At 36.1% G+C, this 282,523-nt stretch overlaps 32 protein-coding genes, 8 non-coding genes and 3 pseudogenes across 55 annotated transcripts in view; 16 read left to right on the top strand and 27 right to left on the bottom strand.

Moving 5' to 3' along the window:
* LOC141812168 (protein ORANGE, chloroplastic-like) overlaps positions 1-9,091 on the top strand; it is a 9,479-nt gene extending 388 nt beyond the window's left edge. The window contains exons 1-8 of the mRNA XM_074700234.1: positions 1-197; positions 2,239-2,353; positions 4,924-5,040; positions 5,121-5,207; positions 5,930-6,006; positions 7,137-7,264; positions 8,124-8,260; positions 8,638-9,091. The exon at positions 1-197 is cut by the window's left edge and continues 388 nt beyond it. Coding sequence (XP_074556335.1) covers positions 1-197; positions 2,239-2,353; positions 4,924-5,040; positions 5,121-5,207; positions 5,930-6,006; positions 7,137-7,264; positions 8,124-8,260; positions 8,638-8,715 — 936 coding nt within the window. The 3' untranslated portion in view covers positions 8,716-9,091. The remainder of the gene's footprint in view (positions 198-2,238; positions 2,354-4,923; positions 5,041-5,120; positions 5,208-5,929; positions 6,007-7,136; positions 7,265-8,123; positions 8,261-8,637) is intronic.
* Positions 9,092-10,352: 1,261 nt separating this feature from the next.
* On the top strand, positions 10,353-11,680 carry LOC141812258 (uncharacterized). The gene has a single exon (XM_074700338.1). It carries the CDS (start codon positions 10,369-10,371, stop codon positions 11,503-11,505), a length of 1,137 nt encoding a protein of 378 aa, XP_074556439.1. The 5' UTR covers positions 10,353-10,368; the 3' UTR covers positions 11,506-11,680.
* Positions 11,681-16,038: 4,358 nt separating this feature from the next.
* On the bottom strand, positions 16,039-16,724 carry LOC141812354 (FCS-Like Zinc finger 3-like). Its single transcript, XM_074700408.1, has 2 exons — positions 16,493-16,724; positions 16,039-16,386 (listed from the first exon to the last, which is right to left on the bottom strand). The coding sequence occupies exons 1-2, from the start codon at positions 16,687-16,689 to the stop codon at positions 16,224-16,226; spliced, it is 360 nt and encodes a 119-aa protein (XP_074556509.1). The 5' UTR covers positions 16,690-16,724; the 3' UTR covers positions 16,039-16,223.
* A 4,748-nt stretch (positions 16,725-21,472) lies between these two features.
* LOC141812454 (uncharacterized) lies at positions 21,473-25,326 on the bottom strand. Of its 4 annotated transcripts, none has more exons than XM_074700536.1 (6): positions 25,131-25,326; positions 24,565-24,759; positions 22,902-22,963; positions 22,593-22,686; positions 22,426-22,510; positions 21,473-22,348 (listed from the first exon to the last, which is right to left on the bottom strand). In XM_074700536.1, the coding sequence occupies exons 2-6, from the start codon at positions 24,738-24,740 to the stop codon at positions 21,695-21,697; spliced, it is 1,071 nt and encodes a 356-aa protein (XP_074556637.1). In that variant the 5' UTR covers positions 24,741-24,759; positions 25,131-25,326; the 3' UTR covers positions 21,473-21,694. The 4 variants fall into 4 exon arrangements, with proteins under 4 accessions (XP_074556637.1, XP_074556714.1, XP_074556781.1 ...); XM_074700613.1 differs by having other exon boundaries at positions 24,565-24,767; XM_074700680.1 differs by having other exon boundaries at positions 24,565-24,767; positions 25,115-25,326.
* A 2,718-nt stretch (positions 25,327-28,044) lies between these two features.
* On the top strand, positions 28,045-32,775 carry LOC141842546 (uncharacterized). Its single transcript, XM_074730654.1, has 2 exons — positions 28,045-28,213; positions 32,386-32,775. The coding sequence occupies exon 2, from the start codon at positions 32,401-32,403 to the stop codon at positions 32,638-32,640; it is 240 nt and encodes a 79-aa protein (XP_074586755.1). The 5' UTR covers positions 28,045-28,213; positions 32,386-32,400; the 3' UTR covers positions 32,641-32,775.
* A 2,066-nt stretch (positions 32,776-34,841) lies between these two features.
* TRNAA-CGC (transfer RNA alanine (anticodon CGC)) lies at positions 34,842-34,914 on the bottom strand. The gene has a single exon. It is a non-coding gene; the product is annotated as a tRNA-Ala (tRNA).
* A 2,223-nt stretch (positions 34,915-37,137) lies between these two features.
* On the bottom strand, positions 37,138-37,210 carry TRNAA-UGC (transfer RNA alanine (anticodon UGC)). Its single transcript has one exon. It is a non-coding gene; the product is annotated as a tRNA-Ala (tRNA).
* A 6,749-nt stretch (positions 37,211-43,959) lies between these two features.
* LOC141843246 (uncharacterized) lies at positions 43,960-46,577 on the bottom strand. The gene is made up of 9 exons (XM_074731301.1): positions 46,128-46,577; positions 45,764-45,915; positions 45,555-45,650; positions 45,390-45,452; positions 44,854-44,922; positions 44,670-44,772; positions 44,508-44,579; positions 44,354-44,442; positions 43,960-44,252 (listed from the first exon to the last, which is right to left on the bottom strand). Exons 1-9 carry the CDS (start codon positions 46,501-46,503, stop codon positions 44,103-44,105), a joined length of 1,170 nt encoding a protein of 389 aa, XP_074587402.1. The 5' UTR covers positions 46,504-46,577; the 3' UTR covers positions 43,960-44,102.
* Positions 46,578-47,474: 897 nt separating this feature from the next.
* On the top strand, positions 47,475-47,559 carry TRNAM-CAU (transfer RNA methionine (anticodon CAU)). The gene is given in 2 exon segments: positions 47,475-47,512; positions 47,524-47,559. It is a non-coding gene; the product is annotated as a tRNA-Met (tRNA).
* A 634-nt stretch (positions 47,560-48,193) lies between these two features.
* TRNAP-UGG (transfer RNA proline (anticodon UGG)) lies at positions 48,194-48,265 on the top strand. Its single transcript has one exon. It is a non-coding gene; the product is annotated as a tRNA-Pro (tRNA).
* A 3,810-nt stretch (positions 48,266-52,075) lies between these two features.
* Positions 52,076-52,148, top strand: TRNAA-CGC (transfer RNA alanine (anticodon CGC)). Its single transcript has one exon. It is a non-coding gene; the product is annotated as a tRNA-Ala (tRNA).
* Positions 52,149-56,672: 4,524 nt separating this feature from the next.
* Positions 56,673-56,745, top strand: TRNAA-UGC (transfer RNA alanine (anticodon UGC)). Its single transcript has one exon. It is a non-coding gene; the product is annotated as a tRNA-Ala (tRNA).
* Positions 56,746-58,436: 1,691 nt separating this feature from the next.
* On the bottom strand, positions 58,437-61,091 carry LOC141827564 (transcription factor MYC2-like). Its single transcript, XM_074714847.1, has one exon. It carries the CDS (start codon positions 61,048-61,050, stop codon positions 59,062-59,064), a length of 1,989 nt encoding a protein of 662 aa, XP_074570948.1. The 5' UTR covers positions 61,051-61,091; the 3' UTR covers positions 58,437-59,061.
* Positions 61,092-63,241: 2,150 nt separating this feature from the next.
* Positions 63,242-66,061, bottom strand: LOC141811905 (uncharacterized). The gene is made up of 3 exons (XM_074699986.1): positions 65,796-66,061; positions 65,526-65,674; positions 63,242-64,774 (listed from the first exon to the last, which is right to left on the bottom strand). Exons 1-3 carry the CDS (start codon positions 65,900-65,902, stop codon positions 63,660-63,662), a joined length of 1,371 nt encoding a protein of 456 aa, XP_074556087.1. The 5' UTR covers positions 65,903-66,061; the 3' UTR covers positions 63,242-63,659.
* A 1,308-nt stretch (positions 66,062-67,369) lies between these two features.
* Positions 67,370-74,510, top strand: LOC141830471 (choline-phosphate cytidylyltransferase 2-like). 2 transcript variants are annotated; one of them, XM_074717903.1, is made up of 8 exons: positions 67,370-67,700; positions 67,973-68,086; positions 72,303-72,398; positions 72,884-72,947; positions 73,027-73,182; positions 73,274-73,342; positions 73,933-74,043; positions 74,173-74,510. In XM_074717903.1, the coding sequence occupies exons 1-8, from the start codon at positions 67,471-67,473 to the stop codon at positions 74,266-74,268; spliced, it is 936 nt and encodes a 311-aa protein (XP_074574004.1). In that variant the 5' UTR covers positions 67,370-67,470; the 3' UTR covers positions 74,269-74,510. The 2 variants fall into 2 exon arrangements, with proteins under 2 accessions (XP_074574004.1, XP_074574010.1); XM_074717909.1 differs by having other exon boundaries at positions 72,884-72,926.
* Positions 74,511-76,287: 1,777 nt separating this feature from the next.
* Positions 76,288-77,161, top strand: LOC141842944 (uncharacterized). The gene is made up of 3 exons (XM_074730943.1): positions 76,288-76,475; positions 76,596-76,775; positions 76,854-77,161. Exons 1-3 carry the CDS (start codon positions 76,410-76,412, stop codon positions 77,007-77,009), a joined length of 402 nt encoding a protein of 133 aa, XP_074587044.1. The 5' UTR covers positions 76,288-76,409; the 3' UTR covers positions 77,010-77,161.
* On the bottom strand, positions 77,078-78,271 carry LOC141826123 (putative carboxylesterase 18; annotated as a pseudogene).
* A 125-nt stretch (positions 78,272-78,396) lies between these two features.
* Positions 78,397-81,362, bottom strand: LOC141813603 (uncharacterized). The gene is made up of 5 exons (XM_074701563.1): positions 81,006-81,362; positions 80,802-80,924; positions 79,883-80,101; positions 79,349-79,781; positions 78,397-78,614 (listed from the first exon to the last, which is right to left on the bottom strand). Exons 1-4 carry the CDS (start codon positions 81,168-81,170, stop codon positions 79,383-79,385), a joined length of 906 nt encoding a protein of 301 aa, XP_074557664.1. The 5' UTR covers positions 81,171-81,362; the 3' UTR covers positions 78,397-78,614; positions 79,349-79,382.
* Positions 81,363-82,316: 954 nt separating this feature from the next.
* On the bottom strand, positions 82,317-86,333 carry LOC141813613 (uncharacterized). Its single transcript, XM_074701571.1, has 5 exons — positions 86,135-86,333; positions 84,330-84,443; positions 83,028-83,107; positions 82,807-82,931; positions 82,317-82,619 (listed from the first exon to the last, which is right to left on the bottom strand). The coding sequence occupies exons 1-5, from the start codon at positions 86,185-86,187 to the stop codon at positions 82,548-82,550; spliced, it is 444 nt and encodes a 147-aa protein (XP_074557672.1). The 5' UTR covers positions 86,188-86,333; the 3' UTR covers positions 82,317-82,547.
* A 78-nt stretch (positions 86,334-86,411) lies between these two features.
* TRNAS-GCU (transfer RNA serine (anticodon GCU)) lies at positions 86,412-86,493 on the bottom strand. Its single transcript has one exon. It is a non-coding gene; the product is annotated as a tRNA-Ser (tRNA).
* A 1,481-nt stretch (positions 86,494-87,974) lies between these two features.
* On the bottom strand, positions 87,975-91,237 carry LOC141844830 (uncharacterized). Its single transcript, XM_074732823.1, has 5 exons — positions 91,049-91,237; positions 89,304-89,418; positions 89,135-89,224; positions 88,403-88,501; positions 87,975-88,325 (listed from the first exon to the last, which is right to left on the bottom strand). The coding sequence occupies exons 1-5, from the start codon at positions 91,114-91,116 to the stop codon at positions 88,227-88,229; spliced, it is 471 nt and encodes a 156-aa protein (XP_074588924.1). The 5' UTR covers positions 91,117-91,237; the 3' UTR covers positions 87,975-88,226.
* A 1,470-nt stretch (positions 91,238-92,707) lies between these two features.
* LOC141833209 (uncharacterized) lies at positions 92,708-108,401 on the bottom strand. The gene is made up of 23 exons (XM_074720596.1): positions 108,262-108,401; positions 107,882-108,170; positions 107,401-107,469; positions 107,193-107,330; positions 106,976-107,093; positions 105,198-105,280; positions 104,883-104,978; positions 102,231-102,399; positions 102,012-102,154; positions 101,857-101,943; positions 101,544-101,729; positions 101,120-101,287; positions 99,800-99,920; positions 99,656-99,725; positions 98,746-98,833; positions 98,537-98,657; positions 97,992-98,185; positions 97,798-97,906; positions 95,783-95,938; positions 94,280-94,382; positions 93,930-94,103; positions 93,225-93,370; positions 92,708-93,066 (listed from the first exon to the last, which is right to left on the bottom strand). Exons 1-23 carry the CDS (start codon positions 108,399-108,401, stop codon positions 92,873-92,875), a joined length of 3,162 nt encoding a protein of 1,053 aa, XP_074576697.1. The 3' UTR covers positions 92,708-92,872.
* Positions 108,402-110,891: 2,490 nt separating this feature from the next.
* Positions 110,892-113,709, top strand: LOC141833218 (uncharacterized). Its single transcript, XM_074720606.1, has 4 exons — positions 110,892-111,578; positions 112,285-112,340; positions 112,409-112,601; positions 113,248-113,709. The coding sequence occupies exons 1-4, from the start codon at positions 110,892-110,894 to the stop codon at positions 113,596-113,598; spliced, it is 1,287 nt and encodes a 428-aa protein (XP_074576707.1). The 3' UTR covers positions 113,599-113,709.
* Positions 113,710-114,599: 890 nt separating this feature from the next.
* On the bottom strand, positions 114,600-117,848 carry LOC141840150 (uncharacterized). The gene is made up of 6 exons (XM_074728058.1): positions 117,637-117,848; positions 116,715-116,805; positions 116,534-116,629; positions 115,526-115,629; positions 115,296-115,432; positions 114,600-115,002 (listed from the first exon to the last, which is right to left on the bottom strand). Exons 2-6 carry the CDS (start codon positions 116,772-116,774, stop codon positions 114,920-114,922), a joined length of 480 nt encoding a protein of 159 aa, XP_074584159.1. The 5' UTR covers positions 116,775-116,805; positions 117,637-117,848; the 3' UTR covers positions 114,600-114,919.
* A 1,328-nt stretch (positions 117,849-119,176) lies between these two features.
* LOC141834092 (protein-ribulosamine 3-kinase, chloroplastic) lies at positions 119,177-126,643 on the bottom strand. 8 transcript variants are annotated; one of them, XM_074721564.1, is made up of 11 exons: positions 126,511-126,643; positions 124,352-124,435; positions 124,108-124,235; positions 122,623-122,776; positions 121,742-121,832; positions 121,586-121,660; positions 121,423-121,511; positions 120,997-121,115; positions 119,895-120,035; positions 119,658-119,734; positions 119,177-119,403 (listed from the first exon to the last, which is right to left on the bottom strand). In XM_074721564.1, the coding sequence occupies exons 2-11, from the start codon at positions 124,402-124,404 to the stop codon at positions 119,257-119,259; spliced, it is 1,074 nt and encodes a 357-aa protein (XP_074577665.1). In that variant the 5' UTR covers positions 124,405-124,435; positions 126,511-126,643; the 3' UTR covers positions 119,177-119,256. The 8 variants fall into 8 exon arrangements, with proteins under 8 accessions (XP_074577665.1, XP_074577658.1, XP_074577672.1 ...); XM_074721557.1 differs by having other exon boundaries at positions 124,108-124,238; XM_074721571.1 differs by having other exon boundaries at positions 124,332-124,435.
* A 651-nt stretch (positions 126,644-127,294) lies between these two features.
* LOC141835609 (embryogenesis-associated protein EMB8-like) lies at positions 127,295-140,826 on the top strand. 2 transcript variants are annotated; one of them, XM_074722996.1, is made up of 14 exons: positions 127,295-127,599; positions 127,702-127,791; positions 130,492-130,553; positions 131,277-131,377; positions 131,961-132,050; positions 134,898-135,020; positions 136,193-136,270; positions 136,702-136,787; positions 136,943-136,991; positions 138,282-138,338; positions 138,403-138,533; positions 138,627-138,710; positions 139,954-140,023; positions 140,158-140,826. In XM_074722996.1, the coding sequence occupies exons 1-14, from the start codon at positions 127,346-127,348 to the stop codon at positions 140,620-140,622; spliced, it is 1,740 nt and encodes a 579-aa protein (XP_074579097.1). In that variant the 5' UTR covers positions 127,295-127,345; the 3' UTR covers positions 140,623-140,826. The 2 variants fall into 2 exon arrangements, with proteins under 2 accessions (XP_074579097.1, XP_074579102.1); XM_074723001.1 differs by having other exon boundaries at positions 131,319-131,377.
* Positions 140,827-142,303: 1,477 nt separating this feature from the next.
* On the top strand, positions 142,304-145,139 carry LOC141840100 (pentatricopeptide repeat-containing protein OTP51, chloroplastic). Its single transcript, XM_074727997.1, has 2 exons — positions 142,304-142,905; positions 143,109-145,139. Exons 1-2 carry the CDS (start codon positions 142,384-142,386, stop codon positions 144,951-144,953), a joined length of 2,367 nt encoding a protein of 788 aa, XP_074584098.1. The 5' UTR covers positions 142,304-142,383; the 3' UTR covers positions 144,954-145,139.
* A 1,661-nt stretch (positions 145,140-146,800) lies between these two features.
* Positions 146,801-152,799, top strand: LOC141832099 (pectin acetylesterase 8-like). The gene is made up of 13 exons (XM_074719616.1): positions 146,801-146,832; positions 147,611-147,732; positions 147,881-147,963; positions 149,367-149,493; positions 150,264-150,343; positions 150,465-150,551; positions 151,085-151,209; positions 151,317-151,377; positions 151,856-151,909; positions 152,001-152,078; positions 152,162-152,267; positions 152,361-152,503; positions 152,625-152,799. Exons 2-13 carry the CDS (start codon positions 147,612-147,614, stop codon positions 152,730-152,732), a joined length of 1,173 nt encoding a protein of 390 aa, XP_074575717.1. The 5' UTR covers positions 146,801-146,832; position 147,611; the 3' UTR covers positions 152,733-152,799.
* Positions 152,800-155,137: 2,338 nt separating this feature from the next.
* On the bottom strand, positions 155,138-171,977 carry LOC141832007 (dual specificity protein kinase YAK1 homolog). The gene is made up of 18 exons (XM_074719503.1): positions 171,398-171,977; positions 168,290-168,489; positions 167,542-167,695; positions 167,342-167,451; positions 167,164-167,233; positions 166,967-167,049; positions 166,801-166,879; positions 166,645-166,685; positions 166,364-166,486; positions 163,175-163,325; positions 162,975-163,089; positions 162,787-162,869; positions 162,617-162,691; positions 162,203-162,277; positions 161,255-162,072; positions 160,203-160,382; positions 155,661-155,929; positions 155,138-155,448 (listed from the first exon to the last, which is right to left on the bottom strand). Exons 1-18 carry the CDS (start codon positions 171,587-171,589, stop codon positions 155,375-155,377), a joined length of 2,892 nt encoding a protein of 963 aa, XP_074575604.1. The 5' UTR covers positions 171,590-171,977; the 3' UTR covers positions 155,138-155,374.
* Positions 171,978-173,929: 1,952 nt separating this feature from the next.
* On the bottom strand, positions 173,930-174,002 carry TRNAA-UGC (transfer RNA alanine (anticodon UGC)). The gene has a single exon. It is a non-coding gene; the product is annotated as a tRNA-Ala (tRNA).
* A 6,169-nt stretch (positions 174,003-180,171) lies between these two features.
* Positions 180,172-192,480, top strand: LOC141826133 (uncharacterized; annotated as a pseudogene).
* On the bottom strand, positions 192,372-194,299 carry LOC141833353 (carbonic anhydrase 2-like). The gene is made up of 8 exons (XM_074720776.1): positions 194,025-194,299; positions 193,638-193,699; positions 193,498-193,546; positions 193,303-193,419; positions 193,139-193,192; positions 192,956-193,041; positions 192,750-192,855; positions 192,372-192,663 (listed from the first exon to the last, which is right to left on the bottom strand). The coding sequence occupies exons 1-8, from the start codon at positions 194,232-194,234 to the stop codon at positions 192,529-192,531; spliced, it is 819 nt and encodes a 272-aa protein (XP_074576877.1). The 5' UTR covers positions 194,235-194,299; the 3' UTR covers positions 192,372-192,528.
* Positions 194,300-195,869: 1,570 nt separating this feature from the next.
* LOC141841512 (phosphoglucan phosphatase LSF1, chloroplastic) lies at positions 195,870-206,285 on the bottom strand. The gene is made up of 10 exons (XM_074729688.1): positions 205,935-206,285; positions 205,413-205,519; positions 203,549-204,005; positions 202,477-202,545; positions 199,212-199,333; positions 198,675-198,890; positions 198,376-198,487; positions 198,142-198,254; positions 196,433-196,580; positions 195,870-196,182 (listed from the first exon to the last, which is right to left on the bottom strand). Exons 1-10 carry the CDS (start codon positions 206,232-206,234, stop codon positions 196,063-196,065), a joined length of 1,764 nt encoding a protein of 587 aa, XP_074585789.1. The 5' UTR covers positions 206,235-206,285; the 3' UTR covers positions 195,870-196,062.
* Positions 206,286-207,754: 1,469 nt separating this feature from the next.
* LOC141841437 (uncharacterized) lies at positions 207,755-210,151 on the bottom strand. Its single transcript, XM_074729617.1, has one exon. The coding sequence runs from the start codon at positions 210,044-210,046 to the stop codon at positions 208,094-208,096; it is 1,953 nt and encodes a 650-aa protein (XP_074585718.1). The 5' UTR covers positions 210,047-210,151; the 3' UTR covers positions 207,755-208,093.
* Positions 210,152-211,336: 1,185 nt separating this feature from the next.
* Positions 211,337-213,221, bottom strand: LOC141826144 (protein RADIALIS-like 4). Its single transcript, XM_074713395.1, has 2 exons — positions 212,920-213,221; positions 211,337-211,400 (listed from the first exon to the last, which is right to left on the bottom strand). Exons 1-2 carry the CDS (start codon positions 213,219-213,221, stop codon positions 211,337-211,339), a joined length of 366 nt encoding a protein of 121 aa, XP_074569496.1.
* A 3,666-nt stretch (positions 213,222-216,887) lies between these two features.
* Positions 216,888-224,286, bottom strand: LOC141812604 (adoMet-dependent rRNA methyltransferase spb1). The gene is made up of 11 exons (XM_074700621.1): positions 223,734-224,286; positions 223,320-223,367; positions 223,079-223,234; positions 222,942-222,988; positions 222,649-222,805; positions 222,465-222,526; positions 219,852-220,062; positions 219,677-219,766; positions 219,070-219,221; positions 218,829-218,952; positions 216,888-218,115 (listed from the first exon to the last, which is right to left on the bottom strand). Exons 1-11 carry the CDS (start codon positions 224,205-224,207, stop codon positions 217,093-217,095), a joined length of 2,544 nt encoding a protein of 847 aa, XP_074556722.1. The 5' UTR covers positions 224,208-224,286; the 3' UTR covers positions 216,888-217,092.
* An 8,926-nt stretch (positions 224,287-233,212) lies between these two features.
* On the bottom strand, positions 233,213-235,277 carry LOC141830424 (eukaryotic translation initiation factor 3 subunit D-like). Its single transcript, XM_074717856.1, has one exon. It carries the CDS (start codon positions 235,223-235,225, stop codon positions 233,438-233,440), a length of 1,788 nt encoding a protein of 595 aa, XP_074573957.1. The 5' UTR covers positions 235,226-235,277; the 3' UTR covers positions 233,213-233,437.
* Positions 235,278-237,944: 2,667 nt separating this feature from the next.
* On the top strand, positions 237,945-242,914 carry LOC141830434 (putative solanesyl-diphosphate synthase 3, chloroplastic). 3 transcript variants are annotated; one of them, XM_074717883.1, is made up of 7 exons: positions 237,964-238,047; positions 238,141-238,241; positions 238,331-238,461; positions 241,279-241,406; positions 241,491-241,594; positions 241,855-241,982; positions 242,057-242,913. In XM_074717883.1, exons 2-7 carry the CDS (start codon positions 238,220-238,222, stop codon positions 242,603-242,605), a joined length of 1,062 nt encoding a protein of 353 aa, XP_074573984.1. In that variant the 5' UTR covers positions 237,964-238,047; positions 238,141-238,219; the 3' UTR covers positions 242,606-242,913. The 3 variants fall into 3 exon arrangements, with proteins under 3 accessions (XP_074573967.1, XP_074573976.1, XP_074573984.1); XM_074717866.1 differs by having other exon boundaries at positions 237,945-238,241; positions 242,057-242,914; XM_074717875.1 differs by having other exon boundaries at positions 237,945-238,241; positions 238,334-238,461.
* Positions 242,915-243,779: 865 nt separating this feature from the next.
* LOC141838727 (tobamovirus multiplication protein 1-like) lies at positions 243,780-263,929 on the bottom strand. Its single transcript, XM_074726294.1, has 13 exons — positions 263,657-263,929; positions 260,434-260,484; positions 256,928-256,961; positions 254,429-254,515; positions 254,264-254,315; positions 252,684-252,861; positions 252,431-252,526; positions 250,699-250,759; positions 246,256-246,320; positions 245,545-245,619; positions 245,379-245,460; positions 244,614-244,786; positions 243,780-244,176 (listed from the first exon to the last, which is right to left on the bottom strand). The coding sequence occupies exons 1-13, from the start codon at positions 263,765-263,767 to the stop codon at positions 244,153-244,155; spliced, it is 1,089 nt and encodes a 362-aa protein (XP_074582395.1). The 5' UTR covers positions 263,768-263,929; the 3' UTR covers positions 243,780-244,152.
* Positions 263,930-267,219: 3,290 nt separating this feature from the next.
* On the bottom strand, positions 267,220-269,529 carry LOC141835126 (pentatricopeptide repeat-containing protein At2g13600-like). Its single transcript, XM_074722556.1, has one exon. It carries the CDS (start codon positions 269,527-269,529, stop codon positions 267,220-267,222), a length of 2,310 nt encoding a protein of 769 aa, XP_074578657.1.
* Positions 269,530-269,895: 366 nt separating this feature from the next.
* Positions 269,896-270,442, bottom strand: LOC141826155 (glutaredoxin-C9-like). The gene has a single exon (XM_074713406.1). The coding sequence runs from the start codon at positions 270,440-270,442 to the stop codon at positions 269,996-269,998; it is 447 nt and encodes a 148-aa protein (XP_074569507.1). The 3' UTR covers positions 269,896-269,995.
* Positions 270,443-276,114: 5,672 nt separating this feature from the next.
* On the bottom strand, positions 276,115-276,634 carry LOC141835161 (uncharacterized; annotated as a pseudogene).
* Positions 276,635-279,038: 2,404 nt separating this feature from the next.
* Positions 279,039-282,523, top strand: part of LOC141835147 (E3 SUMO-protein ligase MMS21) — a 4,955-nt gene continuing 1,470 nt past the window's right edge. For both annotated transcript variants that reach the window (XM_074722579.1, XM_074722587.1), the window contains exons 1-4: positions 279,039-279,179; positions 279,296-279,367; positions 279,454-279,564; positions 279,669-279,779. In XM_074722579.1, the coding sequence (XP_074578680.1) occupies positions 279,081-279,179; positions 279,296-279,367; positions 279,454-279,564; positions 279,669-279,779 (393 nt within the window). In that variant the 5' untranslated portion in view covers positions 279,039-279,080. The remainder of the gene's footprint in view (positions 279,180-279,295; positions 279,368-279,453; positions 279,565-279,668; positions 279,780-282,523) is intronic.

Consider the following 282,523-nt stretch of genomic DNA (forward strand, 5'->3'; position numbering starts at 1 on the left):
CCTCCCTCGAAGCAGACCCTCCCTCGCCCTCCCGCCTGCAGGTTCGCCCTCGAGATGATGACGTGGAGGCTTAACACTCCGCATAAATTGAGGTGGAGGCGACCGGTTGCTTCGGGCGACGCTGATGCTGCCGCCTCACCCTACCCTGTCGACGCGCCCGCCGCCGGTGGTTCGTCCACTGACAAAAACCCTGCCGGGTAATCTTCTACCTCCTGAAACCATTGTTTCACCGAATCGAGTTGTTTAGTTTGTTTTGAATCAAGGCGAGATTTCTTGTTGACCTAATTAAATTAGGAAGGCGGGGGATGGGATTACTCTCCTGTGACTATCATTAGACATTTAGAAGAAGCTATTTGGTTTCTTTGGATGAGGTGCCTCGTGTTGTTTGGTAAATGAAGCAGTATTCTTTTCTACAACTTGGTAGTATATCAAGAGTTTTATCCTGATCGAATTCCTTCGTATCTTTCGTCAAAGACATCAAATATCTCTTTTTGATAACATGAGACTGGTAAGCTGGGCGGCTGGACCTGGAGAGTAGTAGCCTTTTGGCTTCTCTTGATAATGTAATTTCTGTTATTTGTTGAATGAAATGAAGGAATCTTCCATTCCTTCTGGCTGCCGAACCCGGTGTGGTCCCTGCATGATTTTTGTCAAGAAAAGAAAAAAAAAACACACACTAAATTTCTCTGTTTTTGATGTTATTGTGAAAATGGTAGGAGTTGATGAAGGCAAAAAGCTGTTAGCTATTTTTAAAGACAGGAGAATGGTTATACATTTTTTGTGTGATCCGGAGTTAGAGACATTATGGTCAAGGTGGAATTCATTCCCAAGTCACTGCCAACAACTTGCAAAGAGTTTTAACTGAGCTAGCTCTATAAATTGCTTAATTGCCAAGTGTGAGCTACATACTCTCTGTGAATTATTGCATAAAAATTTGCCCGCTTGAAATTCTCATATTAGGGTTTCAAACTTTTCTGGTAGAGATAGTATAGCATATATACAGTTCATTCCACTTGCCTCAAAGAGAAAGGAAATATTCTGGTATTTTAAATCGAAATATGTTCAGATACCTTGTATATATACCGGAAATGTTTTTGCTAATTAGAGTGTATATGTTGAAAAACTTCTCTCTCACACACATATATAGAACTGAGGTAGCAGCGAGAGATTAGGAGTGCACGTGAAGGCTGGAGAAATTAAGAGGAAATGAGCAATTTTTGTGTTGGTGACAAAGAAGAGGAGGCTACTAGTGTAGACAATAGAGATAGATGGACAGCATGGTACAAAGGAAGGGCAGGTACTATGCAGGGGGGGAGGGTTTCATGTGGAAGGGAGAAACCTATGATGCAGAAATACGTATCCCATTGCCTACCGAAATGTGGATACAATATATGTTTTATATACTCTGGTTAACTAATCTAAAAACTAAGACATCATACCCCATAATGTTCACATAATTTTATGACTAAGTCATGCATTCTTAGCCGTAAATAAACCAAACGTTCGTGAACAAGCTTGGTGTTCGGCTTGGTAATAGCTTGTTTATGTTTGTTCAAAACATACAAGATCAATTAAATAAACAAGCTTGAATACATATGTATTCAGCTCGTTAATGTTTGTGAACAATGTTTGTGAATGATGTTTACGAACTATGTTCATTAATAAAACTCTTATCAACATACTAAATAAATAATGAACTTTTAAAATAAACAAATAGGTTTGAATTATCAAGCTCAATAACCAATCAAACAAGCAAAAATTTCAAACAATTAAACAAGCTTGAATTGAGAGCTTGATAACATATAAACGAACCGAGCTTGATAATAGCCAAGCTTGAACCAAGCTCAAGCTCATAAAACATAAGCTCAGCTGGGCTTGGTTATCTTATCAAACAAGCATGAACACCCCAAAGCTTGGTTCCGTTCGGCTTGTTTACAACCCTATGCATTCTTATTTTATATAATATTTAGCAACTACTTTTCTTCATTATTTAAACATATTTAATCTTTTAACACGTTGACTTGGTAACCCTGATTATACTACTACACTGTAGAAGATTCATTCCTCTTATATGTATCTTTTTATGCATTTCTTAAGTGTAAAACCAGATATTTGATTGTTCTTACTTCCTATTGCCCTCTTCTAGATCTAAGTCAAGGAAGGTATTTATTTGCATGACCTCAAAATTTATTTGTGTATCCGTATTCTAATTTATTTTGGTTTTGTCTGCAAATGCAGCTTTTGCATAATTGAAGGACCTGAAACAGTTCAGGATTTTGCAAAAATGGAACTGCAAGAAATTCAAGATAATATAAGAAGTCGACGGAATAAGATCTTTTTGCACATGGAGGAGGTGTGGGTTTGCTGATTTAATGAGAATATTCAAGTTAAATAAATGCCATCAATTCTTGGATTATATTAGAATCTTTTAGATATCAAAAGGAATAGCCATATATAAGACGATCCATCTCAAACATTGAGAACTAATAGGTACCTGAGGTTTCTACTTTCTAGCACTCTGCCATGTATACACTCATTCTTCAGCAATTAAAAAACGAGGGACAAGATACATAAGAACCTGCTGGACATAATCAATTAAGGCAGTAAAGATTCTATGACAATATAATTAAAACTATTAGAACTATTGATCATGTGACAAACTATTTTATAAATTATGAGCATGATGGTCAAGATTGTGATCTGGACTTTAGGATCTTACCGTCTTGACCTAAATGATTGAGATCATAGATAGAATCTAAATCACATTGGAACCTTGCCTACTAATGATCCTATTCTATGCTTCCTCACTGTTCCAAATAAAATCTTAGCTTCAACAACATTGACTAGATGGAATATAATTATATTTTCCTGGAATATTTTAGGCATGAAATTAACTGAAAGCCATAATCTTTTTGGCATCCTCTTATAACATTTGCAATTGCCATTCCTCTTATAAAATTGCTATGTGAGAATCTCTTTTAACATTTGCTATTGCCATTCCTCTTATAAAATTGCTATGTGAGAATCTCTTTTAACATTTGCTATTGTCATTCCTCTTATAACTAGAAGAATCTCGTTTAACATTTGCTATTGCCATTTCTCTTATAAAATTGCTATTTGCTATGTGAAGATGTAGAAATATATCGCATTGTCCTTGTATCTATGATATGAATTATTTCAATTATGCTTTGCGATGTGAGAATGACAAAGTTTAAAATGTTTATATTAAATTGTTAAATACTATATTGAAAGTTAGTATGTAAAATAAATTATAAATGTCAAGTATAGTTCTAATGAATATTTAAATAAAATAGTAAGATGCTATGATTCTATAATTCAACCTATAATCCAAGCCTATGAGTCTCCCCTATTCCTAGGTAGAAGATTGATCCCAACAATCTTGGCTATAATGGCTATAAGTCTATTTTGAAAGACATTTATTCCCTCTTTTTCACTCTACTACTAGATGAAAAATAGGCAAGAATCAAAAGCGCCCCTTATTTTTGTTATCATTAAAAGGGCACCCCATGTCGAAAAAATATCAAAAGAGCACCCCTTATATTTGTTATCATCAAAAGGGCACCTCATGTTGAAAAAATATCAAAAGAGCGTCCCTTATTTTTGTTATCGTCAAAAGGGTTCCCCATGTTGAAAAAAATATCAAAAGGGCACCCCATCCTATTTTTCATTCCAAAACACCAAGATTCCAACATTATTATAGCAGTTTTAGCCAAAACTGCTTTAACGTAGAATAAATTTGCTCAATCTTGGTCAAAATCACTTCAACCTAGTATTGTAGCATTTTGCCAAAATTGCTACAACATTACTAGAACAGACTTATTTTTGAGATGACAAATAGGATGGAGTGTCCTTTTAATATATTTTTTCAATATAGAATGTCCTTTTTACAATAACAAAAATAAAAGGTGCCTTTTTGATTTTTTTTGTCCATGAAAAAAAAAACTAACTTATACATGATAAATTTGTTGATACATGTTACTGACAAATGATAATGTGCTAATTGTAAATAGATTTGAAGCATCAATTGCAAAGAAAACTTTTAGAGATTATAGGTTTTAAGTTAACTAGAACTAAGATTGAGTATATAAATTGCTCTTTCAGCAATAAGAAAAAAGAATCAAATGGATAATTAAGATAAAGGGAATGAAATTCCCATAAGAGTTTTAGATATCTTGACTTTGTTATTCGACAAAAAGGAAATATTAATGTAGATAATATAAGTAAAATAAAGTTAGCGCAGCCATTGAGAATATTAAGATGTGCCAAAATTATTTAAAAAATGATAAATTGAAGACTAGTAATATCCGGTGGCAATTTGGTGGGGCTTCAGTTGATGATAAATGAGAGGAATAGATTGAGATGATATACATATCTTCTAAGTGGATCAATAATTTTATATTTAGAAGAGTCAGTTGAATAGAGTGAAAGGTGTAAGGAGTAGGAGAGACAAAAGCTTCATGTAGCAGATCCAAATAGTTGGGACTTGGAACAACATGGGATGATCTTCAAATCAACTAGATGATTAAGAAAGACAGGGAAAGAAAATGTTGCACTAATTGGTTTCTGAAAATTTTCTTTTTTCAGTTTGTAGTATTTAGAAAATAAAATAAAACTATTGAAATTTGAAAAGAAACATGATTCACCTCTAATAAATTCAAATTTGTCATGTAAATCAATTCTAAATATTTTTTATTTCTCTTTTCAATTCCCAAAATCTGTTTGGAAAGAATAAAAAATGAAAATAGAACATGTTCCCAACCCAACACTAGTTAACTTTTGTTGGCAAACAAATTGAAAGAAATAATTATAAGGCCACAAAAACTTAAATAAGCAAAGAAAAAAAAACTGTCATTGAGAAATGATCTTGGCATTTTCCTGAACATCTCTCTTTGATTCTTATAGGTTCGCAGGCTGAGGATACAACAAAGAATAAAAAATGCTGAACTAGGAACCTTCAATGAAAAACAAGAAAGTGAACTTCCTGACTTTCCATCTTTCATTCCTTTCTTACCTCCCCTGGTATGACTTTGTGCTGCAATTAGCTTTGTTCAGTGTACTCTCAATGTGCAACTATGTAATGCACATGCAATTGAAATCAGACACCAGCAAACCTAAAGTTGTACTATGCCACCTGCTTCACTCTCATTGGGGGAATTATCATTTTTGGTGGTCTTCTGGCACCAACTGTAAGCCTATTATCAGTTATCCTTTGAACTTTTTCAAGCTTTGTAGCTAAAAGTGACTTTTTTATTCTATAATGGAGATATCTGCTGGCAACTATTATACCTGATGGGAATAATGTTCAAGCTTATAGAACCTGATATATCAAGCACCAATAAGTGCCATCATCATGTTTCTTTCCTTAGACAAACTTGGAACCACTGATATTTAAATTAAGAAGGCCATTTATTTCGAATTCAAATGACTGATGAGTTCTAACATGTCTTGGTCATTAATCAGCTGGCCATGCAGATATCTTGGAAGTTATTTCTCTTTAATTTCTATTAGTTGGTAAATTCATTCTTTTGTATGTGCATCTTGTGTTCACTTGTAAAAATGTGCGGTTTGCTGCTTTCTTTGATAGAATACAACACCCATAAAAATTTCTTCAATAGACACAAAACCCATAAAAAAATATTTTCATGTTTAAAATCAACTGGCTTTGATCCTTAAAGTAATATCAAGGGTGGTGTGACTAGATGGACCATTCATCAATTGAAAGCTATTGACTTTAGGGGGCAATATAATACTTCAATGTCTCATATAAAATTTAAAGGGAGGGATACATTAATTTTTTTCATTTTTGTTTTTCAATTTATGCTGTACACATTTTGCATTGGATTTTTTAATTTAGGTGGTTATACTCTTTTCTCTCACCTAATGGTGGTTGAACATGTCAATCTTCCAGCTGGAACTCAAGTTGGGAATAGGAGGAACATCTTATGCAGACTTTATAAGAAGTATGCATTTGCCTATGCAACTGAGGTAAGATTTTGGATGCCATAAAATGACTATATAACCTACCTAGTTTTTTTTTTCTTACATTTCTCCCCTAAGTAAGAATCTTTGAAAGTGGGCCCAATTATTTACTCTAAGAATGTGGAGAAATAAAATTATTATTTGTTTGCGTTGAAGTGTTAAATTGACTATAGTTATTCACTATCCTAGTTGACATGACACTAAAATTGAACCGGCAGACCACCTACTAATTGGGAAGAAAATTGATAAACTGAAAGAGATAATTAGCCTCAAAGGACAAACTATCACACAAAAAAGATATTGAAAATTGTATCAATTTAAAGATAATTAGAGTACAAGACTTTAGGTCTTTCATACACTTGACTCGACAATAAATGCTAAAAAAATATTTTAAATAAATAAAATATGCTAATCTTAATTGAGATTATAATTATTTCCTATTTGTTGCCAAAATAGAAATGCTAATTACTAAATGACAAAATTCAAAGGTTCTTTGTTTAACTCAATAGAGGTTCTTCTAAAATTGCATCGCAGGAGCTTATCTAAGGTGTCACTGGAGTGGCTTTTAAAATTGTAATAAGAGAGTTCTTTTACTAAGGTTGAGTTATCAGGAAGCTTATTTGCGCACTATCTTAGCTACAAGTTCATCGATTGTAACAGAACTAAGGTCTTAAGATGTTGTCTGTGAATTTAACTACTTAAGGAAGGGTGTCTTGTCTTTATATACTTGTTTGGTAGTTGTCTTTTAAAGTTAAATGGGATATATTCTTAATTAAGTGTATTTTTAATTTCATGCCACTGTGTTGTTGTACATCTTGCTTTCTAATTTCTCTAGACACATTGCTAATAATTTTTAATCGATCCACTAAAGGTGAATTTGGCAAATCATACTCGTTCAGTAGAGGTCATGTTATGTCAGTCAAATAATTTTCAATGTCGTCTAACTAATTAAGAAATATATTAGGGTCCATTCTACCATCAAAAGTAGAGGCATTTGTTCTAACACGCGTAGATATACAATGATTATTATTTTTTAAAAATAATTTAATTCTTCTCTAGTCAAGGATAATTTAACTTTTGTATCATTTAACAACTGTATGTCATATATTCAAATCTCACTGAAGTTTCCTTTGCAGTCAGGTTGATCCAATAGTAGCATCTTTCTCAGGTGGAGCTGTGGGAGTTATATCAGCTTTAATGGTGGTTGAGATCAACAATGTCAAGCAACAGGAGCAAAAGAGATGCAAATATTGTTTGGGAACTGGTAAATCTTCAAGATCCTTAGTAGTGTTCATGAAATTTGTTTAATTTTTTTCATCTGTATCAAACATGTGATCTGTTATTATTTCTAATGTAGGAGGAGTGTTATTCTTAGATGTAAGTACAGAATAGAAAAACATCAGTTATTCAGTTTTGGAATTGGTGGTTGTAATAAATAACAAGGGGTGTTGGGATCCCTAGTGCTTTTGATACCACTTGGTGGGATTTGAGACTTCTCTAGCACCACTTGGTGGAATTGTACATGGGTCTGTTCTTGACTTTTTGTCGTAAGTCCATCCTCAGCTTCATTAGTGCCACTGACTGTATTGGTACTAGCATTATACCTTGTTATTTTGTCTGAGACTTAAAAGAATGGAACTTTAAACCCTGGGTTGGTTAATATTTAGTGATTCCCAATGAAAGACACAAGAAACTGAGTTTGAAAGGAAACTTTTGGTAGGTGTAACTCATCCTTGCTCGTTTCATCTCAACCCTTTTCAAATGAAATGTTTGGCCTAGGCCGTGATGCTTCAAAGAATCTTAGTTTTTTTATTGGCTTGCCATAACCCTGCTTACAAGATAGGAAGGGCATGTGTTTTCCGTTGTCTCATTTGCTGCATGTAAGATATGTCGGGGTTGACGAGCTCACAGTGTTTTTTTGTGGGAAAAGAAATTCAAACCTTTTCATTAATTTTTCACCATCTGAAGAAAAGTAAATTATTTGATGAACTCAGGAAATCCTGTTTGGTGGAAGTAATCCCAGAGTTGTTTCCGTGAAACTTTAAACTTAATGGACACCATATCTGCAATTCAAATATTCCTCGGAACTCTTCCCCCTAAAATTTTGCTCACATCATGTGCAGGATACCTTGCTTGTGCACGCTGTTCAAGCACTGGCACTCTTGTTTTGGCCGAGCCTGTTGCCACTGTTAATCCCATTAATCGGCCTCTATCACCACCTCGTACAGAGAGGTGTTCAAATTGTTCAGGTTCAGGGAAGGTGAGATATCATGACACAAAAAGCAGTTGTTTACACATATCGGTGTGCTTCCTATACTCTACAAACTATATAGCCCCACAAATTTCCAAATTTGCTGGTTCAAGTATTTTTCTTTTTGAAGTGATTTTATTTTTCTCCAGCATTTCTGCTTATTATCTCATTTATGTTTCTTGAAAGTAATGGTTTCAATAATATGCTATAATGCTTATTACGCGCTGGGTTTCAATCACAACAGTGTGATGATAACTTTTTAGTATGCCAATTTTATTATCTCTAATAAACTTTCTCTCTTTGGTCCTCAACCTATGTTGCCATTGAAACCACAAAGTTACTTGATCAAATCTGAACAGGAAGGGCTCACACTTGTGATTTTGTAGGTTATGTGCCCAACATGCCTATGCACAGGGATGGCCATGGCCAGCGAGCACGATCCTCGCATCGATCCATTTGATTAGATCTCTCAAGTCTCATTTCAGCATGCAATGAGTTGGTTAACCACTGTTTCACTTGGCAACTGCATTGCCAGGGCAGACCTCATGTTGCAGTTATTTCTCCAACCCAACTACGTAGTACTTAGTTCATACAGGCGTTCAAAAATATACCAGTGAGCATATATGCATGCGGAAGCTAATCTCTATTCTGGATGTTTACACCATCAAGCTGGAGTCATGTGTTTTTATCAGTGGATTCATGTTGTAGTTTGCAATAAAAACCTTGGGAGTTCAATGGCAAGAGACTTTATGCAGTTAATTTTATGATTGCTTCTGCTGTCCAAGTGAGGATGCTTACAATATATTCAAGTATCAAAAGGTTCTCTTCCTAATTATTTTACTGTCGTTATTATTGTGAATTGCACATGGTATCAAAGTAAATTTGGTTGCACCTATTTTTATTGCCTCTACTGTTGTGATACAGTGGTGAAACATTTAACAGAACATTTATGGAGATCAAGGTTTGAATTCTATTGAGGATAAATATTTTGAAGGTTGATGATTTTTTAGTATATATAAATTGGGTTTCGAATTTATTTAGGAGATTAAATTAGAGAATTCGAATTTTAATAGGGATGAATATGTTGGAAGTTGATCTTTATTACTTATATATAAGTTGTGATTAAATTTGGATATTGATGATGATGATGATGATGATGATAAGTAATTAAATATATTAGGAAGTGAAAAGAAGATTTTTTTTAAAAAAGTTAGGGTCTAGGAGTTTGAAATGCATGAGTTGAAGAGTTTGATTTGAATGTGTATAGTTTGTGATTTAAATTTATTTAATAGATGAATTAAAAAAAATTCATGTCCATCTAAAATTGCATAATGGTGGAGTTGGTAGAAAATGCAATAAGTAGGGGCGTAATCTAGTCTGAGCCTAATAGTAAAGAGGTTCGAGTTCCATTAGTTTTCTTTAAGTTCAAGTTCAATTTGAGACTTTAATTTTTAAACTTGAGCTTAATTCATAATGAAATTAAATAGTTTATGATCGACTTGAATTCGATTTGAAAATAACTCATTTAAAAATTAAATGAGTTTAGTTTAAGATGAACATGTTAATATATAATATTTATAATTTATATTATATATATATATACAAAATGAGCTTGTGAGCTTACGAATATATTCATAAGTTTTTAAATGAATATATTTGTGAGTTCATAAATTTGAGCTCGACTCAATAGTACTTTTGAGTTTGAAATCAAATTCAAATTCGGCTCTCGAATGAATCAAAAATCGAATAAGTTGACAAGCGGTTTAACACTTTACACCCGTAGCAACGAGGAAACGAATGTTCCCAATAGCCTCCCCACATCGCCGCCCGGTTCAGGCCGTGACTCCTCCCCGGTCAGGGCACCGCCTCCGCTCGAACCCAACCCAAACCCAAAACCCCGATTGAGCGACGCGGCTCGAGTCCATCCCTTGTAGCCCCCGCCGCCTCGGAGGCAGCGCGCCCACCCCCACCGCGCCGCTGGTGCGCGCGGCACCGTAAGCCGCCCACGGGCGGTGCCCCGACTCACCACCAAATTAACCCCATCATGAGCCCCATGGCCATCCCCGCCGCACCCTCCTCCTTTCCTCATCACTGCCTCTGCCGCCTACTCCTCCTCCATGGCCGCCGCCACCGCCGCCACCGCCGCCGCAGCATCCTCCCTGAAGAGGGACACTCCCTCGTCCGGTGCACTAGCCGCGTCCGCCGCCTCCCTTGCGGCATCCCCTTCTCCTTCCCTTTCTCCGTCGCCGCCCGCGTACCCTGACAGATCGCCCTCCCCGTTTCCTCCTCCGCCCTCCGCTCCTTCTCCTCCACCCTCGTCCTTTGCTGCCGTCCCCTCTCGCCGCCTGGCCGCCCCAATATGGACCCAGGACGAAACCCTCGCCCTCATCGACGCCTACCGCGAGAAGTGGTACGCCCTCTGCCGCGGCAACCTCCGGGCCAACCACTGGCAAGAGGTCGCCGAAGACGTCGCCGTCCGCTGCTCCTCCGGCCCCTCCCCGCCGAAGACGGCCGTTCAGTGCCGCCACAAGGTTGAGAAGCTCCGCAAGCGCTATCGAAGCGAGCGTCACAAATCCCTCCATCTCGACCCCTCGCTCTTGCCAGCTTCCTCCTGGATTTATTTCCGCAAGATGGATGCCATGGAGCACGGAGGCAACGGGGGAGTCGGCGGACCTCGTCGTCCTTCTGCGCCGCCTCCTTCCGCCGCCTTGTCCCTGCCTCCGTCTGACAACGATGATGACGACCAAGAGGAGGAGGAGCGCGGCGGGCACCTCAGCGGAAACAGCAGTGCGCTTCACCGCTTCATGGGCAACGGCGGCGGAACTATTGGGGAGCTCCGGTTCAGGATACCCAAGGCGGTGCGGTCAAAGGTCTACAGAACTGTGCATAGACCGCCCCCCAGCCCTGACACGAATCATAAACCTACGACGCCCCGCATCTTCAAGGGATACGGCGGCGGCCGGCCGGCGAAGGAGGGAATGTGGCCGAAGGTACATAAGAAAAGCCACCGCCACAGAATGGAGACGGAATCGAGTGCAATCAGGGAGATGATTTCGGCAGTAAGGATTCTTGGGGATGGATTCCTGAGAATAGAGCATATGAAGATGGAGATGGCACGGGAGATAGAGAAGGTGAGAATGGAAATGGAGTTGGAACGCACCGAACTCATACTCGATACACATCGGCGCATCGTCGATGCTCTTCTGAAAGGCTTCTCCGGCAAGAAGCGTGCTAAAATCTCGCCGGAGGATTGACAAGGTCCTGGCTTTCTTAGCTTCTGACTTCTTTTCTGTTTAACTTACAACGTTTGACGTAGAATCTGGTAGTGGTTGAATGCTACTTTGACGTAATGACTGGTAGTTTGCTATTTGTTTGTTTTTCTTACTTCATAGCTTTTGGCCAGGGAACCATGTCTAGTTCTTTCTGGAAATCGACTTAACATATGTTATCTGCCATTGTTGATATCATATCGTAAATTAAGTTTTAGCTTTCTTGGTATGAGTTCTTGTATTCATTGAATTCTCCAGAACCTCATACTTGCTTTGATTTGCTTACTAGTCCCTGCATGCTTACTTTGGTGTTATATTGACTTCAGGTTTAGGATTTAGTGTTTAGGGTAAAATAGGCACTGTATCCAATTACAGAGAGAGAAATCTATTATCTGCCTGATAGAAGTCAGAACAATGTGGGCTACGTTGCACTGGGATATTTATATTGTCTCTTCTCTGCCTTTTGTCTTGTTCATTGTTTTTTGAGAAACTGCTAAGTATAAGAGAAAGAATTTCAACGACATTTTGCTCTTCTGAGGGACAGGGAAAGTATATTTACATTTCAAAACCAGGTGCATTTGCTTCATACTTAAGCAGTTTTCTGCTCTGTTTGATTTTTTTTTTCCTGCTTGTGTTACACAAAGCCAACTCCGTGGATCTGTCTGCTTTGTAACCTATGTAAAGCATTACCAAATGTTACTTGAAGAAAAAGAGGAGATTTTGTCATCATAAATACACAATCTGCGTCCTAATTGTTCCTTGATTTCTTGTAGTTACTCTCTCTTAGTGGAGTTTGGTCTATATGTTCTGTAGTTCTTGATTCTTTTATCAAATCCCTAATGTCTGCAAACAAAAAAGGAGGCCTCGCTCACAACTCATTTCACATTGCAATTTCTTTATGTCATCTTTGCCGGCCTTTACAACATATTGGGTGTGACGGATTCGACTATAATCCAAATGCCAAATAAATCTTATTTTAAGATTTTTAACATGGGTTTACACGGTGATGAGTAATAGCATTCGGAGTCTAGGAGATGACTTGAGCATGTAGAGACTATGGGACACCAAGAGATTTATAAAGAATTAGATTTTCCTCTTGGAGATATATTTATTATTTCCTGAGAATGTTAGACTTTTCTTTATTGCTTTTAAGAGGAATGAGAGACCCTTTTGTATAAAGTGTGGATATAGATTTGGTCTGAGTTTTATTATACTTGTTCTTACATAGTACATAGACTTGAATTGTTATTCACTGCAAATATGTTTTTTTTTTCTCTCAAGAGAGACGAAATTTCTATTAGAGACGTGTGATTATTTTCTGAATGAATTGTAGATCTACGAGTATGTGGTTTGAGGCGGCAGAATCTAACAAATGATGCTAAAGTGAATGATATTAGAGACACTTGTGATTCTAATAATCTGATCATCCTCTTAATTGCCAGGATCTCGGAAGAATGAGTTTATTGTAGTTTTGTCCTGTCCTCATTTCCATTCTACGGTTCTATCCAGGAAATTTTCGGCCTTTTCTTTGGTTGTTGGAGCTATCTTTTGGAGTTCGTAAGCCACGTAATGTAGAAGAAGCTAATGTATTCTTTGAAAGATAAAGAAGCATGCATATTAGCTTAGGAGTAGTACTATAATTGCTACTAAATCAGTATAATGTGGCATTATCCTTGTTCTGTAGGATGTTTTCCATGCTCATCTGATCTTTATGTTGGAGAAAGATTCAGTAGTTTCGATAAGAGTTTATGTAATGAGGAAATAGTAAGGTTTTCTCTCGAATAGGAGGTTAGGCACTGGTTGTGGTTATGCATTTTAAGAGATCCCCCAGCAATTTCATCTGAATGTTCTTTCTGCTGGTGATCAAAACCACATAGCAAACACATGAAATAATGTGTCGTATTGTGATTCTTCAGCTCGAGAAATGCACAGTTCTATTGATTGATGCTCTTTAAGGAGTTTAAATAGGTTCATTCAGAACCATGAAAGCCATTGTTCTCTAGCTGAAATCAGAGGATCTTGCATTTTCTGCTCAAAAGATAAAACTGAAATAGGGCTGTAAGTAGTCCAATTCTAGCCGAGCTTAATAGTGTTTGAGCTTGTTTGTTTTGAACTCAGTAGTGCTCAAAAGATACAGCTGAAATCATGACTTTTGGCATCAATTTAGCATCCAGTTGACACATAATTGACATATTCTTGGTACACACTTGGTATATATGTATGATTTATATGCTTTTCATGGTCAATTATATTGTTGGATATCATAATAATATGCTTGGATATCATTTAGATACATATTAGATAGGGTAAAAAAAATCAAGAAGACGCTTTCTTTTTTGTTTTTTGGGTAAATTATAAAGGGGTGTCTCATTTTGATTTTTTTTTAATAAAAAAAGGCATTCCATCCCCATGTAAAATAAAATAATTATCTTTTATTATTGTTCCTATTATTATCCCATCTATATTTTCTTCATAAATCCTGAATCAGTTGGATGTGTTATAGTAGTTATGAAATCGTAACTATTATATATATTGTAACAGTTATGATATCGTAGTTACTATAAATACAATAGTTGTAATTATAATAGTTATGATTTTGTAGTTGTTACAACTATAATAATTGTAACATTTATGAAATCGTAATTATAACAACATGAAAAATTGCTTTAAATAAAGAAGATTAAAATTTTTTAGAACATTTGAAAAGTCTTGTTTTTAAGTATATTGGGTTGTTATGGGTTACACTTAGTAATAAATATAGATTTTTGAACGAGTTGTGATTTGATATATTGTGCATGTAGTAGTTCAATTTAATATAAAAATTATAATTTTAAAAAGTTATTTAACATTCACAGTTGTAGCAGTTACGATTTTGTAACTGTTACAATTATGTATAAGGGTATCAAAAATGGATTCGACTCATCAACTCCATCCGATCCAACTCGAAAAAAAATAGATTAGGGTTGAGGGTTTTCGGGTTTGAGTTGAGGGTTTTGGATTAGATTAAATTCGAGTTGGGTTCAGATTAATTTGGGTTGATCTAAATTTAGGATTTAGGAGATTATTTTGAGAGTTAAATTAAATTTTATTTTAAAAATTAAGATGTTTTATGTAATATTAGTACGACAATGATAAAATATTGAGATAAAAATTAAGAATTATAAGAAAAATAGTAAAAAAAATATCAGGTTATTCGAGTTTTTCGAATTGGTCAAGTTATACTGGTTCGGATTTAGAATTTTAGATTAAATTCAAGATTAGGTCAGTTATTAAGATTTTTTAATAATATTTTATTTAAATTCGATCTGAATCCATTTGACTCATCTGAATTGACATCCCTAATTGTGTAACAATTATGAAATTATAACTATTATAACTGTGTGATAACTCAGTTATAATAATTATGAAATTATATTTATTACAATTATATGACAGTTACGATTTTGTAGTTATTACAACACTCTTTATTCAAAAATTAAATGGAAAATATAAGAAAGATAATAATAGTATAGTGGCAGATAATTAAGTATAGTACGGAGTTAAAAAAAATTAAAATGGAATACCATTTTAATTATTTAAAAAATAAGGGACGTCTTTTGATTTTCACCTAATTAAACATAGATTATGATTCTTGGCATATACTTGCTGCTACATTATGATACTATCTCAAAAAGTGTTTTAATAACCTCACTTAAAAATTTTCTTTATTCTATTTACAGTAGTTTAAATTATTTTTAAATAATAATTGCATTTGAACAAACATTATTTATCTCGACAAAATCAAAGAGTTGGAATTAATAGGAGAACATCTACAAATTTAGATAAGTCAAACCATGTATTTTTAAAAAGAACCTAAATTGACACTTACACTAAAAAATTTATTTTAGCATTGTATCTTTTTAAGGAATTATTCTAAGCCCCTCGTATTCGAGGATTAATCAATTTAAAAAATTGAATATCTAAATTAAAAAAAATGAGATCCTTTGATGGAATTCGCTTTCGCGAAGCAAAGATCTGAGTGATATATTATTCAGCCTTATTGATTCTTATAAAATTTAATTAAAAATATTCAATTATTTTATATTTCTTAAATTTAATCTAAAAATCAATGAAAAATTTTTATAGATCGAATCATCATCATCATCTCCGGAATTAATCATCGATTAAATTAAAAAAGAAAAAAAAAGAAAAAGCGCGAGGTGCTTCTAGTGGATTCGCTCTGCTTTTTCCAACAAAAGGCGAGGAAAGGCAGGAAGAACGTGACCACATTGATTACCAACTTGCTTCCTTCAAAGCTTCCCATTAATTCTGTTTAAACTCCCGCAAAAGCAAAGCAAAAAGTGTTTTTTATTTTGTGGAATTCGCCAGGGAAAAACAAAACCTGATCATCTAACAGATTGTACTTGTAGTCGTTTCAGGAGAAGAACGACGGGTAAAATAAGAGGAGAACGATCAGAATACTTCAAGCTCTCATCTCATCTTAGATTTCAGAAGATCGAAGGAGAAAGAAGAGAAAAACAAAAAAAAAAACCCTTTTTTGTTATAATATATTCAAAGGGTCGATTACAAGCATCCCAGGTATGATGCAGTAGTCGAAAACAAGTTTGATCAACTTCTGCGAGTTCCTCTGCCCTATGCCGGTGAGTTTTGTTTTGTTTTCTTTTCCTTTCTTGTAATCTTAGATCGTTCGGATAGCAAACTTATTAGCCAGCGACCACGGCCGTATCGGTCCTGACATAGGCGGCCCCCGTGGCCGAATCCTTCTTCGAGGAAGCCTTTTGCGACAGCTTCCGGTTCTTCTCTTTGGCCTCGTCCATCTCGATCTGCTCCTGCCGGCACTCCTCGCTGCAGAACGGCATGTCCCCTCTGCTCGCATCCCCAGAAATTAAACCCAGATCGATCTCAAAATTAGCTCCGAAGGGGGTAAACCTTTGTTTCGAGAGGCACAGAACCGAAAAAGGGAAGGGCGAACCTGTACATGAAGATGTCGCGGTTCCCGGCGAGGGACTTGCGGCAGAGGAAGCAGGAGTCGAGAAAGTGGCGCGGCTCGTCGTCGTCGAGTCCGTCGCAGAAGAATCTGGCCCTCGCGGGCCGAGATCTAGCCGGGGCGCGTGCGGCCTCTATTTCCGACGAGAACGACGACGAATCGGCGGAGGCAGAGGAATCCATGGAGATCTCCTTTAGGTCGTCGATGGAAGAGGAAGTGTGTGGTGGGCGAGGTTCATATAAAAGCGTCGAGGCGAGCGAGGAAGACTAAATTAATATATTTAAATTAATTAAATCTATTATAAAAAAAAGAATTACATTTTCCGTTGAGGCGAAAGCTGGGGCCCGCCTCCACTAGTTCCATCAGAGCCGTCGCTTTTGAGTTTTGTCCGATCGCGACGCTCCCAGACGCACTCGGGCAGACGGCGTGCGATCGTTTTCATTATTTCGTTTTCTGCTCTATTTTAATTTTCATTAAATTCCACTGGGCAATTAATAAATACCTTGGCAGGACAAAGCGACTCACGAATCGCGGGACCCACTCGAAGAAATAAAGGTAATATCGAGAATAATGTCGGAAAATGCTAAAAAAAAATAAATACACCGACAGGGTTTTAAAATTGTTTTTAATCCGGGCCGTAGATCGCAGCTGCATCGGCCTCCACGTGGCGTTCGAGCAAGGCGAGGTGGCAGTTAGAGAGCGGCCCACGTAACGCCCCGGACGCGTACCTCCTCTGTGAGCGGACACCCGGACGCGGAGCCAGTGGTTCGCTATGAATGGAGTGGGGACCGCGGTGGGCAGCCGCCCCTGCTCCCTCAGAGGTGGGTGCGCGAAACTCGGGGTCGGTGGGGCCCGGCGACGTGTTAAAAAAAAAAAAAAATCTGGGTACGGGCATCGATAAAGCGTCAGTTGACGGGGAAGTCAAGTCGCCGACGCCAAGACAACGGAGAGGAAGGTGACGTCAGAGAGGAACGGGCCGTGAGGAGTGGAACCGTACATTTGGACGCAGCCGGTCGAAAGGTGTAACGGGTGCAGTGCAGGCAACGGAACGTGACGTGACGGGCACGGCGAGAGTGGTTCGGTTCGGGCGGCGTAAAGGTGCCTAGATTCCAAACTAATTACGCTCGTGCCACTCCGCTCCCGTCGCCGGAGGTGACGGTGGCCGGCGTGTCCAATTTATTCAACTCGCTAATTACATTTTAAGTCAAGATTATGACTTATCTTAAAACACTCGCTAATTACATTTTAAGTCAAGATTTTATAACACTCAAATGATATTACAATCAATATATGAGTGTTATAATATTTACTCATGTCAATATTCAATTCTTTAAATATAATTAATTTATAAAATTAAAAAAAAAATACATTTGAATGCTCGTGTGCATGTGCTAAGATGTATAACTCACAAATAATAGGTATTAATTAGGATGACAATGGACCGATTTAGGTCGGAGTTTATATCGTCTTCATTCTCATTTATTATATTTATCCTCATTTTATTCTCATCTTCTTCATTAAGTATTCAATTTTAATTTTTATCTCTATACCAATCAAAGGATAATATTCATTTTTATCATCATATCCATAAATGATCAGATATTTCTATAATAATTTTTTTTATTTCATCTAACTATATATTCAACAAAAGCATATATATATTCAACAAAAATAAAATAAATATTTATAGTGTATGATGGGAGAAGTTGAGAAAGAGATATTTTTTTTTTTATTTCAATCAATGGTGAAATAGAAAAAAATAGTGGAAATATATATTATTTAATTGGGTATTCAGGTTGGATATATATAATTTTATTAGACCCGCTTTTATATCCAAATTCAAAAGTTCTTATATTTAATTACTCAATTATTTAATCGGATCCAAAAAATCACTTGATACTCTCCATTTGGATAAGTATCGGATCCTCTATTGGATTCGGAGGAAATTATCATCCCTAAAATTAATATTAAAAAGAATGGGAGTGTGTGTTAATAAAAAGAAGATACTAATATAATAAGTATATGGTATGTGAGTCCTATGCTTTTTGAAGATGTGATATAAATTTAATTTGTCGATCGAGTGTTCATGTGTGTAGATGTAAAAACTCCATAAGTTAATAGGTATAGAAAAGGTGCCTCTGGGATATAGTTGAGTTGGTTACGACAGAACATAAGTTGCTAAAGTGGGCAAAGGTCAAATCTCGACAAAGCCGAGACAATGCCTTCCTCCTTCGTAGTCAACTGCAGCTTCTTGATTTACCTCTTCACAAATGGTCATGGGCCTACTGTGTGAGATTGCTGGGATGGCGGATTCCACTTTTTGCTGAAGGTATAGAAAAGATAAAATAAAGAAGTTTATGAAGATCAACATCAGCTAAATATTCAAAAAAAAAAAGTTAAACTTGTGATCTCAAAATTTTAAAAAGTATTGATAGATGAAAAATCTCGGCAAATAGAAAAGAATGACAAATATTGATAGAAGTTAAGAAGATTCGGCAGATGAAAATTTTCAAAAGGTGCTTGCAATGTGCTCAAAAGTTCAAGATTGATTGAGAGAGCATTGTCATCTTAAGTTTGTTTCTGGATGAGCTCGATCTTAAATAAATTCGAGATCTTCAAACAAATTCAGTTGACTAAATATTCATGTCAATTTGTAAATAACTTGTCGGAAACAAGTGACTTTTTGTTAGCATCAAGAAAACTAAAGAGGTCTTGAGTTCCTCAAAAAACATATATACATCGAATAGATAAGATTGTGATGTTAAAATTAATTAAGTCGCCTAGACGAGATTGAGTTTGTTGACTGAAAATGTTATTCATTAGTAGATAAACTCATGCCTTATTCAATTAAGTCACAATCGTAATGGATTTTAAGTCGACTAGATAGAGATTGAGTCAATCGGAGCTCGTCTATTAATTTTTTAATGCAAGAGATGTAGAGATATAAAAATGACATGTATAATATTGCTTTTTCCGGGAGGCATGTGATGGCACATTTTGGATCAAAATATATAAATAATTTTGATCAAAATTACTATAAATATTATTTTAATATTTTAAAAAATTAAGGCACATTTTGGAATAAAAAGAGATTGTTTTAATGGTTCCCTACTAATTAATATAATCGTCCCTCTCCTCTTGAAATTACTCTCTTGTTGTTCCCCATGAAGGTACAGCATGAGCATTCACTAAGCATCCATTTAATGGTTCATATTATATGCGAAATGACAGGCATGTGATGGCAAGTGGCAACCCTTATTTTAATAGGTGTCGATTAATTAAAGTTTGAGGGTTATGCTTTTGATGGAGTAATTGGAATCATTATTAATTTAATTTAATCTAATTTATTCACGATTCCAGAGCTAAAGCCAAAAATTCTTTTTAATATTTTAGGTAGATATTCTATGTTGCCCTTTCACCGGCACATCAATGCCCTCCACACCAAGAAAAGACTAGATCATATAATTGAGGTACTAGTTAATTACATAATAATTAATTAAATGGTGCCTCATTTTATTCCATAACCTTTCCTTTAGGACAAGTGGCCGGACATGGCGAAACCTCTCCTTAAGATTCGAAGGTGGTGGTTATTAATATTGGAGGAAGACACAACACAAAGAAGCCATGTGACTTGTGTGTAGAAAATATAATAACATATTGATCGTCTAACTAGGTGGAAGTTTAACAATCTATAGTTTGTCTAGATAAGGCCTCATAATTTTGGGAAGTCATCGAGTCATGTTTGTTGACATAAGGCTCGTAATGTAATCAGATTCTGCACTATTTTCTTTGTAATCGAGATTACAGATCTTAATTTTTTTTTGTAATACAATTGCATTACATTACATCTCTAAAATGTTACCAAACAAAGTAAATCATCTTGTAATGTAATCAGTAATTACATTACAAACCTGATTACCCCTTACCAAACATGCCCTTATAGATGATGCACGTAAAATGAAAAAGGAGATGTAGGTGTAGGGACGGATCTAAGAATTAAAGATGGATTAGGCTTTGGGTGTGGAAGGAGTGAGTTATAAGCACTTAAGCACTATAACAACATGAATAAAAAAAAAGAGAAAAACATATCAATTCTCTTTCGTGTCAAATTGTAAACTATAAAATACATATGTAAACTCAGAACAGCTCTATCTTAGATCTGTTTCTACCTAGGTGTATTGATCAAGAGAAATAAGTTTGCTAATCAATTAGAAAGGATTTTCAATCTATCAAATGTAGAGTTTGATGGGAAAGGGTGTATTATTAAGTATATAAAAAACTAAACATAATTTTTCTTATTTTATATCAATATTTATTCCTTATATTCTGATAAATTATTTTTATTCATATTGATATATGTATAAATCTACAGTACATTTAACATCTATAAAATCAATTAAATAAAAAAATTTTAAACAACTTATTATTAAATAAAAAAAACTACTTGTCACAATAGACTTCCGTCACAAATTTATAACAAAAATCTGTACCGTTCGATTTTAAAATTAAGATTAAATCCAGATCGTAGATTGAATAAGTGATTTGCTTTAGGATTTAAGATTTAGAGGTTTAACGATCGACCGTTGATTTTAAAATCGAACGGTCCAGATTTTCGTCATAAATTTATGACGGGAGTCTATTGCGACAAGGATCCCAACTGTAAATAAAATAGACTTACTTTAATACATTCATATTTAATTTATTAATATTCCAAAATAATAGATATGGTAAATTATTTATGAACAAATAAAATTTATAAATCATACTCACCTATATGATAAAATCAAACCAAACTCAACCTCAACAAATAAATAAAACCAAACTTAAATAACCTTTATCAGCTTAATTAATTTCAAATTCGATTTGTTTACTTTATCAAACAATTTTGAACAGGATAAGATTGGGTTGGATTGATTCGATTATAGCTATGTGAAAAATGAAGCATAGAAGACCACATTTGACATGTTACAATTAACAAAATATTTCATTGGTTCCGTTCCTTTTCTAGGTAACAAAACCTAAAGGTTCTCACGTTAACACTTACCATGGCTTGTAATGCTACTACAAAAAACAAAACTACGAAAGAACTAAACTTGAGTAGTCATACAAGCAAGCACTTCAAGAGTGGTCATACGAGCAAGCACATTACAATGAATTCAGAGCCTTTAGCCTTTCAGATCTAACAAATCACAACTGAAAAATGTGGTCTAGAGACGAAAACTCAGTGTTGATGTTCTCAAGAGCATCTTGATCAACATGGACAGTTGAGCACATCTTAGGCAGGGAACGAAAGTACAATGCTGCTTTACTTTCAGTGAATTGATATCCACTCAGATTATTGGATCGGTGCTGAAGCATCAAATCTGAACAAGCTGTCAAGTCTTCTTTGCTTGTTGCTCTGTTCAATTTACTAATTAGATCTGCCATGCTCGCATTCTTGTCGTAGCGTGATTGCATAATCATTTTCGATCTTTTAAACTCTTTGACATCATCAGGGTCATCATCATAGGTCTCATAATCATCGAAACCAAGTTCTCCATTCAACAATTCCAGTAATTTCTGATCAATAAGATTTTTTATTCTCTCCCTTAAAGTATCAGTTCTTTGAGAATCAGATTTAAGCTTCGTTTTGATCTCTGAGATTAACCTTTCAGAAGAAATAGAACCTGAAGAAATCTGACTTTGGGGTTCTGCTTCTTCCATGATCGGTAATGAGAATGTTTCCTCCAACAAACTCACATTCAGCACATATCTATCAAATGCCTCATTTTCAGCTTCAACATTTCCTTCAAGATGCTCTCTTAACTTCATAAACTTCCACTTATTTAGATTAATTGCATCCTGAGATGTTGCAAAAAATCATTAACATCCTCTATGAAGGTATATGGAGTTACTGGCAAATTCAGATGTGGTCATACCTTCTTGGTCAAAGGCTTCTTTGCTCGTAGGATATTGACAAAATTAGTAGAGGCGTGCCTGAGTGAATTGAGTCTCCAAGAAGACCTGATGTAGTGCAAGCGGTTAGATAACCACAAGCACATTCCAAAAGTAAATGAATTTGGTTCCTTATTTGCAAACAACATACCCAGACGGTGACGACACATCATTTGGTGGCTGCTCAACTGATGTAGAGCTAGATGTTGGTGGTTTATCCGGCAATGTACCATTCTGTTTCAGCACTGATATTTAGGGGAAAAAGGGGGTTATCAGTAACACACACTGTACTTAGGATGAAACGTCAAAAGTGGCATCATTGCTCCAGATGTTCCAAATAGCGTAGAAGAGATTAATAAAATTATGCCAGTTCATTCTAATAGCATCTTAAGTTATTCAAAAAGGTAAAATCTCTTCGTTAATTACTTATTTTAAAACTGTTTGTCAACGTAGGGCATACCATGAATATGACAGGGATTTTCAGCTTTAGCACAACAACTTTTGCATGACTGAAAAGGGCACCTAAAATCCATAAGAAACTTCAACTTCAATACACATATGAACAATAACAACATATGCTTACTTTTAGTGGGAAAAAAAGTAAAAGTAGCAGAAGAAATAGGAATGTTAGCATAACTAGTATAAAATGCAACTTATATAAGAGCTAGTTTGATTATTGTATCATTTATACTTCTGTTATATACTGATAAACAGGCTAGTATTATATTCTTACAACTCAGCTATAAAAAATATTCCAGGATTTTGTGCAATAATAGCATGAATTTAAATTATCCATTTCAATACAGGGTTAAGAAGAAAGAAAATAAGAAAGGAGGAAGACATGAAAAATCAATAGGAAAAAAGAGATGCAGAAGGAAAAGGAGAAAACATTAGGAAGCAGATACCAAGTTATATTAGTTCAATTGCCAGGGACATGAACACTTTTGATACTCACAAAAACACAACCATGTCTGAACTAGATTTACTACTTGTTCCTAAAGCACCTGAGTATATTCTCCTACTCAAATCAAACAAAAGATAATTAAAAATGCCCACATAAGCATGCAAGTTATTTATTGATATGAGTTGATAACTGTAACTTTCACCCAAATTCAAACCCAATCTTAATACAGGTGTTTTATTGATCCCTCAGGATCAGTCAGAGAATGTTTGAGAACTTAAAATAGATAAGAGTGAAAGCCTGCAATAAAAAATCGCCAAGTGGTTGACATCACTAGGAATCAGCAGGGTTCAACATTTGAACTCACAAACTCAAACCTAGCCCAAACAATGGGGAGCAATAGGAGGTTGGGGCTGGGCAAGAGTGAGGTCAAATAAACAAGTAAAAAATCAAACTACTGTGAATGAAATGTGCACAATCATATACTAAAACATTGACGCATAAGCAAGAAGGTGCAAGATTAGGTAAGAAAAGGCATGAAATCCTTGCTTATCTCTATCTAATTGTTGATTTTAGTTTGCATCTCCTTCCCAACTCAGAACATAACAAGAAATGCTAAGGTCTTGGCTCCTTTGGAGAATGTCAATTTGTCATTCCTACACACCCTCATTTGTTGATTTAAGATGGAAATGAATCCTTGGCCTAATAACTCCCAACCAAAAAGACCCACCCCTAGACTAATCCTCTTACATGTCCAAAATTGGATGAAGTGTCACTATGTTGATGATAGTTTGAGTTACTGCTGCTTGACTTGGTTTTCAAAGATTAACTCTTATTATGATAGGTACACTTGAAGATATAATTATCAATGCAAACATGAACTTACCAATCTGGTAAGCATACAATGAGAAAAAAAGGATCCATGTAGCTAACCAAACAGTCGAATCTATTTTCAAGGAGAGCTAAACAATTGGATTTTAGATTCACCATTGCCTAATTCTTGGATCATGTTAAACAAAGAAGATAATAGACAAGCAGGAATTGCTAGTTGTCAAGCAAGCACATGCAAGATAACCTACATAGCCTTCATTGAATCATCAGCATCTCACTTTTGACTCGAAGGTTATGCTGAAAAGATAACAATTGCATCTCCACGATGCCAAAACATACTGTCAATTAACTTTTAACCACGAAAGTTTAAAACGGAGAAACTAAAGCCAACCTAGACCGGGCGACATTCCCGCATTTGATGCACTTAGGCTTGTTTTGCCCACGGAGGCTAGGCTTCGGCATCCCATACGCGCTAGACCTTTGCGATGTTGCATTTCCATTTATGGCTCCAATTGCCGTAATAGAATCACCAATCTTGCTACTAGAGACGGGAGGTGAAGAAGCCATATCTCCAGTGTCTTTAAAACTGTTATGCTTGAGCAGAACCAGCACATATCACAGACGAAGTGATGAAAAAAAAAAAAAAAAAACTAATTATCTGACATTATCCACAAATACTTGCATAAGCGTGGTAAGAAAGCATGAATTACTGACTAGGAACAAGAATTATACGATCAGAAATTAAAAGCAATTCAGCTATGCGCATGAGAAGCCAAAAAAAAAAAAAAAAAAAAGAATCCCAATCCCCAAATCTTAAAAGTCTAAGCATTATAAGAAAAAAAAGGAGTAGCCCATAGATTTTCTCCTTTGTCTACATCGAAAAAAAAGGGCGAAGAAACGAACGAAAATTACGTCTACAAAGATAAATCGAAGAAACCCACCGAGAGAGAAACCAACCAGAAGAAGAATCCTGGTATTAGTTCACGAGCTTCGCGTCCTTAAGATGAAACCCTAATGCGTAGGCGTAAACCTGGTAGCAGCGGCACCATCGCCGAGGAATAAAAACAAACGGAGGAGGCCGTTCACCGGCGCCGCCAAAGAAAGAAGAGGAGCGAGAAATTTGGGGCGACAACCCGTCGGGCGAAGGGGAAGAGTCGGCGGAGGAACGACACGGCGCCGCCGGTGCCAAATTGAGTCCCTTGCAAGAAGACGGGCCCGTCATAAGAGATGTCAAATGCCAAATTGGGCCAGTGTTGTGGGCTCGACACGAGCAGGCCGCGACGATGGTAAAAAAAAAAAATTGAGCACTGCTTTTCCCACCCCCAACAGCGCACGCCCCCCCTCCCACTTCCTCTCTCTCCTCTTTTAATGACAGTTTTATCCTTTTCTTTGTATTTATTTATTTATTTATTTATTTATTTTTAAATTTTTATTTAGTTTTATTTTTTAATTAATTTTATTTAAAAATAACTCTCATATATTTTTATTTTTATTTAGTTTTATTTTTTTCATCAATATGATATTTTTTCAATTTTATTTAATTTTTATTTAGTTTTATTTTTAATCAATTTTGTTTATTATTTTTTATCAATATTTTATTTTTAGAATTTTATATAAATTTTATTTAGTTTTATTTTTAATCAATTTTGTTTATAATTGATTCCCTTTTAAGTGTTGAATTAGAAAGGTAATTTAAAAAAGGGAGAGATTCTGACCTATGTTAAAAATTATATAAAATAAAAAATAAAAAAATTTGATAAAAAAATAATAAACAAAATTGAATAAAGAAATAAAATAAATAAAATTTAAAAAATAATAAACAAAATAAATTTAAAAATAAAACTAAATAAAATTTAAATAAAATTAAAAATATATATATAAGTATTAATGAAAAAATAATAAACATTTTTAATTTAAAAAATAAAACTAAATAAAAATTAATTAAAATTAAAAATATATATATATATATAAGTAAAATAAAATAAAAAAAGAAAAAATGGTATACAAGTCATTTGAATAGGAGGGAGAGATATAAGTAAAATAAAATAAAAAACAAAGAAAAAAGGGTATAAAAGTCATTTGAATAGGAGAGAGAGAGGAGGGGAGGGGGGGTGCGGTATCAAGGGGTGGGAAAAGCAATTTGCAAAAAAAATTATGCGGACGCACAGTCAAATACAATCGTGCACTATATCACGATTTATATATATATTATAATTATATAGGAGAAAATACGATCGGAATCATACTAAATTAGTTGAAATATTTTTTTTAAAAAAATATTTAATTTAATATATCGGTAGAATTTTATCATTTTTTACTTTATTTAACATCTGGGAATCCAATACCTTACGTTAAAGCATGCCCCACAAGTCACGACGAACGCCCTCTCCTCCCTCCACGTAACTGTTCAACCCTCAGTTGCAGTTATCTCCGTCCCTCCTTAAATTCAAAGCCCAAAACCTCCTCTTTAATTAACTTCGAACTACACCATCTAATACATCAATTAATCAGGAATTAATGGGACGTAAATTTCCCCAAATTTTTTTGGCCTTGGATTTTTTTCTCCCGTTTCTTAAATATATTAAAATAATAATAATAATAATAATAACTTACGTGCAGCAGCAACGCATGAGATGAGACTGTGTATATTAATGTGCAAGCCGCCAAGAAGGCATGCAAGCGCGTCAACAGCAACGCCATGAAGCGATCCCCTGCGCTGCTGCTGCTCCTCCTCGTCCTCGTCCCCTCTGCCTGGATGTGCGCGGCTGCGCGGCCGGCGTCGCGGAGGGAGCTCTTCTTCTTGTCGCCGGCTAAGCACTTCAAGTGCTGGTTCGCCCTCTTCGGGGCAAAGACGCGGTGCACCCTGGACCTGCTCGCCACGCAGTTCGCCGGCCGCCTGCGGTTGGGCCCCGCCTGCTGCGACTCCATCATGGGGATCCACCAGCACTGCTTCCACCACGTCGCCTACTACTTTCCGGACTTCTCTCCCTACTCGCCTTCGTTGATCCGGGGTCTCTGCGCATCCGGCGGCGGCGGAGATTCATCGCCGCCGCGGACAGTCTCTCCGGCGCCTCCGGTGGCGCTTCCTCCTCCGCCGTTGCATGAGACTCCGAGTCCTGCTGCGCCTCTTCCGTTGGTCACTGATGATTCGTTTCCACCGGAAAAAAGTCATGATGAAGACTACGACTATGCGGATGGGCCGGCGCCGACGCCGGCGCCTGCATCTGCACCAGAGTTTGACGTGGATGCTGTCGACCATGATGATGGCGGTGACGATGATTACGACGATAATGATGACGGTGGTGACGAAGATGATGATTACGATGACGAAGGAACAAATGACAGGAATTGAGGAAGTTTTAAGGAAATAATTTGTTGGTTAATCTTTAGTTTAATTTACAATTTGAGAATTGTAATTCCTAGCTCTTTTTATTTTTTTTCTACGTAAGTAATTGGTGATCAATAAATCTATCTATCTATATAATACGTATAAAAAGATGCATTCGTAGCATCCGTATAATACCATCACTTTTGAAGAGTATTTACCCTTTCTTTTACCTTTTTATGGTTGGTGGGTTTAAACCGTTTACCAAGCAATTCAATTTTCGTTTTAAGGCAATATAACAAAATATTTACCCTCGTCCTTACCTGCCTTCTGATTCGACAGACTCCACGGACTACCCGCGACGCGGGCCCGCAGCTGGGAAGCTTATAATAGCACAGATTTGAAACGGCCGACTTCTGTTTTCTTAACTTATCTTCTTCCTCCTCCGGCCATTGCTCGACGTAAGCATGGTGGGGCCCAGAGGAAGAGGAGGACGGACAATCCCAGCTATTATATTTATTTCTTTATTTAAGACGACTCTTTTGGCAACACGCAACTTGCCTTTTCTTTTTTTTTTCTTTCCCTTCGTTTTCTTTCCGATCGCAGGCTCCTCCGCGGCGTCCTCATCGTCGTCGCCAACTCGCCATCTTCATCTGAACCACCAGGCGGAAGAGGAGGAGGAGGAAGTAGGCTTCATCTCCCCGTCTCGGTTGCTGTAAGTATTTTTTTTCTCAGAGAGTTCCTGTTTCATTTCTTCGATTTCTTTACCTTAATCCTCTCGTGCTGTTGCTTTTCAATCTCCTTCATAAGTGAAAAATTCCCCTGTTTTTCGACACGCATCAACGGTATTTCCAGGTTTTTTTCCCCTAAACTTTTTGGGGTTTCTGCACCTGAGTTTATTTTTCTTCGGGGTTCAATTTCCTGGAGGTGGATTTGTGCTTCTTATGTTTTCCGCTAGTTCGATCCGTTGGTTTGGTGGTTTCTGATGAGAGGATATTAACGTTGGTAACTGGTTCAGTTTCATCAAGGTTCGATTCATTTTGCGTTTTTGTTCGGATGGGTGGATCCTTTGTAGAGCGTTTATGAAACATTAGGTTTAGATTGTATTGGTAATGTTACTTAAAGCTGTTTACTTTTGCAATACAACCTGGAGAATTTGCTCGGAATCATAATGTTGATTTTATAGTACAGCCTCGATGTTGGATCATTGATCTCATATGCTTAATATACTTTTTGTTGATGATGCGTTTTTGTGGAGATGGTAGGATTGTGGGAAGGAGCTTACGATTAATATTGTAGTGGATGGAATGCTTGAAATAATGTATGATAGGAATTTTACGGTAAATTTTGAAACATACATGGGTTTATAATGCCCAAATGTTAAATAAAGTCATCTATAAACATAGCCTCTTAAAAGTATTTCTACTAAAATTTAATCTAAACAAAAATAGAAGAAAATTTTAAGTGTAGAATAATTTTATTTAGTAGATCTCATATGCTTAAGCATACTTTATTGATGATGTGTTTTCATGGAGGAGGTAGGATTGCACGAAAGGGTTTATGATCATCTTGCCAGATATTTTAGATTACATATATATGCTTCTTAAAATGTCAACTGGCAATATAAGCTTGTCATTCTGCTCAAGTTGATAAAGATGGTAGGAATATAGAATCAATGCTGACTTTTCAACGGGTGAGATCTTTCTAGACAGTCTTCTGAATATGTGGTTAACGAAAGGAAGAACTCTCGAATTGGTGGAGTTTCCTTTTGTTCCAAAACTAGTTTTGGTTGTTTAATTCTTAAGATGTTAAATACACATTATGAACATGACTATTGATAGTTTTAGTTTCAACTTGCATTTTGGACTCGAGATATTTAGTCTGGAGATTAGATCAATCACATTGGATATTTGGGTTTCTAAACTAGTTGAGAAATATTTTACTCTCTTGGTTTTAGTAACTTCGCAACTTTGTTTTTTAAATGGTCACACTCTGGTTATTCAAATTCAAATCTTTGCATAGACTTAGGGATGGCAACGGGTTCGGGGATTGGCGGGAAAGCCTTCTCCATCCCCGTCCCCGAAACCCAAACCCATATACCATCCCCGTCCCCATCCCCGTCGGGTATCATAATTTAAATACCATCCTGTTAGGAAGTATACTGAAAAGACTAGCTCTTTTGTATATAAAACATTTATGAAATAAAGTATCATGTTTTGGTCAAATGATTGCAATAGTGTATTTTGCAATAAAGTCCTCTTAATTCACATTGTAGATAACTTGGTGTCTGTGAGACACAGAAGACCATGATTATCAGTCCCTTGTGAATTATAAACTAAGGCTCACAACCAAGATGGCGTTGGACAACCCATCGGGAACGGTTGTAGTGTAATTCGGTGACTGTCTGTCTTGACTGTAGAATTACACTAGTGCACTTTGTGTGTATTGAGTAGGACCATTGAGGTTGTTCGATTTACTCTGACTCACAAATTGAACAAGACCTCTGTTATTATAATTATGCACTCTTAATCCCGATGTAATAAATGGGCACCTATAGTTAGTAATTATTGCTTTGATTTACCAAAGGGTGAGATCTTTCCGTCAGATCAATTATTCTCGGTAAGTTGGGTGATGTTACTATCTATACGGTGTGCCATTAATTATAGAAGGAATCCGTGTCCCAGTAGGGCTGATGATGTCCCCTTGGAGAGCTCATAAGGATTGTCAAGTCAAATCTTGCAAGTGGACTTGGTCCGGCTGACAATAAGGTTGAGTGGTACTATTCAAGGTCTTAGATGTCGATTATTGAGTTGTCAGTGAACTCAGATAATTGACGGACATACGATATCTTAAACACGGGGAGCAATGCATAAAATAATAAGAAGGAACCCATAACGTAATTTGGGGATTAGATTGGTAGTGCAATAATGATCCTCTAGTGGAATGGATCGTTATTGATGGATGTAGGTGTGTATTCGGGGTTGAATACGGGATCCGAAACCCATCAGAAGGCCAGATCTAATACCTCCTCGAGGTCCCCACTGTAGCCTAAAGACATCTTCAAAAGGATGCAATCAAACGGATGAGATTAGTTCTCAGCCGTCGGATGAGATTTAGATCTCAACCGTTGGATGAGATTAGTTCTCGACCGTAGGATGAGTTAATGGATGAGATCAGCTTGTATCCGTGGGATTAGATCAAGTTGCATCCATTGGATCGAAATAAATAAAGAGGAATAGAAGAGAATAGATTAGAACCGTTGGATGAGATTAAGTCGTCTCCGATGGACGAGATCTATCCGGTTCGGTTTTAATTCTCTTTGGAAGGAAGAACCGGTTCACGAGGTGAACCAGAGTTGGTTCATTGAACCACACGCCCAAGAGAAAGGATCAGGGCCGTTGGATCGAATCAATTAAGTTATATTAAAGGAGATTATATTAGAACCGTTAGATGAGATTAAGTTGCATCCGACGGATGAGATCTCTTCGGTTCGGTTTTATTTTCTATCTTAATATAAAATTGGTTCGCGGATTAAACCCATCCAATCCCATAAGTGGCCGGCCACTTTAGATAGGGATGAGATGGTTTGGTTTTTTTTAGAAAGGAAAAACCAAATTAAAAAGATCCGACGGTTGCAATTTATTTAATCGGCTGAGATTTAAAATAATTCTGGAATTTGGAATTGATTATAAAAATAATTCCAAATTAGAAATATTTTATAATATCCGGCCAAAGTAATAAATTGTATAATAAATTTGGTTTTTAATTTTAATTTTAAAAGGAAAAACCAAATTAAGAAGATCCGACGGTTGCAATCTATTTAATTGGCTGAGATTTAAATAATTCTGGAATTTGGAATTGGTTATAAAAATTATTCCAAATTAGAATTAATTTAATAGTGGCCGGCCAATTAAATAAGTTGGATAAAGTTGATTTCGTTTTTTTTATAAAAAGGAAAAACCAAATCAAAAGGATCCGACGGTTGCAATTTAATCTAAAGATTTAGATTAATAATCTTTCTAAAAGATCTAGAATTGGTTTATAAAATCAGAAAAATTCTAGAAATTTTTTTTAGAAAGATGGAGGCTTGGTCTTGGGCATGAGGCTATAAAAGGGAGAGGCTTGGGCGGCACAAACACAATTCAAGAAGGAGAAGAGAAGCAAGTTTCCGAAAATCTTTCCTCTCCTCTCTTCCTTCTTGCCGCCGCCCTATCTTCTTCTTCTTCCTTTTTCCCTTTTTCTTCCTTCTCCACCGCCACTTCCCTTCTTCTCTTAAGGTGGCCGAACCTCCTCTCCAAGGTGGTGGCCGGATCTAAGCAAAGAGACGAGACAAGGCGAAGTTGCTGCGAGAAGAAGAAAAGCGATCCAAGGTTCTTCATCCGGAAGTTGCAGTTCTTTATTTCTGGAGGATCGTTGTCCACCCAACGTCCAGGAAGAAGATAGGAATACAGCGGAAGGCTCCGAGGTCATCAACAAGGTTCTGGTAAATTTATTTTCCGCAGTTTTAATTTTCTAGAACTAGTCGTAGAAACCGTAGAAGATAATTTAGGAATCGGCGATCCTGAAGGATTCGATTGACTTAGTCTTTTGTAGACTTTGTCAATTAATCCAGGCGGGATAAAATTTTTGTCCTGTGGGGTTCTATGCTTTTCGGAGCGGATAGAATCCGGATCGCAGGACGGAGATCCAGAACGCCAACAAATCTGTCACTCTACTCCCTCGACAAATCTGAGCAGATTGCTAATAGCATTGTAAATGATTTACCATGAAGTCGGGAAAGTGGCATGTGGTTTTCTGATTCTTGCTAATGTTCTCAATGTATTCAAACTACTAGTCTAAGGACTTACCATTTCCCTATTGAACAATTGCATTTCATTCCTTTTACAGATTAAGTAGCTTGCAATGGATTCCATCACCTCCATGACACCGGTTTCACGGGAACTCGCTCGAGAGTCTCTAATTGCAATCTCTCAAACACCACCAGAAAAGAACCTCACCTCTGACGTGTTGCCTGTAAACTCTACTGAGGTTGGCATGGCAAATCGACGAGTCAATAGTGAGGCAGATAAGTACAGATCTAAGTTGATCTCCATCTCCCAGAGTCAATCTCCAGATGTTTCACCATCACCAGCCTCAACTTAGATGATAAGTTACTCTAACTCGAGAACATCTATATACTTGTACTCTGTTTCTTTTCCTATGTCACTGTGTGCGCTTCCCGTCATGGTTTGATGTGAATTACCGTGAAAATCTAATTATGTGGAGAGACTTTGTTCAGTCCTCTATTGTTGTCCCCCTCATGGAAAATTTGATGCGATTGGCCGTTTGTTAGGAGTTAATTACATTTTTCACTAAAATATCCTCTATTGTGAAAAGAACTGTGTTCCAATTAATCCTTCTTCCCTTCCTTACTCCTCGTGCCTGATTTGTGCATGTGGTGCGCGACAGATGATTCCGGATGTCCGAAATATTTTTAATTTTTAACTTTTTTTATTTACAGTTAAGTCATTTAAAACTTTTTTCTTTTAGAGTTTAGAAGTTTGGTTATAATATTAAATAAAAAAATTAAAATGAAAAAAATTTAATTGCATATGGGGTGTGTTAGATAAGAAGTGTGGAATAACAATTGGACATATCCCGTGAGCAAGTAGATTTTTTTATTTAAATTTTTTTTTGTTTAATACTATAATCCAACTCTTAGACTCTAAAAAGAAAATCTTAAATGACTTAATTATAAATAAATAAATAATAAAAAAAATTTAAACAATGGCACTATTTATGTTTTGGGCACTTGGAATCTTTTGTCGTGTGTGACTCGTGCAAAATAAAACGCGTAGGATATCAAAATTATATATATATTGGGTAAATCTGTACATCTTTCTGTGTGTGATATCCGTTCGCGACTGAGTTCGTGAGGAGTCCGGATCACTTTCGGGCATTAGACTCACTCGAATCGTGATATCTTGCATAACACACAATGCGTGACTTTGCGTTCATTGGAATTTTTTGTATTGGTTTGTGGTTAACTCATTTAGAGTGTAGTGGTAACGCATAGGATTTTTTTTATTGGTTTGCGGTTAACTCATTTAAAAAATTTCATTCCTCTGCTACGCAATTTACTTGAAATTCTAGGGAATCAAACTAAGTGTCTTTCGCATACGAAGCAAGCTCTCTATCATGAGCTAGACCCTTAGTGGTGTGTCCGAAGATATCGAGATCCATCTTTAAGTGTTAGTTTCTTTGTCTTGGAGGAACTTTAACTAGGATAAGAAATCAATGAAAGAGATATTGGACAATGTAGTGGATATAAACTTGCATATTATTGATACCTTCCTGAATGCTCTAATAAACAGATATACAAATGGAACACTCGATGATAGTGTAAATTAGAAATCCTGAGCTACGGTGAGGGTAGGAGTTCTCTCACCGTTATTGTACTTATCCAAGGAGTGACCCATCTATTAATATTTATTCGTGAAGAAAGTCATATATCAGTCAGTGAAAGCAGTGAAGTTTGTTCGAGAATCATAAAAGACAATATGAGAGAAAAACATCCCTTATAAATACATAAACTTTGGAGGTCAGTCACTTTAAGTAGTAGTAATAGCAAGAAAGTCCTATTGGATCTCCACTACTTGAGTTGAGATCGGTTGCCATTAGGATGTACAATTTTGATTTTACGAAGACCATGACTAATTTTTTTATTTTAAAAAAGAAAAAAATAAAAAAAATTAAAAAATAAGATTCTGACCTACCAAATTTAAACCAGCGATCTAAGGATTACCAACAATTACTTCAATCCTTCGCTCTACCAACTGAGCTAAGGTCGATTGGTAAAATATATATATATATATATAATTGTTTATAATAATGAATAGTAAAAATATTTATAATTCTTGTACTTATCCAAGGAGTGACCCATCTGTTAATATTCATTCGTGAAGAAAGCCATATATCAGTCAGTGTAAGCAGTGAAGTTTGTTCGAGAATCATAAAAGACAGTCTGAGAGAAAAATATCCCTTTTAAATACATAAACTTTGGAGGTCAGTCACTTTAAGTAGTAGTAATAGCAAGAAAGGCCCACTGGATCTCCACTGTTTAAGTTGAGATCGGTTGCCATTAGGATGTACAATTTTGATTTTACGAAGACCATGGCTAATTTTTTTATTTTAAAAAAAAAAAAAAAAAAAAAAAAGATTCCGACCTACCAAATTTAAACCAGCGATCTAAGGATTACAAACAATTACTTCAATCCTTCACTCTACCAACTGAGCTAAGGTCGGTTGGTAAAAATATATATATAATTGTTTATAATAATGAATAGTAAGAATATTTTAAAAAGTGGAGGTCTGGGGAATCGAACCCCATGCCTCTCGCATGCGAAGCGAGCGCTCTACCATATGAGCTAGACCCCCAATGACAAACAAAAAATATTTAAATTTATCTTCAGGTATTATCTTCTTTGTCTTGGAGGAACTCCAACCAAGACAAGAGACTAGTGCAAGGGATACTAAACAATACAGTATATACGAACTTGCATACTACTAACACCTTCCCTGAATAGTCCAATAAACATATATGGAAATAAAACACTCGATGATAGCATAGGTTAGAAACCCTGAGTTACGGTGAGGGACAGAGGTAGATGTTCTCTTTCCGTTCTTGTACTTCTCCAGGGAGTGACCTATTTGTCAATGTTCATTCGCGAAGAAAGTCATGCATCAGTCAACGTAAGTAGTGAAGTTTGTTCGAGCACCATAAAAGACAGTCTGGCAAGAAAACATCTCTTGTAAATATGTAAAACTTTGGAGGTTTTTCGCTATGTACAATAATAATAGTAAGAAAGTCCCACTGGATCTTCACTGCTTGAATTGAGATCCGTTGCCACTAGAGTGTACCATTTTAATTTTACGGAGACCATAGCTAATATTTTTATTTTAGAAAAGAGGGAAAAAATAAAAAGATTCTGACCAGATTCGAATCAGTTCACCAACAACCACTACAATCCTCATTAAGGAAAAAAAATTAATATAATAGTTTAGTAATTAATACATAATAATTTAGGTGTATACGAACTTGCATACTACTAATACCTTCCTGAATAATCCAATAAACATATATGGAAATAGAACACTCGATGATAGCATAGATTGGAAACCCTAAGTTACGGTAAAGGGACAGGGGTTCTCTTTCCGTTCTTGTACTTCTCTAGGGAGTGGCCTATTTGTCAATGTTCATTCACGAAGAAAGTATGCATCAGTCAACGTAAGTAGTGAAGTTTGTTCGAGAACCACAAAAGATAGTATGGCAAGAAAACATCCCATGTAAATATATAAAACTTTGGAGGTTTTTTGCTATGTGCAATAATAATAGTAAGAAAGTTCCACTGGATCTTCCTTGAGTTGAGATCTGTTGCCACTAGGATGTACCATTTTAATTTTACGGAGACCATGACTAATATTTTTATTTTAGAAAAGGGGGAAAAATAAAAAGATTCCAATAGATTCGAATCAGTTCACCAACAACCACTACAATCCTCGTTAAGGAAAAAAATCTATAATAGTTTAGTAATTAATATATAATAATTTAGGTGGGTGGAAGTCCAAAGAATCAAACCCTATGCTTCTCGCCTGCATAGCGAGCGCTCTATCATATGAGCTAGACCCCCAACAATGAGTTAAATGACATTGAGAGCCATCTTTAGGTATTATCTTTTTTGTCTTGGAGGAACTCCAGCTAGGATAAGAGACTAGTGCAAGGGATACTGAACAATGCAGTGTATACGAATCTGCATGCTATTAACACCTTCCTGAATGGTCCAATAAACAAATACACAAATAGAGTACTCGATGATAGCATAGGTTGGAAACCCTGAGCTACGATGAAGGATAGGAGTTCTCTCTCCGTTCTTGTACTTCTCTAGGTAGTAACCTATTTGTCAATGTTCATTCATGAAGAAAGTCATGCACCAGTCAACGTAAGTAGTGAAATTTATCCTAGTATAGATTCTGAGGCAGGAAAGATCTTCACAAAAATGTTTCAACCCCGTTTCGCCTAAACTCAATTTCCCCGACCCATAAGTTATCAAAAAGTTGAACTTCTTGTATTTTTCGACTAAAGTTGAACTTCCCATGTTTAGCTCAGTTGGTAAAAAAAATCTATAATTGTTTATTAATTAATATATAACAAAGAATAGTAGTAGAAAAATAGAAATGGATGGAGATCTGGGGAATCGAACCCCATGCCTCTCGCATGCAAATAGAACACTCGATGATAGCATAGGTTAGAAACCCTGAGCTACGATGAGGGATAGGAGTTCTCTCTCCATTCTTGTACTTCTCTAGGAAGTAACTTATTTGTCAATGTTCATTCACGAAGAAAGTCATGCACCAGTCAACGTAAGTAGTGAAATTTATCCTAGTATAAATTCTGAGGCAGGAAAGATCTTCACAAAAATGTTTCAACCCTGTTTCGCCTAAACTCAATTTCCTCGACCCATAAGTTATCAAAAAGTTGAACTTCTCATATTTTTCGGCTAACGTTGAACTTCCCATGTTTAGCTCAGTTGGTAAAAAAAATCTATAATTGATTATTAATTAATATATAACAAAGAATAGTAGTAGAAAAATATAAATAGATGGAGGTCTGGGGAATCGAACCCCATGCCTCTCGCATGCAAAGCGAGCGCTCTACCATATGAGCTAGATCCCCTAATAATAAATTAAATTTCATCGATATACATCTTTTGATATTATCTTCTCCGTCTTAAAAGAACTCCAACCAGAATAAGAGACTAGTGCAAGGGACATTAAACAATGCAGTGGATATAAACCTGCATGCTACTGACATCTTCCCCAATGGTCCAATAAACAGATATGCAAATAGAACACTTGATGATAGCATAGACTAGAAACCCTGAGCTACGGTGAGGAGCGGGGTTCTCTCTCCGTTCTTGTACTTCTCTAGAGAGTGACCCATCTGCCAATGTTCATTCGCAAAGAAAGTCATGTATCAGTCAGCGTAAGTAGTGAAATTTATTTGGAAACCATAAAAGATAGTCTGGGACAAAAATATCTCTTCTAAATACATATAACTTTGGAGGTCATTCGCTATGTGCAATAGTAATAGTAAGAAAGATCTAATCATTCGCTATGTGCAATAGTAATAGTAAGAAAGCTCTATTAGATCTCCACTGCTTGAGTTGAGACCGATTGTTATTAGGGTGAACCATTTTGATTTTACATAGATCATGACTAATTTTTTTATTTTAGAAAAAGGGGAAATTAAAAGATTAAAGAAATAAAGATTCCGACCTGTCGGATTCAAACCGGTGACCTAAGGATCACCTACAACCACTATTGTCCTTCATTCTACCAACTGAGCTAAGGTCAATTCTTTAAAATGACTTGCTTACATATTTAGGCTAGCTTAGCTAAGTCGGAATCAAGCCTATGTAGTTTTTCAAGTTTTATTTCGGATTGTCCCTTTATAGAAAACTTGGAATACGAATGAGATAAAAAAGGCCATCAATATCAGAGGCGGCGGGATGAATCCGCTTAATCCCATAAGTCATTAGCATCTTTACTACCAGTATAGAAGTGATTATTTTCTTTTGAGAGATGGGTGCTAAGTTGCCTCAATATAATTTTTTAACCTAACACATCAACTTTGCTAAGTTTTTAACATTTGATGTGGGCGCCCTGTGTAGCATATGAGATTCCCGTTTTGGAACTTCGATTGGCATCACTCCTAAGCTCCTTCAATAGGCGGTTGCAAACAAGCTCGTCAAATAAATTCATATGAGCCGAGCAAGCAAGTTCTTTTTTAGGTAAGGGGAATTCTAGTCACTTGGCTTTTCAATCCTTATCCTAGTATAGATTCTGAGGCAGGAAAGCTCTTCGCAAAAATGTTTCAAACCCATTTCGTCTAAACTCAATTTCCTTGGTCCATAAGTTATCAAAAAATTAAAATTCTCGTGTTTTTCAACTAAAGTTGAATTTCCTGTGTTTAGCTCAATTGGTAAGAAAGAATCTATAATTGTTTATTAGTTGATATATAACAAGGAATAGTAAAAAAATATAAGTGGATGGAGGTTTGAGGAATCAAACCCCATGCCTCTCGCATGCCAAGCGAGCACTCTACTATATGAGCTAAGTCCCCAATGATAAATTAAATAGCATCGAGATCCATCTTTTGGTATTATCTTCTCTGTTTTGGAAGCACTCCCGCCAGAATAAGAGACTATTGCAAGGGACACGGAATAATGCAGTGGATACGAACCTGCATGCTACTGACATCTTCTTGAATGGTACAATAAACAGATACACAATTAGAACACTCGATGATAGCATAGATTGAAAATCTTGAGCTACGGTGAGGGACAGGGTTCTCTCTCCGTTCTTGTACTTCTCTAGGGAGTGACCCATCTATCAATGTTTATTCGCAAAAAAAGTTATGTATCAGTCAACGTAAGTATTAAAGTTTGTTCGAGATCACAAAAGACAGTCTAGGAAGAAAATATCTCTTTTAAATACATAAAATTTTGGAGGTCATTCACTATGTGCAATAGTAATAGTAAGAAAGCTCCATTAAATCTCCACTGCTTAAGTTGAGATCAGTTGCTACTAGGGTGTACAATTTTGATTTTACATAGACAATGACTAATTTTTTATTTTAGAAAAGGGGGGAAAATTAAAAGATTAAAAAAATGAAGATTCTGACATGTTGGATTCAAACCGGTGACCTAAGGATCACTTGCAACCACTACAATCCTCCGTTCTACCAACTGAGCTAAGGTCAGTTCTTTAAAGGGACTTGCTTACATATATGGGTTAGCTTAGCTGAGTTGGAATCAAGCCTATGTAGTTCTTCAAGTCTTATTTCGGATCGTCCCTTTATAGAAAACTTGCAATACGGATGAAATCAAAAAGACCATCAATATTAGAGGCGGGATGAATCCGCTTAATCCCATAAGTCATTAGCATCTTTACTACCAGTACAGAAATGATTATCTTCTTTTCAAAGATGGGTGTTAAGTTGCCTCAATATAATTTTTTAACCTAACACATCGACTTTGCTAAGTTTTTAACATTTGATGCGGGTGCCCTGTATAGCATATGAGATTACCGCTTTGAAACTCCAATAGGCATCACTCCTAAGCTCCTTCAATAGGTGGTTGCAAACAAGCTAGTGAAATAAATTCATATGAGCCGAGCAAGCAAGTTCTCTTTTAGGTAAGGGGAATTCTAGTCACTTGGTTTTTCAATCCTTATCCTAGTATAGATTTTAAAGCAAGAAAGATATTCACAAAAATGTTTCAAATCTATTTCGCCTAAACTTAATTTCCCCTGTCCATAAGTTATCAAAAAGTTGAATTTCTCATGTTTTTCAACTAAAACTTCTCGTGTTTAGCTTAGTTGATAAAAAAGAATCTATAATTGTTTATTAGTTGATATCACAAGGAATAGTAAAAATTATAAGTGGATGGAGGTCTGGGGAATTGAACCCCATGTCTCTCGCATGCAAAGCGAGTGCTCTATCATATGAGTTAGACCCCCAATGATAAATTAAATTGCACCGAGATCCATCTTTTGGTATTATCTTCTCTATTTTAGGTACTCCCGTCAAGATAAGAGACCAATGTAAGAGACACTAAACAATGCAGTGGATACGAAGTTGCATGCTATTGACACTTTTCTGAATAGTCCAATAAATAGATACACAAATAAAACACTTGATAATAGCATAAACTGGAACCCCTGAGCTACATTGAGGCATGGGGGTTCTCTCTCCATTCTTGTACTTCTCCAGAGAGTGACCCATTTGTCAATGTTCATTCACAAAGAAAGTCATGCATTAGTCAGCGTAAGTAGTGAAGTTTGTTTGAGAACCACAAAAAACAGTCTGAGAAGAAAACATTCCTTCTAAATATGTAAAATTTTAGAGGTCATTCGCTATGTACAGTAGTAATAATAAGAAAGCCCCACTAGATCTTCATTGTTTGAGTTGAGATCGGTTGCTACTAGGTGTACCATTTTGATTTTACGAAGACTATGACTATTTTTTTATTTTAGAAAAGAAGGAAAAAATTAAAATATTAAAAAATGAAGATTCTGACCTGTTGAATTCAAACCAGCAACTTAAGGATCACTGCAACCACTATTTTTTGTTCTACCAACTGAGCTAAGGTCAGTTCTTTAAAAGGACTTGCTTACATATCTGGGTCAGCTTAACTGAGTCGGAATCAAGCCTATGTAGTTCTTCATGTCTTATTTCAGATCTTCCCTTTATAGAAAATTGGAATACGAATGAGATAAAAAAAAGGCCATCAATATTAGAGGTGGGATGAATCTGCTTAATCGCATAAGTCTTTGGCATCTTTAGTACTAGTACAAAAGTGATTATCTTCTTTTTCAGAGATGAGTGCTAAGTTGCCTCAATATAAATTTTTAACCTAACATATTGACTTTGCTAAGTTTTTAATATTTTCATATGAGATTACCGTTCAGGAACTCCGATAGGCATCACTCCTAAGCTCCTTCAATAGGCAGTTGCAAACAAGCCAGTGAAATAAATTCATATGAGCCAAGCAAACAAGTTTTGTATCAGGTAAGGGAAATTCTAGTCACTCGGCTTTTCAATCCTTATCCTAATATAGATTCTGAGGCAAGAAAGATTTTCACAAAAATATTCCAAACCCGTTTCACCTAAAGTCAATTTCTCCTAAGTAAATGGTTCGACTAAATTGAACTTTCTGTTTGTTTTTTTGCCTAAATTTAATTTCCTCGATCCATAAGTTATCAAAAAGTTAAACTTCCTTTGTTTTTTTTGCCTCACCTAGGGAAATGGTTCTTCAGTTCAACTAAAGTTGAACTTTTGGTGTTTAGCTCAGTTGGTAATTAAGTAAAATTCTATAATTGTTCATTAATTGAGATATAATATAATAAGGAATAGTAAAAAATATATAGGAGGGTGGAGGTCCAAAGAATCAAATCTCGTGCCTCTCGCATGGGAAGCGAGCGCTCTACTAAATATGCTAGACCCTCAGTGGTGAGTTGAATGACATCGAGATCCATTTTCAAGTATTATCTTGTCTATATTGGAGGAACTCTAGCCAGGATAAAAGACCAGTGCAAAGAACACTGAACAATGCAGTGGATACGAACTTGCATGCAATTGCCACCTTCTTGAATGGTATAATAAACATAAACACAAATAGAACACTGGACAGTATAGATTGGAAATCCTAAGCTACGATGAGTGACAGGGGTTCTCTCTCCGTTCTTTTACTTCTCCAGGGTGTGACCCATCTGGCAATGTTTATTCGCGAAGAAAATCATGCATCAATCAACGTAAATAATGAACTTTGTTTGAGAACCACAAAAGACAGTTTGATACGACAGTTTGATACGTAAAATTTTGGAGGTCATTCGCTATGTACATTAGTAATAGTAAGAAAGTGTCATTAGATTTTCACTACTTGAGTTGAGACCGATTGCCACTAGAGTGTATCATTTTGATTTTACTGAGATCATAATTAATTTTTTTATTTTAGAAAAGGAGAAAAATTTAAAAAAATAAAGATTTCGACAGTCAATTTGAACTAGGTATGCGTTGATTGTCAAGAAATAATCTATAATTATTTATTAATTGATATATAATAAAAAATATAAGTGGTTGGAGTTTGAGGAATCGAGAAATAACTATAATTATTTATTAATTGATATATAATAAAAAATATAAGTGGTTGGAGTTTGAGGAATCGAACCTCACGTCTCTTGCTCGCAAAATAAACAGTATACCATATAAGCTAAACACTAACACTAAATTATAAGATATTGAAATTCTTCTTTAGATATTACCTTCTTTGTTTTGAAGAAACTCAAACCAGAATAACAGACCAGTAAAAGAACACTTAACAATGCAATAGATAGCACACCTTCTTGAAAGGTTCAATAAATTAATACGCAAATGAAATATTCGATTATAGCATTGGTTGATTATATATATATATATATAAATACTTTTTCATAAAGAAAAGCAAATTTATTATAATTATTTTTTGAGTAAGAGATCAATGCAAAGAACACTAACACACCTTAAAGGTTAATAGGAATACTGGATGATAGTATTGACTGATTTTATATATATATATAAAAGAAAAATAAATTTATTATAATTATTTTTTTGAGTACATTACGTGGACAGAAAAATGAAAAGAGAAAGAGAAATTTATTAATTTTCTTCCATGCCGACTTTGTTTTGAAATAAAACAGGGGCATCAAAAATAAACTTAGTCCGGTCAATTTGATTCAAGTCTATTCAAATAACATTGGATCAGAATTGAGAATTTTAGAATTTGGATTAGATCGAATTGGATTAAAAATCTGACTCAAGAAAAAATTAGATCGGATTGGATTCAAGTTGAAAATTTTTTTAAAATCTGATCGATCGAGTTGATCTGAATTTAAGATGAAATTATTTTAAAATTAAATTATTTTTTTAAAAAATAAAAATATTTTCGTAAGAAGATAAAATAAAAGAATTCTAAAATTAAAAAAAAATTAATTGGATCGGTTTGATTATTTGAATTTATATTTAAGTTTATAATTTTAAGTTGTATTTGACTTCGGATAAAATTGAATTTTTTTAATAATATTTTTATTTCGGTGCATCCGAATCCACTCGACACCGCTAAATAAAGAATAATCTATCTAAAAATAGGCACCAGTTGTTTCTTTCTCACCTTTCATCCTCATGAAAAATAGATCCAGAGCCCATTTAACATTGCCCAATCCACTAATTTTATATAAATTTCAGAGATTTCATATTCTGCACGACTCGTATGTGACACTTCCATCATTACCGCCACCCTCGCCGCGCCGTCTGCCATCGCCGGCTTGTCGACGCACCACTCGCCAGCACTTCCACTGGGAAACCCAAATCGCGGTCGGATTCTGACCAAAGCCCAGGGAGCGGCGCGTCGATTCGGGCACGAAATACTATACATTCCCACATTTAACGATCGCGTGGGATGTGTGGTGCGCACGAGAGAATCACACGTAATATCAAACTCGCTCAATTTCAATGTTAAAATAATAACTTATTTAAATTTTATATCTATTTATTTTCTTCTTAAATAACAGAATGGATTGAGTATAAACTATCGTGCAGTAGTTACGATGATATCGTTCATGATTTTGAAGTCTCGACCCTGTCGACAAAATAAACGATTCAGACACTTGTTGGATCACGCAAGTATCTTTTTCCATTACAAAATAGGTTATCAGAAGAAAGACAACATTTCCCCTTGACAATGTAGCTGTAACATTATAACTTATAAGCTTCATATTTCTGCAGAAGCTACGTGATGGATCTACAAGATGAATGGTAGAACAACACCTCTTTGAACATTTCCTCGGCGGCTACTTTGTCGAATGTCACGACGCAATTGCTCGCATCGGTTGTTCGGATTCTTACTCGTGGTCTCCGGCATCTTACTCTTGTTGATCAGTTATTTGGATTGTTGCAATGCTCACAGTAGACAGCATCCACTCTTGTTGATCAATTATTCATCTTTTAAGTCATTTGGTAAAATTTCACCTTATGACTTGCCATTCTTCAATTCCGCTCTCACTTGCTGGATTCTCTGGCGAAGCTTACGCTTATGGTCGTGGATTTTACAGAGTCCATGGCCGAGGACAACAGCAGAGTAAATCCCATGTGTGATCATAGGTGCAAGAATGTTATCGGTCTGTGAATCAAGCACAATTTTATTTTAACTTCAGTTCAATTCGTAAAAGGTAGCAAAAGGAGATGGGTTGTTCATCTTTGCATAAAGAAAAGTTGTCTGACCTGAATCCATTCGAATCCGAGGTAGAGAGCTAGCAGCCCTTCTAAAAGGGGAGAATATATCTTCCTCATTTGCCTCCTCTCGTACCAAGCTGTGCAAAACACCACCATGTTAAGTTCAAGCAATACGTTCTAAATTTTATTGTTTAAGTCAAACCTGCAAAAAGTTTTTTGAGATCTTCACGGCCAGTTCTAGAACTCAAAACTGGTGCGACCACGTAAGTGGGATCTGAAAAAGGAACAAACAAAGATCTATGAGCTGGTTTTCGTGGCCAATTTATGTGTGGATACATGTGGAAGGGTGGATCTGACAACAAACCTTTAGGAGCAGTCGCAACATAATAAAGAGATCCAGTAAGAGCGGCGGTTATAACTGCGGCAAAGGCTTGAGCAAAAGGGACAAAGAGAGGCAGCATGCCAGTCTGATGGAAAGTTATACTCGATTAATTGGCTATCACTTGTACAATCAGTAAAATGAAAAATCATATAGACTGATAATATACCAAACATGCAATCCCGTGAGCATCTTTCATGAGTTCAGTGCCCCTTAAAAACATACCAGCCAATGCACCCTGTAAAAGCATGCAAGCTTAGACAAACGAGTATCACATGAAAATGGCATAACTGATACAGGACAGTCTTGACCTCCTCTCATACGCCCCACAACAATTTCATAGAAGTTGAGTTACGAAGGTATAGTAGCATAGCTTTGCAAGGTTTTCTACTTTTTTCTTCTAATGACTTGAGAAAAAGAGTCTAAAATGATTAAGATTTCTCTTGTACAAGGAGTTCTCAAACCTGGTCTAGTGGTATCAAAGGGACTTGTTATCTTATAAATTGGATCAATGGAGCTGAAAAGAAACTAAATTTTTCGAAATGTTAAGTTGCTGAAAAGAAACTAAATTTATCTATAGCTCCATATCTGTTTTCTTGATAGACACAATTAGTTGAAGTCCATCCTGGCTTTTGCACCAGTCAGCTGATGGAGAGAATGACCTATTAGCACTATATTAGACTTAGATTTCTACTAAGGAATTACCTGAACAGCAACCCGATAGAAGAGCTCCTCCCCAACAGAACTTGCTGTGACAATGAGTATGAACTGCAAAAATATCAAATCCCAGAATCCAGATGAATGTTGTTTGTCAAGCTTTATCATAGGTCTAATTCGTACATACTAGAAACCACAAATTGTATACAATACCTGCCATGGTGACATGCCGTAGAAGAAGCTTCGAAGCTCCTCGTCCTCCACATCTCTGATAGCGCGAGCATGGGGCGAATACTTCACCACCTCGTCCTATCAAATGAATGAAAAGAACAACAAGGGAAAGCAACAACCAGCTAGATTATAAACAGATTAAATTTAGAATTAGGCCTGGCAAGCAAACAAAGGGGTATAATTCTACACACATCTAGGATGAAGAGCAAAGCCATGATAGGAGGAGCAGCATAGCCCAGACCATCCAGGATCGCTCCTAGTGAGAGATGGAATCCTCCCGTTGCATCAATCCCAGTGATGGAGCATATGAACTTCCCTGCGAGCGCCATGGCTCCATAGATTCCTGATGGTCCAACCAAGTAAGTCCTCTTCTCATCCATTTTGTTTTCTTATATATAAACATATATAAATTGAAGAACACGAAGTCTTCAAGTTTGTGTAAAAATCGAACCCTCATCCATAAATATCGATACTTTTTCCAGTTATTGAAGTCAATTTCGGGAAGGAAATCATCGATTAGGGTGGCGTAGACAGAGGCAAGGAGGAGGCTCTAACCTATCCCGTAGCTGACCCTCACGATGGCGCCAATCTTATCCCACACGGGGAACTCCGTTTCCCCGCCGGCGTAGAAGCTCCGGTCGATGACCGTTGTGTTGGTGGTGCTGACGGACGCCGGCGACGCAGAGGCCTCCACGGCGCCGCCGCTAGCGGCGAACCCCCCGCGTCTGGCCTCCGATCCGTCGATTCTCTCGCGGTTCCCCTCGGCAGACGCCTTGATCGACGTCCATCCAACTGCCTTCCTCCTCTCGCGGGCCCACGAGCCACAAGCGGAAGAAGAAGAAGGCGAAGAAGAAGAGCAAGAGGGAAGAGCGGCGGAGGAGGAGAGCAGCGAGAGGGAACGGGAAGCAGAAGCCACACATCTGAGCTCCATCACCGGCAGATCTGTGGCCTGTGACCTGCAGGAAAGGAGAGGGTTTAGAGTCGTCGCTCCAGCGTCGGCCCACGCTCTGCCCCAAACCGGACCTCGCCCTTTTCAACCCACCAACGGGAGTCAATGATCCCGACCGGGTCCCAACGGCGCTGTCTTTCTACGGGCGAGTGAACTCGTGGGCGCCTAACCCGACGACGCACCTGCAGCGCTGCCTTATCCCGAGCGATTGTGCCGGCCAATCACGTCTCTCCACGCAGACCCCAAGGCGATAAGATCAGCCTGTCGCCGTAGGAGTGCTCGCTTGTCGTCGCTGGATGTGACTGAGGACATTCTGCATCCTCCTCAGGCGGATCCTGTGGACGCCTAAGGCTTTGCTCGACTGCGCTGCATGCGATCGCTGCTTTTGTTTCTCACTTCAAAATGTGGCTCGTCGAAGATCGAGACGACACTTGTTTGATTCACGTTTCAGGGGGCTCCGTGGCCGCTTCGCCGCCTTGAATATCGACGAGATATGAACAAGGGTTCTGGGCATGCACACGGCAAAGATTCAAAATTAAAGAAGTTTCTTTCAGCAGACGTGATCGCATACGTAACGCAAGCGACTGCGAGTGGAGAGGAGAGGAGGGGGAAGCCAATCGCAGTTGGAAGTTGTCGAGCATCTTTGACTTCAAGCTCGTGCTTGGGCTCCTTCCCTCACTCAGACGATTCGCTTCTCGAGGTCCTTTGCATCCAGCAATGGCGATGGAAAAACTCATCTTCAGATCGTTCGCACTTCACAGTTCGTTCAGTTCAGTTGTGTATCAGTGTATGCTTTATAGCTTACAAAACTCTGGTAGTTACAAACTCAAACCAGTCGATTAGATTCGCGTGCGCGCGTGATATGCGGTTAATGTGTTAAATATACAGCGGCATAAGATATATTATGGTACATAAAAGTATATATTTACACTAAATATTCAAAACATCAATATGGGGTGGTGGCGCAGTTGGCTAGCGCGTAGGTCTCATAGCTTCTGAGTGATCCTGAGGTCGAGAGTTCGAGCCTCTCTCACCCCATTCTTTTTTCATTTCTGAGGACGCTGAAAACTTGATCTAATTTTAAATTTAAATAAGAATTTTCTTCAACATACTCTAAATTTTGATAATAACACTATCATATTAAGACTAATTATCTTTTTTCCTTTTAGAGGCGTTTGATTTATTTAATTTTAAATTTAAATAAGAATTTTCTTCAACATACTCTAAATTTTGATAATAACACTATCGGCTAATTATCTTTTGTTTCCCATCGATTTAGTTCTACGAACATTTTCACCTACCATTATAATAAATTTGGAATGTGAAAATCAATCGACAAGTGATACAATATCACGAGTGACTCGAGCACCACTGACGTATAAAGTGTCCTGCATAAGAATCGAATTTTTATTATAAGAGTCCATCCTACCTCTTATTTATTGCACCATTCCCTTCGACTTATGACAATTTATCTAACAGTATTAAGGTTTCAACAATACACATTAAATTGTGATAGAAAATAAATATTAAGAATTTTTTTAATTCAAAATGAAATTGTTAATAAATTTAAGGATTAATATATTGTGAGTTCTATATTGAAATGTATAACTAGTGGAGGCATGCAAATTTACAATAATAGTTATTAAAATAACAAAGAAGAAAATTAACATCAGGGCATTTGGTCTAGTGGTATGATTCTCGCTTTGGGTGCGAGAGGTCCCGAGTTCGATTCTCGGAATGCCCCTCTTTTTTCTTGACAGCCGGAGGACACTAAGCCAATTACCTATCAATTCAATCAATAATTACTCAGATCATCATAGGAACGATTCCCGTTTTTGCATGAGATATGATTCTTAGGACCTCCACTAACTTATATAGTTTTAGTATTTCTTATTATATAACAATTAATAAATAATTATATATATATTTCCAACAGAGGACTATAGTGGTTGCAATGATCTTTAAGATCGTTGGTTTGAATCCGACACATCAGAATCTTTATTTTTTAAAATCTTTTCCCCTTTTCTAAAATAAAAAAATTGTTCACGGTCTTCGTCAAATCAAAATGATATACCCTAGTACAAATCTATCTCAACTCAAACAGTTGAAATCCAGTGAACCTTTCTTGCTATTACTACTACTTATAACGAATAACCTCCGAAGTTTCATTTATTTAGAAGGAATGTTTTCTTCCCAGATTATTATTTGTGGTTTTCAAACAACTTCACTACTTACGCTGACTGATGCATGACTTTCTTCACGAATGAATATTGGTAGATTTTTCACTCCCTGGAGAAATACAAGAACGGAGAGAGAACCCTTGTCCCTTATTGTAACTCAGGGTTTCCAGTCTATGCTATCATCTAGTATTCTATTGGTGTATCTGTTTATTGAACCATTCAGGAAGGTGTGAATAGCATGCATGTTCATATCCACTGCATTATTCAGTGTCCTTTGCACTGGTCTCTCATCTTGGTTGGAGTTCCTCCAAGACCAAGAAGATAATACTTGAAGATGGATTTCAATGTCACCAAACTCACCACCAGGAGTCAAGTTTATATGATAGAGCGCTCGCTTTTCATGCGAGAGGGGTAGGGTTTGATTCCCCGGACCTCCACTAACTTATATTTTTTTACTATTCCTTATTATATATCAATTAATAAATAATTATATATATTTTTTATTATTAATTAGCTTAGTTGGTAGAGTGGATGATTTGGATGATTGTGGTAGTTCTAGGTGATTCTTAGGTTGCTGATTTGAATCCAGCAAGTCAAAATCTTTTTTTTTTAATTTTTTAATTTTTTTTCCTTTTCTAAAATAAAAAAATTAATCATGGTCTCTATAAACCAAAATGGTACACCTTAGTAGCAACCAGTCTCAATTCAAGCAATGGAGATCCAGTGGGGGATTCTTGTTATTATTATTGCTCATAGCGAATGACCTCCAAAGTTTTATGTATTTAAAAGAGATGTTTTCTTCGATTTTGCCAAACTATTTTTTATGATTTTCGAACAAACATCACTACTTACGCTAACTAATTCATGACTTTATTCACGAATGAACATTGACAGATGAGCCACCCCTTGTAGAAATACAAGAACGGAGAGAGAATCCCTGCCCTTCATCGTAGTTCAAGATTTTTAGTCTATGCTATTATCGAGTGTTCCATTTGCATATTTATTTATTATTTGTCCATTCGAAGGTGTTAGTAGTATGCAAGTTCGAATCCCATGCATATTTAGTGTCCCTTGCACTGGTCTCTTATCCTGTTTGAAGTTCCTCCAAGATAGAGAAGATGATACTTGAAGATGGATCTCAATGTCTTTCAACTAACCATTGGGGATCTAGCTCATATGGTAGAGCGCTCGCTTTGCATGTGAGAGACACGGAGTTTGATTCCTTGGACCTCCACCAACTTATACTTTTTTACTATTCTTTATTATAAATCAATTAATAAAGAATTATAGATTCTTTCTTTCCAACCAACTTTAGCTTAGTTAGTAGACGGAGGAATATTATAGTGATTGTAGATGATGCTTAGGTTACTAGTTTGAATTCGACAAGTCATAATCTTCAATTTTTAATCTTTTATAATGTTTTTCCCTTTTCTAAAATAAAAAAATAGTCATGGTCTCCATAAATCAAAATGGTATACCCTAGTGGCAATCGGTCTCAACTCAAGCAGTGGAGATCTAGTGGAGCTTTCTTGTTATTACTACTGCTCATAGCGAATGACCTCCAAAGTTTTACATATTTAAAGGGATGTTTTCTTCCTAGACTGTCTTTTGTGGTTCTCCAACAAACTTCACTACTTACGCTGACTGATGGATGATTTTCTTCACAAATAAACATTGGCACATGGGTCATTCCCCGGAGAATTAAAAGAACGGAGAGAGAACCCCTGCCCCCTCACATAGCTTAGGGTTTCCAGTCTATGTTATCAGCAAGTATTCCATTTACGTATCTATTTATTGGACCATTAAGGAAAGTGTCTGGAGCATGCACGTTCGTATCTACTCATTGTTCAGTGTCCCACTGATCTCTTATCCTGTTTGGAGTCCTCCAAGATAGAGAAGATGTTATTTGAAGAAAGATTTCGATGTTATTAAACTCATTGTAGGGGGTCAAGCTCATATGGTAGAGATTTTGCTTTGCATGCGAGAGGCATGGAGTTCGATTCTCCAGACCTCCATATTCTTTAGGTTGTTGGTTTGAATCTCGCAAGTCCAAATCTTCTTTTTTTTAATCTTTTAATTTGTTTTTTCTTTTCTAAAATAAAAAAGTAATCATGATCTCCATAAACTAAAATTATATACTCTAATGGCAATCGGTCTCAATTCAAGCAGTGGAGATCCAATGGGGCTTTCTTGCTATTAATACTACTTATAGCGAATGACCTCCAAAGTTTTACGTATTTAGAAGGGATGTTTTCTTCCCAGACTATCATTTGTGGTTCTCGAACAAACTTTACTAATTACACTAACTGATGCATGACTTTGTTCAAGAATGAACATTGGCAGATGGGTCACCCCGTGAAGAAGTATAAGCATGGAGAGAGATCCCTCACTATAGTTCAGAATTTTCAGTCTATGCTATCATTGAATGTTCCATTTATGTATCTGTTTATTTGACCATTCAAGAAAGTGTGAGTAGCATGTAGGTTCGTATCCAATGCATTGTTCAGTGCCCCTTGCATTAATCTCTTATCCTGTTTGGAGTTCCTCCAATACAGAGAAGATAATACATGAAGATGAATCTCGATGTCTTCCAACTCATCACCGGGGGTCTAGGTCATATGGTAGAATGCTCACTTTGCATGCAAGAGACATGGGTTTGATTCTCCAGGCCTCCACCAACTTATATTTTTTACTATTGCTTATTATATATCAATTAATAAATAATTATAGATTTTTTTTCCAATTGACCTTCGCTCAGTTGGTAGAGTGGAGGACTATAGTGGTTGTAGGTGATCCTTTCCGGTTCGAATCCAATAGGTTAAAATCTTTATTTTTTTAATCTTTTAATGTTTTTCCCTTTTCTATAATAAAAAAAATAGCCATGGTCTTCGTAAACCAAAATGGTATACCCTAATGGTAACTAGTCTTAACTCAAGTAATGGAGATTCAATTGGGTTTCCTTGCTATCACTACTGCTCATAGCGAAGTACCTCCAAAGTTTTATGTATTTAAAAGGGATGTTTTCTTCCCAGATTATCTTTTGTGGTTCTCCAACAAACTTTACTACTTTCACTGACTGATGAATGACTTTTTTCACAAATGAACAACAGATGGGTCAATCCCTAGAAAATTAAAAGAATGGAGAGAGAACCCCTGCCCCCTCACCGTAGCTCAGGATTTTTAGTCCATGCTATTATAAGTGTTCCATTTGCATATCTGTTTATTGGACCATTAAGGAAAGTGTCAATAGCATGCAGGTTTGTATCCACTGCATTGTTCAGTATCTCTTGCATTCATCTCTTATCTTGCTTGGAGTTCTCCAAATAAAAAGATGTTATTTTAAGAGGGATCTCGATGTTGTTGTGCTCACCATTGGGGGTCTAGCTCATATGGTAGAGCGCTCGCTTCGCATGCGAGAGGCACGGGGTTCGATTCCCCGGACCTCCATCAAGCTAATTTGTTATAATTTGGTTTGGTTTTCTTATTTTCTAAAAATTATTGTTTAAAATTATTTGTTATAGTTTGGCTTTATATTTTTCAATCTCATTCTTTGAAAATTGAGAAGTCATTTTAAAATAGAAAATGATAAAATATTATTTTATGTGGAGAATAAAACTGCGGATGACAAATAGAAAATGCAAAAATGCGACTACAGTAATACCGCACTCTGTAACCCTGATCGCACAACTTCAAATTTCTCCCTGACGCTATAACCTCATCGGACAACTCCTTCCCCCCCCCCCCCCCCCCCCCCCCCCCCCCCCCCCCGACGCCGCAACCTCATCGTACAACTTCTTTTCTCCCTGACGCCCCAACCTCCCCTACACGCGATCCTTTTCACTTTTCCCTTCCTCGCACAAGCAAGCCAACACCGCAACCCTCCTCGTGGGTCTTTTTCTCCAAGCACGATGCCACAACCCTCTCCTTTCTCCTCAAGTCTGCCGACGCCACTCATCCCTCCTCGCAATTTAGTCGACGTCAAGGTTCTATCACATTTTCCTCTATAGATTCCCAGACGATCCTGATTTTGCTGGATCTGAAACAGAGGGACCATGGCTTTTCCTTTTCCATGAATAAGATGATCTTTTTATTAAAAAAACTATTTTTTTTATAATTTTTCATATTAACAAACCAAATGTATTTTTCAATTTTCTTTTTTCAAAAATAGAAAATAGTATATCATATCAAATGCATTTTCTATTTTCTAAAAACTAGATCAGAAAATAAAAAAAAATAGAAATAGAAAATAAAAAATGAAAAAAAATCAAACCAAACACCCCCTTAATTTCTTTTCCTTTTCTAAAATAAAAAAAGGTAATCATGGTCTCAGTAAATCAACATGGTACACTCTAATGGCAATCGATCTCAATTCAAACAGTGGAGATCCAATGGGGTTTTCTTGCTATTACTACTGCTGATAGTGAATCACTTCCAAAGTTTTACATATTTAGAAGCGATGTTTTCTTCCTAGACTATCATTTCTGGTTCTCGAACAAACTTCACTACTTACGTTGACTGATGCATGATTTTCTTTTTGAATGAACATTGGCAGATGAGTCACCCCTTAGAGAAGTATAAGAACGGAGAGACAACCCTTGCCCCTCACCATAGTTCAAGGTTTCTAGTCTATGCTATCATCTAGTGTTCCATTTGCATATCTGTTTATTTGACCATTCAAGAAGGTGTTAGTAGCATGCAGATTCGTATCCAATACATTATTTAGTTTTCCTTGCACTGGTCTCTTATCATGTTTGGAGTTTCTCTAAGATAGAGAAGATAATACCTGAAGATGAATCTCGATGTTTTTGAACTCACTAAATAGGGTTTGGCTCGTATGGTAGAGTGCTTGCTTTGCATGCAAGAGGCACGGGGTTCTATTCTTTGAACCTCCATCTACTTATATATTTTTTACTATTTCTTATTATAAATCAATTAATAAATAATTATAGATTTTTTCTTTGCAATCAACCTTATCTCAATTGGTAGAGCAGAGGACTATAGTGGTTGTAGGTGATCCTTAGGTTGCTGATTCGACGAATCTGACATGTCAGAATCTTTATTTTTTAATCTTTTAATACTTTTTCCTTTTCTAAAATAAAAAATAGTCATGTTTTTCATAAACTAAAATGGTATACCCTAGTGGCAATCGATCTCAACTCAAGCAGTGGAGATCCAGTGAGGCTTTTTTAAAATATTTTTTTCCTTGTCTAAAATAAAAAAATAGTCATGTCTCCATAAATCAAAATGGGATACCCTAGTAGCAGCTGGTCTCAACTCAAGCAGTGGAGATCTAGTGAGGCTTTCTTACTATTACTACTTCTCATAGTTAATAACCCCTAAAGTTTTATGTATTTAGAAGGGATATTTTCTTCCCAGACTTTCTTTGTGGTTCTCTAACAAACTTCATTACTTGCGTTGACTGATGGATGACTTTCTTCACAAATGAACATTGGCAGATAGGTCACTCCCTAGAGAATTAAAAGAACGGAGAGAGAACCCCTACCCCCTCATCGTAGCTCAGGGTTTCCAGTCTATGCTATCATCAAGTATTCCATTTGCGTATCTGTTTATTAGACCATTATAGAGAAGATATTATTTGCAAATGGATCTCGATGTTACCAAACTCACCAATGGGGGTCTAGCTCATATGGTAAAGTGTTTGCTTTGCATGTGAGAGTCATGGGTATTGATTTCTCGGGCCTCCGCCAATTTATATTTATTTAATATTTTTTATTATATATCAATTAATAAACAATTATATATTATTTTATTGACTTGAGCTCAATTGGTAGAGCGGAGGATTGTTGTAGTTGTAGGTGATGGTCGTTGGTTCGAATCCGGCAGGTCGGAATCTTTTAAATTTTTTTCCTTTCTAAAATAAAAAAAAAAACTATGGTGACATATAATTGTCACTATAAATAAGAACCATGATTCCAACAGTAGTAATTAGTATTGACATAATCGAACTAAGTGGATCGATTAAATATCCGAACTCTAAGGAAAAATCATTATTGATGGTCCAAGACCATAGATATTGATAGATGGAACTTCCATTTATTTCTTGAATAGATAAATTGGCTGAAAATACCATAGCTATACTTAAGAAAAAAATACTAGGAAAAGCCCATATACGACGAATATTTTTTGTTGCTGTCGGAATAAGTAGAAGCCCGAATCCTATTGACATAGTAACTGGAAGTGGAAGAAAAGTTATTATCCAAGTAACCATGGTCTACATAAACCAAAATGATACACCCTAATAGCAATCGATCTCAACTCAAGCAGTGGAGATCAATTTTCTTGCTATTACTACTGCTCATAGCGAATGACCTCCAAAATTTTATGTATTTAGAAGGTATATTTTCTTCCTAGACTATCATTTGTGGTTCTCGAACAAAATTCACTACTTACGATAACTGATGCATGACTTTCTTCATGAATGAACATTGGTAGATGGGTCACCTCCTAGAGAAGTATAAGAACAGAGAGATAACTCCTACCCCTCACCATAGTTTAGGATTTCTAATTTATAATCGACCGTAGCTAAGTTGGTAGAGTGGAGGATTGTAGTGGTTGTAGGTGATCCTTAGGTTGCTGGTTCGAATCTGGTAGGTTGGTTCGAATCGGGTAGGTTGGAATGATCTTGTTTTTTTAATCTTTTAATTTTTTTTCTTTTCTAAAATAAAAAAAAAAGTAACCATGGTCTTCGTAAACCAAAATGGTACACCCTAATAGGAATCAGTCTCAACTCAAAATGGAGATCCAGTGGAACTTTCTTGCTATTACTACTACTAAATGACCTCCAAAATTTTATGTATTTATAAGGGATGTTTTCTTCCCCGACTATCATTTATGGTTTTCAAACAAAATTCACTACTTACGATAACTGATGTATCTTTCTTCACGAATGAACATTTGTAGATGGGTCACCTCCTAGAGAAGTATAAGAACGGAGAGAAAACCCCTACCGCTCACTGTAGTTTAGGATTTCCAGTCTATGCTATCATCGAGTGTTCTATTTGTGTATCTATTTATTTGACCATTCAGGAATGTATTAGTAGCATGCAGGTTCGTATTTAATGCATTATTTAGTGTCCCTTGCACTAGTCTCTTATCTTGTTTGGAGTTCCTCTAAGATAAAGAAGATAATACCTAAAGATGGATCTCAATGTCTTTCAACTCACCAATGAGCGTCTGGCTTATATGGTAGAGTGTTGTTTTGCATGCGAGAGGCACGGGGTTCTATTCCACAGACCTCCACCAACTTATATTTTTTACTTTTCTTAATTATAAATCAATTCATAAACAATTATAGATTTTTTTCTTCTCGATCGACCTTATCTTAGTTGGTAGAGTAGCAGACTATAGTAGTTATAGGTGATCCTTAGATTGCTAGTTCAAATTCAACAAGTCAAAATCTTCATTTTTTAAAATCTTTTAATGTTGTTTCCCTTTTCTAAAATAAAAAAAATAGTCATGTTCTCCATAAACCAAAATGGTATACTCTAGTGACAACCGATCTCAACACAAGCCGTGGAGATCTAATGAGGCTTTCTTGTTATTATTATTGCTCATAGCGAATGACCTCCAAAGTTTTATGTATTTAGAAGAGATATTTCTTCCCATACTTTCTTTTGTGGTTCAAACAAATTTCATTACTTATGCTGACTAATGGATGACTTTCTTCACAAATGAACATTGGCAGATGAGTCACTCCCTACAGAATTAAAAGAACGGAAAGAGAATTTTTGCCCCTCTTCTGCAAAGAAGATTTACAATCTATGCTATCATCGAGTGTTCCATTTGCATATTGGTTTATTGGACCATTAATGAAAGTGTCAATAGCATGCAGGTCCGTATCCATTTTATTGTTCAGTGTCCCTTATACTGACCTCTTATCTTGCTTGGAGTCCTCCAAGATAGAGAAGATATTATTTGAAGATGGATCTCTATGTTATAAAATTTATCATTGGGGGTCTAGCTCATATGGTAGAGCGCTCGCTTTGCATGCGAGAGGCACAGGGTTCGATTCCCTGGACCTCCACCAATTTATGTTTTTCTAATTATTTTTTATTATATATCAATTAATAAACAATTATAGATTCATTTTTTATTAATTGGCCTTAGCTTAGTTGGTTGAGCGAAGAACTATAGTGGTTACAGGTGATCCTTAGGTCGCTTGTTTGAATTCGACATGTCAGAATGATCTTATTTTTTAATCTTTTAATTTTTCCCCCTTTGCTAAGATAAAAAAAGTAACCATGGTCTTCGTAAACCAAAATGGTACACTCTAATAACAATTGGTCTCAACTCAAGCAATGGAAATCCAGTGGAGTTTTCTTGCTATTAGTACTACTCATAGTGAATGACCTTCAAAATGTTACGTATTTAAAAGGGATGTTTTCTTCCCAGACTATTATTTGTGGTTCTCAAACAAACTTCACTATTTACATTGACTTATGCATGACTTTCTTCACAAATGAACATTGGCAGATGGGTCACCTTTTATAAAAGTATAAGAACAGAGAGAGAACCCCTATCCCTCACCGTAGTTCAGAATTATATATCAATTAATAAACAATTATAGATTTATTTTTATTAACCGACCTTAGTTCAGCTGGTAGAGTAGAGGATTGTAGTGGTTGTAGGTGATTCTTAGGTTGCTGATTCGAATTGGACATGTCAAAATGATCTTTTTTTTAATCTTTTAATTTTTTTCCTTTTCTAAAATAAAAAAAGTAACCATGGTCTCCGTAAACCAAAATGGTACACCCCAATGGCAATCAATTTCAACTCAAGCAGTGGAGATCTAGTGGGGCTTTCTTGCTATTACTACTGCTCATAGTGAATGACCTCCAAAGTTTTACATATTTAGAAGAGATGTTTTCTTCCAAGACTATCATTTGTGATTCTCGAACAAACTTCATTAGTTACAATGACTGATGGATATCTTTCTTCACAAATAAACATTGACAGATGAGTCACTCCCTAGAGAATTAAAAGAATGGAAAAAGAACCCCTGCCCCTCACCGTAGCTCAGGGTTTCCAATCTATGCTATCATCGAGTGTTCTATTTGCATATCTATTAATTGAACCATTAAGAAAAGTGTCAGTAGCAAGTAAATTCATATCCACTACATTATTCAATGTCATTTGCACTGATCTCTTATCCTGCCTGAGAGTCCTCCAAGATAGAGAAGATGTTATTTTAAAATGGATCTCGATATCATCAAACATATTACTGGGTTCTAGCTCATATGGAAGAGCGCTTGTTTCGCATACGAGATGCACAACGATTGATTCCTCGAATGTCTACCAATCTATAATTTTTTACTATTTCTTATTATTTATCATTTAATATACTATTATAGATTTGTCTTAACAACCAACTTTAGCTTAGTTGGTTGAGCATAGGACTATAATTTTTATAGGTATTAGGTGATTACAGGTCGGAATCCTTATTTTTTTTTAATCTTTTATTTTTTTTCTTTTCTAAAATCAAAAAAAATTAGTCATGGCCTACGTAAAATCAAAATTGTACACTCTAATTGCAACCGATCTCAACTCAAGTTGACAATTTTCTCAGGGGAAAGTTGTTCTTGCATCCTGCTAAAGCATAAGCCATGCTTACTCTCAACACATGATGAACTCATCATCAATACACTAAAGTAACTAAATTTGCTATTCATTCACCTTAGAAATACACTATTTCTAAGAAGTCACAAAGCAACAAAATTTATAAATACCAATAAAAAGAGACCATAAACTAACTAACTATAATGTACAAAATACAATACTTCAACCATTTGATACATTAAATATCAAATGATATTTACCAAACAAGTAAGTTTATGCTAGATATACACCTGAATTGATAGTTCCAGTGCATTTCCCAGGTTCTCAAGCTAATAGAATTAAGATTTCTTCTGCTAATCACACATTGCAATGTCAATATGTATATTATAGGGACATAGAGTGAAGCAGTCAGAAGCTGCATACGACATGAACATCCTCTCCACCTCTAATGGCAGCTTCACCTCTTCTGTGGAAGTGTCCATCATCTGTTACTGTTGCTCAGATAATTCATAGCGGATACAGGAGCTGCAATCCAACTTGCAGCACTAAAGCCGGAATCCATGTAAAGATTGATATACCATGCACTAGCTATGCACTGTGCAGTACTTGAACTGAAACATTCAAGAGCACTGGAACATGAGATAGCACATAGAAGCAGCTTCACCTCTCTTGTGATGAAGAAGAAGAGTATTCACAACTTCATGGACGAACCGCGGCAGAAATCATGAGCTATAACCATACTACATTGACTGTTGCCTGATCTACAAACTCTTCCCCACAATTACTATGAGGTCAATCGAGAGTAGAGGGCAGCATTAAGCTGCTCCTGTGTGTACACTTGGCTGGACATCTTGACTGTGGCCTGCTGGATCATGAGGTCCTTGACCACGGACACACTGGCGTAGTGTACTTCTAGATCCAGCTCTTGCAGCGCAGCCATCAGCGTCGCGGCCGGGTGATTCCTTCTTTGGCACTGCACTCTTATCATGGCCTCTAATCCCAGTATCTTCACTTCCAACTCCACCGCAAAGCACCGGCTTGCACCATTCGTGGCCTTGAGGTTGTACCCAGTTGGCCGAGCAGGGGCGGATGCGTGTTGTTGCTTGTGGGCATCCGCTTGTGCATGTAGTTCCTCCTTCTCGAGGTCCAAAGCTTGAATCTTTGACCGGAGTTCTTCGATGTATAAGACGGCGTCGCCGAGGAGGGAAGCTTTGTCCATCTTGGACACGTTGGGGACTACGGCGCGGAGAGCGTAGAATCTCTGGTTGAGCTTCTCGCGGCGCTGCCGCTCGGCTTCTACGTGGTTTAGCGGTTCCTCACGGCCGTTGGCAGGCTTCCTCCCGCGCTTCTTTGGTCGCTTCTCTGGTTCCACCACTCGGCTGCTCTCCACTTCCCGCATCGAGGCGTCGAGGTCGGACTGATCGGAATCCGGGCCGTCCGGAATCGCGCCGCCGCCGGAAGACATCAGTTGACCATTGGAGGGCGGTCTAGTCGGAGCCGAAGAGAAGGAAAGCATCGCCTCGTCGTTATTGGTAACACTGGATACCGCCCCGGTTGATTTCTTGTTCTTCTTGTTGTCCACTGCGGCTGCGGGGACGGCGGCGGTTTGGGGGTGGGAGAAGAGGCTCCCTGCAACTGCAACTGGGGCGACCAAGGAATTCTTCTTGCTACCAGAAAAATTGAGGATTTCCCTGGAATCCGGCTTGAACGACTGAGGAGCGATGGATGGATTCGAGTTGAACTCTGAAAAATTGAAGTCTTTGGAGAAGAAAGAAGATTGGTTCTGCGGGTTATTCTGGTGCTGCAACTGTTGGTGCTGTTTCTGGATTTGGACCGAAGAGCTAGGGTTCTGAGTGAGCATGCTGGAGCTAGGGTTGCTTTCGAATTGAATTGGGGCTTTTCTGACGGACATGTCGGCGGTGGCAGAGATGGAGTCCTTCATTTCAATCACTGCAGGATCTGTGAGCCAAAGCACGGACGGATCGGTCTCCTCCAGTTCAGGGGCTGTGGTAGCTGCTGCAGATTGTGGTGTCAACCAGGATGGCGAGGCGCCGCCTGCTGCAGAAACGGATGGGGCGTCGGGAGAGTTGAAGTTGAAGTGGGCGCGGATCTGGCCCATGATCTCGGTGCTGTGGGCGATGAAATCGGCGGAACCGAGCTCAAGAACGCCGGAACCAACAGGGATACAGACCATAGTCTGGAGGCCCAAGGCCTGCGCCTGGCGTGTTCGCTCGCATGTCGCCGCAGCAAGGCGGCCAGCGCCGGCAATCCAGGAGGGGTTACCGGCACAGAAAACCTGGCCGGGGATCCCGCTGCCGTTAACGAAGGACTGAGTCATGGACACAAGGAAGAACCACTCCGTGTCGGTGACTTCCTCATCGACGGCCTCATCGGTCCCGGAGGGCCCGCCGCCGGAAATGAGCGAGTTGAGCTCGCGCAGGACGCGCTTCCTGTAATCCTGTTCGGCGGAGGAGGACGCGGTCCCAGACCGCTGCTTCCGCTTGTGCTCCTCGCAGCCCTTGTAGTAACCGTCGCCCCAGCCAAGCAAGGAGGCGCCGGAGGCGGCGTCCACAGAGGACTGCCAGTAGATGACGTAGGTCCAGGACTCGCGCGCCCCGTCGATAAGAGCCTGCAGGCGATGCTGGAGGGAGTCCTGGGTGGAGGGCGGCGGTGGCGGGGGAGTGGTGGGAGGGAGCCAAGGGAAGCCCTGGAGGTCGGCGGAGGTCATGAAGGCGTCCATGGCGGAGGCGCTGTCGTCGGTCCACAAGTTCATGATCTCGTCTGAGTTGAAGTCTTTAAGATGGAAAGCAAGAGACGCGGAAGAAGGAGGTCTCCGCCTCAGCCTCACCTTCACGGAAGCTCGCGCGATTCAGCTTTTTTTTTTTTACTACTATTTCTGGATAATAATTAAATTACCTAAAATATCTAAGGGAATTTAATCCAATTTATCAGTTTACCCCTCCTAATATTTATTATTGATCATCGCCTCCACAGATGCAGTGTAGACGTGTAATAGTGAAATATTCAAAAGAATAATAATGCATATGCCTAGATTAATAGTTCTGTAAAAAGGTGCATATGCCTAGATCATCTGTCTCTGTAAGAGGTTCCTTAGTGGCTCTACACGATCGGCCCCATGATCATTTATGAGGAGGTAAATCAAAAAACTGTAGTTGGTCACGACGCAGAAGGATATTGTTTGACTTCGTCAGGATTCGAATCCTTGTCCTCTTCTGTAATTTTACTGCGTTGTAACCAACTCAGTTATGTCCCGAAGGCATATGCTTAGATTATCAAACAATTAAAAAATCATCCTCATAAATGTCTCTAACTACTATTTAATTTATCACCAATAGCCATTAAGGCGAGAGGATTAACTTGTAAAAGTTATTTTTGTAAGTGAAAAGTGAAAAGGAATATTTTGGAAGAAAACGGCAAAATCTAGCATTTATCCGAAGATGCAGATGTATGTAATGGAGGTGGTGGTGGCGGCGGCCACGAGGAAGCAAGAAGCTTCCTCCTCCCTTCGTTTTTTATTCATAATTACAACAATTTAATATTTTGGTTTTTTTATTAATTAAATTAAAAATAATATGGTTGCTATTGCGTTCTCTCCGTGTCTCCTTCGAGATGGAGGGGAGGTGGGTGGAGGAGAGACCACGCACGTTTTTTTCGCTGCGCTCGTCGTCACGTGGCCGGGACGCCGTCGCCCCCACGTCCTTCTCCATGTGACTTTATTTATTTATTTATTCAATTCTATTATTCTATTCAATTTGCAATATTTAAAAATAAAATAAAATAAAAATAAATCTTCAATCTACCAGATGCTCTGCTGGGTCGACATTAATTTCTTTATTTTTTTAAGTTACTTTAAAATTGATATATTTTAGGTAAAAGTTGTTTCCTTTTGTGTGTTTACTCTATGAGACAATGATCCTAAAGCAATAGCAAACGATTCCACTAGATGCAATGCCGTGTTAAACGATAATAAATATGGACGAAGCTTGTGAGGATGAGACGATAACAACAAGCAAGATGATGCAACTAGTGTATAAGTTGAAGGAATAATATCTTCCCTCCACTTTGTAATATCTACTTTAAAAGAAACTATTTATATCTTCATTTACTAGCACATATATATTTGACATTTCATTACCTATGAAAAATTTGCATGTTCTAATATTATTTTTATCTTGCAGATGTGCTTTGAATTATCGTAAAATTTTGTATACATATATAACATATGAGTAAATTCCATCATTTTAAATTAATCCTTCCGGTGATTAATCATTGTAATGATTATGTTACAAGTTTAATTCTTTTAATCTAAATTAATACACCATACTAAATATTAATATTCAAAAGACTAAAATACATCATCATCTAGTACTTGAAAATAATAGAAATACTATATATATTAAAAAAAATAAAGGCTGATAAGAAACTCTGCTACCTAAAAGTTTATTTTGTCGAAAACATGATTGAAGATAATTTAAAATAAAAATATATATTACCTTTGTGGACGGAATCGATTCAAAAAAATTAGATAGCTGAATTCACAAAAAAAAAAATTAAAAAGAAAAAAAATAAGTGCAGATAAGCACAAATTTGACTGATTGGTGAAAACTCGTTTTCTTCACACGTCGTTCCACCTTCAAATTGAATAAATTAATGGCCTGTTGACTATAAAATAGAGGAGCAAAAGGAAACGCCGTCATTTTGCATTGAATGCAAAGTTGTCCGCCGTGCATGTGATACATGCATGCTTTCTTAATCCGAATTTCTTAATCAAAATCCCATTCGCGGACAAACGCAACTCGTCGTATGCGTCGACGATTGCAGTCCAAATTATGATACTCGTATTATTAAATAAGTTCACTGAGAAATTCCTTTATAAATTCTCCTCCCTCGATCTCCATGATCTCCATGTGCGTGTGCAGTCGTTCAGGTTTGTTGCACAAGCTGCATGCGCATCCTTGGGTGAATTCCTTCTCCACTGCTGCAGTCCAAGAACACTAGAGCATAAAACAACAGAGGTAATTGAAAGTTCACATTATCGGTTTTCATAAGGACAAGGGAAAATGCTAGTCAATATATCTTTGCATGACAAGTTTTTCTTTTATTCGAGTAGCCACCCAGAGATTTTACCTTTGTGAATTACTTGGGCAAAGAGATTATTTACAATGCATTTGCAGCAAAAAGTAGGTTTCCCACCAAAAAAAAAAAGATAAAAGAGAACTAAATCCTGGTTGGTCGATTCACCTCTTGTTAGCAAGCTCAGTTAGAGAGTTCTTCAGCATTCCGACTAAAGCTGCGTATAGTTTTCAAAGTTTCAGACAGCGCTGGCACATTTATTTATTTTAGTGTGCATACCGTTGTACATCACCAGGATTGAAAATAATTCTGACCGTGAAGATGGTCACAACACACTGAATTTTGATCAATGTTAGGCTGTGAAACCAGAGGATCAAAGGAGTGTGTTGACCAGGCCTCAATATCTGATGCGGGATCAGACGTCCAAGGTCTGTGCTGCCAGATGCAGCCCAATCTTTGTTGCTGCTCATAGTTTCCAGCTCCAAAAGTAGACATCAAGTTATCCATGTTCTGATGCTGCTGGTTTGGTGTGATTATTGAATTCCTTGACAAATATACAGAATCCTGATTTAAATCCTGCGGGTACTGCTGTTTACAGTTTACAGCTCTGAAATTAGGCATCAAGTGTTGCATTCCAACCTGTTGGTGCTGCTGATTTGGTGTGATCATTGAATTCCTTAACAAATAGAGAGAATCATGATTCATATCCTGCAAGTACTCCCGTTGGTTAGGAGCCATCATTGAATTTCTTGACAAGTGCAGAAAATCCTGGTTGGCCGGTTGCATGACAGGCAGACTATGCTGCACCTCATTAGGCACCAATCTCAAATCACTAGACTTCACTACTATGCCATGCCTATCACTGAACCTTGAATCCAAAATTGGCTCCTGCATATAACCCAGCCATGAGCTAAGGATGTCTGTAGATGGTACAAAAGAGTTATGCCCGAAACATGGCTGTAAACCTAGACGAATGTCTGGATGACACTCTGGATTAAGGTTAAATGTCTTCTTCCTTGAAGCAACAAGAGGCTCAAACATCAAACGACCATTTTCTTGCTTCTCTACAAGCCACTTTCCAAGTTTAGGAGAATAAGGTTTTGAATTTTGTGAATCTGATAAAAAAGATTTGGTTATGGGACTTGAATACAGCTGTTCGCACAGCTGCATCACTGAAATTAATTCTTCTGGTTGCTCCTTGGCTGAGCTCAAAGGTGCTCCTGACCATCTCGGCTGCACCTGCCTTTCAGACACCGAGATATTATCAGACAAAAATTGGCATGTTTTATAGACTCCGTACTCTAAGATAATCTTCATTTGCATTCTTTCTAAGGCCTCATCAGCCCTTTTCTTGTCTTCTTCAAACGTTCCTTCTGGATTTTTATCCCTCATGCTTATATCAGCTGTAAAGTGATACTCATAGTATGGTTAAACTTCCCTAGAGAAAAAACTACTTAAACTCGATAACCAATTAAAATGCAAAAGCCCCTAGTGTATTTAACAAGTGAGGTATATATCCACCTGAACAGCATATTTATTTCAACATAACTCAAAACCTCCAACAGCTTGATTCTGTTGGTTACCCTATAAAAATATTAAATGAATAGTAATTACAAAAATAATTACTATTGGAAATCCATATAGAGGATTGATCTATGCTTTCCTAGTTAAATTTACTTTATAAAAGCATTAACAAGCCAAATCACTGCCTTCTGTTTGGCTAAACTGTAAAAATCTGGGCTGAACACATGCCACTAACCCAAATTGTCATTCCTACTCTTAGATATGAAAGTAATAGCGATAGGAGATATGGGTGGTCAACCAACCATCATGGTTTTAATCACTCTTACCGCAAGTGACAATTATGACAGATCTATATACTCAATTTCATTTTGCACTAGTGGAAATTGTTATCTATCTTTATTTCAAAATCCTCTAAAAGAAACTGTTTCTTTTCCATAGTCTCTCGTTTCTGTTGCATTGTGGAGCTTAAGTACGTGCTGTTTTTTTTTTATTATTTGATGTACACCTTCTTCTGCAAAATTGACAATGTGGTAAAGAAACCTAGAAAATCTCATCCTTGGTTGCAAAATCCAAATAGAGCATAAGCACAAAGCGAATAACGCAAGAAAAACAGGGAACGGAGGAACTCACCGCCAAAAGGAACGAAATCCCAAAAACACCAGGCATCATCCGTCATTTCCCAATCGAAAACTGGTTCCTTGTAATCGACCAACACGTCGCCGACGGCACGAACAAAATATCCCGACGACACCATCGAAGGCGATCTCGGTAACGATAACCTGAATCATAACAAGAAAAAAGACACACGAGGAAGACGAGGAGAATCGAGAGCAAATTTAACAGGAAGGGGAAAGTTTCTTCGGAGAAAGATGAGCAGGCGGCATCGCAGTTACCGAATACCTGGGTTTCTTCTGAGGCGGCCCAGACTTGATCTCCCGTATTTTAAAAGACGCATCCTCCAATCTCCGCCTCTTTCTTCTGTCGTCGAAGCTTCTCCCTCGCATCATCGCCGCCGGCTTCCGATTCGCTCTTGGCCGCGACCACGAACCTTATGGCGCTGCTTAAATGGCCATGGCGTTTGTCCATCGAGACCGTACGGAAGAGGATTGCGGATCTTGAAGACGCTGCCGTTGGTAACTGAATCGGTTGAGGGAGAGCCATGGAGCGATTCGTCGTCGGCGGAGGAGCGAGGGCCTCGGTCTCCGGGAAGGGAGCCGCGGGGGTTTAATTCAAGATTAACGAAAGAATCGAGGATTTTAATCTGATCTTGCCCGGTTCAAGTAAACCCTGTTGGGTTGGGCCGATAAGTGGGCCTTGATCCATAATCTGAAGCGACTCTAAGATCCGAATGTGTAAAATTAAATAATAAAAAACTAAATTAGATATTAATATTTTTGTCGGCAGATTAATTTGATTAATTAATCTCACTCGGTATTACATTATAATTAATTTTATGATTAAGTTAAATTTAATAAATATCTATAGAGAGTCCTAATCAATGAAGCTGCCAGATTACCATATAAACACGTTAGCAAATCGCATCATTACAAGTTTATCCAAATAATTCTTAAAATAAAATCTGGATTTCCGTGTCCACAAAGTGGAAGAACAAAATCATTAATGCTTAATCAATTTGATAAAGAGTGTTTTGACATATAATTTATAACACGTAATATTTTTAATTGAGTTAAAATGATTCGAATAATATTGGAATGAAGATATTTTTAAAATAAAATAAAATATTTTTTTTGATATTATAAAATAGAGCCTTTTATAATAAAAATTTTGATTTTTTTTCAAAAAAATAAAAATAAATTCACCGCTGTGCGCGAGCCATCAATTTATATTTTACAGTGCCGTTTGTCTCTCGCCGCGATTGCGTCGGCGATGCGTTGAAATGCTGAAATTAAGGCTGGCGCGTCACATGTCAAACACGTGTCTCGTCACATGTCAAACACGTTTCCGGTTTTCGTACGTAGTCTACGAACCAGGTAGACCGGGACTATATAATAGTAAATGACCCTTGACCTCCATATATTTGCATGACTGCCACTCTGTCGGTATGCTTCCTAGATCCTATTTAATTGAATATAAAAATAAATAAATAAATATAATTTAAAATACAAAATCAGATTATTACATATAAAACTATGGGATGTCAATTTGGTGATCGGATGAGTTCGAGTCAGATTGAAATAAAGATATCTTAATCCGAATTCAAGTCGAACTCGAATTTAATTTGAAAATTTTAAATCCAAAACCTATATAATCCAATCAACTCGAATAACTCATAAAATTTATTATTATTATTTTCTTTAATAATTATTAATTTTTACAATCACATGAGGGATAGTTTGGTAATTATCTTAGGAGGAAATTAATATTTCGTAAAATATCTTGACCTGTTTGATTGTGTTTGTTTATTAGGTTTATTTAGTGGGAAAGGGAGGAAGTCAACCGAGCCACCGTTTCCTCAGAGTGCTCGCGCGCTCGCTTGTCTCCAGCTCCGTGCCGTCGTGATCTCCTCCGCCTTGGGATTCTCGTTGCTGGAATTTGCTCAGATCGCACGCCTCCGATGACGAGGTTGCAGAGCAAACGCCAGGGTGACGCCGTGCCGCCTGGATTGGCCGAGGAACCCCCTGCGTCTACTGTCTCCGAGTCCGAGCCGGTGGAGTATGCGGCCGCGCCGCCGCCTCAGATCCAGAAGGAGGTTCCTTCGGATAGGCCCGTCCGCGTCTACGCTGATGGGATCTACGATCTTTTCCACTTTGGGCACGCCCGGGCTCTCGAACAAGCCAAAAAGTCGTGAGTTTTCTTTTTTTTCCTTTTGGCACCAAACGTCTCGCTGAGGACGATATGTCGAAAGTGGTTGTGATTGATTTCTGTTGGAGCGATTGTTAGGTTTGGTTATTTTTAGGTAGCATGACAGAATTTCGGTTATCGCCGACAATTCAGAAATTCCATGAGCAAGAAATGATAATAAGGATTTTTTGATAGAACTGAATGTTTATGTGATTTTGACTTATTGGTGCTTGTGAATGATATCTTGATTAATTGACAAATCATTTTATTTTCAGATTTCCAAACACCTATTTACTCGTGGGTTGCTGCAATGATGAAATAACCCATAGATACAAAGGGAAAACGGTCATGACAGAATCTGAGCGCTATGAGTCGCTTCGTCATTGCAAGTCTGTAACATTTCCATCCTTCATTAGAGTTTTTTTATCCAATTTTATATTACTGCTATTGTTATGAGTACTTTTGGTGTTATAAATTGAAAAATTATGGACTTCATGTTGTTGGGGAACTGTAAGAATTTAGAAACAAGAATAGAATGTAAGAATAACAAAGAAGAGTAGATTTATTCTGAGAGATGAATTGCTTGCTGTGTTAACATCTAATTATAGTCTTTTATACCCATACAACTATGTACAATGGCTATTATACAAATTGGTAAAAGGGCATCAAAAACTATTGAAGAGACAACATATACTACTTGAATATTAATGTATGTGACTATTAAGTGCTGTAGGGCTGTTATAGAGGGTGACTGGACTGCTGCAATGGCTGTTGTAGCCTTGTAGCCATATTTGAAGTTTGATACTCCCTCTCAAATTGGACATATATATTAGTGATGCTCAACTCGCCTAATGAAAAGCAACAATTATTTCTTCGTTGTGCCTTGGTAAGATATTAACTATTTGATGGTTGAGATGTGACCTATTGAAATAGCCTATGAAATGGTAGTCAATTTCAAGTGGTGACTATCACTCATAAAATACAGGATTGGCCACAATGTTAGAGAGGGCTAGCTAATTACAATGAATGCACATTGATTGTGGATCATCAACTCTGAGCAATGGCTTTAGCCTTTAATCCGTAACATTTTTCTTGTCATTACTGCCATTGATTTTTTTACTTTGCTTCTGCGAGAATTTTTTTAGATGGTTCTTAGTCTTTAAGGAAATAGGACATCTTCTAAGTGTGATAAAGAATTATGAGAAAGAACACTGAGTCAACAAGCAACTTGCCCAATCCAAGTCATGGTTGTTAGGCAACGTCAAGAGAAGTTAACTTTTGAGGTAAGATTCCCTAACACAGATTTTTTTTAGAGATTGCAATTCTTGTTGTAGCATCCCCATGTACTTCTCTTGGAGCTTGCATGAATTGAGGCAAAATATAGAGCGAGTTGCATAACTGGCCAAGTGATGGTTAGGTAGATAGTCAACCTACAATATGAAAATTATTTATATGATCCTTCAATAGAGTTCCATTTGCTCTATTGTGAACTGGACTATATTCGAGCCCAACATTCCATATTCTGTGAGATGTTCAATGCATACTTCCATTAACAAATTAATAGTCAACTTTCATCTTGCCACCTTAGTTTTGAGGAAGTGTTTTGGTCCATGATCATTAATCTTTAAATGTCCATCTAAAAAGCGCTTGAAGTTGAAACAAGAAATCATTTCCTGGAATAATGAGATAATTAATGTAAACCATGACAACCAAGTGTATGCCACCTTATGATTAACCTGGTATAATCCAACTTTAACTGCATGAATTTGTACACTTTGACTGAGCCAGCGAACCTTTTTGAATCATTTTTGAGAATCATACTTTAGCTGATAGAAGGTTTTTCATAGCTAACACACTTTTCTTTGGGGAGCAGGTCAAAATCCATGTGCAAGTCCACATAAATCTCCATACAAGAATTTATTGTCATTGTCTACATCACTACATGGGTAGACGCTAGAATTTTGCCAATGCCATAGTGAATAAACATTGACACTCAGAGTAAAGGCTGCTTGGAATTTCATGCCTTCTTTTTGTGTATATCATTTAGTAACCAATCGAGTCTTATGTCTTTCAATTCTTCCATCAATCCTTCTCTTGATCTTATATCTTAATGACACCTTATAGACTTTAAATCAATCGATAATTCAAGCCTTTTGAGAAGGCAGTATTTTATTACAAGAATATACTTGTCAATGTGATAAAACATTCCTTGAGAAGTTCAACTCATGCCATGAGGAGTCAAAGAACCAGACTAATGAGAAAGGGTGGTATATAGAAATATAATCTTCTAGGTTAGGGTGATTTTTGCAGTCTCTATGGGCAGGTCAATTTTTCTAATTGCTCATCACCATATCTTAAGTTGGTATTTTATGTTCCATCACTTCTAGATTATGTCAAATCCTTTGCTCTCTTGACTTCCTTTATTTCTACATTTCTATCCACTTGTCAATCTTGTGGTTCAATTCCTCTTATTAGTGATATTAGGTCTTCTGACTCTTGAAATGAATATCTTAAGACACCATCCTTAGACACGAAGATTTTTCCTTCAGAAGTCGACATTTTTGTTTCTTTTGTCCTTGAGGTTATCTAAAGAACACATATGTCCTTCCCTTTTCATTGAATTTATCTTATTTTTTTGATCACTCTTGGACATAACTTAATCACCCACAATGCTTATTTTGGTGACCCACTTTTCTAGAGTGGTCATACATCTTACCACCTTTTCTTGTTCTTGTTTGTCTTAGCATGAAAGTAAGAAACTCATTCCTTTCATCCTTTTTTCCTTCCTAAAAATCCATTGCTTCTCCTCTTGAGTCACTATAACATAAGTTTCACATAGAAATGATAGTCGATCCAACTTAAGGATTTGGTTTTGTGCTATCTTAAATGTTTCACTTTCATGCCCATTAGGAATCAATGCATCTTCTCCATCTCACACTTTGTGACAAACTCGACATTGACTTTGCACCTACAACTTAAGAGATTAGGGTAATTCTCTAACTTGTCGGATAAACTTCTTCAACTTGGAGTAATAATATTCCACTTTATCTCCTCTTATAGTGACAATAGTGGCTTTAATCCGACAGACTCTAGTTGGGTTCCCTTGGGTGAATCGCTCCTTTATATCATTTGAGAACATTTTTGCTTCCTCTGCATAGGCAATACTCCCATGAAATCTCTTCTCCAAAGAGTTGAACATCCATGCAACCACCATTCATTGTATGTGAGGCATGTTGCATACTGATGGATTTTCCTTTAAATTTTCCATCAAATCATCAACCAATGCCAACTTGTTTTTGGCCCGAAGAGTATTGCATATCACTTGGGATGAAATATGATAATTCTCTTTGTTAAGGAGACACGAAACCCAACAACAGTTTCAAGATTTTGATGGGTTGAGGAACAAAAGTGTGTTATTTTCATACAACATGGTTGATTTTGTTCTCTTCACTGGTTAAGGCTCTGATACCATGCAAGAACTTAGAGAAAAGGAAGATGAGGGTGTAAGAATTGTAAAGAAGAATAGTTGAATCTTAGAGATGAATTGCTTGCCATGTTAACATCCAATTACAATTCCTTACATAGCAATACAACTATTTAAAATGGCTGTTATAATAATTGGTAAAATGACAATGAATACTATTGTAAAATAACATATACTATTTGAACATTGAATTAGTGTGATTATTAAATGTTAGAGGACAATAGGACTGTTATGGAGGGTGACTGGATGGCTGCAACAGCTGCTATGGCCTTGAACTATATTTTACCTCTAACAACAACCTCACTGATTATGTTTCCTGAGTAAGAAACAAAATATTTATATCATTTGTCTTTTCTATCTTATTTGTTTTTTGAACTTTGAAATTATTATAACTAGAAGTCTAGTAATAGTAATCTAGTCTGGGCGCTGTACAACAAATTTTTTTTATCCTGAACAATGGAATTATTTCTCACCTACCAATTTAATAGACAATCATAAAAGATAATCATCTTATGGTTGTCATTATTTATGGATCACTTGTTGAACCAAGATATTTTTACTTCTGCTGAATATTGGCTTCACGTACTTCGTGAGACACTCACTTTTTTGCTTACCAGAAATTAATAGGTTCTAATCATCAAATTGATGTTCAAATGTTGTCTAGGTGAATTTCCCAGCCACACCATTTCAATAATCAAATTAGCTCTCCTAACTGCTTATCAGAGTTATGGTCCAACAGTTGGCTTGTTGCATCATCTGAGAGCAGTGATATCACTAGCTTCTTCTCCAGAGTGGGCATTTGCAGTCATACCGTTCAATTGACAGCATGTTTGGTTGATGAAGACATTAAGACAATAATTTCCTTCTTGTCTTGTGAACATATTATATATTTGTTCTCTTGTTATTGTCAATCTTTCACTTTTAAAGTTTTTAGTTTGATGTTATCTGTGTTTTTCCCTTTGTTTTAGTAAGTTGTATGAATGTGCATATAGTTTTGATTGATTTTTTAATTAAATTACTAAAATTTGAAGGAAAAAAAATTGAGAGCACTCATGCATGGCTACATGCTTTATATTTTCCCCTGCAGTTGCATTTGAATCATTACAATGTTTTCATCGTAGGTGGGTGGATGAAGTGATTCCAGATGCTCCATGGGTTATCACAAAGGAGTTCCTTGACAAGCACCAGATTGACTATGTTGCTCACGATGCCCTTCCGTAAGATGCATATCATCTTTTCTTAATTAGCAAGTTCATAAACCAAGTGCTGCATTTTGGTTTGGATCAATCATCTATGCTTCTTGAATTCATCATAATATGCAAGATCACAACGTTCATGCAACATCTGGAAGTGAATTACTTGCCTGTAGTTTCTCTGCTAATGGATTGATTTCTGTGATTTCTTTTGCTTAGTCAATGTGATTACTGTTGTTGCTTTGCTTATAAAAAAGTTGTCATCAGGTAAAGATAAGATTTAATCAAATTGATAGGCTGCACCGCTTATTATCAACTGCAGTACCTGAGTGAATTTTACAGACTAGGAATTGTTCCATTTCATGTGAACTAAACCTGTTGTGCCCACAAGGGCATTCTCCACTCCTAACAATATATTGCTAACCATGCAATAACTATTGGTCGATTATTTATCATCAAATACCCTATAATTATATTTTATTATTGCTTATCATGGTGGTACTTTGCAGATATGCAGATACAAGTGGAGCCGGAAATGATGTTTATGAATTTGTTAGTTCTCCAGTTGAATATGTGCCATAAATCCACTCTAATTATAATTATTTTTGAATTCACACTTTCACTGGATAATCATAAGTATATTCTCGTGCAGGTTAAGTCAATTGGAAAATTTAAGGAGACAAAACGGACAGAGGGCATATCTACCTCAGATATTATAATGAGGATTTTGAAAGATTACAATAAGTACGTGATGCGCAATTTAGCTAGAGGATATACAAGGAAAGACCTTGGTGTGAGCTATGTTAAGGCAAGATATTGTCTTTGGGCCCTCACTTCATTTTATACCCTTGCCTTTGCTTTGCGGTATTCAATTGATTCTATTATCTTACTACTGCCAGGAGAAGCAATTGAGGGTGAACATGGGCATAACTAAGTTGCGTGAAACAATGAAGGCTCAGCAAGAAAAGGTATTCTGAATTGTTAGTTATTTGGTATTATTCAGTAAATATTTTGATATGGTTGATGTGCTGACTTTTCTTCAAATAATTAATACTCTGGGAGTGTGCTTCATTCTTTTATGTCATATTAGAGAAACATGCTATATCCTTTAAACATCTTTTTGAATACAATGAATTTTTAACACATAAAGGAAATGGACAACCAATTCATCTGGTCTCTTTGATATGCATCATTCTGGAGCTTACTGTCCTTAAAGCACACAATAAATCTAGAAGTAGATTGTTACGTTTGTTGCTCATGAACTCCTATATAGGCATATAAGAAAACAAGCGCTTGGAGAAACAAAATGCTCTGATTTATGTGATTCCTGAATGGCATGTAGCCAGATGGCCTTTGGTTTCTTTTCCACAGGGAGGTCAGAATTTTTTTCAGCACCTCCAATCTGATGATGGAGACCCTATTACATATTAGGTCCTTTTTCATACTGAATCTACACGATAATGCCTACGAACATTCATAGTTTACTGTCTAGAACTAATCTGCATGATGTAACAAAATTGCTTGGTTTGTCAAATTCTGTTCGGACTTCCTTCTGCAGCTACATATAGTAGCTAAAACTGCTGGGATGCATCGGGACGAATGGGTAGAAAATGCCGATCGCTGGATTGCAGGATTTCTAGCAAAATTCGAGGAGCATTGCCATACCATGGTCAGTAATCTGATCTGTCTATCAATTTTCTTTGACAAAACGGTTCACCTCGGTTCAGCAAAATGCCTTTCTTTGTTCTCTCTATTTGACACTTGTGTATACTAATCCATCGTCGGTTGAACACGACAGGAGACCGCCATCAAAGACCGAATTCAGGAGAGGCTCAGGAGGCAGTCAAGCAAAGAGATGGATGCCAATCTTCTGCAAGAACCGTTAGCCTCATAGGAATACTATGCTCGAGTAAGGTACCCTTGTAATTGAGTGGTGTTGCTTTCGTTGAATGACCACGTAATGCGAAAGCTCTAGGAAAAATCAGGTAAGAGTGCATCAGATACATATAAAAATATGTGAGTGACCACTTGCAGGGTCTATCGCTGTCATTTTTTCCCCCTCCCGTTACAAGAATAACTCACCGTCACCATGTTTACGAATGACAATAAATAATGGTATAGTTTTTTTTGGTCTAATTTGGATCCAACTATTTTGGTATTTAGTAGTTTTTATAATTATTTTAAAATAATTTCGATTATGTTGATAAATAGTATGTTAATATAATAGTATTTAAAATTTAAAAATTTGAAATTTAACATGTGTGGTGAAAAATCATCTATTTTAATTTAATTATAAATTTTAAATCTTAAATATATTGTAATGGTTATAAAGTAGTTTTTATGTTGGAGTAGTTGTTGATGATAATAATATTGAAATAAAGAGTATATAATCTTTTAAATGTCCTTTTGATTTATGTATGTTGGAATTCTTTTTTAGTTTGGTTCAAAACTCAGATTTTAAATTATTAAAAATAAAATAAAATATTATACTCCTGTAATAGATCTCAGACTGATTACCTGTCCATTGAGAGAGAGACATGCGGGTTTCCTAGTGGAGCCAGCCTATCAATTTCCTTTACATTCACGTGTTGCCTTCTTCACTCTTGTTTAATTGCCTATCAATTTATTCTCATCGTTATTGAATAAATATTTTAAAATATTTTCCTTTTTATGCATAAATAATTCTCTTTAATATAAGATATAAAATAAATAAAATATATCTTCAACAAAAAGGTGAAATTTGTCATCCAAGTGATTCCACATGATTGACCTTACGATTATTTATGAGAAGATAAATAAAGAAACTGCAGTTGACCACGACGGAGGAATAAAACATTATCTCGACTTTGTCGAGATTCGAATCTTTATCATTTTCTACAAGTTTATTCCATATTAAAAATAAAATATATCTCATATTTTGGTTAGATAACACAATTACACAAGTATTAAGAAAAGAATGATCAATCTAAAAGTTGTTGGCCAAGTCCAATAGAGTGATAGAGTACGATCCATTAGTAGGAAACAGATAATATCGAGAGTATGGGCCACATAAAGTCATATTAGAGACAAAGGAGTGCGGCCCCGGGGCACACCAAGGATTTTATTTTCAAACGCGAATTTGATATCCAATCGGAACAAAAAAAAAAGAGAGATTAAATAATTTTAAAAAATTTAATATAAATAGGGAGACAAATCTAATAAAATTATTCATATCCGATTCAAATACTCAATTAAATTATATATATATAATATTTTTTATTTCACTGACTGTCAATTAAAAAAATAAGAAAATAAATTTCCTTAACTTCTTCTCCTTCTCCACTTCTTTCTTTCTAATTTATAGATATTTATTCTATTTTTATTAAATTATATATATTTTTAATATAATATTAATTTAATATCCTTGATCATGAATCAAAAATAAAAAAAATTATTATTATAAAAGATATACGAGGATGAGATTAAAATTGAATACTCATCCTGATGAAAATAAAGATGAATATAAGAAATGAGAAAAAGACCGGGGCCAAACTCAATCCATTTCAGAGGCAGGGCCGTTCCCACCCTGAATCTCAATACCGTGAAAACTACACGAGCCCGCGGTGTTGTTTGGTGGACGGACATGCCAACTGCTGATGCACTTCCGCCTGCTGCTTACTTCTTCAACTCGTCTATTCTTCAGCCGACATTAATTGCCTGCCCAAGGGCCGGTGGAGCAATCACTCCTCCCTCTCTCTTCGCTGCCATTACGCTCTGCCGGGAACGCCTTCCGCGCTTTGATTAGGCAACGAATCTGACGCAGACATCCACATGGAGCTGGTCGCCACACGAAGCCTTAGCAGCCGACAGGCGGAGCGGCAGGACAACCGCCGTGTCCACCTCCTCCTCTGTCATAATTCTCATTCAAGCCACCGATCGAGAGTTAGCGATCCCCTGATCATGCCGCACGCCTAGGCGCGGCTCCTCCTTTAATCGAACCGCGAGGTACCGGGTTCCTTCGCTTCGACTCCGCCGAAGACGGACGAGGTGAGGGAGATGGTCGGGATCTTCTCCCGGTTCGCCGCCGGGAGGACGGGCCACCGCCGGACGAAGAGCGCGACGGTGAGTTCCGCCGACAATAAACCACCTCCCAAAATCGCATCTTTTGCCGTCTCCCATCGGGAAGATCGGATCTTGATGGATCTTTGACGATCGAAATCTCGATCGCTTGAATCTGGTCAGGAAACGATCAGGGGAACGCAGTCGGCTTCCATGGAGACTACGGGAGACGAGTCCTCGACTTCGACCAGTAAAGATAACGATAACGCGAGAGCGGAGTTCAAACCGATTGAGCACCCGCTCGAGCCTTCCAACCATGATCGACCGATCAGATGCCCACTACCAGATCCTTCACTACTAAATGCAAGTGCTCGATATCCCTTTATGTTTCATATTTTATGATCCAAATCTGTTCTTAAAATTGAGGTCCTCTGATTCCAGGATGTCATGGCGGGGAAGGAGAGGACATCGTCTTCCTCCATTGAAGGGACGAGTGCAAGAACCAGAGCTGATGACGGCACCATTCCAGATTCCATCAGTGAACCAGAGCAACATCTTATTACTGCGCTGGAAGACTCTAATCCTGCTCGTGGATGATGACCTCGACTGCTTTGCTTCTTCCACTCCAATTAAGTGTGTTCTTAATTTTCTTCTTATAGATCTCCAAAAAAATTGTTGCCGTGCAGTAATATTTCTATAGGATTAATTGTATAATATTTATATATTGAATGCAAGCTTTAATCGTTAAACTGGTCGACTGCAAAGATATATATGGCATCGTCTCACTCGCCGCCGGTGTTCCGGAGCGGAGGAGCTCGTCCATCCTCCGATGGATGATGATATTGGCGATGTCTTTGGTGAGCTTGTCGGGCGGTCAGGGAGTTCCGGGAAGGAGTGGAAGGCGCCACGTCGATGGCTGGACTAACGCGCGCTTTCGGTCCTGCAGCGGGTGTCCCGCCCGCCGACGCACTCTGTCATAGCTGGGAACACCTCCGCCCACTCCGCACCAACCTCCTCTGCCGTCGGCGACCGCGGACCGAATAGGTTGGCCGCCTTGTGGTCCATGTTCGCGCCCGGCTGCAGAGACGCCCGCCGCGTGACCACGTGGTGCGTGATATTCCCCTCGGCGCTATCGCTGGCGACGAAGACTGCTGGCACGCCGGCGATGAGGCCTCTAGAGAGTAGCCGGCGGAGGGCATCGGCGACTTCTTCGTAGGAAGCGGGGTGGAGGTGCTCCGGCGAGCGGCGGTAGTCGACGGAAGCTACGACGGCTGGGACGTGGCGGCGAGGAGGCGCGCGGCAGAGAGTGTCGTAGGGGCCGCTGGCGGCGGTGTGAAGGTCGAAGTCACCGCCATGGAAGTAAAGAATAAGGGGGAGGGAGGAGGTGTTGAGAAGCGGAGCCCGAGGCGGCGGGAAGGGTCGACAGTGTGATCCGAGGTGGCGACGCCGTGGAAGGGAATGGGCTGGCGGCCTGGCGGGTGTGGGAGGGTCGAAGAGGTCGAGAGAGGCGGTTGATGGTGCCGTCCGGCCGGGCAGCAGGCGCGCTCGGAGAAGGAGGCGATACCGGAGACGCGGAGGCGGTTCTTGACTCGAGGGGAAGCACCCGACTGAGCTCGGCCATTGCAGCTCGCTATTTCTTAATTTAATTCAATTATTATTATTTTATTTAAACCCGTTTATATATGCATTAAATGAAGCAAAGCGAGTGGAGTGGAAGAAGGATTAATTAAAATTAAATTCAAATTGAAAATTTATTTTGATTGAATCATCCTATTTCAAAATTCATTAAAATTAAAATTAGATTGTCACATCTTACTGATTAACCAGATGTGACAATCTAAAATACTAACACCATGCATGTCTGATGATTCGATACACACTAAATATTATGAATTAATCAGGCTGCAAAGAAACCAACAAACATCTTGAAGCGTGTACATTTAATGTAGTTTCTTAAGGCAACTCTAACAAACAAGGCGCAACAGAAACAAAACTACACTCGGATAATCTGTGATGAAATTATGTCCCTATTCTCCACTGCAGGTGGGAAATCACACCAACATGGTGGTATCGTGATGCCTAAAGAAACACAATTTGTTGACACATTGCTCAGCTGTTTTTTTTTGTCCAAGTGATCACCTGGTGCCGTTTTGAAAAGGTCTTCAGGTCCAAGAACAATAGTGCGCCAAAGAGAGCCAAATTCTGAAACAGATTAGAGTGAAGTGAGTCGATTTGATCGAAGTCCTCAAAACCAAAATACAAAACAAAGGAAAAAAAAAATGAAAGCTCCTGGATGAACTTGCTTGGGTTGGGGGTCTAAAATATTCAGCACCCAAATTAACAGCTAAGCATCCAAACTCAACTTTTAAAATCTCTTTGGAACATCTAATACATGTAATGAGTTATACTAATCGATAACCATGTCGACCATAAGCACACTAGTTCTTATATGGATATTCTAGATTGATACTATAGAAAACCTTTTGTATGGAACACATATATAGTTATGTTATGTGCATCAAGCAAACAAACTGAGGTAAAAACTATATTATAGAATCTGAGTTAAATCCTTCGAATGGATAAACTGAATAGCAAGAGAGAGACTAAAACATAAGAGAAAGCACTGGTATTGAGAACATGCAATGGAATTCCACACTTCCTGAGTTCCTAATTTCTTTGAATGGATTATGCTCACTTTCAAGAGACTTTCCAGAATAACTTAATATAACTTCAAGACCAACCCAATGTCAAGCTTCAATAGTATTCTGGAAGTGCATAGTTTAGGATGAACAACCAAAACTTACCGAATTAAGGATTAAGTTGATAAGAAAAATAGCAATGTTCTACACATTTTAGGGAAGAGCTCTCTATTTTGGGCAAAAATGCTTCCTGTCAGGAAAAACTCATCAAAAAGTTTGCATTCGCTTAAGACATACCAGGAGATTTGAATGAAGAATTGGCTCTGGTGCTCTAAATTTGCACTCTTGCCCTTTTTCGAGCTAGATAACGCTCTCTGGCAGCAGCCACTGCATCCTCACTTCTCTTGTACTGCTCATTGTTTGTAACTGGAGCTGCAGGTTCATTCTTTCCATCTAAAGCTGTGGACTGCTCACTTGCATGGTCTGCAGCAACTTTCTTTGATTCGTCAGGTGAATGACTAGAAGACTCAGCTTGAGTACCATCTTGCTCTCTGTTTTTGCTATTGTCTCTACTTGCACTAGTTTCAGTAGGGCTATAATCAGCTTGCTTTGAAATATCATTTGCTGGCTCTCTTTCATGCATTTTTGTGGTCCCTGCAGACTGAGCACCAAAAGCTACATTCTTGCCGAGACCAAAGTAAAAGTCACTAAGATCACTCTTCTTAGTTACCTGAAGAAAAACCAGAGAAATTCAATGTACTTGACTGGAAACCTTGTTTATTAGAACAAGACAAAAAAAAAGGAACAATTTAAAAGAGATGAACAACTTACATCTTCCCTTTCCTCACGAATTTTGAGCTGCCTCTCTTCTTCTAACCATTTTGCCTGTTCCGCTAGCTTTTTCTTGTAGGCACCGGTTACAAACTTCTCCTTATCAGCATAAAGGTGATCTTCTTTACTTCTCTCTTTCAGCAACTTCCTTTCATATACAACTTCATGTTCACGCTCACGTTGTTTTGCCTTCTCCATAAGTGTTTCTATGTATTTTGACTGCAACAAAGCCAAACACAGGAATAAACTTTTTCAGATGCATCAATGTGAAAAATTGATGGACCTAATCATACAAAGAAATTGTGAAGGATCCAACAAGGGCATCAACCTTCTTCAATTAGGAAACACTTACATTGAAGCCCATGAAAATATGTGCCAAGTGACACAAGAACAAAGAAATAAACAAACAACACACGAAGCACTTTTACATTGTTAGGGGTTTACACCACAAAATTTTGGGTAGAGTAGAATTGCAGAGAATAGAAAATTGATATTGTACCAAAACAAAAAGAAAAAAGAAAAGAAAAGGAGGATCATGTTATTTTAACAAAAATACAAAAAAACACAAACAAAAATTTGCTAATTTTCATTTCATATAAATTTGCCGGAAAATGTAATCGAGGTTGAAAAACGAAATCAGAAAATGAAATTCACATTAAAACATAGTAGGAATAGTTAAATGAATTTTATTGTTTGGAATCATGAGAATTCAAACTTCTCAACAACAATGGATTTATAAAAGGGATTAACTATTGGATTCAATCTACAATCTCAAAGATAAGGTGAAATGAAACTAGTTTTCCTGCCTCTTCAAACAGACGAATTACGATTTGATTTCTAGAGAGCTTTTCAGATTAGAAATTTTACCTTACGATTTATGTATATGAAGAAATCCAAGTTTTCAACGATAAGGTTGTACCTTTCTCTCGGTCCGATCTTGAATCTTAGGGCGTGCAGCCTGCTCTTTCATCGTATCATAAACCCCATCGTAGTCAAATACGGAGGGATCCTCTTCCATGGCCTGTTTGTGCTGCTCCTCAATCTACCAAATTCCACCCTCGATTAGACAATCTGAAAACCATTAATATCCTGTCGATGCAATGAATAAGTAAAAAAACAATACCTTCTGCAGAGCCTTGTTCTTGGACGCTTGTCGAGATATTTCTCTCTCAACGTCATCCTCATCGTCGTCGCCAAAGCCGAAGGCAGGAGGTGGAGGGCGAGCAGGAGGAGGCTTCGAGGTCTTGTTCGCCGGTGGAACTCGAAGCTGGAGCCCATACTTCTTCATATTGAGCCGACGCTGTCGTGATCCTCAAGGCTGCAGGCAATTTGGAGAGGAGAGGCGAGGCGAAGAGAGTAGGGGCTCAAGAGATCAAGGGGGTTAGAAGGCTTCTGAAAATCTGAGTTTAGGGTTTGGTGGTTGCAAATCGCGAGGCTGAGGGAAGGGGGAGGCGAGGCCGAGCGCATGTGCGACAGCGAGAGAAAACAGAGGCCAAGAGCGGTCGCGGGTCCAATCCAAATTGGATCCGTTGACCCAATGTAGATACATTAAATTAATATTTTATATATTTTAAGATGAATTTAAATAAATTAATCTGTCTAAATTGATGACAAATTTAAAATTAAAGTAGAAAATTTAATGAATGAGTGAGTTTGATCCATCTAAATTACAATTCAAGTTTAACAATTTCAACTTGATCAATTTAAACTGTAATTAAAATTTAAATTTTTTAATATTTTTTGATAAATTTGTGGGTTGGTCCGCTTAACCTGTAACCCTTCTTAGTTTAAGTTGGATTGAAGATTTCTCAAATCTCAACCTGCTAAATTGGTAGATCAATCCATCCTACTCTGTCATATGATAAATTTTTAATGAATTGACCCACTCCTTCATAAATTAGTGCGTTTAACAACTCTATCCATACGGATCACGGTCACGGACTGTGGGTTGTGGACTATTAAACCGTAAGACATGTATAATAAATTATTTTAAAATAATTAAAAAATATAGATTTTATTGTCATTTTGTATTCATATAAATTCAAAATTATGACATATAATAATCGATTGGATCCTCGTCTTGTGATCCTTGAATACTTACGTCATAGTTCTTGGAACATAACCGAATTAGTTCTCAATGGCAGATTTACTTTTTTTATACTTATGTCATCTTTATTCCATCTCTATAAGCTTCATCTTGCACTTCCTTGGATACTCGCACAATCCAATCCTCTGACCTCTCCGAACTTCATCGTGTGATCTATTGAATACCCTCGTTATCCTTCTCCGATCTTATTATTTAAAGAAATCAATTAAGAACGTCATCATTGAGAAGCAACAAAACGCAACCATCTTTTTGACTGCTAATGTCACTTTAATAATCTTAATATCTAAACAAATAAATCATGAATATCATAATTTAGAAGTGTAATTCAGACAACTGAATCTTCTTCGTAGAGTTCGATAAGCGTGAAAGGCTTCTTTTTATCACAAACTGTTTTTTTTTGGGGTCAAAGTACAATGAGAGCTCAAATCCGAACGCATCAAAGCAGAAAAATACTACGCATACGTATCTGGAAAGCCATAACTTCCCTTAATCTACAACAGTAGTTTTCCCTCCCAGATGCCAGTAAAAGGTACAACGGACAAAGCAGCCAGCTCCATTTTATATGTCAGTGGGAGCCTTTAGCCTTATCAACCTTCGGATCCTATCCTTATCCGTGTTCTCCAACATCCCCTGAAATGAAATGCATGTGAAATGGAGATGTTACAATCACAAGCATTCAAATAATCATGGATTAGATCTTCTGCAATTTTCTCTTAAGGGGTTTACATGGCTATTTTTCAGTTAATAGTCTTTTCATTTTTGTGCACTCTTCGTAGAATGACAGGAAATAAAAAGCATGATATAAATATTGTCCTACCTTCCAAATAATCTCGTCCAAGCACAGGCATATCTTCCCATAATGATCAAGGAATAGCCGCTCACTTGGAGGTTTTCCACACACATCCTTCACTGATGATGTGATAACAAAAATCACTTCCGCCACTACAAGAAATCAAATACGACAATTTACAATTTACGACAACTGCTAAGGACTTAAGTTAACCACAATCCATATGCATATTGTGTCTAAATACTCACAAGCAAGTTCATCGTACTCATCCTTGCCAATCACATAGATGCAAACATCACCAAGCATTGTGTAGACGACAAACACAGATCTAAAGAAAGGGAAGAAGTTAACTTTGAGAGCAATACTGAAGCACAATTATAATGCAGTGAATAGAAAAAAAATGCATCTTCAATCCACCTAAGATGGTGTTAAAATATCAGAATATAACCTGCAAAGACTGGTTCTAGTTACATAGGGTAATTAAAAAAATCACATTGCCTTCATCACTACCTTGGCAAACTGTAAAGTGCATTAGAAGATAGTATTTTAACAAAACAAGCGACAATAACAAACCCCCTTCATCATTTGCTGTGCTTGATGGTACAGAAAAAAATGTGATGTTCAATCTACTGTGAAAATGGATCTAGGGGCTGCTGAGAGAACAAACACATCCGATGGCCTAAATGACTTGTTATATGACCTTAATCCTAATTAGTGATTGTGTTTATCTATGTGTATCCACCCTCACAACTTGTCCACTGTTTTTCAGTTTTGCATCAAACCATAGCATCAATACCCTCCTCTTAGAAGTTTCTATCTCATGAAAGTCAAAAAACTTTAGATTCCATTTCTTATCACAACTGTTTATCATTCTTCTCATGGCAATTCTTTCAATTCCATTTTTTATCACAGCAAGAAGATCAAATACTATATAAAGAGAGGGGAGGAGAAGAGGGAAAGCAGCAATAGAAACACCAGTAACAAAACAGGATAGACATTAGAACTCAGAGAAATTGAGATGTATCCATATCATATAACCATTCCAATTCTTATCATATAACCATTCCAATTCCAGTTTCAATTGTGTCAGCCCAAATCCAACTCTTATTAGTCAATCGAAATATATTTATAGACATGGGAAAACTTTCAATATCAGATGTTCTAGGAACATTATTTAATCTAAGTCTTAAAAAATTATGGGGTTCATTTCATTAGAATCCTACAAGAATCAATAGTCTCAAGCATGACATTTATTCTAGCATTCAACGAGATGCCTATCATGCTTTGGTAACTCACACTAATATTTTAATTCAATTTTCAAATTAATATAAGTTTATATTTAGACATAAGCAAGATAAGTGAAAGTGGATTAAATGAAGTGTCTTGGCAATTACCAATACCGCATGCAAACTATTTTGGAAAGCAAACCACATTATGTCTTCTACTTTCAAGATATCTTCTATGAACCAAAGGCTACAGAAAAAAAACATGCAAATGATAATTGATTAATTTTTCACATGGAATTTGACTAATGCAAAAAATTCACATACTTGTGAGAAGCAACAAGGAGTTCTTCATTTTTGGTTCCTTTAAGATTCTCTGCACCTAGTTTTACTAGAAAAGACCGCCAATGTAGTCGCTCCTCAGCTGGAACTCCATGAAAACTGCAGAAATTTCAAACTAAAAAACATTAGTTCCAATGCAGAATTGAAAATGTAAATAAATACCTGTGCTTACCCATTACTGAGACAAACTACCACACAGTTTTTCAGTGATCAACTTTTAGGCTTAAAAAGAAGAAGAAATTACTAAAATAATGATGGTTTATAAAAGGTTTCAATTATTCTAGACGATGATATGATGAGTTGGAAGCACAATCAAAAAGAAAGAAGTTAAGAAATACATGGCAGAAAATGTGAACATACAGCATCTACAGTTGCAATTTGTCTATTTTTTCTTTCAAATGACAAAAAAAAAAATCATGCAGACCATAGGATGAGGTCTATAAACTTTTCCGGTAATTATTGCAACAAGAAAAAGAAGTTCCTACATATTTTCCATTTTTCACAATTGTTTGAGAGGAAGGTAAACACTTTAGTTGATATCTGGATCCAAATGGATAAGTTAAACAGATACTGAAATTGATGGCGTTGGAATATTTGCAGTGATAAGAGTTTCTTCATTCTTTGAAAATCTGCACAAGTGTTTAGAAAAAAAATATGAAATACTGTGGATCAAATAGCTGGTACAGCCAATAAAAGAGACCTTGCAGGAATCAAAGACCCTGTTAAAAACTTATGTAGAGGGTGCTGAAAGGTCCCCTTCTCATCCAATCTTACCTACTTCAGTTATGGTAGGAAAAAAAACATGTTTGAAGAAAATGCAATGAAAAGATTGTTTCAGAATTTGTCTTGTTAACTTGTCATTTTGTCCCACAAATGAAATTTTCTAGACATGACTTTGTAGGATGCCACTTCAAGTGAACAAAAGTGAGGCTTGCCAAGTAAAACTTAGAAACCTTATATATTAAAGCATTAACTAAGATGGCAACCATATCCTAAAACTAGAGTTCCTGGGTGGACATCTTTAAACCATATATGAAGAAAATTTTAGACAAGACAAAAGGACAATATCCAAAAAACAGAAGACTTCAAGTAATAAGTGATTGTATGAATTAATTGCAATTGTGAAACCCCATGAATTAAGCATCAAGTAAGATGGCAAGTGCATCCTAAAGCTTCAGCTCTTAGTTGGCACTGTGGTCTTTATAACATTCATAATGAAAGTTTAAAGACAAGACATAACAAAAGGAAAATATTCAAAAACTAAAGCCTTCACGAAATTAGTCAGTTAACCAGGATAAAGAACATAAAACATGGGGAAATCTACAAAGAGAGATTTTTCACCCTACAAATAATGTGAAATTCCCCATTCTGCTACGACTCACTGACATCATGTAAACAAGAAGACATTATACTGAAATGCCCCAAAGTAGATTAAGATTAAAAGATGATGTTGAGCATGAAATACACACGATTATTCAACAGCATGCAACTTGCCAGTTCTTTAGAACTGCTGCTAATATTGGAGGGATACAATACAAAAGCAATTAGGCAGGATGCCCACAAGATATGATGGTAATTTTTCTAATGTGGTGCAATTCAATCATCCAAATAGATCTAACACCACTAGAAGCCTCCGAAGCACGCCATGCACGAACAAAAATATTAGATATTGAACTGCAGGACGAAAGATCTGAGATATTTGTTGAAGTTCAAAAAGGATCCGAACGGTAGAAGCAGACGAAAGATGGTTTACGGAAGAAGTAGGACGAATCGGAGAAAGAGTGGCGTACCGCTCGACGAGGATGTTGCCTTCGGTGTTGGTGAAGAGAACTGCCAGAATCATGGCGCAGATCTAGGGGATCGATCAAAATGGGACGGAAGGCGACTCCTCTCACCGATGGCGAAACGGCTCTGCACCTCCGCTCTCGCGTCCTTGCCCTGGTTCCGGGAAGGCACACGAACGGGCTTTGAAAGAATGGGCTGCGGTGTAGGTTCAAGGCCTGCTCCCCATTATTTATGGGCAAAAAAGTCAAAAAAAAAAAAAAAAAAAAAAAAGAAAAAGAAAAACGTCGCCTGAGAGATTCGAACTCTCGCGGGGAAACCCCATGTACTTAGCAGGCACACGCCTTAACCACTCGGCCAAAGCGACATTATTGGTTATTTACAATTTAAATATTTTAATAAATAATTATAAAAAAGGATTAAATCTACTAAAAAAGCATGATAAATTCAATCCGAACTTAATTTTTAATAAAAACAAAAACTTTTGTGGGGCCTGTATTTAGTGAAAGGGGGCATCGCCCTGAAACGCAATACCTCTTTATATTTGTAAAAGAAAATGTTCAATTCTCATTAAAGTCGATTCAAGTAAACCTCGATCATGATTCAAAATTAACGGTTCAATGACAATTTAAAACTATTGGTTCTTAGTAGATGGATCTTTAATTTTAATCATCTAAGATGATTATAATTCATGATTTCAAACCGTGAATTCACATTCAATTCACACATAGTTAGAGATTATTATTATTTTAAAAATATTTATAAATTATATAATTAAAAAATAAAAAAGAATGTGTATTTATTTAAATTGTTTATGTATCCTTATGATTTTAAAAGAGTATTTCAAACCGTAAAAGTATCGCCTTCAATACTTTTTTATGTCTTGTATATCAGAACTTATTCAAATTTATCATCAGTAAATTAAATGTCATGATCCATTTAAATTGATTATTTTCTTATCTCTTTTATATTGTAATGATGAATCTCTTCCCTTCATTATAATTAAAAAATTAAAATAAAAAATGATTAAGATTTTGAAATTTCAATTTTTATTTATAAAATTTGAATAATGACAGATATTAAATTATAATTATTGATTGAAAAATAATTAAATAATCTTAACTGTTAAAACATAAATAAAATTCTCTCTCACGATTGAAATTGCTTTTGCCCCTTCTCTTTAACTTTGAAATCACATTAATATAAATAATTATTATAAAATTAAAAGAAATTATTTTTTTACCTTTCTTTCAACTATTAAGGAATTAATTAATTATTAAATAACTAACTAACAAATAAGGACGTCAACGATTGTAATTTAATTAGTTAAGATACTTGGCTCTCATCTGATAGATTTGGATTCGAATTCCGACGATCCAAATCCACGAGTAACCAGTCTATTGATCCAATTGTGAATCCGGACCGAGTCTCATTAGGACAATGAGACTCGACCCATGAGTAGGGCCTAGGTCCAAGCACGGTTTATTTCCTCTGGAGTTCCCAGAGAAAACATCTTAAATGTTGAAGGTATATACATTTTTTTTTTCATTTTCAATATATAAGTATTATCTTTTTAGGTGTTTCTTTTATTTAATTTGAGTGTTTTTTTTTCTTGTTCTTTAATCTCAAAGTAGCTCAAAATATGAACACTCAGTTTAACATCACAAGAAATTTGAGGAGCACAGCCACGGGAGGAAAGCTTTAAGATTATCATATACAGTTATGATTTCGAACAGGCTGCAGAATTAGGCACTGAGGAACACTGAATACCAAGCCTACATGTTCATAGTTTGTTCATATTAAGCGTCGACAAATTATTAAGATCAATAATAATTTAGGAATTCATAATTCAGCATATAATCTATGATATGAATAAATAGCATAGATGATAAACAAACAATAAGCAGCATGGACCACGAAAAATGTAATCTCTAGTTTCTCAAGCCAACTCAACTATGACAGGGTACCACAGAAACAGAACTACACTTCGATAATGGATGATGATATTGTGTCCCTAGTCTCCACAACAGGTGGAAAATGGCACAGGCATGGTGATCTCGTGAGGCGTAAACCGACACAAACTGGGAACACAATGCCTACCTAGTTCACTTTCGCCTTGGTAACCTTTTTCTTCTGACGCTTTGGAATGGAGTTCTTCATGCCCAGGAAAAAAAGTAGTGCCCCGAGGAGAGCCAAATTCTGAAACGAATTGGGGAGAATCAAGTGATGACCAACTATAGAAGACCAACCAAAGCACAGAGGATAGATGAAATAACCTGAATAAACTTGCTGAAAAGCTGCATGAATTCTGGCTTCTCGATGTCATAGTTGTAGAAGTCGTAAAGGAGGGGAGTAGTGAAAGCTAGGAAAAGAATCTGCACAGGGATAAATATTCAGGTTGGTGTGAGTTAATGCGCTAATACGTAAACTTATCGGCAGTAATTATTTCATTGTATAAGCCAATAAGCAGATATCAAGTAAGCATTTTCATGGTCCATGAGTTCAGCAAATAAACCAAGGGAAAATAGGCATCAAGTTAAAAGATTTATATAAAATCCTTCAAATGGGTATATGGAAAGAAAGAAACACAAGGAGCAAACAAGGAGACAGGATGTTGATGGAAAACTTGAGCATTGAGAACATTCAACAGAGTAAAAAACATATCTTGATTTAATTTCCAATTTATTTTGGAAGGAATATGAATAATGGTCATTTCCAAGAAATTGTATAACAAAATAATCAAAACCAGAGAAATTGGATGATATTACTTTAGTTTTAACTTCAAGTTCAACCATCAAGGCTCATTCAGTATCAAGCCTCAGTAGGATTCTGAAAAGTGTGATGTTTATTAGGAAGAACCAAAACTAACTGAACTAAAGACAAATTGATAAGGATACTGGCAGAGATTTATACGCTTTAGGTCAGAATTTTATGTTTTGAGCAAAATGCTATCCCTTCAGGCAAAAACTAGGAAACAAAGCTTATATTCATTTTCATTTAAGACATACCAGCAGATAAGCTCCAAAAGAGCTGCTGAAGATGAACAGCAGGCCCCCAAGACCTTTAAGAAAAATTAGACCAGCAACAATGTGCCTCATCTGAGAAAAAAGAATAAAACCACTTCAGTAAGAAATATTAATTGAAAATTTAAGGAATTAGAAAGACAAAGATGGTTACTTCCACATGAGGTGCTGAAAAGCCACAACGTGAAGAAACATGTTTCATCGAAAGATCAAACTTTGGTTTGAGAGCTTTTGCCGCTGGTCCACCATCAACTCCAAATTCACTAAATCTGTGAAATGCATCTCAAAAGAAAATAAAGAATAAACTATATGTGTGCACAAAATTATGGATAAGAAATGAACATAAAATGGATAACATATCAGCTAATATCTCATAAGAATTCTCAGCTGAATTTACTAGATATCATCACCGTGAAGATGTCTATCTCCACAAGTTAGGTAGAATAGACATCCCCATTAATATTGGAGCAAAGATTAATCAGAGATTACTAACAGTCAAATAGGCAAACACGATGAAAGCTTCACAAATAAGAATACTTTTCAAATTCTTTTCTGACAATCATTATCATCTCATAACAGGTTGCAGCACTACACAAGGTCAGGCAGAAGGTTAAAAAGATTTGGTTCCCATATATATGTGCAAAGTATTTTAAGCTGTGTGTTGTCCTAGAGAGTCCAGAATTTTATGTGAAACTATTTTAGTTATTCCACGCCAATGACTGTATCATGTGCAAACCTTTTACATACTGATTTTAGTGGATGGTCACTGATGAAACATAATAATTTTAATATAACGAGTGACAAAAATTGTCTTACCATATTAGACCATTAAGATCTAACAAATTAGATGGCAGCTCTGTCCTTGTGCAAGGCTCTTAACAAAATGTTGACAGCAATAATCTCAAGTCATCTATTTAAGGTTGCAAAATTGATTGTTTATATTACTGAGATCATGAGTCATATTTCTATTATTCTATACAGCATAAACCTCATGCAATAAGACGTCAAATTCGGAACTGCAATTATAGAATCACAGAAGAATAAAATTATAGTCAGATATAAAACAAAAATTTTCATTTAACAAAATGTTGTCAGTATCCACTTAGTCATTCTTTGCATAAAAATTACTGTTTTTTATTTATAGAGTAGTCAAAAGAGCCTGAAAAATCAGCCTTTTATTTTTTTTTAAAATTTCCAGATTTTGTTTTTCACTGGAAAAAGAAAAACTGGAAATTTTTGAGAAAACAAAAACACTCCCAAAATCTGTAATATAAACGATCATAACCAATTTATCATGTCCATTTCATCAAATCTAAACTCTCTAGATTTTTCTTCCAACAAAACATTCACTCTCGGTGCTTATACATGTTCATTTAATGAAGTTCCTATTGTGACTGGAGCCAATAAATTTAAATCAAAATAAGTGAGATGTAACTTTCTACAAATAAAAGCCAAAAAAATAACAGATTTGGTTACCAGTAAAAGATTCGTTAAACACATCTCACAAACGTCACAGACGAAGTGAATTTTAACAGCGCAAACATTTTTTAAAAAAATCTTTTTTTTCCCTGCAGACCGACCGATAGAACTACACTAGGATCAAAGCAATAACTGGATGCAAGCAAGACGGCCAGATAGCCGAGTAAGCAATTGTCAGAAAACCTAGCTATAAGAGAGAAACATAAGCTCAATGGAACACTGAACGTTGGCGACCAACAGGAGGATATCAAGCCAACGAAAAAGTTACAAGCTTCCCTACGTTTAATGCATAAAAGTCGAAGCAGGATACTTTAAACCCTAATCCAACGAATCTAAACCCAAATAAGAGCATGAACACCCAAACTGGCGGAACTTAACATGAAAACGAAAAAATAAGTAATCGAAAAAAATTGTGCTTACTCCTGGTAGGCGGCAAGGAGGAAGACGGAGGCGAAGAGGACTCTCCCGGCGAAGGACACGAACCCCATCACACCTGAAGGGAACACGAACAAAACCTCGGATCTAAAAGGGAACAGAGAGCGAGGCGCGACAAAATCGCACTCGATCTCTCTCAGATCCGACGATTCTTGAGGGAGCAGCAAAGCTTCGGGCTTAAATAAAAAGACTTTTTTTCCCCGTTCGTTCGCCGATCCATGACCAACTACAATCGAAAACGAAGCTGCGTGGAAAAGACATCAGCTAAGTCGACCGCACGATCACGCACGTAGTATGGGACCCACACCTCTCTATCCAATCTCAGCCGTCCGTTCGAGAAAAGGTGAGGGAGGGGCACACTTAAAACCGGCCTTCCTACTCGAATTCAAACTACCCTTGAAATGAACCATAATATCTGGATTGCCACTCTGGTCCAACACAGGCGTCACGGGAGCGCGTAGACTTTGAGATCCGCACGTTACAATCCATACGACACGCTTTCGCAATCATCCTGACCGTTCGTTATTAACGTCTCGTTCCCGCGCTTCTTAAGGCGTCTCTACAGGAGTTTGAATTTCGAGGGTCGGGATCCACGATCGCCTAATTGACGGTCGTGATCGACCGCATCACGCTACGTGAATTTGGGTTTTACGGGCGAATGGACTTCCGCACGTTGGGACTAGAGAAAGTCATTTCAAATTTTGAATATGTAAATTTACGGGGAGATTTTTGGAATTTGAAAAATAAATCTAAGACTTTTTGTCCTAATGAACTGCACAGCGAGAAGATAACTTTGTGGAGTCAATTTCGGTGGCCGGGTTTTGGTAAAAGAAATATAATTTATTTGACTTTTTGCCCTTGAAAAAATAGTTTACTCCATCGATCAAATCCATCTAAGTTGACTGACTAAATTATACTGATTTTGTTTGAAATTACATATTTAAATAATAATATTAACAACTTGAATCAAAGCACTAAGATCGCCCGGACTAAAAGGCTAAATCTATCCAATGAGATAAGTTTGAGTGATTGAAGTGATTGAAACGTGAAGAATTAACAATATGGAAAAGATAAGATATGAGACGAACTATGAAATAATGAAACAATAGGGGGTTTTACACCATAATTTAGTTTATCAAAAATTCAATTAATTTCTAAGGAATTTTTATCTACAACACCGCTGTCACTTTCTGAGTTTGCATCAATACCCATTTTCTACTGGGAGGAGATGGAGGTTATTTTGACTGGCAAGAGGAATAAAAGAATATCTTTACTTACAAAGAAAGATCTTTCTTTAAACTATTGGTCATATACCCTATAAGGCCGGCATTCAAAAACCATTAATTATCACTTTTGACTTTGTAAATTCAAATAAAAAACATATATTTATCGGATGACGATGTAGCATGTCTAAAATTTCATTATAGCATAACAACAGATGAACTGGTGAGAAGTTATATCATTATTTGTAGATATACCAAACTATAACTGCGCGTTGCAAACAAAACACTTTAAAGATGACTATTTAGTGGAAACTTCTATTTCTAGCAATCTAATAACTCTATAAATTGCTTGAATTATAATTCTAATTGCCGTGTAATTCTAATTTAAAATTTTTTTGGTAGCATCAGAAAGCGACACATTAAAGAGTGATTAATAATGGCGCTTAATGAAATGGCAGCGTGGCATAAAAATTTAAGGAAAAATATGTCTAGTTGCGTTCCTCTACCAAGATGGGCCGTCCACGGGCTTGAATTATATACATTATAGTTTTAAGTTGCTTTTGTGCAAAAAAAAGTAGTCTCGAAGTCATGAGAGTTGCCTGACCTCATATTCATGGCAAATTTCCAAAGGAGTGTCTATAGAAACAGGCCTCTCCTCAGACCACAGCTCTAAGTTGACTGTTCCAGATCCCCATTCCACCATACATTTGTTCACCTGATGGAGATCAAAACGGTTGACTAAAGCCAGTCCTGCACACCTGTCCACCAGCATCCATTCACCTGGTAAAACAAATAAAGTCAATATGGAAATTTATCAATGCTACAAAGAGTGTAGCAATTGTTTCAGAAAAAAAGCAATATTTGTAAATGTATCACAGTTGAGGAAAAGGATAGGACGAAATCTTTATGTAGTATCTGAGAAGTGAGAAATTAGATACCATTGGGGCGATCATTCCCCTCAAATGACAGTTCTTGAGATCCGTCGAAGATTTCATGCTTGGAACCATCAATGGAAGTGAATGCAATGTGAACTTCAGTGGGATGCAAAAGCGTGAATGTTGGATGAATCCTCAGACAAACCAACCTTCAAAAACATAAGAAAAAATTGAGGCAATTGACCAAATTAAAAACATAAATTACTAATAATAAATAAAAGGATTAGACTCCGGTTACAAGAGGAACACTTGGTTATATACAATATTTATCCAGATTAAGTACGCACAATATCACTGAGTAACCAAACAGAATTGAAGGTCAAATATCTAGCATACTGCGTCAGTTAGTTTCGGTATCCCTGAAATAACACAACCTGTTTAAGTTACATTTTTGGTATGCAGTTTTCGTAATAGCAAACCCAAAAAGGTAGGACAAGTACAGCTAGATGATAATGGTGTCTTCACTTTTCACCTCGTAGCCAAGGTTGAAGCTCTGAAGCCTACAATTGGCAATTTGGAGCTGAACATTTGGTAGGTCTAGTTTTCAGAAGGAATAAGTATACGAAGTGGATAAAGAACCTATCACTTGTGTATTGCTTATCCCGCCCCAAAATTTGGTAGGTGAGTTCATGTCAACATAAGACATGAATGATAATATTTTATTTGCTGTTGATGATACTCATGACTGAAAGGTTGGAGAAAAATTACCGTGAGAATCCACCAGAACCGGCTCCAACATTGCGTGCAATGATGCTTGAATCGACACGTAGAACTTTAGGATTTCTTTTAACAATAGATATTATCCGTTGGATGATCAATCCTCCACCAATATCCCCTTCCATGCTAAGTGATTCTTCCTCTCCAGATTGCTCAAGATCCCTCCTAAAGAAATATAACATTTCTGTCAATGTGATTATTGAAATTGGATTCATGTTGAAAGAAACATATAATTAACTGTTTTTTTTTCAGAGAAAAAAAAATCATAGCAGTTGCTAAAGATTTCCTGAATAGCAAGTTTGAGAAGCTATCTTTTACAGAAAATTGTAAGATAATCCTACCTGATAACTTTATATTCCTCTGAGCAGCCAGCAGACCGGTATTCAATACCGCTATATTCTTCATATCCATCAATTTCAACTCGGCTGTGCAGCCACTGTGTACCTAAAATAACCATAAAAAATATAATTGCTTACCCTCAAATTATCCATAAATACAGTTTGTATTCAAGATTCTAACATGTAAGCGCAAAGATTTACGCTGCATGTGAGATCAACTTGACATTTTGGACTTTCATCATTTACTTACTATTATTATTTTCCCGGTTTCCAAATTGAATCTTAAACTGAAAGGGTAACATCCCCTTTAAATATTAGATAAAAAGATTCATTTCTTCCCCTAAAACATGGGGCAGGCCATCCTCAATGATAACAAGCAGCCATGGCCAGACTATTTGGGGCCATACATGATCTTACAAAAAAAATTATATTGTTTGGAGGAGAAAAGTGCTTTGGTGTATAGTCTGAGGAGCTTATCCTCTGCTCTAAAAGGAAAAGAAAAAGTAAAGGGAAATCACAAAAACCTTTCTGTTTAGAGAACATTGTGTGCCCGATTATCCCCTTAAGGTTTCCAGATTGTACTAATACTCTTTGTTATTCTAGTCAATTTTCAGCAATAGGTTTAAATTATGTTGCACTGAAATAAGAAGATCTTGCCCTTTGCATCTCAATGATAAATCAACATGTTCATCATTTAATCTCTAATGCAAATATTCAAAATTATTAATAATCACAGTATTAAACTGGATGAAGCAGTTTAAAATTTAGAGCATAACCCAAGGCTTTTATTTGAAAATTTTTTATTTAAATTTAATGAGATTGTTAAGTTTCATTTGTTATCAAGCCAGGCCACCTAGATCTTGTTTTTAGGAGCAGTCTTCTTTCGTTTTGCACAAGGGAATCCCCACCTCTTCTTAAAGTTAAACTTTTTGAGTTTAATAAAAATTTCCAGTCTTGCTTTTCAAATCATTAATTTGTCTGTTGAGATATTTATCCCTCCATGTGTGTCAATTCCGATATCAAAGATTGTGAGTTTTGATATCCATTTTGATATTACATTGTGATATCAAAGTCAAATCTCTGTTTTGTTCAGTTTTGTCTCGTTCCCTCCACCAAGTGTGACTGCTTCATCAGGCGTCTGCTACGAAACCAAGTCTCTGACGCAAAGTTGTCTTCCACGGCCACTTCCCAAGCAAGTTGCACAACACATTGCTCATCGCAAATGTATATATTGTGGAGATGATGACTTTAATATATTTGCTGGGCATAAGTTAAGGATTATGTATTTGAAATATCTAAAGATATTTATGACAACATTTCCAGGTCAACTGATTTGATGGTTCGACAGTTCGAAAAGTTGAGCGGTTGACCAATTAGCCTTACTGATTCAATCTCAAGTCCGATTTTCAGAACATTAGCGGTAAACAGATGCTAGTTTCAAAAATGCAATATCAATAAAACAAAGAGTGCTATTGGTTATTTTGAAGCATAAATGTAACTGTTTACCTGAAGGAAGATGATTCATAGATAAAATTCGTCCACCAATCCAAGGCACCACCTTCAAGGCCCAGTCACCACTTTTCAGCTCCACAGGAGTCTTTGAGAGCTCGAATCCCTTCTGACCAGTAAATCCATCTTCACCTGGGATATTCTTGGCGTTTTCTGTATAGATCAATGCTCAATAAATTGGGTACATCTCAATCACAATTTAGGATCTGAATGACATAAAATTGTTGCAATTCACCCAGAAACACTTTGAGCGCCAATTAGAATATGAATGATTTAACAAAAAATAAATTAATTAATAGCTTTTTAGGTAACCTCTCATCATTATTGTATCTATAGTTTAGGCCCTTGGCATTTTATGTTTAAAAAGAAATTGTTTTAGGGTGCCTATTTAAGCAAGTCTGACTACTCTTAAATCTTTGTATTGGTTATAATTTAGATTCATGACCACTAGCGCTGTTCACTAGTTCTAGGCTTCGAGGAACTGAATGGAAAGAGTTAAGAGCAATTATAGTGTAATTATCACATTCAAAAGATTTAATCCCACAAATGCAATGCTCATTTCACATTTCTTAAATATCAGTTAGGCTAATTTGACTAGACTAACCCACATTATAAATATAGAATTAGACATTTTCTTCAGTAGAATACATGCTTGGTTGAAAAGAAAAGGACAGCATCATAACCGATGCCTGTGACTATCAAACAAATTTTAACCAAGATTTAAAAGGTCATTCTGTGTTGTAGTCAGGTTAGCCAGAATAGTATGATTTTGGTGCCATATTATAAATTTGAAAAGAAAAGGACAGTGACATAGTAGATGCCTATGACTATCAATCAACTTTTAACCAAGATTTAAAAGGTCATTCTGTGTCGTGATCTAGGTTTCTAGATAGAATAGTATAATTTTGGTACCATATCATGCAAACACTTAGCACACTTCAAATTGTTTCAAGAAGAACTGAATGAATTTTAATCCTACATGCAAACACTTAGAACACTTCAAATTGTTTCAAGAAGAACTGAATGAATTTTAATCCTACAATCTTTACAGAGCTTATTTCCTTACAAATATAAACCTACAGCAACTACAAAGCTAATTGAAATTAAAATTTTAGAATAAGAAATTATAAAATTATAATAACCATCTTAACTAATGATTATATCTTCCAAATACCAAAATGAATGTCTTGCATCAGAGTATTAGTTCTAGTAAGCATCCTATTGAGATTAATCTTCTAATTTTTTACTAATACCAAATTAAATAATACTCTTAGATATATCTTAATTAACCCACTTCAAGTTGGAGTTGGACTAATACAATCAAAATGTGAACACCTATAGGTGCAAGTACAAGATATGAATTCATCTCGCTTTCTTTGACTCTTGCATTGCTCCTCTTGCTACTGTCGCTCCATCTGTGTGCTGTGCTTCTGACAGTGCATCTCCTCTTTCCTTCCCCTCTTATTTTAGTGTTTCATCTCCTCTCCATAACAAAACAAAAAAAAATCATGAAAAAAGAATCTTCCTACTAAGTTAGAATAAAACAAAAATGGGTACTTCCTTTTCCCAATTCTACCTTTCTACTCCACGTGGTTGACAGACGTTATCAAAGGAAGTCATAAAAAGACAATTTTCCTATTCCAGTCGACTCTAGACAGAGCTGACCAAGACAAATCATGTCTCTGTTGGTACCATCGAAATTGTATTGGCACAAATGACTAAGCAACATTTACCCATGCAGTCCTAGTATCAATATCGATTGGCAACTGAAATGACATGTTTTAGTTGCAAAGACTAATACTAATTGACATTTGCAACCATAACAAGTAACAATTTTGGACATTAGATGACTAAAATGCAACCGCTAATGCATGTTCTGGTAGAGTCAATCTACATTAAGTTCATTAGCCATTATGTTTAATTTCTAATAAAAGTTCCCATTAACTATCAGATAACTGAGTAAAACTTGTACAATGATTTAGTGACGTTCTCATAGATGGTAAGAGAATTACCCATTTGTTTTCTGTACCAATCTTCACTAGCTGATACCAATTTAAGCACTTGAGATTCTGAAGGAATTTCCATGTGCAGTTCCTCTCCATCAATGCCTTGTGCATCAATCTGAAAACAATGGCAAAGGAAATAAGCTTGTCGCATAACTTTAAAATCAAGAGGTTCAATCATATTGTTGCAAGGAATGATTTACCATAGCACCTCCTCCAAGCAATAATTTTACAAGCAGAGGCCGTTTTGGCCTCCTGTATGACCCTTCAGATTTTGAAACTTTAACCATCAAGTTTGAAGAATCGATTTCTGCAGAATAATATGTCAAGAGATAATTGCCTTGGGTGTATCCATACCCATCACCATCATCTTCGTATAGAACACCTTCAGCTTTACCTGAAGAAATATAGTCAAGGGTGATGACTATGTATAACTGTATTTAATAGCATACTAGTACACAGAATTACATGTCTAAGAAGATGCCATGGTTTAGCCAGAAGACCAATCTGATTGTTCATTTTATTCTTGTGTTTGAGAATTTTGATCAAAATACTGAAGAAAGTTTTTTGTAAGCACATTAAAGTTGTATTTGTGGTGCAAAACTGTCTCATATCTTCAGTGATGCTCAGTTGATTTTTGACAAATGTACAAAAAAAATTTGGAGTCAACCAGATCAAGATTTTCTTCAATATTAGAGTAATTATTGCTCTTGATTAAAAGAGAAAAATATTTGAGTTGGAAGGGTACCATTTTCATCTAAAGAAATAAGAAGTGAAAGTTCATCTGTGGGGTTTGTTTCACCAACATATTGTACAGGCTGACCCACAGGAAGTATTGATCCACCTCGCAAGTACAAAGATGGAAGATCCTGACATTAGAAAGAAGAAAGTAACATTAGCATAAGAATGAATGAGTCATTAGGATGAACCAGATCATTTAGTTTTTAATAAACATACTGGGTGTGAATCATTGAAATCAAAACGTTGCCAGATTCCTTTTGGCATGATATATGCACATTCATGCGACCCTTGATCTGGCATAGTGCTGACTCAAAGGAGAAGAACAAATCATAAGCAAAAAAGACAGTGACTCAAGGCTTTCATTTCTTTAAAAAATATAGTCATACACAGACATTCTAATACAAGAAAACTAATAGTGCAGTTTTGATAAATTATTCATTATATGTTTGTTAAGTTTAGTACTGTATGATTGACTCGCAATATTGAACCCATTAATGTAACCTTTGGATAAATACTAAAATCAACAAATGACAAAAGGAATTGTTCTATGTACAAACTTCATCTTCACCGCTTTATTTGAATAATTTGATTTTTTTTCCTATCTCAGACGTGTCTCTTTGCTTTCTCATAATACTGGAGGTTAAAAAAATAAATCAAATTGCACCATTTCTGTAATAGATAAATGTCTTTTCTCCAGAAGTTGCTGAAAATTGGAATTATTCATAAGAAGATATTAGCTACAATTGAAGAGGTTTTCACAATAAATTTGCATTTATCAGAGATCTGAGCATAATTAACACTCCAAATCTATAGTTCTTTTCATTACCCTTAGGGTTTGGGGAAAATAACCCACAAACTAAAGGAATTGTATAACACAAAATAACATAAAATAAAAACAAACGACTGAAATTTCACTTCTATGTGAGTATTTGCTATGTGAGATTTGTTCTCCATGCTATGTCAATTGGTATTAAGGCCAAACCTAGTTTTGTATCATGGAGATTTGTTCTCCATGAAGTGTGCTGCTGAGGAAGTCTTTCTACCATCTTAAGGAAGAATACTTTAAGTGCACTATGTAGTGGGGAAGATGTAATTCAATTCACTTGATAAGAAATGCTACGTTTACCTTGCACAAATCAACAGTGGCCCTAACAAAAATGAATTTTCAACATTCCTCAATTGTGCATCTGTTGAATCTGCATGTGCTAACCAAAATGAAACTCTGATGCATCAATTTCCATATCTACAAAGTTTTGGCAGAGATTCTTACCAGCAAAAAAGACAGGAGCTGTGACTGGAGTTCCTTTTGTATGAGCCAAATAGAAAAGAGTATATATATGAGGTAACAACCGATACCGCCTAAGCAAAGCAAGACGACATATTTCTTCACACTAGGCAACATCATAATGTTAGAAATGCCCCCACTAATCTTATTGCAATAAAGACAAGCTGGAAATTTCAATTTACATTTCTTATTTCTTGATGAATTATTCAAAATATTCAGTTTTGATATCCATTGCACGTTGTGGCATCTTCACTATTGAAAAAAGTAAATTCAAAACTATCATAATTAAATATGTGTTCATAGGAGTGGAACTACTCTGAAAGCATATAAACTTCTCCATTAAACAAGAATCTTGGGTGTTTTAAAGGATAAAGAGTGAGCCTTGCAATGGTCAAATCAAGGTCCAATCAACTGGGCTAGAAGGATTGACTATGATGTAACTTAGTAAATCTAATGAAGTTAATTTACGACATTTAGTGTTTTCATTAATAATTGTTTTGCTAACAAAAAGGTTTAGAATGCCTTGAATAGTTTTATTGACACATTAAGAGGTTAAACTGTTGTAACAAATAATAGGGTAGTGTATCAGATCCATCCTCAAATAAACACAGGTTAGCTGTAAGTACATTAACTATAATTACCACACAACACATCCATGCTAACAAAAACGAGACTCTTCAAAGAAAAGAACTTTGGATTGTGCCAGGACTGTCAAACTCAAAAAGGAACTTTATTTTGGGTAAACCTACAATGGGATTTATGACATGGTTCGCAGTTATTAATCTGCTCCTCTACAGGACTTCTCAACAGAACTATACCAGTCTTAAAACAAGTAACTATTATTATGGTTTTCTCAATCAACTTCATTGAGACAGTTTTTTTTTTTTGAAAGCATAACACAGGGCAGAAATCTGGACACGTTCTTTCATATATGCCTCAACACTATAAGGGAAAAAAATTCAGGGTAATTGCTAAAGCTAGCATGAATTTGTAGTTTTAACAGATCCCTGATGAACCTTCATTTTTGACATCTACTTCCAATTTTGTAATGAAGTACTTGCTAAAGATATTAGAATCACTGAGAAAATTTACGATGATAATTCAAACTAGATGAAATTGACATGGTACCAACCAATATGCTTCTGCATCAATGAAAACAATGGCCAAAAAGACAAATTTGAAATGCCAATCTAAAAAAAGGGAATGTCATCACAAGGTTTAGGTCGTAGTTGAAAAGGAAACCTAGAAACCACATTGAGTCTATGTAATATATTGCATGCTTAATGAGATAAACATATACCATACCTCTACTCCAAAAGACCATGGTTCATGGTCTGCAGTTCTCTTTTCAGAGTGGCCACGACAAAATGGAAAAAATGAAGCAAGTCCCATCCACCTACCAAAGAGTTTTGGAGTAGCATTACCAGCAAATCCACCAATATCTGGTCCAGAATATGGCTGTCCACTAAGCCCCTGAAGGACAAATTTGAGGCAGAGGGTAAGCACAGATTACAGAAATCTACTCCCATGTTATTAATTTTGGTAGTTATGGCTGAATGCCATAACTTCAGAATATACTCGCCGCAACTCAGAAGTAGCATTGGGAAATAAAAAACAAATGTTCAAAGTTTAGTAAAGTAGATGCAAATTTGTCGATGGTCTCTGCAAATTCAGCCATCTAAATAACAACTATTATTAATCCCACAATATTTTTTAAAAAATGACTCACCAATTGAAGAACCATTGAAAGGCTCATATGTAGGTGTTCCCAGTTTGATAAGTTATCACCCGTCCATGTTGCAGCATAACGTTGACTTCCTATAAACCCAGCTCTTGTGAGCACAAATGGCCTTTTGTTGCTATTCGCCATTTTCATTCCTTCTTGAGTTGATCTTGCCATCAACATGCCATAAACCTGCAAAAATTGAAATCTTACCTCATACCTCTAATTATGATAATGAAGTGTATAATCACCAAAATGGATCCCTTTACCTATAAACTAAAATAGGAAAAAAAACAAAAAGGAGGATACTTGAAATTACATTGTGATAGTGAAAGTGATTTTGACAGCCACCAAACTCAGGATCTCCTCTGTGTATGTTACTCTCCGGCATTGTTTTTGTTACAGTCTGAATATGGTCACGTCTTTAGCAAATGAGGGGGCAGAAAGATTGAACTTTTATTTCAAGAAACTTACTTTAAATACAGCAGGCTCATTCATATCATTCCAAATACCATCAACTCCATTGGATACGAAGTCCTTCACTAAATTGGCCCACCACAAACGCGTGCTTTGTTGTGTGAAATCAGGGAACACACAAGGACCAGGCCACACCTCACCTTGGGTGGCAATAGATATCAAGATGACCACCATTCAGAGAACTTGATCAGAAATCAAATGAGTTAAGAACCTTACCAACAAAAGGCTCCCCATCTGCTTTTTTAATCCACACATTATTTTCAGACCCACTTTCATAGACAAAATAACCATCTTCCTTTTTAATCCCAGGATCAAGCATCCAGATTGCCTTGAAGCCCCTTGCATGAAGATCATTTACCATAGATTCTGGATCAGAAAAGTGTTCCTGGACATATGAATAGAGAAGTTATAATGTGTGCATGAGGAGAATAAGATCATCAGCCATAAAAATTAAGTGATGATGTACTAATTTCAGTATGATAGGAACCAAGTTCCAGATGTGGACCAGGTGTTGGATCATGGGTGAAAAATGTTGGATCATGAGGGAAACAAGCCCAAAACATGGCTTGTATATTCCAGGAGGGACAAAACAAAAAGGGGCCTGAATAGAATTAATATATAGTGGTATTATGTTTTAGAGTCAGTTATATCTTTGTGGCAGTTATGTTAGCATGTTTTAGAGTATGTGTGGTTATAAGTTTGTGGGAAGTTAGAGGAGAAGGGATCTACGAATTATTGTCGGAAGAAAGCATTGGCTTTGGCGAAAGCATTGACTTTGGCTGGTGGAGAGAGTTTTCTTTACCAGATTGTTTATGTTAACCCTAATACAATTCTGTATTGCGTGAGTTCCTCTATTCTGAATTTTAGAATCCTAACATTGGTCCTACCTACCGGATGTAAGGAGTTGTATGCTAATAAGGAATGCCAAAGATGTCGGATAGGGTTAATGTTTTGGAAGAGAGGATGGTGACGCAAGAAGGAAATATGGAGGAAATGAGAGGTATTATGCAACGATTGATGTTTGAAATACAACAACATTATTCTCTTTTACAAGAGATCAGCATACAATTAGGAACAAGGGTTGAAGCAACACCATTGAAGGGGGCATCCACTTGTGCTGATCAGTCCTCTCAATCTGAGTCTCAAAAACAACAAGGTGATCAATTGGAAGAGTACAGGATGTCTGTTAAGAAAGTGGAATTACTAATGTTTGATGGTTGGGATCCTGTAGCGTGGATTACTTAGGCTGAAATTCATTTTGAAGTCCAGAATACTTCTGATGAAGATAAGGTCAAGTTGGCACATGTAAGTATGAAAGGCACTACAATTCATTAGTTTAATCTTCTTAAGGAGACCGAAGTTAATCTAACTTGGAAAAACTTAAACGCGCTCTCATAGCCCATTATGGAAGGTGTAGACATGAGAATCCTTTTGAAGAATTGGCAGCATTAAAACATACTGGAAATATGAAAGAATTTATTGAAGCTTTTGAATTGATTTGTTCGCAAATTCCGCATCTTCCAGAAGAGCAATATATTGGCTATTTCATGAGTGGATTACAACCTCATATCAGAAGAAGAGTTCGAACATTGAATCCACTGTCTAGAGGGCAGTTAATGTGCATGGCAAAGAATGTTGAAGAGGAATTGCTAGAGGAAGGGGAGATCCCACAAAAGACATTAGGGAAGGAGAGGTTATGGAGCAATTTCAGCCAAGGCAGTGCTGGTTTGGGTAGTTTTCGACCATATACAGGGCCTAATTCAATTCAGAAGAAATTAGATCAATCTTTCCAAACGGGCAGAACCAGTACAACAACAGGATGGGGTTCTAACAAAATTTGTGACTCTAAGAAAGCTATTGGAGAGTACAATGTGCAAGCAAATCTACCCAGTGGACTGAAGGTAGCACTAGAAGATGATGTGGGACCAGAATATGTGATTGCTAGTAGAGGCATTGTTCATAATGGTGAAGTGATTCGTCAATGGCTAGTCAAATGGAAGGGAAAGAGCATGATTAACACAATGTGGGAGGATGATTTCACTCTTAGAATTCAATTTCCTTATTTTAGCCTTGAGGACAAGGCTAGAGCTGCAGCAGGTGGTAATGATAGGAACCAAGTTCCAGATGTGGGCTAGGTGCTGATCATGGGTGAAACATGTTGGATCATGAGAGAAATAAGCCCAAAACATGGCTTGTATATTCCAGGAGGGACAAAACAAAAAGGTGCCTGAACAGAATTAATATATAGTGGTAGTTTATGTTTTAGAGTCAGTTATATCTTTGTGGCAGTTATGTTAGCATGTTGTAGAGTATGTGTGGTTATAAGTTTGTGGGAAGTTAGAGAGGGAAGAGATCTAAAAATTATTGTCAGAAGAAAGCATTGACTTTGGTTGGTAGAGAGAGATAGTTGGTGGAGAGAGTTTTCTTTACCAGATTATTTGTGTTAACCCTAATACAATTCTGTATTTTGTGTGTTGTCTATTCTGAATTTTGGAATCCTAACACGGAGATTTACCATTGAATTACAAGTACAAACAACAAATTGCTCAAGCAAGTTAGATGAACATAAATGCTCATACATCCATTTGCTTTCAATAACTATGAACTCAATATCCAATCGGTGCATCTTTTGACTTTTTAATCTTGTTGATCCAATAAGTTAAGGACCATGGCACATTTGATGTATTGAAAGATAAGAATAGCTAGTTATTGAGAATGTGGTTAAAAAGATTTTGTACCTAATCTGAATAGCTGGGTGTGACTCAAGTAAACCTCTATTTAAGGGGGAAAATAATCTAAAGAATTGATGAGTGGTCTTCACAAGAAAAAACCACATACCCAACCAATGACTAGCAGGAGGACACTTACTTTGTCAAATGTGAAACACCGAAAACCATCCATGTAGTCAATGTCCATCCATATAACATCACAAGGTATTCCTTTGTCTCGAAATGTTCTAGTGATCTGTAAAATGCAAGACCCACAAGAAAATGTTAGTACATATTAGCAAATAAACTTTTGCTGGTATACAAATATGCCAAGGTAAAAATTCTTTCTCCTAAATACCATTTTGTAAAGGAGTAGTTGAAGGCCTATTCTTAATTAAATGGCATAAGAAATTAACCAAAATATATATAGTGAAGATGTAAGAAATAATTTACAAGGTTAGCAAATGGCTTGTACCTCATTAACTTTCTCAGCTGATTCATAGCTCCACCGACATTGATGATAACCAAGTGACCATTTTGGTGGCATGAAAATGGTTCCTAAATTTGTAAATAAATCAGTTGAAGTAAGATTGAAAATTAAGTTAGGCCTTTGGCCTTCCTTTTCCTCGTAAGGAAAAACAAAATTATAGCAGGACCAACAAGTCTCTTGCATGTTCTAATTTGTGCTTGTACAGACAATATCACATGTCACAGAAAATATAGCAATGGAAACTCTAAACTACAGCATTTAGGTATCTAAGAAGTGGAAAGTCACATTCAACCAACATGAATTTGAAAAATATTCAACGAATGTAAATTGAAAAATCATATACAATTAACATGAAACTGAATCAATGGTCATTGAGTGGCTGTCCAAACATTGTGTTTATGCACAACGATAACATGCTTATGCACACAAGAGAACAAAAATAACAATGAAGCAGAAGTGGGAGGCAGAGCGTTTTCACTAAGGAAACATGAAGAATTGAAGATGAATGGGGAATAAGAACAGAAAGAAATCTTATTTGTCTATCCCATCATTGGAAAGCCTTCACCTTGCATTTGGCATTGGCTAACTCAATGCTATTGCCAAGAAATAAACAAAGAAACATTACAAAAAAAAGATCCAACCTAATATGCCAAGATAGTTAGGTAGAGAACATCTTGGTATTTACCATATTTAAACCCTCACATTTGAAGATGTGGAAGTAAGAGGTGAAATTATACCCACTCCTAACTTCCTGTTGTCATTACCATGTACCCTTAGTCCCAACATCGCTATAGATGAGGAACTAGCTTGCATACTATGTTAAAGACTGAAAGAGATCCCAATCAACCAAAAAATTCAAGGGATTTAAGTGCAAACCTCTTGGTCTCTTGTCGTTTCTAAACCTTAGAGGAGCATTTTTAAAAAGGCCTGAAGTTCTAGGTCTTTTAAAATTTTCCCTAATGGATAACCTAATCGGCAAATCCCCCACCACATTCCCATGACACTACCCACACTCCCTTCTCCCTCCCCCTTCTTTCTTTCCCATTGATGCCAAAGCCTCCACGAACAATGTCATCAAACTCCCCTCCCTATTTACGAGACAACTATCAAACTCTCATTCCTCCCCCACAGCAAGCAGCCTGCTAAGACCCAAGAAGCGGCAGATAAGCTTCTCGTTGGTCATTTTCTTCTTCCTGTTTCTCTTCAGATGACCCTGGTTTCTACTTGTGTTGTGTCAGGTCAACACAAGTATGAGGTGTATCTGAGTTTGAGTAATTGAGCCAAAATTATAACCTAAATGTTGCATAGAATTCTTTTTGGTATTGAAAAATAATAAATGGAATGTCTTAAATTTTGCTATCAAATAAGCATATATTTAAAGTACTTGTGATGCTCACAAATAATAAATGGATGATATCATTGGAATCTTTTTCTCTACCCACTATCAAATAATCATATATTTAAAGTACTTGTGATGCTCACAAATGCTTCTTAAAGTACAATTACTGGAATATGGCAAAGACAAGACTCCATTTATGATCATCATAAAAAGTATTGAGACAAGAATAAATTTGCATCACATTTTCCTATTTAGAATTAAGCATGTTAAATTTACCAAGAATTAATTTCAAATTTCAGCATTCAATCAGACAAACAAAGATATGGTTGGGCTTTTTGTCCAACTTTAGCACACTAGAATGAAAGTTCAAAACTAATTACTAGAAACTAGGAAGAAGAAAATAAAAATGGAAAGAGAAAATCACCAATTGCATGAGAAAGTGACATCAGAACTTCAGTTGGTGAATTGCAGGGTCCAAAAGTAATGATAGGATAAACTGCAGCAGATACAAACTTCACAATAGCGGCTATCCGTAAGTCAATCTGTTAAATAAAGCATTTAAAAAACAGCTAATTAATTAGTCATCATAAGCATAAATAACCAAACTTAATTAAAGATCAACCACAGGAACATTTGATGACCTCACAACGGCGTGTGGTGTCAGCAAGAATACCAAATGCCTTTCCATCTGGCAGAACAGCCAAAACCCAAGGGTGAGATTGATACAAGGATGTAGTTCCAGGACCAAAACCCCACGCATCAGTGTTCCATGTAAATATCTGGGATGCCAAATGGAGGTTACTCCCCATGATTCAAAGCATACAATCGGCAACTAATTAAGAAAATTACCCGTTTCCCTGTTCTTTCAAGAGGCCCACTGACTTCTCCAGTTCCATAGAATGATGTCCCAGAAGGAAACTGCCACAATAAACGAGAAATCTTCTATACTGTAGTGCCTAAAATAGATAATACAATGTCCTAGCATCTACAAAGTTTGCGGTTTAGAGTTGGTAGAAAAGGATGCTTAAATGTAACAAGAAAACATTCCCCCATCGTCACCAAATACCAGGCTAAGTGATTCGCAGCTATCATAGAAGATAATAATCTACGCCAGAAAATAGCAAAAAGGAGATATAGAGCATGTCTTTGAATGAACTCAGGATATAGCATCACAACAGATTTTCTTGCACAACCATGTTGCAAAATATTGCGGCGTTTCGCACTTGTTAAGCTCTCTAGAGTGTTGCAAGTATTCTTGGAGCACACTGCATCGCCCTCATTAGCTATAACCTACTCGTTACTTGTGATCGTAGCCATCCACGCAACGCACCTGAATCGTGACGGTCTGCTGGCCGTCACATCGCTCGAAGGCGGGAACGAACTCAGGAAGCAGCTGAGCCTCAATGGATTTCTCCCTAGCTTGCGGATCAGCGAACGAAAGGCTGGGGAACGCCGCAGATCGGTCGCTCGCCGAGCAATCGAACCGAAAGACACCGGCCTCGAGGATCGGCTGGAAGACCATCTTCCCGGAGCCGATCCGCTGCTCGTCCATCTCCAAGTCCAACGAAGCTGATCGTCCACCGATCCGATTGCTAGCGACGCCGCCGGATCTGCTGCACCTGCAACCAGATCGCGCAATCAAATAATCGCCGGAGATCGATGAGAAACGGAGAGAGAGAGAGAGAGAGATTAAAGTTGTCTCAGGCGTACCTGGCGGACCTCGAGATGGGGAGACGATGGAAGAAGCGAGGCGAAACGATGCGCTTGATGGGAATATTTATTAGCTGGAAGTGGCAGTGACGAGGAGGAATCGTACTGCTTGAGATGCTAGCGTTTATGGAGACTGCCATGATGTTTGAATGTTGGGGATGATAATCATAAAGGCGATTTTTTTTTATCTGTTTCTATTTTATTTACTATTTCGCTATTGGTCCTTGTGGAAGCAGCCAAGAGCGTCTCTTCGCGGCCCACTCGCAGCCAGCGCTTTATGAAGAAGGTGCGCTTTCTTTCTATTAATTTAATTTCGTGTAAAATACTTGCTTTTGTTTTAATTAACCAGTGTTAATGTGCTTAATGACCTACGTGTAAATATATACTTTATACAGCAAATATATACTAGAGAAAATAAACCTATGAGTATGCTATAAAGATAGTTTATTTATTTATTTTATAATTTAAATATTTAAATTTTTAAATTGATTAATTTTAAAGATGATCCATCCGATCTTACATAAGTGGTGGATGGCTCAGCAATCCAACATTTAGATTTTTCATATCATTAAAAAAATATAGTGTGTTATAATAAAAATCGAACCCTTAATATTTAGGTACGCTACAAAAATAATTTTTTTAATATGATGGAGAAGAATGTATAATAAATGTCTAATTGTTATTGATTGGAATTGATGACTATGGTTAATAATGGATCTTTCTCTCTTCCTCCTTTCTTCTCGGATCCATAGGTATATTTATCCTTCGACCAATTAATCCTCAATCTTCTACGAATCAAAATGCATTAGCTATTGACGTGGTTGATGTGATTCCCCTGACAATTAAGTCAGCTCAAGAGAGAAGAGTGGCTTCGACATATAAAAATAAAAAGACATATTTACATATTGTTATCGAATCTTATATAGCCAACGAAAAGAAAAATCCACATGAATTGGTATGTTAACCACGCAAGCTATCGTATATACCACTTAGTCCGCCACACTTATGGAGAGTTGAGAGTCGGTTGATCGAGTGAAGTGAGGTTGGGTGCTAAAGGTGGCAACAATGAAGTCCTCCATTTGATGTGATTAAGTCATTGGCCAGATATCGCCCTTTGTCTCGACCATCTCAGCAGGAGTGATTTTGGACAACATGGTGCAATAGTTGTGATTGGCAAAAATTATTGTTGATTGAGATCGAAGAAAATCTTTGATCCCTCTGTGTAAGAAAGTTGCTATGTCCGAGCAACTATGGGAGAGCTAGTATCGAATGGGGTCCTGACAATTGATCACTAATACATGATTGACTCGTGCATGTACCACTCTTCAACAAAAGATGGAATCCGTCATTTCAGCAATCTCACACGGTCAGTTCTATAATTATATGTGAAGAGATAAATCGAGAAACTGCAGTTAGCCACTACGAGGAGGACATTACCTCGACTTCGTCGAGATTCGACCTTTATTTATTTCTGCAAATCTGTTTCGTCATAACCAATTCAACTATGTCTCGGGAGGCATATATGTTCCATTCTTCTTCAACAAAAAGGTGGAATCTGCCACCTCAACGCTTCCACACAGTCGGTCCCATAACTATCTGTGAGGAGGTAAATCGAAAAGTTGTAGTTGATCATTACAGAGAAAGTATTATTTCGATTTCGCTGAGATTTGATTCTTATCCATTTGAATAAGTCTGTTTCGTAATAATCAACTCATAAATAAGGTCTTAGGCATGTACGTACCACTCCTTTGATTGAAAATTGAGCAGAGAAATATTTCGACCACATCCATTCATGATATTTTTATTTGGAAATGGAGCTCGTGAACTTGTACTCTCACACCTGCGCAAACATCCGTAGCTGCTGGTCTTTTAAGGCTGAAGAACCAGAAAGCTGAAACTTTTATCTTTGTTTTTTTCATTTTGAGTTTTCAAACCTACTGCCATCTTTCATTGCTCTCTAAAATGCAAAAAAAAGAAAAAGAAAATGATAATCTTATTGAAAGGTGCTAAAACAAACTCTAGTTTTTATCTATATTTAGGTTGGAAATAGAAAGTTGAAAAGTAAAGGTAATTAAAAATAATAATTTAAAATTTAAGATTTAAAATGGTCAGTAGCAAACAACAAACGTAAATTAATATAGTCATAAAGATTTCATCTACTAAACTATTTTATAGGTATTTAAAAATATATATTGATTAAACATTTATTGGACACATAAATTATGGCCCCAGCTGATTGTTGTCTTCTACGTCTGTGAAAAAATAAGAGAGAGAGAGAGAGACAAAATATTGACCAAACTCATCATTTCCTGTAAAGTAGAAGACCGAAAAGCCAACAGCTTTTTTTTTTGGGCCATCATTTGCATATAATTCCAAATAGCTGCAGAAAATGCAATTTGGCCCTTCAAATTTCACTCATTTTCAGTTTGGCACTTAGACTTTTTTTATTTACTCAAGTAAAATTTTATCTGAGTTTTCAAATTAGGCCTGCTCAAACTTAACCAACATGTTGAAGCCGCGATCAGTTAATATCACAAATATAGGGGTTTTTTTTGGTAAATTGGAGTGGAAGCGCCCTATTATATAGCTTGCCCCAGCGGCTCCAGTAGGGACGGGACTGGTCGGAAATAATGGCGTCCGATGCGATCGCAGTCGGCGAGGCAGTGGCGATCGAGGGGGACAAGGCGGAAGCGCCGCCGGCGGAGACAGAGGCGTCTCTGTTCTCATCCTACATCGGCCTCAGCTTCGCCTTGTTCCTGGGTCTCCTCCCCAAGTTATCCCTCTCGTACGTGTCGTCGCTCCAGTCCCGCAACCGGATCCTCGCGACGAAGCTATTCGAAGCCGAGGACCAGCTCCGAACGCTAAGGTCGCGGGGGAAGGAAGACGCCAAGGCCAATGCGCGAGTGGCCGAGATCTTCGCGGGTCACCGCGCCCGCTGGCAGCAGGAGGACAGGCGCCTCCTCCTCCGGGTGGATGCCGCGGAGGCGGAGATTTCGGGTTTGAGGGCGCGATTGGAGGAGACGGAGCGGGAGAGGGCGGATCTTAATGCCGCGATTGAGAGGCTAGAGAGGGAAGTGGCGGAGAGGGACGAGATGCTCGAGTTCATGACGAGGAAGGAGGAGGTTGGTGGAGTTGGGCTGGATTTGGTGGAGGACAGTGGTACTGGAGGGGGTTTCACCAGGGTTAGGGTTCCGGAGGAGAGGTTACTGGCAAGGAATGGAAAATTGGTGGCGATTCAGCAGAACAGCAATGGAAGGGAGCTGTTCATGCCTTCGGAAGGCATGAAACAGTGGTCGGATCAGTCTAGTGGATGGCAGGTAAGGGTTTCAGTGTTACCTATGCTGCTTTAAATTTTCAGTGTTAAGCTTAGTGTGTTTTACCCTTATCATGCTTGCCTGCAGACTGAACTAAGTTTGCACAAAACAGTTGTTATATCTTAATGGAATGTGCATAGCGTTCTTCTAAAATCATCTGGTTCTTTGTAAACATGCAAAATATCGAATTTGTCATGATTTATTTGTTAGCTTACTTCAAGTTGATATTAGTTGAATTTGTTCTTTAAAATCTGGAAACCCTGAAGTTTTTGTTAGGGTGACTCCAGTTAGCATTTGAGGCTTGATAAAGTATAAGAGAAGAAAGAAAGGGCATTGTTAGGGAGAGGGAGGCAGAAAAGGTAAACTATTCCATTGAGATTCAATTTCCCAAAATTGGGCAGAGAACTGAAGGAAAGTTTGAGAAATTAATACAACATCCAAGTGACCTACAAATGATATATAACTAGTGCATTTCATTTGGATTGATTTTTTGTGCCATGAAATTGTAGATTGGTGACGAGTATTGTTTCAGTACTATTCAATAGCATTGCATGTTTTAATCATGGTAATGATTCCTTTCATAGCAACAAACTTTTCATGTTGGTCACAGCTAACATTTATTTGGATCATTGAGTTGTTATTATGCTATGGTCACATGTTATACAATCAGATTTTGGCATCACTGCTTTCTCTCATTACATCACTGCAGGATATGCTGTATGACTCACTTGACACAACAAATAGTATGAAGCAGTTAGTGGCAAGGTAAATTTAATTGTATCCACCTAGCCAGTGAGTACGATGTCTTACTATAATTGAAAACTGATATTCAGGCGGGAATCCCCTTGGAAGGTTGATAGTGAATCTTCTGGCATTTCCACTAAGCTTAAACTTCTTGAAGAAGAATTGGTTTACCTGGAAAAAGTCGGGGCTGGAGATTTGTCCAAAATAACTTCATTGATGAGGAAGCAAGCAAAGAGATATCAATCTCTTGCTGGAAAAGTTGATGCTTTATGTAGGAAAATGGTAAGTTAATTTGACTGACTTTTCTGTTCTTATCTTTCAATTCTTATTTTGTCCAATTAGATGTGGCTCCAATAAATGATAAAATGAAAGAAAATAGGCTAAGGTTATATAGGCAGGTTCATAAATGATCCACATATTATAGTTAAAAGCTGAATCAATTAGCGCAAGATTCAAGGAATAGAGACCAAAGAAGACATTAGTTGTTGTAACAATGAATGATTTGATTAGTTTGAAATTTAGTGATATACCATGTTAGAGCATAATGGAGGAATAGGATTTTTGTTGTCAATTTCACTGAGAGTTGACCTATAAAGTTTGAAGGTTGCTGCTTTATGATCTTGACTAATGGATGCAACTGTTTTCTGAAGAAAATTAGAAAACAATCGAACATAATTGCAAATGCAAGGGACAATTTGGCATGTTGGCTTCATCTTTGAAGGTCTTTGTATTCTAAAAATGGCAAAATCTATCAAGAGGAAGGTAAATATGAATATGTGGAGTACTCGTTATTTTTAGAACGACATGGATAGGTTTCTTGTTGGATGCCCATTTAGCCGAGAAACAGAGAGTGGCTAAAAATATTTGCCTTCAATTTTCATATGTTGACAATTCGTCATTTTTACCTAATTTGAATTTAACTCTACAGAGAGTGAACGAGCCCTGCGATCCAACCCTAACTCCAGAGTTCCGAACACAACGACAGACTGAGTTCTTGCTCGAAGCATTTCGCCTGCAGAATTGTGCATCGGAAACAAGACAAAAGCTGAGTTCAGTGCAAGCAGAGTCGATAAGAAGGCCGTTAGGAGATGGGTTGACAGCAGAAGGTAAATCAAGTGCAAGAAAATCATTGGACTCGGTGAGGAACAAGTTCAAGGAGATTCAGAGGAGCTTAGAGATTTGGTTAGCAAGAACCATGGGGGATTTGGAGGGGATTCTGGCAAGAGATGGTGCATCGCGTGTGAGAGAGTACTACTTGTCGCCGTTCCCCTTTGTATAGTGAGTTTGATCAACCTTGTATTTCTAGTTTGCTAATTTAGTTTTCTTTTCTCCCTCGTTAGTTCTGAGTTGTGCCTCGTAGCTACTTGCAATAATTATTCATCCTTGGAAAATTGAGAAAGGAAAAAATATGAGTGCACTGCAATTAAATAACTAAAATAACAACTCATAAATCACAGTTATGATGAGGAGCCTTTGCAGATAGGACCAAAATTTTATCTATTTTCAGAATCATACATGGTCTAAACTTCATCCAACAACTTTGTGTTGGATAATAGGTTCCATCACCATGAACTAGAAAAGGCTTGGTTGTGCAGGTTCAGATCTAGTATTCCCAAACTACCTTGATTGATTGCCCTTTTGCATCTGAGTGAAGTTACTAAATGATTTTCATTTGAATCTTAATTTTGTCCTCTACTACTAAGGTAGCCACAAGATTTTATCAATTTTTTTGATTACCCATTTTGCAATTCGATAAACACTAGTTTTGCAGATGAGATGCTGACACTGTTTGTCACCTAGGACACTTAGTTTCCTTGCACCAAAATAATTTAGCTAAATTATTGCTTATATCAGCTTTAGAACCAATATGACTGCAGGTGTAGTACAGATGATTGTTGTTGTAGAAGATGTTAATCCCCATGCCACTGCACATAGGAATGACAAGCAATTGAACTTTGGGTCCACCTTTTATAAGAAGCAATATGACTTTAGGGCTTGTAGGGTTAATTCCACTGGGTATTGATTGACAAGCAAGATTAACTTTGGGCAACTGTTTCTCACTAGTTCACTCCTTTTACGGTTTAGGGTTTTCTGGCTGGGTATGGATTGATCGGAATGCCTGATATTGAAAGATGGGTGACAATGTGGTGCAAAGAATGCACTTTGTCCATACTTTGTGAGATGCCTTCAAAGATACAGGTTCAATTACATCATCAAACTACAAAAAGCAAGAAAAATAGATAAGTAAATCACCAGAATGAACATGGATCTCACCTCACATCATCACCAACTCAATAACTAGACTAAATAAACCATCAGGTTCATGGCACTTTCATCTAACTATAGTTAAGTGTTTGTCGAGAGCAAGTAATGCAACACAATTGCAGTTTACGCTTGAAATCCTTGCTAACATCACAGCTATGTGCTAGCAAAATCAAGTAATAGCGTTGACATTTATCATGCAAGAGTTGAACCTTAAACAAATCAAAGTCACGGTGCATATTTGAACAAGAAACAGATTTCGCCAAATTAAGGGATCTGAACTTCCTGGATGATGATGATGCAGAAGGGAGGATGATTTTGCCTAATCAAGGACTTCTCTAGAGATCAGGCATGCCAATTCCAGCTTTAGCATCGTATGTCTTTTCGAGTACAAGATCGATTGGTGTATCCTTGGGACCAACTGCAAAAGATAATTTTAGTATGATAATAATTCAGATCCATTACAAACAGTTGCAAAAGTTGTAGATATGGGCAGACATCAGGTACATGGGTCTAGTTCCACATTAGGTATTTGAGTTATAAGGTGTTATAGTAGGCATATAAATATGAAGTGATGGTTCACCTTTAAAAAATAACAATTCAATGTTTTATTCCTCTCAACTGATATGACAAACAATTAGCGCAACCAATGGATGTATGTAAACAACTGAATTTAAGAAAGCAACTTTAGCAATCAAGTAAAACTGAATGTACCAAAGCTAGGTCTTGGTTTTCGCCTTTCTTTTAGTATTTCAGGGCGAGGAATTATAGCTCCAGATGCAGCAAGTCCTCTAGAGACCCGTACTTTAGTTCCATCTTCCAGACGCTTATACCCGATCTTACATGGCTTCCTGCACGAGTAACAATTTTACTTATAAAGAGTAACCAAATTTGGGAATTCAACACAAAATCAAGCTGATGAGGGAATGTTGAAGAGATTGTACCCATTAACTGGGTCAAGAACCTGGACATTGGAAACATGAAGGGGAGCTTCGATTGAAAAGATTCCACCCTCATGTCCTTGCCCTTGTTTGATGTGCTTCTTCACCTGAAATGAGAACAACACAATCTGATAACAGATAGCAAAGAGTACTAGTATGAAAGATCAAAGTTCATGAACCCATCATACTAACACATGGAACTATGATGATCATAAATAACATTACTTGTGCATAATAGCACTGGAAAAGCAAAACTCCAGAAGATTACACTAGGGTAAGTAGCTTGTTAATTCTCAAAGATGACCTTAGAATATTAATAGCTTTTAGAATAGTGTAAATAACATGTTAACAAGAAACAAATTTTCAAATGGAAATTATGGAATCCATAAAGGAAATGAATTCTACTCCTGTACTGAAAAGTACAAGCAATAACCTTGAACAAGCCTTCAGATGATTATGGCAAATTATGGAGACAAACGCACAATTCGGAAAAATTAATACAAACAAGAGAACAGCATATTTCACTTTTCCACTTCACTAAATCATTATAAAGTATAAAATGAATATGTAGAACTCCAGATTGTTCTAGATAGAAACTTCAACTATTAACAACCCTATGCGGAATATTTACATGCAGAAAATGATAAAATGACAAAAAAAAAAATGACAAATGAACGAAAAGTAGCATAAAATGTCAGTTTGGCTGAATCATGAAGAACTTCTAAATTTCCCAAGAAATGTGTATCCAACTACTGTACTAATTCAATATCTCATATAGATTTTTCAGTAGATTAATGTAATCTCTGACAACTGATCTCAACTAAATAAATAACAAACACTTCAATTTAAGAACCAGTGTCTTGATTCAACGCTTGAAACAACCTTGATGGGGCGATTGATCTCAGATTCATGATCTAACTACTGCACCAATACAGTCTGTATATGGGATATTTTAGGCAAAAGTTACTTCAATTTAGCAAAATCAGTGGTGAATATAGTCAGAGAACAGACCAAATTTTTCCCTTCAACAATGACTCTGTTCTGAGATCTAATGACACGTTTGATGAGGCCTGTCTCACCCTTATCCTTGCCTCTTATGATCATGACCTACAAAACATCGGCAAAAGATAAAATCATAACTTCGACCAAGGTAAACAATGATACAAGTGAAAAAGAAAGAATTGAAGATTACGTTGTCGCCTCTGAGGATCTTCCAGTGCCTGAATAACTTCTCAGCTGCCTTCCACCCCATCCCCCCTCCTTGTGTTTAAACCTTTTCCCACCTAAGGTTTAGGAAGCCACTTACGTTCATTTGTTTTTTCATCCTCAAAATGCACGAATTAGTTATAAAATGTGACCTAGAAATCAAACTGGACAAGCTCCAAATCACTGGTTCAGTGATCGAGCTAGTGAGTCAATTTGGTTGATCTGCATGTCAACCATCATTGATCCAGTCGAGATCATTGGTCGGACTAACTTATGTCCACAGTTTAAACCACAAATTAATCATTTTCCACACATTAGCAAGTCAACTATGTCTCAAAATAGTAATCAAACTATTCTATAACAAACAAAATGTTTGTGACCAAACTACTAAGTACAAGCTACAAACTAGCAAAACAAATAAACACAATGGAAAAGTCATAAAATAATTAAACTAATAACTGCTGCACCAAGAACACACACACCAAAATCTGAAATAATTCAAGCATCTTAAATCAAATAATAAAAAAGAATGGAATCAAATTTGGTGGAATTCTTTCCAAGCTGACAATAATTCACCTTAATCCAGTAAACATGCTTGGAGAAGCCGGGGCCAAACTGGAAGCAAATTTTTGTAACCTTACTGAAGTGGTGGTTGTGGTTTTACTATGTTTGATCCTGTGGATTCTTTGCGTCTTTGTAAGCAGTTCTGGCTCGTATATTTACAGGATTGAGACATCTTAGTATCAGTTTTCAGCTTTTACTATATGCAACACATTAGTGAACGATCTGAACACTCGTTCAACGTTTGTTTAAGAAAAGAAAAAAACAAAGAACGGAACCTTGAGATCTAATATTTGATCATGGACAAAAAAAAACACGCAAAAAGAATTATTTATCGGAGAAGCAACCTGAACTTTAGCACCGTGATGGGATGGAGAAGGAAACCTCGGCGAGAGATGAGAGGTGCCGAGGTGGTGTTCGATCGGGAACGGGATGGAGAAGAGAAAGCTCGTGCCTGCGTGAGACGGTGAGAGACGAGAGGTGCCGAGCAACGAAGGCGGTGTTTGGTCGACGGAGAAGAGAAACCGTGCGTGTGAGAGGAGGTGTAGTGTTGGGGCGGCTAGGGTTACGGACAGGAATAGATAAAAATTAAAAAATAATAAATCCGGAGAAATTTTCATTTTGTCCCTATAGTTTATCTATTTTTATTTTACTTTCATTGTTCAGAAGTTATATTTTCACTCTTATAGCTTGCAAAATAAAAATAAAATATTCCTTCTCTATCAACGCTAATAAGAGAGTATTATTCATGTACTTAAAATCTGATAAATCGTTGAAAAAGTTTTTTTTTAAGAAAAAAAAGTCAAAAACAGTCTTATCTTATGTTCTATATCAAAACATATTCTTTATTTAGAGCTATTTAAATTTATAACTATTACAATATAAAAAAATTAACTATTTTATTTGAATCTATATTAAAATAAATTTATCAACTTAATCAAAATTATTTTAAAATAATTATAACTATTTATGTAATTACTGTACGGTTATATTAATTATTACAATGTTATAATAGTTATTACAATGCTACAATAATATATATATATATATATATATTAATTATTATAATTTAATAATAATTACAAAATAATTGCTATATAATGTAGCAGTTAATCATAATTTTTATAATAATGTGAAAAATAAAAATATTTTTAAAATAAACAATATAATAAAATATTTTTTAACCTTTTTTTAAAAAAATATCATTTATATACTTTAAAACATTTTTTGATTTTTACCCAATTATATTTTTCACCTTTTCTTTATTCAACAATAATTGTGGGCGAATTAGAGAGCTCAAACAATCTGGACCCTCACCATGTTTTGATATAAGAATTCTAACTGTGGTTATCGTTCTGCGCAATGGAGCGTGCTCGAATGTAAGCTAAGAATTTCAAACCATGCCCAATCGAAAATGCCATCTATTTGTTAATTCTTGTTGAAGTGAACTAATTTTGCATTAACTTAGACTTGATAGAATGCATTATACAAAGGACAATTCTCACATTCATACTCCTGAGAAGCCACTGTAGTCCCTGGGGCAATGATGCAACGGTAGGACATCCAACCAGGGACCCGCGGTTCGATCCCCAACTACGACGTATTTACAAAAATTTTCCTCCAAATGAGGAACGCAATCAAAGGATGCTGTTTATTCTTGGTGAAGTGAACTAATTTTGCATTTAACTTAGACTTGATAGAAGGCACCGACCACAAAGGACAACTGGAACATCATTTTCCTGAAAATCCACTGTACACAATCTTACCATGCTTTATCAAAGATTATTTCCATAAATCAAATCCGCGACTTCTAGATCATTTGATAGTAATTTTATTGTTGCGTCAAAACTTTCCTTCATATATGATTATGTATATAAAAAAAACTAATTTGTAAACCGTAGGACAATTTAGAAATTAAGTTGTACAACTTGAATTCCAAGCATGGACACAGTGTTGAATTGTAGGATTTAGACCTTCAACATCCTTAAGTAGTCCTCTATGATAGACAGGGCAGAAGACCTGTAGCCTGAACCAAATAGATTGTAGTGATTCAGATAATGGTAGAGCATATACAGATCCCTCCTCCTCTCAAAGCCTGGCTGTTTGGGCATTACCTGGATGATCATGAAAACAAGCAGTTAAGAGATTTTCCAAAAAGAGAGAGAGAACAGTTGTTGAGGGATATAAAATTCCAATTCACTTCATTTCACTCTTAAGAAATAAGTTTAATTTGATGGAGAATTCACTGGTTTGTGATCGATTAGTGCCGAGCATGACCATTGCATTAGAGAACAAACTACTTTTTCATGGGTTTCCACCGCCATCCCCCCAAATTTGTTCCTCATATTTTCCTTCAAGAAATACTTACCTCAAAGTATGAAGAATAAAAGGATCCTCCAAATCCAGCACACCATGACATCCCAAATTCTGCCTCATTATGACCATCTGTATAAATGAGGATGGTATTGTAGTTATATGATTTCAGTAAAAATGAGTAACTGAAAAGAAATATTTAACCTCAGATTGTACTTTAGATTTTTCCTATAAAAATTTGCAAATGTTAGCCGTTTGACAAGACTTGATATTCTGTGCAACAATGACTCACAGTAACAAGCTGGATCCAATATCACAGGATCGCCGTTACTATCGGTGCTGATATTGCCACTCCATAGGTCTCCATGAAGTAAGCATGGCTCAATGACAACTCCTTCAAAAAGTGGTTGGAGATTCTTAGCTAATTTCTGGCCTGTTTTATGAGAAGAAAAAAACAAAAAAGAAAAGAAACAGTAATTAGACAAAGTATAATAAGGAATTAAATTCCAGTAGAAACTTAAACACCACAAGATTGAAGATGTCAAATACAAACTGTTTAAATTCGCAAACTCAATTGTCACCAGGGATGTTTTTTAGATCTCTCAAACTGATGAGTACTGTGAATATTTATAATATTTGAGAAGAAGGCTCTCTAAGCAAAAATATGCAACAAACTTGAATGGAATGACCCTTTAACTCAAAAGCGCTTCCTTCAGAAATTTCAATGCAGTATTTCTTAGCTTGAAATGGTCATATTGAATTTTAGAATCAGACTTTGAAATTACATGCAGAAAGACATGAAGTAACATGCCAACCAAGAAACTAACGGGGCGTACATCTTTACATATATATCCCTTATATTTTGTTCCCAACTTGTTTAATTGCATCATTAAAAGTTCTAGAGTATCTGGAACAAGGTGTGTCAAGAAGAACAAGTAATCCCTCAACGATGGGTGTCCATGTTTATTTGGGTTGAGCTACTCAAATCAGAAAATGTCCTCATGGAAAACTTTGATCGAATTATTCAATAGTAATTTGTTTTGCTGAAAATGAGAGGTGTAGAAAGACAAACACAGAAACCGAAGGTCATACAAATATTTGTACATTCAAACAGCAAGACTTTTCTATAATAGTTACCTGAGTAAAATTAATTAGAGTTTGAAGATAATATGGGCGAAGGAAGATCAAAGAAAACTCTAATTAATGTAATGAAAAGTGATTTAGTTGATTTGAATATTACTACTGATAGGAGCCTTGCACAAATTTCAGAATAAGCTCCATATAGCTGACCCCAAATATGTGTGACTAAAACTGGCTTTATGATAATGATGATGATGCTAACTATAGTTTCAAGCAACAAAAGAAATGCTAAAATATTGTTTCAAGCACTGCACCTTTTTCATATATTGTCGAGTCCCTATACTGGTCTAGTGCTAACTTTAGTTGGTAGCCCAATCTATAGTCAGCAAAGAACTCAAGCCAATCTGAACACCAATTATTTATCTGGGGAGTGCTGCAGCAAGACAGCTTAAATCAGAAAACCAAGTGTGACAAAATATTGGCCACTCTGAAGTAAAGAACACAAAGAAAATATGACAAGAATACATGAAAGACCTTATGATAGGGAAGTAATTAACAAAGAGTAACTGAAAATAAATTCCATATCAGAAAGGCAATTTTCTTCTTTGTTATTTTACATCTAGAGGAAGCAGTTGACCCCTGACAAAGGCAACCATATAAATTGGTGCATAAGAAATTTTAGTTCATTCAATATGATTAAAAGGTGAAAAGGAAATATGTTTTATTCAGGAAGCTTTCACCTGCCAATAGTGTTGTCGACATCAAAACCAAAGCCCTTGCTAGACTTTGCAGCTTTATGCATTTCTGCAAGCTTTCTTCCTAAAACTGACTGAGAAAAGGTATTTGGTTAACAGGGATGGAAAAGAAAGTATTATTGTGAAGAATAGATTACATCAATGTAACCTGATTCCCTCTGGAAGATCCAAATTCAATAAATTCCATGATTATATAGGAACCTCCTGTTGGTAAAGGTCCCACCTACATATTAAAAGAGGTTTACATTACACACCAAGGGATTTCAAAAATTGCTATGGTAGAATATATAAAAAGGCACACTACCTTATATGGCTTGGGAACTCGAATTGATTGAGTGGTGTACATTGCATTTAAACCAAGAGCCTCTCCTTCAAACATTGATGGTCCAATTGTTCTGTTAAAAACAACATAAATAGAAAAAACTGCCTCAATTAGCGACAAATTTGTATGATTAGATAAGCCAACCATGAAGATATTGCCCCACATGTCAGAAGCTTTTTATGGAGAACAAGGCCAAGGGCATCATAGCAGTTAAATTTATTGCCAACAAATCACTTCCGATTGCAGGGCAAAATATTTTTGTCAAAAAAATTAAGGAACCATACTGAGAGTTACATTGATCACAAAAGTTACTTTCTTGAGTCTTACATTACTGCTTTCATGGTCAAAGATAATGAAAAGGATGGAACTCTCTGAATAAATAAACTGAGTCATGGATATCAAATGAGAGAAAATTTCTAATTGCTTAAAGTGCTGATAACATCTCAAAAGAGTCAATATTCAAAGGTGAACAAAAACATGTTATTGCCATATAAACACCATCTTCCAAGAGCTGTTAATAGGTACCATACAACAAAAATTGTTTCATAAAGGCCTAATTGGGAAAATAAATATTTCACTCACTAACAGGCTTGAACTTCAGGCTTGAACTTCATGCATATAATCTCGGTATTGTACAGATTCAGCAACAAATTAAAGAGACAATACTAGAATCTTCATATAATTAACAAAGAAACACATGCTGCAAAAACAAAGAAATCAAGAAACTGGATGATGTTGTAATAGATTTCATTATTACACTGATAGTTATGCTTCTGATATATGTCAATACACAATTGTCAATGGCCAAGCAAATGAGCACATGATATGCACATGATAAAAGAACCATTTCAACTTTGTCGTGCCTGTTTGTCTTCACAAAGAAGGAACCAGAATCAGTCACATAACGGTTTGCATGATTTATGCAGCCTCCACCAATGGGAGTGATTCTTGTAATTTGTGTGGCTTTCCCTTCTGTCAGAATCCATTCACTAATTGGATCATCTCCTAAAGATGCCACTGACAGTTGAAGTTAAGAGTCAAAAATTTCACAAACAGTCAACAATAGACATGGAAAGAGAAGCAGACACAATATTTGAAAAACTGCCTAGTTCGTATCCTTGTGCAACCAAATACAACTTTGTGGGCCATTACAACATTCGATCATAATCAGTACAAAATTTTTATAGCAAAGACCACTGTAACCATAACAAAGTGAAGTATGTTCCTTGTGAGTGTATATCAACTTTGAACACACATTTCTTAGCATTCAGATGATACATGGAAAAAAGACTATATAATGGTGTTCCAGCTCTGAATGCACCAACCAATATTCAGTTGATCACCTGCCCAAACTTATGGAGGTGTGTGACATAGCCTTTTTTTTTTTAACCTGTCCTGATCCAAAATTTATTTAAAAGATTTTTTTGACTAGGATTCAGCGAAGGAAGATGAGAGAGGATATTTGATGGTTGTAGGGGATATGAAGAGCAAAAAGATTTCTAGTTTGATAAGCCATGGAAAGACATAAGTATGGATTCTATCTTAGACTTACCTCAAACCAATCGAAGTCTTCACTGCATCTTAGTTGTTGTAGATAGGTTTTCTAAAATGGCACATTTCATTCCCCACAAGAAGATCGATGATGCATCTCATATAGCTACATTGTTCTTTAAAGAGATTGTTACATTATATAGATTACCCACATTGATCGTATTGGATGGATGTTAACTTTGTTAGATATGAAAATGACTTTGTTTACTCATCTCACACAGATGCAAGAATCTTAATCTATCTTTCATTCAACAAACTCTCAGAAGTTGTCAGTCACATCTTTGCAAACTTAACATTATGTGGTATCTTCAATTTGATGTGGAGCTAGGGGAAAATATTATATTGAATCCTTCAAAATCGTCACCAACTGTCTTTTGAAGATTTATCAATTGAAGATATCTCAACTTTAGTCTGGCCTTCAGTGCAAAGCATCATGGCATCAAACTTCTCGACCATCACAAGAATCATGTCATTCTTTATTGCACGGGCCTTAGATTCATGTTTTTCTTCTTTCGTGATATTTTTTTTCTAGTTCATGTATAAGCTAGAGGAAGGGTGTAAGAGTTATTAAGTTCATTACTCTAAATGTTGTGGGTCTAGTTCCACTTTAGGTATTTGAGTTATAGGGTGTTATGGTTGTCATATAAATATGATGTGATGGTTCATCTTTAAAAAATAACAATTCAATATTTTATTCCTCTCAATTGATATGACAAACAATTAGTGCAACCAATGGATGTATGTAAACAGCTGAATTTAAGAAAACAACTTTGGCAATCAAGTAAAACTGAATGTACCAAAGCTAGGTCTTGGTTTTCTCCTTTCTTTTAGTATCTCAGGGCGAGGAATTATAGCTCCAGATGCAGCAAGCCCTCTAGCGCCACGTGCTTCCATCTTCCAGATATTTATACCCAATCTTACATGGCTTCTTGCATGAGCGACAATTTTATCTTTTAGAGTAACCAAATTTGGAAATTCAACATAAAATCAAGCTGATGAGGGAATATTGAAGAGATTGTACCCATTATCTGGGTCAAGCACCTGGACATTGGAAACATGAAGGGGAGCTTCAATTGAAAAGATTCCACCCTCATGTCCTTGCCCTTGTTCGATGTGTTTCTTCGCCTGAAATGAGAACAACACAATCTGATAACATGTTAACAAGAAATAAGCTTTCAATGGAAATGTAAATCAATATTGAAATTATAGAATCCATATAGAAAATGGATTCTACTCCCATACTGGAAAGTACAAGCCTTTTCCACTTCATTAAATCATGATTATGGCAAATTATGGAGAATCCATAAAATTTGAAAAATTTATGCAAACATTATGGCAAATAATGGAGAATCCATATTATCATGGCAAATTATTGGAAAAAATCCATATACCTTGAACGAGCCTTCAGATGATTATGGCAAATTATGGAGACAAATGCACAATTAGAAAATTTTAATACAAACAGGAGAACAGCATATTTCACTTTTCCACTGCACTAAAACATTATAAAATATAAAATGATTATGTAGAACTCCAGATTGTTATAGATAGAAACTTCAACTATTAAACAACCTATGTGGAATATTTACATGCATAAAACGATAAAATGATGAAAAAACATGGTAATAAGTGAACAAAAAAAAGCATAAAAAAAGTCAGTTTGGCTGAATCATGAAGAACTTCTAAATTTCCCAAGAAATGTGTATCCAGCTACTGTACTAATCGACTATCTCATATAGATTTTTCAGTGGATTAATATAATCTCTGACATCTGATCTCAATTAAATAAATAACAAACACTTCAATTTAATAATCAGTGTGCTGATTCAAAGCTTGAAACAGCCCTGATGGGGCAATTGGCCTCAGATTCATGATCAAACTACTGCACCCATACAGTCCACATTTGGGATCTTCTAGGGAAAAAATCACTTTGATTTAGCAAAATCGGCAGTGTATATAGTCAAAGAACAGACCAAAATTTTCCATTCAACAATATTCTGTGATAATGACACGTTTGATGAGGTCTGTCTCACCCTTATCCTAGCCTCTTATGATCATGACCTACGAAACATCAGCAAAAAATAAAATCATAACTTCGACCAATATAAACAATGATACAATTGAAAAAGAAAGAATTGAAGATTACATCGTCGCCTATGAGGATCTTCCAGTACCTGATTAACTTCTCAGCTGCCTTCTACCACATCCCTCCTTGTGTTGCCTGAGCTCTGCCTATTTAAACCTTTCCCAACTAAGGTTTTAGGAAGCCACTTATGATCATTTGTTTTTTCATCCTCAAAATGCCTAAATTAGTTATAAAATGTGAACTGCAAATCAAACAGGACAAGCTCCAAATCACTGGTTCAGTGATTGAGCTAGTGAGTGAACTCATTGATCTGCATGTCCACCCCATCATTGATCCAGCTCAAATCATTGGTCGGACTGACTTAGATCCACAGGTTAAACCGCACATTAATCATTTTCCACACATTATAATTTGGTGGCAATCAAAAGCAAGTCAACTATATCTCAAAATACTAATCAAACTATTCCATAACGAACAGAATGTACAGTTTGCAACCAAACTACTAACTACAAGCTACAAACTAGCAAAACAAATAAAAACAATAATAATTAAACTATTAACTGCTGCACCAAGAACACATACACCAAAAACTTTGAAATAACTCGAGCGTCTTAAATCATATAATAAAAAAGAATGGAACATGGAATTCTGTGCAAGCTGACCACAATCCATCTTGATTCAGTAAGCATGCTTGGAGAAACCGAGGCCAAACTGCAAGAAAATTTTTGTAACCTCACTGAAGTGGTGGTTATGGTTTTACTATGTTTGATCCTGTGGATTGTTTGCGTCTTTGTAAGCAGTTACTGCCTTGCATGTTCACAGGATTGGGACATCTTTGTATCAGTTTTAAGCTTTTTCTATATGCGACAAATTAGTGAATGATCTGAACACTCGTTCAATGTTTTTTTTCAAGAAAAGAAAGAAAACAAAAAACAAAAACAGAACCGAGGTCAAGAATATTATTCAGCTTGCTTATTTACAAATCATAAGATACAATTAAAATAAATGACGCAGAAACCGGCAGGTGGTTTATCAACAACATCGAGAACTAACATTTAGGCATGGAGAAAGAAACAACACACAAAAAGATAGAACTATTTATCGGAGAAGTAACCTGAACTTGAGCACCGCGATGGGATGAGAGGTGGTGTTCGATCGGGAACGGGATGGAGAAGAGAGACACGAGAGGCGCTGAGCAACGAAGGCGGTGTTCGGTCGGTGATGGAGACGGAGAACTGACCGGAGGAGTGTTCCGCAGCTGGGTAAGGGTTCAGGATTAGATTAAAAAAATAAATAATAAATAAATAATAAATATATCGGGAGAAATTTTGATGGCCGCAAATCAGCGCTCGTTATTATCCTTATCGTCCAACTTTAAATAAATAAATATATATTTAAATAAATTATTACATTGTATTTCCTAAATTTTAGGGAGTTGTAAAATACAATTATCTCCCACCCTTAAATAATATATTTTTTCAACATAAAAATACCCTTTTAATAATAATAAAACTACAAAATTGCTTTTTAAATTTTTTTTTGCATTTGTTTACTTCTTTCTATATATTTAACAAATTAACAGAGAGTAAATTTTAAGAGGTGATCAACTTTTGCAAAAGAAAAAAAAGAAAAAAATTGGAGTTAATAATTTTCGCCATCCACCAAAAGTGGTCAACCAATTCGCTCTCTCGCTCTCCAACCCCACAACCGTCGACCAAAGGGATTCGCTCCAAAGGAGCAAACTGCCAATTCTCACTGCTCGACGACTAGAATACTGCCGCGTGGCAAGTGGGTTCCACATAAAAAGCTCTAGAGATCAACGAGATCTGTAAATTATATATAGACATTGTTACTGACGAAACGAGCCATTCGGTTCGTCTATTGGCCTGCCTCCCATGCCCACCGCCCTGTCCTCGATCCTCTCTCCCTCGAGCGGATCGTCGTACGCCATGGCGTCTTCCGCTTGCCCCGACGGATTATCAGCCGTCGGAATCCTCTACCAGGCAGCCTCCATGGTTCCGTTGGCGCATTTTCTTGCCACCGCCCTCCTCTTTCTTGTAGTCTTCCTCTACAACTTCCTCGAGATCCACCTCTTGGGCGACCTCTTTCGGGGGTGCCGGGGGGACCCTGTGGTTCTAACCTTCAATTCCAGGTCCAAGATTTACGAGGGGGTCGTCTCAAAGTGTCGAATCCTTCACGGGAGGTGAGTTTTCCGCTCAATTGGTTCTCTCCTCGATCGACTGTGCTTGCTTCTCGGGGTTGGATTGGTTTAAGGGCGGTCGATACTTATTCCGATTGGTTTCAGGTACTTGGCGAGTCCGTGGCTCTCGAGCCCTCATTTGCAAACTGTGTTCTTGAATTTTTTTGGGAGGCCGCCGTCGGTTGTTTATAGAAGGTTGGTACCAAAAAGTATTTTTTAGATCAAGTTGCATTACCTTCCTGTTTTAATATGAATCCGATATGCTATATTGGAAAATGAAGAGCTTCTTGCTAGCTTCTAGCATTCTTTCTAATAAGATTATGGTCTGTATGTGAAGAAGTCTCAGTCAAATGATTCTTCGAATGTTTGTTTCCCCTGTAGTTTACATGTTGTCTGTGCCTTTACTGTTCGATTGGCTCGTTCTTTTTATGCTTGCTTAGCGTTTCTAGTAACTGCCGAATTCACCAGTGAGACAAGAAAAAAGGGATTTTGGTTTGAGATTGAAAATTGATTTTGAATGTGATTATGATACTTATGTTTCATTGGAATAATGTTATAAAATATCACCATTAAATCTACATCAAATATTATAAGCACATTGAGATAAAAATACATTCATTGCAATTCAAAAGCAATGATGAACTTAGAAAGATAATTATTGATATATTTCCATCTCACGATGCCTGCATAATTTAAACAACCATGAAAATAACAAATAACTGTTAGTTTGGAAACCTTGGAAGCATGATGCCTGTTTTTTGAAGATTGTTTTCAATTCCTCAAGTGTCAGTTTGATGAATACCCAACTCTAAAAGGGTACGATCAGTATTCTCCTCTGAAAAGACAACTGCGAGGAGGGTGACACAGAATTCAAATATGGATTTGTGCAACATGTTGAAAATGTTTTTTCTTTTCCAAAATAAACATTTCTCATTCTTATACTTATTCCTTTTCAATATTTCCTCCTTTAAACTCTCCACTACACAGAAACTTGTTGACAGCATTGTACTAAACAAAATAATATCCAAGGATAGGGCAATGGTAAACCAGAGTGATCAAATGATGTTCTATTTCTACAAACAGAATCCATATAGCAATATTCCTACCAAGCATAGCTGTTGAGGTTTTCTTTTTCTGTCATATAATATCTTAACACACTTTGTGCCTTCCGAGATCAATTGGGTGGGTCCCATAGAAAGCTAAGTCCAGTATCAAGTTGCTGGATGCAGGTGAAAGCAGGTAGACAAAGCTTGGGCTGAAAAATCTATGAAATCTCTTTGGAAGATCTATCTTCTCTATGTTCTAATTAGGTTTAGGAAGAGCAGAAGATGTGGAATATGGAGCAGCTAACATAAAAGAATTGCAGAAACAAATAGCAGGGAAGAAGGAATCCATGAAGCTAGATAGGTTAATGTCACAAGGTAAAAGAACTTGTTGATTAATATGAAAGGCCTAAAACAAACCATTCCAGTTCCATTAGTATTTTCCTAGTGACATTTCCCAATTAATTGGATTAGTATTTTCCTACTTCATTAGTATAGCTGTTCCAAATGCTAGGTTTAAATTACCATGAAGCTACAGCTGCTACAAAGTAATATTAATCCTTACATTTAAAATTTTCACTGACATTGTATAGTGAGATGAAAGTTATAATGTTATGTTATGGGCAAGTCTGATAAGCTGAAACTGATCACTCATAACAATTACATTGCTTTATAGTTAACAAGCTATTTTTAGGATCATGGCACTGCTCAAATACCAATGGTTAATACTTATCTATCACTGGTTGTTAGAAACACATTAATATACCATCATATGCCACATAAGCAATTGACACAGGGTACATGAAGAAGAGAAAGACACAAAATAATAAAGAAAACAGGTCTTACATGGTTCAGCAAGCCTGACTACGTCCATGAAAGTAAGGATAAAATTCTTATTACGCCATTGTTAAATATACGTCACACCCTAGAACAAGATCAACCAAGAAAAATTCTATAATGCCATTGTTAAATACTTATTATGCTATTGTTAAACATACACCCGAACATTGCTATAATGCATTTGCAAGATCGTTTACATCTCCTTATATAGATCAAGGAGTCTAGTTTACATGCACAAGCTTTGAGAAATATTGGGTGATTAATTAAAGGCCAGCATATATAGAATTGACCCACAACTTCTAGAAGATCAAGGTCAGGAACACTAGGTCGGACTGAAAAAGCACCTAAAGGTTTGACATAACTCTAGGTTGATTTGACTGAAAATATGGTTGATAAGTTTGATATAGTACTAGGTTGGTTTGGGAAGCACTGAGTATGGCTTGTTAACATCATGCCAAATCAGTTGGCAGTGGGTATGGTTGGAGGTTGGGGCATCGAATTAGATGTATTGCCATCTAGTTTTCCCCCAAATCAGCAGGAGTGTGCGACCTCTACACCCCAAGCTAGTTCTACTCTTAACACCCTTCATTGTGTGTTGAACTGCAGAGTGCATCAATCAAACTCTATGCATGCAACATCTATAACCATAATGTTTGGTAGACTTAGGCTCATCATTATGCATCTGCCTTGCATGTATATTTCTACTAGGAAAGCAAGGGAGGCTCACATGTTAGGCCATGTATGAAAGATCTAAGCATATTACTTTGTTATCCTTTTTCAGTTTTCCTGAAATATATTGGAACATTGTCAAATTATCTAATCCTTAACTTCTTTACCAGTTAGTAGGTATAACATTTGTCACAATCAAATACAATCAATTTCAATTTATTTCATGTTCACTTGGAAATTAAGATCTTGGATCGATGATTGCCTATTTAATTTGTCATGGTGTGGGTGGTCACAAGATTGTTCTTTTCTCTTGAAGACTCAGCAACTTCCTATTATATTTCAGGAAGCTATTCTCTCTGCATGATGGTGAAACTGTTGCATTGGATTGGTTGCTCACTTCTGATGGTATGGAGTATTTGAATGTCCATAACTTTTTCCGTTCTTGTAGCTTGTCCACATGTACCTATGAAATTGGTGTCTCCTCTTCTTTGTTATCTTATCTGTGTATTTTATTGATATCTTTACAATTTGCTGTCTGGTGGTTGCTGCTTTCTATATGAAGATGATGGTTGCTACACGTAATTAGCACGTGAGAATTGAATTGACAGCAGTCAAATTTAATGCACCATTTATATTTAATGTGCTGTCAAATTTAATGCACCATTTATATTTAATGGGCTAGCATTCTTGATATAAAACTTGATAACCATGGATATCTCAGTCACTTACTGTCAAAATGGGTAGTAACTCTGGTTCATCAATACTCAAGTGATTAATACTTGGTACCGTAGGTTTATTCTGAAGTGTAGAATTCAAATTATACTTTTTATTATTTCATTATTTTTGTCGTTTGACTTTTCTTTGAAGCATAACTATTCTCGCTTCTATTGAATAAAATGCTGATTTACTCTCAACTAAAGCACACATGAATATATCTTTTTCTCACATAATTGTGAGTAGGAAGTAAATTGTCACTGGACTGTTTAATGATTAGATACTTACCTTTATTTTCCTTTTCACTTGTTTATGGATGGTTCAATTTTTCTGATAGGATACACTTGTGTACTTCTGATGTTCTTCATAAATTTTGTATGAGCAAAGTTCATAATTCATATTCACAATATGCAGTTATAGGAGAGCCCTCTTTCACTGACATCCCCATTTCAAAAGATGACAGGACACCAATTGCAGTTGTGGTGCCAGGGTTGACAAGTGATTCTTTTTCTCCTGTAAGCTTCCTTTTTCAGGTTGTCTATATTGGTGGCAAAGTAGTTTACTTCCATAAATCCATTCATGTGAAATAAGTTTTTGTAAAATTCACATTATTAACATCCTCTAGTTATTGATGCCAAAGGATTTCAATTAGCTTGTCAAACTAATTTTTGGACAAATTGTTGAAAATGTATGCCTATCTTCCCGAAGACTGCATCAAAGGTTAGAAAGTGATAGAAATCTCAGATGCAAAGTCCCAAATCTCAATATCAACTATAACAATAATTTTCTCATGCAATAATTGTGGCTGCAATTAGAGAGCTCAAACAATCTGGACAGACACCATGTTTTGATATAAGAATTTCAACTGTGGTTATTGTTCTGTGTAATGGAGTGTGTTTGAATGTAAGTTAAGAATTTTGAACCATGGTCAATTCAAAATGAAACTAGAGTTATCTTAGAGGCTATAAATGGGAATGTTCACTTGCTTTTTATACATTGCTAACATGAAATACCATCTATTTCTTAAGTTTTAACTCCTGCTGAAGTAAATGATTCTGTGGATCAAAAAACTAATTTTTCATTGACTTGACTTGGCAGTATCTAAGGCATTGTGCGTATTCAATTGCAAAACATGGGTGGCATGTTGTTGTGAGCAATCATAGAGGCCTTGGAGGCATCTCAATTACTGTAAGATTTTTGCTTAAGTATGGGACCATTTTCTTTGAAGTTACTGCTAGATTGTTACCATAAGTTAGACAATGCTGCTTCGGGTCCTTATCTTGCATGTCCATGGTCAGTGGTATGATCAAGAAGTTGCTTCGGTTCCTATTGTCTTTTTTAAGTAGTAGCACTAGCATTTGTTCTAAAATATGATTACTCTAGGTTTAACCTCTTTTAGATTATCCTTGTTTTAGAGTAAGATTATTTTTTTTCATATATTTTAGCTTCATCCTCAGATTTAGATAATGACTTTGTCAAATTTCCCTTGGCCCCTAACATTGTATCAATTGAGAGAGACTTTACCTCATTACCGTTATTCAAGTCATTTGATGATGATGATTAAACTTGGATCATCACCCTCTTTGTCACTTGAGCTTTTCACAAGATCGTCAATCACCACCAATGCCAAGTGGTGATAATGTCTCAGAGGTGTTTCTTCATTGGATGAATCAGATTGTGTGTCATCCTATGCTGTTTTAATGATTTCTTATTCTTCCTTTTTCTTCAATTTGGGGAAATTGCTTTGACAGTGACCTTTTTCATTGCAATTGATGTAATACTTTTGTCCTTTTCTTTATCCTTGCTTCATCCCTTGCTCTTAATCATCCTTTTGATGTTGCTTGTGCTCATGTTCCTGTTTTCATCATCATTCTCTTTAACATATGTTGCTATGTTGAGAATCTTCATTGCTGTCATCTGATGTTAAAGAGGACAATTAGTCATCCTCAACACCTTTATTATAGGTCTTCTTGATATTTTTCTCTTTTTATTCTTCCTTGGCCACTAATGCTATATATGTATTTTTGTCTCTCTTTAACTTAGATTTGATTCTTCCTTAAACTCTACTGTGTAAAAGACCTCATTCAACAAATAAGACTTTATCCTATGTTAATTTATATGCATTCACTATTGAGGTGCAGAACAAATTCGAGGAAATATCTTCACTATATATCCGATTAAGTTTTGGCTCTCAATCTTCTATCCAATTGTAAATAGCCCATTGTATATATTCTTATACCTTCTAGGCATTTGGTCCATAGATTCTCCATCTTGCATCTTGAAGTTCTGCAACTGTTTTACTTAGATGTCTCTCTTGGCTATCTTGAGTTTCTCCTCTGGTTCTTAGTATTTCAGTATTACCTCACATTCTTCGACTCTTCCATTGATAACCCATGTTGGATGGTGATGGTTGCTCTTCCATCTGCTTGATTTTTTTGTTCTGCACTCTATTTTTGCAAATCCATGAACTTCCTTTATCATTTATTGGATCTTTGAAACCTTGTCTAAATGTCATCCACACTTTAAATTCCTCTTTGGAGTGTGTTTTCATTCTAGTCCTTCAAACAATGGTGTCCTAGAGGTCGATTGCCCCGCTTGAGAAGTCATTTCTCCTTGAGTTGTTAATTCAAATGTTGGAGCTTTGCTTTAATGATTGAGTAGAGGGGGTAAATAAATGACTAACCATTCTTATAATTTCTTATAAGACATAAAACTCAAATACAACTATTAAATATAATTGTGTGCAATCAAGTAGAGTATTAATAAATGAATCGGAAAACAGAATAAAATCAAGCACATATCAACAAGATAATATATCAATCATTTCGGTATTGGCTAATTTTGCCAAAACCAAGAATTCCTCTTAGAGAAAGGTTCACCTCATCAACTTCACAAGTCTAGCCTCTAAAAAGGAGCTAAGAGATTGAAAGAGTTTAATATTGAGTAGAAAATTAGGAGATGGTAAGAGAGTGTGAGAGAGAAAAAGAGAACTGAAGAAAGAGAAAGGATTGGAGAGGGGTTTTACGGACGCAGGAATGGAATAAAACAACACAAAAGACTATAGAGCTTTTAGAGACCTATTTATTGTTGGCATCAGTATTTTCACTTGTATTCGCCGATTGACACACCATTTGTTTTTATTTGCACTGGAAAGACAACCCAATTTTCATCATTCTAATATAAGTTGAAGTAGCTACTTAAGTTCAGGTGAATGGTACCAATTGAAACTTCAAATAAAATTTTATTTTAAGTTTATTTCTGAGCATAATTAGTTCATTGTTTTTGTACTATGTAGATGCATATTTATGCTTGTGAAATGATTAATTACCTAATTGTAAGAATTCCTCCATGCGCAAGGCTCACCTTGTGAACTTCACAAATCAAGCATAAAAAAGAAACAAGAGTGTAAGAGCATCTGATGTTGAGTTAGAGAAATTAGGAGAGAATAAGAGAGAGTGAGAGAGGAAAAGACAACTTAAGAGAAAAGATTGAAGTGGGGTTTTATAGATGCAGGAAGTGGTTGAAACTTAAAACAACACAAAAAGACTATAGGGCTTTTAGGGACCCATATACTGTTGGTCAGTGTACTGACTTGTTTTCAGACTGATACACCTATCATCTCAATCTTTATTGGAAAGATAACCCAATTTTCATCATTCTGATGTGGTTCAGATTTGCCACCTTACGCTTAGATGGGTAGTACAGACTGAATCTTCAGACACTGATTTGCATTCTATGAATTTTTGTGAGGATGATTAGTTCATTGTTTTGTACTTTGTAAATGTACATTTATGCTTATGAAACGATTAAGTTGTGCTTCATAATCATCATCTAAAGAAATTTCTAACTAGGGAGTTCATGCTCATAATCAGGTTAGAAAATTTTCAAAGGCATGAATTAGTTTTTTCAGATAGCATACTGGCAATGAACATCATGCTGGTGAAGTGTCCTTAAGGCAACAAGTTTTGTATGGGCTACAGAATAATTGAAGTGTCATTCTGTTTTAAGAGCTAACATGAAGCGTTATTTTGACAGTCTGATTGTTTCTATAATGCTGGATGGACAGAAGATCTCCGTGAAGTCATTAACTATCTTCATCAAGAATATCCCAAAGCTCCTATTTTTGCTGTTGGGACAAGCATTGGAGCAAATATTTTGGTACAGCAACATAACTATTAAAACTAGCAATAGGCATGGACTTGTAGATCTAATTATTCTCTTGGATTGTCTTTTTGAAATGCACATGTTGATTTTGGATTGTCTTCAACAATCTTAAAATTGTTAGCAAATGAACCTTTTGAGTTTTTTTTATATTCTAAAGAAAAGATAGCAATAAGAATCCTAAAGCCCTTCCAATATTGTACAACTTTTTGCCTAACACATTTTCAGGTTTCTTCACCACATTAAGTATTTTCTTTTTTTTCTAAGGAGAATTAATTCTATATCAGGTTGGTTTGGAACTCATGGAACCAAGTTTAAAATGTTGAAGCGTGCTGAAGTTTTAGTGTGTGACTAGAACAATGCAGCTTTGGTATTGTATCATGTCATATTGCTATGATTTCACTACTTTTTAATTGAATTGTTAATGATAACATAATTAATTTTAGCTGGTATAAGTTATAACTTTTAATTAACTATTTTATTGTAATTAATTTTTTACTTAATTATAATTTACTTATATTTAAATTAATTGCCGATAATTATAATTGATTATTTACTATTAATTCATTGATAGTTGACGTGTAATTATAATTTATTGTCAATTACTACTTATGTGGACAATTTCTAGTAAATATTTACTCTAAGATATAAGTGAATAATTGCTGGTAAATAACTTATTGTTACTTACTTGTTATTATAATTAGTTATTTAATTTATTTGTAACTTAGAATTATTTACTCATATATTATAATAGTATTTATTAAAATGTTATTTACTGATATAATAAATTATAGTTATTCACATATAAATTATAACAGTTATAAATAAACTTATTTTTATTGAATCTAAAATCACATGCACCTAAGTCCTCCTCTAAGCTCATCTAGCTGATTCCGCCATGAGCCAATAAGACAAAAACCTTCTCCAGTTGAAATCCCCTAAATTGCAACGTAAGTTCATAGTACTGTTGGCACTTTGCAGCACAGGCCAACTTTTTGGTGCTTCTCAGTGCAATGTTTGTTTCAGTCATGCCAGGAACTTCTCTTGTTTATCGTGAATTATTTCTTGGTGATCATGTTATTTTTAGAATCCAACTGCATTTTTTCCTTACTGATTGCTACTTTCTATGAAGTAATTTTTGCCTTTTTGTTTCTAATTTACAATGGTAGGTCAAGTATCTTGGGGAAGAAGGGGAGAATACACCTCTTGCTGGTGCTGCATCTATTTGCTCACCATGGGATCTAGTGGTTAGATGGCTTACCTCACCTCTATACTATGCAGAAGCAACATTGTTTTGAAATGAATAGAAACTAGTTGAACCAATATTTTTGCCTTTCTTGATACATGGAAACATTTTTATAATACATTTGCCTTTCATCTTAGGAAGCATTCTACAATGGAAGAAAACGTCAACCTATTTTATCCGTTTGACTTGGGAAGCATAAAAATTTGTTCCACAATTCTTGAATTGGAAATTTTCTTTTACGTCTAAATCCAGATAATGCTTATCACATAATCCTCCTGAAGTTTTAATAACTTCACAATTTTGAACTAAAATAGTTGCCGACAACTAATCAGAAGATTTCTTGTAGTCTTAGATGATAGCATAAATATTTTCTATTTTGATTCCTTGGACTATATTTTCATGCGGTAAACTTTGTTTTATCCCTACTTATAGGTGGGTGACAGGTTTATTTCTCGTAAGCTTGTGCAAAGATTGTATGACAAGGCTCTTGCAATTGGTCTCAAAGGTTATGCTCAATTGTATGTTCTTATTGAACTTGATATCTGGTGAATTATTTTACAGTATGCAGAGGATCTCTTTTAAAATTGTCTTCTGTGAATTATTTTACAGTGTTCAAAGGTTATACTGCAGTAGACTAAATTTTGGATATAGACTGACAATACTTTTGCCTCAGGCATCAATCTACATTGACTCGACTCGCAAACTGGGAGGGAATCAGAAAGGTAAAATTGAACGTGTTGAAACACTACAATTGGAAGTGAACATGTGTAGGATTGAATAGTAATTAATTGGGATGATAATGTAGTGTGCTGATGAAATGCCCAAAAGACAAAGTAGATATCCTCTGATGAAGAATCAGTGTGCTTCATCAGTTCGATGCATTAATCTCAGTCAGTGCACAGATGAATAAATCTTTATTTAATTATAGAGTTAATTATTTGCTTCTTAACTTCCAAATGACTGAGACCAACCTCCATTCTATTGGATCATTGACTACAACCAATCTAGGATGGAGTCATCGCCTAAGTCTAAGATCTACTTGAACCCAAAGTACAAGTCACTTGACTCTCACAACTAAGACTTACTTGCCAAGAGGTCACAACTCTGGATCTTCCTTATCTACCAAGAAGCCTTGCTTCTGGCTCTTTCTTTGCCAAGAGGTCTAACCTCCAAGTCTTCCTTGTCTACTTGATATTCAACCAATTGTGACACCTACTAAGACTTCCATCCGCCAAACATCCTATCACTCTTGACCTGGTTGTATTTTCATTTGCCAAATATCCAATCATTCAGGCAAATATTCGGTCAAGCTTGACATGTTTGGACGTCTTTCATTTCACTTGCAATAAACTTGCACACTTGATAAACTTTGTCAATAAACACAAAATAGATCTAACTTAAACTCTTTATCCAAACATCAAAATCACTTGGTTGAACTTGACCACTTGACGTACAAGTGTACCTACAACTTTCCCAATACCATTTGGTCGAACTCCATCACTTGGGAAATGATTGCACCAACACAAATTTAGACATTTTATGAGCATCAACACAGTTCATTCTGGCAACAGTTTAGACTGGTCAATTTTCTGCATGGTTTGGAGAGCAGGTAGATGAGCGGAATGGTACTTCTGACTTTTCACTTTGAGAAAGTGTGCTTTTGGTAAATTCCAAGGTATGGTGGGTGTTATAAGTAATATTGAACTTTGGATACACAAAATGGTAAAATGCCATAAGATGTTTCTTTTCTTGGCTAGGATTTAAGCATGGTTTTCTGAGATTCAATTTCTTCTTAGGGGAAGTTGTATTTTTTTTCTAGGTTCACTAAATGCTATTTTGTTTTATTTGCACTGTGCCGTAAAAACCACAATAGCAGTAAGGGCGGTACCTCAATAGAGTAGTCAACTCAGCTTTGAACTTGAACATGATGTGGATTAAATATCATTTTAATTTGATAAATATTTGACTTACTGAATGGCTTTTCTGTTTATTTTCCACTGCTGCTTTTGCAGTCAACCTCTGTCCGTGACTTTGACAATCATGCCACTTGTCATGTTGGGAGGTTTGAGGTACTTTCATCTGACTTGTCTGGAATCAATTTTGTGGGTTGAAAATATATTGTATTTTTTTCAGACTGTAGATACCTACTATCGGTGCTGTAGCAGTGTGAATTTTATTGGAAAGGTAGCTGTTCCATTGTTGTGCATTAATGCATTAGATGACCCAGTCTGTACGAGAGAAGCCATTCCCTGGGATGAATGCAGGTAAATCTTTGAAAAGCATTTTCTCTCTCTTAAGATATTGTGTTTTGCAAGACATACCTTTGTTTCTTTCTTCTCAGTTCACCGATTTCATAGGGCAAACAAAAATGTTGTATTAGCGACTACAACGCATGGTGGGCATCTTGCATATTTCAAAGGGCTTACAGCAAAAAGTCTATGGTACTTGCATCTACACTAGCTATCTTGACTGTCATCTTTTTTACTTTTTGGGGGGTATTGAGAATTCCTGCCAGATGAAACTTGTTGGCCATTTTAGTAGGCACTCTTCTAAACATTTTTGCCGTGCTGACTACAGCATAGACAGTAAGAAGTATAACATGATGGTTTGGCACAAATTCCATTAAACAAAGGCATGTTACATTATCTGGAGCTCTAATGTATTTCCTGATGCTATACATCCGTGTCCTTGTATTGGGAAACTCTATGCCCGTGTTATTCTGAATTGTCTTCTTAACCCACTAATAATTATTTTATTCCTTATTAATTCTCATGGAATAAATATTCTATGTTTGTTATATTAATCACAAATAAACTTGGAATATCAATTCTCATGACATTGTTATTCCTCATTCATCCTTCTTAGTTATTATTCTTTTTCAAGAATACTTATTTATACTCTATTCCATTCTCTGAACAATAATTATTTCTACCTTTGTTTTTCATGAAATACATAGTTTGAATGACTAGATGGGTGGATTGGGTGGATGGATCAAATACATTAAGTGGTTCGAGCTAGACGATAGGAATGGATAGACTAGTTGGGTTGGACGGGCCAAGTGACTCAAATAGGCCATATGCATTGGCAAGTTAGATGGATCAAGTAAAGTAGATGGGTCAAATGAACTAAGTGGATTGAATGATTAGGAGAGTTAAATCGATGAGATTGACTAGATATGACATGCTAGGTTGATGTAGGCTAGCCCCGCTAGTTGAACCAGGTAGAGGTAGATGAATCAAGTGGATTGGCCAACTTGGGGAAAGTGAGCAGGCAGATAGAGCCAATGGGCTAATCAGGCTAGTGTGATTAGGCTAATCAAATGGGCCAAACAAGTTGATCAAGTTGCTTAAATCAACTGGTCAGAGGCCTAGTAGGCAAATCATGATGGACCAAGCGAGCAGGAGTGGGTTGATTAAGTGAGAGCCCAACGGGATATTTCATTCTTTTGGAGTTATTCCTTGTTTATACCCGTTATATGCCTACAAAACACAAATCAAATGCAGAAATAATTATTCCATGTGCATTATTTTTCATGAAGCAAATTTAAAAATAATCATTCTTATTTATGTCTCCAGCTATTTTAGCTATTTCATTCCTTGTTTATTTCATTTTGTGAAGTAAACAAATCATAAAATATGGGACTCAATTCTTGTACTCTCCAAGTAACTGAATTTTCTTTTGCAGGTGGGTTGGAGCGGTTGTCGAATACCTTGATGTTCTACATTCAAGTCCATTCATGCATGTACAGAAAAAGGTAGCATTCTTAACCTCCGATATATGGCATACTTATATATTGAGACTTGATTTAGCAATATGGGTTCACAATCACTAGTCATGAGTTAATTGACATAATCATCAGTTTTGATCCAATATAAACAATTGATGCAGACACAAAACTTTGGTATGCATCATTCCCTCGAGTCAGACATTGACAAGGTCCCATATGTTAATATAGTGGAAGATGGAATGGTTGCTCCAATAATTACTGAAGGAACAAACCTCGTGACCAAAGACGACTTGCATGTTGATAGATTGTCCTATGACAGCAACAAACCTGAAGTTGATGGTGTGCTTAGTGTCAAAAAATCTGATCCAACGGAAAACATTATCGGCCCTGAACCAGTGGAGCCAGCTCACAAAGAGGAGGCTGAAGGCATTACTAAAACCATCCATGATATGACTGCACCAGTGAAGAGATCTCTAAATCAGCTTTCGCGGCGCTATGATATTTCCAGGTGGCTGTTAGCTTATATCGCCATTGTCGCAACTTGGCCTCTACTTGGCTCTGCACTTTCTTTTGTCTTCAGGAAAAAGCTTAGGGGTTTCCTCCCAGTAGCATGGCTTAGAAGATAGGAGGTGTTTCTTCATAGGCTACACCAATAATCTTATCTTTTCCTTGGTAAGTACTCGGTTGAAATGGTATTGTAATCTTACTTTATCGACTACACCAATAATCAACCTTCAAACTCAAAGAAGGATTTACCAGTATCTATCATTTGATGAAATCCTGTATGATTTAACGATTAGCAATGGATGATTATAATACTGAATAATAGCTATGAGATTCACCTTAGAGAACTGTGCCCCTGTTTTTAGTATTCAGCAGACTTGACTGAGGCCTTATTTTGCAGAGTTGCTCCATCACTCGAGTTAAATCTGGTTCTTTGTTATCTGAGTGCCTATCAGTGAGACTGTTGGGGCGGGGGCAGCTAAATGGAGAAATTGTATGAAAGGTTACATACTTGAGTTAATATTTTTAGGTTGGCTGTTAATGCTTAACGTGATCCTGAATCAACTTCTTTCATATCATTCAGGTTTGTTTACATTGATGGTTTTAGGATAAATACTGAAACTCACTCATGGGAATTAAAATTTTGGCTACGAGCTGTTAAGTCGATAATTATGCTAGTTATGGAGTTCCATTAGGTTGTTGAATGTGGTGGTTGATTGAAAGTTTAATAAGTCAAGGTTGATTAAGCTTTGATTGAAAAATTCAAGAGGAGATTCACATGTTGATAGAAAGTTCAAGAAGTCAAGGTTGATCAGTAGATTAACAAGTTGTCTAAGAGATTAAGATTGATGAAAAGCTTAATAGGATGATTGAAAGTAATAAGAGGTCGAGTCGAGTCAAGCTCGGATCTTAAGATGATCAAAAGTTCAAGAGATTAAGATTGATTAGGAGTTTGGTAGGATGATTGAAAGTCCAAGAGACCAATTGCTAGGAGCTTGGCAAATTGATTAGAAGACTAAGAGATCAAGATTGACCAAGAGCTTGACATAACTCACATGATTAATTACGGTTATTGGTTTGATGACTTAGAGCAAAATGGACTCAAGGATAAGAAGCATCAATAACACTTGAAGATATACAAATAAATAGATTTTGAGAAATTGTAAACTATGATTATTTTTTCAATAGAAGTTTATACGATAAGGTTAATATGCTAACTCAATCGCAAGTTAAGTCAAAATACTTAAGTTGAGTTGACCAAGAATTGTTGAGTCAATTAGACAATTGAGTATAAAAAAATATTATCTATTGAAGTTGAATTGAACGAAGAGATCTTGAATTTACTAAAAAAAACATCTATTTGAATGATAAATTTATTATTGTAATAAATCGAGTCGATTGAAATTAGTTGAGTGGAGTGATCTTGATATGAGTCGACAAAATTTATGATTTTCTATAGTAGTTTTAGAAAAAGCAGACAAAAGCTTTATTTTTAAGTTAAAATTATTCAACTCATGTGTAATATCAGACCAATCTCTTCTGTCTGGAAAATAGATGGATGACGTGAGTGTGTGTAAGAAGAAATCGGAAAATAGGGTTTGACTCGATGAAGTTGAGATAATATTTTTTTTCGTCGTAATTAATTGTAATTTTTTGATAATCGTTGGGATAGTGTAGAAGAACCCAAAAAAAAAAAAAAAAAACCCGGTCAAATGTATCAATCCAAGTTGGCCACCCGGGGCCGGCCGGTTCAGATTCCATCCCCCTCCCACTGTTCCACCCCATCCTCTGCTCTCTCCAACTGCAAGGAAGAAGAGCACCGCTTCTCTGCTCGACCCCCAAGGGCACGCCTTCTGCCCCCTCCTTCAATCGCTTCTCTCGTGATGAGCGTCGCCTTCTACCACGCCTCCGCTCTCACAAGCGCCCTCGCCGCCCCCTCCACTCCTATCCGCATCCGCATCCGCCACCGCGCTCTCTGCCAAAACCGCGCATCCTCCCTTACTTTCCGCCCGTTGCGGGCTCACGCTTCCGATAATGTTACAATTGCGCCTAAAAGTTCTTCCTTTTCGATCGAGGAGCCGCTGCAGCAAGCGGAAGCATCAGACGAGGAGGATTTGGAAGAAAAGGAGCCACCACCTTCCGTCGAGCCGTGGTTCCATGACGTGGCCCAAGAGAGGGATATGAGGTCACTTCCCTCGCCTGAGCTCCAGGTGGTCCAGCTCGAGGATCTCCCAGAGCAATGGAGGAGGTCCAAGATCGCGTGGCTCTGCAAGGAACTGCCGTCCTACAAGCACTCCACTTTCGTCAGAATCCTCAACGCGCAGCGCAAGTGGATCAGGCAAGAAGACGCCACCTACGTCGCTGTCCACTGTATGCGAATCCGGGAGAACGAAGCCAGCTTCCGGGTGCGTGCCAGTAGTTATCTCCGCTCTGCCCATCATCTGTTTGTTTATATGCCTAAATCACTTATTCGGTTGGCTTAAACTCAGTTTGTTCTTTTTCCCCCCTAAAATATAGATTTTTTTTTCCAGCATCAACGGTGTTGTTCTTGATTTCTTCTGCATAAAACCAACTCCTGATGCTGGATTGCTCTTGGTTTTCTTTTCAGGTGTACAAATGGATGTCACAGCAGCACTGGTTCCACTTTGATTTAGCTCTTGCGACAAAGCTTGCTGATTATTTGGGAAAGGACCGGAAATTTGCAAAATGTAGAGAGATCTTTGACGCTATCGTGAAGCAAGGTCGTGTCCCCAGTGAGTCCACTTTTCACATATTGACAGTAGCTTATCTGAGTGCTCCTGTCGAAGGTTGCCTCCATGAAGCTTGCGGCATTTATAACAAGATGATTCAATTGGGCGGCTATAGGCCACGCCTGAGCTTGCACAACTCTCTCTTCAGAGCCATCGTGAGTCAACCGGGTGGCAAAGTAAAGCATTATCTTAGACAAGCTGAGTTCATCTTCCACAACATAATCACTTGTGATCTTGAGGTGCATCAGGATATCTATGCTGGTTTGATCTGGCTCCACAGCTATCAAGACACCATTGACACGGAAAGGATTGCAGCTCTAAGGAAAGAAATGAAAATTGCTGGGTTCAAAGAGAGTACAGATGTATTCATCTCCATCATGAGGGCTTACTCGAAAGAAGGGAATGTAGAAGAAACAGAAAACACGTGGCTCAAGCTTCTTCAGGGTGATTGTAGTATCCCACCTAAGGCTTTTGTTTATCGCATGGACCTTTATGCAAGAGTCGGAGAACCCATGAAATCACTGGAGATATTTGATACGATGAAGAAGCAAAATATACCTGTTAGTTCGGCTGCATATCTTAAAATCATAGAGATCATGTCAAAGGTGGAGGAGATTGAAATTGCTGAAGCAATTTTTGAAGTGTACGTTGGAACTGGAATGAAACATCTCATGCCTGCCTATGAAGATTTGATGTCTATGTACTTCAGTTTGGGTTTAGATGATAAGTTGGCAACAGCATTCTATCAATGCCTGACCAAATGCAGTCCCAATAGGAGGATCTATAATATATACCTGGAATCCTTGGTGAGAGTTGGCAACCTTGAGAAGGCTGAAGATGTATTTAATGAGATGCATACGAATGGGACAATTGGTAGTAGTGCCCGGTCATGTAATGCCATTTTAGAAGGCTATCTTGCTTCAGGAGATTGTGTTAAAGCTGAAAAGATCTATGATATCATGCGCCTTAAAAAATATGAACTAAAGGCTGAACTTTTGGAAAAGCTACAAGAAGTTATTAGCTTGAACAGGAAGATAGTTAAGAGAAAAATAAGCATGAAGCTCAACAACGAACAGCGTGAGATTCTAGTTGGCTTACTACTAGGTGGTGTAAGAATAGAATCAGACGAGGAGCGAAGGAATCATGCCATCCTTTTTGAATTTGATCAGAATTCCAAGGTTCACTCTTCTCTAAAAGTACATATTCATGAAAGGTTTTATGAATGGTTAACTTCTTCAAGTAGGTCTACAGATGATGACGAGGTGTTAAATCAATTTTGTACTGTCGCACACTCTTATTTTGGTTTCTTTGCCGATCAGTTCTGGTTGAACGGCCGACCCATGATTCCGAAGCTTATTCATAGGTGGTTATCAGCTCGTGTTCTTGCATATTGGTATATGTTTGGAGGCTTGAGAACTTCCTCAGGTGACATTTTGTTGAAGCTGAAAGGTGGTGGCTGCGGGGGCACTGAAAGGATCATCAAATCATTACAGGCAAGATCCTTAGAATGCAGAACCAAAAGGAAGGGAAGAGTGTTTTGGATAGGATTTCAAGGAGCCAATGCTGATAGATTCTGGGAACTCACTGAACCCTACATTTTGGCGAGTGTTAAAAGTCATTTGGCTCCTGGTGGTTGTGTCTCAGTTAATGGAGAGGAAGAAGTTGAATTCAATACCTCAGAGTCTGATTCTGATATTGATTGAGGGCTGCCTCTTAGTGAAGAAAAAAAAAGCAACCAACTCAGTTTGATAAACCATTTGACACTGAATTCACTGAGACATTTGAAGCGAATGAAAATAAATGGAGGTGATATTGCCATGAGGAAAATGTAGATTTTGTAGAATGTCCTGTTTATTATATTCGCTGCAACAAAAGCCAATTACGCTGTGTGGATGATTATATTGATTTGCAACGTCGACTTACTGGTTGGCTCCTGTTTGACAATGAAAATTTCGCACACAAAGGAATCATATTAATGTTTTACGAACAGCAGAAAAGATAGAAAAATTGGCATGTTTGGCAGTTGGTCGACGGCATAAAGGATTCCATGAAGGAGTCTTGTATAGAAAACACCTAGCAGTAATTAGTTTAACACATTCCTATGGCAGTTTAAGTGTCACATGTAAATGCGTAGAGGTTAAACAAAGAATTTTAATGCTTCATCTATCGAATCAATGAGGATATATTTTTTTAATAGAAGATACCAATGCAAGTGCAAATTATAGCTCATGGTAGAAATTGCAAAGCATTGCTAACTAGTTCAACTTATCGTGAGCCATTGTATTCGTATGAAATCAAGTCAGTAAAATTATCATTGGTTAATGCTCTGTTATATTTGCCTTAACTCAAAATTAGGCTCCACTTCATCAACAACTATTAACATTAAGCATTCTAAGATTTTCTTTAGGTTTTTAGCATTCATTTATTCAACAATCTCACTCTGAATTGATGAAATATATCTTCAACAAATGTGTGTTATCCTATCCACATTTTCATAGTCTTATCAATCAAATGTAGACAAGAAAATCTAGAATTATTATGTCTTGTGACACACTCTTATATACATGACTTTGAATTCATAACCTCTCTTGTTTGATATCGCTATGTTGGTTGTGCTCACCACACATGCAAATGGTTAGTTCCGACTAGATCTTGATCCTCATACAATTGTCTATTTAGTTCGGTAATTGATGTATGTGTAATTACAATTATTTATAAAAAATAATATGGATGGACGAAAGCTTAGTAGAGTTTACATCAAGAAACTGAGAATTTTGTTGACTTTCTATCATGCTCATCAACAAGAAGAAATGGATCATCAGATACTGACTATTCTTCGATATGGTCGTCATTTACAGTAGCTTGAATGTCATTGGCTGGTTGTGAATTCAAAGCAATTGAGTTTGATGCCAACTGTGATGTATGCCACCTTTCATTGCTCTTCAACAATTACAGTGCTTCATTTGTTTTTGAATTTTGACAAAATGAATAAATGATTGTAATCTCAATGTACAAATCAAATTATGTAATCCTGAAGAAAACACTATTAGAATTAAAAGAATTATTCAAGTAGCTGTAGTTGATCTTGACGGATACATTTAAACAACCTTTAAACTGGATACAAAAATTTAATGGAATCTTAGATTATTTGCAGGAGAGCAATGAGAATGAAGAAGAATATTTCACACTTGTTTCTTTTGATTTACAAGAAAGAAAAACAACAAGTCGTTCCGACAACAGATTATCAAGTCGTTAGTTTGGCTCTATTCCGACAACAGATTATCATAACAGCTTGCAGAAGGTGCATGGAATTCAACCCAAGCGACCACCGACACAAGTTATTAGTTCAGCGTCAAACTTTGCTGCAGTCACCGACATGTTCTCATCACGGACTATGACATTCTTGTTAGATCTTGCGCCACCAGTTGGGTCGACAGCCACTTCTTCCCCACCTCAAAATATCAGCGCAGCTTCTCAGCTCTGTGAGTGTGCCTACCTTGGATTTTTCTATATAGTGAAGCCTTCTTGTACATTAGCAGAGTGAGTTTAGGGCATAGTCTGAGTTCTTCAAGGTGTTTGCAGGTATGCCAGTAAGGAGTTACACGTTGCAACTCCCCTTTCTCGTCAAAGTTTATGCATGCTTCCTTATTTTTGCTTATATGAGATGATGGAAAGAGAGGAGGGATAGGAGACAAGATAAGGATGGGAAATAGTAAGAATGGATGTGGTTTAATGAATTCATATTTATTTATTTACTTGCAAATTAAAGAAGGAGAACCTAATTTAAAATTCTCCTTCCTTTGTTTACTTTAGGGGAAAAGTTAGAAGGATGAAAAGTCAAGGCTGAAATCCTTTTGGTGTCCCTCTTAATTCATTCCATTAGAATATTGTTAGTAATAATGCTTTTGGATAGTGAGAGCTCCACTTGTATCAGAAGGGCCGATATATCTCTTGATTATGACTTAGAGCTTAACCCTCTTTTTTTTTTGTTTGAAAGTTCTTTGACTTCTTGTTGTTAGTTTGTTGATATCTAGTTATTTACATTAACTTTCTTGGTCAGTTAGACAAGAGATTTTCTCTATGCCTTTAATTTGTCCTTCCACACAGCCAGAAGTTATTTCCTCAGTTCATGCGAGATTATTAATAGATATCGATCGGCAAAGTAATGAAATTAAGTTGACTACCTATGTATGAGCTAGGCTAGAGGCAGTTTTCCTCTTTTTTTGATCAAAGAAGCAGTTTGTCTCTTTGATTGTGTCCATCAACCTATCTAATTTGCTTCTTTCCTTCAAATTAAGAACTTCAATGTTGTTGTCTGAATTATAGCCACTGTTTCAAAACTTGTAATCTGTTTCTACAGAATGGAGGATGATAAAATAGGGGTGTTGACTTTGTCTCTCATTTGCACCTCTTGTCTACTACTAGTCAACGGATACGATGTGTCCATGACACTATTGGAAAGTGCAGTTGACCAAGGAGCAGGTTTCCATTAAAACTCCACTTTTTTCTTGAAAATCCACAATTTGGAATTCCTTTTTCAATCTTCTTCGAGTCGCATTCTGGTTTAGCAATCAGTCACATTCTGTTTTTGGAGTTAATTTAAGGCTTTTGATTTTAAGATATTTTGCAGTGTGTCTGGATGGAAGTCCCCCAGCTTATCATTTCTCTCCAGGTTTTGACTCTGGGGCTAATAACTGGCTGGTTCACATGGAGGTCTGCCACTTAATTTAACTTTCTTGTCATGAAAAAAGTAGGAGATGTTTATTTAACATTATATATTATTTTCAGATTAAATAATCATAATAAATATATAGTGGTAGTCCAAGCAAATTCTATCATGATATATAGAGCTTAGGTTTGTATTGGGTTGAATATTTCACATCTCAATTGTTTATATATACTATTCTAGTGTGATTTTAGATTGATATTCTGTTGTTTTGAGCAAGCTATTTTTCATCTCTTGGAATTCACTCATGGGCTAAACCTGATCCATATTCATGTGAATCATGAAAACATGCAATTCGAGATCTATCTCATATTTAGTACGAAAGAAAAATACTTGGAAGAGATTGCAAACCTGATCTAAATTCCTGTGAATCACCAAAAGCTACAATTTAAGATCTCATGTTTAAAAGCAACATACTTGAAGAGATTGCAAAGTAGAGCCACAATGAGTCTAGAGACCTAAATTCATCGAATTATCTTACCTAATTACTGAGAGTTTTAATTCTTTCTTTCTTCTTACTTGATGAAATTTTCATACAATATCTATATAGTAAAGGTGGAAGTCCATATCCATACCAATAAAATGAGCTAAATGTTGTTTGTCAATGAAAGGGAGTGTTATTACTTCTTTAGAGAAAATTATTACTGGTGGATCTAAGTATGCCTCTTCATTAACATAACGATCATGACATCGAGGCAATTGGTTCACTCCCACCAATTGGAGGAAAGAAAACTTATGAATTCTGATTTGAAAAAGTAGTTTCCCTAATCCATCCTATGGCTATTTATGGACTAGACCATGCCCCTTCAATGGGTCATGACTAGTCAGTGCAAGTGTTTTACATGATATAGATTCCATATGTGCCTCATAAAAGGATAATCTGGTACATGAAACTTCCATCAATATTAGGTCTCGAGAAAGGATTGGGCCACATTGGTGTTGCAAATTTATCTTGTATTGTAAGAGATTGTTTCTATGACACGATCTCGTGACCACAAGGTTACATGGCAGTATGCCAAGGCTTCCCTTCCATATGTGCCTCATAACAATGCGAAATTTCAAAGTGCACTTTTCATTAAAAAGCGACTCATAATGTTGCATATTCGCACAACATCACTTATGTGCATTACATATAATTCGTGTTCCAACACTAACTGCATTTTACAAGACTTGATGGGTGTTGCTTCATTCATAAGTCTTTATTTCCCTCCAAAAACTAGATGTGTAACTACAACCCCATATGACTTCTTCCTCCCTGTATCTCTTGAACAAAAAAAAAAAACTGGTTTTCAGCTTTTTTTCTTTGAAATTGGACAACAATTTATACCAAATTGTTCTTTAGAGCTCCTGTTGATAATTGGACTAATGTATCATCATCTTCATTTGATAGGGGGGAGGCTGGTGCACAAGTATCCAAGATTGTCTTGCTCGGAAAGATACTTTCAGAGGCTCATCCAAGTACATGAAGCCTCTTGCATTCTCCGGGATCTTAGGCAATAAGCAGAAATCAAATCCTGGTACATTTCTCTCTCTCTCTCTTCTTTTCCAGAAGAAGCAGTATCCCGAGGTATTCATTCCACACGTAGTAAGAACTCATCTACACCTGAATGATAAAGGCTGACATCTGAACTAAATGTAAGAAAAGGAAGCAACAATCTTATAATTGATCAATACTTCAGTTGAATTTCTAGGCTTTCTCCCTTTTGTTAGTGTATAAATTTATAATCTAAATTATAGAAGAAACAGAATCTGAACCAATAACTATATTAGTCTCACCGACACTATGTCCACGAGATGGCAATGCAAACCTCCCAAAACTTATTGTGTTTGTTGCTGATAGAGGACATATAACTGATAAATCCTAAACTATACTCATGGAAGGTAACTATGATAGATAACATTTTATGTACTTATGCTGTTTTGAAAATTACTTTGTTGGAACTATGAAATGGATGTATTAACTTTACTAGTTCATGAATAAATAGATACCTCTTGGATGATTACTTGTTCTCTTTAATGATAAATATGTTCTTCTCATCCTGTTCATCGATGATATAAAATCCAATTTGTGGTTTTGCTACTTACAGGCAATCAAACATTTTGATCAGATATGACTGTGTAAAAGGGGTTTTTGAGCCACTGTAAAGATATGAATGATATCTTGCTTCTTTCATAAAAAATTCAAATGAAATATTACTTTTATGTTTTTCTATTTTTATTTAGAAACTTTGTTTTTAACTGAAGTAGTTTTCATGCATTTTATCTCTCTTAGCCTGACCACATGCAGATTTCTACAACTGGAATAAGGTTAAGATTCGATACTGTGATGGTTCATCATTTACAGGAGATGTGGATGAAGTAGATCCTGTAAGTGAGATAATTACTTGATGCTTCTGATCAAACTAGCTGATGAAACCACACTTATCATGAACAAAATTGGTAATTTGGTTAACTCTATGATGCTTATTAATGCCTTTTTTCTCACCAGGCAACAAATTTGTACTTTAGAGGAGCAAAGGTTTGGCTTGCTGTTATCGAAGAATTGTTGGAGAAGGGGATGAATAAGGCAGAAAAAGTAATTGCCTTTCGAATCATGGAGATTTGTGTTTAGCAAACTTGATTGATAGATCACTTTCACCAAAAGTTACAAATGGGTAAAATCTAGGATTTTAAAAAATACACTCTCCCTCATGAATGGGTGGATGAACTAGATTATCAAAGTTAATTTGGGCACACATTTTTTAGTTATTGAACTAAAGAAGATTCAAGTGCAACATCTCCTCTATTATCATGTTAAATTTTGATTGGATCTCTAGCCCTAAAAGCTTGCATTGTTAGGAAAGCACTCAATCAATAACTTCTCATTCATGGCAATGCTAATATCTATGTTATTCGGCCATGGGTATGGGCATCCTACACGAGTGTGGATCTAAGTGCCCAACATGATTATTTCTAACTTTTTTTACAAATGATCAGCAGGGGATATTAGGGGTTCATTCAAAGTGTGTTGGTTCATTCAAAGTGTTGGTGTCTACATAATATTCAACTCAAGCACAGAGGATAGATGAACAGTTTAAGTGAATTTCTAATAAATGAGCATGATTGCAGGCTCTGCTTTCAGGTTGTTCAGCAGGCGGTCTGGCTTCCATAGTACATTGTGACAGATTTCATGATCTTCTACCTGAGAACGCAACCGTTAAGTGCCTCTCGGATGCTGGCTTTTTCATAAACACGTAAGGCTGGCTTTTTCATTGATGCTATTTGATGTTACATCAATACATTGTTCAAGAAGTAGTATGTTATTGCTTTAGGTAACAATGGTTATGGTTTTTCATAACAGGAAAGACATATCTGGAGCAGAGTCTATTGCATCCTACTACAGCAATGTTGTTAGCACTCATGTACAGTATTTTTCTTGCAGCTAAAATTTCTTTGTAAGAATGTTTTCTTAGAAAAATTTTACAAGGAAAACAAATTATTTTCTGCTATTTGATCACATCCACCACCACTCAGCCACTTTCTTCGCCTTTTGACACCCTTTCTCCACAATATTGAGTTCATTGTCTACAAAGTAGATCAATTGGAGACAATGAGAGTGGGAAGACAGGTGAAAGTCATTTCCCGAAAACTAAATTTAGTGTTTTCATTCATATTCTAAACATTTTCTGTTGATCAAGATTATAGGAAAATACTTCACAAAGCAAACTGAGTCTAATACTGACTATGGATTTTCTTTAATGTATAGAAGTGCAAACTACAAGATAAAAATTTCATGTTTCCCAAATTAAAAGTACACCTTGTTAATTGGTGCTATTTTTCAAGCTTTTAGTGGTTCTAGCACTTCATGTTTGGCTGCTTTTCAATCATTATGATCTACAGGGATCTGCAAAGAACTTGCCATCTTCATGCACTTCGAGGATGACTCCGAGCATGGTGGGCAACATCATTCTACTAAGAGACTGACTTTTTTTCTCGAAAAATATAGTAAGTTCATATTTGAAAAACATTAACCATTGGAACACAGTGTTTCTTCCCTCAATATGTGGTGCCTGAGATGCGCACACCTCTTTTCATTCTGAATGCAGCATATGATGCATGGCAGGTCACAACTTCATCTGATAAGCCAATGCAAAACTTATCGAAAAAGAAAGTGTGATAAATTGTATTGTGGCTTTAAACTTGCAGATCAAGAACATTTTGGCTCCGAGTTCTGCTGACCCACATAAGACTTGGAGTGATTGCAAACTTGATATAAAGCAGTGTTCTTCTGACCAGCTCGAGACAATGCATGGTAAGACTTTCTTTTTGATCCTTAGCATCTGTTTCAATACATGGACTCTGTTGCATGAGACTACTGTTGGTGTAATTGGCATGAAATGAACAGGTTTCCGGTCGCAATTCCTGAGTTCTTTGCCGGGGCTTGAGAACTCATCTATTGGCATGTTCATAAACTCATGCTATACCCACTGTCAGTCAGGAAGCCAAGATACATGGCTAGCTGCTGATTCTCCTTCACTAAATAACACTGTAAGCTCTGCCATTCTCCACTTGACCTCATTTGATCTTCATGAAATTAAACATCCTGAAAAATAGATTGTCACTATAAAAACCCAACACCAACATGATTAAGGATTGTTGTTTATTGTAGCCAATTGGCACAGCAGTGGGAGACTGGTTTTACGGCCGGACTGTGTTTCAGAAGATCGACTGTGCATATCCATGTGATTCATCATGTATCAACCGTGTGTATGATTAGGCAATCTAGATGGCTTATTCTGCTGCAACTGAACACTTGCAGTTATATTAATTCTCTAAGCTGAGTGTGACAAAACTAAATCAAAGTTTCTTGCATGTTGTGTTTCTCCCTTTCTTTCTTTCTTTCTTTCTTTCTTTTTCTCAAGAAAAACAGTTGCATTTGTTCTACATGAGATTTCTATTGAATCTCATTGTCAATCGACGAATTCTCGATCGTGAAAGAATGAATGAATTGGTGATCCTTAGTGAGCAAGTTTGAGTGGGTAGTTCTTTGTGGATAGGGTCTTATGAACAAATACCAATTTATCTTCCAACATTCTGGAAAAATAAAGGATCTAAATTCTAACCAGTTGCCTGAAACAATTTGTTTCCATTTCCTTCAATCAGATATCACATTCTTGAATCTGGGTTAAAATGTATTTAAAAAAAAAATAAGGCATCTCCACTGTTCTCGGCCCTAATCGTGGCACAATCTCTATCTCAATCTCAACCACCAGCATCTCCATTGTCTCAAGCTCCAGATTTTCGACACCATCTCTATCTCAATCTTAGTCGTCGGCATCTCCACTGTCTCGATCATAGGTCTTGGTACTATCGTTGTCTCAGTCTCAGCCATCGACATCCTCACTATCTTGGCTACAGTCACTTGTCTGCCTTGGTCATCTACAACCAACCTTGGCCTCATTTGCTTGTGGAAGGTCTCAATCTCAACCGTCGATATCCTTACTACCTCAATCTCAAGTGTCGACATTGTTTACCCTCTGGGGCACTCAACATTGACCTTGTTTCCTCTTCTCTCATCAGATTGAACCTACATTCTACATAACCCACTGAGAACACATGCGGATAACGATTGTGAATATTCTAAAACATATGGTATTTTATAAATAGTGGAGCAGTTAAGAAGTCATCAAATCCGTTCCCTTGGATACCGCCCATTGGACATGTGGCGTTCATCTAATGGATTGACCATCAAGAGTTGTCGGATCTAGTCCTCTATTAGCCCACACACGAAGACAATGAAGAGAAAGGTGGTGTCCCATATGGAGATTCTTTTCTGACAACTATATAAACCTTAGAGAAGCTATGTGCAAAGGATTTGAATTCTAGGCTTACACACATTTTCTTTTTGGCTCCATCAAGCTCTCACTTGTGGTTTTTTTTCCAGCCCCAATTTTCATACTTCAAGCAATCTTAACTTGAGCATTGAAATGATCCGTTGGGACTTTCCAATGTCAGTCTAACCCTCTGTTAAAGTGCATTTTAGGTCATCCTCATCCTCTTTACCTATGATTTTTGAAAAGCGTGCATGTTAAATTGTTCGTTAATTAGTGGCTTGACCATTCATAATATTTGGTCTGAACACCATAGATAAAAATTAGAAATAGACATTTGATATCCACTTAGACATTATCTCCCTTTTAGTTCTATTATTTAGATTTTTCAAAATTTGATATAATAAAAAATTATTAACAACTGAAAAAAAAAATTGGTCGATAAAAAATTCTCTTTGGTGATAGGTATTTATCATAAGTTTTTTACTCGGTTAATAAATCTCTCTTCATCTCTCACCCTATCTCCCTTGCACATGTAATTTGTGATTGGGTCGAATTGGCATGGCAAGTTGGAAGGCCAAACCGGTGGAGTGAGCCAAGCAGGCTAGTTAATACAATTGATTTGGTGAATCAGGTGGCTGGTAGGTGCGGTGGATCTAGTGGGTTGGTCAGTTCCATGCGAGTCAAGCAATCCAAGCAAGCCGAGAGGTCCAATTAAGTCTAGTGCACCATTTAGTCTAGGAGCACTACGTGAAGATGGTGAATCAAGGGAGTTGATCGATCTACTAAAGTTAAAGTTAGATGACAAGCTAACATATTAAAGCGAACATGTTGGTCCCTTGTCCTGACAAAACATGTTGGTCAGGGTGAATCGATTAACGAAAATATGCAAGATGGCTAGCTCGAGCTAACACGTTGATCTGGGCAACTAACCAAGCTGAGAGGATATGTTGGCCCAAGTAGACTTGGTCAAGGAAGATTAGCTAATTTAAATAGACAAAACAGTTCGGTACATCGATCTAAATTGAAAGGTGCGTTAAGTAATCAGACCACACTTGTTTTGTTTGTCCAATTTTGAAAAGGATAAATATTTTCCTATGCGTACGCTAATAAAAAAAATACATTTTTAATAAATTTTACAGACACATCCAAATAAAAAAATATTTAAAAATATTTTTTATAAAGAATATGTCAAATAAGTTATTTTCCCACGAACAATTAATTTATACCTCTTTGGTTAATTACATGTGTTTTGGTATTAAATGTTGGTTTTAAGGATGTACCGGCATCAGGTTTTGGCTAATTACATGTGCTCCTTTCTTCTAGCTGTCACTGCTGGAAAAAAAAATAATTGAAGATTTAACCACTTGAAACCATAGGATTGCCCTCTGAATCTGGCCACAGACAAAAAATGATGTTGAGATTTTCGAAATCCATCAAAGAAGATATAAAGTTACCACAATGACAACATTATGTGAAAGAACAATGTATCAACAGCCCAATTAATGACAGTCAGAAATAACACAAGCAAAGCGACTGCAAGCAATATTTTGGCGCCACCAACTAATAATTATCCCATTTGGAAGGCTTAAATCTTTCCGTAGTCCCTTCTAGAATGAGCCATTGGAAGGGCTGTTGTCATTGAATGTCCACCCCTCCGCCCTACAATATCATTCAGCACTATCAGATGATTATTCTTCCCATCGTGCCCAAGAAAGAAAATTTTGTCAACATGAGTTGGACCAAACCATGTCCAACTACAGGTATGCTATATTTGGTGATGTCAGCCACAAAAATCACTACTAAAAGGAACTGCAAAAATGATGTCATTTTGATAAGAAAGGAAACCATAAAAAAGAAAGCTGTATAATTACCCCATGGCATGCTATTGCTGAACATAGCATTGGAAGAAGAATGAGAATCTGTTATGTTGTAATTTAAATGAGCTGGCTGGCCATGTTGATGGTTTCTTTCACTATGCATAATGGTCGGGTTCATATAATTATACCGATGAATCGATTGCTGTCCAAAACGACTTGGAGAGTTCTGTGAAAATTGGGGTGGACGTCCATTTCCACCGCGTGTATCATGAGAGGTAGAAGGGCCCTCAGCAAGTGAATATGCCTGACGAAGTCCATCTGTTCTGAAATCAAACAAATAGGAAAACAATGAGCTGCACGGCATAGAACTAAAATTACCAAAGAGAAATTGACAACTTGGATGAACAAGATTCTGAGCAGCACACAGGTATATATGACGAATTGTAAAGCACTGTTGTAACACTCGCGTGGGTAGCAGAGTATAAAACAAAAATAAGCATCAACAAAATCTCACTATGAATACATTTTCCCTCCTAAAGTGTATATTTTGATGGGACTTTTATTTTACAAGGTACATTAATAAAGCTATTGGTCTAGTGAGTTTAATCCCACTTTAGTCCGGGTTTAGGGTTCTAGTATGTCTATATATACCCCATCTACATTGGTGATCTCAATATTATGATAAACAATACAATATTCTCTCTTTCCAAATTCTACAGTGTGTAACATTTGACTTCACATTATGGATATCATGGAATATTTTCCTAAATTACTTCAGGACCTTTGGATAGTGCATGCTCAAATCTCTTCTTCCCAATACCCCACCTACATTGGCGATCTCATTATTATGATAAACAATACAATATTTTCTCTTTCCAGATTCTACAGTGTATAACATTTAACTTCACTGAGGATATCATGGAATATTTTTCCAGATTACTTCAGGGCCTTTGGAAAGTGCATGCTCAAATCTCTTCTTCCCGTACATTATATTCAGAGCCATTTTCTGATTGCATGTGAGGAATTGTTGTAAAACTATTTTCCCAAATTAAGTAAAAAAACATGACAAAATATAAATATAATTTTGATCAAAATAAAAAATCACATTAAGTATATGTTAAAATAATAAATATAAAATATGGCAATGCCATATTCTATTCAAATAATAATGTTACAATAAACTAATTGGTAAAACAAAATATTAGCAGTTAAATGAAAATTTCAAACCAACATCATCTATGATATCAAATATAATTATATTTCCATTTTAAGAGAATGGAGGTTAATTAATGCACTTCGGTTGTTTCTAATTAATCCTGAATTTTAAGAAGTTAGAACTTCCAAAGGACAGGGTGCAGACAAAATTGAAAGGTCATGAATACAATTGTTTTTTGGACTTGGGGGTTGGACATGAGACCCTAAACTACGTGCTATATGCAACAAACAAAATACAATGGACATAAAATTACCTCCTAATTGCTTACATCTGTACATTTCCTCTTCTCTTAAAACTTAAAACCCTCTGATTCAAAAGTAATCAATTTGAGTGAAGGTGTCTACGGCCTAATGTTAACATTAGGGCTAACAAGGCCCCAGTGCAGGGAAATGTAGCACAATTGTTGAAGCCTGGTATGTGTATAATGCTTACAAGTATCAGCATTGATAGTTGGATTTCAATTGATCCTGGCTGCCGACTTCCTTGTTGAGCAAAGTTGTAGTTGTCTACCCAACATCAACAAGATCATCCAGATACTATTCTGGCTAAGATTAATCATAGATGTCTAAGATTTTTCTTATGGATTTCAACTCCAACTCTTCTTATGAATTTAAACTCCACTGCTAACTAAGAAATTGAAGAATAATTAGTGTATTCTAGTTCTCATGTTTATTACCTTTGTAAAGAAATCTCCTCAGTTAATCAAATAAAATTATATAAATCATAATTAAATATTTAACATATGTTCTAGTTAATGAAAAATACTTTGTTACTATGTTATGAAATGTTTTTTTATTTTTTGATAGAAATTGCATATATAGCATCTACTTTGTCGTTTCAAATCCAACTTTAACTTTAAAATTTTATTTGCAAACATATACTTCCAAGTATCCTATTAAGAATATCATCATCGTCTCTTTGTTGAATAATGTATCCAAGATGCTTAAAGCTTATAGGAAATTCATCACCATTCATGTCATTATTATACCCTCACCCAACGTTTAAAATATCGAGTCATTCCAAGGTTTCGATCCCAGACCGAAACGATACAACTTCGGTATCATATCGTACCATACTGATATACTTTCAGTATTTTTAAAATATAAAATATATTAATTAAAAATAAAAAAAATTAATCTAAATATTTAAAAATAAAAAAATTTAAAAAATATTTTTTAAAAAATAATAGGATAATTTTATGAGGCGTTAATTAAGTCTATTTAAATTATATCAACTATAACTAGAAGTTGATTATTAAAATCTAAATTATAAAAAAAACCAATTTCACGACCGCGACAGGGCACGCGCAACCGGAGCACGCATGATCCACGCGACGCCTCCGAAAGCATCACCGGACCCAGACGACGCCTCCAGACCGTATCCCGACCAGAACGTTGGTGCCGATGTCGGTGCCGATCCGCTGGCGGAACGAAAATTTTCGTCAAACGGCTCGAAATTTGAATCATTGCCCTCACCTCTTTTCTTATATTCTAGTTAGTAATACAAATTTTGGTTTCTAAAGCTTCTCTCCACAATTCTGACTTTGACTGGCACTCTTATTAATGAATATATATAGACTTAAGCATGCCCTCGATATAAACCTATAGTTATACAAAAACAATTTATTTCATTATTAAGTAACTCAAACACTAGTAATTATATTTGTACAAAGTATAAATAATGATAAAAAAACAGTGTGCAATATATGGAAAAATAAATAACAAAATGCAAAAGGATCATAGCTTCTAACACTAGCCAATTAGCAAAACAGGTGTAGCAAGAAAGCCCCAAGATTTAACATACATAATTGGCAATTTTCTTTCATGACTTGTTACTTGGATGTAGGGGTGAGTAAAGTATTGGTTAAACTGAAATAATTGACCAAACCAACCAAATTCGGAATTTCAGTTAATTCAGATTTCTTTTTTAAATCTCAATTATTTCGATTTATTTGATTTGATCTCAATTTTAAAATTCAGAATTTGATTAAACCGAACCGCTATCAATCAACTACTATATTGTTAGCAATTGACTGTTGTACTTGAATCAGAGACTCGACTAACCCATAGGAATCGACTGATATGCAACATCAATCAACACATCAGTAAGAAAAGTTTGGTTAGTTCAATAACTGACCGAATTAACCGATTTTATATCGGTTGGAGTTGTTCAATTTTAGTGGCAAAGTTTAGTTAGTTCGGTTTGTTAAAAAAAATTTGGTTCGGTTTTGATTTGTTCGGTTTGGTCAATTCGATTTTGAACCGCTTGCTCAACCCTATTTGGGAGGATGAATACAAGGAAAGAAAGAAAGGGGAAGAAAAGGAACAAATTTCAAGCACGAAAAATGATTACCCATGTGAACTTTTATTACTTTCCCTGCCCTTCTTATTCATGCATAGATTAATCATGATTGAGTTTCTTATAATCATGATTAAGTTTTTACTACAAGACAAACAAGAATTTGGATCTCCTCCTTGCTTATGATACTTAATTAGCTCTGATGCTTTTGTAGCTAAGTTCACATCAAACCCAATCCAAGTGATATCTCTTTTTTTCTCAACTATTTATATATATTTCTCTGAATATTATATCATTTTCAGCAAATTGATCTCTTCCTTCTCACTATCTTGATTTGTTAAATTAAATTAGACATAACATTTGTGAATATGTTTAAATTTTTCTAAAGATGGCAAAAAGTCGAGTTGAACTAGTAAACTAAATTTGTCTGGCTCAATCAGATAGACTTACACAAATACATTATTGCATTTGCAGGTTACAGGATGCAATGAAGTGCGTGACTCACAACTCAATATTTATATCAGTGGTCACATGGTAAGCTAGCTAAATCAGTTAATAAGATGCTCACACATTAGAATAGAAACTTCAAACATCTCATTCATGGAATTGTTTTCATTTGCAGCACATAATTGAGCAAAGAAAATAACGAGCACGGATGCTATAGCCATATAGTCGAACGAAATATTAGCAAAGAGATATCATGAGAGAGGTTATAGTTGTTCAAAAAGTAATGAAAAAGGACAAAAGAGTAAACCTAGAGCACAAGTAAATAGACCAAATTTGGTCCAGGAGGCATAAAAATAACCATGAATAAGTAGCATTCACAACTTGTGGGATACAATATGCAAAACTTCCTACCAATTTCAATGACTAATAAAAAGTTTGATAGGAAGATATGATCAACCAAATCCCAAGCAATGATGGCGTCAGATGACATGAGATAAAAGAAAGTTATATTAACAAAACAAAGCAGTGTCAGAAACACATTGTATGACATTCAGCATCACATCTTCTATCAGCACTAAACTGCAGAAATCAACTATCTATCACTGATAACAAAGTGGAATAGATGATTGTGATACCTTTGGTTTGATGGTAGGAATTTTGAGCTTACACGAGCTTGATTATGACCAAGGCTATATCTGTTATTCCCACCTACAAAGCTGGCAACATCTGATGGGTCATCAAGGTGTGCGCAATTTGCAAATTCAGTTCTTAGTGAGCTGCTGTCTATGCTATCCTCTTCTAAAAGGGATTCATCACTGGGGAAGGGGAAAAAAGAAATATAAAGCATTTAGATGATTAAGCTATAATCTAAAAAACTGCAAAAAAAAAAGCCAAGAAATTCAAAAAAAAAAAAAAACCATAATAGCAGTATGATAATCTTAGGAATCCTAACATTACCAAACATCCATAAATTTTTGCTTTTCCAGTAATAAGAGTATATATGTAATAGATTTAATTTAGAGGGGGGAACAATAAGAACTTCAATGTAAAATCCATCTGAATTTTACACAAGTGATTATATGAACTCAAGACATCCTTGATCTTTGATAGCCTTTCATATGTAGTATATATAAAATAGATTTAGACACACTGCCAGGTGCAGTATACAAAGGATTGTAAACATGACAAAAAAAAAATCCATCAATTGTCATGTGTGCACTACACATCGGTGGTAAAAGCAGAAGAAAGTGCATAGGAAGACAAACTAAAATGAATGTCTTAGCCAATTTGGTCAAATATCATTAAAATTAAGAGTGAAACCCCATAACATTGGTTGACATCTACTAGAATTTGAACTATTTGAAAGAAAAAAATAATGATGATGATAATAATAAACATTTAATGTTTTTGAATAAAAAGGAACACGTTCTAGACAAGATTAGATGGAAGCTTTGCGATTTCCATAGATGAAAACTCTATATAAAATAAACTGTGCTAGACCTCTTTACTGTATCCGCTAATAACCATCTTGCCATAATAGTTAATCCTACAGCCCCAATAAAATACTATTGAGCCTAGGTACATTGAATGCATCAAAAGCAATCTCACAAGCCAATTAAAGTAGAAAAGAAATGACCAAGTTCTAGAATAAACAATAGGTTTGCAGGTTCCAGGATTCAGTTTTTACCTGTATCCAGGGTCCCATTCTCCAGGATGAGGCACTGATGAACTTCCTTCTGTTTTGTCAAATGAAACTTCTGATCTGTGAGAAGAAGGCATGGAGGAGTTATGCATGCAAGATGCAGGATGACCTTTCAGATTAGCAGAAGTAAGACTACAAGAGCCATTTGCTCCTCCCATCTGTTGCCTCCAGTTAGAATGACTACCAACTAAACTTGCAATATGAGGGCCACCATGTCCTGGAGACTGAGCCTCGGGATAGTTAGAGGTCATGCCATCACTACAAAATCCTTGCCCATGCTCAGATGCACTTCCATAAGACTGCATACACATAGTGGGGTAGCCCACACTTCTTTTATTATATTGACCAACAACAGCTGCTTTGCCCAATGAGATACCCCGAGTACCACCTCTAACTGGTGATGTTGGACCATATTTTCCAGGCGAAGCTGATGAAATTTGCATCTGAGAACTTGGAGGAGTAAACTGAGAGGGACTTACTCCAAGAGACATTGGTCCCAGACCTCCATAAGGACTAACACCGTAGCCATTTCCATGAGATAGCTGAGATCTCTGTCTGGCATCTGGACTGGCGCCAAGAAATTGTCCTCCAACTTGTACATGCATGTTGAACCCAGATGGACCAAGTGGTGAATTGTAGACGTGAATAGTGTTAATTTCACCATAGCTTCCATAATTGCTTTCTAGACCTGTATTATCATTATAGCTACCATGGCTCCCAAAGCTGCCATAACTGCTTCCATAAGACATAGGCACCTTGTGAAAGTGAGGGCTTTGTGATAAATATTTGTTAACACTTGAAACCTGAAAAATGAATAGATTTCTTCATAAGGACATCAAATTAACAATAAACTTTTAACTAAAAGTTATGATGAAATGATCATAAAATCAGACAGTTTACTGGTAAAAAATAACAATGGGGTTTCACAATGACCTGAGGAGAAAGACCAGCAGCTAGCCAATGACCACCTCCTGGATTGTGATCCACAGTTACAGTATGCATGACTGGCTAAAATTTCCAATAAATAAAAAAATTCTTAGTTTACTATCTAACAACAATCCAGAGTAAGAACCCTCATAGAAACAGTAGCCTTCAGAATCTAGAAGCGAGCAGAGGATAACTTAATTGACATAAATTCATTGTCATGAAGCCATGCAGATATATCAGTGAAGAAAGAAATGGAAGACTTCCAACTATCAGAAACAATTAACATATAACTAATTATAAAGCCATAAAGCCTAAGATAAGTCAAGCTACAAACTGAGGGATCTCAACCAAATGCCAAATGTCAAAGTAGAGATCACAACTATAGCAGATATCATAAGGTTTGGTTTTAATAGAACTTACAATTCTTGGAGACTCAGGGGGTGGTTTATAAGGACATTTGAATGGTTCTCCAGTGACAAATGGATGGCCTGAAGCCTGAAAATGAGACACCATATGTAATTGCGTAAATAGGAATAGCAACTCCATAAACTATTAACAATACAAGTAACAAACTAAATTAGAATGATAACCTGCAAAGGAGACCACCGTTTTCCAGGGTCAAATTCAACAAGACCCCTCAAGAAATCAACCAAGGCTAAGCGGGTTAAGCTTTCTGCAAAATGTTTACAATCTTAAAAATTTAATAAGCAAATGCTATCAGCATCTGCGAAATACAACCTTGTAATCCACTTCATGATATACAACCTTGTCATCTAACCTTTTGACTTCTCCTTTTCGGACAAATTTTTTCTGTATGGATAGTTGGCAACGATATCATCCAACTTTACATAATTGAAGTAGTGCTTCCCAATGGCTGGTTTTTTTGACTCTCTCTTTGGAAATATCAGAAGAAAAATACATGTCTTAGAATGTAGAAAATATGAAACAATTATCTCTTACAACATTGTCAAAACTTACTGATTCATATTCATCCTCAGTCAGAATACGATAAGCACTCGTGACTCCCTTGGAGGTCCCATCATGCTCTAAATGATGAATACTACCAACATGCTTAAAAAACTTGCTAGTATTTTTTGCATCCCTAAGCAAGCTATCAGGTGGTTGTCCGCTGCATAAAATATCACACCAAAATCACCATTAGCAATCTGGCACAGCTTTTGTAATCAACCAACAGAATTAAGTAATAAAACCACTAAATCAATAGAATCATACCCCTATTGTTCTCTGGTAGATTCTTACAACACAGTCCATTTCCAGTCTTTATTACGGCAATGCGTTAAAAGAAATAAAGTTGCCCCTTCCCATTTTAAATTTTAGAAACAAGAAAAACCTCCATAAGATCCAAATCAATAGGTGTAAGTGTTGCATGGTTCTACAAGTTTATCCCAGAATGGATCTAAAATTGCAAGTCACACTTGTCCCTAGATTAATAAGGGCCATGATGAAAGGACAAGGGGAACTAAAATACAAGCAACAAATTCTGAAAATTAATACATGAAAAGCATGTTTACACTTCCTTGTTGCATCAAAAAACTTATTTTAAAAAATGTTAACCTAAAGGAAGATTCAATGACTGACAAGGCTAAACCATATAACATAATTATGATAAATGCAAAAAATATACATGGAAGCAATAAAATCAGAGATGACAGAACAGCCAACCAAAGAAGTCATTTTTAAATAGTGGGGGAAAAGAAAGACAAATAAATAAGAGAGAAGTAGGGGGGGGGATGCATTAAGTTGGAAAGATAGATGATAAGATCGAATAGTGTTTTCATCATATTATTTACTTGGATAGATAGATAGAAGGATGGAAAAGAACCAAAATAACAACAACAAAAACTTCTCTCCTTGACCTGCCTGTTTTGATTTATCAAAAATAAGGAATGGAAATTCAGTTTGATCCACCCACTTTTCCATCCTTTCTAGCCCATTTATCCAAGTAAACAGCATGAGGTATCAAAAAATTAAGGGATTCATCCTGCCATCCATCCACTTATCCAATTAACAGACCCCAAAAGTAGTTTTGTGGTCTTGAGAGCTAGATAGCCAGCAAGATCTACGTAGATGATGTTAATCATGTACTAAAATGATATCAAAAGGTAATTAGGCAGACACCTTAGCAGTAATTCAACCGTCGTGTCTATAGAAGGACATTTTGAATCTGACCCAATCTAGACAGTGACCTCAACTATGGTCGAAATTCCGACGAGGGAAGGAAACGCCTTAGCAGTAAATCAACCGTCGTGTCTATAGATGGATATTTTGAATCTGACCCAGCCTAGACAGTGACCTCAACTATGGTCTAAATTCCAACAAGGGAAGGAAACAGCTTGCAAAAGATGCTAGGGACAGAAAGAGGGTAGGGGAAAAAATACGAAAAGAATAGGTAATTATTTTTCTAGTTTAGGTTTCCTTGGAGAGAAGGAAAGAAGTTGAGTTTCCATTTTGGCTATTTCCATGGAGGTAAGGAAAGAGTGAGGGAAACCTATTTTTTTCCCAAAAAAAACATTAAATCACAAGTAGATTTGAAAAAAAAATGATTTTTTTCTTGTCGACTTTGAGCACCATTGCACATGAACAATGATTTTTCTGACTAAAGTAAATGGAAGCATATTTGGGCCAAACCACGGAAAAAATGCCCTAGTCCTTTTTGTCCCTTCTTCGCTTTCTGCCAAAGGAAACAGAGATGAAGAGAACAGCTGGGCAAATATTTCCACCAGCTTGTTTTGTGTCTGTATTTCCTTCCTCCATAGGAAAAATAGCCCAAGGCACTAGGAGATAGGTTTTCTTCTATTAAAAAGTCATATACAAAAGGAAAAAAAATAGAAATACAAAATAGAGAGAGATAAACAATAAGACTGAAACTCAAATGAAAAGACAGAAGTCTAGAGTAGGACAATGAAATTGTATAGTTATAGTGCATCAATCAAAGTGAAGAAAATTTAGAAAGAAATGGACATATTGCTAGATATATGAGCACAATTGACAAGCCTGCACACTCAATTTACTAATATGCACGCAATCCTATATGCTCAGATGATCAGCTATTAACTAGCTTTCTTATGTTACCCTGTATAATGTTAGTGTCAACAAATTGTATATGCAAGAAATTAGTTTTACTGCATGAAAATTTTAACTACATATAACTTCTTACTTGGAGCTAAGCACCTGAAGCAACAAAGGAAAATAGCATCCTATAAGACACTAGCAGATTCACAAGTAATTTTTAATGGGATGCCACGAGCTGTGTAGAATAGAGTGGCAAATGTAGAAGAACAAAGTTGACACAATAGTAATTTTTCATTCCAGTCTAAAGGTACTATTGCTTCTTAGTCGAGCTCTGGTGCATATCCCAAACAAGTCAAGGATTAAATAATTTTCATGAATACTAAACAAAATTCTTGAAAAGGATTTATCAAATATGAGTCCGCTAAGAATGATGAAAGTCATAGAAAGCAGAGATTAAATTATTAAATCAAAATTCATTCACTAATCAACTTAACTTTGAAGATTTATAAATTATATGTAGAAGTAAATGAGATACACAAATAGAATCTACAGTATGTAATGGCGTACATCAAGAATAGTTGCAGTTAATTTGTTTTGGATTGCCATGCCTAGTAAAAGAAAGATGATCTGCACACAAATCTGCAATCTAACCTATATTCTATAACTAATTAATACTACTCTAAACCTTCTCGAATCTTATCTTCGAGTTATTTCGGTGTTAAGACTGGTGGCTGGCATCAATATCAAAGCAAACATCACCAGTAATGGAGGAGAAAAAAACATGACACAATTCTTACTACCTATTAAACTCCTGGTTATTTGAGCAACAACTTCCAACAGTTTTTACTTTATAATAAGATAATATGAAATAAATCAAATTAGATTAGTAATGTGGATGTAGGTTGAAACTTAGATTAACTTTGACTAATCTCAGTGTAATACTATAAGGATAGCAATATTATTTAAGCTCCTGTATCATCGCAAACAAGAACTGTTCACTCAAAGCAAACACAAAAAAAACAGCTCTAAGATTAATAAAATCTACAATTTCACAAACTACTCAACTCATTAGCTGTAGCATACTGGAACAAAAAATGTGCAAACTTAAAAAAGAGAGGGAAAACAAAGACCTACCCAAGTATCTCTTTCATCCGATTCAGGAGATCATATTCAGAGGCTCCAGGAAACAAAGGCAAGCCAAGAAATAACTCAGCAACGATGCATCCAAATGACCACATATCAATTGAAGTCGTATATCTTGCAGAATATTAAGCACAAAACACTTCTACAGAGTGATTACAAATATGAAATATTTCCAGAGAAATAATAAATGCTCTCAATTCAATATCAGCATTCTAATGAGAAAAAATAAATCTCTATGCTGCTGATTGTAAAAGACATATATGTAAGGATACGGATAACCAAGAAGAACTTCAGGAGACCTATAGTAGCGGCTCTGCAACACATAGTAACAAGTATAGCAAGATTAAATGCATACTAAACATTCAACGACCATTATTCTTAACATAGTATTATTGTTGTGTAAGATTAATAATGAGATAGGCAAGGACCTGTATGTAAGAGTACACTGTGCGACCTTCCATACAGGCTGATCCAAAATCAATAACTTTTATTTGTGGTGGCTTCAGTCTATAGATTCAGAGAAGATTTGTATCCATATTCAGTGAACAAGTAGATAAAAAAAGGTCTTTCCAGCTCTTTCAATTAGCACCTCACCTTGTAGAAATGAGTATGTTTTCTGGCTTCATATCACAATGAATTATACCAGCATCTTTCATGACAACCAATGCATGCAAGATCTAAGAAAAATTGGCATAATATGTATGAAGAAATCCTATAAAACAAGCTTCTATTCAACCTAAGTTGATAATATGTCTAAAATCAAAACTTGAATATTGAATGACACCTCTCACCTGCTTTGAGAATGCCTGCACAATGTTCAGAGACAAACCTTTGAAGTGGTTCATTTTGATTAGTTCATACCTACAACACTCAGCACATATCAGTGCCAATAGCCATACAAATAGAGAACTCATTTTATACAACATCAAAACTATGTAAGATGTTAATATATACCAAAAGACGGCTTACAAGTTTGAGCCAAGCATTTCAAAGGATATGCACAAGTGTCGATGAAATACAAAATAATCAAGGATCCGGACTATGTGATGTTTATCATCAGGATCATACTTCTTATTTAACTGAAAAGATTAGAAAAACACTGAAAATAGTTGTCATGTATACAAATAGTTTGATATAAACATTCACAACTCTTCGTTTGCATCATTTACCATGTCCAGAATGGAGAACTCAACCACTGCCTGCTGACAGTAAGCAGGTTGGTTCTTAATTATCTTCACGGCAACATATTTGTTAGATTCCAGATCCCAGCATTTGGCAACCTGTCCAAAGGTCCCTTGGCCAAGGGCATCTTTGACAATGTACCTAAAATCCAAAAGGGACATAAGTATGGAAGTTGTTACGGGTAAATTAATGATACAAATATTTAGCATCAACTATGCTAAGTTCCCATAGTCAATAGCTCAAACATTGTCCATTCTGTCTTTCAATTATGTAGTCAAAATTTAAGGCGTCAATCATGGTTTCAGATGTCTAAGTATAATCTCCTCTGGGTATATCAGTCCAATCAACACTATAACATGGTATATCAGTCATATTGATTTATGATATTTCTAGCATTTGTCCAACCATGACTCAAAACCAGTTTCAACTGATAAATGTTATTTACAGAGATTAACAGAGAATTGAGAACGATTGGAAAACAGAAAAAAAAACAGCCTTGAAGTAATTACATCATGTAATACAAATCAATTGATCAAAGAAACAAAGAACATTAGAAACAGGGAAGTTTCAATCAAGTGTCCAGTGATTGAGCTACAAAAGATAACAATAAACTCAGACCTTTACTGTCAGAAAAGACTGCTAATGTTGCATCTTAATACAACAAAGAATAAATTATAATAAATAGAAATGCAGTGTACAAAATTAATTGATTGTAATTAACATGAGAAGCCTAACCTTCCTTTTGTTTCTGAGTTGACCAGCTCAAAGTTCACATACAAGATGAGATCTGAATTGGCATTGTCAAAACCATCATTCAGTACTCCAGTGGATGGATTGGTTAGGAATCGTTTTGGATTCAGTGACTCTGAATATCTAAAGGCAGGATTGCATGCTTGGAAAGTTTCAACTATACCCTTGGTCACTTTTGGTACAAGCTGGATGAACAAATTTCATCAGTAACTAATATTTGGCTTTGTACTGTCAAATATTGCAATTGAACGGCATATACGAACATGTCTATGAAACTCTGCATGGCAACTAGATCAATAGCACAAGTTCTGGATGGGAATTTACAGTTAGTGTAAGACAATACTTCATTTTCTCATGAAGCAGCTTAATCTATCGGCTGGCCCCGTGTTACCAAAAAAAAAATATTCCTCAAGGAAACTGTCATACAATCATTCAGAAAGGTAAGAAAGTAAATGATTAAATCTGTCAAACAAAGAATTCAAAACATCTAAGCTCACTTGGTATAATTAAAGAAGGAAACCACCTACCCTGGTTAATATGGGTTTCATTCAGGTACTAAACAAGCATGGAGTAAATACAAAACAGCACATTGCAGTCGACACTATAAAGTCAATCACATCCAAATTTGTGGCACAATGCTGGGTGGCATGCATAGTGTATGCCTTGACATGCAATAAGGTTTTAAACACCTGTTCTACTAATACAGTTCAGTCAACATAGGATCCAGACTATATGCCATCAACGAACTAAGTACAGTTATTAGTGTTTGGTTATATCAATCATTGCTTTCAAATAAGGTCCATGCAAGACCAGAGGAAAAAATAACAATGCAGTGGTATACAATTGATGCCAAGCTATAGGTTCAAACATTGGTCCTGCTGAATCAGTAAAAACAGCTTGGTGCATATACGTCCACTCAAACAGTAATGAAAAAAATGTAGAAGTATTATATGCAGTATGCACTTCATTCATTTGATAGTGAATGTTGGGATTTAGTTTAACATAATAGTGCAATCTTATCCATTTATAAACAGGCTAATGTTTATCAATTCCAAGAGAGGAATAAAGACATTGCACGAGAAAGAGCTAAAGTGCCTAATCTCTTTGAAGTCATGCAGTAAAAGAATATTGAAAAAGAAAAGAAAATTTGGTTAGGCAATGAGAAGCCTTGTTCAAAGTCATCTTGAGGCAAAGAGACTAAGAAGAGGAAAACACATTGGTAATTCAAAATCTTTTTTATACGACTTTTCTCAATATTTGCTATTTTGAATGTTGCTATTTGTTAGAAATCTACTGATTTTTTTTATAAAAAAAAAGGTGTTTTCGAGAGAATGACAATGTACAGTATGTTTTGAGAGCGCTTGGTATGATGCTCTAGGCCCCATATAGGCTCCAGATTTGGAGTGGGTTTGGGCCAACCTTCATCGTGTGCAGGACAGAAGATGCTGGTTTGATGAGCATTTGCGTTGGTGGCTGAGGCATGTGATAGAATTGCAAAGAGGCAAGGCGACTATATTTGATAAGGGAAGTGACAAAGCCAACGACTATATTGGGGACATATGAAGTAATCCCACGAGAGAACTCCATATTACTGCTACATCAAGATCAACAAAGAGACCAAGAGATCGCATCTAAGCAATGACAACCAAGAGTAAGTTTCATTCTTAAAGTTCTATATTTGATAAGGAAAGTGACAAAGCCAACGACTATATTGGGGGCATATGAAGTAATCCCACAAGAGAACTCCATATTAATGCTACATCAAGATCAACAAAGAGACCAAGAGATCGCATCTAAGCAATGACAACCAAGAGTAAGTTTCATTGTTAAAGTTCGGTCCTCACTAAAAATTCCAAGAAACTAGAGTTAAGAGAGTAGTATGTCCCAGTGGATGGGAAGAGAGTAAAGCATAAAGGAGCAAAAGATGATGACTCCGCTATGTATTTATAGGCTTATCCGGCTTAGCCCTTTAATAGAGATTCATAAATTAAAACTTTACCCTAGCAGAGCTCTAAATCTAAAGAGTTGAAAATAATAAAGTAGTCTTAGTCAATCATAAAAGAGAATATTAGATCAATACCAACTATTAACATTATACCCAATGGCTAATCTAGCAAAGTAAGACTAACATACAAGAAAAGTCATTGTCTTTGTCATACGACTATATCAAATCCACAATAATCACCTAAAGACATTGACGAAGAAACTCTAAGCCTAGAGAAAAATCTGCTTAGCTACCATTTGGGAGGGATGAAATTGTTTTATTCTAGTAAAAAGAGAATAATCACAAGCATATTTATTGAACACCAATGTAATTCATAATGACTAAATACAGTTTGTGAGACTAAAACTACATATTCTAACAAATCTAATTGTTGACTCTAACATAAAGCACACAACTTTCCATCTATTTTTGTAAAAATTTTGTTACATTATCATAGCCATTTTATAAGTATAAAAATAAAAATTTGAAGAAAAAGTTTAAGAAAATAAATATGCTAACAAGAAAAAAAATGTTTGAACACATATTTAATATTACTAGTAACTCAGAAGTACAAACTGCAGACATGGTATTGTCATTTGAGGAGTCTATACAAAATGAAGTTTCCTATATTTGGATAAAAAGAATAGCTACAACCCCCCCCCCCCCCCCCCCCCCCCCCCCCCCCCCCCCACATATACAGTAGCTTGATCGTAAAAAATTAACGTGCACTAAGGTACATCTAATAGACTCAACATGCCACCTAAATTGGACCTTCAGCTCATATATATCTAGTCAATCTAAATTGGACTATGGTATTGCATGAACTCATAAAAAGACATAACATGAAATTGAATCGTTTCTTTTTCTAGTATTAATTCACAGAATGGAATTTGCATAAAGTCAAAGCAGGTGTGACTCAGAATTTGTTATATGCATATACATATTTATAGTTGGAACCCCTGGTCCCTGAAACTGTAATTACCAATATTTGAGATGGAGCACCTTGTGACTACGAAATAAAAAAAAAAAGTGAAAACAGATAAACTACACTAGTTTCAGTGGTTGCTGGAAAGCTAAAAACGATCTATGAGCGGAAGGAAAATAAGTACGGATTTCTTGACGATCTTCCGAAGGTTGTTGGTGTCACTTCCGCGGGATTCCGGCGAGTACTCCCCGGATGACTGGGCAGGAGAAACATACGGGCGGAAAGCGCTCCAAAGAGGATTCCAAGTCAGAGAAGCCCCGGACGGAGTGCAGCGAGATCCATCCGCCTCCACCTTACTGGAATCAGCCTCCGCCATAGAAGCCCTACCGATCAGCCCCACCGGACCACCGTCATCCGCGCGCCAACGACCTGAGCCTAAGAAGTCGGTGCAGCGCCGAGATCACCGACCACGTCAGCAGTTCTCGAATTCGTTGAGCCGACAGCGCGGCAAGCAACCCCGGATGAATCCGGGACCATCACCTCAGTTCCGACGCCGCATCGAGGCGGCGAAGGAAAGCGGCAACGAACAGATCGGGAGCTCAAAGGCGGAAGAGGAACTGGCGAGGGCTAGGGTTGCGATCAGTGACGACGATGATCCAAAACGGCGATCGAAGGGAGGGAGGTGGGAGGGCAGATGGGAGGGCGGACGCGAGGGGAAGAAGCGGAAGAGGGGGGACAGAAGTTGAGCCTGTCTCCTCCTCTAGGAAATGAACCCAAACTGGATTTCCGCAATTTTTCTTTCTTTTATTTTTATTAATTCTTCCGTCTTCTCTCTGTTGAATTAACTATGTACAAAGAATCGCGGTGGACTTATTTAGCAATAGTTTAGATTTAATTACCTCTATTTTCCCTCACATTTTAGGTTTGTTAATTGCCTTTAAAATACTTTAACAACTAAAATAAAATTGGTAGACTAAATCGTGTTAACTGAGTCAATCGCAAGTAAATATGATCTATTTATCAATTAATCTTTTATCAAATGATAAAGATGAAATTGAAATTGAAATTTCACTAGCAATATATCTTTTTTTAAAATAAATTATTTTTATATTTTTTTAATGGATTTATTTTTCTCACGATTAGAATGAACAAAAATTCCATTAAATGAACAAAATGATTGAATAGATTATTTTGAAATTTTAATTTTTTTAAAAAAAAATTGATTATGTCAATTAATTCAGTTTAATTTTGATTTTAAAATTTTTTATTTGATTAAATCGAATAAATTAAAATAAAAAATAATTAATAAATTCCTGTAAACATATAAATACTTAATTAATCGATAAATCTACTATAATATTTTAAAAAATTAATTAATTTAATTTTTATTAAATTAATTGATATTTTATCCATTTGATTTTTTCAATTTTTATTTAAAAATTTGATTAATTAATTAGAAAAAATTTAATTTGTTCGATTTTGATTAATTCAATTGAGTTTTAATCAAATATTCAGTATTATTTACAATAACTCCACCATGTTTTGAATAGAATTAAATTTTTTTTTGAAGTTTTAATGTCTTAACAGATCTATTTACTATGAACAAGTGACCATTATATATTTATAATTTTGTAACAATTTTATAATCATTATGGGATGGGATAGCATTGATCCGGTTTAATTAATTAGATTTTATGTTTGACAAATCATTATACATGTGAGAAAACTAACAAAATTAATTTTTTAACAGTAAAAATTATCATATTATTTTATCATATAAGTATTTGCCTTTTGTTACACATAGTTGCTATAATTTTTAATGTAGTGTTTACCCTTTTGTTACACATCATGTAATTAAGTAGATTTATCATATCCATATTTGCAGTACTTAAGCATTGAGTCACAACATCTTGTATTTTTTTCAACCAATATTAAATGGAGATTTTAATATGTTGCTAAAAGATATTGCCAGCGTAGTTTTTTTTCTCTTGAAGGGTTTAGACTATAACTATTTTGACGTGTTATCTAACTAACTTAAAGTTAGGTCTTGTTTGTGCCATCACTAACTTGTATGCCTAAGTATGCAAGATCTTAGGAAAACATGTGTGTACTCGATCGCTCAAAATCCGATGGAGTACGGTGTGGGATTGAAAAGGACGGGAAGGATCAGAGCCGATGAACTTTAATAGAAGACGCAGCGAACAAGAAAGATGACATAAGAAAAAAGTGACGAACTTGGCTGTGCAAGGGACACTGAACAATGCAATGGATACGAATCTGCATGCTACTGACACCTTCCCGAATTGTCCAATAACATATACACAAATGGAACATCGATGATAGCATAGACTAGAAACCCTGAGCTACGGTGACGGCAAGAGTTCTCTCTCCATTCTTGTACTTCCCCAGGGAGTGACCCATTTCCTAATTAATATTCATTCGTGAATAAAATCATACATCAGTCAGCGTAAGTAGTGAAATTTGTTTGAGAACCACAAAAGATAATCTGGGAAAAAATATCCTTTTAAATACATAAAATATTGGAGATCATTCGTTTTGAGCAATAGTAATAGCAAAAAAATCTCACTGGATCTCTATTGCTTGAGTTGAGATCAATTACCACTAGGTTGTACCATTTTGGTTTTACGGTGATCATGACTAATTTTCAAACGGAATTATCTTCTCTATCTTGGAAGAAGTCTAAAAAGGATTGTAATGGAGGTCCGGGGAATCGAACCCCGTGCCTCTCGCATGCAAAGCGAGCGCTCTACCATATGAGCTAGACCCCCAATGATGAATTAATTAACATCAAGATCCATCTTCAGATATTATCTTCTCTATCTTAGAGGAACTCCAACTAGGATTATAGTGGAGGTCCGGGGAATCAAACCCCGTGCCTCTCGCATGCAAAGCGAGCGCTCTACCATATAAGCTAAACCCCCAATGATGAATTAATTAACATCAAGATCCATCTTCAGATATTATCTTCTCTATCTTGGAGGAACTCCAACTAGGATTGTAGTGGATACGAACTTGCATGTTACTGACACCTTCCTGAATGGTCCAATAAACAGATACGCAAATGGAACACTTGATGATAGTATAGACTAGAAACCCTAAGCTACAGTGAGGGCAGTGGTTCTCTCTCCATTCTTGTACTTCTCTAGGGAGTAACCTATCTGCCAATGTTTATTCATGAAGAAAGTCACGCATCAGTCAGCGTAAGTAGTAAAGTTTGTTCGAGAACCACAAAAGATAGTCTGGAAAAAAAAACATCCCTTCTAAATTCGTAAAACTTTAGAGATCATTCGCTATGAGGAGTAGTAATAGCAAGAAAGCCCCACTGGATTTCCATTGCTTGAGTTAAAACCAATTGTCACTAAAGTGTACCATTTTGATTTTACAGAGACCATGGCTAATTTGTTTATTTTAGAAAAGGGGAAAAAATAAAAGATAAAAAATTAAGATTTTAACCTACCAAATTCGAACTAGCGACCTAAGGATACCTGAAACTACTATAATCCTCAGGTCCACCAACTGGTAAGAAAGAATCTATAATCTCAGGTCCACCAACTGGTAAGAAAGAATCTATAATTAATTATATAATAAAGAATAAGGAATAGTAAAAAATTGAAGATTGGTGGAGGTCTGGGGAATCGAATCTCGTGCCTCTCGCATGTAAAACAAGCAATCTACAATATGAGCTAGAACCCCAATGGTGAGTTAAAAGACATCGAAATCCATCTTCAAGTATTATCTTCTCAGTCTTGGAGGAACTCTAGCCAGGATAAGAGACTGGTGCAAGGGCCACTGAACAATGTAATGGATACGAACCTACATGCTACTGACACCTTCCTGAATGGTCCAATAAATAGATATGCAAATGGAACACTCAATGATAGCATAGACTAGAAACTCTGAGCTATGGTGAGGGTAGGGGTTCTCTCGCCGTTCTTGTACTTCTCCAAGAAAAAACTCATCTGTCAATGTTCATTCATGAAGAACGCCACGCATCAGTCAGCGTAAGTAGTGAAGTTTGTTCGAGAACCACAAAAGATAGTCTGGGAAAAAAATATCCCTTTTAAATACGTAAAAGGATCTGCAAGCATAGCACGTATAGGGATATATTCAAAAATTATCTTTTTCTTAGCAATTATATCTCTTATAAATTTATACTTAATAGCTATGTGCTTGTCTTTGCTATGATATTTGGGATCCTTAGAAAAAGCTATAGCAGCTTGATTGTCACAGTACACTGTAACAGGACTCCCATTATCCTTAACAATCTTCAGATACTTTAGGAACTTTTCTTAACTAGATGGTTTCTTGCACAACCACTAAACAAGCCACATACTCAGTTTCCATTGTCGACAGGCTACACAAGCTTGTTTCTTACTATTCCATGAGATGACATCATCATTTAGAAAGAATGTATAGTTAGATGTGAATTTTCTGTCATCAAGGTCTCTTGCTCAATCTGCATTTATGTAGCTTTTTAGGCTCATATTAGATTCTTAGAAATAGAAATAATAATCTATTGTCCATTTAAGACATCTAAACATCCTCTTCAGTATCTCGATCTTGGGTTTGACTAGAAATGGTTAACTAAGCCAATAACATAGCTGATATCAGGATGTGTAAATAACATATAGTGCACATCAAACTACCAATAGCACTAGCATATAATTTTTTTTCATCTCAATAATTTCTTCTGGAGTTTAGGACACATACTCTTGCTCAGAACAGTACCTTTTGCTATATATGTTTATTTAATGTTATAATTTAACATGCTGAAATGGTGTAGCATCTTAGTGATATAAGCCTCTTGAGATAAATTCAAAAATATTTTTGATCGATCTCTTATGATCTTTACTCTTAAGATGAACTCATCTTTTCCCATATCTATTATGTTAAATTGTGATGAAAGCCACATTTCGACTTCTACCACAAACTTTATGTCATTTTCAACTATTAGCATTCCATCAATATATAATGATAAAATGATAAACTTTCCTTCTTTATTTCTCAAGAAAACACAATGATCTTCATTGATCATTTTAAAATCATAAGATAAAATGATTTCATTAAATCTTATGTTCTATTGTCTTGACGCTTGTTTTAGATCATATATAGACTTTTTAAGTATTCACACTTTATTCTCCTGGTTTTTAGCAACATAACCTTCTGGTTATACCATATAAATTTCCTCGTCAAGCTCACCATTAAGAAAAGTCAAAATTTACTATAATAGCTAAAATAGCCCATATTGATACAAATTTCACAACAGAAAAAAATATCTCTTCAAAATCAATATCCTTTTATTGGGTATATCCTTTTGCAACTATATGAGCTTTGTATCGATTAATCAATCCATCTACTTTTCTTTTAATTTTGAGAATTCACTTATTCCCAATAGCCCTTCGGCCTGAAGGAAGATCAACTAATTCTCAAACTTGATTCTTTTTCATTGACGCCATTTCTTCATCCAGTGTAACATTTTATTTTTTTTCTAACTGAGCATCTCAATTCTTCTATAACAGTTTGAGGTTCTTCATCATCAATTGAGAGAATCATTAATGCCTCATTCCAATATCAAACCTTTTTCAAGAAATAATCTACTTCTTCGTAGGTTGAATTATTGAGAAATCATTTCATTAATTAACAAATCACTCCCACTAGATTGACTAACTTTAGGCATCTCTTGTGATACTTCTATTGTTGACCAAATATCATTCTCTTTAAATAGTGTAATAGTTTTGTCAACGTCACCTCTTGTTGGGAACTCAGTTTCAAGAAAAGTAGCATCATTTGATTCTAATTCGAAGATGGTTTCATCTTGTTGCTCACCAATGAAAATATAACCTTTGAAGGTCTCAGAATACCTTATAAAGATACACTTCATATCCCTAGGTCCTAGTTTTTCATACTTATGAGTACAATCATAAACATAGACAGTTGACCCCCAATATCTTAGATTACTCAAATTTAATTTTCTATCTGTCTAGGGTTCATAAGGGGTAGAGGGAATATATTTAGGAGATACTCAATTAAGTATATAGGTTACTGCTAATAATGCATTTCCCCAATAGGAAATTGATAAATTAGCTTGAGCTATCATAGACCTAACCATATCTAGAAGAGTTTGATTTCTTCTTTCAGCAACCCCATTTTGTTGTAGAGTTTCTGGGATCGTTAGCTATCTAATAATCTCTTTATCATGACATATTGCCTTGAACTGATCAGACAAATATTCATCTCCACGATTAGCGCATAAGATTTTAACCTTACAATCCAATTGATTATCAACTTTGTTCATATAACATTTGAAGCAATCTAATGCTTCATATTTATGAGATATTAAATACATATGACCAAAACGTGTGAAGTCATCAATAAATGTAATGAAATAGGAAGATGTCTAGCCTTCATATTCATCGGACTATAAATATCTAAATGAATTAATTACAATGGTGATTTAGCTCTAATAGTCTTACCAAATGGTTTCCTAGTTGATTTTCCAGCAAAATAATGCTAACATAGAGACAAATTTATCTTAGCATAAATGTCTAACAAATCCTCTTTAGCTAATCTATTCATTCATTCTTGTCCAATATATCCTAATCTAGCATGCAAACTTTAACATTAATATCAACATCACTAGTAAGAGTAATGTTAGAAAAATAACCATCAATTTTATAATCAGTATTCGGTTCTACATCAAGAACCACGAAACCATTTGTTAAAAAATCATATCCTATTAATACATAATTAATTTGAAGTTCCACACATCAGCTATAAAAATTAATACAATAATTAACCCAATCCAAGAAGGCAATTAACAGAAATTAAATTCATTCCAAAATTCATATTTTTATAGTGTGATTAACAATTCACAAACCATAGTAATCTTATAAAAAATCATGTGGTTGCATACTATCTTCTTGTTTTTATATCTTATGAAGTTGAAATATAGCAAACTATTCCATTCCATCACAAGAAAGACATGAATTAGCGATCAAATTAATGACAGAAATAATGTTCCATCGCTAATGGTTAATTTAGAGACGGAATATTAATTCCGTCGCTAACTTATCGACGGAATATTATTTTCGTCTCTGATTTATTGACGAAAATAATACTTAGCGACAGAATTAGTATTCCGTCGCTAATTTCATGATTTTAGGATTTTCAGCTCTTTTCTTTTCCTCACACGTGATTCATCTCTTTTCTTCGTCGGCGATCAAGATCCGCCTCGTGATCTCCTGATCTCTCCTCCCCTCCTAATGAACTCTCCTCCCAGTGATCTCTTCTCCTAACTTTCCTCCCAACGTTAAGCTTTTTATTAGATTGTTTTTAGATCTGGATGCTGACTTCGGCCTGGTGGAGCTCGTCGACCACGATCTCGGCACGCCCATGGGCTTCGCATGTCCATGGCTCCGATCATACCAAAGGCTTGGCATAGCCATCGGCTCGGCCCGATCGAGCTCGCCGGCCACCAGCTTGGCAACCATGTGCTCGCCGACCACGGGCTCCCGGCCATGGGCTCGGCCTACCACAAGCTCGGCCTGGTCAAGCTCGCCGCCCACGGACTCGGCTTGGTCGAGTTGGCCGGCCATGGGCTTTGCCCGGTCGAGCTCACCGGCCACGGGTTTGGCTCGGCTGAGTTTGCCGACCTCGACTTTAGTTGTGCTTTCATAGTTGCACTTTTGATACTCTGATAAATCATTAAACTTGTATTTGATGATTTCGCCTTTACATGTAGGCTAATTGAAGAAGTAGAAGCAAGATACAGAAGTTCCGACACCTAGATTCATACATTGGTAATTATATTGATTTTAATTGCATGAAAAAAAGAATTCACTGATAATTATATAATAGAGTTGTATAATTTTTATAACTAAAAATTTATTTGATTGAAATTTGTCAAATACTACTAGTGTATTATTTTATGACCACAAGGATTTACCAGTGCATGGAGCTAAAATGATATACATAAAAAGCTAGTTAATAATTGCAACATGAAACTAGCTAGAACTGAAACTGTATCTTGAATCTACAACATTGAATCTTTGTTTTGGAACTAAAACTAGAACTTGAATCTACAATACTAAAACCTTATTTCGGCCCACTTCTATAAGTTATCAGATGAGCAATGTGCCATAACAATAATATACTAGAGACAATGAAGGTCAAACTCAGGAAAGATATGATTTGATAAAATACCTACCTTTTTTGGATGCTAGTGCGATACCAAAGCATCTAAAATATATAGATGCTAATATGATACCATAGTAGAACTTATGAATAGAATAATTTTTTACATCAAATATCAACAGTAAATAATTATATAGCTATTTAGAATAATCTTTTGTTCCTTTGCTAAACATCAAATATCAACAGTATATATATTTTTAAATTTGGTAGTCAAATATATTTTGATTTTTAACTGAATTGAAAATACTGATCAAATATATAACCATCAATTAGGTTAATATTAACAATGATTTATTAAATTTACAATTGAAATTTTTATTCAATGCATATTTAGTTTTACATGTTATTTCTATTCAATAAAAATTTATTATTGCAAAAGGTTATAATGTATATCAATAAAGTTTAGATGTATAATATATTAGAAAATGAATATATCCAAGTTATATATTTTGCAGGAGTTGAAGAGTTTGTGAACTTTACTATAAGAGTCATCCAGAATGCATGAATGATGTAGAGTTATATTATCCGTGTAATAATTGCAAATGTAGAAATAAAGTTTTTTGTGATGAGAAAGTACATATATGTAAAAATAATTTTGTTCCAAATTACTACAATTGGTATTGTCACGGAGAACCTTATCTGTTTGATCCAATTGAAACTTCAGCTGCTTCTTTATGTGGCACAACTGCTTTAGGGGAATCAACATCTAATGATAATGTAATACAATCAATGGTTTATGACACGATGAATGCAATTGATCCATTCAATATAGATGAAATACCAACACCTGAAGTTCAACAACTATATGACATGTTAAAGGCTAGTGAAAGAGAAGTGTGGAAAGGTATTCCATCTGGTTATTCCCAACTATTAGCTACTTTAAGGTTATTGAACATCAAGACATATCATCATTTCTCAAAACGATGTTACAATGATATTTGTCAATTGATGTCAGAGTTGCTCCCTGTTAATCACCAAATGACTGATAGTTTCTACAGTACAAAAAATTGGTGAGGGGTTTAGGTTTGCCTGTAGAGAAGATTAATTATTGTATAAACAACTGTATGATATATTGGAATGAAGATAGTGAACTAATTGAATGCATAATCTGTACTCACCCTCGTTATAAGCATCATAGTCGCATACCAAGGAAGAAAAAAAATATTACATAGAAGGTTATATATTATTTCTCATTAACTGCTAGACTTCAACGCTTGTATGCATCTGCCGTCACAGCTTACCACATGATGTGGCATCATAAGCATGTGTATGAAGGAGGTATAATGTGTCATCCTTGTGTTCGAAATCCTATGCGACAAAAATAAAAAATTACGGCGGAAAATAAGATCCCTCGAGCGATCCATACGAAAAATCATTACAAAATTAGATCTATGAAATTTAAATCTTATTTAATATGATATATATACCTTTGTTGCGTGTCCTTCGCTTATCCCGCTCGTCCAAGATATATTGGATCTCTTGCACGTTCAAATGTACGTGCCTCTATGAGTATCCACATTAACGCACTTTCACCTTTTTGGAGAAACTTGGTTGTGATAACAACCTACTTGGGATTTTCAGCCAAGCAAGAAGAGGGAGGGAGAAGAATGAACCAACAAAGAGTTTTGCAAGAGAAAACTCTTCTATACTCATGCCATAAATACCAAAGATTTTTAGGCTTTTGGTATTCCTCATCAATACATGATTAATCCTATTAATCAAGCATGATAACTCCCATGCATGTAACCTCCCCTCTTCATTGCATGATCCACATTAATCATGCATGATGAATCAAAATCCAATTTGATTCAATTTGTGTCTAACTCAAATTCAACTCATGCATGATAACTTCCATGCATGTAAGTTTCTCTTCTTTATGGCATGATTAATCCACATTAATCATGCATGATGAATCAAAATTCATCTTAGTTTAATTTGAGTCTAACTCAAATTCAATCAACTTGAGTCTAACTCAAGTCTAGGTCATCCAATAAGCTTAATTGTTCTTTTAGTCAAACTAAAATGAACTCATCTCCAAATAGAGTGTTATTTGTGTGTGACCCAATAGGTTCTTGTAATGTTGGCAATGTTTCTAAAACCTATTTTAGAAACATAAGCAATGAGTGGCATGTAGCAATGCATTATTGCTACCCAAGTACAAGAATGTCGAGATCCGACATAACCTTCATGACTATGATAATGTATATCATGTCCTTCTATCCTCGATATCTAGATTGATCAATGAGGCATAGATCGTGTCATCCTCTTATCAATCTTTATGTTTCTTGATCTCAAAGTAGACTCACTGAAACAAATGAGCTCAATATCTCATATTAACTCATTTGAGCATGACCATGCATTTCATGGGTCCTACTCTATCAAGAGACCGTAAGATATCACTCTCGTTATATGGAAGGGATAGATCTCATCTACATCACTCACATTCCTCCGCATAATTTGTTATATACCTAGTGATTGCATTTATGGTCCATCCTGTTACGGGTGACGTTTGACGATACCAAAGTACATAACTCCTTATGTAGGAAATCATAGTGACTTCAGGTCTAAGAACTATTCATACCAATAGTTATATGAAAAAGTTTATGGCACTCATATAACGATCAATGAAACTTTCTCATGGCGGATCAATTGAGTATATATTCTCTAATGTATACCTATGTGTCAACTCGATATCCCACATCCATGACTTGTGAGATCAAATCATCCAGCTAACCCACATGATAGTCTCAACGCATTAACATCGTCCCTAAATATTAATGCTTGATTAGGAATGATTAAGAGTAGTGTTCTCTATATCATCTCACTATCGATTAAACAATCGATATGATATAGATTAGAACTAGCTACCCAAGGACATTATTATATCTAGTTATTTGGCACAAATACAAAGTATAATAACCAAAAAAGCTTGCCTTTATTAGTAATAGAATATGATATAAAAGGTCCCTAGTCAATCATTACATAATTTACTTTAGGGCTACTACTAACACCTTGTGACTCCCCTGCATGAAAATTAAACAACTTAATACAATATTTTCTTCCTTTGTGATGGAACTATGTAATGTGAGATTAAGACTGTTTGCAAATGAATTTTAACTATTTGGTCAGCCAGGACAACGATATTCATCTTGGCTAGTTATATTAACACCATACAATTTACTGCTATGGATGTACATGAAAGATGAATTCATAATTCTGGTTGTGCTTATTCTAGATCCAATGAATCTGAAAGAGAAGATTGATGTTTTCTTGAAATATCTAATTGTCGAGTTGAATGAATTATGGAATGTAGGATTAGAGACTTATGATGTTGCAAGTAAAATTAATTTTACCTTGCATGCTACCTTATTATGGACAATTAATGATTTTCCAACATACTCAATGTTGTAAGGATAGAGCGCGACTGGTAAGTTAGCACACCCACATTGCATGTTAGAGTCTGATGCATTTTCATTACCTTGTAGTAGAAAGGTATCTTGATTTGATAATCACTATAAATTTTTACCAGTTGAACACCCTTTCAGGATAAATAAAAAAATTCCTAAAGAATATTGTAGTAAAATATTGTAGTAAAAAAACTTCAACCAGCAAGATAGTCAAGTGCAGAAATCATTGATCAAATAGATAGGTATAGATTCCTACCAGTATACGAGCCTAATTCTGATGAGATAAATAAATACATTTAAGGATGTGCAAATGTGGTTGGAAGAAAAGAAGTATTTTCTAAGAGCTGTTATACTAGAATTATTTATTGATTCGATATAATTTAGATGTGATGCATGTCAAAAAAAATTTTGATAATATCTTCAATACAGTGATGAATGTTCCTGGAAGAATCAAATACACCATAAAATCATGTAAGGAATTAAAAGGACTAGTTAACATACCTGAGTTACATTAGAATAAAGCAACAAATCAATTTATAAAGGCTTGTTATACATTAGATAGAGAAGGTAAGCAAACTTTATGTAGTTGGTTGAAATAAATCAAATTTCCTAATGGGTATGCTTCCAATATGTGCTAATGTGTGGATATGAATAAGTTAAAAATATTTGAAATGAAAAGTTATGATTGTCATGTGTTCATGCAAAGACTTATTCCAAAAACTTTCTATGATTTACTACCTAATATTGTTTGGCAATAAGCATTTACAGAACTGAGTCTATTTTTCAGAGATTTGTCAGTGAGGTGTATTATGACGGCTGATATGCTTAAGCTAGAAATTGACATTGCTGCAATACTATATAAGCTTGAGCGCATATTCCTATCAAGTTTTTTTTGATTCAATGGAACATCTACCCATTTACCTACCTTAGAGGCACAATTAGCTGGTCATGTGCAGTATAGATTGATGTATCCATTTGAATGATTTTTGAGAAAATTAAAGAATAATATTCGTAATAAAGCAAGAGTCTAGGGGTCAATATATAATGCTTATTTGATTGAAGAAGCAACTTCTTTTTAGTCATATTATTTTGCTAATAATGTCAAAATTAGACATCATAAAAATCCTAGAAATTCTAATGATACTCAACCAATTGACCCAACGATACTTTCTATTTTCAAGTTTCTTGGTAAGTCAATGGGTGCTTCTATTTCAAGATGGTTAAATCAACAAGAATATGATGCTGAAAGAACATTCATACTCCTAAATTGTGAGGAGGTCAAACCGTACATAAGGTGAGTTGATTGATATAATCAACCACTAATCCCTTTTTATTTATGTTTGGTATCTCAATTGTCTTAAATTTACCTTTCATCCATTACAACCTTTATGAATAATAACTTCAGTATCAAAATTCATCAATTAGTGTAAGTGAGGTCGAGGCTGGAGATGGAATTTGCATTGTGGTTTCAAATCTATGTAAGTTAAAGAATAAATAATTTTTCATACATCAGTATCAAATTTTAACCTAATTTATATCATACTTATTATTGTAGGTGAATGATCATAGAATATGAAATGTGGAAGATGGAAGGATAATCAATCTTGCATCTGAACTCCTTCGTAAGATACAAGTGTATTCTGATTATTACGTTAATGACTTCAAATTTCATGTGGCACAACGGGATTAGAGATGTCAAACGAGCCAACCCATGGTGGAGCGAGCCAACTCGTTAGAAACTCTTCATATGGTGAGGTGGAGTGGGCCGATCTACCAATTTAGCAGGTTGGAAAATTTCTAACCCAACTCAACTTAAGGCGGATCGCAAGTTACGTGGGCCAACCCACGAGCCTGTCAAAAAATAAAAATATATAGAAAATATTAAAATTTTTAAGTTTGGATTATAGTTTAAATGGATCAAGTTGAAAATTTTAAGTTTGGATTGCGGTTTAGGCTCACTAATTAATTAAATTTTCTCCTTTAATTTTAAATTTTGAAGAAAAATAAAATTTTCTCAACCCGCGGGCCGACCCACGTGAGTCGCGGGCCTAGGCGGGTCGACCCACCTGAACTCATCTTAAAATGAGTTGATAAAATTTCAGCCCAACTCACTTAAATTGTTTGACAGGGCGGATCAATCCTACAGGCCTACGTCAAATTGACGGCTCTAAACGGGATTCAGAAAGACTTTTAATGTTGGTATTTATGTAAAAGGATCTATCAACAATAATAATTTAGAGTTTGATTATTACGGGAGACTTAAAGAAATTATTGAGATTGAATATCCTACTGTACACATAAAAAAGTGTGTCATTTAAATGTTCTTAGTATGATTCGACTCCCAGAATAGGAACTAGAATACATATAAACTATAATTTAGTTGAGGTTAATGCGAACAAAAGGTTTAACAAGTTTGAACCTTTCATTTTTGTGATCCAAGTGGATCAGGTTTTCTATCTTAAATACCCGATGAAGGCAAGAAAATTAGTGAATGGTTAGCAGTTTATCGTACAAAGGCTTATCGATCATAGAAATATCAAACACCAACAAGGCACAACACTATAATGTATTTCAAAATGAAGAAGTGGAAATACATTTAGTAGATTTCTAAATTCAATCTATATCTGTTTTACTTGTAGATGTTAACATACCTTACCAAGAGATAGACGATGGAGATATATGCAGTAGTGAGTACTGAGTCTAGCGAAAAAGATCCTTAAAATGTTAATGTTGATGATTTAGAATGTAACGATAAATGAATATTAGTATTATTGTAAATTAATTCAGAACAAGTTAAAAGGATTTATTTTGTTACATGTATATCTCACTAACGATTTGATTTATTTCGAATGTATATGTGTTATAATGTTATTGTGCAGATATAGATATCACTACAACAAATTTGACTTTCCGCAGCACATCATTAACGGCGCATAATTATAGTGTGCTGTTAATAATAGTTTTTACGGCGCACCTAATATGTGCGCTGCAGATAATATGTTATATTTTAAAATTAACAGCGCACAAATAACAGTGTTCTACGAATAGTATTTTTTACAACATGCAAAAATTATACGTTGTTAAAAGAGGGTTAAAAAAATAACATTGGCAGCGCGGATAGGTGATACGCTGTTAAAAATATATTAAAAAAAGGCTTTCTTTCTTTTCCCATCCGGCCGCCTTTACACACACGCACGAAGGACAAATCTACTCTTTAGGTTTTTGTTGCAAGACTCCCAACGTCGCGCTCCCCTCTATTCTTCGCGAGACTCCCGACGTCGCGCTCGCTCGCCCGCGCTCTGCCGCCCGCCCGCGTTCGCTCTCCTAACCAACTGTGTTTCACGAGATTCCCCCCCCCCCCCCCGGCCGTCACTCCTCCTACGCTCGCCCGCCCGACGAGTTCTCCTCCCGCGCTCACCCGGTCGGTCGTCATTCCTCCCGCGCTCGCCCGTCCGCCCGCCCGCCCGCCCGCCCGCCCGCCCGCCCGTCACTCCCCTTGCAGCGGCAAGAAGAAGAGGTAAAATGGAAGAACCCTATTCATCTACACTGTTGTCTCTTTTATATGAATTTTTTAAGAATATTTTATACTTGTATGGGATTAAGGCATCAACAACAGTGTTGACTAGGTAGGACCACATCTCTTTAATTTTTATAGATGTTGAACTTAAAATATGGCAGTCATCATTCAAGCTTTACCCGTATCACTTTGTAGAGAAACACGTATCATTCAAGCTTTACCCGTATTACTTTGTAGAGAAACCCATATCATTCAAGCTTTACCCGTACAACAAGAGGCAACCTCTCTCTCATATGGGAAACAAAATATATAGGAGGGCAATGAGTAAATTCACATGTAGAGAAATGCAATGGGGGCGAAGTGGAGTGGATTTTTTTTAATTCTCATCTTAATTTGCCCCATGTAGGAAGCAAGGCATGTTGAGGTAGAAGAAGAAAAAAAATCTATTTCATCTCTAGTCTACCTCACTTTTCATCTAAGGTGAATTTAGGCATAATAATAAAACATAAAATATAAAATAAATTACATATTAATGGTTGAGTTTTTATTTATTTATTTATTCTCAATCACATACTGTACATATATCACTGTACTTCCACCACGTACGTAGTAATTAATTAATTGAGAAGACAACAAGCCAAACTCACTACATAGTCCTCGAGCATTGAATGTTCTTTTTTAGGGTTATGTTAATCTATGGGTTGCTATGTTGTTGATTTTAGGCTGTTAAATTTAGGGTGTTGATTTCATTTTGGGGTTCTAATTTCGTTGGTTATTTATGTGTATTTTAGCAATGGATTGTAATTTTGTTTTAGGGTTGTAGTTATTTAAGAAATGGATAAGGAATGGATGCATTTGCCTTCAAGGCTTGTACCCGAATATGAAGAAGGGGTTGAGAAATTGTTTGCACAAGCTAAGAATATGCCAAAACACGCGAAACAATCTTATGCCCTTGCAAGCGTTGTCAAAATAAGAAGTATATAAAATTTGATCAAGTGTACGAGCACTTAATTATGAAGGGGATAGATCCTTCTTACACTGTTTGGGTCTTCCATGGTGAAACTTATACACCACAATTTCAAAGTGAAGGTGGTTCAAGAAGAGTTCAAGAAGAGGAGGGTGGAATGATGTGAATGAGTTCAGACAACCAATTGGGGTTAATTCTATAAAATATGATTCTTTTCTTGGATGTATGGTAAAAGAATTTGTGCCATATACATTAGATGGGTGGAACGATGTGAATGAAGATGTGAAGAATAGGATGTGGAGTTGTCTTCAGGTAATGTATTGAATTTAATAAGTTTTAATTTATAACAAAAAGTTGATATAATTTTGTGTTTCTTAATGTACAGGTGAATTATAATGTTGAGGAGTGTGAAAAGAAAATAATCTTTCAAAAATTGGCTAAGTTGTGGCGTGATAGAAAGTCCAAGTTGCAAATACTTGTACGAGAAGCCAATACAGGTCAAGTAGCTTCACGAAATCTTAATATTTTGAAGCCTGAATTTATGGATCAACAACAGTGGGAATTGTTTGTAAAGAGAACATTATCACCTGAATTTCAAGTAAGTATTAATTAAGAGTACTTGGATATATGTGAATATGTTATATATATTTTTATTCTCAGGAAAAGAGTGTAAAATTTAGAGCAATGAGGGAAAATCAAGATCACATTCACACGATGAGCCGGAGAGGTTATGCTCGATTGGCTAACATTATGGTAAGTGTTATTATTTATCAATAATTATGAATCCAAAATTTCTATACATATGCTTATATGTTATTATTTATTTCTAACAATTTCTTATATATTTATTTATGTCAAATACTTAAGGAAAAAGCAAGTCCTGCAGATACAACAATTACAAGGTCACAAGTTTGGATTGAAGGTCACAAGAAGAAAAATGGGGAACCTATTAGTCAAGCTATTGGAGATAAAATAGTAATAAGAGTTTTCATACCTATGCTAGCACTAGTAATCAAAATTTTTTATTTTACAATATTTGTATATTGCTATTTGCAGAAAGAAATAGAAGAATGCCCACCCGAAGCTTTAAACACAACTAGCATTGCCAATGATGCAATTAGTCGTGTATTTGGCAAGGAATCTCGAGGTAGAGTGCGTGGAATGGGTTTTGGAGTTAAACCATCAAAAGTCAGAGCTTTTGTGGAAAAAAATCAACTGTTAAGTATCTTGAAAGTATAGTGCATAATCTTCAACAAGAAATGCAAGAAATGAGGTCCTACTTTCAAACTATAAAGTTACAAAATGAAAAGGAACAGGTTAGTAATGTGGCTATTTTTATTATAGAGTTATATAGTTATTCTGATTTTATCCAGAATTATATTGTATTTCTTCTGATAAATTGCTGATTGGTATTTCTGTTTTAAATGCATGATTGGTATTTATGGAATCTGATTGGTGTTTATGTTTTTTTCTCAACTTAGGTATTTATGTATTTATGAAATCTGATTGGTATTGTGTAGTTACGGAATAATCTAATCAATTATATTGTTATATACATGTATATTTTATCATACTACATTTGATATTATAAGATAAGCTTATTATGTATTAGACTAACAATAACTAATTTGTTTGTCAAATTAGGTTGCTAGTGGTGGTATTGGAAGCGGTGTTGGAAATTATATTAGTGGCGATAACAATGTTGCAGTTCAGGTAACTATCTTAACACAATATTATACTTTCATTTATTATGTATAGCATGCTCTATTACAAAATTTGTTTAATCATTAATTATTATTTATTGTGATATAGTCAAAACTAAAGAAGATGACTGCTGGAGATATCAGTGTTAATGCTAAATGTAAGCTGCTTCATTGGTCTGTTGATGGAGCTGTTGCAGAAGGTCGAATTGCATCCACGGATCCAAAAGCAAAAGTGCATCACGTTCCTCTTGGTGGATCTTATTGGAAAGTTTGGATTGATAGAGTTTTTGTGAAGAAGGTGGAGCTAATTCGACCAAACGAAGAAATGTTTTTTCTTGAGGATGCAATAAAAAGCACAATAGCTTGAGCATCAATGTTTATAGTTTTGTCTAACTGATTTGGACGAATCTATATACTGTTTGTAGTAAAGATGAACATGAACTTAGATTGTTTTGTCTAACTAAATGTAGATAGTTATCTTTGATATATTTGCTCTGATTTTATAATTATGAATGTGATGTTATCTGATATTTGTATGTTGGATTATAAATGTTAGAGCTTTGAGCAGGTTATAATTATTTATATTTGTATTATATATTTGTATATATAGGTCTATTGTATTTTAAAAATATAATTATCCGCAACGGGCGGCCCGCGTGCTGCGGATGTAATTTTCTGCAGCGCACGCCCCGCGCGCTGCAGATGTATTATAAGTTTTAACAGCTTAGAGTTATGCAGCACACAATGTGCACTGCGGATAGCTTAATTGCGTGCTGCGAAAAATCAAATTTGTTGTAGTGTATGTTAGACCAAGCAGCAACACCCAGTCGTTAGACTATCTTGCGGGTTGTTGGGGGTTGGTAAGTATTGGTGTTATTAGTAATTTTTAATTTATATTTTTTTTATAGCATATGTCTAATATTTATATATTTTATAATACAATTTTATCCAGATGACCATCGCGTTGTGGCCTACATATCTAGTAAATTTAGAGAAAGTACGTGTATATCTTTCTAGTACTGCATGGAGGCATGTAGACGAGAGCATGCGAGATTTTTACTACCAGAAGTTTTTGGTAAGTTATGTTTATTATCAAGAGTTATATTTGTTTATACTAATTTATAATTTTTTTGTATAAAAAATACCTGGGAGCTAGGGCACGAGAAGACATTTAAAGAAACATGGATTGTGCTAAACTTTATAAGGATCTACTATATAAATCTAGAAGAAAGGACGTAAGACCATCTTTTATCCAAGTTGATGTTTGGGATGTATGACAAGTTATCCGAGTTGCAAAAAGATGACAGTCAAATTCGGCGATAACTCAAGCCAACAGAAACATCGAGCTGGCTAGCCTTAGCACCGGATCCATAAAACATACAGTTGGATCTCGTTCCATCATCGAGCATGGCATGGACTTGGTGAGAGATTTTTAATTTAATTTATTAGAATTATTTAATTATTAATTAATTTAATTGTATTATTTAATATTCAGGAGCATAAGCTACAGTAACCTCCCACTTATTGAGAGATTTTTACTAAAACACATAAGTCTAAGGATGACACATTTATCAATCCACGATCGCAGGTATTATATATAAGAATTTAAAATTTAAACTTATTTAACTATTAACAATGATTAACTTTTTATATTTTATATGAATTTATTTTTAAATAGGATGAAATGACTGCTAGAGTTGCACAGACATCTCAGTTTGATAGAGAGGGAGGTGAGATGCAGACTCTCTCCGCTGACCATGTAAATGAGATCTATTATGATATGGTCGGTGGAAGGAAGAAGAGCTCCACCCTCTATGGTCTTGAGTCCTAGGCGAGAGTCGTTTATGATCATGTAATGACCCCTAAGGCCAGAGGTTGTTCTAGTGGATCATCTACTAGGATAGAAGCCCTAGAGCAAGAAAATGCCGCATTAAAAAATCAACTCTCCACATTAGAACAAGAATTTGGAAAGTCTCATCAAACCCAGTTGAGATATAAGGAAATTGAGCAGGAAATGCGAGAATTCATGACTTGCATAAGTTAAACGTCGCAGCTGCCATATGGCTTTGACTCACAGCAGACTCAGGACCCTGACGACCATTAGGACCTTGATCAGTAGCTGAATGAGAGGTATATTAATATTTTTAATATTTTTTGTTTAATTATTACTCGTGAACATGCAAATTAAATTTATTAATTTTTATAATAAGTATATATCCTTGTTTTATTAATAACTTATCTTGTTATATTTTTTGCACGATTCAATACTGCTAGTTAGATATTTTAGATATTTCATAGGTTGTGATTGTAATAGATATTTGATATGTTATGATTGTATTCAAATATTTGATATTCATTTATTGTATTGAGATATTTGATATTTGTGTTTATATTGTGATTTGATTAGTTTAACTTGAGATATTTGAGATATTGAGTGGATTCATTTGTTATATTTGATATGTTGTGATTGTATTGTGATTGCGATTAGTTTAATTTGTTGGATTGATTAATTTGTTGTATCGTAATTGGTTAAGTTATTGTACCATGATTGGATTGATATAACTTGTATCGTGATTAGATTGGTTTAAGATGTTGAATTTGTTAAGTTGTTCGATTGCTTAACTTGTTGTATCGTGATTGGTTAAGTTGGTGTATTGTAATTGGATTGGTTTAACTTTTATCTTTATTGGATTGATTTAGCTTGTATCATGATTGGATTGGTTTAAGATATTGAATTAGTTAAATTGTCGGATTGGTTAACTTATTGTATCTTAGTAGTTAATACATTATTAGGTTTGTGATTGTATTGTTATTTATTTAAGTGTAATTGTATTGTTGTGAAATGTATGTAATTGTATAGTTGTGAATTGTATCATAATTAGTTGTGAAGTATGTGCATTGTCAAAATCATCGTTTGTAATAGTTTATGATTATAGTTGTTAATATAAACAGGGAATATATGAAACAGGCAGATCCTGTGAAAATATTCAGATATTAACGACGAAATTTTTAATATTCCGTCGCTAATTTTAGAGACGAAATTAAATATCCGTAGCTAGATCAGGAACAGAACAACGCATTCCATTTACGATCTTAGCGATGGATATTTAATAGTCGTTGCTAAAGTCAGCGACTAGCGATAGCTATTAATATTTCGTAGTTAAATTTAGTGATGAAAATTTAATATCCATCGTTAATTAACGATGGAAATTTAATTTCATCACTAAATGACATCAACGATCAAATATTTAGAGACAAAAAAATTTCATCACTAATCAATCACAAAATAATATTAACGATGGATTAGTGATAAAAAATTTCATCGCTAATGTTGAATATTCTTGTAGTAGTGTTCAACAAACAAAACGGCCGTATTTAGATTATATTTTTTTTCCTTGTTGACAGGTACATGAAAGTGCACCATACCACATCAGCCAAGATGAATGCTCTGATCCATAAGGAGCATTCAGATAACGTAGATACAATTCTCAAGTTTACAGTTAGGGTTTAGGGTTCCCAGGTCTCGAAGCTGCCAGTAACGAAGTCGTAGTGTGCGCCGATCAACTTCAAGCTCTTCTTCTCCAGGCCCTCCGTCACGAAGGGGTAGGTCTTGAGGTTGGCCAAGGACACGTCCACAGCCACCTGCAACAAGTTCAACGCCGGGGAGGTCTGTCAGTTTCAGGCTGTTGAAAGGGGGGAGAGAAAGAAGCTAGCTAGGAGAGGAGTACCTTCTCGCACTTGGTGCACTGCTCATCGAACGGCAGGTGAGAGTGCTCAGCCTTCACCTTCTGCATCGCCGGCAGGCAGATCTTCACCCAGTCCTCAATGAAGGCGCTGCCCAATTAAGACGATCGATCAGATGGATATAGATGTAGATGTATTCTCCCTGTGCAGTAGCTAGCAACGAATAGTATGAAGTACTCGAGTTCCTTACGTGCTGGTGGAGCCGTCCTCCTTGACGGACATGAGCCCTTTGATTCCTCCGCACCGGCTGTGGCCGATCACCAATATGTTTTGCACCTACACAACATCACCGGATCATGCTCGATCAGCGCCTCCGGCAACTACGTACGGCGGCTTTTACAGGAATTAATTAATTAATTAACAGAGTGCAGACCTTGAGGTGGATCACGGCATACTCAATGGCGGCCCCAACTCCGGAGTACTTCACCTGCAACAGAGCGACCAAAAGCACGTAATAAGCACCGGTGGCGCCGCTTGACGATCGGAGAGACGGCCGGCGGAGCAAATTGAGCAAGCTGAGGGAAGAAGGTTACGTACTGGGTCGTAGGGAGGGACCATGTTGGCGATGTTGCGGATGGTGAAGGCTTCGCCGGGCTGGAAGTTGAGCACCACCGACGGGCACACGCGCGAGTCGGCGCACGCGAAAACCATGAACTGCATGCACACCGTTATCCCGCCCTCGTTAGATCGGAGATTCAATAATTTAAACTGACCAGAGTTGATTCAGCAAACCTTGGGGCTCTGCCCTTCCTTGAGCTCGGCAAACAGATCAGTCTTCTTGCTGCAGCAGATGAATGCATGCAAGCGACGAGCTTATAAGTGCCAATGAGAGAGAGAGAGAGAGAGAGAGATTACGATGAACTGGGACTTACTCGTAGACCTCGTTCTTGAACTGCTCGAAACCGGATTTTACGCGCTCGATGGCCTCCATCTCCTGCGAGTTCGGAGTAAGTTGAGGAACAGGGAGAATATAATGAAGGTGTTTAATTTTTTTCCTTCTTCCATGGAACTGCTTTCCATTAAGCTTTTTCTCTTTTGAAAGATCAAAAAGTTCTTCCCGATGTATAATAAAACGAAATCTCGTAGAAAATTGCTCCAATTGTTTTATATATATATTATTATTTACCTTTTTTGGCATTATCCATGAATCTCAAATGCATGATCTTTTTAAGTAGCAGTACGGTATTTGTCTCTTCCGAGACTTACTAAAATTTTGAACAAAGTCAGCCGATCCGGCTCTAAAAGCTCTGAGTCATTACCACAGCGGCGACGGCGGGGGCGGCGAACACCGGAGCGTTCCTGATGAGACGAGGAAACGAAGGCAAAGAAGAAGAAGAAGAAGAAGCTGCCTTTTTGGCGCTGGGGTTGCTGTTAAGGTTGCAGAGGACCACCGAAGAGGAAGAAGAAGTGATCTTGTTGTTAGTGGCGGAGACGAGGAGGAGTGGGCTGTGAAGCGCGGCGGTCGACATTGTGCAGCAACCGGAGTGACGGGCGGGGCATTATATACAACGTCGACGGAGGCGCGGCGACAAATAATATCAGAAGGATTGTGGAGAATGAGGATCGGATGATGAGGTGAGGTGAGATGTGGCTGGGCGGCGTCGTTGGCCGCTCCGCCACTTGCTGGGGATGAGGTTTGCCGATAGCGTCGCCCCTTGTAACCAACCATGCCCTTTGTGGCGCCTGCTTCATATCCAAATCTTTATGGTCGATACATTTTTCCATACGTAAATATTATAATAATATAATATATAGAATATCATGTGTGCTACGAAATATTTTAGAACCACGCATTATGTACTTTGTTATTATAATGAATCTATGTTGATTAAGTTAATAGCGATCTAATAACTTTTTTTTTTAGATAGATAGCAGTGAGCACAAGGAAGGCTTAGTATTAGCTTCTTACCTTACATTCGCAAGCTCATCTTTAAAGGACTCATGAAGGATTTTGCTCCCAATTTGAGGTTGCAAAGTGGGAATGAAGAAAGGTGAACGACTGTGGATTTTTTTTTTTTTTTTGTTGAGATGAGATGGCATTTGGAAAGTTGCTGAGGGAATTTTGCTCAATTATGCAGGAGAAAAGGAAGTTATGAGCAATATATGGAGTACTTGATTGAGTTCCCAGCGTAGAGATTATGTATATATACTTATCCAAAGGAGGGTGGAGGGGAGAAGAGTGTGCTCATCTTAGCGACATAGTTAGAACATTATCGCCAATGGAGCCTTGTACTCTCTTGTCTTCGTGCATCATTTACAATAGATGCTAACCAAACATTACATATAGGACTGGTTATTCGATTAAAATCGAATTAAATCAAACTAAATTAATTAAAATTGAACTAAATTAAATTTTTTTAAATTAATCGAGCCGATCAAATTTTCAAATAAAAATCGAACAAACTGAATCAATAAAATATTGATTAATTTAATTTTCAATCAAATTAATCAAAATAATTAAATTTTTTAAATATTATAAAAATTTTACTAATTAATTAAAATTTTATAAATTTACTTACTTAAAAATTTATAATTTTTTTAAATTAATTTAATTTATTCAATTTAATCGAATAAGAAATTTTAAAAACGAAACTCAATCAAATTTTTTTAAAAAAATAATCAAACTAAATTTTTAAATTTGATCGATTCATTAATTTAATTTAATCAAATTTTTACTCATCCCTAATTACATATATTATTACAAAATATTTATTTTAAAAATATATATATATAAGAAAAAATATGAGACCGAAAGGTATGGATTTTAAGAGATTTTTTTATTGTTTATAACAAAAAAAATGTAAAAAATAGAATAAAATAAAATAAACAAAGTTTGACTTATTTGAGATGGAAAATAAAAAGAAAATTTTAAACAAATCTACTGTTCTCGAAAATCACGTGTTATACGTTCATTTACAAGTTTGAAAATACAAATTATTTTAAAAGAATACAAATTGCAGTTAAAAATATGAATCACTTGACTGTCAAATTTAGTCATATCAGTTGCTCAGATTAAATAATCAATACAATTGAATCAAGTAAGTTAATAGGATCGATCAAATTGACTTGGCCATTCAAAAAGAGTTCATCATATTGACCCTGTTGATTGGGGATTTGCGAGTATGATAAAAAGGGAAAAGTTATGAAGCATACACACTATCCTTTGAAGGAAAAGGAAGGCCAGCAGCCTACCATATTTATTAGTAGAACAAGCAACAAACAATCCTTTAAAACATGGTGTTCTTTAGATATATAACCATGAATGCCAAACAAGATAAAGGAAGAAGGGTCGTGTATTTACTTGGGAGCAAGTCTAATAGGGCAAATGGAAAATGCAATGCGCCTTGCTGCAAATGCCAACATGAACCGCTCGTCCTCTGTCAATGGTCTTTCAATTACCTTCACGGACGTCCGATCCTGCAAATTTTATCATGAACAACATGAAAAGTAGATGAGGAAGTATGCTGATGTCTGTTTTGATTAACTTTAACAATAGATGAATGGGAGCTACAAACGTGCTTATAATAACCCCTTGCAAGAAGGAACTGAATTTATGCAACATATAAAATAATATGCATAAAACTGCTCATAAAGAAAAGAATCAGATGATAACTAAGAGCATTAATTCGGACAGTTAAAGCCCAAGAAAATCCCAGATGAAGACTACCTTGATCTGTAGGTGCGAAGGAGCAGGTCTGATCCTAGCTACGTCGCCAACCCTGATGACATTGTTTACATTCCCACGTTCATCTGATTCGACAGGCAATGCTGTTGAGTGTCTCCATTGTCCATTAACAATGAACTTATAGTGATATCTGAGAAAGAAAACACAACTTATCAAGCGATTGACACATTTCAAGTAAAATAAAAAAGAGCAAAAATATATGGGTATCGTAGTCATCAAAGGTTAGGTTTCTGAAACTCAAAAGGTTTCATTATTTTATTTTATTTTTTGAATTTAAATTTATTTATTTTAAAAATAATTTTATCAAATTAATTGGATAGATATGGTTTAGATTTTATTCAAATAAAAAGAGCAATCCAGTGTACGAAGCTCCCATCAATGTAGAGTTCTGGATAAGAGTCTATTGTACGCAGTCTTATCCTGCTTTGTGAAGCTGTTTCCAAGATTCGAACCCGTGACCACTAGATCAAGTAATTACTGTTCAGCTTTAGATTTTATTCAAATTATGGATGAATATTATCTAATGAGAAGTGATATCCTACACGCCTTAAAACATGCGACTGTGCACAATATCATAATCGAGATGTCCGAAAGAAATCCGGGTGCCTGGAACAGTAAATATTTTTTTTTATTTTCATTTTAAAAAAATTTTTGTGTTTAATACTATAACTCAACCCCTAAATCCTAAAAGAAAAATCTTAAATGCTTAACCAGCCAAAAAATAAATAAATAAAATTCATTTTAAAATTTTTTGTGTTTAATACTATAACCCAACCTCTAAACCCTAAAGGGAAAATCTTAAATGGCTTAATCGTAAGTCAAAAAAATAAACAAAAAATAATTTTTGTTTTAAATTTTTTTTATTTAATACTATAACCCAACCCCTAAACCCTAAAAGAAAATTCTTAAATGACTTAACCATAAGCCAATAAAAAATTAAAAAAATAAAATGATACTATTTACTGTTCCAGGCATCCAAAATTTTTTCAGATGCCCAGATTCTGATGTTGCGCACAGTCGCGTATTTTAAGACGCGCAGAATATCAATTATAATTATCTATCCGTGTGACCTAGAGGTCATGAGTTCGAGTCTTGGAAATAATCTCTTGTAAAGCAAGGTAAGGTCGCGTACAATAGATCTTTCTCCATGACCCTGCATTAATGAGAGCTTCGTGTATTGGATTATCCTTTTTTTTATCTATCCAGTTCATATGGACAAGCAACAATTTATCTCTATCACAGGGGAAACCCTCTATATAAATGCATCAACTCACCATACAAAGTGAGCACCATTTTCTATATTTTCTATTTTTGTTGCTTGGGGTTCTTCAAAATTAGGACAGAACCTCTACTACCTGATGTCAGCAGAGAGGCTGTCATCATTGTATCTTGGGGTATTAGTGCTACATTATCCTGCATGAAAGAACAGAATCTTGCCTTAGCACAATTTTCTTAGCTCTGGATTTTATCTTCTTCATCTTTTTATTAACATAAAATTTCCATATTTAATTTGATGAAATTATTGCCTAATAATTTTCTGTTATTTTGTAGAATAAGATTTTTATATATATGTTGTCAAGATCTAACATAAAACATGAGTGACCAATGAAACAGATTTTCCAAAGGTTGTGTGCCTATAAGAGCACTCATCAAGAAACAAAATACTCAATAATAAAGAACATGAAACATACTTTCCATGTCGAAGTCTATGTTCAACTTCAAATTTCGATCCACCCTTGTAAACAGCCTTAATATTATCTTTCCAATTGTTAGTGAAGTCCCCAACCAAGCACACCTCGTCACCCTGCAATCAATTTATGTTGAGTTGGGGTAATTAAGCAGAGTTATCATTCCACATAATAATTAAGCAAAATACAAGCACATATGAAGGAAATGTCTGCTGCTCATGTCGAGAAGTGGCCTACCTCACCACATCCATTGCTCCATACAAAATTGACAGCGTGTGTGGGAGGTCCTCCTTGATTTCCATTTTCTACCATTGCAATAAGATCCCAAGTGGCCCAAACAATTGCTGCTCTGGAATCAAACGTAACATGTATAAGGCTTTAGAATCACAAGACAGAAATACTTTAGATGCATAAGCAAGTGGAGCACATGATGCTGAATTGCTGCCAAATTCTTATTCATAATCTTTAGTTTGAATCCTTTTAAAGGGAAACTGAAAAAGTGTATTCATTGGAATGGTAGTTTTCCAAATATTTACCTATCAGGTCTACATGGGTGCAATCCGGTGACAAAGTTATGTGCAGCATGGAGAGCAGTATCTTGAATCCAGTGTAAATAGGCAATCACACAGGCTGGTGATCTGTCAAATCCTGTCGTACATGTAACAAATATTCGGAAGTTTTTCCTCAGAAGTCTTAGTAAAAGACCTACGCAGAATGGAAGTTTCTTTCTCAGGTCTAGAGAGTCCACTTCTCTGCAAAATGTCACACAAAATACATCAAAGACTTAGGGGAATAAAATAAAAGGTTAAAAATCTCCATAATTTTTTTGAAAACCTTCCTAAATGCACAGATTAGTCTAACAAAGCATCATGCTGTAACAGATTGCCGAGAGCAACGAAAGATGTTACAATGTTTAAGTAAAACATCCAAGTTGAAACTTTTTAGATCATCACTTGTTCATGTTTATACAAAAGCATCTATCATATGCATTCAGACATAAAAACTCTTAGTGGGAGGAAGACCAAATCACATGAAGGTTTAAAGTTGATAAGCAATGTTAACTTAACACGTACCTTATAGGATAGTTAACCATTAATATGTTGTTTTGACGACAGAAGTCATTGATGGATGCTGAATTGATTCCCCAATTAGCACGCTCAATGTCACTTTGGAAATTTAGAACAGCAGTGATGCCCTGAGGAGGCATCCAAATATTATTATTCATTGTAAATTTTAAAAAATCCACCTAAAGTGCCTAGATAGCAGAGTAGCATAATGTTGCTCAAATGCACATGCAAACACCCCCAAATTGTTTGAACAGAAACTATTCCAGATGCAAGAAACCCATATAACAAAGCATTATGATGAACAAAATATTCCATGCAGAGGTCAGCAAAAACAAGATCCTCGATAAACAAGACAAATACCTATGGTTTTTGGCAATGCAAATAGAAAGATGAATCATGGTAGAATAATCAAAGATTAACTGCAGAAATTTTAAAAAAAAAACAATGACAAGTTACAAAAGAATTAAACAAAAGAGCCAGACAGTGTAGGCCTAACATTCCAGAAAGATAGAATTAGATCTCCAGTCATCATGCTTATGCACCTCTATGGGTGGTCCTACACAGAGCCCTTTTATCTCATCCTTATGTATCTGAATATAACCCTCGGTAGATCTGTATAGGAAGTGTTAGCATCCATGAAATCAAGATGTACTTGAAGACACTTCCCCACCCAAATACACTTTTCCAGAATTTCTAACACTACTATGCAAAACCAAACTCAATACGATAAACTAATATCCACATAGTTTGTTCTAAAAACAAGGGGATTCACAAGGTTTGGTCCATGTGGATTTTACCCCAATTTATGTTTATTTTTTATTAATTGAATGCAAAAGCTTACTTTATCTGAATGAACCAGATTGGAACCCTATTATTGAGAACCAAAACCTAGCTTCATGGATTTGGAACCAAAAAATTACTCTGCTCCTTGTCTACCTAATTCCATTTTTCATATATAACAATTTGATTGTTAAATTTTTTTTAAAAAAAAATAATCAAATAGACTATCCTGGTGAGGATCCTAATTTGTTTTTTTCATTGGGTGATCTCCTAAACAATAATGTTATGGATTGAAACACCAGATCGACAGGAAAATATTTAATTTACAGCAGTTAATCACTTTGTCAATGAAGACATCCATATAATTATCAACTAACTAGGATAGTAAACTCATTACTTTTGGATGGACTTGCAACAAAATTCTACATTAGCACATGTGACACAAATGCAGGATGGCATTTAGTTCTTTTAATTGAATTTAACATCAACTGGGACTAGGATAAAAATTAAATGACAACTTGGACCTAACAAAATAAAGTATAATTCTGAACATGGTGTGATAAACATCTTGTAACATAGATTGTTAAGCTGACTAGCATCCTAGAAGATTCACCTAAACTAAAAAAGGTGGCACGGTGCATGAAGCTCCGCCAATATGGGGTTATGGGGAAGGGCTCTATTGTACGCAACCTTACTCTACATTGCAAGAGGTTGTTTCCATGACTTAATCCTATGACACAAATGCAAGATGGCATTTAGTTCTTTTAATTGAATTTAACATCAACTGGGACTAGGATAAAAATTAAATGACAACTTGGACCTAACAAAATAAAGTATAATTCTAAACATGGTGTGATAAACATCTTGTAACATAGATTGTTAAGCTGACTAGCATCCTAGAAGATTCACCTAAACTAAAAAAGGTGGCACGGTGCATGAAGTTCCCGCCAATATGGGATCCTGAGGAAAGGATCTATTGTACGCAACCTTACTCTACATTGCAAGAGGTTGTTTCCATGACTTAAACCCGTGACCACTAAGTCACACGGCAATAATTTTACTATTACGCCAAGGTTTCCCTTCTGAATGATATTCCAAGAAATGATATGCTTATGTAAACAATAAGAGATGTTCATGGTCTAATGCAAACAACATATTCTGTGTGCAACACTATTAAGAGAAAAAAAATACTAATTCACCTTAGATTGCCAAATGACTACAGGAATTGATACACTTATGCAAACAACATGGTTTGAAATCTCAGTGTGTCAGGGCAAAACGGTCAAAACTTATCATTTTAATAAATCACATAAACTCGATACCACCAACATCAAGGTTCAAAATCTCATATTGTGTCATAGTTTTGGTCTTTGATGAGAAAGATATTGTTCTAATATCGTGTCAATGCTCCAAGGTATGGTGTCAGTGACAAATTGGAAGTTGAAGAAAAAATGAGATAAAGCAAAGGAAGAAGACATTGTCTGTACTGAGTGATATCCATTTTTGGTAATTTACCAGAATGATATGTTTTAACTATTTCACTAGGCATGGTATAAGATTTAAAACTATGCTCTCCTTCCTATGCTTCATCTCCTTCCTTCTTTAACTTCAATTCATTACCGGCACCATACATCGAAATATCAACATGACACTAAAACAATATCGTTCAAGCCAAAGATTGAAACTTTGACATGACTCGAGATTTTGAACCTTGGCAAATAATAAATGATGTTGATGGCCTGATGCAAACAACATATTCTATGAGCAATACTATTAAGAAAAAAACACTGATTCACCTTGCCAAATGACTACAAGAAATGATACGCTTATTGAAACAATAAGTTGATGTTGTTGGCCTAATGCAAGCAACATATTCTGAGTTATGAACAAGAAAACATTTAATTTTCTAAATGTCAAGTAACACTTCATAGTTGACATTCATTATCAGTCCTTCAGATGGCCTATTTCACCAATGTAAATTGATATACCACCTAAACATATTCAAGAGAAACTAATGACTAAGAGACTTCACTTGGTCATGACAAACTTGATTTGTCTGGCAAGCCAAGAATAATGCCTTCTTACTTAGTATCACCCGGATGAGAATTGACCAGCTTCCCCCAAGCAAGGCTTGGAAATGTATGTTTGTTTAAAACAAGTATTTGGTGATAAAAATGTAAGCAGCAACAGTTTATTATTGGTGGGTTTGTATATATTACTGAGAAGTTTGCATCAAGTATGCCTGTAAATACTTATTATGTTCATTTCAATATCCCTAATGTTTCAAAAAGTTAATGAGCATTGGCAGTTATGTTTACGATCATGATATGTGGAACTAACTTCTGAAAGATTATTGTTTTGTTCAGTTTTTCATTCTAATAAAACAAATTTTGTAAGGCATAGAATTTCCAAGTTTTGATGGTTAACATACAGACAATCAGCACTAAGTGAATGACAAGAAAAAAAAACAAATCATGGAAATATTACTTACAATTTTTGCCAGTGCCTGCACATCCGTTTCTGTTTGTATGCATGAACCAACGTATATACTATCTGTAATCTGGACAATGGTAGAACCGATCACATATTCAGCAATGAATATCAGAAACAAGGACCTTGATGTTTGAGATGCCAAATTAAATGATTGATGCTAAATTGTTTGGAATTTTAAGTTTTATCATTATAAAAACAGAATGCCCTTTTTTTTTTGTTGAGGTATCTCAAATTCTAAGCATAACTGTAAGCATATGAAGTTCCATAAATCTTATAGATTATCCTAACTATTTGGGGCTGGCTACATGGACTTTACTGTCCATGAGCTCTATACACATGATATTCTGGTCAAATGGTTGTTATTGACTTTCTAGAAGACCAAAAGAATGAATTTTTCGCTTATGAATCTTTCAAAGATCAATTTTGCATGACCTAGGTTTTAGATATTTAGCAAGTCAAGGCATTGTTTCTGTTTCTACATTTATCAAGAAATTTCAAAGTAATCCTAATTTCATACAATTTCATAACAGGACAATTTGTTTATCTCTAGAGACAAGCAAATTTATACATTTGTGTCATGGTGAATGTGTATGATTTCTCAGACACAAAGCTAAGAGTGAAACATGATTATCTTTGTTAGCTAATGGTTTAAACTGCATGGATGGTTACATTCACATGTTGATAGGATACATTGTGGAAAAACTTAAAGGAACTGGATCTATGATGCCTTGCATGTAGCCTAGTTGTATTTGTTCAATTTCTGATTCACGATGAATAATGGGTATGCTTCCTGTTAGAAGAAGAATGGAGTTTCACACATGCATCTGGCATCTGCTTATACTTGAGAAGGTATGTAATACTATAGATTTTTAAAACTACTCAGAAGTGAACCATGCATTGTTTCTGTCTCTATATGAATCAACAAAATTAGGATTTTATAACTTTGAGTCACTGGTGATTGAGCACCAGTAAAATTCATGGAATGGTATTAAGCATCTATATAAATGAGGAACAAGTAACAAAGAGACCACTTAATACTGAAAGAAATGGTATTGAAATTTTTTTATTACCCTGCTAAATTGCATGCCAAGTGAATGGTTATAATACAACTCGCCTTTTGCTCGATCAAGTGCTTTGATATATTCCTCGAGCGGAAAACTACCATAAGCCCATTCTCCCTGCTCTTCCTCAGAAAGAGTACTTATAAGTTCATGGGCATGTTTAGCTAAAGGGTGGCTATGGCTCTGCAATAGGGAATTAACAGATCCCTGACTGGATAAAAGCATCCATCCTTCTGATTGTAGAAACTTTGCTGAGAATATGGCAAAGCCAGATTTCCCATTTGCCTCAGAATCTGAATACAGATCTTTTGCCAAGACATTTTTATTCCAAGTAGCAAATGCTACTTGGCCTTTGTTAAACAAGGTATGGTAAACAGCACTTGGGTGAAGATGTTGAATTGGGTAAGGAGAAAATGGTCTTTCAAGTACAAGACTAAAAGATCCTTTATTGTTCTTGAGCATCATCCTGGAAGAAAAATGACAATCAACAGAAAGAGGTCATCATTAAAGACTGAAACGTTAACCTGTTTTGTAACTCGATGTATGCTAAACATTCTTCCAAACTCTGAACTTTCATGTGGATTTTAAAGATAAATTAAAGAGCCATTTTTCTTGACATCCACAAACAACTTGTTTTGAAGCTCTCATATTACATGTGGCATTAAAATATAGAGTAAAGAGAGAATGATGATGGCCATTCTTCAACTTTCCACATCAGAAAGAAATTTTTTATTTCAGTTAGAATGTCAAGTGAGTAAAATCAGTAGCATAGATAGCATGAGTTATGATTCTAATATAATATGATGACTATGAAAATTCTAGCTCACTAATGATATAAAGACACAAATTATTATTCCATTAAATTTGTTTACCTACATCTTGTTGAAGTGAAATTTTAGGGACTAGTGTCACAACCCACCAATTTTCAAGCCCAAGAAAACTTCTTGATTCACTGTTTAGCCCACCCTATTAGCCCATGATCTTGACCAATGATCCATTATTCTAAATATTTCAATAGGATTTTCTCAGCATCAAATGTTTTATACAAGATTTCTAGACACATATTGTACACTGTCGAATCAATATTATCCTAGCTGTCTATTCATAAGGAAGATGCTTATAAATGTCTCCTTTATCTTCCTTTGTGATCATCCTCAGAACTAAAAAACCTCCTCACTTACTACTCTCTCAAGCCCTCTCAATCTCTTTTAGCTTTTCTTGTGTGAAGCCTTTGTGGGGATAAGTATCTTAAGTGTTGCACGAGTGAGTGGGGTTAAAAACAAGCCTATGATACTAGGTTGTGATTCTCAAAAAATATTGTCCGCCTATGAACTAATTTGATGTTGATCCAACTAAAAGGCATCTTTGCAAGGATATCAATAATTAAATGTACTTTTCGTATCAAAAGGAAAATTATGCGCAATTCTAAAATTCTCTAGTGACTAAAACAGTATGAAGAAAATCATGTGATTATCTATTTTATCCCTGTTATTCAAGTTTCAACATAACATAAATCCAGCTCTTGATAAAATATATTTGTCTTTTTGTGAAAACATGCTAGTGACCCAAGTCTTTTAAGTGTACATGAAGTTGAACATAAAAAGAAAGTATATAAAAAGTATATCCAGCAGAATTGGTGTCTTTTTTATACCAAACCAAAAGGCATTTCAAGCTTTGATGATAATCGGATATACAGTGGTATAAAGGATTTAATTCATGTCATGTAGTACACCAATTATGGTTTAAGTCCTGAAACATTATGTATGCTTTGATACTCATAGAACTATATCTGACAATTTGGTTTCATTTGATGCCAAACCACAGGAAGGAGCTCAACAATAATGAAGCGCAAACAGATGGTAGGATATCATACTCTGCATCCTTGAAGTCCTTTATTTCAGTGAATCCACCATCTGGCGCGCCATTTGCCTTCTTCAATGCGTCACCAACCATTACTATTCGTGATTTTTCTGCATTACCCTTCAAAGGGAAAACATAAATATAGGAAACATAGAGCTTTTAGCCTACGGATAAAAGAAGCAACTACTTTAAACAAAAATGAACGAGAAAAAAAAAGCAGGCTCAAGAATTCAGGATTTAAAGCCAACTATTCCAGTCAAATAAAAAAAGGTAAACAACTCCGGAAAGAAAGGAAAACAAGAAAAGAAAGTCAATTACAAAGGCAACGAATGAACGTAATTAATCGTATCTCATCACTGGCTTCACGTAGCTTTTGGAAAATGATTTTAAAAAATAATCTGAGATTCTGAAGGATATCATCGCCTTCAAACTATTTCTGATCCCAAGAACCCACCACAGATAAACAAGGAGGCACGCGATTTCTGATGCCTCAACAAGCACTGGAGCAAATCCAAGACAAAGATCGGAATAATACCCCTTTCATGAGCGAGTGGACGAAGATCCTTCCATCCGTGGAGAGCGCGAAACGGATGCCCAACGGCCTCTCCAGTGTGACCATGTACTCGTTAAGATTCATCTTATACGGAGTCTCATTCGACATTGCGGAGATCCTAACGAGATTTTTCCTCGCGATCGCCTTCCTCGCGCGGGGCGAGCACTTGGGGAGTCGGACGAGCGAGCCACCACCTCGAATCGAGGACGAGCGATCGCTCCTGCGCCCGCCGAAGGAAGAGGAGCATACGGAGGAGTGAGGGAGCTGGCAGAGGAGCGCCATGGGTCGGTGAGGAGGCGGAGACGGCGGAGGAGGGAGCCGAGGAGGAGAAGGGAGTGGTGGAGACCATAGCATCGACGGTCACTGATCCATATGCCACGTGGACGCACCGGGAAGGGTGGTGGGCCCACTGAACGTCTTCGAGAAAGGGCAGCTTCACGTGCTTAATGCTTCGCCGTCCATGCGGATCGCAAAAAAATATCTTTTTTTTTCCTTTTTTATTTGATATTTATCATGAATAAAAAAAACCAAAATAGAAGAATGAAGGGAAAAAAAATCAAATTAAATGAGTAGACTCCCAATTTGATCATATTATTAAAATAAATTTAATTTTATTGTTTTTAGTGAGAAATTATTGTCCTGAATTAAATATTTTAAAAAAATATATATTTAATGGCTAATAGATATTAAATATTTAATGGTAAAAAAACATTTTTTGCATAAAATATAAATTTTTAAAACCATATAGATATGATCAAACTTAAAATTTGAAAACAATTATATAAATATATCATTTAGATCAAAATAATTACACAATTTTGCTCTACTTAAACCCAATCATACTTTTAAATAATTGAACAAATAAAAAAACAATTTACTAATTATACTTTTAAAAATGCTTTATAATTATTTTTCTATTAAAATTAAAATTTAAATATATAAATGCATTCCAAACGATCCTAATTTTGATTTTAAAAAATTAAAGTAACTATAGAATAATTTGTACCGCTACTTTTTAATTATTTTCTAATATATAAATATATTTTAGGAGGCTATTCAATTCTACTATTTATTTATATTCATTCAATCCATATAAAATTAATTAAATAAATAAATTTAAATAATTTATTAAATTAAATAAATAAATTTAAATATATATATTTAATTTATTAATATTTAAGAATAAAAATTATTAATTGTTCATGAATAAAATTTATAAATTATATTTATAAATAAAATTTTTTATCTATAATAAATAGACAAACTGAATAACTAATTAAATAATCTTTAAAAAAAATAAAAATATCAATAAATCAAATAAATTTAAATTTAGAGTTCGATAATATCTAAATGAAATAATCTCGATCTTATAAAAATAAAAGTCAATTGAACAACTATTTTAATGACTTAATTACTTTTAAACTAAACTTAATTAGTTTTATTTCAATGATGGTGTAGCAATTATAACTATAGTTATTATGTACACTAAAAATACTAAATCAACAACAAAATTATTCTACATAAAATATTGTTATATTAAAATATTTTTATTATTCAAATTTGATCAAGATCACTTAAAATAATTTTAAAAATATTATATAATAGTTGTTAAATAATATTAAAGTGATTTAGACCAAATTAAAATAATTTTAATAAATTTTAAATAATTTTTATAAAGTTAATAAAGAATAGTTTGATATAAAAGTACTTGAGATCATGTTGCTGAGACAAGATTCTTGAGATCATGAAGATTTTCACCAACAAATACCACAACATATTAGTTGTTGAATGAAGTTCTTACAACAAGTTCCACAACAAAGCCATATGCATTTTAATCATCCCAAGTCGGTTGGATCGCTAAGGAGGAATGGGGAATGCAAGTCTTAACTTAAACTCTTTGCTCAAACATCGAAATAATATGTAGTTGCACCGAACCACTTAAGAGATTCCAACACATGAAAACTCTGAGAAAATGTACTGAACTATATTTATGGAATCTCCCACATGAGCAAAGCAAGTCCTTATATATCACTAAAAAGCAAACTCTAATTATCTTGAATTTATTTTGTGAAGTGAAATGATCATGATCCAAAGATGACAAGATCTCAAATGACAGACATAATATAGAAACAGTAGCAAGGTTATTTGTTACCAGGAGGTCCTTCAAGAAGCCTATTGACTTTCTTCAGAAGGCCATCCATGTCAGCAACTAAATTGTCTATCATCTCTGGCTTCAATCCGTTGGAAGATCCTACTTCACTCTCAGCTGGCACAAACCCATTGAGCTTGGAAATCATCCTCTCAAGGCTCTTCCTCACATATGGAAGTGGAGACTTGGTAACAGGTGATGTCTTAGTTTGAGAACTGATACTCTCTGTGCCAGTAACAATACTTGGAGTTCTTACATCAGTTGCATTGCTATTTAAGTCGATCTGCGAATCAGCATTACTCTTCCCCATTTCCTTCTCCTGCAAAAAGTTGACTCTTTTTGTTCCGTTTGCGTTGCTATTTTCTCCGACCAACGTAGTTTCAGAACCAGCTTCACCATGCCTCATCTTCCTTCTCTTTTGAATTTTACCTGTTTCAATAGGAACAGTTGCATCAGCACCTTTGATGGTAGGAGCTTCATTACTAGCCAAACTGGTTTTCTTGTTCCTCTTTGACGTAGAGACTTCTGTTGTCGCATTATTATCCGTGGAGTTCTGCGCAAATTGTTGCTCCATCCTGCCCAATTCATTCTGTAAATTAGCATCACCGGAGTACAAGGAGCTTCTAAACTTTTGGAAGAGGTCACTATGTGTGATGGTCGATCGAAATAACTTCGGACTTAAAGGGTTTACTGCCACAGATCGTAGAATTGTCAAGGCCGCAATCATAGAACTCTGGTTGCCATCAGAGACAACATGAATCTCATCATCTTCCTTCTTAGACACATGACAAATGGACTTGATAGAGGATGATTCCGAACCTTCGGTCGCTTTGATTGGGTTTGTCTCTACTTCATAGTTCGTCGGAAAAGAGCGTCTAACATCAATTTCATTGGCATAGGGAGGTGACAAGTACTTGCTTCTTTTGTGTTCTCGCCCACTAGACCTCCTTTCCCTCTCAAACAAAATACCATCGTTCTTCGTTTGTTCTTCAGATGACAATTGTGGCAAGTTTGGTTTATCCAGCTCAATATCATTCTTAACACCAAAAGATCTTCTTTTCTCACCTTTCGTCTTTGGCACTGGTGATTCGGATGATTGCGATGTGCTTGACAAGTTAAAAGCAGAAACTTTGTCCATGTTCTCAAGTGACTCTGCTACTTCCGGATCTGTTCCAGCAATAAGTTCAGCAACACTCCTTTCTTTATTCTTGTGATTTGAGGCCTCTGCGATCGGCGGCCCTTTCACCGCCCTGCTATAATTCACCTTGCCCTTCAGTTGAAGCTCATCGACGGCCGCATCATCCAATGGAGGGTAATCACTCTCCACTAGGTCGGTCGGAAATTGAATCTGTCGTCGGAGAGCCAAACCCCAACAACGCAGCAACACCACCTCAAGCATATCAACACCTGAAGCATCTTTAGCAGCGTCAAGCAGACGCTTACAGAACTGTTCAGGCGAATAATTAGGGATCGAACAGTTTCCAACGCCTTCAAGGATCAAATTCGTCGAGCAACGACAGAACAACTCCGACATCAATCGATACTCCGTCTCAACCAAGGCGTCCTTGACAGCTCTCACGAAGCGAGCGGAGGTATTCTGCCTCAGCATCCGCGGCAAGTCCTCTTCGAAAGGTATCACTTTTGATGCCTCCAACCAAGCAACGTTATCGGCGTCGCCGAAGAAGGAAACGACGACTTCGGTCTCGGAAGCGATTTCCGACGAGAGATCAACGACGACCTTACCCGGCCACCAAGTTCTGACCTTGAGCTTGCCCCAGACCATGTCGCCTACCCGAAACGCTCCCCTCTCTGGTTCCGCTCGATCGGGGAGAACAGGGGAAACCATGGGATCGGGCGCGCCGCGGCTTCGCCGATTGGGAGAAGGGCGATCGGGAAGCTTCGTCGACGACGGTGGATCTTCCGCTTGGGGTTTGAGAGGTTCCATTTGGCAGCGAAGCGAACGGCAACCAAGACGAAGAAGAACGGAGCGGAAAGGTGGGGTTGGCTGCTTGCTGCTTGGAGCAGGGTAACATGTTAAACATACCCGAAACCTCACCCTACCGCCATTTCGGTGAAACTAAGCTTCATTATTGGTGGGTACTGAAAGGAGTCTTTCAATCTGTGCTCCGTGTAGAGATTTTTTTTAAGGACGACGGTGGACGGTGGACTTCGGCTATCGAACCGAACTGTTGATGGCTCCACGTTTTGATGAATGACCCCCACCATGAGGATCGCGGAGTTCGGTGTCAGGCTGCGGACACACTCTGACTCTTTTGACCAGTCGGCTTCGGACACCTGTCGACACCGTTCTACTAGGGGTAGGATGTAGACAGTAAGATTTTTCAAACTCTAGGGGGTATTTTGACATAATCCAATTTATATGTGCCCGTGCGAATGTTCCTTTGTATTATTAATTTTTAACCAAAATACCAAAGGGTTTCTTTTTAAAATCATAAAAAAGTTTTCCTTAACTTTTATTGTATCACCTTTTTCTCCATATTTTGCTATTTTGAATGAGATTAACATGACTTTAGAAGAATCGTCGTTGGTGCCAATGAGGTAAATGAGTGATTTTTATGATAATAAATTTTATCTTATTTTATTAAAAATAAAATCGATTGCTCTAATAAGAATCATCATGTCTCAAGGCCTTCATATATGGTGCAAAGCGTTATTAGAGAAGCTTGACTTGTCTTCTTAGCTAGCTAGTGCCGTCATTCAAATCATATTCATGAGCTTAGGGAAGGTTATGGTGGGGTTGTGAAGCCTAGCAATTCTATAAGCTAGACTTTGATATCAAATTGGCACCGAAAGGGAGGAAGAACAAGTTGACGATGAAGTAGCTAGTAGTTGGCTTCCCACTAGATGGTCCAATTACCACATATATAGCTAGAGAACTTAATTTTAAGAATAGAAAAGAGGGAAGATAACTGCAAAGAAATCCACCTTCGAGTAAGTGATCGAAAATGATTCTACTTAGACATGAAGAAATTCATCTTCAAAAAGAAGAATAATCTAATTATTCAAACAACTATATATGATTTGAATGATGTAACAAAAGTTATGCCCAAACAATTAACCCAATTGCATCTATATATGTCATGATAATAAAACTTTAAAAATATCAAAATAAGCACATAGAAATTTTCAATAAGTAATTAAAGGAAGAGAAACAGAAGAAAGCTAGATGGTTGATATTTCTATTTGAGATCGTCTTCGGATGAGTCGTCGGACATCAGGCTTCTTCATTGACGAAGTCGTCGTACAGATCCCACGAGCGGTTGGAGAAGATAATATCCCTATAGAGCTTCAAAGAGAAGGAGAGTAAAAAAGGAGGTTAGGAGGTGCTCTAGCTCAGTCACTCAGACGCTCAAATCCATTCACTAACGAGAGATGAAGAAGAAGAACAGGCCATGCGGGAATTTGGAAAGTAATGGGGGGAGAAGAGTTTTCATATGTGTATGCGTTCCTGCGCCCGCAAAAAGTTGGGTTATTATATGGAGTTATAAGAGGAGAAGTCACATCTACGGTTAGACGACTATCCCATCGTCGTGGTGGTTGAGGGTCCCATTACCATCATTCATGCTTAGTACTAAACATGGTCATGCTGTATTAATGGGGTAGGTGATCTATTGTTAGATAATTTACTGTTCCACGTGTCGTTCAAGTGGCGGTCCGGCAAGATAAGTAAGAGAATGAGGGAGGTAGTAACAATGGAGTGAGGCTACTTGGGCGGGAGTGCTGACTCGACGAGATTGAGTTGACCGAGGAGTCAACCTCTATCTTGGAGATCACAAAGTCAATCAAGAGTAGAGCCAGTTGGACAGGGAATCGGATGTTGGGTTCGTCACAGGATCGTGCATTGAGCCAAGTTGGTCACGAAGTCGGGCATTGAGTTGGAATCAATCGGTCTCGGAATCAGGCATTGAGTCAAAGTCGATCGGTCTCGAAGTCGAACATTGTATCCGACGTGTTAACTTCACCATGACTCAGACCTTGACTTTCTTGATTAGGGTATATCAATCCATAACAATGGAATATGAAAGCTTCATAGGATTCTAAGATGACTTTTTTTCGTGCTAGCTAACTAGTTCTGTCCATCGAAATCATCCATAAAATCGCATGGAGCTCCTCTTCGTTCTAGCTTTGTGCATCGAAACCATCATTGTCGGAACATACATAGAACACAATTCTTTTATTTTTCATCAGATCAAGTACATATTTATACTGATCAAATACTACTACATCAGCACCACTAATTAAGATTAACTACATGCCCATGACACTACATGGACACTCAGATTCTACTTCACCTGCTAGATCTTCAAGATCCTCAGCCTGCCATAATTGGAAACACCAAATCTATGAGAACTCATTAAGATATTAAAAATGCACCAAATTAAGAAAACAAGGGAGAATATATATATACATCTAGCTAGTATGCAACACAAAGTGCATGCACGTGAACATGCATGATGAGTGGAATCTATGATGCTAATGATATATGTAGCTTATCCATAAGTATAATTAACCTAATGGATTAGATATCATGTGAGGGTTACTTTCCATGTCTCCCTCTTCGTAAAGCCAACCATGCACAAAGATTCTCTCTAAAATTTTTTTTCTTGTCATAGTATAATTTTCTCCGATTTAATCTCCATATGTTTTAATTAAGATGAATTTTGATGGTTTTAACAGAATATATATGATCAATATATGTGAGAGAGAAATTTATCGCAAGCTAGCTAATTTGTGAATTAACGAAAAGCTCAAGATCATGAGCAATTAATTGTGGTAGGATATATATTTAACGGCCACCTTTGCTCCTGGTCGCCGCCGGCGCCGCCGCCACCGCGGCGGCCTGCGTTGTAGGTGGTGGGGTAGTGGTAGAACGGCTCGGCGGTCGTCTCGATGAGCTCGATGTCGTCGAGGAGGCGCTCGTAGTGGCGCACCACTTGGTCGACGGATTTCCCGCCGCCGACGGCGCGGGCGACGCGCCCCCAGCGGTCGGGGGTGCCCTCGCCGTAGCGCGCCAGCGCCACCTCGAACCGCTTGTTCTCCTCCTTGCTCCATGCCTCCGCCGGCAGCCTGCTGCGCGTCGACGAGGAACCGGAAGCCATGGCGGTTGGGGCGGGCTGCTGTGGGTTGGCTGTCGCCATGACTGGTGGAGTCTTATAAGCAGGAGGAGGAGGGAGGGTGTGGTGGTGGTGGTGGTGGTGGTGGTGGAGTAGTAGTAGTGCTTCGTTGGTGATTCGGAGAATATTATCGAGCAGAAGTGCTAAATCTGATGCAGATGTAAAGATCTGGAATTGTATTCTAATTGTGCGTGATAGACTTCAATTATAATTACAACAAAATGTTGTTTTATTATTTCTTTAATTAAGAATTTTGAGGGCAAAGTCAAGAGAAAACAGAATTATATATATATATATATATATATATATATATATATATATATATATATATATATATATGAACATTTCAGAGAGAAAAGTCAATTATAATTTTTTTAAATTTATATTTCTTTTTGATGTTTGATGCATAAAACATCAAAGACGGTTGGAGCGATGGGTGCAACATAGAAGAAGATATCGGTGCCACCAGTATAGTATATAGTATATATACGTGATATTTGAACAATTAGTAATAAATTAGACATCACATCGAGAGTTGCTTCATTTTCTAAATTTATTTGATAGACAGAATATGACATCGAACTGTCTATCTTAGAATTAGTCAATGTATATTTGATATTTACGTTTTGTTTGGGAGGATGTGAGGGAATGAGAAGGGTAAATAAGGGGAAAGAAACTTTGAGCCTTATTTGGAAAGGAGGGAAGAGGAGAGAACGATAAGGAAGGGTAAGTTTTAATCTTACTTATCCATGAAATTAAAAGGAAGATTTTATTACACTCCAATTTGGGATGTAATAAAAGGGAAGACAACTCTAAATATTATTTGTTCCAATTGTATTTTTATTTTAAAATATTAATTCTTACATAACTTATTTAATTTATTTTTTATTTTTTAAATTTTTTATATTTCTCTTTAATTTCTTACATGAGCATAGATCTTTTCACTCCTTTAATTTCTTACATCAGTAAATTTCTATAGAAATATATATATAAATACTAATTTATCTTTTGTCGTACCAAAGTATACAGATTTTATATTTCATATACTTATTGTATGTCTACTCATTATTTTTTAAAATTTATTTATTTATTTAAATTATAAATATTAATTTTAATTGGTCTCACAAAGTGATTTTGACAAGAAAAATCTTACATCGATTGAATGAGCTATACATTTTTTTCACATATTGATTTCTTTTAAGAAGTAAGGATATTTTTATAATTTTATATATTTAACTTTCATTCTCTTTCCTTTCCTCTCAAACAAGGTAACACATGTTACATTAATCAACTTTCACTTTCTCCCAAATAAAAAAGACATAAATACTTCCCTTCCCCTTCCTTTCCCTCCTTTTCCTTTTAGTTAATGAACTTTCTCTCACTCCATCCAAACATAGCGTAAAAGAAATAGAGAAGAAGAAGAAGAGGTAAATGCATACTTTTTCCGTTCAACCTAAATTTTTGATAAAGTAAGTACTACTTTCTACACCTCCAAGTAAACAGGGGCAAGAGACAAAAATATAAAACAATAAATTTGCCATTTTTTTCTTTGCCTCTACGTCCAAGTAAACATAGCAAAAGATAATTGTTCTATTCCACAAATAATTAAAATTCCAAAACGACTGTAGCAAAATAAAATTTAAGGGAAATATGCAGTTTGATAAACATGCTTGGATAATAAATACCGTCTCGTCAAACAGTGCATGCATGCATGAACGTTGAACGTAAACCATGCATTATTGTGGTGACTATAATCACTAAACAGTTTGAGAGATCTGGTGGTTTGATTTGATGCTAGAAGAACCTCTATTCAAGTTTGAATGATGCTATATACTCCCTCACTATCTCAGCATCTTACTTTAAAGCCAGACTTACAAGAGTTTTAATTAACGAATATACTCATTTTTAAGAACTTCAAAAACATATAACACTTTCACTGTTCAAACTCTTTTTGTTGTTTTTCTTCCTGTAGAAAATTTTTGGAGAAAATCAGTTCACCATGCCTAATATTATGCCAACATAATCCTCTGCAGATTCTCTTTCAACAACAACAAAAATATATATATGAGAGCAAATGCAGATTCTATTTCATCAATGTAAACCATGAATAGCTTGTGATAAGTTTGCACCTTTGACTTTGGAGTGGAGAGGTCAGACCAACCATATAGTTAGATTTCATCAACAGGCATGAAAAGTTAGATTCAGGGATGAGCAATTTGGGAAGAATCAGCACCTGTTCAAGTTGTAGAACAGATGATTCCAGCTGTTTTCAAGAATCCTTATCTTGTTTGATATTCCTTCCCTCTCCACATCCTGAGCGTGGGCTGTATTTGCCCTTCAACTTTGTGCTATTCCATCACAAACATAATAATAGAGAGAATTAAGGTGATCAGTGTTGAGCAAATGCTTAAAAAAATAAAAAATAAAAAAACATTGACAGGAAATTAGAGAGGCACTTAAAAGTGGAAGGAAAGCTACAGATTCCAGTAGTTGTCGTTAGTCATTGGATAAAATCCTTAGCTTTCCAAAATCTTAGGGTAGCTGTTTTTCTGTTACATATAAAAAATGAGATAATGTTCCTTGTGCAACTTGTTTGAAATATTCCATGGCAGACAAGCTTTTGCTCGTCTATCTGTAATTATATATGAGCAGCAGAATATATGTTCAGATTTCCTTTGCATGGCAAGGGGAGATGCTGGAATATCACTGAAGTTGTGCCCCAACTGATTAGAAGTTTGTGCAGTGACTTAATCAGGAGTGAAAGCCAACTCATAGTTCACAGAAAGAGGAATTATCCTTGATTCATTGGGCTGGAGAATTTCAAGTTGAAAAAAAAAACCTTTCCCGAAGACAGTGGCTTTTTCCATTGTGCAAGCAAGAAGTTGGCCCAACAACATCATGTTCATGATGCCAAACGTGGTCCTACTCCAGGCACACCACAACGGCATCAAAGTGTTTAGCTACTCTGGCACATTGCTGGAAGTGAACCTTGGCACATTGCAGAGTAACCACTAACATCTTCAAAAGGTTGGATTGATGGCTCTGTAAGTGTATCTGCGTTTGGTTTACAGTAGACAGAAATACAGAGACAGAAATACAGAAATACAGAAATACAAGAGACAAGGACGCATTTACAATGATCTTTGTATCGTGTTTGGTAATACAGAGACAGGGACACTGTTGGCCGATTTCGGCCGAATCGGGGTCGGAGTCCGGCCGCGGTCGACGTGCCGGCGCCGGGCGCGTCGACCGTGGTCGGACTCCGACCCCGATTCGGCCGAAATCTGATTGGAATCCGGCCGAATTCCGACCAACAGCGGCTGGGGCGCGCAGGGCTCTGTTTTTGGTCAGATTCCGGCCGGATTTCCACCACAATCCGACGCCGGCGAGTTGCGCGTCCAACGCGCCCGGCCTAGCGGCCGGTGGTGACCGGACAGCAACGCGACGGTGCCGGAAGCGGAGATGGGTAGTTTTTGTCTCCGTCTCCGTTTCAGTGTCCCCATTTTTACAGTGGACAGAAATGGAGACAAAGACAGAGACAGAAATCCTATTTCTGTATCTGTCTCTCAAAACCAAACGGGGACAGAGACAAAAATTTCTACTCTGTCTTTGTATTTGTGTCCCTGTCTCTGAAACCAAACGCTACCTTGTAGAACATTTACAAATGAGAGCATAATGTCAACATTAAAAGTCTACATGAAATAGAAACAATAGCAACAGAACAAGAGAATAGTTGATTAAATCTCTAGAAACATTGTTTTCTTTGTCAAAATTGATAGTAAACGAGGTTAACTCTGGGGAAAATGGCTTCGCAAAGGTAAACAAAATGTTTGTAACAGACAGGAGTTGGTGATGATTAGGCCAGCTTGCGTCCCCTACCCTTGCCTTTCTTATCCGCCTTGTTTGTTTTTGCAGACTGCTTGCCCTGGGCCTTCTTCCCTTTTGTAGCTTTATTTCCCTTCTTAAAACCACCCTTGCCTGGCTTTCCAGAACCATGAGACCTAGCGTCCTTCTTCATCCGCCGGTCCACGAGCACCTTACCCTTGCCCATCTTGATTCGGACACCCTTCTTCACAACGACATACTCCTTTTGAGGCTTCTTTGGTGCAGCCTTCTTGTATACCTGATCAATCATCTTCCTCTTGGAACGTTCAGATATGTCAGTCTGATCTACAATGGAGTTCGCCTTTTGTCGTGCCTTCTCTAACTTTCTCATAGCAGCCCGCTTCTTCCTAGCTTTGGCTTCTGCCACTTTCTTAGCAGGTCGAGCATCAATCTCTCTAAATTGTGCCCGCATTGCAGCAACTTCTTCTCGAGTGATAGGCTTGATGGGTTGGCAATGCCTCTTCTCCTCATCTACAAACCATTTCGGTAAACCTTGGTCATCGAACATGTATCTGTTATAGGCATCATCGAGTATCTGCTCTCTCTGTTTCTTTCTCAACATCTTCTTTGCATAAGCTAATATTTCAGCTTTTGTGTCAACATCCATGTCCTCTGATTCATCGGAAGATGAAGAGTCATCACTTGTTTCCATGGGTTCAGCTGGAACTATTTCAAAGCCATCCTGCTCAGTACTCTTTGACTTAGGAAGGCTTTTAGGGAGGCTCAAATCAAGTGGTTGTTTAATGTTTTCCTTGGGCTTTTCAGGAACTTTGACAATTTTTGCTTCTTTTTCCTGGTCACTTTCACTATCTTCAAGCATGCCGTCTGTTGCTGCCTCAGTGAACACGTCTTGACCGAACCATCTCTCCACCATTTGCTCTTCAGTTGGCTGCTCATCTTCAACAATAGGTACCATTAGAGGATTTGATTCTTTATTTTGTTCTTCATCAGATTCCTCTGCAGGATGAACTAGGTCGTCACCGTCATTTTCTTCCTACAATACAGGCAAAAACAAATTGTTACTTCAGAACGGACAGTGAAAATTCTTCATTATCAATTCTTCAGTTGTCATATACTGAAGAAATCAAAGCATATCTGCAACTACACATTTATACATTATGGTATGATAAAGAGACATCATCAGGGCAGTAAAATATAACCAACAAAAGTTTACAAGGAATCTTCAGGTATGAGTGCAAAATACTTAATTCTGACATGGAAAATATAAGGAACTCCACTAAACTGAGAAGCATTTCAAAATAGCATGAGCATATGTAAAATAATAGTATGATGAAGAAAATAGGTAATTTTAATGCAAACTCACTAGTTGGCAATAATCTAAGAAATCCAACACACTAGTCCACTTAAACTAGTCCCCACATATGGAATAGTATTTAATCCAAGTAACAACAAATTCATAGTTCTCAAAAGATTAAGAACTTTAGATAAAAAATATTCCAAATAAAACCAAAAGTGGCAGTGATCTTCTGGATTAAATATGGAAAATGGAAAAAGAAAAGAATCTAATAACTATGAGCTAAAAACTATCACCGATGCACTATTATACTCTTTGAAAAGTAAGGGGAAAACAAATACTCAACCGTAGCAAAATACTAGTGACAGACAACTCAAACAAGATTGACACTAACCCACCAGGATTTAGAAACAATATACTTGTTAATTTCAAAAATATATGTTGAGTCTTACCTCTATTAAATCCAGATCATCAGATGTCCTCTTTGCACGTTTTCGCTCTTTGGTGCTTCCCCCCTTTCTGGTCACATATCGTTCATAAGCTTCATCAAGCTCTTCTTCAAGTTGTTCATTGTATCTATTTAAAAAGGTATAAGATCAGTATGAATATTGTGCAGGAAAATCTTAATACACAATGTGGGCAAATTTAAAACAAAGTTTAAAACTATAATATAATGCAAAATAAAAGAACTACCTCCTTTGCTCCTCGTCAGAATCCATTTCATCGGATGAATCCTCCCTTTCTATTTCTCTCTGAGTCTCTTCATCATCACTGTCCACTAAATTATCCTCGCCATATTCATCATTAAGGTCTGTCGAATCAATTGCAAGCAATTCTTTCTTACCCTGAAAACGCAGAAGCAAAAGATGATCAATAGAACAAAACATCAAGTCTTGTCCGGGTGAGCAGTAAGGAATAAACTCACAAAAACAAGCTAAACTGTTCTCTCTATGTAGCAAAAGTCCATAAAGGACAAGTTTAGCTCTTCTCTTAAGTGCTAATGGTAATATGAAAGATGCTGGTCAAGACGTAAGACAACAAAACCAAAACAAATACATCTTGAACAAATATTTATAGCTTATCTCATAGTAGAATTTGGTACTTTCACAAGAAATCCTTCAATAAGGACAATAAGCAGAATTTGTATTGTCTACTTTCATGAATTAAGAGAAACAAAATATTTCCAATCTCATCATTCTTTTTGCTAAGGCTCCCTAGGAGTGTAAAGTTTATAAATGAGAAGACATAAGTAACCCAAGTCATGGAGGCAATTATTAAAGAGAATCAATTTGGTCACAACCTTGATAGCAGAGAGAGAAAACAAATCCCTCTCAACATAGCTGTCTTTTGTGGCATCAATTTGAACTCCCATTGCTTTTCGTGCTTTATCCTGAAATTCAAAAAAAAAAAATTGGAAAGAGACTAAAGGTTAACATGAAATCTTTACATCAACATGACAGCTATAGATAACAAACCTTAGCTCGGCGCTTTGAAAGAAGCTTCTTTGCCTTTTTTTTCTTTTTGTCCAACAGTTCTGACAGCTCTTCCATTTCATTTAGAACTTTATCATCCTCATCATCTTGCTTTTCCTCTTTAGCATCATCTTCCTTAATAACAACCTTGTCTTCATTAGTTGTTGAAGCCACCTTCTCTTTAGATAATGCATTTCTAATGTGGATGCGCCATCTATGGAAAAAAAATGTATTAGGGACCACAAAATAGAGCCTTCATTAACAGATTAGCCCAGTGGTATTTTAGTCATTGTAGGAATAGCTAGTACAGCAGAAGGCAATTTGCCATTTATAGCAGCTTACAATTTTTGTGGTTTTTTGAACAGATACAGCTATGGATTTCCAAAGGTACATTAATAAGGAGAGAAAAGTGAATCATGTACCACACAATTACATCACAACTCTCATTGTTGTATGGTGGTGAGAATATGAGATTGTACAAGCTTCCTTTCCCCGTATGGTACATTTGGTTGTAAAGCATTTGAGCACTAAAGATCTGGTGATGTAATATGATTGATATATGCATACTAACATGTTACATGAAGTTCAAGAGGCTCACTGCAAGACTAGGCTCATTACAATCCTCATGTTTTCAAAAGCAGCACCGCTTCTTACGATATATGAGTTTCTTGAATGATACATCATCATACATTATAGTCATTAATATGCAAACAGTCAATAATATCTTTAAACCCTTCCTTACCAAAAGAATATTCATACACAGGCAAATCCGTGTATCACAAAACAAGGTACACAGCAAACTATGGATTCAAATGTCAAGATCAGATTTGGGATCAATTACTTCAAATAGGATAGACAGGAGACGAGGGAATCATATACAGAACACAATTCAAATTTACAAGAAATTGGTGTTCCAGGAGGTTTAACTAAGGACTTAAGTTCCACGGCCCCCAATGATCCAGATTCACTTCCATACAACTATAATGTCACAAGCAAGAGAACAGCTTCTATGACTGACAGGAAGTGAACTAATAAATGGGTCCTAAAAGGCTCTCCTGAGTTAAACATTGACATCTATATTGTATATATAATAATATTCTCTAAATTCCTTAATATTATATTCTCCCAATAGTATAATTTTGCTTTGGGACTGAGAGTTAATTGCGTGCCTTGGGAACGGGGGGGGGGGGGGGGGGGGGGGGGGGGGGGGGGGGGGGGGGGGGGGGGGGGGTGGTGGAGCAAGCCTAGGCAGTCTAAAAATTATTTGGAAGTGGAAGTCGGTTCTAGACTGAAAAGTAAGCCCTAAAAGTCATTTATTGTGTTTTAGGGCAGCAAGTTAAATCAAGGCTTCACAGGAATTCTCAAGAGTTTTTGACCAAAAAGCCAAATTCTATTCTTAGGAGTAATTATATAATGTTAGACTGGTAAATTGTTGGAATTTGATAGTGTGGGGAGGAAAATGGACAACTAGAACCCTTCAAATTCTATATCATAATTGTAAAGCTAGGGTGATTGTTTTACATAATATGTGTGTGTGTGTGGTAAGTAGGGGCCAAGTACTAAATCGGTAATAGGTGTGGATTGGGAGATTGGTACATGTAAAGTACTAAGTTGTCCAACTTTTATGATTAGAAGCATGAGATTCAAGTTTGAACTAACTATTGCTTAGCACAGGCAAAGTATCCTTGCTGCACTGACCACATTTTATATGTTATGGCACCAGATAGTATTATTTACATTTGTGTTGGATAGATCATGGTTAAAATTCACTTATATTCTTGTAATCTTGGGAACATTTATGCACTTAATGTACATTGTCGTTTGTTGTTCTATTTCTTAGAACTAACACCCTGCTTTTTTTGTAGTTGTAGCCTCTAGATCCTTAGGTTGGAGGCATTGCACAACCATAGTCTACTTATGTCACATAGTTTCATTACTATATTGTCACATAGTTCCATACTATTAGCTTTTTTGGTGATTTCTAGTAGATTGTATTTTGTGTGCAGCTGTGTTGTAAGCAACCTATTAGAAATATTGAATTCAGGATTGAAGCATATTAGAGGGGAGATGCTGCAGAAAATGCTGTGAAAGTTCGGCTACTGGTGATTCTGACCTCAATTTGTGAATCATGAAAGTTAGCTATATACCCTAAGCCATATCACTTGTAAGTATGAAGCCGTGGAGTGATATTCATCAAAAGGTAACATTGGGGTAGCAAAAAAGTGGGAGGACAGATGAAGATAGAAGAATCTTTGTTTAACTAGCATAAAAACAGAATTTTGTTCAGAAACATATCTTTCAAAATACAACAAGAAAGTTCCAAAAGACCATATTTCAGAAGCATTGACAATTATGTTCTTAGCCCTGAAGTCACAATGCATATAATTTGCAATAGCAAAGATCAAAATTCAAAGACATGTAATTTCCATAGCTAAGATTAAAAAAATCACAAGATAAACTGCAAAGAATATGTTCAACACCAAACCAAAACATGCATGCGGTAGTACTTGAAAGTTAAACTAATTGAAAGCTAAAATGAAATGACATTAATAAAAATTGATCATAATCTCAGAGAAAGATATAAAAGTTGAAATATGAGTGATAGAATAGACTCACTTTAACAGCTGCTTGAAACTTTTTTTGTCAAGTACATACAAATCCTCACAAAGCGATTTAATCTGACAAAAATATAAAGATCATAAGCAAATGATAGAAGAGACATGATCAAAATAGAAAGTGATATAGAGTGCACTGAAGAAATGATTCAAACTGAAAAATAAACAGAGTGCAGCCACAATACCTCATCTGTGGTTAACTCGTGATCCCTAAAAGACAAACATGCTGGATCATCAAATGATAATGCATTTACAGAGCTGAGAAATTCCACTGGTGTCTCTGACTGTATAAAATCAGAAACAAGGCCCGCCTTCCACAGTGTAGTATTCCCTTCTTCATACCTATACAAAGGTAATGTAGCAAACAGATTCTCTTGGTGATTATAATGCAGAAATCAAGAAACAGATTCAGAATAAACCTGCACAAATTGTATAAGACAATAATAAGCACATTAATGCAACTTAGAGCATAGCTTACCCTTCACGATTTCTCTTTTGTTTTGATCCTCTAAGAACATTCACAACCTACATCACAGAAGGTAGATTTTTCAGTAATTAATAGGCATCTAGTAAGAGCCAACCATTACAAATATTGACAAGAGGATTATTTTATACCTTAGGTTGTTCTATTGCTCCTTGAAATAGATGTTTCACATCAAGAAGCCGAGGATCAATCTTTGCAGGGGCCTTATATCTTACCCCGATTACATATATTTCTGCAGAGGTCGACCGACTTGCAACTGGTTTAGTCACTTCAACTTTCTCAAAAAACTATCATCCGTACAAGAATGTGTATGTGTTAATTACTGAATGATGGGTGATCAAATATTAGATTATTATACAGAGAAACACTGACCTGTTTGAGACAAAAAATAATGGCACTGTAATCTTGCGACCTGAAAACCTAACAACAAAGAAACACAACGTTAACATAACAACCACCAAAAAACCACTCAAAATTTAACCTGAAAAATTGAAAGAGAAATAGGTATCACTTATGATAACTATCAAAGCATGGCTTTGCACTTTTCTTACGTGTTTGTGTGTGTATAAGGAGAAATATGTTTTAGGAAATGATTTTTCATCTTTTTGCTTCTACAAACCGATCAAATTAAGATCTTGAAGAAATAAAATGTAATCTCCCATGACAAAGAATTCAGCAAAAGTGATGCTACGGAAGCGTGCAAAAATGATAGTAAGATCAAGCATCGGATTCCATGGCTACTACGAATATGAAATAAATAAGGATTTTCTATAGTTTTTAGCTTACCTTGGTAACAAAGGTGCCTTTAGGAGCCAAGAAATTAGTGGCCAACCTGATCGAATCCACGACCAAGGCCGACTGTGAGGTGGCCTCCTGCGCCCAGGCGCCTCCAACGTTCGGAGACCCATCATGGAGGATGACATCGAAGGCGGAGCAGCCGTTGGTGTCCATGAGGCGCTTGATGGCAGCGCGGCATTTGGAGGTGGTGATGTCCTCGGCAAGGGCGTGAGCGCCGCGAATAGGGCGGATGGGGAAGAGATCAACGCCGACGATGAAGGAGCCTACGGGAGCATGATTAACAGCTACCTGGAGCCACCCGCCTGGGGCGGCGCAGAGGTCGAGGACGGAGCGAGCGGAGGGGAGGAACCGGTACTTGGCGTCGAGCTGGAGGAGCTTGAAGGAGGCACGAGAGCGGTAGCCTTGCTCCTTGGCAAGGTGGTAGTACTTATCCTGACGCTGCTTCCCCTTCACCTTGCCCATCGTCGCCGCCGCCGCCGCCGCTGCAGGTCCCGATCAATGACACCCAAAACAAGAGGTATTCTATATAAATTAGGGTTTAAGAAACGAAGCGATCCGGTTCGGAAACCTGTAAACAGTTAGGTCTTGTATATAAATTTAAATGTTATATTACTATTAAATATTTTAATCATTTAAATAAATTTTATAAATAGTTAAATTTAAAAATAGTGTTTTAAATTAATTTTTTTATATAAAAATTAAAAGCGCAATCCTACTCTACTATTCAAATTAGAACAGTTTGACTCCAAACAATTTTAGTTAATTACTCTAGTATTTTTATTATTATCTTGTAATAATTTTAATTAAGACTATTTCAATTAGAGTAACTTTAATCCAAGATATTTGTAGTTTTAATTAATATTTTAATATTTTAAAAACCTCATCTGGGGTAATCAAGATCTCTTTCCGCTTGATTCATGAGTATTTTTAGTCATGCCTAGAGGTGTAATCAGGATTTTTAATTAGGAGAGGGGATGAATTCAAATGAAATTTTTTAAATATTTTATATTTTATATTTTACTTTACAACTACACACAATTTTTTAAAAATATTTCATAATTATAATACATTAACATTTTCAAAATGGAATTATCAAACTCTAAAAACTTAAAAATATTTAATAAATACAAGTTAAAATTTTCAAACATGAGTGTTGATTGATTTTTACAATTCAAAAGCCTAGATTTCAAATTTAAGAAATTGAAATGAATTTAAATTTAAAAATTTTAATTGTAGCTCTTGGTTATAGTTAAAATAATGACTCATCAATCTTTGGAGTTATTTTATTCAATACTTATTCAAGAATACAATACAATTCAATTAATCAACTAAAATTTAAAATTTTCAATCCTAAATGCTCAAAAATTGAACCAACAATCGAAAAATGAGTTGGGCTTCCATTCACTGCATACCATAACCTTTGAAATTATATTCTAGGTACTGAAACCGAACCTAAACTTCCTCAATTTATGATTTCCAATGACAATAACTCAAAGTGATAATAAAAACTTCATAGGGTGCACTACAAGAAAGACATGATTTAGCGATGAAAATAATATTCCGTTGAAAATAATATTCTGTCGATAATTATTATTTTAGCAACGACATATTACTTCCGTCGCTTATTTAATGATGGAAATAATATTCCATCGTTATTTTATCGATAGAAATATTATTGTCGTCACTATTTTAATGACAGAATAGTATTTCTATCTCTGATTTATTGACAAAAATAATACTTAGCAATGAAATTAATATTTCATCGCTAAATTAGTGACGAAAATAATATTTTCATCGCTAATTTCGTGATTTTATAGTTTCTAGCTTTTTTCTTTTCCCCACGCGTGATTCTTCTCTTTTGGGCTCCGGTGATCAAAATCCGCCACACGATCTCTCCTACCCTCCCGGTGAACTCTCCTCCTGCGATCTCTCCTCCCGACGATCTCTTCTCCCGACTTTCCTCCTGATAGTAAGCTTTTTATTAGATGGTTAGATTTGGGCATTGACGTCGGCCCGATGGAGCTTGCTGGCCACAGTCTCAACATGACCAAGCGCTCCGCATGTCCATGACTTCGATCGTACCAAGGGCTCGACACTGCCACGGGTTCAGTCAGCCACAGGCTCGATCAGCCACTAGCTCAGTCAGCCATGGGCTCGCCCAATCAAGCTAGTCTACCACAAGCTTGGCCCGGTCGAGCTCGTCAGCCACAGGCTTGGCCCGATCGAGTTTGTCGACCCCGACTTAAATTGTGCTTTCATAGTTGCACTTTTGATACTGTGATAAATCACTGAACTTGCATTTGATGATTTCACTTTTACAGGTAGGATAATTGAAAAAGCAAAAGCAAGATATAGAAGTTCTGACAATCAGATTCATACATGAGTAATTATATTGATTCTATTGAATGAAAAATAGAATTCATTGATAAATATATAATAGAACTATATAACTTTTATAACTAGAATTTTATTTGATTGAAATTTGTTAAATACTACTAGTGTAATATTTTATGACTACAAGGATTTACCAGTGTAAGAAGCTAAGATGGTATACATAAAAGGTTAGTTAATAATTGCAATATGAAACTAGAAGTGAAACTGAAATTGTATCTTGAATCTACAACATTGAATCTTTATTTTGGAACTAAAATTAGAACGTGAACCTATAATACTAAAACTTTATTTTGGCTCAATTCCATAATTTGTCAGATGAACAATTTGTCACGACAATAGTATACTAGAGATAATGAAGGTCAAACTCAAGAAAGATGATTTTATAAAATACCTACCTTTTCTAGATACTAGTGTGATACCAAAGCATCTAAAAATATATAGACGCTGGTATGATACCAAAGCAAAACTTATGAATAGAATAATTTTTTTACATTAAATATCAATAGTAAATAATTATATAGCTATTTAGAATGATCTTTTATTCCTTTGCTAAACATTAAATATCAACCGTATATTTATATATTTTTAAATTTAGTAGTCAAATATATTTTGATTCTTAACTGAATTGAAAATATTGATCAAATATATAATGGTTGATCAAATATATAACCATCAATTGGGTTAATATTAACATTGATTTATTAGATTTATAATTGAAATTTCTATTCCATGCGTGTTTAGTTTTACATATTATTTTTATTCAATAGAAATTTATTATTACAGAAGGTTACAATATATATGAATAAAGATTGGATGTACAATAAATTAGAAATAAATTTATTCGAGCTGAATATTATGTTGGAGTTGAAGAGTTTGCGAACTTTGCTAAGAGTCATCCAAAATGTATGAATGATGCAGAGTTATATTGTCCGTGTAATCATTGCAAATGTAGAAATAAAGTTTTCTGTGATAAGGATACCATAAAAGTACATATATGTAGAAATGGTTTTGTTCCAAACTACTACAATTGATACTGTTACGGGGAACCTTATCTGTTTGATCTAATTGGAACTTCGACTGCTTCTTCATCTGGCATAACTACTTTAGAGAATCAATAATTAATGAGAATGTGATGCAATCAATAGTTTATAATGCGATAAATGCGATTGATCCATCTAATGCAGATAAAATACCAACACCTGAAGTTCAACAACTATATAACATGTTAAAAGTTAGTGAAAGAGAAGTGTGGGAAGGTATTCCATCTGATCATTTTCAACTATCAGTTATTGCAAAGTTATTAAACATCAAGGTAGATCATCATTTCTTATAATGATGTTCCGATTACATTTGTCAATTGATGTTAGAGTTGCTTCCTACTGATCACCAAATGACTGATAGTTTCTATAGTACAAAGAAATTGATGAGGGATTTAGGTTTGCTCGTAGAGAAAATTGATTGTTGTATAAACAACTGCATGATATATTAAAATGAAGATAGCGAACTAATTGAATGCAAAATCTGTACTCACCCTCGTTATAAACATCGTAGTCGCATACCAGGGAAGAAAAAAAATATTACATGGAAGATTATGTATTACTTTCTATTAACTGCTAGACTTCAACGTTTATATACATCTGTCGCGACAGCTAGCCACATAAGGTCGCATCATGAGCATGTGCACGAAAGAGGTATAATGTGTCATCCTTGTGACTTCCTTGCATGGAAACATATTGATATAATATTTTTCACTTTTGCGATAGAACCACGTAATATGAGATTGAAATTTTCTGCAGATGGATTTCAACCATTTGGTCAGTCAGGACAATAATATTGATCTTGATTAGTTATATTAACGTCCTATAATTTATCATCATAGATGTACATAAAAGATGAATTTATGTTTTTGACTATGCATATTCTAAATCTAACGAATTTGAAAGAGAAGATAGATATTGTCTTGCAACCTTTGATTGTCGAATTGAATGAATTATAGAATATAGGATCAGAGATTTATGATATTGCAAATAAAATCAATTTTACCTTGCATGCTACTTTATTATAGATAATTAGTAATTTTTCAGCATACTTAATGTTGTCGGGATGGAGCACAGTTGATAAGTTAGCATGTCTACATTGCATGACAGAGTCTGATATATTTTTATTACCATATAATGGGAAGGTATTTTGGTTTGATAATCATCGTAAATATTTACCAATTGAATACCCTTTCAGAAGAAATAATTAAGAGAAATTTCTTTAAAAATATTGTAGTAAAAAAACTACCTCCAACAATGAAGTTAGGTGCAGAAATTCATTGACTAAATAGATAGTTATGGATTCCTACCAATATATCATCCTAATTCTAATGAGATAAATAAATACATTGTAAAGATGTGCAAATGTGGTTGGAAGAAAAGAAATATTTTCTAGGAGCTACCATACTGGAAGTATTTATTGGTTCGACATAATTTAGATGTATTGCATATTAAATTTTTTTCTTGATAATATCTTCAATACAGTAATGAATGTTCTTGGAAGGACCAAAGACACTGTAAAGTCATGTGAGGAATTAAAAGGACTAGTTAATAGACCTGAGTTACAATAGAATAAAGCAACAAATCAATTTCTAAATGCTTGTTATACATTAGATAGAGAAGGTAAGCAAGTCTTATATAGTTGGTTGAAATAAATCAAATTCTCTAATGAGTATGCTTCCAATATAGGTCGATGTGTGAATATGAATAAGTTAAAAATATTTGGAATGAAGATTATGATTGTTATGTGTACATGCAAAGACTTATTCTAATAACTTTCCATGATTTACTACCTAATAATGTTTGACGAATACTTATAAAACTGAGTCTATTTTTTAAAAATTTAACAGCGAGACAGCTGATATACTTAAGCTAGAAACTGACATTGCTGTAATACTATATAAGCTTGAGCGCATATTCCCACTAAATTTTTTTATTCAATGGAACATCTACCCCATTCACCTACCTTATGAGGCACAATTAGTTGGTCTTGTGTAGTATAGATTGATGTATCTATTTGAATAATTTTTAAGGAAATTAAAGAATCATATTCGTAATAAAGCAAGAGTCAAGGGGTCAATATATAATGCGTATTTGGTTGAAGAAGCAACTTCTTTCTGGAAGATTCACAAAGACTAACTTTTAATTCTAGTATTTACGTAAAATGATCTATCAACAATAATAATTCAGAATTTGATTATTATGGGTGATTTGAAAAATTATTGAGATTGAATATGTTGCTTACCTATAAAAGGTTGTGTGTTATTCAAATATCTTAGTATGATTTGACTCTCAGAATAGGAATCAGAATACACTCAAACTATAATTTAGTTGAGGTTAATGCATGCAAAAGGTTCAACAAGTTTGAACGTTTTAATTTTACAGTCCAAGCAAATTAGGTTTTTTATCTTAAATATCCGACAAAGGCAAAAAGAATTAGTGAATGGTTACAATTTATGGTACGAAGGCTCATCGACCATAAAAATATCAAACTCCAACACGACACAACACTATGATGTATTTCAAAATGAAGAAGTGAAAATACATTTAGTAGATTCTCAGATTCAATCTATACTTTTTTACTTATATATGCTAATGTACCTTACTATTTTCCTCACGCTTTCAGATTGATTTTGAGCCGTCCGATATGGTAGCGGGGGAGAGTGGAAATGGACGCGATATAAGCGGCAATGCGGCGCTACCGCCGGCTCCGCCAGATCAGCACGCTGCTCCGCTGCCTCGAGGCGGCCACCGCCATCTTATCCTCTCCTGGTCCTCCGCCCGTGCGATCGACGCCGCCCACCTCTCAGCCGACTTCCTCCGCCTTATCGCCGTGTTACTCCTTATCCCCATGCCGTCTTCCTCCTCGTCAACGTCGTCGTCCTCCTCCTCTTCGCCGAATCCTGCCGCGCATCATCTGCCTCCGCCGACAATATCTACCGAAAGTTCTTCGAGAGCCATGGTGGCGACGGTTGTCATTTAAGCAGCTTCCTCGCACCGTGATCCTCGCCGCCGAAGGAAGCCATCTGCGAGGACAAGACAGTTTCCGTCGAGGCTCCGGTGTATCCAAGGAGCCGGTCGGCGAGAATGGTGCAGCGGCGGGAGGCAAAGCCCGAGCTCCCGAGGGCGGAGACGGATTTGGGAACGCGGAAGGGGGCCGAGCTCGCGCTGGAGTTGGAGGAGGAAGACGATGACGACGAGAAGGTCGTGGAGGCAGCGGATACAGAGGAGTTCCGGCGAGCGTTGGAGGCGTCTACTATCTTTTTCTTTGCAGAAGAAAAAGACAGTAGAATTGTTTTTATAGAAAAGATATTGATGATTATTTATTGAAAAATCAAAAATAAAATAAAATATATATTGGACTATTTTGATTAACAAATACAAAATATATTTTGATATAATTTTGAGATGAGAAATGATACGTGAAAACGCATTATAAAAATCCAAGAAATGATATGTAGTATGAAAAATTTCAACATGAAATCAACATGACACACTCAATTGCATGCCTGTGGATCACACTGCATGGATGTGAAATCCACTGCATGCAGTGTGTCATGTTGATTTTATGTTGGATTTTTTCATACTATATATCATTGTTCTAAAAATTCAGCATGATACATTATAGATCTGAGTCTCACATCTATACAGTGTAATATATCATGTTAAATTTTCATGTTACGTTTTTATGTAATGTATCATCTCTTCCAAGATCAATAATGTAGCAGGGGTCTAGCCTTTTGAATTTTTGATCCTCTTATATTCTCTTAACGCGATAGTTTCAAGTAGGAAAGAATAGATAAGTAATGTTCAATATCCACTAACCTAATCAATTTAATCAAAATTAAATAAATCTAAGATTTTTTAAATTAATCAAATCAATCAAAATTTTTAATAAAAATTAAATAAACTGAACTGTTAATTTTCGATTGAATTAATTAAATGTTTCAATAATAATATATTTCTATTAGATTTTAAATGAGCAATAAATGTTTGAATAAGAAGATTTTAGTGATGTAAAAGATGAAAATAAATTTAATAAAAATGATTAAAATTTTTTGTAACTTTCAAAAATATTTTAAACGATGATTTTAGATAAAAATTAGTTATAATATGGATTGCACCTTATAATAAATATAAAAAAAATTATACATTACATATGAAAATTTAATATAAAAATGTAACAAGACACACTACATTGTATGAATATGAGATCCACTATATGAATATAGGACCCATGTCTATAGTGTGTTATATTGTATTTTCATTTTTATGTTGTCTAAAAGAATTTCAATTTGACCTCTAAAAATTTACGGTTCAAAAACTTAAAAAATGATAAATCCCAATTAGTCCTATTGACTATCTATGAGGGTGACCGATCCGGTCCCATGAAAATTTTACACCAACCACCAGGATAAATCGATGGTCCAAAAACTTAAGCTTCCACATCACGAATCCCCTGCGAAACTTAGTCAAACGTAAGAAGTGCCAAAATTGACTTCTATTAGCATTATATTTTCAAAATGCAACACCACCATAGTGTTTATTTTGAAAACCATCACCATATAATATCTAAAACCGAATCAAATTATATGAAATAATTGATATAAAAAAAAAGAAATTCTAAAATAACGTAATTGAACTTTTAAAATCCAATCGGTAAATTTAATTTAACAAGAAGAGAATTGTTGAAAGGATCGAGCATATGGATCAAGATCAAGTCCTATATAGACGCCATGCTTCAACAAGCGAATGGTAGTCTGAAAGATGGTGCATTCACTTTTGCAACGAGATCCACAAGGTGGGGCTTCAATCAACTAACGATATCATATGAACTACTATATTAAAACCGTTTTCGGGACTGCCTTCTTGAATGCAGAAATCGAAGAAAAGGGGTTAAACGATAAATATATTAGGTTTTATCGTGAAGGTAGTTTGGAAACTTACTTTGAATAATGGTTTCTTCATGCGAGCGCCCTTTTTTCAGTACAAGATGGAATCCGTCATATCAACGGTCTCACATAATCGAATCTACGATCATCTGTGAAAAGACAAATAAAAAAACTGCAGTTGATCACTATGGATGAAAGTATTGCTTCGGCTTCGTCGAAATTTGATTCTTATCTACTACAACAAATTTGGCTCGTAGTAACAACTCAACCATGCCCTCGGATGCCTTCATACGAGCATCCCAAACTTTCCTTCTAATGCATTTTGACTAAATGCTTATGATGATGAAGCTCTCACATTATTTGGGAAGCGACGACAAACTGTATGCCAATTGAGATGCATGTTACCCTCGAGAGCATAATTGAGTTAGTTACTATGGAACAAACTTACTGAAGTAGATAATGGTTGAATCTCGATGAAACCGAGATAATGCTCGCCCCCATAGTGGCCAACTGTAACTTTCCGATTTACTTCCTCACAGATGATTATGGAACCGATCATGTAGAACCGTTGGGATGACGGATTCTACCTTTTGTTGAAGAAGAGATGCATTGGTCATTTTCAAGAGTTGCTTGACAAGGCTTCTCAAAATCCTCAATCTTTTTCATGAGGTATATATTATATTCACGGCTATCTAACAATAACCATTAGGCAAAAGGGCATTCAAACATAGAGAAGGTGGTGATTCTTCTATCTTCTAATTATAATTTAGGAGAAAGATTGATGGGTTTATTTTGTTTATCAAGATAACTGAGCCAACCTGAATATATGAAAGGGCATTCAAACATCATGAGCATCAAGTAACTCTTAACTGATGAAAAGGGAAGAGACAAGGTTTCAGCATCAATAATTATAAATTTCAGACTAAAACCACCAAATTAGAAACACTGCCAACTTACATCCTCTAACTTTCAACAAAAGATTCACACAACCACCTCAAACGATGAGTAAAGCATATATCAACATGCACGATCGTCTCAGTTGTAAGGAAATATAGAAGTACTGGTTCAGTAACATTTTCCTAAACCATGAGCAATTTAATTTCATGTATGAGGCTGGAAGGGAGAATAGCAAGGAAGAATCAACTAATAGAAGTGCCAAATGAATTGCAGAACATGTATGCCCCTCACTTTAAAATGACAAGGCCTATTTTAGTGCCAACAACCCGACAATCAAACATGGAAGAGAAAACAGTTCCATTTGTACCAAAACTTGAAACTAGATAAACAAGACAGATCTCATGGATTAAAAAAAATCATTTTGAATTGAAGCTGAAAATGTATAGACTAAGGTGCCACTTACCACTATCATTCAGACAGCAAATGCATCGGCATTCTTTTCCTCCTCTGCGGCTCCAGCTGCAGCATCGGCCACTGCTTCTGCTGCAGCATCCATAGCACTAGCTGTAGCATCTTCCTCTGTCGGAGGCTGCACCTGCTCCTCCTCTGGCAGAGGCTGTTCCACATATTCATTCTCAAATGCATCTACTGGCACCTCATAGATTCGCACTTGTGGCTTAACTGGGTCCTTAACAAGAACATATTTCCCTTCGTTGAGCTTCATGCAAAGGTCAACAATTGACTTGACAATGCCCCACATGTTGGAAGTGTTGAGATTTATTTGGGTTGAAAAATCCCTAGGCTTGTACCCAATCACACTCAAAATAACATGGTTGTAGTGGTCTCGAGGGTGGACTCTAGAGACATAGCCCAGCTTCATCAAATCAGCACCGGAAAGGAGTGCTTGAGCAGTCCACTTGGCAAGCTTGTTGGCATTGTTCTTGAGTTCAGTTGCAAGAACTGCTCCCCTTTGCGTCTCAAGTTTCTGCCTCCAATCTACCCCAGTATGCTTTGGATCAAACTCATTGAGGGCGTTCAGTGTCATGAAAGCTCGCTGACCCTTGACATCGGTGATGCTGTGCACCTCACAGCGGGCAATGAGTTGAGTATCCTCATCAAGCTTCCAGCGGCGGTATCGGTATGCAACAGATGCAACTTCTTCACCTTCAGAAGCAAAGGGGTTGGGCTCATCGAATGTGATCTTGTTGCCATCACGTACAAGGACCTGCTGTGAGAAGTTTTGGTTGATGTAAGTAGCCTCAGTGGAGAGGGAGAATGCAGAGTTGATGTCCTCCTTAGCATCAGGGAGGAGCTCCTGCGACGTCTCATTGACCGAGAGAAGGTCAAACTGGGAACCATCACGCTTGTCGAAGAAGAGCTTGTTGCCAACACGCTGAATGATAATGTCCCAAGAGTAGACAGACCGTGGGGCGCACATGAGAGCGGAAAGGATGACGTCGGTGGCAAAAACAGTGGCCTTGTCGTCGGCAGCGAGGCGACGTATAACGGGGTCGTCAGTGGTGGTGACCTTGAAGAAATTGCGAGACTTGAACCTCTCAAGACGGCGCTCGTTCTTGGGGTTGATGCGGTCGAAGGAGCGATCGTAGAACTCCAGGCCGCCACAGACAAGGAGGTCCTCAGGCGGATCAGGAACGGAAAAGGAGAGCTTTGAGAAAGTGGAGAAAGGTATCTGGTCAAGCATGGTCCATTCGGGCTGGATGTCGACGGAGGACTTGAAGACGGGAGAATCACGCCGATTTGGGCCGCCACCAAAACCACCTCCTGGGGCAAAGCGATGGTGGAGGTTGTAGAAACGGTCGCGGCGGGCCCGTTCCTTCTCCGCCTCACGCTTCCGGGCCTCAACCTCCTCATCGCGGCGCTGCGGCAGCTGCGGCCGCTGCTGGAACCGCCAGCGGGGGCCGAACTTGGGGCGCGGAGGGGGCTTGCCGTCGACCAGGCGGAAAGAGGAGTCATCACCAGCGCCGGCGGATAGGGCAGAGGACTCGTCGAGAGCGAAGTCAAACACGGCGTCGCGACGTCCACCGGCGGCCGATCGAGCGGCGTTGGCGCCGAAGTTAGGGTTGCGGGTCCAGTCGGCGACGCGCCCCAGCTTCTCGGAGCGGGAAAAGGGGGCGAAAGGGATGTTGGCGGGCCGAGTGGCGCCCCCGTCGATCATGGAGAGGAGGAGCGGCGCGGAACTGGCATCGGGAGGGCCCCATCCGTCGAGGTTGAAGGGGACGACGCCGACGTCGAAGCCCATCGCCGGATCTGCTGCTCGGTTATTGCTTGGGTTTTCCGATCGGGACGGCGGCGACGATGAAGAAACGAAGAATGCAAATCAACGTAGGGTTTCGGTTTTTAAGGAAGTGGCTGGGGGCTGCTAATCGGATTTGTAACTGTAACCGTCGGATTTTTACTAAATCTAATCGGGTTTCGGTTAAATATATGTGGATATTCGCTTTCTAGTATGCTTTTTACAAATTACAATTTAAAGGTGGAATTAGAAAGTAGATAATTTTAATGAAATTATTCATCTTTATTAGTTTATTATCGTCAAAAATATTTTATATTAAAAAATATCAAAATAGGATATCTCATTTTATTTCCTATTATCAAAAATCCTTTATTGATTTTAATTAAATTATTATAATATATAATGATTTCGTCATAAATAATTTTAATTAAATTATTTAATATTATAATATTTTTAGTCAAAATTATAAAAATAAAAAGATAAAAGATTTTTTAAAAATAGGATAAAATATTTTCTTTTTTTAATGTGTGATATTATTTTGACAATGGTAAAAAAATAAAAGCAATCTCGAGGATTAATCGGACACTTCATTGTATAGAAACAGATAAGAGCAGCAAATTTGAAGAAGAGGACAAGAAAAAGAATTGGTGAAGTCAGGCAATACCCTCCTGTGTCGTGATCAATTGTAATTTCTCGATTTACCTTCTCATAAATAATCATGATGTCGATCGTGTGGAACCGCTAAGGTGATGAATTTCATCTTTATGCAGAAGATAAGAGCATCTTTTCTGTAGAAGAAAAGAAAAGATAAGATAAGAACATCTTTAAAAAAATCACTAAATAAGGTTGGTAAATCATAAATGATAGATACTTAATGCAATAATATTTGAAGTCTTAATAGTTTTTATAATTATAATGATCTATAAAATTCAGACGTAAATATATAAAATAATATTTATAATCTATTCATAAATTTAATTTTTATATGAATAATGAATAATCTGATTGATATTGTGAATTTTTTTCTAAATCATTAAGGTGTCTTATTGTATCTAATTCCACTATTCAATAATTATTTAATTATCCTTTAATACTATTTAATATTATTATTTATTATTTAATTTTTAAATTAGTCGAATGCAGTGTAATAATTAAGATATAACTGTTATAATATGAATAAAAATGATAAAAATTTCTGTTATATCTATTCGATTAATTTAAAATATAGATAAAAATAATAATATAAAATAATATTGAAGAATATTGAAACAATCATGTACGATCGAATTATAGAATGAAATGTTATTTTAATGACTTTCGGACATAGGTGAGTTGATTATGATGAAGTAGATTTATAGAAGACGATAAGGGTTTGAATCTCGACGAAGCCGAGTATTAATACTCTGCTCTATTGTGATCAATTGTAATTTTTCAATTTATTTCCTTACAGATGATCTTGGGATCGGATCGCTAAAGACTGTTAGGGTGACGGATTCCACCTTTTATAGAAGAAATATTATTTTAATGAAATAAATTAAAATTTAAAAACAAGGAGACTTTTTTGTTGTCTTTTATTCAATTATATTTGTCAAAATTAGTTGGACGACACGTAAATGACCAGAGAAATATAAGGGGGTATTTGATTTGAAAATTTTTTTTCTATTTTTTAATTTTTAATTTTAATTTTAATTTTAATTTTTTATTTTCTGATCTAGTATTTAGAAAATAAAAAATGTGTGTGCTTTCGTATACTATTTTTTATTTTTTTAAAGAAAATTAAAAAATGTATTTGATTTGTTAATATAAAAAATTATAAATAAAATAATTTTTTTAATAAAAAAGATCATTTTATCCATGAAAAAAAAAATCATACAAGAAGTAGATCAAATCTAACTTTCTAATATGCAATATAAAAAAATACCTTACCACCATTCATCGAAAAGGATCGCGTGTAGGGGAGGTTGCGACATTGGGGAGAAAAGGAGTTGTGCGATGAGGTTGTAGCGTTAGGCGAGAAAAAGGGTTGTGTGATAAGGTTGCAGCGTCGAAGAGAAATTTAAAATTGTGCGATCAAGATTAGGGCGTGTGGAATTACTATAATCGTATTTTTGTATTTTCTATTTGTCAGTCGTAGTTTTCATTTTCCACGGAAAATAATATTTTATTATTTTCTATTTTATTAGAAAATAACTTTTTATTTTTCCAAGAATCAAATTGAAAATACAAAATAAACAAATAATTTTTAAAAAATAAAAAATAAAAACAAAAAAAAGACCAAACTAAATGCTACCTAAATAACTTATCGTTTCAAAAACATTTTCAATTAAATAATTTATTTTTTAGTATAATCATAAATTAAATCAGCAGATGGAATCCGCCCTTAATGATCTCACATAATCGATTTTATAATAATGGTCTCACATAATCGATTCCATAATTATATACGAAGAGATAAATCAAAAAGTTACAATTTCATTAAAATTTAATTAAAATTTATTCTTATCCGTTTCAATAAATTTGTACATCGTAACCAACTCAATTATACTAGATTTCCGATAAAATGGAACCACAGGTTCTCGCATCATCCGCCGTCCATGGAGGCACGGCGATCCTCGCCGCACCTCTTGGCTTCCTGCCTGAATCGAGATGATAAGAGAGATCTCGGTTCACATAAATTCTGTGGTGGATCTCATAAATCCACCTCAACTGCGATGAACTACTTTCGTCTTCTTTGGAGGGTAAAACCCCCTCGACCTCGCCTTTTCTCCACATTTTTTAGCTCAAGCATCGCTTATCCTACCCCAAGGGCGACTTGCTGCAGAAAAAAGGTGGCTTTTTTGCGCTCGGATTCGGAGAATTTTTTAATTTTGTTGAGCTCATTGAAGGATGCTGTCACTGACGTGCCCGAGCGTGGATCTTAGTCAGAGCGGCTGCTTGGGGCGGCAGCGCGTGCGACCTCTGTGGAGGTCGAGAGCGGCACGCAGCGTAGGTGCTCGGTGCATGGTCTCGACGACCCAAGATGGTATTTTTATGCGTTTGCTTGGTTGATTTCGATGCTATTCGATGGCGACTAGAGTTTTTCTTGATGCTGTGATCGTGTTGAGCTTGTAGTAGATGTCCGGAGCGGCGGAGTGGCCACGAGCGTGAAGCCTGCGGTGTCTAGCAGTGGCTCTATCCAAGTTTCTTCTTTGCTTGAAGTGGTTTCTGCTGACATAAAGAGGCTAAATGAGAACCTAAAGGCGGTGAGTCTCCCGAATTTAAATTTTATGAACCTGCAATTGCTATTTGCCTCTTGTTAAGGAATTGTTGTTGGAGCTTTAGATTGGCAGTGCTACTGTTACTATCATTTTCAGGTAGATCAAATGTTTGCCGAAATTTTTATGAGCAATATTCTTTGAATAGTTTCCAACATAAAGACATCAAAAACTAATGCATGATGTGTAAGTTAGTCTTGTTTGTTGACTGCTGGAGCAAGATGTTAAAAGTCATTTTTATGATTTAGTTTTGTTCGATAGACTTAATATTTCCTTTAGATGTTTTTACTTATCATAGCCCAAACACTTTTTTTGATAAATTTATACATTTAGTCTAAATTTTCAACTAATCTTGCCTTATCAACTAGTAACCATGTTTGTTGTTGATAAGCCAGCTGCACCATATGGCGTGTGATGTTGCTGTTAAATATTAATCAAGCTGTCCAAATCTAACCAGTAATTTGCAGGTTCTCGGTGTATCATACTTTCAGTGTTATTGGTGTATGACATGCCATGTTTATCCATTGGAGAACTGTTATGTGAATTTAAACTGAGTGACAATTCAGACAACTAAAAAAAGGTCTTAATGACCAAGTTGAAATCAAGTTGAGAGATGACTTGCTTTGTGGCAAAGTTAAATTACATTTAGATTTGTAGAAAAGGGAAGGTTAAAACATTAGATATAACAAATATTGCTTCTTGCTGCAAAAGGTTGGAATCCGCCAACCTAGCGGCCCCACACGATCGGCCCCCCGACCATCTGTGGAGAGGTAAATCACGGTGAATGCGGGACTGACCAGGGCATGGTGGCCGAGGGATTTGGAAACATGGCACAGATTGATGTTATCGCAAATGCAACCATGAGCCCTCGAACCGCCCACCTCATGCTGCAAGCACCCATGCCCTGACCAGCTGACCCCGCCCGTGGGGGCAACAAATATTGCTTCTTGTTTCCATGAAAAGGAGAGAGAGAAGGATGAATTCATTGTGGCCTTATCCTTTTATCTCAAGCACAATATGTTTAGGAGCAGCAACTTGTGGCGTAACTGGATTATGCGATCAAATCAATATAAAATTTATGAAACAACATAAAATTCAATACATGTTTTAAAAAATAATTTCATAATATAAGATTAACTGAACTCAAGGTTTATGGCAAAAAAGTTATTAACAATTTTTAAAAAATGAAGTTGCAAAGAGGTCAATTCATGTCACTCTTTTATGTATTCAGGTTATATCGTGTCGCCTCCGGATTTTATCTCTGTTAATTGTGTTTTAGATGGAGTCGTGTCGCATCATGTAATCACTATGCGTCTAATATTACCAACTCTAAGTATGTTGCTTTAGAAAGACAAAAATATATTATCTTGTCTTATGCATCAAGCAAAATCTAATCTATCTCATTGATCATCAATAGACCAACCTTGATGCTTCTCTACTGAAATAATCATAGAAAATAATTATCTTGTCTTATGCATTCCACCAAGATTAATTGATAGTACAATGCAGCTTTTAGTCCTGTCCAGTGTAGTTTTAGTTTGGAGCTACAAAATGTGAAATTGTTGATCATTTTCATTTAGTCAACACAGATATGAGCAAACTTACAGGGGCATAAACTTTGTTATTAGTAATGTCGAATCTTCTTGATTGTGAATTTGCAAATTGGGCAATGTGAGCTTATCATTCAACATTAGCTTTAGGACCATTTCTTGATTTGTATTCGGGTCATAAGTTAGAAATATTTTTCATCAACACAAATATATATACTTAGCTCCTAAAAGACATGTAAGAACCAATTTGTATGTTAAAAATTAGTAGTGTTTTTTAACACTACTTAGCTCCATGTCATCCATCTCCTTGCCTTCCTAGTCCCTCGTAGTTGGAGGCATTGTACCCAAACCGACCAACTCGACTATGTCAAGTCACCAAGCTTTGATCAAACCTAACTCAAACACTTTACTAAACACATCAAAACTACATGGTTGAACCTGACCACTTGGAAGCACCATTTCTTTGACAATATTTAAGGTCATCTCCATATGATAAATTTCAATATGAATTTATATTATGAACCTTCCAAAAACATGTTCCAGATATATTAGAGACTTTGGGTCCCCTCAAAATCCATGTGGACAGTATTCACATTTTTGCTATGACATATCTCCTTTATACAGCTATAATGATGGATATTTTATTGTTCCTAAGATATTTTTTTTCGCTTTATGGGCTCCTTCATAGATCTTAGACCCTTTTTGGCTATTTAAACAAAATTTTCATTCATATAAACTTGTCTATGTGAAATTCATTTTATTTTATTTTTTCGTCTAACACTTGAGTTTGCAATCAATTAATTAGTTTTAATCATTGGTAGTTTAACCTTGTGTAACTGGAATTAATGGTTACCAAATTAGATCTTAAAATATGGTATCCTAGTTCAGGTTATGAATTAGAATCTTGGCTTGTCTCATTGTTATTTCCCACTTGCCCTTACTCATTCATCATGGATCCACACATGCAAATCTTGTAGAACTTTGGCTTGTAGTTTCTTGTAATGTGATCCTGATTCTAGTTTAGCTCAATTGATTTCCTAACACGAAGATTTTGGGGATTAGCAAATTCTTAACAATATCATTCAGATTTCCTCATGTTAAGTTGTATGAGCTTTCTATCAACTCGTGTATATAATCTTTCATATATAAATCAGAAAACCAGTCACTTCATTTTAATTTTAATCTCTGTAACTTTGTTTGTTCATTTCTTTGCACAAAGTAATATTTCTCAATCTCAACATAAGCCTCCTTGTAGCTCATTGGTGCGGAAAATCCAGTTCTCGTATCTGCAGCGGAACAAATATTTGGTGCTGGCGGAAAGAGGCTTCGACCAGCTTTAGTCTTCCTGGTTTCAAGGGCGACTGCTCAAATAGCTGGCTTGAAGTAAGCTGTTTTATTTGTCTTATGTTCTATTAATGGTTGATAGAGAAAGTGTGACACTAAGGAAGACTTGCAAATTTTAAACAGGGAACTAACTGTCCAACATCGACGTTTGGCAGAGATAATAGAGATGATTCATACTGCAAGTCTAATACACGATGATGTCATAGACGATAGCGGGATACGTAGAGGTATACATCTTATGTAGCAACATATGAGACAATTACACAAATAAGTTGTTCATGATTGAGATCACCCAACAATCAATTTAAATCCCCAATATAGTTTAGGCTTCACTTGGTTCATTATGTTACGTGTTCCGAATTAATATCATCTTTATGTAGATAATCGTCTGAAATAGTTTCATAAGTATGAGTTGCCTAAATGATTAGGGACATGAAATTTGTTGTTCTACACAGAATGAATTTGCCTTATAACTGTTTTATTTCAGGGAAAGAAACCGTTCATCAAATTTTTGGGACTCGAGTGGCTGTTCTAGCCGGAGATTTCATGTTCGCACAATCGTCTTGGTACCTTGCAAATCTCGAAAACATTGAAGTGATAAAGCTCATTAGTCAGGTTTGTTACTTTTCTTTCTTTTGTTATTGTAATCTTCATAAGTATTATTTTGTAAAGTTGTTGTCGTGTGGTAGGTTATCAAGGACTTTGCAAGTGGTGAAATAAAACAAGCATCGAGCCTCTTCAACTGTGATGCAACTCTTGAAGACTACCTGCTCAAGAGCTACTACAAGACCGCATCTTTAGTTGCCGCAAGCTCCAAGTCTGCTTCGATATTCAGCGGTGTCGACATTGCTATATGCGAACGAATGTATGAATATGGGAAGAACCTCGGCCTTTCATTCCAAATAGTGGATGACATCTTAGATTTCACCCAATCAACAGAACAGTTAGGGAAACCTGCTTGCAGTGACTTATCAAAAGGGAATCTGACTGCCCCAGTTATTTTTGCTCTGGAAAAGGAACCGAAACTAAGGAAAATCATTGATTCCGAGTTCAATGAACATGGTTCGTTCGATGCTGCAATCGAGCTGATTCATCAAAGTGGTGGGCTCAGGAAGGCTCAAGAGCTAGCAAAGCAGAAAGCTGAAGTGGCTATCGAAATCCTAAAGTGTCTTCCTGAGAGTGAGTTCAAAAACTCTCTTGACGGGATTGTAAAATACAACCTTGAACGGATTGACTAGAAGCTCGAATTGTCGATCGTCATTGAAGTTGAGCATGAATGCAAGTTTCGAAAGACAGCCAACCACCCTCGGAAATGAATTGCTTGCTGAATTGAGATGGAATGGTCTTTATTGTTTGAGCACATAGAAGTCTTCTACATGGCTGCATAAATACTTTGATGTAACATTGAAGACATAGCCTTATTATAGAGAAGGCTGCAATGAATATAATTTAGAATTTATTCTCAAATGTATAAGGAAAATAGGTAGTGAAGTTCATATTGTAGCAAAAGGAAAATTACAGATACCTCCCTAAGGCTTTTTAATCCTCACTTGTTTGACAAACTAACAAAGAAATAAAATAAAAAACAAAGATCTTAATTTTGCTTTATAATTACTTAGAAGAGAGCTCTATGTAGAAATCGCGTCTTATATCATCCTTGCTTAATCATGCTTGTAGTCGTAAGTGGCATTGTTTAGCTCAACTTCGTCAACCACATTAGCAAGGTTCGAGACCCAATAGAGCAAGCTAAGGCAGTTCAACCTTTGTAGAGACTTCTATGCCTACAGAGGGGATCATACCTCTGTGGTTGAGCATTAAGTGCTCCCTTTCACTAATTAACATAATCTTTAGTTGTCAAAAATTGTAAGATAATTCCATCAACAGAGAACCAGTTAACAGCTGAAAGTGAATCCATACGGCATAGGTCACAACAACCATGCTTGCCTGATAAACTTGCTCTCGACATGGGAACCTTCCCATTTTTATCTAACAGGATAAGTTTGTATGTTTCTTCTCCCCAAATGGAAACAATATGCACACGCTTGTGGTGCTCTACGACTGAAAGAATCTGGAGATTATCTAATTGTCTGTTTATACTGTTTATGATTAAGCTAAGGCATTCAAAGTTTAGAAACTTAACTTTAAACCCAAACACTTGTAATTTAAAGAAACTAAAATTATTTTCAATTTAAGAAACAAGATAAAACCGTAGAAATGATCAGCAAAAACTGCAAGTGAGAGGATCGTCTATAATATATACTGTTATATCTGTAGCTTTATAAAAAAAAACTTTAAATTTATGTGGGCCGTGATTCAAACGTTAAATTGAAGTTAACTGAAGAAGAAAAAAAAATAACTCGGAATTTCTCTCTCACTTTTGCTATTATATCAAAATTATTTCACACCAAAGGCTCAAGTAGAAAAAGACCAAAGCATTACAGTAATTGGATCGAAGTGAAACATTGTGTATTTTTTTTTACAAAAAGAAAAGAAAAGAAAAACGGGCAAAAAAAGTGATCCTAGCAAATTACCACCATTTGCATAAACTGGACTGACCTTTATTTATGTACAAATCTAATGCAGCTGATCATACCATCTCACCCAATTTGCCATGGAGTTGGAGATCTAAATGGGTTTCCCATTTCACTGAAGCGAGCAGAAGAAGATCAGTTTGTATAAATGGTCAAATGTTGGAAGCCACCGTTGTCACTTTGTCTCCGAGGATGGTGACTAGTGAAAGGAATCCTCCACTGTTTCTAATAAATCGAGTATGGGAGTGAACATCTTATATGGGACTTGCTTTAAGACACTGCAATGACAAAGCGCAGAGGCTGTAAACAAATCCTAAGAATCGCTGACCACATACATCAAGACAGGTTAAGAAGTTATGTTGGAACTTGGAGTTACAAATAACATACGAGTAGAGTTTTTAAGGGACAAAGAAAATAAATCGTCATTATTAAGCTATTACATGAATCTTATCCTTTCTATGGAAGAAGAAAGAAAAGATGCATCTGCTACTGTAACTATAAGTCTAACAGTGAACGATCAAACAGGGGCGTCATCATAGCATGCAACAAATAAATCCGAGTTTCCAATATCTAGAGGATTAGCTTGGACTTATTGAAGAGATTGATAACTAGTGTGATTATATAATTACTGAAGAAGAGGAAGTTCAGAAATTCAAAAGAATTTTGCATCAATGCAGTAAAAAGAAAAGAAAAGGTCCATAGATTCTGGTCTCACCTTATTCTGTGAAGATGTTACAGTATCCCTCCATTGTGGATTTTGAGAAACTGAATCTCGCTCTCTTATGAAAGTTACAACAGTTGACTGCGATGGTCTATTAGTATAAGCTACATGTGGAGGCGGCATATCTCTCATGACCCATAAGACAAAGCCCGAGGGCACTGATGAACCTGTAAGAAATTTTAGAATATCATTTGCAATGACTAGATAAATAAGGAAGCAAATGGGGCCCGACAAGTTCATGTCACTTTGTGATTATGTTGCATTATTTTTTTAAATACAATAATATATATGATCTAAAATTAGTTAATCTTTCTTAAAACTAATCATATGAACTATGAAGTAAAAAAAGGAAAATTTATTTGTCAAAAAAGGACAAGCAGTGTCAACATTTTCGTCTTGCTGAGTTATTTTGTGTTGTGTCACTTCCAGGATCTGATTTTGCAATTCATGTTTAAACTGGTGTGGGGTGCTCATATCATGTTATCATTGATTAATGTTCGATAATGTAAACCCTAAATCACACACACCCAAAGTCTGGTAAGACATCATATAGTAAATCTTGCTACTAACCAAGGAATTGTTAGCAACCAAAAAAAACACCTGTGTGGTACACAAACATTAACAAAGAAGGCCTATCACAAATATCCATTTGACTTTAATAAAGATATAGGATAAAGCTGATAAGCATGGGTTCCACATGCATATGTTACTGTTAATTTTATTTTGTTTCATTTCTACTTTTCATCCAAAGGTGCATACCTATAAAATAGTAGAGAAAAATAAAAATTGAACTGATTAGGTTCTCTGAATGTTGTGGAGGCCAATGCGAAAGCATCTCCAACTGCAAAGAAATATGTAAAATGCTAGTGTGAAATGGATGTCAGTTGCACTGAATAGAGAAACTTAGCAATTATCAATAACATACTGGTACAGTTGTAGAAAGGGCTAGAACAGCAGATGATGTGAAAGATAGAACACTGACAGCTGCCAAACTTGCAACCTGCATAAATAATCAAGTATATAGTAATCTTTGAGTGAGATTGAAGCAAAATGCCATTTTACAGGTAGCAAAGATAAGCGACTATTAAAGTCTGTTTGATCAAATGGATGGGCAAGAAAATTCATTCAGTTAAAAGTTCATAATTTAATATATAGTTCACAAGTGACTGTTTGAAATTTGTGCATTTAGTACTATATTCTGAAAACACAATGGCCTAACTGTTTCATTGTCACCAGAACAGATTCTGGGAAAAGGATCATACAATAAAATATTGTTAATAACAGCTATATAGGCATATTGTATCGTTGGAATCATAACCAGTCACTAGAATAAAATAACATACCAGAAAAATTCTACAAAAAGTATAAAACTATCACAAACACATTTTAGGAATTAATCAATTTTTATATCATTAGTGTATCCTAATTTGAAGAAGACAAAAAGATGAACTAATAACACTTTCTGTTTCAATAATAAACGATGAACTTTAGGCTTTTAAAATAGCAATTTTCTCTTTCTCAATACCTGCACTCACACTTCCAATTTTTTAAACCTATTTGTACCACTTTGCTCGTTAGACAGTATGATAAACCAAGCAAATGTGCAGAACTAAGTAGTAGTTGTTATTTTACGTACCTTCCACATTTCAGTAGATGCCATTTCAGAACGTACTTTGCTCATTTTTGAAAACAATAGAGTCCCTAACATGATTGAGAAACAAAAATATCATGAAACTATGACATGAAGATGTGCCTTCCAAAATTAATGATTCAAAGCTTATCCATAGGCGGTGCAACATGATGTTGGCCATCATAATGCATCAATTGAACAAGCCAACAACAACAACAACAACAACAGTAACAACAACAACCAAGTCTTATTTCACTAGATGAGGTCAGCTATATGGATCCTCCTACGTCATTGGATTGTATCCCCTACTATATCATCATCTATAGGAACAAACCAACAAGAAAAGTAAAAAAAAAAGAAAAACTTCTTAAGGCATGCTAATATAGAAAAAATGTCAAAGCCTATGAGCACCATGTCATGTGCCCACAGATAAAATTGAATGTGCAACAATCCTTGCCGAACTAAAAAAATGTCTTATCAATGGAGGATAAATATTCTAGTTCCTTTATATAAGAATAAAAGAGATGTACAAAATTGTACAAACTATAGGGAGATTAAACTAATGACTCATACTATGAAACTTTGGAAAAGAGTAATAAAAAAGAGACTAACGAAGAAAGCCACAGTGATTGAAAATCAATTTGGATTTATGTATAGAAGGTTGACAATAAGAGTTATACATCTTTTCAAGCAACTAATTGAAAAATATCGAGAATAAAAGCAAGATTTACGTATGATATTTGTTGACCGAGAAAAAACTTATGATAGAGTCCCAAGGGAAATTATATAGAGAAACTTAGAAAAAAGAGGTGTTAGTATAACGTATATTGAACTAATTAAGGATATATATGAGAATGTAATAATAAGAGTGAAGACTTTAGACGGATTAACTGAAGCGTTTCCCATAAAGATAAGGTTACATTAAGGATCAACGCTAAATCCCTATCTTTTTACACTAATCATAGACGAATTCACTAAACACATCCAAGATATAGTATTGTGGTGCATGTTGTTTACAGATGAAATTGTTTTGATAGATGAAACACGTAAAGGTAAATGCTAAACTCGAATCTTGGTGGGAAACGCTAGAAGTGAAAGGAGATGACAAAATATATGAAATTTAAATTTAGTAATATTAGACATAATGAGATAATTGTTAAAATAGGAGATGACAAATTGTCTCTAATTGAAATACTTAGGATCATTTTTGTAAAAGGATTGAAGGATTGAGAGAAACGTCTTACATATAATACAAACGAGATGGTTGAAATGGAGGAGAGCGTCATATATTCTGTGTGATCATAAAGTACTTCTAAAATTTAAAAGAAAATTTTATAAAATGATGGTTAAACCCGCTATGTTATATGGAACTGAATGTTGGGCTATGATTCGAGTACATGAACAGAAAATGAGAGTTGCAGAGATGAGAATGTTAAGGTGGATGTGCGGACATAAAATATAGACAAGATAAGAAATGAAAATATTAGAAAGAAAGTCGGGGTTGCACCTATTGAGGAAAAACTCTGGGAAACAAGTTTAAGATGGTACAAATACGTACTTAAACGACTAATAAATGTTCCAATTAGACAATATGAAACTATGATAAATGTGCATATTAAATAAGGAAGAGAAAGACAAAAAAATGATTAGCAACAACAAAATAAGATAAATTTTATTTAAATATAAATAATGATATAATAGATGATAGAGTCCAATAACATAGAAGGATTCATATAGCCGACTCCACCTAGTGGGATAAGACTTGGTTGTTGTTGTATTGTATTTTCATTTCAAACGATAAATCAATTATACCAAACAATAATATTAATGCAATGGTGATATGTACACTCCGTTGACCATAAATTTTAAAGGGACTTCTTTTGTAGGAATTTTCACGAAGGGTGTTTATGCATTATGTTCATATGGTGGGGTTTTAGTGCTATGTGTTAGTCTTTTTTAGCACATGCAATGATTTTTAGGTTCTTTATGTATTATAGTAGCTTTTAAAATTGTATTACATTGCCAATTATGATGAAGAAATTGAATTGTGTAATCTAACAATAGACAAGGCACACTCCAAAAAGATTTTATTGGGAGTATTTTCATAGACTTTGTATTTCCTGTCATAGTACAAGCAACTATCAGATACACATTAATTCACTTATTAATTCTATATGCAAAGGTAAATTTAACTTGTTTGGAGTAAAATTACTACAGAAAAGTCTACAATATTTCAAAAAATTTAAGAGGGCTTTCAACGTGTCTATTTTTTAAAATCAAAATTTTGATTTGATAATAGATATGATTATTGGATAAGTGCTTCTTACTTAGTTACTTCAAGTTAATTGCAACTTGACTTTAGACTTTAGTGGTTGTATTCATATATCTATTTGGAATGTTAACTCGTCTAGTTTGTGATAGAGCATTATTAAGAAAGTAAATTAATGGTTAGACTAATTGAGCAAAAACTTTACTGATTAGCAGCTGTGTAAGTACTTAAAGATTGTGGATGGACCTCCGCATTTTCATGAAACTGCATTGGCAAATTTGAAATCAAACCTTTGGTGCCGACCCGGCGTTGCTCACTCGGTCATCCTTTTTAGTTCACAGCCTATTTTATCATTCAATTGCTAATGTTACATTTTTCATGTATAATATGTGTTTCCTTGTAGCATATCCTTGCAGATCCACCAATTGAAATCTAGAGTTTGCTTAGGGTGAGCCAATGTAGTCTCAATCCTCATTTCAATAGGGTGTTTCTTGTTTGATTCAATTTAGTATTTTCCTTGTGCATGATTAAATCAATGAAATGTAACTACAAGATTAATTGAATATGTTGCTCTATAAGAGGAAAAATTAAACTAAGATCTTGAACGATGAAATAAAGATCTTGTATGATGAAATGATTAAAGATAAATCAGTTGGAGTTGGAGACTATTAAAGGAGAATGGAAGTTGATTTATTATTTCTTTAAATGTGCTTTATGTTATATGCCTTGATATATATATGTGTGTGTGTGTGTGTGTGTGTGTGAGGGTTTATCTTTTATAACCACTCTAGGCTCATATCTTTGATGACTTTTTTTTATTTGCTTGCCCTTTTATGATGCTCCTAATTGCCTATTGCTTTATTTTTGTGTCCTTTTATATTAGTGATAACAATAAATTTATTAGTAGACTTGATAAGTGATTAGGACTAGGAAAGTCCCTAAAGGAGCTATCTTAAGAACTCTGAAGAACTAAAAAACAAAACTACTTGTGCTGAATTGATAAAACATTGAATGGGCTACATGTAGTGAAGAGGTTGAGCTCAGCACTCAAAGGAGCCAATTGGTCTGTTCCCATGTTTTGCGAATTTGGGCCTATTTCTCATTAGGTGAATTCCATATCATCCAACATCTTCATTTATGGTAAAGTACTAAGTGACAATAGCATGCGCAAGTACAAACACACATTTATATTCTATTTATGGCAAATAACATTGGCAAAAGTATGGTTGAATGATTGTATTTCTTGTTTGACAGGGAAATCTGTGTATTTATAACTGTTCTCTCCAATAAATGGAAGCTGTCTTCATACAGTGATAAGATCCACCTTTATTTGTTATTCTGATGGGGTTTCAACTGATTCTTTTGTGTTTCTCTTGGGTCTCCTTAACTACTACAATGCCACTTGGGTGGTTGAGAGATTAGGAGGCTTATTTATCTCTTGCATGTAGTATGTGAGTTTGCTATACCATATATGCATGCACAAGTCAGCCACAATGAGTTTGGACCTAACACAGTGAGGGCATTAATAGTCAAGTCAGGCCCTCGAGTGTAGGATGAAAGGGTTTTGTACCACTTGGTTAGTTGAGAGGCGAGGAGGCTTATAAGGAATCTCTATATTTATCTCTTGCATGTAGTATGCAGTAGCATATATGCCTCCACATGTCAACCACAATGAGCTTGGACCTAACATAGTGAGGCCATGAACAGTCGAGCCAGGCCCTCAAGTGTAGGATGAAAGGGTTTGGGGGTAAACTTATTTTTTTAATCAAATTAATTTATGAGGAATAAATAGAGCAATTGTCAAAACTTTGCACTGTGGGAAAGAAATATTTTTTTAAATAGAGTTGGCTCATTTATGTTTTAGCCAGATAACATTTCTAACTACTCTTTTTGCCATATTTTTTTTATTCTGTGCATTCAATCTTTCTGGTTGAAATTTGGATGTCTAGATAACTCCTTTCATGTCTGTTTGTCGGACACCAGAGTTTGGATCTCAACCTTTCTGATGTTCAATGTAAAACAGAAAAAACAAGTGCAAACTTAATTACTGCATGGTTAAAACTACCACGAATGTATGTAGCCTAATGATATAATTAATGTGATTCCTTAACAGGGATATCAAAGAACCAAATTTAACTAAAATGATAATAAAAAAATAAACATAGAAAAAGGAAAATCACCATAGCTAGCCAAAGCACCACCTAAAAGGAGCATTGCTACAGAAAAAGTATAGAGATAAACCTGCCAAAAAAGGAATGTAACAACAGTATTCAATATTCTCAGAAAGACATGGAAGCGCCAAAGTAGAAATAATGCATACCATCAGGAAATTCAATACCTAAACTGGACTGACATATTATGGAGATTTAGAAAATAAAGATAAAAAGGCATCAGTAATTCTTAGTTTAATAAAGTGTTTAAAATCTCACTCTGACACCAATCTTGAATTTTGTCCAAGCAACATATATCATGTAACTTATCACCAATAAAAAAGACCCTGCCATGTGTACTTCCTGTGATGTCATAAAAAAATATTGCTCACTGCAGACCATCTGAAAATTGTGGTGATTTGCCTATGGGACATATGACAGTAGAAGTTGTCTACTTGGACTGTCGAAAATTCAAATGAATGATAGTAAGGACCAGAGGTTTTTAGTGTCATAGTAGGACAGGTTCTTGAGTGCATTATCACTTTTCATGAGCATCATATTACCATATAAGACAGGAAAATTCTCTCTAAATCTAAAAGGAAGGATGGTCAAATCTTTTGTCCTACATGATTAATTGGTGCCCATACATTCTTCAAATTAGAGTGAAAATTAAGATGATCACCTTTTCTATCCCAGATCTAATTGATTGCTCAGAGAAGTGTGACATTTATCTTCTTTGCTACATATTCAGGGCAAGGATCCCCCATCAGTATCTACTTTATCTCGATCTCTTGTTTCCCATTACAGTTCCAAATGTTGCTTGAGAATGTTCTGTTTTCTCATAAAATTCATCTATGATATCTTAATCTTCCTCAAGATAGTCCATCTTCCAGGAGTGGGCAAATGATCCATCAAGAACACAATAAGCCAAAGACTACTAAAGAAGACATGAAAATGCTCTTAAGCAACCCACCTAATATGGATGAGGTGTTCAGTTACCTTGCAATCAAATGGCATATTAAAGAGAGGCTCTACTCAGCTGTAGATGAATATGAAAGAGGACTACTAGCCCTGGGCAGCACGTGATTTAATCCATAGAAGACATGAGCATAAAGTGGGCACGACATTGACAAAATATGAACATCAGGACAGGAGCATAACTTGCTCTTGCAAAGATGATGAGGATCCTACACTGCATGAACGCACATGAATGAAGCTACATGAAAAGCACCCACAAGTGATCTTGAACATGAGAGGACAAAGTGCTGATGTTGATGCATCCAAAGCTCCACCCACGAGTGATCTTGCTTGTGATCACAAAACCATCACTCCATGAGTGAGGTTGGCTGAGATCTACAACCCATGAGCTTTGCCAACTACTACCTCCTATAGCAGCAAAAGACAGGATGTCAAATCCAAGCAGAAAATGTAAGGGAGTCATCAACAACATGCATAATCATCTGCTGTTGGGATGCATGACAGCGTGGCCATGTCAAGATTGGATACATCTAGAATTGTTGATCTGATACCAAGAGGTGATATCATGATTTCGGCTAACCCCCTCTCCCCTTAACTTTTTTCATAGACAAAAATATTCTTAAAAACAACCCATTCCCATGTCTTCAACAGGATAAAATGTGTTAAAAATGAATAAATAATGTATATTGACGTGTTTTGCATAAGATGAGAGCATTTGAATCCAAATTGAGGAAATGCCTGGCTCCTCAAACTATAAAAAATGACTAATAGGAAAATAGCATACCCTAGCCGCAAGAGAAGAATCAATAGAATTTTTCCGTCCGCCAATCCATATCAAGATGGAAAAGACAATCATAGATATAAATGTGAGTGCAATCACCTACAAAAGAAATCGGGCATAATTTATTTTTATATGCTGGCACAATTCAGAATGTTTAGAATAGAAAAAAAGTAGACAATTTTCACTCATCCATAAACTTAAATTCAACTACATGTAGGCATTCACAGTTCAACATGCTTGAAAAACACATTCTTACCAAGATTACAAACTTTTGTCGGCTTCCAACATGAATGGCTCGAGGAAAGCAAAATACCCTACACCCATCAACATGTGGCCGACCTTGTTTATCCATTGACTTATCCAACAAAGCTTCACTGTAACCACGTTCATAATCTTCCTCTTCATCATCACTTGCTTGATGACACAGGTCAACCCTACATGCCAGAAGTATAAGCAAGATTATGAAATTTCAGATGTTATTTCATGCAGAAATTGTGATAATTAAATTTAGATTCTATGCCTCAAGTCTTCTAGTAAACATTATATCTTCCATTGTGCAGCTAAATAATGGGATTGCCACAAAATGCTAAGATTATGTTTTCATTTTGCAACGGAGATTTCTGTGATATTATTCTAGTTTAATGTAACCCAAAACATTACAAGCACAACTAAATTCATTAATCAGGCTATAGAGGATAAAAAAGAACTTAGATTGGGCTATTTATACGGAGGATATAAAACAAACAGCGAAAAACCAAACAAATATACAACATTGGCTTGATATATAGGTATTACTTTGCTACAACATTAAATGCAGTAGAACGAAGGAAAATGTACAAAATTACAACAAAGGGCTAGCTTTGTTATAGCAATTATGTTGAAGCTGAGTTGTATAGATTCTCCTGATTATGGATTATGGTGGGTATTGATGCAAAAAATGTTGAATTTAACTGAATTTACTACAATAACTTGAGTAGCAAATTGTAAATTATGATTAGATATCAAACGTGTTTTTTATTCATCCAAATTGATCCAAATTTAATCCAACAATTTTAACCTAGAAGTTGTACTGTGACAGATAATAATAATAATAAAGACAAACTAATTAAACCAGCTTATTTAAGCATGCTACAAGCTTTCATGTTCTAATATATCAAGGCATAGTTCTGTAATGTAAAAAATGGTAATAAACCTACTGCTCAACTCATTTTTTTGCCTGGATATTCAATGCAAAAGGCACTAAACTAAGAACGTATATAAGCTTTATTATGGAAGCAAATGCTATCGTTTGTAGAAAACCAAGATAGCAATAATCCAAAAGGGCTCAAACTGCAATCTTCATTAGTTAACATGATACAGAGAGAAAGATTCATGAAGAAATAAGATGTTTGCAGATTCCATGCTAAGCTTTGTGTAAAACATTAATCTGCTACATGATAATGATAGAGCCACAAGTAAACACTAATACATGAAATCCAAAAAGAGAAAAAGAAATCCAACAGATCAACATGTGGATAAAATGCATTGCAGACAAGTAACATAATTGACCATTGTAGACAATTACCTAAAACATACAAAAATTATGCAGCACAAATCAACAAAAATGACAAAAAGTTCATCTATACAGTAAATCAAACGAATTGTTACCAATCAAAGAGATACTCATTATTGATGCTACTGGAGCAACAAGTATGTAAATGTTGACCATCATTGAAAGCTCAACGTTAAGAAAAGTTTTCCCACATCTTAACAATTAAAAGAGGGAAACTGAGATGCATAAAACTGAGTGTGGACTTATGCATCTAATTGTTATAACTGGTGATGGGAGTTACTTACCAGAAAGAGATAAGCAGGAGAAATGCAGCAAAAAAGATAATTTGAGGGTAAACTGCAAGAGAAGTGTTTGCAGTTAATACGTGTCTTAAATGAATAGTCGTGTCTGAAGATAAGCATGTAGAATATGCAAATGAAAACATCATTGAACTTTGCATGTATGCTTACCCATGAGAATAAATCCACAACCATGTGACCAACATTGCCATCCCTCGCAAGTAGCAACAAGGGCAGATATGAAGTATGCCAGATAGCCTGACATCAAATCAACACAGGCCATCAAAATATGGCACAATAGAAGAAGTGTAGCACAATCGATAAAAGATGTTACAATCAATTGGTTAACATGAGCTAGAATACATGGTAGTGAAATATAATATTAGAAGATGTCAAAAAGATTTGTCCAGTTTACGATGGCACAAGAAGAAACCCAAGCTCAGATATTTAGCAAGTAGCAAGGAAATAAAATAAAAAGGAATAACCGGAGGATGAAAATGGTTTGCAGCTAAGTTGCATGACAAGTGCACGATTTACATGCTCAAATCTTAAGATAATTGGTCTAATTATTCTTTGCTAAAAAAATCCATATTGTGTTGGATATATGCCGTTTAAACCATCAAACCCATAAGTTGACAGTACCTGTTAAGAATATGAATATATAATTGGTCCCTTACCTAAAATTTTTGGGATAAGTGATCAATCATGGTGTCAAAGTAGAAGATAATGTGTTAAGAAAAAAAATAAGTATTCCATACATTCATGTGTCGGATTTGGGCAAATCAAGTGCAATATATACACCCACATATAAAATAAGAGTGTTATTGATACAAAGATTAAGTTGGTCATTTTCTTAATAGCTCAATGCTGAAGCTTTTGGAATAAATAGTTGGCTATCAACTTTACCAAAACCAATTGTTTAAAAAGACAAACACTCTTCCAATCTATGTACTATTGAACATGTAATAAGAGCAATTAATCAGCATGGCATATACCAAGACATGAATCCCACTATTTTTTACTCAGCTACATAAATTTTGTCTTGTCATTAAACTCTAAGCATGATTTTTATGTCTAGTAATATTCATACGCTTAATTATGTCAAATTCAGTCTTTGATCTCCCTCTACTCATCAACTTTACCAATTCATCATTGTGTAATTATATAAACTATTGATCAACTTGGATGAGAGTTGTAATTGAGAGCTTTAAATATGTAGGATCGTTTTTGCAAAAGAATGGGGGTTAATAGAGATATTTTACATAGGATACAAATAGGATGGTTGAAATGAAGGAGGGTGTTTGATGTTCTTTATAATCGTAAGGTACCTCTAAAAGCAAACACATGAGTAAAAGATAAGACTTGCAAAGATGAGAATGTTAAGGTTGATATACGGACATATGAGGATAGATAGGAGGGGTGCGCATATTGAAGGAAAACTACAAGAAACACATTTAAAATGGTACGGACACATACATAGGCATCCAATAAAAGCATAAAAGCCCTAATTAGGCAATGTAAGATCATAACAAATACACACATTAATAGAGTAAAACCAAAGAAGACTTGGTTAGTAATCATAAAATAGGATAAAATTCATTTAAATATAGATAAGGATATAGTAGGGGATCAAGTCCAATGGCTTAATGGTAAATTCGGCCCATGCCGACTGGCACGGCTTGGTATTTTATACCATGCTTTTAGTACATCAAACAAAACCATCAATCTCAATCCCAAATGAAAAAGATTAAGAGTTTCATTAAGCCTTGGTTCTGATATAAAACAATATCAAAAAGCTAAAGATCATAGACCTTAACCATATTAATTATAAGTGGATTAGCATTCAAGGGAAAAATTAAAAGCTAAAGAATAGTTTAGCAAATTTAACCAGGAACTGTCAAATCTCATGAAGTCACACATATTCAGTTAGGAAACTTTGATCAAATATCTGATGAATTCACACATATTCAGTTAGGAAAAGACTGTGATCATTGGTGTTTGAACTCTCTCACTATTTATACTATTAGTATATGATGTTATCAAATATGTAGCAAATTTTTTTTTTTACTAACAAACATCCAAAAAACAGGTTCTTTTGGCAGATTGCTTCATCATAAATCGTAAACCGCTTATAGAGAAACAAAGAGACTAACTTATAGCTTTATAGTATGTTGGTTTCATATATATAATTCTCACTCTACATAACAAGAAGCATTAGCGGTTAGTGATGTTATTCCATGGCAGTCATTACTGAAATCATGTTTCAGTCATTGCAAACTGTAAAGAAATTCAGATTTTACAGCAATAAACAAATTTCAAATTGTATGTTATTAGGGTTTATAAGAAAGAGAAATTGAAATAATCAGCAAGACAAAAATCACTGGCCATTAAGTTATTTTATGGTGGCCTGCAACAATTCATACACACAATAAAGGTACTTACACAAATACCAAGCATAAAACTACTGCCGTCTTGGTTGAAAATAGCATAAACAGAAATTTAACAGTAACAGATGTTATGCTTGTTAGAAGAACTTATCATTGCAGAACTCCTAACAAACACTATACAGTTTTTCTTTATAAAGAATTAGATGGCATCAGATTAAATAACGGTGAAATCCAAGATTACTCTGTTCATAAGAAGACTACATTTTTATATTATCCATCGTACCTATGTTGGAAGAGCCAATCATGAGATGGAATATCTGCAACAGAATATATTTAATAGTGCAAATTATTCACAGATGATGGAAGGAAACCCATGGCACAAGCAACAAAAGAACAAGATTGTTTATGGATGACAAGGTCAGTAGAACTATGATATTTAAATAAAGAAAATCTGGGACAAGAAAACTAGACAGAATTAGTCTGATATTGACTAACTAGGATGCATAATATTTGAGGATTAATGAATATATATGTTCTCACAAGCAAGAATATTTTTGACATGTTTACATGATATGTGAGAGAATCATTCATCAGAAATGATGCAACAAACTATTTCAGTTATATTTATTCTTTTAAGCAAGAAAATTAGAAGAATGGCTTGCTATGAGAACTAAAACCATTAATAGGAGAAGCTTATACTACATCTTTCTTATATGCAAGTGCTTAACAAGAATAAGGATCATGCAAGTCATGAAATAGCACAAGCACAGCTGACTACCATGATATCCATTATAGATGACTACATTGCATAGTTACACTTTATGGGATACCTAAAGAATCTTGATGCCAACAATGGATATAAATACTTAGGTAGACTAATTAAAGAAGAGGACTATTGAAGTGCAGAGCAGAGTTTCCTTGCCACCTTAATCAAAGGCTTCAGTACAGGTAGACTGTTGCATGTGGACCAATGAGGTTCTCAGTGCAAAAATAGGGAAGCAGGATTTGTTAGACTGTTATGATCAAACTTGAATTTGAGTAGGTTGCTTGATAACTTCAATTGGGTTTCCATCTCTCTGGTGATGAAGTTGGATGGCTTTCCTCATCTTTGAGAGGAGAGATGATGATTGACACAATGACACAAGATAGATTTCTTATGCCGAATAGTATCCAGTTTTGGTAATTATCAGAAAAATACATTTCAATCGTGCTACTCGGTACAATACGAGATTTTAAACCATAGGTTCAAGTGGAGTGGGCATCAAGGAAATCCACATTCACCTATTTATTAATATTCCTAGAACTGTTCTTCATTATGTTCTAACAAGGGGCCAATAGGAGGGTCTTTCCTCTGATGTGGCTCAAGGCTACTACTATGCTCCAGATATCCAAGCAGTTCAGTTTTTGGATGAAACTACTTTTTTAAAGGGAAAGCCTCTGTCATCAAGAACCTGCTAATTGTGGTCTCAGCCTTCTTCTCATTCAGTGGGTTTCAAGTGAATTTGTGGATGTCCACATTCACATACTTTAAATTTGCAGTCCACATTCACATACTTGGCCAGTGACAATGACACAAGCTCTCTTTGGACAAACATGTTGGGTTGCCCACTCACTCCCTTATCTATTCCATATTTTCGGTTTTAGCTTGGTGTGACCTGGCCAAGCAAAGCATAAAGGGGAAGTTTATTAGGAAACTTCCTACTAAATTGGCCACTTGGCAAAAGATTTTGAATTAGTAAGGGGGAGAAGAAGGCTTATAAATAGGGTTCTCACATTGATAGTCATCTATCCCTCAATTTACTTGATTCCTTCTTGGGTGATTCATCAGATTGATAGGATCAGAAAGATATTCATTTGGTAATAACAACAACAATATGCTTCTAATGTTTGCTTTATTGTTTCAAAGGATCATGTGTGTAGACCATTCCATCTTGGAGGTCTTCGAATTATTTTAATACAATTGGGCCAATCTATGCAAATGGTAGTGGCTCGAAACACAAGATTGTTCACCTTGGGGATATATAGTCACACATCCATATTTCCATAGAACTTTCTGGCGTCAAGGGAGCCTAATTGCACTTGTTCCCATGTATGGAAAACCCTTCTTTACATCAGAAACTTTTGTGACATTAGCATTGTTCAGAGGGTCTACGTACTAGCAATGCCCACTTCTATGGTAGATGGGTAGAAAAACACACATTAAGGCACATCGTTCCTGAGTTATACGAGAGCATTAGGGAGGATGTTTTCATAAAAGACCTTTGTTTTCTCAGTATTAATGTGGGTCTATCTTTTAATCACTTTTGAATGCAAGTTCTCTTAATCGGATGTTTTAAAGGGCTAGTAACATCTCAGACTCACCTGTACCACAACTTAATAGATGGAGGTGGAGCACAACAAATTCCTTCACTATCAAATCTGCTAATTTTATTTTCATTCATAGGGGAAGTATGGATGGTTTCTATAAGATCAATTGAAGCCCTTCTCTACTGGGGAAGTTCAAATCTTGACTTGGTTGGTGGCTCCTGAAAACCCAAATACAAGATCAATGTTAAGAAAGAAAGGACTAGTGGACATGGATCCATTTTTGTTTTGTGTGCACATATGGATCATTATGATAACTTCAGAGCATCTTTTCTTCCTTGTGATTTTGCTAAGTATGATTGGGATCTTCTCCTTACATGCTTTATTACTGATTTGTCTTCCTCTATGAACATGGATAGGTGGTGGATGGCTGAGTGTGAGGTCTACAATACCTCCATTGTACTAATGTGCTTAGGCACAAATATATGACATTTGGAGGAGAAATGACTGTATCTTTCATTCTAAGTAGAACCGACAATTTAGGCATGACTCAATAATACGTCATGATCTGACTCTACTAGAACACAATTAACATTAGACACCACTGAAAGTGGTACAATATTACCCAAATAAATAAATGGGTGACACAAATTGACTTGTTTAAATTAATTTTAAATTTTCATGTGATACAACTTTATTCTTTAGAGAGTTTAATCAATATTAGCGACTATAAAATATGTTTTAAAAATATATTAATTAATCTTGTGTTATTTTATATATTTTTATATTGACGTGACCATTTATGATATGATTGACCCAACATAACACGAATTGTCACTCCCAATTCTAAGGAGGTCAAATCAGAAGCCTTGTACTCTTTTGCTTAATCGTCTGCAGCTTTGGAGTATCCGTGTCACCAGGAAACATTAGTTATACCTTTATCTTCTATAGATTGGTTGCCAAGTTTGGTTGACAAGCTTTTGTGAGACTTAATGTAGGGCTCTGAAGCTGGTTAAAATGCCTCCTATTTCAGTTATGTACAGTCAAATAGGAGTTCTTGGAAACAAAAAAGCTATTCTAGATTTCAAACAGCCTAAACTACAGCAGCTCAATCTTCATGCAGAGCTGATTGGGCATGATAAGTCCTGGCAGTTGTAGCACTTCTACACTTTTGATATTTTTGTTCTTGTTGTAGATGTTGCACCTTTTTCATACTAAAATTTTGTTCTCTCTCTATGTTAAAAAAAAATTGTGTCAAACACTAAGAGGATAAGCTTCTAAAGATGATAAGCTAAAACTAAGATTACATTCACTTTTAATTACGAGATGCATTTTAATGCCAGATGACAGGAAAAGAAAGTCACAGAGTCTAATACTAAGGAGGTGCTTCTTGGTGATAATGTGAATGCTTTTGTATCTCTAACAAATAGAATATAAGGTGAGGTAAATATCCAAACTGTACAATATCAGCAGCTATTTGCATACCTTTTGGCGAGTCCAGCCAAGTTGCTGATTGCGCAAGTGAATTCTAAACAACTGCAATCAATTTGGAAGTTGATCAACTAAACAGCTGGAAGTATGTGTACAAAAACACAGCAAGAACGAATAATGATTACAACAAATGGATCACTTATCATCACATAACCACTATGATTTAAGAAAAACAAGGCAAAGCATATGCAAATACTGTCATCGCAAGGCCAGATTAAAGATGAATAGAAGAAAGGCACCCACACATATCATGTTACCTATAAGATGAGAAAAAACCTTCTGTATCCAATTTCATGGATCAAAAAATAATTGGCCGAGAACCATATAAACATGATTGGCTCAAATTTTTCCTGTAGTTTCTCTTCTAGATCCTAGAAACCGACATGTAAACAATAAGAAACAAAGTAGTCTATAGTTAATTGGGCATATTACATATTCAGTAGATCACAGTATCAAATCAATTAAATGTATAGATAAAGTAAGTTCAAGTTTGAGAAGCAAGTGGAGGACAAAAAGGGATTATCCATTCCAATAAAAATAGTAACTCTGAAATGGGGCACTCTAGTAAGCAATACAAAAGCAGAAGATAGAGTTTTTAAGTATGAAACTGATGGGCAACTATAGGTTGAAGATGGGAAAATGGATGAAAAGGAATATTATGTGGAAATGTAAACACTAAGATGCACATCATTCTAGTTACTGGGCATTATCTAATCAGTTGATCAACAATATAAAAATAGTTGACATGCATAATGTTACTTTATGGTGTGTGATATCGTAAGGATTTAGGAAGCAAGTGTACAGCAAAATCCAGTAATCATACCAAGCAAAATAATCACTCTGCAGTGGAACACTTCAGGAAGCAATACAACAGCAGTAGGAATTTTAAGTATAAAATTAACAGGAGCAACTATAGGTCTAAAACTTGATATGAAATCCCAAGTGGTAAAATCCTTGACGTCATGCAACTCAACTTTGTCAAAAGGAGTGGTAGTGAGACGGAGAGGAAAACTCCACCCTTTTTCTTACATTCTAAAAATGAAGTTTTTCTTAAATATACTTATCTACCAAAAGAACTCCACTTAAGCATCTTGGCATTTTGAATTGGATTGGGCTCTTTCTTGGGCTTTAACATGGTATCAGAATTAGGCCCTCACCGCTAAAGATGATGATGGGTCTGAGCAGGCATGTTGAAAGGAGTTAAAGTGAAATTGAGATGAAATCTCCACCTCTTCAGTGCTGCACCCTAAAACTGAGGGTTCTCAAATATACATTAGTATCAAAGATATCTCCTATGTAAGTGCATTGGAATTTTAGGTTGGATTGGGCTCTCTTTTGGGCTTTAACAAACTTCTCAGTCACTTTTCTCAATATCCTTCCCTACCAATTCATTCCTTGACTTTTCTGCCACAATATAAAAATGGGCATTCATTGAGTCTCCAATAACTACACCCAATGCATTCCATCATCTGGCCTCCCTACTCCTTTATCATATCATCCATTGCCCCTTAATCATCATTTCATAATACCATACCGAATAACAATCAATACTCTGCAATCCTTTCGCAGTTTCCATTTCCTAAGAATCCAGCAACATGCATGGATTGTAGTTACGCTGTGTGTTGTCAATGATAACTATGTGATATCAGTGAGTCACAGACACGGGATGCATGTGGGTTTATTAATTTATTCTGCTCATTTTTAGGGTAAATTTGATATTCAATTGAATAAATGTCTCTTTATGAACATGATACTAATCTGCAAAATGAAAATGGGATAAATTTCTTTGTTATTATATTCCTTCTGGGAATTATCTGAGACAATAAAAGATGTTTTACATCACAAAACCATATGTTGTGTTTCAAAAATGTGATTGGAAAATATTACACAAACAAATACATGGATGCTAAACAAGTATAATCATAATGGCTTCTAATGCATAAATGGGTTTTGATACTCAGAGTTGACAACTTAAATGATTTCCACAAAAAAAGGACTAAGAACGACAGACCATGTATGTTCTATAAGAAAATCATTTACCAAACCAGCATAACAAAACCTGGGACACATCACTCTATTTTCTCATCTCTTACATGATTATTTTACTTAAAGAACTTTCAGTTTCTATGAACACAGTGAAGCAACTTTAGACACATACAGTGAAAAAAAGCAACCACAAGTTGTTTTTTACATCCTGCAAGATATAGAAATCACATCAGCTAGACATATGCCATAGAGGAAGTCACACTGAGAGGACTAATTGGTTGTTGATGACAGGTCTCTTCACCCAGCACTACCAACCAGACTCAGGTCACATCAATATCATCCAAACAACTATTCTAAAAAATGTATGAAGAAATACTAATTACCAGAACAAGTATTGGGAGAAAGCAATGCAACAGGAAAATAGGAACAGTAATTATGCGTGTGCAAGGAAAAAACCATGCAAGGGTAACAATGAGAATACTTTGGAAAAAGAAGGGCCGTTACAAGACCCTACCAAACACGAATAATTCCATATATGTTGAAGTGCTAAAAACAACTAACCATCTTTCAGGTCCAGAACTGAAAGAGTCAGACACGAAAGCTAATATGGTTCTTGGTTTGCAATGGTGCTCTTCAAAGTTGATATCACCCATACAAGACAGATAGAGAAGACACCAAAGTGTGATTTGTGATCCATGACGTGCTCTTCAAGAATTAAATGTGGCAACATATCCATCATCCACCATCTATGATTCCGAAATATCAGCTAAAGCTGGATGACATTCATTTATCTTCGTGAATTTCATAGTGCTGGAAGTCCTAATATGGATCCATGAGGTGCTCCTCAAGGATCAAATGTAGCAACACGTTGTCATCTACCACGTTTTGGAACCCTATCATGGTTCGGAAATATCAGCCAAAGCTGGATAACATTCATTTTATCTTCATGAATTTCGTCTTACAGTGACACAAATTGCTCAACCAACAATATGAAAGAAATTTCACACTCCCCCGGTCTACGCTGCAGAATTTCTCAGCAGCCCTGACAAGACTCAAAGGAGCACTAATTGCGGAAGCCAAGAATCCTACACAAACCCAAGAATCCAATCCATACAAAACAAATAAACAGAATCAACAAACGGCCATTGGCGATAAACCGACCTCTTCAATCAAATCACAGGAGCAACAAAGAAAGAGATCGCCAATTTCAAAGGGGGGGAACAATACCAACCTGCAGGAACGCAACGACCGCAACCGCCCCATCCACGGCAGCGAGGACCGCATCCGCCGCCGCGACTTCTTTCGGCAGGCATCTCATCGCCGCCTCCCCCTCTCTCCCCATCGAGCTGCCTGTCGCGGAAACCAACCAGTATGAATCACGGCCACTCGCTTCCTCGACGATGTCGCCCGCCCAGACAACAAATCGCAACCACGAATCAGAGACCGCAATCGCCGGAGAGGGATGGAGGCCGAGGCGACTAACCGGAGCTACAACACGCGGTGGATGGAGAAGCGCAGCCGCTGCCCTCCGATGCGCTCATAGCCAATTCGGTCCCCGATTAACGTCATCGATTTTAACTTCTCAAACTTACCCGCCCAACAAACCTGGCATGTCAGTGGAGGGAACAGTAACCACACTGGGCCATCTAGAACACTCCCGTGGCAACAAAGGTATAACTTTGAGTCCCACACAAAGAGTGCGAAAGTGCGTCCTCAGGAAAAAGAAGTGGATCCTTTCGACCCACGGGAGAACAGCTGTTTGAATGGACGGCATTCGGTCCTACGCCGGTGCGCATAGTGATTGGCTCACCGCTTAACAATTTTTAAATTTTAAAAAAAATATTTTACCATTATATTTATTTATTTTACCTTTATAATTTGCTCGATAATATCCACTCTATTAATAGTGCTGGAAAGGTACTTATTTCTATTTTTAAAATGTAATTTACTGAATTATAAAAATAAATCTTTTTTTAATACTTATATTAAAAATAGTGATTATATTTACCAAGAATATTATTTGGATAAAGAAATCCTTAATTTTGGAAAAGCTTGCTATTCTTTTTCCAAAAATGATTCAAAAAACCTCTTATTTTAGTTATGTTCCAATTCTGCAAAACAATCTTAATTTATCTTTGTGACTATTTTGGAAAAATAAAAAGAATAATTGTTAAATATAAAGTTTCCTATATTAATCACATGAATAAGAGAGAAAAAAATACTAAAAGAAGTTACTGTGAAAAACTTATCTTCTTTTTCAGGAAATCTCAAAATATATAATTAATATGAAGAATAGTAAGAATAATTGGAAGTTATTTATAGTGCTTGCATATTTAGAATAATCATATAATATACTATATATTTCATTATGTATAAACAATTAGTTTATCATTTACTTTTTTAACAATAGGAAATACTTTTTTTATCATTACACACTCTTAATATTTTAATATTTAATAAAGTCAATCTAAACTATTTTGAACTTTTGTTATAAAATTATTAAGTTATTTGTTTCTTTAACAAAAATATTACATTGCTTGTTTTTTCATTCTTTCTATTTCTGCACTATTTAATTTTATGCAAGAAAGTTAATGGATTTATTTACTTGTAGCTCAAACTACACTTGATTCCCACAAATAACCAAAATTTACAAATGTTGAATTCAATCTTTTATTTTTTTAATAATCTAAGTGTCCGGGATTCACCGACTAATCCTTGAGGTAGACAGCCTTCTCTCGGTTCGTCGACTGAATAAATCCAGAATAATGTAACTCTTGCACAATGAGGCTAATTGTAGTTGAGAGAGTAGCTGATAGCAATTCCTTCTCTGGGGCTGGCACAGGCAAATCAATGACATGGCTCCGAAGCCCTCCTTGCTGAAACAGCCTATGCGTTTGCCCTCTAGTTTTCTCATTGATAGTTGAAACAATTGCTGGCTCCAGCTTCTCAAATTCACATCTCTTGCAGAAAGTGCAAAAGTTGGCTGCAACATTGCAAAACTAGATACCCTTCTTTTTGTTTCCAGTGAAGAAGAAAGAAATACTAGTTCAGTTATGTATGAATCATGATGGCAACCAAAGGAATTCCATGCTTTGGAAATCAAAGTATCAGTATAAGTTGCAAATGGAAAGCCCTCACACCACAAAGTTTGCGCTGTGTTTAACATTACTCTAACAAGAGTGTTTTGCAAATTGAGTTCACTACCAAAAGAGTATGAAGCAAAATAAACTGTCTTTTAACTTGGATCTATTAGCATTTTGAAAAGAGAGTACCACTGTTAGTCATGTCAAACTAAGGCACATAATCTACTAGTTATGAGCTAATTATGAGCGAGTGTGCCATGACAGGAACAGGCAGATGGATTAGGAGTTTATTTGAGAAAAGTTGAAGACAGATTATGTTGCCTTGCCAAGACAATCACTAACCTGAATTCCATTTTTTTCATGTGTTCTTATTACAATGCCTCTGAATGAAGCTCCAGCAAAGCTTGGATTCCCCTTTCTCTAAACAAGCTATTAGCATAAATCCAGGTTCATCCTATCAATAAAATCAACATGAGATTAGCACCTTCGAAGACTTGTCTCTTTTTTGGCCGAACAAATAGTCTAAGTGAAAAGTGTCTGATTGGCTATCACAACATATTTCATGAGCATCTTTAGGTTACCAAAGTGATTATTCATAGAATTGCTAGAACCAAGAGTGCATTCTCATGATCTGGAGCGATACTGCATAAGGATGAAATGCAAGGTGACCCAGGCCCAGTCTCATGTTTGCTACAAGAAGAATGAAGGAAAGGAGGTCATGGATTTATTGACCTGGACATCCAGAGTCTTATGCTCCTTTTCAAAATGGTGTCATAATTCATAAACCTCATATGATCACAACCTTGAGGAGGGAATTTAACTTTCTAGCCTGTTAACCAATTAACACAATCACCAAGAAGAAAGATTCATATGGACTGTTTTTTAAAATGAATTCTTCTCAGTTCTATCAACACAAGACACTAACATAGAACCATCAAAATTACATGGACAGCTGTATTGGAGGGACGAATGTTTCTACACAAAAATGGAGGAGTTGACAGAGTAATACTAAGAAATCAATCTCACACAAGATTTGACAGTCATACTGGGCATATGCAATGTCAACTATCAGTAACAAGATTGATGTGCTCTTTGAATGCAACTCCAACAACATTTCTCTCTACAAGATTAAACCCTTACCAAGTGTCCCCCTCAGCTAGCTAACAGCCAAAAATCAAAGGAGTTGATTGGATCAAGGCATTTTGGCAGGAATAAGCAGATAGATAAATCACCTTCCAGAGCAGTCATTGCTAGTCACGTTCTAAGTTCAAAAGATCACACAAGCAAGCAAGCTGTTTGTTGAATATTTTGGAACACCTAGCATCTCCTAATTCCATTTCAATTTTATAGAGGAAACTCAGTTGTTCTTTGTGTAATAACTTTTACCCCATGATGCTGGTGCGATTTTGTATCATTCTGAGAGTGATGATGAGCCACCAAGAATAGGTATCTGTTTCAGTTGACCATGTGGAGAGGAATCCTGCAAACTCACTGTTCAAAGCCTGTGACATAATAAAATCATTACAGAAAATAATTGACATTACTTTAAAATACCTGTTGAAGTGGTGGTTAAGACAAATATCCTGTTATTGTCACAGCCGGTGGAGAATCTTTATTCTCCCAAGACCGCATTCAAATGGTTATTCTGTGGTCCATTCGTTAATTGCACTTCTCTATGATCAGCCTTTCTATTGAATAAATTATACCACGGTCAACCAAAAGACACAAGTTCAGAATCTAATGTATATTTTCCTTTAATCATGTTACCATAAAGGCTATTCAACATGTCATGTGTGCAATCCTTTTCCTGGCTGCAAGGATCAGCAGACAGAAACATGCAAGATTGATTTCTTATCTCAATTGAGCTGATTCCTGGCTCCTTGAGAAGCTTCTTTTCCTTCATTAATGTTCTCACTTCAACTACATGTTTCCACATATTTGCAGCTGCAAAAGTTTCAGCCAATGCAACAAGAGCGGAGCTGTTATCTGGTTCCAGAAGAACAATTTGGTCAGCTGCTCGTTTACCCATCTCAGGATCTCCATGCATTTTGCAAGCCCCCAGTAGTGCTCCCCAGATCACTGCATCAGGTTCTATTTTCATATTTCCAATAATAGATTCAGCCTCTCTCAGATAACCAGCTCGACCAAGGAGATCTACGATACAAGTGTAGTGCTCCCTTGTGGGTTTAACATTGTGATCTTTCTCCATCTGTTCGAAGAACTCCAGGCCTTTCTCCACCATTCCCAGATGACTGCATGCAGAAAGTAAATTTATGAAAGTGACATGATTTGGTGCAACTTCTGATTTCTGCATTTTCTCATAGATGTCAAGAACTTTATCTCCATGTCCATTTTGTGAATACCCTGTCAACAAGGCATTCCAAGATATCATGTCAGGACATATCAAGGATTTAAAAGATACTTCAGCATTATCAAGAGCTCCACATTTTCCATAAACAGTGATCAAAGCATTGCCTACTCCCAAGTCAGATTCGTATCCTCTTCTCACAGTCCTACAGTGGATTGCTCTGGCTTGTTCTAGAGCACCAATGTGAGCACAAACACTTAAAGCACAGTTGTAGGAGAAGTGGTTGGCATTGACAGATGATTTTTCCATACTATAGAAGAACAGCAGAGCAGGTGGGTTCCTCATCACATTGAGAGAGTTGAACTCCAAGCTTCGACATTTCTGCAAATATCCAAACATCATTGTGTTCCATGATATTAGATTCTTACTTGGCATTCTATCAAAGATGTCAAGAGCTGCATCTATATTCCCATAAGAGATATAAGCAGCCACCATAGCCGTCCATGAAACTACATCACGAGAAACCATCATGTCAAAAATTGAACAAGCATCACCAATATTTCTTTGTTCACCATACAATGTAATCAAGGAGTTGCATACTGGAGTCTCTGATTCCAGGCCTCCTTTGACCACATAGCCATGAAACTTCTTGCCACTTCTTGTATGTTCTGGATTTGAGCATCCATTTATGAGGCTCGTGAAGGTAAAGCTATTTGGTTTCATGCCAACTTTCAACATATCAACAAACAGTTCAAAAGCGTCGTCAAGCATCCCGTTCCGCACATAACCATCAATCATTAAGTTCCATGATCGCACATTTTTTTCCGGCATTTCTTTAAATATCACCTCAGCCTCCGAAATGCTCCCATTCTGAGCATACCCTCCCAATAAGATAGACCAGGAGAAAACATTATGCTCTCCAATATCATCGAAAACTTTCTGAACTTCTTGTAATCCACCACATTTTGTATAGATATCCATCAACACACTCCCAACGAGCATACTTCTCATCCATCCCAATTTGACTAAGCAGCAATGAACTCCCTCACCGTATTCCAATTGTTGAAGGCTTGCACATGCCTTCAGAACCGCAACAAATGTTAGCTCACTCAAGGCCTCTCCTTGCGTCTTCATTATGGAAAACAATTCCAATGCCATCTCATGACACCCTTCTCTCTGATAAGCATTGATCATCGAGTTCCAAGAAACAGTGTTTCTAGCAGGCATCTTCTCGAAGAAAGTCATGGCCCTTTCTAATCTGCCGTTGTGCGCGTAGCCCGAGACCATCGCAGTCCAAGTGTAGACGTCTCTCAGAAGCATACCGTCGAACACCTTCTCCGCGTCGGCGACGCTGCCGCACTTGAAGTAGAGATTGATGAGCGAGTTGGTGGCGGCGACGTCCATGGGTAGATTCTTCTTGAAGATGAAAGCTTGGATCTGCCTTCCCTGGTCCAGCGCGCTGAGATTGGCAGAGAGCGAGAGCGCATTGGAGAGCGTGAACTCGTCGGGGTCGAGGGCAGACGTCTGGAACCATTTGAAGAGGCGAAGGGCTTCCCGCGGGCGACCGTCGAGGGCGAGGCCGGCGATGATGGCGCTGAGGCAGTGGGGATCCCGGTGGGCGGCGTCGGAGACTCGGCGTGCTTTGGCCGATTGAGCTGCTCGGGAAAGGGAAGTGACGGCGGCTCGTGCGGCCGCAGGATTCGGGTGGGGCATTTCGTCGAAGAGCTCCGCAGCATTGTCGAACCGAACCAAATCGAACCGGACAATTAAACCGCAAACGACCGGGACGAGTCAACGATGGATCGAAACGTCAGTTGTCATGCAATACGTGTCATGCATGATGCCTTTTTCGTTCTCATATTACAAAAGTCAAACTTACACCTTCCCTGATGACGCATTTATGGTCATCGTGGGCGTTTGACCGCCTACACAAAGTCAAAGATGACGAATTTTGGGTAACGACTCCACAGCCAAGTGGACGTAGTGGATGATGCGCTGGAATTTGTCTTTGACTAATATTCATTGGATCGATCTTTCCAACATTTTTATTTTATTTTAAAATTTTTTATGCTGGTAAAAATCATAAAAGAAATTTTCATTAATTGTGAGAAAATGAAACGGTTGGAAAACGTAGAAGGCATCCAAATTTATAATTTTATACAAAGGGTAGAAAGGTCATTTAGAGCCAGAGAGCTCCAGCCTCCTTCAAGATGGGCACGAGTTCGCCGGTGATGTGGACGGCGAGGAGTCGGTCGAGGCCGCCGAGAAGCCTTCCCCCCACGAACACCGCAGGGAGAATTAGCGGCCGCCGAAGATCCCCGCCGGCGACTTCGATCTCTGCCGTCCCCTCCACCAGCGCCGCCGCCTCCTCAGCGGCCTCCTCGCCGAACTCGCACACCACCGGGTTGACTCCCAGCCCGAGCAGCAGCCGACTCGCCACGTGGCACATGCAGCAGCCCCTCCGGCCGAGGACCACCGCCGGGTTCTCCGCCACGACCACCCTCATCCTCCCCGCGGCATCGCCGTCGGCGCCGATCCTCCCGGCGCAGTCGAACGCCCCCCGTCGGCGCCGACCGGACTTGGAGAAGAACGGCCGCGCTGATAAGTACGGGATCGCTTCCTGCATCCTTTTCGCAATTATTCGCAGAAAATTGAGGAAAAAACGAGACACGGAAACGGAAAGAAGAGAGAGGAGGCATATATAGTAACAGAATCGCCGAGGTGATGACGTCAAGATACATCCTACGTCGTCAGCAAGCGGCTGCCAACATGTCATCCTCTCCCCTCTCGCACAGCGTTGGGAGCGAGGATGGCGTCACCGTCAAACCTACCTTGAGTCTGATGACATCATCAACCCTGCGGGAGGATCGGCTGTTTTTCGTTAGGCCACCCGTTTCGTTTATTTTGCAATCGGGATCAAGCCGGACCGGGACAGCGGTCTACCCCACCGAGATTAATATATTATATTAGAATAAAGAAGTGGTTGGGTAGGCGCCTCCGGTTCACGCACCTCCCGTTCCACGCTCGAGTCACATTCGGTGTGGTGGACGGATCAGGATCCGCCACGTAAGCATGGAGGAATATCGGATCGGATCTGGTGACGTAACGTTGCCGACATCGATTGACGCCAACAGATATGAAACATCTGCTTAATTTCATCAGATTAGAATTATTTAAATCATTTTAAAAAAAACAAGTTAGTATTTTAATATTGATGAAACTTATGAAAATATTTTTAACATTTTTTATAATTTAAATCCCTAAGACTCACAAGAAAAAATATGATATAAAATATAAGTCTTCACTCTTCAATACTTAAAAAGTTTTTTTTAAAAAAAATTGGCCATCAATTAGAATGTCCAATATAGTTGTTGGTAAAAGCTCAATTGACCACTCTTATTACTAAATTATAATTTAACCTCTAGTTTATTGAAATAATAGAAAATTTCTTTTTATTTAGCTTATAATTATTAGTAAGCTAATGTAAAAGTTCAAAACTAAGTCAATCAACAAAACACAAAATTAAAATTAGAATATGTTTACCCCTAGTTAGGTAAACATGCATCGTTTCAATAATATTGACTAAAGCAAATAATAATAATAATAATAATCTACTTTTATAATTTTTTATGACTTGGTGTCTTTATATGTTTAATTGTCTTGATTTTGATCACCAAGTCATTGTCATGCTTTGTTCTCAAGTTCACTATGAAACACATTGCTAGTCCATACTTTAATATTTTTGTGTACTATTTTTTCTTGCATTTGAAGTGCATATTAAAAAATGGGCTTGAACTTGTGTATTTTTAATTTTCGTACATATACACATTTTTTTTTTTGTATATATATGAGTAATATATATAATCTACTATTTCTTCTTGAACTTTTAATAAATTTAACACAACTTGAATACTAAATATTCTTATTTTTCACATTTCATGATGTCCTCCTCCAAGCGCTGAATCCCTCCTCTCCCTTTCAATCTCCGAGTCGTGGCTATGTTCGTCGTTTGACAGATCAAAACTCAAAGTTCTACGAATCAATATGCATTAGCGGATGACTCTAAGCACCCAGAATGCAAAGACTCATTCAGAACCGTTAGCAGATCATTGTCAGAGTGGATAAAGTTCGACGAATCCAGACATCTGGAATATAATGCTTCTAGGCATTTAGAGATGTCACATCAGTGCAACGATTAAATCGAAGAAAAAATTATAAATAGAATGAAGTTCGAAGAAGAACATGACACACTTGATTTCATTGTCTTCAGTTCTATTTTAATTTTCCTCCGAATGGTTTTCGACAAAGGAGAAGAGAGTGGAGCTTTTCATAATCTTGGACTAGCAACCTTCTAGTTGCAAATCAAGTAAATTTGACCTCATTCTTTTATGTTGTGTTCATTTTTATTTAATGTGCGTCCTTGCTAGTTAGTTAACAAGAGAAATAATTTATTTTTGCAGGTCGTTATTCACTCTTTCCCTATAGTGATCCAAAACTGCTTCCGTAGAACCAACAATTACTTCTTTAATGAGTCAGTATATCCCAATGAAGTAATTTTTTGCAAAGAGGGGGTGTAGTAGTCAATTATATGGATTTAATAAACTAGCCGTTAAAAAGTAGTCATTATAAAATAGTCGTTACAAAATAGCTATTACAAAGTAGCTATTACAAATTAGTCATATATACAAGTAAAGAAATTAGAATCCTCAATTCTACAAATATTGTATTCTCAACCATGCAAATATCTTTATTTATTTTAAATGTATGAAAATCTAAATTGATCTAAAAGATCCATTATCCATGAATTCTGGAGAAATAAATTGGCAGAATATGTGGAGGATATAAATGAACAAATAATACTCTAACTATATGAGTGGAGACAAATGTTATATCAAAGAGCTCAAAGTTCTTCCAGTAGAATACAGAGAAGAAGGTATTTGTAGCAAGATCGTGAAGTCGAACATGCTCGTCTTTTCAATAATTACTTTTCTAATGAGCCAAGATATCTCGATGAAGTATTTTGATGTCAATTCTAAATACAAAGAGGGTTATTCCTTTGCATAGTTGATGTTGTGAAAAATCATTCTGAATATTTTCATTGGAGAGTCGATGTCGTGAGAAAAAAGGTTTGTCGCCACTTCAGAAATGCATGGCAGTTATTTGTCAATTGGCATACGGAGTCCCTGTCGACCATTACGATAAGTACCTATGGGTTGCTGAAACAACTGTCATTGAATGTTTGTTCAACTTCTATCGATGTGTGATTCAAGTGTTTGGGCTCAATATTGAGAAGATCGGATGTCGCTAGCATCTAACACTTGCTTGAAATGCATAATCAGAGACATGACTTCTTTGGCTTATTGGGTAGTCTTGATTGTATGCATTGACAATGAAAAAATTACCCTATCGCTTGGAAAGGCTAGTTTACTCGAGGTGATCATGGCATTCCAATAATTGTGCTTGAAGTGGTAGCATCTGTGGACTTATGAATTTGACATGTTTTTTTCGAGATTATAGAGTCGCGTAATGATATCAACGTGGTTAACGAATTACCTTTATTCAACAACGTCTTACAAGAAAATGCATCGGAAATTACTTTTTTTATTAACAATACACAATATATAAAATAATACTTTTTAACTAATGGGATCTATATAGAATGAGCTATTTTTGTCCAGAGTTTTCCATGCCCGCAAGATCCCAAGAGAAAAATATTTAAGAAACGATAGGGGCTGCAAGAAACGATATCAAGTGGGTATTTAATGTGCTCCAATCTCGATGGACAATGATCAGAGGTCCAATACAATTTTGATACTATTTTAGCCAAATTACCATGGATGATCAAGTCATCGGCCAACGAACTGCTGATGTGCACACTCCTTGAAGATAATCGCCCGAAGAGATGAAGAGACCTACAAAGTACTAAAAGAGAGAGTTAGAATTACGCCGAGGGTAGATCCTGGCAAGCGATTCCAACCCTCAAGTTAGGATTTTGTATGAGGAAGAAATTTAATGACTTAGAAAAATTAGAGCTAATGTGTGTATACCTGTACTCATGGGTATGGACAACCTTTTATAGAGTTGATCTCTGAAATATTAACGTTTGTTTAGAAAATATTCTGAGATATGAGATTCTGTTCTGATATATGCATTCTAATTATTCATGTTTTTCGAAATATTTTTCTTATTCTTTGAGTGAAATAGTTTTAGAGTTTCCTAATCTTAAGGATGAATCGGCTTTATAACTTTATCCCACATGACACGTGGAGGTAACAGATTCCCATCACATCACAAGCATCTCTAATTAGTCTAGTCGAAAGAGATATAGTCCGATTAACTGAACTATGCTTGATGAGGTGTCATCGCTCCGCCCCATATGGATGAAGTGACCCTAACAGGATCTCGAGCTCGAGGCTCGGTGTAAGGCTATATTGCAAACTCGGGGCTCAATGCTATAAGCCTATAGTAAGGCTAAGTCTCGAGCTCAGGGTTGGTGCTCCACGCCTATCGTAAGGCTAAGTCACGAGCTCAAAACTTGATATTCTGGGCCTATCATAAAGCAAAATTGCAAGCTCGGGGCTCGGTGTTCCAGACCTATTGTAAGGTAAAGTCGCGAGCTCGAGGCTCGATGTTCCGGGTCTGTTGTAAGGCAAAGTCACGAACTCGAGGCTCGATATTCTGAGTCTGTTGTAAACCAAAGTCACGAGCTTGGGACTCAGTATTCCAAGCCTGTCGTAAGGCAAAGTCGCGAGCTTGGGGCTTGGTGTTCTGAGCCTGTTATAAAACAAAATCGAGAGCTCGAGGCTCGATGCTCCAGGCCTGAGAGTTTTAAAGCATTTCAAGAAAAAATATTAAATTTATGAAGTAATATTATAAGGATTAATGACCCGATGAATGAATTATAAAATAAATAGAGTTAAAGAAGATATCCTGATCATTCAAAGAAAGTATAACAGAATGTCCAACTCAATACAAGGGCAAACGATGAATCAACTTTATGGAATGATCAAATATATGAAAATCAAGACATTGCTAGGAGTTATATTATCATGAAAATCAACACCGTGCAATCATAACTACTTCGATATTTGACCTCTGTTCCCAGAAAAGACATCATAAGAAAGCCTAAATCTCAACTGATAAAGAAAAAATCTTCTCTGTTGTTAAAGAAATGTTATCTGAAATATCTTTGAGAGAAAGGTATTTTACGTCAAGAAGAAATAGCAATTGAAGAATAATTAGAAATTTTTTGAGTGATCCCCGAACTACAATAGCTTCAATGAAATCTTCTGTGTCATTTTGATACAAATATATATCGAGCTTTCTGTAGTATTGGTCCAAATTGAATAATGATTTAAACTCCATGTTTCATCATGGAATGAGAAGATTGATATAGGAATACCTGTAATATCCTAGATCATCATGGAAAATACTTGACAATATTATATTTCTAATATTGATGAAATGGTTTAGATTTGTCTGAGCCCTTCGTTGATAAGGTCGGACCGTCATCAACTTCAAGCTTTAGATTCGCTAGTAATGGGAGAGACCACTGATTTTTACGCTCTGTCCGCGACTATGTCCGAGTCTAGGGAGATTGAATCTTGAGAAAGGTAATTACTGATGGATGTCGTTGGTCTGAAATCAAAAGAGTTTCTGGAAGCACCTGAGAGTTTCTAGAGACATTTCAAGTGAATAAATATCAAATAAAGCAATACTGTAAGGATTAGTAATTGGATGAATGCTTCCGGGGCATGATTGAGTTGGTTACTACGGGGTAGACTTGCTGAAGTGGATAAGGGTTGAATCTCGATAAAGATGAGGCAATGTCTTCCCCCGTAATATTGGTCAGTTACAGTTTTTTGATTTACCTCTTCACAGATGGTCGTGGTGCCGACCGTGTGGGGTCGTTGAGGTGACAGATTCTACCTTCCTATTGAAATAATCAGATGAATAAATTATAAGATAAATAGTCTTAAAGAAAATACTCTGATGATCCAGAGAGAGACTTATGCCCAATGTTGAGGCTCTATTTCAATAATGATAGGAATGACTCATTGATATTTGCTAAAGATACATGTCTTGAGCCGACATTGTCACAAACGATTCAAGAAATATATTAACTACCATAATATGTCTTCAAATACTTATTTGGACTGTGCAGCTAGAACATTGCAAAACTATACCAGTTACAGTGATAGCCAAATCATTTTTTTCTTCTAGAAAATTACACTTCATTTAGATCTTGTAGGAAACATTCTCCAACTAATTCGTCATATGTGTGGCGTCATTTTGGAGCTATAGAGACCAATTGGAAAGCTCATGGGCTCCCTTTAGGAGCTCCTTATTCCTATTACAGGAGTCCACCGTCCGAAACTGCTCAATGCTGAGCTTGCGCGTGATCCACACAACCTAAAAGTATATATATTGGAAAGATGGGAGGTCGACCTTGATGGCATCGACCTCCAACCAAATCAAGAACCAATGGACCTTGACTCCATGGAGGTCCTCAATGCCACCGTACCTGATGACGCCAGAGACCTTGGTCTTGTAGTAGATGAGGTACTCGAAGTTAATGTAGCAAGGGGTTGTCTAGATCGATAGAGAAACTTCCGTTGGAACTCAGGGAGAAGGATTTGATCGTGTCGGGGAGGAGGCCCGGGGGAAGGTCGTACCAAGGGAGGAGATCGTAGATGGTGGTGCCGTTAGAATTTGAGGAGTGGTGTTCAGTGGTGGCGAGGGAGAGAAGGAGAAGATAGGAGAGGCGGAGGAGGAGGAAGAAGTGAGAAGAAGACGAGGAAGAAGGGAAGATCGCCATAGCATCCTAGAGAACGAGTCAGGTCGAGATTTGGAGAGGTTCAAGGGTCGCTGCGTATTGCGTTTGTTTCGAGCATTTCTTTCCATCGGAGATGATGGCCGAGGGGGACTAGAGAGGGGAGACGAGGAATTGAAGATCGATCAGAGGGCGATAGGGATTTGGACAACGACTAGAGAGGGGAGATGGAGGAGAAAGAGAGAAGAGGAGATCGAAGATATAAGGTTTCATCAGTGAGGGAGAAAAGAAACTTAGGATTTTGATCCGAGGAGGAGATGAATCGCATGCTATCAACGAAGATTTTTCTTGTTGCCAAATTCCACAACAACACCAAGGAAAATAAAAGAAAATTAAGAAGGATTTTTTCTAGTGTCATAGTTATTATCTCACCGTAATTTTTCTCTTTGATAAAGTCATAATTGTCATTAGTTCTTCTGGTGTTAACCATCGCAGCGTCTTGGCTCAAATTTTTCACAGACGACACTAATTTATTTCGGCCAAATTACCTTGGATGATCAAGTCATCGGTTAACGAACTACTAACGTGCACACTCCTCGAAGATAGTTGTCTGGAGAGATGAAGAGACCTGAAAAGTACTAAAAAAGAGAATTAGAATGGCGCCGGAGCTAGGTCTCGATAAGCCACTCTGACGTTCAAGTTAGGATTTTACATGAGGAAGGAGTTTAATAAGTTGAAAAAAATTAAAGTTGATGTGTGTATATCTGTGCTCATGGGTATGAACAACCTTTGATAGAGTTGATCTCCGAAATATTAACGTCTGTTTAGGAAATATTCTGAGATACAAGATTTTGTTCCGACATACGTATTTCAATTATTCATGTTTTTCAAAATATTTTTCTTATTCTTCGGGTGAAATGGTTTTATAATTTTCTAATCTTAAAGATGAACTAACTTTATAACTTTATCCCACATGACACGTGGAGGTAATAGATTCCCATCACATCAGATACAATGATAACTTGAAGAACATTATGTATACATGTATTATTTTGTATAACATGATTATTAAGGATGATAGAATGTAGTAGTTAATTGGTCAGATGATGAATGAAATCCTCTGTCACAAAATATTTCAGGGTTTTACCCAAGAATTTTAAGAATATCTCTGGAGAAATTGCAAGATACATGATAATCAATTGTAACACATCATTTTCGAGTTGATTTAGTTGAGCATATCTGGGCACGTTACGATTGTGATTAGTAAAAAAATAATTTATTAATGATGAAATATTTAATTTAATTATCTTATATTGTATTTCATGGATGATTTGTAAGAATTCATTACTTAATCTTGTACATATTCTTTTTAAATTTTATAAAATTTCAATTATATTTTATTTATTTATAAATATATACATAAATCTAAATTATAATATATCTATATAAAATATAAATAATATATAAAGTACATTATCTATATCTATAATGTAAAATATAAATCAAGAGTGATACCCATCAAGAAGTTGTTGGGTTTTTTTTATAGTGGAAAGATGAATAAAGTTTTTTTTTAATTTTTGATATGACATTAATGTATTGTAGGAGTCATAACATTTTTTACAATGACTTGTACCACACGAGATGCTTAATGTAACATTGTACGAGTCATAAAAATTTCTACAATAACTTCTACCATAGGAGATGCTAAGCTCGCTCCCATTATAAATGACATGTCAAATAGAACGAGCTCCTTTTTATAGTGTGAGGGAGTTCCTTTCATAATGGGAAAGCGCTCTTTTTATTAATGTTGGGGAGCCGCTCTTTTTTATTTTTTTATTTTTATTTAAAAAATAAAATTATTTTATAATTTAATAATGACTTTTTTATTTAAAAATTAAAATCAACAAAACATAAAAATTAACCGTTGTTCAACCATTAATTTTAATTTTTATTAAAAAATATATAAAAATCTAAATAATAATATATTAAATATATATTTTATCAAAAATATAAATAGTATATAAAATACATTATCTAAAATATAAATAAAGAAATTATTAGAATTTGTTATAGTGAAGAGATGAATAATTTTTTAATATAATATTATAAGGGTCACAAAAAAACATCTATAATAATTTTTATCACCGAAGATACCTACTTCTGCCGTTCATGAGCGTGGGACCGACCAATTTCAAACTGGGCGCATCATTGACCGTCCACCGTCGAACTGGATGGACGTGATCGAATGAGAAAGTTGACGTGTGGCTGCGAGACCACAAAGGAACGCGGCATATGTCAAATGATTAAAAACACTGATTTAATTGAAAATTTTGAAAGAAAAAAAAAAAATCGTACATTTTCTAATTCCTCATTTTAATGGTCGCATCTCCCTGTAAATATTAACTGCTCCATTTTGCCCATTTTATGAAGTCGTCATTGGCTTCTCTTTCTCGCTCCAAAGGAACTCCGGCGAGCGGCAGAGGAGGCGACTATGGCGACGACATCCGCTTCTCGCTCGAACAGCTCCACGGCCTCCCGAATAGGAAACGCTGCATCCACCCTCTTTTCCGATAACCAATCCCTCATCTCTGTAAGATCCCACAATCCAATTTTTTCCCGAATTCGTAAACCCTACCCCTGAACCCTAATTCATGGTCTTCAATGGATGATGGTATGTGGCTATACTATCTTTTACACATGTTTTAGGACATTCGAAAAGCCATAACCATGATGAAGAATGTTGCTGTTGACTTAGAGAAGGAACAACAGTCCGAGAAAGTTGGGTTTTGTCTCCCCACTTCATTGAGAACGAGCCTCGTTGCCCTTCATGACACTGATTCCTTTTTTTATTGGCCTCAATGCAGGTTAAAGAGCTGGAAAATTCCATCTTAGAGCTGCTGGAGACATACGATGACTGTGCTCGTTTCTCGGAGGCGATCCAGACAATTGGCAGCAATTACAGTCCATCTGAGCAGGTAAATGAAATTTTAGTTTCTTTAACTTCGCTTTCTGTTTTATTTGTTTAACCACGAAATGTGGTTTACTCTCACCCTTTTAATTTTGTTTGGATGGTTTGCAGCCTACTGATTTCAAGAGGTTGCTAGAGGATGAGGTAGCTAAAAGCAAGGCATCTTCTCCTTCAACGCCTCAGAACAATCCATTGTATCGTCAGTTCAAGGAAGCCATTTGGGTACATTTGTTAGTCTAAATTAAAATTTTCATGGGTTCTTTCATGTGTTTATTGTAGTTAGGTCTTCAGTCTGATGGCAAACTTTTATGGACTTGCTGATTCGTGTTTTGCTTCAAGCCTTTAGTATTGTGATCAAGTTATATTTAGTCTTCTCGAGTATCCTGTATATTACTGAGACTATAGGTCGCTAGGAAGAACGTGAAGTTTCCAGGTGCATGCAGAAAACATTCTTCTATCTTTCCATCCTTTTGGATGTAAATTAGTTTATCTCAGTCATCTTTCAGTATGATCATGATTTTGATCTTATAACAAAGAATTTCTTTGGAGGAAAGGGAATAAAACACAGTTAGATGCATTATGCTGCATCCATGGGTGAATAAGGACATGATCTATGTACAATTGGTATACTATACAAGAACTAGCACTTTCTATGGACCTAAAATCTCTGGTATGAGTATATGACTGGACTGCAGAATCTAACCTGAAGAAATTCCAAAGCATTAACCTGAATACTAACAAAACCAAAACTAATATTTACAATGGGAGCTTTTTTTAGTCACGGACTGAGTTTTACTGCAACAAGAATAATTTCATTTCCAGATCATAAATTTAGAGAGCAAGGGTATTCTTAGAAGTGGTTTGTTGACTGTTTTACTAATCATGGGTTGATCGTGATTCATTCTGAACCTGGACAGGTAATCATGAAAGTCATGGACCATATGTAGCAAAGACGGAGCGATTACATGTCGGTTGACATGCTGATGGAAACCATTGTGCATATTATGGAGTGTTTAAATGTTTTGGTATGGTTGTTGGCTATCATTTAGACAATTTGTAGTCAAACTTGAATGAAGATGACGTAAAGATTCTTAGTGTCTAATAAATTGCCCTAAATTTTTGCTGGAAACAATTGTAATTTCCGTCGCCAGTTAACCATCCAACATTATAGATGGTATTTGGAATGCCAATTTTAGGTTGCACTGCTTGCCATTTGCACTCACATTCAAAGCTGACAGGTAGCCATCCCAACTAGAAATTTTCATGGTCCTACCTTGCAAATTACCATAGAAGACAGTTTTTTTTCATCATGCACATAATTTAAATTAGCCGACAGATTGTGGGATGATGGAAAGACAACAAATATTGTAATTACCTTACAGCATCTTGCTTCAACTACTTAGAGTTTTGTGTGACTGAGTTCAATGAAACTCTCATTGAAACCCATAATTCCTTCCCTTGCTTTTTTCTTCCCTGTAAACATTATCATTCCGAAGCCACCTCCCTCCTTCCTTCCCCACAACTAACTGCTGCAAGATGTTACATCATCCCTCCCTCCCTCCCTTCCTTGCCTGGTCATCTATTCATCTTAGCATTCTGTCCCATGACATTATCAAGATCAAACTCATACCGAAGTTTGGTGCTTGGGAACAAGCACACTTTCAATGAGAGGAATGGTGTTATTTGCATCTCCACACCACTAATAAGTTTCGGCTCTATGTAAATTAGGCGCATCCTTAAAAATTCTATTTAATTTTGTCCTAAATTGTGTTTTATTTGGGGGTCACTGTGTCATAATTGGTTCTAATAAATGAAGTACACCTGAACCAACATATCAAGAATGACATTATTTTTTTTGGCTATAGACCAAGTTTGTAGGAGTTCAATAAAGTTTATAAGAGTTGGTTATGTATATGCCTTTTATCTTCCTCCAAGAAGATTCAGTTTTCTTCTCACAACAAATCCAAAAGGATCTTGCATCATTCCCTTGAGTGGTAAATGCTAGTTACCGTCACTTGTGGTATCAATTCTCGTTTGCCCCTAACACAATCCATATGCCAATAGTAGCTTTTTGTGGTTGTTGTTGTGATGCAGCTTAAGGTGTGGCTATGAGGCTACTTGTGAAAATGACACTCACACCAAAGTCATGAAGAAGGCAAATCCGTTAGATTTAGTACATTTAAGATGCAGAGAGGGAGCTATACCCATCAACAAGATGAAATGATCACATTTAACTTTTCCCTATGAGATGAAATATTCTAGTTGGTTGGCTAATTATCTTGAAACATTGTGTTCATTTTAATTAATTAGATAGTTGAACTGGAAGGGCTTAAAGAAATGAAATTTCTCAAGTTAATGGGATATTTTACCAGCTCACTGTTGACTCAGTTAATTCCCTTGGTAACACCATGTCAACATCATGCCAAAAAATTGTCCATGGTTCCTATTCAGTGCAGAAAATTAAATCATGGGCCATCTATGAGACAAAAGGGACAAAAGGGAATGTGAAGACTATTATAGCTAAGCAAATCATAAGAGAAGAACATACTTTCTGACTATAATAAAAAAATACTAAAACTAATGCTTGCCATTGCACTATATGCGTGAAGTTTATTATCCTGCTATTCTTCTATGAGTGTTTGATCATATTTTCAGCTTGGTATATGAAAACACTACATGGTTGATTTGCTATTTTCATATGATTGAATACCTGTCATAAGTATTTACTTTAAAGCTGGAATAATAAGTTTTTGCTTACATGTTTTATTCTCCATACATGTATTCATCACATTTCCTTTGCATTCATTTTTTTTTGGACGAGTCATTTCCTCTGCACTCATTGTTTATGGTCAAGTTTTTTTCTCCTCCATTTCCCAATTAGTCTATGAATTTTGGTTCTTGTCATTTCTCAGTTTTATGTATGAATTAAGCATGTTTAATTGTGAATAAAACTCTTTCTTTAGTGT

The sequence above is a fragment of the Curcuma longa genome, chromosome 1 (assembly GCF_044706935.1).
Source record: "Curcuma longa cultivar G26 ecotype Majalengka, Jawa Barat chromosome 1, ITB_CL_G26_1.1, whole genome shotgun sequence".
Classification (NCBI taxonomy): Eukaryota; Viridiplantae; Streptophyta; class Magnoliopsida; order Zingiberales; family Zingiberaceae; genus Curcuma; species Curcuma longa.

Coding starts and splice junctions, on each gene's coding strand:
- LOC141830424 (XM_074717856.1), bottom strand. CDS start 235,225: ATGGGCTTCGACGTCGGCGTCGTCCCCTTCAACCTCGACGGATGGGGC.
- LOC141813603 (XM_074701563.1), bottom strand. CDS start 81,170: ATGAAGAAGTATGGGCTCCAGCTTCGAGTTCCACCGGCGAACAAGACC. Junction 80,102..80,801: donor AAGATCGGACCGAGAGAAAG/GTACAACCTTAT, acceptor GCTTTGTTGCAG/TCAAAATACATAGAAACACT. Junction 79,782..79,882: donor TTCGTGAGGAAAGGGAAGAT/GTAAGTTGTTCA, acceptor GTTTTTCTTCAG/GTAACTAAGAAGAGTGATCT.
- LOC141844830 (XM_074732823.1), bottom strand. CDS start 91,116: ATGGGGTTCGTGTCCTTCGCCGGGAGAGTCCTCTTCGCCTCCGTCTTC. Junction 89,419..91,048: donor CTCCTTGCCGCCTACCAGGA/GTAAGCACAATT, acceptor TGCATTTCACAG/ATTTAGTGAATTTGGAGTTG. Junction 88,326..88,402: donor TTTTCAGCAAGTTTATTCAG/GTTATTTCATCT, acceptor AATTCGTTTCAG/AATTTGGCTCTCCTCGGGGC.
- LOC141838727 (XM_074726294.1), bottom strand. CDS start 263,767: ATGGGGAGAGAGGGGGAGGCGGCGATGAGATGCCTGCCGAAAGAAGTC. Junction 254,316..254,428: donor TTGTGGATTTATTCTCATGG/GTAAGCATACAT, acceptor CTTCTCTTGCAG/TTTACCCTCAAATTATCTTT. Junction 252,862..254,263: donor CTCCTGCTTATCTCTTTCTG/GTAAGTAACTCC, acceptor TCTGGCATGTAG/GGTTGACCTGTGTCATCAAG.
- LOC141826144 (XM_074713395.1), bottom strand. CDS start 213,221: ATGGCTTCCGGTTCCTCGTCGACGCGCAGCAGGCTGCCGGCGGAGGCA. Junction 211,401..212,919: donor GGCGGCGACCAGGAGCAAAG/GTGGCCGTTAAA, acceptor GAAGCTCTATAG/GGATATTATCTTCTCCAACC.
- LOC141813613 (XM_074701571.1), bottom strand. CDS start 86,187: ATGATTCTGGCAGTTCTCTTCACCAACACCGAAGGCAACATCCTCGTC. Junction 82,932..83,027: donor TGAGTACGATGAACTTGCTT/GTGAGTATTTAG, acceptor GATTTCTTGTAG/TGGCGGAAGTGATTTTTGTT. Junction 82,620..82,806: donor TGGACGAGATTATTTGGAAG/GTAGGACAATAT, acceptor ATTTCATTTCAG/GGGATGTTGGAGAACACGGA.
- LOC141840100 (XM_074727997.1), top strand. CDS start 142,384: ATGAGCGTCGCCTTCTACCACGCCTCCGCTCTCACAAGCGCCCTCGCC. Junction 142,906..143,108: donor AGAACGAAGCCAGCTTCCGG/GTGCGTGCCAGT, acceptor TTTTCTTTTCAG/GTGTACAAATGGATGTCACA.
- LOC141833218 (XM_074720606.1), top strand. CDS start 110,892: ATGGCGTCCGATGCGATCGCAGTCGGCGAGGCAGTGGCGATCGAGGGG. Junction 111,579..112,284: donor ATCAGTCTAGTGGATGGCAG/GTAAGGGTTTCA, acceptor ACATCACTGCAG/GATATGCTGTATGACTCACT. Junction 112,602..113,247: donor ATGCTTTATGTAGGAAAATG/GTAAGTTAATTT, acceptor TTAACTCTACAG/AGAGTGAACGAGCCCTGCGA.
- LOC141812258 (XM_074700338.1), top strand. CDS start 10,369: ATGGCCGCCGCCACCGCCGCCACCGCCGCCGCAGCATCCTCCCTGAAG.
- LOC141840150 (XM_074728058.1), bottom strand. CDS start 116,774: ATGGGGTGGAAGGCAGCTGAGAAGTTATTCAGGCACTGGAAGATCCTC. Junction 115,630..116,533: donor TTGTTGAAGGGAAAAATTTG/GTCTGTTCTCTG, acceptor TTCTCATTTCAG/GTGAAGAAGCACATCAAACA. Junction 115,433..115,525: donor GTTCTTGACCCAGTTAATGG/GTACAATCTCTT, acceptor TTACTCGTGCAG/GAAGCCATGTAAGATCGGGT.
- LOC141833209 (XM_074720596.1), bottom strand. CDS start 108,401: ATGGCAGTCTCCATAAACGCTAGCATCTCAAGCAGTACGATTCCTCCT. Junction 102,155..102,230: donor AGATGGGGAGCCTTTTGTTG/GTAAGGTTCTTA, acceptor TTGCCACCCAAG/GTGAGGTGTGGCCTGGTCCT. Junction 98,186..98,536: donor TATTTCTTTAGATGAAAATG/GTACCCTTCCAA, acceptor ATATTTCTTCAG/GTAAAGCTGAAGGTGTTCTA.
- LOC141826155 (XM_074713406.1), bottom strand. CDS start 270,442: ATGCAGGAAGCGATCCCGTACTTATCAGCGCGGCCGTTCTTCTCCAAG.
- LOC141841512 (XM_074729688.1), bottom strand. CDS start 206,234: ATGGCGCTCCTCTGCCAGCTCCCTCACTCCTCCGTATGCTCCTCTTCC. Junction 199,334..202,476: donor TGCAGGCACTGGCAAAAATT/GTAAGTAATATT, acceptor ATGCCTCCTCAG/GGCATCACTGCTGTTCTAAA. Junction 198,255..198,375: donor GGAGCAATGGATGTGGTGAG/GTAGGCCACTTC, acceptor AATTGATTGCAG/GGTGACGAGGTGTGCTTGGT.
- LOC141832099 (XM_074719616.1), top strand. CDS start 147,612: ATGGAGGATGATAAAATAGGGGTGTTGACTTTGTCTCTCATTTGCACC. Junction 150,552..151,084: donor GGATGAATAAGGCAGAAAAA/GTAATTGCCTTT, acceptor GCATGATTGCAG/GCTCTGCTTTCAGGTTGTTC. Junction 151,210..151,316: donor GCTGGCTTTTTCATAAACAC/GTAAGGCTGGCT, acceptor TTTTCATAACAG/GAAAGACATATCTGGAGCAG.
- LOC141835609 (XM_074722996.1), top strand. CDS start 127,346: ATGGCGTCTTCCGCTTGCCCCGACGGATTATCAGCCGTCGGAATCCTC. Junction 136,271..136,701: donor GCTCACCATGGGATCTAGTG/GTTAGATGGCTT, acceptor CCCTACTTATAG/GTGGGTGACAGGTTTATTTC. Junction 140,024..140,157: donor TCATGCATGTACAGAAAAAG/GTAGCATTCTTA, acceptor CAATTGATGCAG/ACACAAAACTTTGGTATGCA.
- LOC141832007 (XM_074719503.1), bottom strand. CDS start 171,589: ATGGCGGAGGCTGATTCCAGTAAGGTGGAGGCGGATGGATCTCGCTGC. Junction 168,490..171,397: donor GGAAGATCGTCAAGAAATCC/GTACTTATTTTC, acceptor TTGTTCATCCAG/CTTGTACCAAAAGTGACCAA. Junction 162,692..162,786: donor AACGGTGGTCTCCTTTGCAG/GTTATCATTCTA, acceptor TCTCATTTTCAG/GCTTCAGGCCATCCATTTGT.
- LOC141812354 (XM_074700408.1), bottom strand. CDS start 16,689: ATGGATTCCTCTGCCTCCGCCGATTCGTCGTCGTTCTCGTCGGAAATA. Junction 16,387..16,492: donor CGCGACATCTTCATGTACAG/GTTCGCCCTTCC, acceptor GGATGCGAGCAG/AGGGGACATGCCGTTCTGCA.
- LOC141812454 (XM_074700536.1), bottom strand. CDS start 24,740: ATGGCTTCTTCACCTCCCGTCTCTAGTAGCAAGATTGGTGATTCTATT. Junction 22,511..22,592: donor GATGTGTCGTCACCGTCTGG/GTATGTTGTTTG, acceptor GCACTACATCAG/GTCTTCTTGGAGACTCAATT. Junction 22,349..22,425: donor AGAAGCCTTTGACCAAGAAG/GTATGACCACAT, acceptor GCAACATCTCAG/GATGCAATTAATCTAAATAA.
- LOC141812604 (XM_074700621.1), bottom strand. CDS start 224,207: ATGGGCAAGGTGAAGGGGAAGCAGCGTCAGGATAAGTACTACCACCTT. Junction 222,989..223,078: donor GAGCAATAGAACAACCTAAG/GTATAAAATAAT, acceptor TCTGTGATGTAG/GTTGTGAATGTTCTTAGAGG. Junction 219,767..219,851: donor TTTCAAAGCGCCGAGCTAAG/GTTTGTTATCTA, acceptor TTTGAATTTCAG/GATAAAGCACGAAAAGCAAT.
- LOC141841437 (XM_074729617.1), bottom strand. CDS start 210,046: ATGGAACCTCTCAAACCCCAAGCGGAAGATCCACCGTCGTCGACGAAG.
- LOC141835126 (XM_074722556.1), bottom strand. CDS start 269,529: ATGCCCCACCCGAATCCTGCGGCCGCACGAGCCGCCGTCACTTCCCTT.
- LOC141834092 (XM_074721545.1), bottom strand. CDS start 124,404: ATGAGGGTGGAATCTTTTCAATTGAAGCTCCCCTTCATGTTTCCAATG. Junction 121,116..121,422: donor GTCGACAACACTATTGGCAG/GTGAAAGCTTCC, acceptor GTCTTGCTGCAG/CACTCCCCAGATAAATAATT. Junction 119,735..119,894: donor ATTGGATCCAGCTTGTTACT/GTGAGTCATTGT, acceptor TCATTTATACAG/ATGGTCATAATGAGGCAGAA.
- LOC141830434 (XM_074717866.1), top strand. CDS start 238,106: ATGCTGTCACTGACGTGCCCGAGCGTGGATCTTAGTCAGAGCGGCTGC. Junction 241,407..241,490: donor GCTCAAATAGCTGGCTTGAA/GTAAGCTGTTTT, acceptor AATTTTAAACAG/GGAACTAACTGTCCAACATC. Junction 241,595..241,854: donor CGATAGCGGGATACGTAGAG/GTATACATCTTA, acceptor GTTTTATTTCAG/GGAAAGAAACCGTTCATCAA.
- LOC141830471 (XM_074717903.1), top strand. CDS start 67,471: ATGACGAGGTTGCAGAGCAAACGCCAGGGTGACGCCGTGCCGCCTGGA. Junction 72,399..72,883: donor GTTGCTCACGATGCCCTTCC/GTAAGATGCATA, acceptor GGTACTTTGCAG/ATATGCAGATACAAGTGGAG. Junction 74,044..74,172: donor AGGAGCATTGCCATACCATG/GTCAGTAATCTG, acceptor TGAACACGACAG/GAGACCGCCATCAAAGACCG.
- LOC141842546 (XM_074730654.1), top strand. CDS start 32,401: ATGGATTCCATCACCTCCATGACACCGGTTTCACGGGAACTCGCTCGA.
- LOC141843246 (XM_074731301.1), bottom strand. CDS start 46,503: ATGGAGCTCAGATGTGTGGCTTCTGCTTCCCGTTCCCTCTCGCTGCTC. Junction 45,651..45,763: donor CTTTGCTCTTCATCCTAGAT/GTGTGTAGAATT, acceptor TTCATTTGATAG/GACGAGGTGGTGAAGTATTC. Junction 44,923..45,389: donor TCTATCGGGTTGCTGTTCAG/GTAATTCCTTAG, acceptor ATGCTTTTACAG/GGTGCATTGGCTGGTATGTT.
- LOC141842944 (XM_074730943.1), top strand. CDS start 76,410: ATGGTCGGGATCTTCTCCCGGTTCGCCGCCGGGAGGACGGGCCACCGC. Junction 76,476..76,595: donor GCCGGACGAAGAGCGCGACG/GTGAGTTCCGCC, acceptor GAATCTGGTCAG/GAAACGATCAGGGGAACGCA. Junction 76,776..76,853: donor CAGATCCTTCACTACTAAAT/GCAAGTGCTCGA, acceptor CTCTGATTCCAG/GATGTCATGGCGGGGAAGGA.
- LOC141827564 (XM_074714847.1), bottom strand. CDS start 61,050: ATGAACTTGTGGACCGACGACAGCGCCTCCGCCATGGACGCCTTCATG.
- LOC141833353 (XM_074720776.1), bottom strand. CDS start 194,234: ATGTCGACCGCCGCGCTTCACAGCCCACTCCTCCTCGTCTCCGCCACT. Junction 192,856..192,955: donor GAGGACGGCTCCACCAGCAC/GTAAGGAACTCG, acceptor TTAATTGGGCAG/CGCCTTCATTGAGGACTGGG. Junction 192,664..192,749: donor AGTGCACCAAGTGCGAGAAG/GTACTCCTCTCC, acceptor AACTTGTTGCAG/GTGGCTGTGGACGTGTCCTT.
- LOC141811905 (XM_074699986.1), bottom strand. CDS start 65,902: ATGATGCGAGGGAGAAGCTTCGACGACAGAAGAAAGAGGCGGAGATTG. Junction 65,675..65,795: donor CCGCCTCAGAAGAAACCCAG/GTATTCGGTAAC, acceptor GTTATGATTCAG/GTTATCGTTACCGAGATCGC. Junction 64,775..65,525: donor GGATTTCGTTCCTTTTGGCG/GTGAGTTCCTCC, acceptor ATCACTTTACAG/CTGATATAAGCATGAGGGAT.